This window comes from Chanodichthys erythropterus, chromosome 21, assembly GCF_024489055.1.
Source record: "Chanodichthys erythropterus isolate Z2021 chromosome 21, ASM2448905v1, whole genome shotgun sequence".
Taxonomy (NCBI): Eukaryota; Metazoa; Chordata; class Actinopteri; order Cypriniformes; family Xenocyprididae; genus Chanodichthys; species Chanodichthys erythropterus.
The window spans coordinates 32,969,538-33,257,895 of NC_090241.1; the positions used below are offsets into that span (position 1 = coordinate 32,969,538).

Below are 288,358 nucleotides of genomic sequence, written 5' to 3' on the forward strand. Positions count from 1 at the left end.
GACAGACTGCAGAGAGAGAAATAAAAAGATGTAATATTGAAGAGAGAGATGGGTCAAAGGGTCTGGTTGTTTTGAGGAGATGTAATTTTTAAGCCTGTCATTATTTGCTCACCCTCATGTCATTCCTAACCCATATGACTTTCTTTCTTCTTTGGAATGCAAAATAAAATATTTTGTATAATCTCCAGGTTGATTTTTTTTTTTTTTTTTTCATTCAGTGAAAGCGTATTGTAAGTCTGTCAAGCTCCAAAGAGGGGCAAAAAGCAGCTTTAAAGTACTATAAAAATATTCCATACAAATCATGCATTATATTCCTAAGATCTCTGAAGCCATATGATTTATGTGAAAAATATAGCAATATTAAGGCTGTTTTTAAATACTGAACAATTATAAACTTTATAAGCACTTTTTTTAACAAAATTCGCAGAAGAATTACCTGAAGAATTAAACAGAGATGTAAAATCAAGACTGATATTTTAGTATTTTTATATACTATCAAAGTTTTTATTAAGATGTTTAATTCGATTTTTATTAATTTTGCTATGTGCTTATGAGATTTTATTAGTGTTTTTAAATTATTACCATTTAGGTTTCATATATTTCAGTTTTAGTTTTTATTTATTTCCAGTTAGTAATTTTAGTGCTGAAACTTAAACTTGCCTCACTCTGGGTTAAAAACCACCCAATGACTGAGTTGTTTTGACCCAGTGGTTGGGTTAAATGTTTGACCAAACTGCTAGGTAGATGAATTTTTAATCAATAGTTGAGTTAAATAAAACTACCCAGGAGGTTGGGCAAACATTTAACCCAACCACTGGGCCAAACATCCCAATCGCTGGGTTTGTCCATATTTAACCCAATTTGGGTTATTTTTAACCCAGCATTTTTTTTAAGAGTGAAAGGCAAAATTTCTGAACTATTGTGTTGAAAATGGACAAACCCAGCGGTTGGGTTAAATGTTTGCCCAATGTGCTGGGCAGTTTTATTTAACCCAAATATTGTTTAAAAAATGACTATATGAACCTAAAATACACTCTAAAAAATGTTTGGTTAAAAACAACCCACGTTGGGTTGAAAATGGACAAACCCAGCAATTGGGTTGTTTTAACCCAACTACTGATTAAAAATGACTATATGGCTGGCTTAAAATTAATCCAAAATTAAAAATCAGACACATAATTGCTAGAGGCAACAATAATAATTAAAAGGTGTACATTTATTAATAAGCAATTTAATAAATGTTTGTTTATTATTCATTATCTTATTAATAAATGCTCATTTATTAAACATATTAATAAATGTTCATTTCCAGCATATTTTGGGTTCATTTTAAGCAAGCAATACAGTAATTTTTATACAACAGTTGAGTTAAATAAAACTACCCAACCACTGGGTTAAAACAACCCAATTGCTGGGTTTGTCCATTTTCAACCCAGCTTGGGTTGTTTTTAACCCAGCATTTCTTAGAGTGTAGGTTGGGAATAAAAAATCAGACACACAATTACTATAATAATCAAAAGCAATTTAATAAATGATTATTGTTTCATTATTATTCATTAAACTTAATAAATGTTCATTTATTAAACATGTTTTGGGTTCATTTTAAGGAATCAATACAGTAATTGTTTTTAACAATAGTTGTGTTGAATAAAACTACCCAGCAGGTTAAGCAAACATTTAACCCAACTGCTGGGTTAAAACAACCCAATTGCTAGGTTTGTCCATTTTCAACTCAACTTGGGTTGTTTTTTGAACCAGCATTTTTTAGAGTGTGATCAAGACCCAAAGTGAAGACCTGTGAGCATTAAATTCTAAAATATTAACTTGTTAAGTATTTATCTCAGTCTCTTCTCACTTGTCATTCATTCAGGCTGGTGGTTTGATGCTTGCGGTCTGTCCAACCTTAATGGAATCTACTACACCGTGGGTCACAACATCCGCAAGCTCAATGGCATTAAGTGGCATCACTTCCGAGGACCCAGCTATTCGCTCCAGTCCACTTTAATGATGATCCGACCAGCTGATTTCTGAAGTGAATGAGGCTTGTCATGTTGTCTGAATGACAGAACTTCAAGCTGCTTGCTTTAGGACATAGAAGCAATGAGGTAGAGACAGATAAAGATGTCATTTAATGGATGAACTGTGATGAATGGAGCTGGAGCGGACAAAAAAAAGCAATCAGACTGAAAATTCAGCTTCATTCCAAAAATCTTTTTACACATGCAAACATGCTTCACCTTCACAGCTGAATTCATATGTTGCTCATAACCTAAAACATTCTCAGTGATGGCCATGGCGACCTTCGTTGTACTCTCATGGAGTTTGAACATTGTTTGTGGCATGAAAAAATTCCAAAGGAATACCTTTCGAACTTTATGAGACTAAAGGCTCGTGAGCCTCACTAGATCCGGAACTGTTCTGGATGTTCCAGAGGAATATCAGAGGCTCCTTCATGTCTGAGAGATTTTATACTATTTTGTAAAGGATAATAGCTGTTAACGAGGCAGCTGACAATGTAGATACACTACTGTTCAAAAGTTTGGGGTTGTTTAAAACATTTTTTTTTTGTTTTTTTTAAAGAAAATGCTCACCAGGGCTGCATTTATTTGATAAACAATATAATAATTAGCAATATTTTGAAATATTATTTCAATTTTAAATAGTTGTTTTATTTGAATATAATTTAAAATGTAATTTATTCCTGTGATCAAAGCTGAATTTTCAGCATTATTACTCCAGTCTTCAGTGTCACATGATCCTTCAGAAATCATTCTAATATGCTGATTTGCTGCTCAAGAAACATTTATTATTATTATCAATGTTGAAAACAGTTGTGCTGCTTAATATTTTTGTGGAGGCCATGATACTATTTTTTTTTTTTTTCAGGATTCTTTGATAAATAGAAAGTTCAAAAGAACTGCATTTATTTGAATATGTATATATTATTAACCCCAAACTTTTGAACAGTAGTGTAGCTAACAAGCAAGACAACTAGTCAGATAGATAGAGACATTGCATCATTTTGTGTGTATTTTTAATAACTGGATATTTTATATATTTTGCATCTTTCTTTTTTAAGTGCTCATTAGGCCCAAAACATACTCTACACAGGTATGTGAACACAAACACTTCTAGCTGCACAAGCTTTGGCCGTCGCTGCATTCTGAAATGTGTTAGAAAACAGTTTAATATGCATCACATTCTAGCATTGCTGTAAGGGGCACTTTAAGCGTAAACGGCCTTGCTTACTGTCTTGGCAGAGCAACAGTTTAAAGAAATTCTTGCTTGGCAAGTTATTTGTATTTGGCATGATTTTAGCTACTGAAGGTAATTCTATTGCCCTCTTGAGTACAGAGGTTTGTTACAGCAATGCAAAATCAATGTGTTGCATTTGTGTACTTGCATAAAGGGTGTTTCTGGCCTTATACTTGTTGTACCCGTGTAATTTGTATGTTTTATATGTAAGAGAAAAATACTATATTTTGTTTACTGATGTTCAGTGTGACCTGTTGTTCCCATTTAAAAAATATATATCATATTTTTTAGGAGGATGCACTTTAAGGAGCTCAGTACGAGGATCATGGTTAGACAGCAGATACGCTGATAGGAGTTGACTGTTCCTACAACTGTAAAATATGAACTGCTATTAGTTGCTGCTGTGGTAAATACATTCTGAGCATAACCCTTTCAACGTGCATTATTACTTTCTAACCATGAACCTTTCATCACATATCAATGCTGTTTGATAATAAACCCTTCAGATCAGTTCTGGAGTCAAACTGGATAACAGCTTTTCAACAGGTCCAGGTTTATTTTACTATCCTGAACAAGAAGTTGAAGACGCCAAAGGCTTTCCTGTCTTTTGTGGTTCAGACTTCCTAGTTCGTAGTGTTTTTATTTAACTAAAATTCCATTTTTCTGCCAAGAACAGACAGTCCCCCTTGATCATTCTTTATTCGCTTTGTAAAAATGACAATTTGTCATGTCAGATATACATTTTTTCATACGTTTTGTTTTGAGGTCTACATGAGCAATAAAGTGCTTCTTGTATATCTTTGGTGCATTCTTTGGTCACATGTATCAATACTTTCATACTGTATCAGATGACCTAACATTTCACTGAAGACAAACTGGTAACATGCATGACATTTATAGTATATTTATTGAATTTTATTGATTGATCTTTAGGCCAGGGGTTCCCAACCACATTCCTGGAGGCCCCACAACACTGCATGTTTTCCATGTCTCCTTAATCAAACACACCTGATTCAGATCATCAGCTCATTACTAGAGACTCCAAGGCCTGAAATGGATGTGTCAGACAAAGGAGAGATTCAAAATATGCACTGTTAGAGGGCCTCCAGGAGCATTGGGAACCACTGCTTTAGGCTATGTTCACAATGTACATTTTTGGGACTGACAACCGCAGGTGTGAGTCTCGAAGTGTCCCGTTCACACAGCAACTTACAATAGCGTCTTGAAAACTGTCTGTATGAATGTGCAACTTATTTTCTTATCAGTAACCATAGAGACAGTGACCAAAGTGATATCAAAGTCTTATCACTTTTGACATGACAAGAGTCCAACTGAGCCGCGAGTTTATCCGTTAAATCTCCATTAACCGACATAAGCGTCTATGTAAACAACACGTGCTAGCCGGACGCATTCAAACGCTGCACTGGCATCTCATGTCCTTTGCGCCGTCTCAGCATTTGAGTCGCGCATAGAACACAAAACTCACGGGAGCCGCTCCGGTGGATAACAGTGACTGGGTCCAAAACCTTCAGATGATACACAGCTCATATCTCCATTACTGTAAGTGAAACCACACACGAAACCCCTTTAGCAGAGCAGTTGTCTGACGTGACAGACAACTAGTTGTCCAGCCCGGTTCCGTTCACACAGTGCAGGTTTTTACGAAATGTACGGGTGTGAGTTCGGTTATAGAATACGGTCGTCACTCCCGTAAATAACCGTATTGTGTATGAACGGAACCGTATTAAAGACTCGAATACAGTATTCTGTTGCTGTGTGAACATGGCCTAATAATCATACTGCATAGAGGTGCTGATTGCATTATAATGGCATGACAAGAACATGTCAAAACCTTCACTAATGAGTCCCTTTTACACTTTTAAGAGCCTCAAAAAAAAAAAAAAAAGAGAATTGTATATGGAGCTTGCATACAAGTTTGTTATAATACAAGGCTACTTCAAAATGGCAGCCATGAAGCAAGATGCGTTTTGGAAACAAATTATACAGTTACAGCATCTGTCAGTGGGGCAAACTGAGCCATGCTAAACAGGAGAATGTCTATGTAGCCTATATTTTTACAATTTTAAATTATTTATAGGATTTTAACACTTTCATATAACATGATAGGTAGAGAGAATGGGATACTTACTGTGTTCACACTCACAAACCCTTGCACTAGTGTTGTAGTCAAGACCACCAAGACCAGAGGGCACTCCTTAAATTCATCTAAAAGATCCACAATTACTGCCTGAGAAATGTTTATTTAATCAATAGATATTATTCTAATTGTAACACACTATATAAAGGCAAATAAATTGCATCTGAATTGATACAATTGCAACTGCATAAATAATGTTGAGATTAATGTATTAAAAATAAAATTTTGTTTATTGAACGTTTTTATAAAATCAATATCATGTTTTCAATCATGCTCATATTCGTGAAAACAGCACTCTTGTGATATTGCTTAATTATATTATGTTATTTTAATACAAGTACTTTTTTACAATCATACCTTGAATTTTGTGGGCATTTGTATTGATTTTAGTGACCTTTTTGGCACAATGCCTCATTGAATTCTGACCTGGCGCAACAAAAGCAATCAAATTAGAAGTTATTGATTTTTGAAGCAGGGAGTTTTACATCCAATTACAGTAAGGATGTTCAGAAACAAATCAGACAATACACTGGCAATTTAGTGATGTTCCCGCAGTTGTTGTGGTCTTGATTGGTCTTGAATTAAAATCCTGAATCCTCTTAGTCTAAGTACAAATGCGATCGAGACTCGAAAGACCAAGGCCTTCAAAAAATGGCCTTTACTACCTTGCACTACAACTATGATCTGTTATGTGTGTTTCCATTGTGCTGTTTTGTGGTGATAATGTAATCGAAAAGAAAAAACAATGAATAAAAGCAAATTTAAGATGTTTGGTCACCTGTGCACAAGATATGTAAGATGCTTGAGACAAAGCTTAATAGATGTACATCCCATAAAAAGTACCTGGAAAGCATTCAAAAAGAAGCCTATAGAAATTCTGTTCAATTCAAAAAGAAACACTGCACTATGACCAAAACAAAGATAGGAAATGTTAGACTAGTCAACCTTGCCAACACCATTCAGCAAAAATGGTTCTTATTTTAATGAGCAGTTATTCTCTAGCTCCATCTGCTGACCAGCCCAGTCCCATCAACTCTATGATATCAATTTACCATGACATATGCCACATCGAAAGACTCAGGACCACAGCGTGAACTCTGGTTATTCTAAATGTTAATGAAATATGTATATATATACCAGTTTCAGCAGGTTTGCAGGCCTGGTTGAAGACTGTAGGTTGTGCATATAGGTCAGAGCAGGACTGCATGTCAAATAAATTTGGCTCTTTTATATCATTCACCCTCTCTTGTTCCTCCTCTCTCTCTCCTTCTCATCCTCCCTTCCTCCTCCGACCTCGATTCTGTCTCTTTTTTTGCTCTGCCCCTCCAGCTCTTGTTACTCTGCAGAAGCTAGAGGGAAATCTAGGTTATAATGTCTACACAACTGAAAATTATCTTAGGTTATTGCAGGAAATGCGTCATTTGTGTTTGACTAATTTTTATAATACATATATTTAACAAGATACTAAGATATAGGATACCAAAAGATCATATCATTCTGAAGTGCCATAATGATGTTCTTTAAAAATCTGAAGGTCAGACGTCACCAGTAGGGGGCAGATGGAGACAGTGGTTTACTAGTAAGGTGAAATGACCAAAGATTACCAGGGTCACTGGTGTTGGGCAGTACATTTTAATTTGCCTATCATATGTCTTAACAAATTACATAAAATATGCATAAACATACAAATATTAAAGATGTAAATCGTATCACAATTAAGTGAGCATAGATGAATGAGTTTTAATAACTGTGCTATAATTTTGTCATAGCTGCATTTCTAACACGAAAAGCTGGCTATTTATTGAGAAATATTTCAATATTTCCAATATAACAGAAGTTTCTTCATTTGTTTTTCTCTTTAATCAAACAAATTGTTTTAATTGCTAATCATTCAAATTATATCACTTTCCATCCTGGTTGTCTCTTTTGTAATATGCCTTTAGAGTACAAAAGCTGTTTCCTAATGACATCATCCTCCAGGAAGTGACATCATTTTGGAGAGAAAACAACATTGCAAACAGTATTAGTGGTTTGATTTGATGAGTTCTGTGATGTTTTGTGGTATTTGTCTCACATGGTATCTGATAAAATTTCAGAGATCAGCTTAATAACTTAAAGGTTGACATCCTAATTTAAGTTAACTTCCAATCACTAAACTGTCTTGCTATTGTATAAATAATCAAGTTATGATAGATAAAGCTTGATCAGAGTGTACAATAATTTTGAAAATGTATAAAGTGATTGTGTCTCTTCAGAAAATGCGGCCTAAACAGCTCAATGCATATGGATTATTTTTACGACCTTTTTATGAACTTTTTGAAGTGTCAAAGTGGTAGTTGCGAGGAACAGAAATCTCTCAGATTTTTATTTGTGTTTCAAAGATGAACTAAATTTTTACAGGTTTGAAAAAAATATGAGGGTGAAAAAATGATGATGATGACATAATTTACTTTTTCGGGTGGACTAATACTTTAACCTTAATTTAGTCAGGTTGCAAGTGAACGTAAGCACAATTCACCCTGGGCACCTTGTCACTGATGTCCCATGTGCCATTAACATGGAAAATTGCCTGCAATGTTGGCATGCTAAACACTTTTCCAAAACAGTGGTTGGTAATGCAGCTGTCCCGTCCTATCATTCTTAAAGCAGGGGGTCTGTACATGCACCCGGCTTTAGCTATTCTAGATTGATCGTAAACATTCTAGCTCAGGGGAGGCGGAGGATTCCGAGACTATGGTGCTGTTTGAATCTATTTTTGTGTGGTTTAATGTATCACGGCTGCTTTGATGTTAGTCTGTTTTCATGCATTCTTACTTGCTGATGCATAATTTTAGAACTGGATAATGAAGTATTTTATACCGTCTGCTTATGTAAGTGCATTCATTCTAGTATTTAACATATTATACATACATTTATATATTTTATCCTTCTTGCAGTATCATGTCAGACATATAAGAGTAAAAAAAGGGCAACATTTTTTTCTAAATTACTGGCTAAAAAATACCATCATCTTTTTATTTTACTTTTTTTTTTTTTTTTTTTTTTTTTTTTTTTTATCAAGTACATGATAATTTGTTAATGTCATGGTATTATTTGAAGTACCATGGTTTAAGCATGGTATATATATATATATATATATATGAAATCCATGCACCATGGTTTATATGGAAAAACATGATATATCATCTGCAGTACCATACTATTTTAAGTGAAGTTTCTTATAAATGGATGTTATTGGACCATCAGAGTGTATTTAGAAATGTGATGTCACTCTATCATCAATAACTTATTAGCACTTCACCACTGACAAACTGATTCATTAGGGTTGAATTATACATGAACAATATCAGGCGGATGTCATAATGAAAATGTTGGAAATCTCACTATTTTTTAATATATTTTTGCCAATATCTACATTTCTTTTATTCATATTTCTCCGGAACTGAATAGGAAAGTATGAATTCTTTGCTAATGAATATATGTATGATGTGTTAGGGTGAATAAATGGATGGTAGTATTTTAAATAGTGTGACATCAAAACCACATGACAGTGACAGAATGATGTGTACATTACAGAGATGCATTTGTGTATTATTTGCCTTGGTCAACAGTGGGGCAAAGAAACGTGTGTCCAAGCAGGTTTATTTGTTTTTACATGGATCAGCATAATGGCTGGCTGTTCATTTGAAACACCGTGTACTTGGTAATGTTAATAACCTTGGCACATACTGTTTGATAATGAAAATAGCACAGTAGAGCACACATATAATTAAACTGTATGATGAATTAAACATATGTTATGGACTTTAAAAAAAAAAATTATTTCACACTGTGCTGCTGTATGTTTCTATTAGTGTTTGTACGTCTTATTAGGCAATACTAGACATGACACTGTTTTTAAATTTAGCATTTGTCCCCCTCACCTTTCATTACATGTTTCCAATCCGCTGTCCAAGAGGTTATAAAGTAAATATACGCAGGGGCTATAACCGGCAAATCGATAAATCATTCAAATTATGCGGAGGCCTCTCTAGGGGCAACGTGACTGACTCACACTGTGTCTAACACAAACATAGAGCCTGTGATCTCACATGCAGGTGAATTTCACGTCTGTCAAGAAAATGCATGATCGAAAGAAAGAAATAAGAATGTATATTAAATAAAGAAAATAAAGCCTATTTTAAGGACAAGTATTTTTTTTTTATGCATTTGAAATTCTCATTACCTCCTGCAAAAATATTTCATAGTCATTATTGTAATGCAAAAGAGAGAGACCATATTTTATTCATACAATTCAACATGCCTTTAAATGCGTAATAATTTGTTTTATTTTAGTATATCTGTGTGTGTAAGCTACATAATTGCATAATCTTAACTGTGTGCAATGCACTATAGACATTTTTCCATTTCTGCTTTCATTTCACAACTCAGGATAGTCACTGGTGATGGGTTTGGGACTGCATTTGTTCTTATGGTGCCACCAACCAATCAGCATTGTCCATGAAAATACGACAGCATGCAGATCATAGATGTTGGAGGATGTATGGGGCAGCCGAGGAGCTGTAGTTGACATTAGGAATGCTAACAGATATCTTTCTCCTGGTATTACAGACCCCCTTGGTACAAACTGGAATATGCTTGATTATACGGGTTTAAACTTTGTTTTGCATTTGCATTTTTTCATTAGTAAAAAGCAGGAGAAGAAGAAAAAGGTGCCTAGAAAATATACTTTATGCAAAGTGCGTTGAAAGTGTGATGTAACAAACCTCCATCCTCAAGGGGGCGATAGAGGTACTTTCAGATGTCTGTGCAGTTAAAGGTGCCCTAGAATGTTTTTTCACAAGATGTAATATAAGTCTAAGGTGTCCCCTGAATGTGTCTGTGAAGTTTCAGCTCAAAATATCCCATAGATTTTTTTAAATACATTTTTTTAAACTGCCTATTTTGGCGCCGATTCAGGCTGCGGCCCCTTTAAATCCTCACGCTCCCCCGAGCTCGCGACTACAAAACAGTGCATAAACAAAGTTCACACAGCTAATATAACCCTCAAATGGATCTTTACAAAATGTTTGTCGGATCACGTGAGTATAGTATTTATTTGGATGTTTACATTTGATTCTGAATGAGTTTGATAGTGCTCCATGGCTAAAGCTAACATTACACGCTGTTGGAGAGATTTATAAAAAATGTGTTTGTGCATTATACAGACTGCAAGTGTTTAAAAATGAAAATAGCGATGGCTTCATGAATACAGTAAGAAACGATGGTAACTTTAACCACATTTAACAGTACATTAGCAACATGCTAACCAAACATTTAGAAAGACAATTCACAAATATCACTAAAAATATCATGATATCATGGATCATGTCAGTTATTATTGCTCCATCTGCCATTTTTCGCTATTGTTCTTGCTTGCTTACCTAGTCTGATGATTCAGCTGTGCACAGATCCAGACGTTAATACTGGCTGCCCTTGTCTAATGCCTTGAACATGAGCTGGCATATGCAAATATTGGGGGTGTACATATTAATGATCCCGACTCTTACATAACAGTCGGTGTTATGTTGAGATTCGCCTGTTCTTCTGAGGTCTTTTAAACAAATGAGATTTACATAAGAAGGAGGAAACAATGGAGTTTGAGACTCACTGTATGTCATTTCCATGTACTGAACTCCTGTTATTCAACTATGTCAAGGTAAATTCAATTTTCAATTCTAGGGCACCTTTAAACTGGATGTGTTGTTCCCCAAGCTAGCCGCACAAGTCCTGAAAAGTGAAGCCAAAGCATCTCGATCGCCCCCCAGGTGGTTGGTCCCAGTATAGTTCATAAACCCCGCCCTCTCCATGTAATTTAATGTGACATGAGACAAGCTAAAATCAAATTAAACTTCAAATATTTTTTTTCCAAAGATGGTTCCTGTCATTTTATGTAGTTTTTATCATGCTGATGTAAGTTCAAGTGTTTTTTTGTTTGTTTTTTTAAAAATAAGTTTGGTTTTAGTTAGATGATGTGATAAAAACGGGGGTATGACGTCATGATTGACAGCTGTGATTGATAGCTTCTCTGAGTGAAGTAGTCACTGAGGCACTTTAACTTTAATTTCTAAATTTTCATAACTTTCATAACGATTTTGCGGGTAGTCCTTGATAGTGCACGCTGCGTGGCTCCACTTCATGCTCACTACTGCGCAGACTCTACTACAGTAGTGAAATAGGTTATAATCCTAAAGGAGACTTGATTCCTGGGGGGGGACTCGATTTCTCATGACAGCGGCTTCCCTTTTCTACAATGGAAGAGAGTGGAGGTGCATCATCTATATATTTTTTTCAGTCTATGGTTGTTCCAGATAAGTTCAGGAAAATTAAAATGACAATGTATAAAATGCAGCATGACATTAGATGTAGTCCATCAAAAAGACAAATTATTTGTAGCACTTTCCTGCAGATTGTTTTTGATCAGTACATTGTGACAGGCTGCAGATTTTATGGAAGAGAATTAATTTAGTTTTGCATAGGAAGAAATGGTTGTGAAAAGCGAAATCTGTTTGTAAAAGAAAAATCACATGCGTTATAATCTGTCAAATCTCATCAGACGTGTTCAACAAAGCACAATCAGTGACTTCAGTGTGCATGCGGTCGGGGGTCGCGACATGCTCCCGAAGCAGACCTGATTGCATATATTGATATGAGAAAGAACACGAGAAAGAAAAGCAGTAGACAAAAAAACGGAATCAAGATTCAAAATGAGAAGGGGGAAGATGGGGAGGTGAGAAGGAAAAATGGAGAGGGAGGGTTTATTTTAGAGCATGTTCACGCCTTGAACAGGTGCTGCTGCGTGCTGAGAGTGTCTGAGGACAGTTTGAGTATCTGGTCTGAGTCATGCACAGATATGACTCACAAACCACACCAGTCCTTATCAACATACATAGAAAGAGAGACAGAGAGGAGGGACATCTGGGTGTCTTTTAACACCTTTTGCAGTACCTGGTGACAGTCTTTTATGTAAGCTTTGTATTTCTGGTTGAATTCAGACTCATTGGATGTCTAAATTAGGTGGCCCATGTGGTAAAATGGCATCTACTTCTAGAGCGCTCTGAGAATGCTGAAGCTCTTTTAAGATTATAACTTTAGATCCAAGTGCCAAGCCTTACAAAATGTTCAGTGGTACAGTAATGGTATCAGATGGTAACATTTTGACTTTGACATATTTCATAACGTAGCATTTTAATATTTTTTGCTCCTCTGAGAAATTTGTTTTATTCTGTTGATCTCCCCCTTACTGTTAAAGGTAGGGTAGGCAGGCAATTTCAAAGAGGCTAGCAATAGCAAGCTAGCTTTGAAACAGATCCTCCAAGCTAGCTTTGAAAGATCCCCCCCTCCCTTCAGTGCATTCTCCATAGCCACGCCTCCTCCAAAAGACAGACAGAGTCTGCAAAACGTCACGAGAGATGGCGTTAAATTACCTTGTGTCTCAAAGCACATAACATTATAATAGAGAGCTCTTACTTGTACCACCTGACTGCTGCAGATTCATTTCGGTGTTGATAGTGTTGACATAGAAATGCAAAAATCCAAGCCTGTGAACATGGACAACTCTGCATAGCCTCATGGAAAGCGCTTGATAATGCGTGACGTCTGCGCGAAGCTATGGAAATACATATGTTGACAGGACATCATATCATTCAGACCTAATGCAATGACTGGACAAAATTCTTTTGGTAATGAGACTTCCACAGAAGATATATGTAATTTTTTTTTTTTTTTATATTTAGGCAAATTCTATTATTGATTCCTAATAGGATTTATTTCAAAGAATACCATGGTATTACCATAATGTTCTTTTATACTTTTTTTTTTTTTTTTGCTAGGGTAGGGAATAAAAACCATATTAATTTCATATACCATAGCATTACCATTGTACAAATACAAAACACCATGTCTACCATGGTATAACCATGGTAATTTCTGGACCATCTTGGGGTTATAAAAGTGAGTTTTTAAAGGTGCCGTAGAATGGAAAATTGCATTTAACTTGGCATAATTGAATAAGAAGAGTTCAGTACATGGAAATGACATACAGTGACTCTCAAACTCCATTGTTTCCTCCTTCTTGTGTAAATCTAATTTATTTAAAAGACCTCTGAAGAACAGGCGAATCTCAACATAACACAGACTGTTATGTAACAGTCGGGATCATTAATATGTACGCCCCCAATATTTGCATATGCCAGCTCATGTTCAAAGCATTACACAAGGGCAGGCAGGTAAGCAAGCAAGAACAATAGTGAAAAATGGCAGATGGAGCAATAATAACTGACATGATCCATGATATCATGATATTTTTAGTGATATTTGTAAATTGTCTTTTCGTTAGCATGTTGCTAATGTACTGTTAAATGTGGTTAAACTTACCATTGTTTCTTAATGTATTCATGGATACAAGACTGTCATTATTTTCATTTTTAAACACTTGCAGTCTGTATAATTCATAAACACAACTTCATTCTTTATAAATCTCTCCAGCGCTGAATCGGCGCATATTTAATGATGCCCCAAAATAGGCAGTTAAAAAAAACCAAAATCTATGGTGTATTTTGAGCTGAAACTTCACAGACACATTCAAGGAACACCTGTGACTTATATTACATCTTTTGAAAACGCGTTCTACGGCACCTTTAATATTTTCAGGTCTATCATGTATTGATGTGATTCTTCAAAGAAAAGCATAATATTATCATGTTACATATTTTTAAAAAACTTTATTGATTGATTGATTGTACTATGCCCAAATATACATGATAATTCCATTGTACTAAGTAATACTTTTGTTAGTGAAACTAGAATTAATCTGGCTTGTGAAATATTCAGTTCATCTGTGTCATACAAAAGAGTTGGCATATGAGAGAAAGAGAGAGAAGCAATAAAAGAAAGTAATGCAGCTATATTATGGTGACAGCACAACAAGCTTGACATACCAAAGCTACTAACAAAGCAGGGTAAAAATACTGTGGTGAATATATAGTTCAAGGATACATTTTGTAGGTCATGTTGTCTGTTAATAGAACAAAAACAGAAATACAAAGTGACTTCAACTAGCTTATGTCATTCTAATATAATTGCTAAGTGGTAACGCATTATTAATAGAGTCCATTCATCATGTTTCAACAACAAAAAATATATAGTTCTTCATTCATAACTTTATCCTGAGGAATTGCTTAATGAGACCGGGTCCAAAACGTGGTACTTTTTGCTATCGTTGGCTAACCACAATGTGTGAACATAAACAACATTTAAAACATTAGCATTTGGATTTCCTACACATTCAAAGCATCGTTTAGAATGAAATATTACAAAATCAACCATGTTTTTGCTGGTAAGCATAAGCAGAGACAATTAGCGATACAGCTGTGTGCTAACTCTGTGCTAAAATGCAGGGTTGGATTGTTTACGAGGACCAAACGGAGTGCAAGGACACTAATTGTCTCATCCAAGCTGGTTTCTAATGATACCCAAGCTGTCAAACCACTACTGCTGTGTGCGCTAAAGCTAGTTGCACTGACATGTAGTGCTGTCAATGAAAAGACTGACTACTGTGCAGGGCTAACGTCACAGTGTAGCACAGTGTTGATTAGCCGATTACTCATGGTCTGTTAATGAGACGACTGTGTTAAAGAAGAAATGATTCCATGTGCAGTTCAATCTTTGCGCTAATGCTCCATTGAGATTAGACATCCATTCAAGTTATTATTGGAAAACGGAGTTGAATGTCGGCTTGTTGCATTTATTATAAAGTACATTTATTGTAATGTGTTTTTCGATGCTAATAGCTTTATCATTTGGTGTCAAGTCACTGTGAGTTGTTTACGTCTTGGACAACAGAGTCTTAATAGAGTTCTCTGTTGTTACATTTAAAGGATTAGTTCACTTCAGAATTACACAATTTCCTGATAATTTATTCACCCCCATGTCATCCAAGAAGTTTATTTCTTTCTTTCTTTCTTCAGTCCAAAAGAAATTACATTTTTTGACGAAAACATTCCAGGATTTTTCTCCATATAGTGGACTGCACTGGGGTACAACAAGGTCCAGATTGCAGTTTCAATGCAGTTTCAAAGGGCTCTACAGAATTCCAGCCGAGGAATAATTGTCTTATCTAGCGAAATAATCTGTCATTTTCAAAAAAAAAAACCCCAAAAAATTGAGAAAGTTTTCGCTCTACCTTATGCCTACATCACACTTAATTTCTTTTTGACTGAAGAAAGATAGCATAATCTTGGATGATGGGGGTGAGTAAATTATCAGAAAATTTTAATTCTGAAGTGAACTAATCCTTTAAGTATGTAAATAGGTACAAATGAGATGTGAGAGTTGCGATGCAAGGCAAGATTTTCATTAAATAACAAATACATTTCAGAAATTTCAGGATGATTACGGATCATTTTGACTTGGAAGAACCTGATGAGAAATGTTTGAGTTCACATTGAGATTTACATCTTTCGGTTTTGATGTGACGTTGAAATCTCCTCTGAAAAAGCAGACAGACAAAAGCCTCCATTTGACTAACCCTTCTTCATATAATCTTATTGTTGAGATTAACAGTTGCAATATTAAAGCTATATACCTCCCTTTGTTATTTTCTTCCCAAGGAAAGCCATTTATGTCTCTGAATGAGTTAAATGTGAATTGTCTTAGGGCTGTGAAAGTCTTGCATTTACAGATACATTAGGAGATGCTACATTGGCCAGTCAGTGAAGCTTTTAATAAGCATTAATGTGAGTGTGTTGTTGAGCTGCATTGTGAGCCAGTAAGTGCATCCAGCTGGTGGTGTTATCGGTGATATAAGTGACGGTTTCTTTCCTCGGTACACTCCTCCGTATGTGAGTCACCAAAAGCCAGAGGAAGCAGGAAGAGATGAGAACAACACCCAAAATGACAGTCGTTTTATTTTTGTCCCCAAAGACTGATCTTGTGTGGGAGCTAAAAACAAGCAAAGACATTTATGAGACGGAAATATATTTATTGCACATGGATTTCTGATAATCCTTGAGCAATTAAGGTATAGAATCACTTTGAGTTATCTAGGGCAGCTTTCACATTAGCCTGTTGTATAAGGCAGTGCAAACTGGGTCTCAGCTGGTTCTCAATTGGTTTTGCACCATAACACAGATTACAAATGGCGACCCATCATAGTACCAAAATTAAACAAAAATGTCTTTAAAAATTAGACATTGAAATGTATTAATATAACCATGCATGAGCTAAGCAAAGTTATAATGAAAATAAGAAAAATGTCAATTTTGGTTTGTAAATATTATTTATACATTATTTATGTTTAAATGTTACTGAGAATATTTATTTTACTATCCTAACTATGCACTATTATATGGCCAGTTGCATGTTATTATTTAAAATCTCAGTGACCTTATCAGAACAGATCTGCTGCCCTTTTTTGTTTTTTTTTTTTGGGTTGGAGCACACCAGTTATTCACCACTGCGTCAGACATTATTTCTGCAGTTCAGCAGTAATCTGTTGTTTAATGGTTAACCTTATGAAAATGTCTAGCAGATTAATACTCCTAATCACCATTTTATCAGCGAAGCAGTATAAAAGAAACAGAGTGGATGTGCAAATCCAAGGCTCATCCTAAGTTTTCTCTCTGCACGACTTCTGCTTAAAATAGCTTGGCTTGTGGTTTAAGAACAGGCCTGTGTATCAATCAACAGAAGCGCGCACATGCACAATTCAACACCCGGTCTGCAAAAATAGATCATCACACTGAGTGCTGGCACGTTGTACAAAAATATGCCATGGCAGTGGAGAAGAGCATGCATTTGTAGCCGTTTCATCAGGATCTATAGATGTCTTTGAGCAGTTTTAGTGTTTGATGAGGTCATATGTGCATCTAAAACAAGAGACACAGTCAGGTGGGATGTCATGAGTGATTTTTGCATGGTTGCACAGTTGGACAAATGTGTTTTTGGTTGGTCATAATGTGGCCACCTGTTATTCCACTGGGAAAATTCCATTAGCATTTTTAGGGCCATGGTGACCATGCATGTCACACCGCCCACCTCAGAGGACACTTCCTCTTCCCATTCATATAAAAGACCCTGGAGACCACCAGTAGTGCCCAAACGGATTATAAACCTTGAGATTTGAACCTTGACAGCTTTTCAAACCAGTAAAACAACAACAAGAAGAACCATGAGTACGGCTGCCGTTCAGCAAAACCGGCCTTTCAACAGAGCCGTCAGAAAGATCAAGGTGGCTTCGACGGTGAACAGCCTGGCCAAGAGCTGGCAAAGCTGGGCAAATAAACACACCGACAAGCAAGACACAATCCCAAGCGGCTGGATGCCCGACACCATCATTGAGGACGAGAAAGAAAAGCAGAAGGAGAAGAGTGAGATGAAACTCTTGGTCACCCCTCGTGTGGTATCGGTGAATAGCGAAGACTGTGCGGACGACCAGATCAAGACCATAACCGTGACTAAAGCCATCATACCAAAATGTAACGAATACGAAAAAGACCTAGTGAGCGTCATCAAGGAGAAGATCAACACCAATCAGCTAACATCAGAGGACACCAAAAACTTCCTTGGCAATGAATCTCCCACCAGGAGACGTTACTGTGGTGGGAAAGCTGGAACTTTGGCGAAGGCGCTTGGAAGGAAAGAGGAAAAGACAATGGGATCCCGAAGTAGCAGTTTAGATGCAGAGGACAGTGGTCTTGGGGAGGAAGCGTCTCTGAGCGACAACAGCGATCAGAATGAGAACGAACCGAAGAAACATGTCAGCAGACACAAGGTATGTTTATCTGTATCAATCAAGCTATAATTATGGCATAGGTTTTGGCAGTTAAAAGGCAAAGAACACAGAAACAATCAGGCGAATAATGAGAAACCAAGAAAACTCACTAAACAGAGCAGGGAAACAGGAACTAAATGAAACAGTCCATAAGCGTAACACTACCATATTTTCCAGGAAAAAAATTAGCAGCTGACTATTAGTTACTATTTTAAATAAATGAAAATGAATCATTCACAATAAGATCAACACCATGCATTTAGTGTGGATTTTCATTTTATGACGGCTTTAAGTATAAGTCTGTACTGACCCAAACTGAAAAACAGTAATATGATGCTGCTGTCCACAACACACCAAAACATTAACTTTGGTTATCATTTAAAATTTTTATTTCAGTAAGACTAAAACAATAATCGATTACACTTTATTTTAAGGTGACATAGTTACATTGTACTTAATAAAATAAGTACTGTGTAATATTACTATAGAGTTCTTACTATGTTGTAATTATGCATAATTTACTGTTATTACTATAATAAGTATATGTAGTAACGTGTAACTATGCCAACTTAAAACAAAAATGATTCAGATTAATTTAAATGCAGTTGACACAATTTTGCAGTTTATACATGATGTGAATTACTGCAGAAGTGAACAGACTATTCATTCAAGGCTTTAATCGAAACAATGAAAGTTAACTCAGCATTATTTTAAACTATAGATTTAGCCTGTAAGTAATAGTCACAGTCTATATATACTGTCATTGCAGCACAATGTTCCATCATAAACTCGGACATGTTTTGCTGCAATGGAATATATGTAAATACAAACAGTGATGGATCATTTACATCTGACCTTCAAAAAGTAGCATGCTCACCCTCAACTTGACGAGTGAGATCCATCACAGCTGTGTCACTGTGGTATTTGATTCACCATCTTGCATTTCACAAGATGCATTTGCACCGGTTCAAATGGCACCCTTGTGAAATAAGTGGCCCTTGAAGATATCATGGCAAATATTTAGGAGTAATGCTCAGGCATGTTGGATGTAGAGTTATATGACTGTCTGGTGACAAGCCAGGTGTCTACACCTCAAACAAGATCTGAATAATATTTTAGTGACAACAGATGAAAGAAATAAAAAATTACAGTACGTACTTTCCTAATTGACTCTACTGATCTTATTGTTCACATGAATATAATGGGGGGGGGGGGAAAGGTTTGACTTCAGAAACACACTATTGCTTTAAATTAAATTAATAACTTGAAATAATCTTTATCTGAAAAGGAAAGTTGCTTTTTAATGTCAAAAATACTTTCTTGTCTGAATACTATAAAATCTATGGAGCCCCTAGAGGGACATGGTGGTGGAAAAATATGAGATGAGAGGAAAAAATATATGTCTTTCAAAACTTTTGCGTTCCCTTGAGAAACTTTGTGGCCGATCGCAGAACTTTTTTTTCCCCTGAGAAACTTTGCATTTGCATACAACATTTCTGGGGCAAACGCAAAACATTTGTGAGAGAACGCAAAAGCATTGTCAAATAAATTAATCGCGATTAATTGCATCTAACATAAACTTTTATGTTAGATATGCTTAATCGCGATTGATCAACATATAATTTTCCCTCCTCATATTTTTTGGCACTTTAGGGGCTCCATAAAAACCTGTTTATAAAATCTCATGCAAATTAGTAAAGATTACTAAAGATTTAATTTAATTTAATTTTCAGTGTTGACTTTTATTATCCAAACTCATCCATTTTATTTTGCAGCACCTCTCTTTTTTTGTATATAATTCTTTAAAACATACAATTGACTATGTGGTTCTCAATAACATATCAACCCTGTCTTTTCTGGTCTTTTCAGATTAAAATAGCCACGATGAATGACCTGAAGAGCAGGTGGCAGCAGTTCGCTAAAGAACACATTGAGGGTCAGAAGCTCAACCCTTTCAGTGAAGAGTTTGACTTTGATCATGCAATGGCTATTCGACTCCACAAGGGCGACGCAGGATACGGACGGCCCAAAGAGGGATCCAAAACAGCCCAGCGTGCCGATCGAGCCCAGAAACACATCCGTCGTGAGATGGATGAGATGTGCTTTATCATTCGCGACATGGGCCAACGTGATAAGGATGGACATATCTGGGTTACCTTCGGCCGCCTGTTTGACCGCTACGTTAAAATCTCAGATAAAGTTGTGGGAATCTTGTTGCGCTGTCGCAAACACAAGATGGTGGATTTTGAGGGCGAGATGCTCTGGAAGGGCCAGGATGATGATGTTATAATCACGTTACTGGTTTAATGTTCTGAAAAGTTGCTATGCTAAAATATAGCTAACAATAGCAGTGTCAGGGAGTAACTTATAACTAATAGTAACTTTTTTTTTTAGTAGTGTGACAGTACAATTATTTTCAAAATACTGTAGCTTTTCCACTGAAATAAAGTAATGAAGTAGCATGTCAAAATGGTACATCGCTGTGTTTTACACATTACAAAAGCTGTGCAAATTTAAAGAAAGATTGTTTTGACGCTAATTTTTTTTTTGCTCCAGATAACTACTTTCAAAAAGGTAGCTTGAGTGTAGTTGAACTACTTTAAGAAGCTATCTAGTTTCAAATTAGCCCCTATTACACTATTTATAATTTTATTTAACAGGATGAAATATTAGAACCTTGAGAACGTTCCAGAAATCTGATGAACTCTCTGAGATGAACATGTGCTCTTCTGGTGCATGATGTGTTTTAAAAGTGTCGTCAGGGTTTAGTTTTAGTGGTGAGGAACGTCATATTTGAGATGGTGAAAGGGCGACTCCTCGCTCACAGTTTACACAAGGGAATGGACGGTTCTCATCTCTGCCTCCTCACGCATCAAACATCAGGCATCCACTGAATGCTTAGTACACCAGCCTTGATGTCCAGACATGTTGTGGAAATAATCTCATGTTTCATACTTCATGTTGGCCCTGTGAGATCAGAGTTAGGGTGTCTTTTATGTTTTTGCACAATTAGAAATTCCCATCTGAATATTTTGTTCATTTGTGTCTATTTTCAAACATTTGCTGTTGTTGTATTGTCCACTGTTTGTTAGCTCATTTTAATAACCTCTTTCAAAATGAAAGCATGATGGTCTTCTTACAGAAGGATTTGTTATAAATACTTGAATATGTAGTATAAAAAAAAAATTATTTGATGTGGTATTATTCTTCTGTCAGTTAAGGATGAAATAAAACCACAGATAATACAACACTGAGAGGATGTCTCACATTTTTCCCCATTTATATATATAACCATATATAACCCCTCAGGTCCTACAATATTCGGACCTCAAACCCGGGTCGCCGGCATGGGAGGCTGGTGCACTAACAAGGACGCTAAAGACCGCAGTCTCTAGTGTCAGTCATTAGTGCGCCTCTTGAGATCAGGGGAGTGAGGCTATTCCACACAGTTCTCTCTAGCTGGCCTCCATTACACTCACCCCCGTAAACCTCACTCCCATCCAGGTCACGACACCAATATAACTCCTTAGGTCCTATTCACCCCATGGGAGGTGGGTGCACTAACAAGGACCGCAGTCTCTAGTGTCAGTTGTTTATGCACCTCTTGAGATCAATCAGGGGAGTGAGGTTTACCTGCACAGCTCTTACTAGCCGGCCTCCATTTTTTTATATATATATATATATATATATATATATATATATATATATATATATAAATGGAGGCCGGCTATATAGCGCACCCACTTTCCATGGAGTGAGTGGGACCTAAGAAGTTATATTGGTGTCATGCCTAAGACTTTTACTAAAATATATATATATATATAATTAGTAAAAGTCTTAGGCACTTCAGTATTTTCACCAAAAAAAGGTTTTAAGCCAGTTATTATATCTTTTGCTGTAGTGTGTCAGTAGGAAATATGAGTAATTATATATATTATATATATATAGTATAATTGTAATTATCTAGTGAGATTTTTGTATGCACAAAGAGTCTGACAACAGCCAGTATGATCCACATGGAGATCTGATCTCACCATCAAGTACGGACTGAGATTACAATTAGAATTAATTACAATTAAAAACTGAGACAGACTAAATCCTGAAGAACTGTGGCAACATCTCCAAGATGAAGAATCCGACCTGCAAATCTACAGTATTGTGAGAAGTTTTAGGCACTTGTGTAAAAATGCTGTAAAGTGAGGATGCTTTTAAAAAATGTCATAAATAGATTTTTTTACCAATTAACTTCTATTAACTTATTTAACTTTTTTATTTAAAACAGCTTTTGTCCTAGGTACACTTGAACATAGTTTTTCAGGTAGCTTTGGAGGTAGGGTTCTGCCAGTTATAATTAATGTTTTTTGAAAATCTAAAAATGCAGAAAGATTTCTGTGATGAGTAGGTTTAGGGTTAGGAGATATATACAGTTTTTACAGTATAAAAATCAATTAGTCAGTGGAAAGTCCCCATAAAACATGAAAACCCATGTGTATGTGTGTGTGTGTGTGGGGGGGGGGGGGGGGTGTGTATAAAAGCAACCTGAATCCTTTGTAATTACATCAAACAGGGACAAGATTATTCATCTGTCCCTTTGTTAGTGACAAACAGTGGCTACACACACACACCAACCCACCCACCCCCCCACACACACACACACACATACAGAATAATGAAACTCAGCCGTATCCCCTAAATACCAACATCCAGCTCAATTCCCAAATCAAGAGTGCTTGATCTAATTTTCCTTGATCTAACTCCTAAAAAGCCATTTCGTCTCCTGATAAAGACTTGAGTGAAACAGACTGGGTAACTATAACACTCAGGCAGCCAGAAATATCTGATTCCCTCTGACATGCTCAATAAGCTCATCTTTATATGTTGGTTGTCAAAGGTTATCAGATGGTTTCAGAGGAAGTCCCCTTTCTAAAGCACAACACCTCAGGGAGCTCATGCAGTCATCAGCCGCACAGTTTTTTGTAAATCAGAGTGAGCTATTTTATTCTTATAACCATTTTCAACAGAGTAACAATACACTAAATTGTGCATGTATTAACAGTGACATTGTTACGAATTCAAATTCATTATTTTACATATAATAAATAGTAATAAGGAATTAAACAAGTATCTCCACAAAGAAAAATATCACAGCATCCAATTTAGGAATATGTTGATTATTTTGCCATATCAACTTCAACAAGTATATTTGATATGGTAAATCTTTTAAGAAGTAACAAAAACGTGTGGTGAAAAATGCGATGACAAAAGGCCATGACTATTTACCAGATTAAAATAAAATTAAATACAAAAGGAAAGAGAAAGACAGAAATACACAGAATGACATTCTTGCATGCTCGTTTCTCCGCCATACAATTGAATTGTGTTAAGACCTCTGGTTTACAAGTTAAGGCTTTACAAAAACTATTCCTAATTCAACATGTGGAATGGAAATGATTCATTTTTATACCGTATAAATCACATTCTTTTAAACATCTGGAGTGTATTTGGAGGCTATTATGCAAATATATCCAATCCATTTTACAGTAGCCTATCAGCAAGACCATCATGCTGATATAAACAGGAGAACTGTGTTGCTTAACCAAAGTATTACAGCCTTAAAAACTAAAATATCAGTATTGACACCCTTTGATGATTTACTGTTGTTTTGCCCACTAAATCCAAGGTGTCTATTTACAATAAACAGACCAATAAATTGGAACAGGAATCATATGTAGTTTTTCAGACAGTGATTGACTATGATCAGTGGAATTATGCTATATTAAATTGATGTATATTAATATATATGGTTTATATTAAAGGTACACTATACTTTTTTTTGTTGTTCAAAATAACAAAATTTAAATAATTAACAAGTCAATACATAATAAGTCAATACATCATGAATGCGCCTTCCAAAACATGTTTTTGTCTTACCCTGATTCACTATGGTAAGCCTGTTATAAGTGTTTATATTTTAGAGCTAGCGGGATGGTTTTCGCGGGAAATTGCTTACATACGTTACTCACCGCGCATGTCTGTTTATATCCGTAAATAGAGAAAAGTTTCTCCGGCTACTTTGACGGGTATATGGTGTGGGAGTGGCATAAGTTAGTTGTTACAACTTTTTTTTCTCGCAATTGCAAGAGTTATAAAGTCAGAATTGCAAAATATAAAGTCTCAATTCTGACTTTTTTTCTCGCAATTGCGAGTTTTTAATGACGCAATTCTGACTTTTTCCTTAGAATTGCGAGTTATAAAGTCAGAATTACATGATAAGAACTCGCAATTGTGTCTTGTAAAGTCAGAATTGCAATATAAACTCTCAATTCTGACTATAACCAAAGTCCCTTTAAGACAAGTCATTTCACTCGGCGGCCATCTTTGAAACGCCTCTCGGGCATCCTGGGCATCATGCAGCTGCTATCTCTCTGAATGGGGAAACATCAAATTCTCCAAAACTGTTCGCCAACCTTACGATTAAATTTCATATTTGAAATCACCAATGAAATTTGACAACAACTGTCTCATAAATGTTTTTTCCAAACTCTCGAATCATGACAAAAAACTGTTTTTCAGGCTCGATCAAGCTAATGCGCAAACCAAAATGCGCGTCTCTTGTGCCTCATTTCAGAGGCACGCGTCTGACTGTTTCTATAGAAACCAGTGCTTCTAACTGCCGCTGCAATGACGCGTGACTTTACCAGTCTGCGATTGGTTCTTATTTAGAAGGCGGGACTTATTCCGCCATATTGCGCGTTACAATTTCTCCCATTCAAAACAATACGAGTGACGCGTCTTGTGTTATTCTATAGTCTTTGCTATAACATGCAATTATTAATTTTATCTCGCAATTCTGACTATAACATGCAATTATTAGTTTTATCTCGACTATAACTGTCAATTCTGACTTTATAACTCGCAATTGCGAGGAAAAAAGTCAAAATTGTGAGATAAAAAGTCGCCATTACATTTTTTATTTTTTATTTCATAGCAGAAACAAGCTTCCATACTTAAGCCGAGTAGTGACTGTTTTATGAACAGTAGGATAACCATATTCATCCGCACAGTCACGCAGAGCCGAAGCAAAGTTTTTCCACAAATTGCATGGAGTTTTGTTTTTTAACTGCTAGAGGGCCAAAAGTTACTTAGTGTACCTTTAATATACAGCGCTAATCACTACATTGCTTCTTTAAGCTTTTCCAAAACATTCATTTCTTTTAGCCCATCAACACATCTTTGAAATGCACCTTTTTTTGGCACTAAATTCTTGAGGATCTCAGACATTCAGCGCTTCGTCTAAAACTTAGTATCTGCTATATTGCTACATGGATGCAGAAGTTTCTAATGTAATGCAGAGACAATCTGGCTTTACTCCCTGTAACAAATAAAGTGAGCAAAAATTGATTTAGTTATTGCTTTTTAAGACAATGAACATTTAATTCTTCGAGAAGAATGTGGCAGTGCTTTATATGGCCTTAACAACATGATTATGTTGAGGGTGTTTGAGGTATGTTTTTCAGCGTTAATTGAAATAATCACTCCCGAGACTCTCAGAGAGGAATAAATCTTTTAAAAAAATCCTTTTGTCTAGTGGTAACTCTTGTATTTCCTTCACAAATAGTCATATTGTTATGCTGGACATAAAAATTCTTGTCTATGTAGAATGCTGTTTTCTTCCGTTAAGTTTTCTGTGCTAGCATGTATAAATGTCTTGCTTTTCACCATTTCAGGACATATGAATAGAAATTGTATCAGTATTATTTATTAATAAAGATGGCACAGAGTATTTCTCTGTGCAGTGTAACAGTATTTGTTTGATCATTCGCTGCTACATGTTTGCTCGACTGCCAGCGAAAACGCTCTATAATCCAATTCCATGCAAATTCTCATTAGATCGTGGCAAACTAAGATGCCTTTCATGCGTATGCTACTATCTAATGCTACGACCTTATCATTGCTACTAAAGATTCTGCATCCTGAAGTCACAAATAATATAATGATATAAAGAAGAAAATTAACTTTGGCTTATGCCAAACTAGCGGTTGCTTGTAAGAAAGACATTTAAGATTATAAAGTGCAAAATGAAATGATCTTTTTATAATTACTGATAGACTGTTAAATATCTATCGAGCAGGCTGATTAATTTGAGCAGTATTTGGCCATTTTTGGTCCAATTGGCCAATTTACAGAAGTGGTCATTTCACATAGTGTCACAACTTCACAACTTTGTTGATAGATAGCATACATTTTCTTTTTCATATATTTGTTATTATATATGTATATATCATATATACTTTTTATCACTCACTAGATATCGGTATCAGCCATTAAAAACCTGTTGGCCACTACTGCAGTTATAACTGTAAGTATATATTTTACTGACATTTATTCCATAAGCACTCTATAATCATATGTTACTTATGTGTCTTGCATCCATTTTCTTTTTTCCATATACTGTTAGTGTGGAAAAATGTACAGTGACATCAACATTCCTCATCTGGAATCACTGTTACCTCGGGAAAAGATTGTGGACAATTATCATCTCTCTTTTCAAATTTGTGTCTGGCTAGATTATTGATTCATAAAGCATCTAGTCACTGAATATAGACACTAACCACAAATAAAGCCACTTGCTGGCAACATTGGCACTGTTCAGTAATGAGAAAGACGAAACAGAAGAGACACGAACAGAAAGAGATCATTGACTCTTGTCAAACTACACATATTGAATCTTTTTAAGACATATATCTATTCCTGTATTGTTAATTACGCAAGATAATGAATGCAAACCCGCACTTTTTTACCGATACATTCTTCTTTCTATCGTATGTCATATTGCACAAGCCCATCCGTTTCATCTAATAGGAATCAATCCGTTGCAGCACCCACAAATATTGGCCTGTTTTCTGGAAATCAGTTCTAAATTGAGGACATTTCCTCTGAAAGACATACGGACCATCACAAGCTAATGTGTTGAAAGCTAAAATAAAGCCCAGACGTTTGGTCTGCATTCTTTGCCTGTCCTGAAGTCTTTTTCTCTGAGGCTGAAAAAGAGCATTCCCTCTGTGGTCGATTCTGGAATATTCCAGAAAGGCTATTATGTTCTGAAGAGATTCTAGAACATTCCAGAGGGTTCCAGTGCTGCAGTCATGCACAACCAGGGGCTGTGAGAGCCCTTCCAGAGAAAAATAAATCTAGTTGAGTTGTTAGTCTTAGGAGCGTTCACAGCACGGCCCCACGGTGCTCTCCAGAGAGAGCTGTGAGGAGTGTCGGATCAGCGGCGCCATTGTGGGATCCACCATAGAAGAGGTGGGGAAAAGCTTGTACCAGCCAATCACCATGTTTGTCAAATCCAGCTCCTCCAATAGGATGCGTGCCACGCCCATAAAGCATTTGCGATCCATCCGGCCGTAGTTTCCCCAAACAATGACCTGTTCGTGAGAGATGGAAGTATTATTTATCTTATGGAACAATCAACCGTACTTTTGACTACAATGTTGACAATTTAACATTTATATCATGCGCTTGAGTCTCCATTTTTAATTGATCATAATTCACAATAATTTTTTTGTTAGTTCTTTTAGTCTGGGTGAATCTCATAATTTGAAATGTATATACTCCTCATAATTCACAAGTCTCTATTTTTAATTTATTTTTTGTTAGTTCCATTAATCTGGGTTGTAATATTTAATCCTCAAAATTCATAAATTTATAATTCTCAATTTGGATTTTTTTCACGATTCATAATGATATTTTGTTAGTTCCATTAATATGTGTGAATCTCGCAATTTGAAATGTATATAATCTTTGTAATTCATCATTTAGAAATGTATATAATCCTCATAATTCATAAATTAATAATTCTCCATTTTGAATTTATGATGATTCATAATTATTCTTTGTTAGTTCCATTAATATGTGTGAATCTTACAATTTGAAATGTCTATAATCTTTGTAATTCATAAGTTTAAAATAGAATATAATCCTCTTAATTCATAAATGAATAATTCTCAATTTTGAATTTACCATTATCTTATGTCCAGAAATGCATGTCCAGATCACCTCAAAATCTAAAAATTATATTTTGCATAAAGAAAATAGAGCATATTTTTGGAGCATTAAGATTTTTTTTTTTTCATGAAAATTAAGCAATTTTGTGTAATTACTCTGTTAATTCTCATCACATTCTCATCACAGTATTTTATCCCACATTACTTAAAAAAATTCTGTAATACAATGATTTTTCTAAACCTTTACCATTTAAATTGTACATCATAATTTTTTTTCTGCATCAAAGTAATACATATTCAATGTTTTTGCATTACAGTAATGACAAATTGCTTTATTGTCGTGAAAATAATGTCACATTGCAAAAGTACCTTAAAATAGGCTTCATTTTCTTTAAGAAAAAACACATTTTTTTAGTTCTTTCTTTTGATTTTTGCGGTGTAATATAATGCAGGCAAGTTTTTGATCCGTTTTGTGTGATTCGTCCATCTTATATAGCACAAAACTGAATAATTAAATTCCCAAATATGATAATGAATAATCTTTAAAAGGGAATCAATCTGAAAGTTCCCTTAGATTCATTACATAATAATGGAGGATTTTTGGATGGAGGATGCCGTACGTCAGTGAATAAACAAATGCAAATGATTCTTTTCCCGCCACCCGATGTTCCTGAACATCCTGCGGTCTGTTCTAACCTTTTTAATGTTTGCTGTGACAGGCTTTCATAAATGGTGTCCTTAGAAAAACGTATAATACGGAGAGATATGAAATGTCTCCCCCTATTCCTTCTCCACAGCTAAAAATAAAGCATTCACTGCATAGCTTTTTCTTTGCCAGTTCTCTTCGCAAAGTGATGGAGAGAATGTATAAGAAATGATCATTCACTGACATCACGTCACCTACAGAGAAATTACACCAAATTGGAAAAGACGTGGGTAAAATTTGCTGTAAATTAGAGCCTATAATCGCTGTTTTCTTTGTCATTTAAATAACCAACCAGACCGATGCATTTAAAGTGCTTGACACCCTAATGTTCAATGCATTAAGAAATGCAAGTATTCTAGGCTTAGTTTGCTGGATTTAAGCAACACTACTTCTTTTGCTCATACTTAAGAGTTTGACATTTGAACATCCTCTTACCCTAAATATCAAAGTACTTCTGTAAAAACCCCTATGATGGAGCGTAGTATCATTGCGGTCAGTTTTCCACAAGAAACCCTAATTCATTCTTCAGAAAAGGTCGAAATCTAGTTTACCTGTACAACCTTTCCCTGCGGACTCTCTGAAAAAACAAGGACTTGATTGTAAAGGGGATCTAGCGATTTCCGAACAGACTTTGTCTTCTTTTTGGCAATGCAGATGCCATTTTCCAGAAGGTACACTTTAATGTAGGCCGCTGAAAAGGAGGAAGAAAACAAAAATATAATAGTTCAAACTACATCCTTGAAATCTGCAAGACACTGAAAATCACTTTGAATACCCAGAAGAGCCACCAATTTAGACTCTTTTCAATTTCCCTTCTTTTTTCAAAACACACACACACACACACACACACACACACACTCGCTTCTGGATAATGAATGCTCAAATAAGAAAAGAACAGATTGGATCTAAGAGAAACTTGTGTATTTGAGAACCAATCTATAAACATTTTCAGTCAGTTTTGTCCTCTGGCTAAACTAATCTAATCAGACTCATCCCTCAGTACATCAGGTTCTGTCTGGTGAAGAATCACCTGGAGGGCCCTTAGATCCAGGCTTCATGATGAGTCCTCGAGCCTGAATGATCTCCACCTCCAGCTGCCCGTTCCTCTCCATCAGACCGATCTCAACATCTCCTGCACATTAAAGAGTGTCAAGTGACATATCGGTGAATACAGGTAAAGTGACTTTATCCTTTTTCAATAGCATTGTGTTCATCATAGCTATTTAAATATCTTACTGACAAATTACATTGTCATTTGCAATCTTATTTAAAGTTATTTTATAGATTATAAACTGAAAGTTCCAGTCAAGCATTTTAGTGATAAAGATTCAAAACGCAGCACCCACACAAAGAACACGTTTTGTTTTTTGTTTTTACACTACTCTAACAAAATTAGTAATCTTAATTATTTAATTTAAATCATTTTACATCACATTTGAGAACTAAATAAGCATCAGTTAGTATTCAGTGACCATTTCTTGAAAATGACATCCTGCACAATCGAAATTACATTCTCTTTCAATACCCTAATTTCAGAGTTTGCTTCTTTAATTATATAACTGTTTTTGCCAGAGGTTTAATTAAATTATTTTTCATTATAATTTTTTTTAGAAGCATAGAAAAAAAGCATCCTTTTGACAAGCAGCTCTGACAATTAATAACCACTTTTTGAATATTTTAAAAGGTGTAAATTTTTGCCAAATCTCCATCACATTTGTTGCATACATATTAATTGCATATACTGTATATATAATGCATAATTTTCACTATCATTTTAACACTATAAAACACAAAAATGTAAAAGAAAAGGAGACATTTCAGCTTGTTCACCTGTAGTACAATAAGATGTGAGGACGCATCCATTGTCTTATGTATAAGTGCACTCACCCAATGAAGTTGTGGCTAGTGTCTGTCTCCCTACAAACTGAGCCGGCCCCATCCCATCCAGAAAGTCACTAAACTGAGCATCTGATGCCAAACACATTCCACTGTAGTTCAGACTAAAGGGAAGAAAACAAAGCAGCTTTAAACATTTGCATTCATTTTATTTGAAGTTTCATGTATGCAATTTAAAAGTACAATTTGTGATATTTTTTTCCGCTAGAGGTCGCTAGAAGCCTTTTCAAAACAAAGGCGTAGTTTGATGACGCCAAGTTTTAAAGCGGAAACTTGGGACATGTGGTCTCCTTCTCAACGGACGGTGCAAAAGAATAGGGATTGGAGTCTGGAAGAACTCATGTTCGTGGATGCCATTATTAACGTTATTGTAGTATGAAGCAGAGCAGGACCGAGTGTTGCGGGAGCTGAACGAGGAGCTGGAGCCATTGATCAACACACGCCTCACGAGCAGCGGGACTTTTATTATGACACAGTCGCCGGCGCCGCTTCCGTTTTTCCGGTCATGAGTTTACGGGAGCTGTAAACAGTAATTATGTTCCATAAATAAGTAACACAATCCACCATAAAACGTGCAAGAAGTAAATAAGGAACTGCTTGAAGCAAGCTAGTGGTTTGCTGGACGTTAGACACTTCTTTCGCATTTGTCCACGGCACTATTGTCATGTGGTTTCTACGTCAGTAAAGGCGGTAACAAAGGTAACTGACGTCATTGACAGGCGACTGCACTGCCCCGTGTCACTGTTTAGAATGGGAATTTTCTCATGATTTACAAGTAGTTGAAAACATTAGAGATATTGTTTGTAATCAGCTGGACAAACTATATAACACTAGCCTAGTGGTTTTTGGATATTTTACTGCAAAAATTTTACATATTGTACCTTTAATGAGTGCTGTGTTTTGTCGGGCACATATTTTGCTTGACAGGATATATTATAAAGCCGTATTAAAGGTGGGGTTAGCAATTTTTCAAAAACACTGTAGGAAATTGTTGATATTTGAAATCAAACCCATTGCTCTGCCTCGAAAACTCACCCTCCAATCCTAACCACCCTGCTCTGATCCCCGGCCCGATTGCTGCTTGCATGAGAGGCGCGTGCACAAACAATGACGCTAAACACCGCATTCTCTAGCGGTGGTTTACCTGCACAACTCCCACTAGCTAGCCTCTGTTACACACGCAATTCAAGAGTGGATGTCTGTTTATCACAGCTGACTCACAACAAAATAATGCTTCATGAAAAATAAAGCGAAGATGATGTATGAACATCAAGGAAGCACAAAAAAATGAACGTACAGTACACAAAAGTAGATACAAACGAGTTTGTTGTTGTTCGTCCTCCAGACATGCAATGACACTCAAACCCAGTGTTACTCGCGTGTGAAGCGGAATCAAAGCAGCCTCTGCATCTGTTTTCAGCTCTCTGAAAACAGGTAGTTCTCTCCAGCACTGTAACGTGGGTCCTAAAATGCTTGCCATTCATAAACCTTCATTGCAGTGATATTCTTTTGAGCTCTTTTGTCTTTGTGCATCTCTCTGTTTTTCTTCAAATCTCCCTCTTGCTCGTTCTGTCTCCTCGACCGTCATACGCCTTCTAATGCTGATTGGTTACACGTTTGTTGTTGGTGTCGGCCCGACTAACTTCCAAACAGTGTTTTTGAAAAATGACTTACCCCACCTTTAAAATAATGTTCAGTGCAGACATTTCTGAATGCATTGAGTACATTTATTTCATTGCTTTGAGTATTGCAAGCCTAAATTAGGCATGTAGAATTACTTTCTGTCATTTGTAAAGGTTAATTTCCAATCAATTTTTACATTTTATATTCAACTTGTACTCTCTTTAAAGGGTTAGTTCACCCAAAAATGAAAATTCTGTCATTTATTACTCACCCTCATGCCGTTCCACACCCGTGAGACCTTCGTTCATCTTCAGAACACAAATTAAGATATTTTTGTTGAAATCCGATGGCTCAGTGAGGCCTGCATAGGGAGCAATGACATTTCCTCTCTCAAGATCCATAAAGGTACTAAAAACATATTAAAATCAGTTCATGTGAGTACAGTGGTTCAATGTTAATATTATAAAGTGACAAGAATATTTTTGGAGCACCAAAAAAAAACAAAAATGACTTATTTAGTGATGGCCGATTTCAAAACACTGCTTCAGGAAGCATCGGAGCATAAATGAATCCATGTATCGAATCATGATTCAGATCGCGTGTCAAACTACCAACAGCTGAAATCACGTGACTTTGGCGCTCCGAACAGCAGATTCGATACGCTGATTCACTGTGCTTCGATGCTTCCTGAAGCAGGGTTTTGAAATCGGCCATCACTAAATAAGTCGTTATTTCGTGTTTTTTTGGCGCTCCAAAAATATTCTCGTCGCTTTATAATATTAATATTGAACCACTGTACTCACATGACCTGATTTAAATATGTTTTTAGTACCTTTATGGATCTTGAGAGAGGAAATGTCCATTGCTCCCTATGGAGGCCTCACGGAGCTATCAAATTTCAACTAAAATATCTTAATTTGTGTTCTGAAGATGAACGAAGGTCTCACGGGTGTGGAACGGCATGAGGGTGAGTAATAAATGACAGAATTTTCATTTTTGGGTGAACTAACCCTTTAAGTTAAAAATATCAAAAATCAGTCTTTCTGAATATCTGTGTTGCTTGTGATGGCTTTGAAGATGCATATGTAATTTTCACATTAGATGAACATGTATGACTGAAATTAAGAGTTTTGCTTTATTCTGTGATGTCTGAACCGATAACGACACAGGTTTGTGATGGGACGCGATCGGTGGACGGAAGGCTCTTCTCTTTTATGTAATGAAGATAGACAGCCTTTAAGCCTGACAGTGAAGCTCTGCTTTGATAGTGCAGAGTGCTCCACTGGAGCAAAGCCAACACAGACACATATAATCACACTGCTTTCCTGCTCCTATAGGCACATTTCAGATGTATGCGGCCAAAAATTCATTACTAACAGTATATGTGTTTCTAGGTGATGAGCCCAATGCTCCGTGTCATATTCACCTTTGTGACCCCTTGAAATAGGAGGCCTGGCCTTCATCTAATAGCACGGCAGTGACTGGCCACTTTTTCATCAGCCTTGGTTTCCGGAAATGTTTTTCTGATTACTTTTACCCCCCAAAAAATCTTCAGCAAATGAATCTAAGACTTAAAAAACCCAACAAGCTCCAAAACTAATCACAATGTTATAAACTATACAGATATGTATACATACACACACAAAGTAAAGTATAGACAGTATATATCAAATATAAATTATATAAATTATTCATAATAAAATATATTAATACACAATAGTATACATTTTGAAGTATTCTGTCAAAGAAATGGCCATGTACCTGCTTGTGAAATGATTCTCCTTTAGCAATCTCTCAATTTGTGTTTTACTCTTCAGTTCAAATTAAAGACTTAATTTCAGCAATCTACACAAGTGAAGAAGCCCATATTTGCTTATCGTAGCTTTTTATGATGTTTTTTCAGCAAACAGAAGGCAGCCACTTGTGCTTGGATGAGATTAATTAGGTCCAATTTCTTTGTAACAAGAGATCCATTTTAGATACAGAAACAGATGGTGGTGGAAAAAGTGTTTTTCTTCTGCAAGAAAAAAAGGGCACTTGGGCCAAAGAGGAGAAAGGGGTGCTTATTTGAGCCAATATAACCACCCTGCTCTGTACATCTCTGCTGATATAAGATGTTTTTACATTCTGTGTGAAGAAGTAATACCACATAGAAGTTGAAATTTGGCAAATTTGATGTGGTTATTGTTGCAAAAGAAATGCCACTCATTTTACTTTCAACTGAGCCATTTGTAGGTTGATTCTCCTGAAAACACTGTGGCACTATTAAAACATTTTTCTTTTTATTTAAACTGTCCGATCACAGCAACTACGACTCAACCAATGGTGTGAGTTTGGGGCGGGGCTATCTGTTTTGACCGACCAATGGCAGATGGGGTGAGTGTTCAGGAAACCTTTTTGGAAATAGTCATTATTTTTTTTGTTCTGTAAAAAAAATACACATATTTCAGCGGTATTTATAACAATTAAAAAAAATTCTATGCATTTTAAAAAGCTATCCTTGGTGGTCTAATATCATATTCTCATTCAAGCCTCCTTTCAAACCCGTCCCTCCCTCCCTTCTCCATTCTCATTCTTCTGTGTTTGTTCTCAATGATCCTCCACACTAATGTGGACGGATTCATAATTAATTTTCTTTCTGCGGTTTGACCTCGATTCTCTCCGGCTCCCCTCCACCCATTCCCGGTTCTGTCTCTTTCGCTTGCCATCTCCACACAGGTCTATTTTTAAAATGCTTTTGGGAGGGTCCAGACAATCCTGATGCCTAATACTCAGACTGGGCATCCCAAGAGACGCCATTTTCATCGGCCCTTCGTTCTCTTGCTCATTTTTCACTCCATCCTGTCTCTTTGTCCCACGTCAATATCTAGTTCATCATTTAGTCTCTCGTCTGGTGTTCCTATCCACAGTCTCTCTGTTCTTCAAGGAATAGCCATCATTTACTCCCCCTGATGTCAGAATCTTTATATAACCACACCACCAAAGAAGAATCATAAAAGTATCCCAAGCTAATTATTTTTACAATAATAATCTTTTTTTGTCTAATTTTCCAATTAAAATATGAACAAATAATTTTACTTGAAACACTTTTTTACAAAAAAAAACAAAATACACTTAAACAAGATTTAATATTTTATGCAGTGGTACATTTCATGTAAATTTAGCTTGTTTTAAATGTTGGTTGATGTACACTGCCATTCAAAAATGTTGGGGTCAGTAAGATTTTATTTTATTTATTTTTAAAGAAATTGATAAAATTACATTTATTCCGTAAGGACGTATTAAATTGATCAAAAGTGACAGTGATAATGTTTGAACTCTATTGATCAAAGAACCCTAAATAAAATGTATATTATTCAAATTTTAATAATATTTCCCAATAGTACTGCTTTTACTGTATTTTTTTATATAAATGCATCCTTGAGACTTCTTTTAAAAACATTAAAATATCTTACCAAACCCAAACTTTTGAATGGTAGCGTATTTTCTGGACAATAAAAGCTTGTTCACACCAAGAACGATAACCATAAAGATAACTGTACTTGCATCGACAGACACGAACATATGATATCAGTCTGTTTATTCGAAACTCACCCCCTGCGTTTTCAAAGTGTCTACAACGTGTTTCCTGTCTTATTGCATTTACATTAACCAGCAGATGTCCTCAGCATGCTATGTTTGGAGTGAATAGCTAGTGTAATCGATCTAATCTAACAGTGAATTTAGCGTTTTTTCACTTCAACTTCAAACGAAGCAAGTCAGTGTTGTCGAAAGTAATTTTATCTTCTGTTTGCTAGCCTGCCATAATGATCTCATAGTTAATACTTCTCACCATTTGTTCCAGGGGTATGACTGATTGTTTTCCATATATACATTTTCTTTAAAGTATCCTTGAAAAGGGGGGTTGACTTGTCGAACAGTGGTGGCTTTTTCTGAACCTCGCAGAATCGACAACTTCTTCGTAATGTGGTCTGCCATTTTAAATGGCGAGCCCTTAAATTATAACGTATTCTGATTGGCTGGTAGTGTTTTATCGTTCAACAGCTGGGAAAAAATCGTTCTGAAAGTGATCCCAATGATATAGTTTCTCTATCTTTATAGCTGTGGTGTGGACAGTGCTATTCTTTTACACTGTGTGCAAAATTATTAGGCAAGTTGATTTTCTGATCATATTTTTTTTCCAAGCACATTTTACCAATTCCAATCCACATCAATCTTAATAACTACTATTAATATTGTTTAAATCATTTATAAGTGATATATAATTGTTCATGAAGGCTGGAAATGAAAAATGCCCTATATTCAGGTGTGCAGAATTATTAGGCAGGTTTTCTTTTACAGATAAAATGAGCCAAAAAAGAGATTTAACTCAGACTGAAAAGTCAAAAATTATTAAATACTCATGAGAAGGACGCAATACTAATGTAATACTAGAAAGTAAGTTTTGGAAGATCATTTAGTCCATCTCTGCAAGATGGACATTTCAGGATAAGAGATGGACTAAAAGTGAACTCCCACACCTTACTGCCAGATTCTGGAAGATAAATTCTTCAAACAGTGGTACAAGAGGATGTGGTGCTGGTCCTTCAGGAGTCACTCTCAAGCTGTCTGTCTATAAGGCCTATAAAAACCCAGTCTTCATGTACTTTATAACACTTCAGCTTGTGATTCTTATTAAGAGCGGGTCATTTTTTAGGATTCTTCACCTAACCTAAGTCTCTGAGATCCTGACACCTCACACTTCTGAAGACTCCAGGTAGGTTTCAGTACTGGGAAATGGTGGCGCTGGAGACTAAAGGGTTCCTGATGGTTTCACACTTAATTCTTCACCTTAATTCTTAATTATTTTGCAGTTAACGTGTCTTTTCTTCTCCAGCTGTTTTTGTATGACCCCGCTGACCCAATGAGTTTTTGTATGACCCCGCATTTCACTGTCCAATGGTCATGCTTTAACTTTGCAATTTCTAGTATTACATTAGTATTGCGTCCTTCTCATGAGTATTTAATAATTTTTGACTTTTCAGTCTCTTTTTTGGCTCATTTTATCTGTAAAAGAAAACCTGCCTAATAATTCTGCACACTTAATATAGGGCATTTTTCATTTCCAGCCTTCATGAACAATTATATATCACTTATAAATGATTAAAAACAATATTAATAGTAGTTATTAAGATTGATGTGGATTGGAATTGGTAAAATGTGCTTGGAAAAAAAATATGATCAGAAAATCAACTTGCCTAATAATTCTGCACACAGTGTATATTTAGAAAGATTTTTAGAACTGTATCTTTATTGTTATCTGACTTTATAGATATTGTTCTTGGTATAAATGGGCCTTAAGACAAAGAAGGCCTAATTAAAAACTCATTAAGAAGTATGTATGCAGTGTTGAAGCCACATGAGGACCAAAAGTGTTTAAGTGCATTTTAGCCTCCAGAACAACTAAGGAAAAAAAGAAAAAAAAAAAGAAAAATTTATGATACCCTTGTTGTCATATTTTCTTGCTGATTTATTATGTTATTGAAACAATCTTGACATATGCTTTGATTTGTCATAGTAGACAGGAGCTGTACTTGTACAGGAAATGGCAGAAATATGGCAGCTGAGTAAACTGATTTTGAAAACAACTTGGAAGGCTTGGAATGAAGCACACAAATCTGACTACTTTTTTTGTGATGTTTCTTATTTTTTAAGGAACCGAAAATGTAGCCGCTGTGGTCAGGTCTATGATGGACTACAATTTGTGGAATAGGCTGCATGAAGATTCTTCAAAACATCTCCTTTTGTGTTCCACAGAGGAAAGGCAGTCATACGTGTTTGGGACGAGGGTGAGTAAATGATGACAGAACGTTCATTTTTGGACAAACTATTCCTTCACTCTCTCCTCTCTCTCATGTGACATTTCATCATTCTATCTCGCAAAATGGAGAGTCATTATTAGTCACTGGCCCCTGTGTGCACTGGCGTCAGCAGCAGCCATCAGTAAACACACATACATTACTACAAACGCTTCGGAGAGTGACAAATACACCTATCACCGCTCCACATATTACACGCCGCATTCTTGATGTCACTCGAATAAACATTTGTCTGTGTTATGTGTTAATCATGGCGTCTCAGCGCACTGCTTTCAATTGCTTTATATATCACTGTCTCCATGCTGTTCTTCTGGCACTCATTGCATGCAAACTTTTTAAACAGATGCTCCATTCTTGCATGCAGGAGTATGTACAAGAGTTAGTGTTTTCTGGAAGAAGGTGAAAAGTATGTAGGGAATGTTTATGCTTCTAAAATAGAGCGCAGAAGTATCTGCTTATCTTTAAATGTGGCGGAGATGATCTTCTGTTCAATTATAGTTATATCTCTTAGTTTAGCTGGTTGTTTTTACCTGCCTTTTGAGAATTTATAGAATGTAGAACTTGACGTCACAATCCTTGTTAATTATACAGTGGCCCCAAAAAGAATTTGGACACTTAAAGGTGCAGTATTTCCAAGAAACACTGTTGATATTTGAAATAAACACAAACAAATACACTGCTCCCTTCATTGCTCCGCCTCCAAAATGCACCAACACGCAATGCAAGTGTGGATGTATTTTTATCATAGCTGAAGAGAGACAAAATAATACTTCACAAAAAATAAAGCAAAGATTACGAACGAACGACAAGGAAGAACAGAAAATGAACATACAGCATACAAGAGTATATACAAGCAAGAGTTGTTTGTTAGTCACCAGAAGCACACCAGCTCCAGATAAAGAAAATGACACTCAAAACTGTCCTGTTACTATAGCTAACATTACAAAAACAGCATATCTTGGTTCTGTGAAACAGCAAAACCAATGTTACTCACGTATGGAGCAGAAACAACGCAACCTCTGGGTACGTTTTCAAGCCTTCCCGCTTAGGTCTCTTCAGCACTGAAAGCTTTTCTAATATATTAACGCGGGTCCTAAAGCTCTTGCCTGATCATAACCTATTCCTCTGACCTTTTTTCTTTTGTAATGTTCTCTTTTTACAGTCTTTCTACAAATCTCCCTCTTGCTCACTCTCTCCCCTCCTCCATAATAAGTGGACACGCCCTCTGCTGCTGATTGGCTTCAAATGTGTTGTGGTGCTCAGTCCGATCCACTTTCAACAGCATTTTTCAGAAATCGCTTACTGCACCTTTTAAGGCTTGTGAATGTATGAATTGCATATGACATATCCAATTAAGTGGCATTTAGCACAACCCCATTTTTGCAAGTGGAACATTTCACAAAAAAGGTTTAAATGATGAAACATATATATATATATATACTATTCATAATTAAGCATTTGGGCACTTTTTGGTTGTCAGATGTCAAACCTGTGGTAACTTTGCTAGAACACCTGTGTGAACTTGAAAGGATTCACTTTTGCATTCACACTGACTTCATTGCATTTCAGTTTCTGACAAAATGCAATTTTTATTTAGGACATCTAAAATGATCATATTTTTGGTCCATGCACCATGAGCAGTTCTGGTTTTGGAGATATAATTAGAGCGCTTTCTGCTTTCTAGGGCATTTTGACAGGTCCATTACATAAATGTCACTCATGTGACCTCTTTCAAACTTTCTGCTCCCCAAAAGATGACTTTAATGAGAAAAGTGGGAGTTCATGCAAGAGAATCAGTCTTTAATTTAGGTTCATACTATTTGTGTGAATCAACTGAAATGACAACTATGCTTCTACATCTGTACAACAGCTGCAACCAGATGCTTATTATAGAATATTTATTGGTCTTTGTAAAACTTGCAGTGGGTCAGTAGACTGTAAGCACGTTAAATTTAACTTAATTATGTTTTGCAGGAGACAATTGGTAATAAATAATACTCTGTAATGTTTTAATAATTACTTATTTTTATTTTTTTTATTGATTCTTTTTGTAATGCTTTTGCATTTTTATAAATGGACTCTTCATAATGTTTTCTTACTTTTTATATCATGTTTTATAACGTTTAAAGTGTTTAATGGCAAAAAGCCCAACTTTATCTAGCCTGAAAGGCAAGTTACAGATAATATCTAATGGAAACCGCATAAAATAGACACTAGATACTGAATAAATATTACAGAAACTTCCACAGAAGTTTATCCAAAAATACAATTGAATCAAATCAACCTTGTGCTATGACTTTCCATCACTGTTGTTTGTCAGAGCTCAGACAGACAGCGAGTGTATACGTAAAATGTTTTACTCCGTTATGTATTCATGAGATGCATAAGATGCAATGTAATATGGTAAAATATCCTCAGCGATGGCAGCCAAAACTGTAATCCCCATGCTCCATAAACTGCGCAGTAATCCAGCTGAATTGGGCTGGATTTTAAGAGCGTTCAACTACATTACATAAGGTTTGTGGGGTGTTTTGTCTGTTTGTGAATTTCTAATAGAGCTCTGGGTATTGGATATGGAGTTTGAGGGGAAATTTATGCAGAATCGACCATCGGTTGAGCACAACATATTGCTAATTATGTAACTGAACATACTGTTTCAAAGTGAACTATACAAGCTCATTTCAGAAGTTTTTTTTTTTATTATTATTATTTTGCCTGAATGAATATACTAAGCTCGTAACTCATATTTGTCTGAACTAGCCCAAACCTGCAAATATCTTCTCCATTTATGTATCCAAACTTTCTGGCACATTGGAACTGAAGTTAAACAGCTTTTGTCCTCCACAGAGCTAATATAAGACTACATCGTGCAAAACCCAGAACCTGTGGCTTTGATGTGACACGCCGGACGGTGTCCAGATCTGAAATGAGTTTACAGTACATCAACACAGAATTCTGGATTTCATTCAGAAATGGAGCCGGCAGAGAAAAGGTTTATTACTGAGAAGGGGTTTATGTAACTTATGGGAATACCTCAAACACTTTTTATTTATTGCTCGATATATAAGATATAAGCACAATCTCCTGACAGTAAAGACACTTTTAATACTTTTCTTGTGTTATTGGATCAATGAGCATCCCTATTTCTAGAGGAATGTAATGCAATAACACATGCAGTGTATCCCAAATCAACAAAATGAGAACATGAGACTTGTGATTCCTGTATAACGGTGATTCCAATTCAGGGGCATTTAGGTGTGTTTGGCCTTATCGTTGGGACTGTAAAGGTACATTGATTTATAATACTCACTTTCCCTCTGAGCCATAGCTGTTCATGCTGTCCTCTATGGACTCGTGGCTCGCCTGCCGGACCGTACGACTGGGCATCTCTACGGCCAGACCTGTCTCTGTACTCCTCTGAATGCTCTTTAGCCTGCGGCCCTCTGGGTCTGAAACAAACAAAGAAAGATAAGTTCACCAAACCAGAGTTTAATTCATAAGATGTTTTAGCTTGTTGCCTACTGGCTGAAGTTTCTTTGATTTTTAGTCCCTCCTCCAATGTTTTATTGTGATTTTCATCACACCTCTTTTCATCAAGCTGCATGATTTAAGGTATCATTCATGTATATAGGACAAACAGTTTTAATATGTATTAGAGCTGCGTGATTAAACTGAGAATCACAATTTTTTGTTATAAAATAGAGATCACGAGTCTCCCACGATACTGAGAAGACGACTAAACAAAATAACATATAATTTACTAGAGGTGCTGCCAAAATGTTAATTGCTGCAGTCTATTTAAAAAAAAAAAAAAAAATTATTATTATTTTTTTTTAAATCGGTTTGAATGAATGATTCAATGACTCACTCATAAAGACTTCACTTGTTTCATTACTGGATGAATTGGTGCTTTTAAATGAATCTCTTGAATGAATGATTCAATGACAAATACATTTTTTAAGTCACTTGTCGCCACCTACTGGTGTAACGATGTAACTGATACAGTCTTTATTTTTAAAGGTGATTTACTCTATTCTGATCGCTACCATGGACATCAGTGTTTATATATACGAACTATAAACTTATATCCCAGTACTTCTGTGATAATATGAGATGTTGAAAAGCCTGTTTGTGAAGCTGTTTCATAGATGACAACTGCTCTCTCTGGCTCTCTGGATTTGAATGTTTCCACTGTAATCGTACTTGTCAAAGGTTTAATAGACACAGTCAAATCATCGTCATTTAGGAATAAGATCGTGTGGGTGTTTGAATCGAGATCACACACTTTTAACGATTAATCGTGCAGCTCTAATATGTATGGTTAGGGTTTCTCCCATAGCAAGCACCACAAATGATTGTGAAATATCTCTGATATTCTTGTATTTCTGCCTGAGCAGCAAGGCACTGGAAAAAGCAAGTTATATCAAATCCTCTCATACTGAATGAAATGTTGTGATAACATTGCCGCCAGGTAGAGCACTGGTTGTATTCAAAATAAATCCTTTGGAAAATATAATCTTCTTGTATAATTCAAGTGTGTAGTGGTGCCTTATTGAACTCGGATGGCTTAGAGAACAGATTCAAAGAGCCTGAACTTTTCCTAGTAAAGGTGAAGGGGATCAGCCACAGACTGATCGCTTTACTAGCCCATGAACTCATGAATATATTTCTATTCAGAGAATGAGTTTCAGAGGAATTTCAAAGCTGGATGTCATTTCATAATGGTTTTGTTACTCTTTTTTTGCATGTACTTCATATAAATCAACATAAAACACAACCCATTTTACGTAGACTAACATATTTCTGATTAGTCTGGATGGTGAACCTGATTTCACCAAGTACAAGTAACATGTTTATTGATCCTGGAACAACATTCCAATCAACCAATCAGATTTGAGGAACAAGTTTACAGTTGATGTCAAGTTTAGGTTTAAAAACAGGGTTAGGTGCTTCTCTCATTTAAATCTGATTTTAGGGATAAGTTATGGGTAGGGTTAGGTTTAGGTGTAGGGATAGGGTCAAGACTAAAGTTTTGGACAGGAATGTTGTTCTAGGATCAACAAAATATGTTGATCCAGTAATATGTTTTACTTGGCAAAATCACGACCTGGATGGATATTCAATGAAGTCGAATCCAAATATGTCCATATTTTACATAAATATATACACACACACACACACACACACACACACACACACACACACACACACTAAAATTAAAACATTTAAGGTCGATACAATTAAAAAAAAAAAAAAAGATAAAAAAACAGTAAAAACAGTAATATTGAGAAGCATTACTGCAATTTTAAAGAACTGTTTTCTCTTTGAATATATATTTAAAGTGTAATTTATTCCTGTGATCAAAGCTGAATTTTCAGCATCATTACTCCAGTCTTCAGAGTCACATGATCCTTCAGAAATCATTCTAATATGAGGATTTGATGCTCAAGAAACATTTATTATTATTATCAATGTTGAAAACAGTTGTGCTGCTTCATATTTTTGTGGAAACAAAATGTGAGGCTTTTTTTCAGGATTCTTTGATGGCTAGAAAGTTCAAATTTACAGCATTTATTTGAAATAGAAATCATTTGTAACATTATAAATGTCAAGTTTTTTTCATAATGTAACAGAAATTAAGATATAAATATAATTTAGTCATCAGTGAGATCAAGTTATCCATGGATATGTGCTCTATCTGCACTAACACGTTCTCTCTGTAGTGATGGGAATACTGCCATTTTCACAGCTTTTTCCTGGCCGTGAAGCACATGACCTAGTTAGGCGGTTCCTAAAAATACAGTCCTCTTTGTCTGTTCCTGCGTATCTGGTGCGGTCGGCACATGCTAACTAGCATGTCATCGTAACCTTCTAAAACAGAACATTGTGTATCAGGAAATGCACTAGAAATGCCAGGGTTGCTATGGGAGACAAGAGCAGGGTGCTTCAATTGATCTCTCACTCTCTCTTTCTCTTTTACAGTTTTTGTTTAGTGGAACATGCTTGAAAGAATGATTTAATCTGTTCGCAAAAAAACAGTCAAATTTCAGGAAGTGTGTGGATAAAAAAAAACTTGATTTATAAATGTGCATTGTACATGCACTTCCCAACACAATCCTAGGGTCTTCAGTGTGGCCGCAGGGTGTTGCTAGGGGGTTGCTAAGATGTTCTGATCGGGTGTGGTCACTTGAGAGTTGATTGGTGGTTTCTAGGGCAGTTGCTATGGCATTGTTAAGTGGTTTCTAGGATGATCTGGGTGGTTGCTAGGGATTTGTTTGTTGGTGTCCAGGGAGTTCCAAGTGATTGCTATAGGGAATTATTTGGTGAATTTTCACAGTATGAGCAACAATGAATTGGCTCTAAAAACACAACATTTTTATGTTAATTATATCTTGTGTAAGTGTGATGTTTCTGATCCCTGGACATCTCTCACCAACGCTTTCTGTCAATTATTGTGCAACCACAAGTAGGTCTCACCAACAACAGATATAGTATCTCATTTTATCAGTATGACCAACACCCATTAATCAAAGTGGCATTCATGAATTTACTGCAAACAAGAAAGAAATAAGAGGCTTTTCTAACAAGCCCTTTTAGTTGCTATCTCATCTTGCTTGTGGTTTATGACCCACGCTTGTTAGCTGTCAGAACATTTAGATTTATAATTTGATTAAAAGAACAGAGAGGCTTATAGAAAACCTATTATCAGACTTCAGATTACATCTTCAGTAAAGACCTGTTAAAGCAGAGTAATATGTGAATTTAAATGCAAATAGTTGCATCATTCACTTAATTAAAGGAATAGGTAATTTATGAATTAATTTAATGTCATTTACTCACCCTCATATAATTCTAAACCTTTATTATTATTTTATTTCCTCAGTGAAAACACTAGGAGAAATTATTTTCCATTAAGAGCTTACAAGCTCCAAAAAGGACACAAAAGCACCATAAAAGTATCACTTGTGTGCTTTATGGACTACTTTTATGGTCCTTGAAGCTTGGTGCAGGAAAAGAGCACCAAGAAAGTTTGCTTTTGTTGAAAATAACGACATGATTTAAATTTTTGGGTGAACTGTCTCTTTAAGAGCATGTTGCGTTGATGTGTCACTAACGGACTGTGCTCATCCCATGTTCAGATGAACAGGTATAGGATGCTCTTAACTTAGGTTTCAACATGGCTTGCTTAAGATCATTAGGGCAGTCATTGATTGTCATCTAAATGAGCATGTCAGTTTTCTGGTTTGTCCATGCTATCGATCATGCCATTACCTCTCATTACCCCAGCCTGCCTTAATAACCTATTAACTCTTTGATAAATCAGTAGCACTGGAGGCCTATTGATCTACAGTGATGTTGATAGATGCCTGGTTGGAGGCTATAACCTCTGTGCTTTCTAATAACATGCAAATCTAACACCACTACTGTTTTTGAATTAAAGAGGGATATTCAGACCTTCCTTTCTTCCATCCATCCATCCATCCATCCATCCATCCATCCATCCATCCATCGCACTGTGTATATATATATATATATATATATGTGTGGAGAGAGAGAGAGAGACTTTAATAGAGGGGGTGTATTCTCACAAAACCTGTCAATTTGTCTTGTTTTATTCATATTACTGTAATGCAAATACACTGCATATTATTTCAATTTTTTAGATTTATATATCATTATAATAATTTATTTTATAATAATATATTTTATAATATTTTATGTATTTTTTTTTTATTTTATTCCAGGATGTATTTTTACCCTACAAGGTTCTCATTTTGGGGTTTTATGTTTCCCTGTCAGCTCCTTTATATGTATTGTATTGCCTTATTTTTGTAGAAATAATGTAATTCCAATTAACTGAAAATAATTGGAATTACAAAAATCTCAAAACTAGAATTTCCAGACGGATTATGGGAAATCTACATTATGGAAAATGGAGCAATACATTGAGATCATAATGCAAAAAAAAATTAATAAAAATGCTCCCCTTTCTTCTAAATATTTAATTTTAAGTCATTTTTATTTTATTATATATTTTATTTTTATAACCCGGACATGTTCTTGTCCTGCTCCATGTATGAATGTGTTAAAAATCCTTTTAAAGCCCCAAATACAGAAGCATTAAGCATGTGCTAGTGGATAGATGAGAGCCCATCTGTTTAATCACAGTGGAGGGTCTGATCATACACAGATGCGTCCATCTCAGCCAAAAATTATGCCAAATATTTACTCATATACTGGCATAATTCAGCTCTGACGTTTTCCGTACACGCTAAAAGAGAAGTGAGCTGCAGGAGACAGTGAACGTAAGAGCTTTGATCTGAGCTATAAATGAAGCAAGGGGGAAAATGACCTCAGAAGGTCATTTATCAGAAGCAAATATATTAGAGTTATATTAATATACCTGGGATATTTCTGGGATTTTATGAGTTTGATTTTTCATACTGGAGCTTCAGTATAGCTGTAGATCAGACACAAGAGTCTGTTCACGGCGGACATTAGATTAAAACATTTGTCTTGTGTTTTATAATTTGAGTATTTTATCATTGCTGATGGTTTAAATTCATCTATATTAATATAATTTATATATATTATTTTTTTCATTATTTGATTAGCAATTGACATTTTTCTTAAAATGCCCCAATTATGCAATTTTAAAGGTTTCTAATTTTGTTTTGGAGGTCTCCTACTGTAGACTGACATGCATCAAAGGTCAAAAAACACTTTTCTCTTAATATACATTGCACATCACCTCATTTCTCAAAGGGTCTGAGACCGGTTCGTTTGAAGATTCTAAATCCCTCCTTTCCATGAGCCTCCTCTGCTCTGATTTGTGCTCAGTCTGTTGTGATTGGTCTACTGCTTACAGCGCATGTCGGAAACGGAATGCCTATTACAATATTTGAATTTTTTAAATGAGTTTGTTGGTGTTTTGGAGGTTACCTTTGTAGAGAAGAGTGCCACTTGTGATTTAGAGGTTGAGGACGTGTGTGTACAGAGTAATAATTCTATTGGAGTTTATTTAATTCCGTTAGATTTGTGCTAATGAAGGTATTTGAGTAGAGTGTATGGTTTACATTGTGTAGAAACACTGCCTACAATAGTTCAGCCAGACAATATTTCTTTGAGTGTAGACTGTCTCAGAACCTTCTATCTTTAATTTTTTAAAAGCTGGTGATGTGTGAATATCATTAAGAGATGGGAGTGCATTTACCTTACCATCCATTACATAAATGAAACTCAAAATGAGTAACTCTTTGCCTGAAATCTATTTTCTCCCCCGAGTACTATAAGTATGAAACTTTACTAAGCTCTGCCTTAAATCAGACACATCCGTTTCCATCCGATTGCAAACCGCTTTGTAATAATGTGCACTGAAGAATCATTCATGAGACCAGAAATGTTTATTAAGAAAGTTAACGGGGTCCATTTTGTTCACTTTAAAATCATTTTAGACGATATATTGAAGGTTTTCTTCGATGTAAACTACTGTTAAAACAAAATAAAAGCAGTAATATGGTAAAATATTATTACAATTTAAAATAACTGTTTTCTATTTGAATATACAGTATATTGAGATGAAATTTATTCCCATGATCAAAGCTGAATTTTCAGCATCATGTCTTCAGTGTCACATGATCCTTCAGAAATCATTCTAATATGCTGATTCGCTGCTCAAGAAACATTTGTGGAATCAATGTTGAAAACAGTTCATATTTTTGTGGAAACCGTGATACATTTTTAGGATATTTTGATGAATAGAACAGCATTTATTTGAAATAGAAATATTTTTCAACATTATAAATGTCTTTACTGTCAATGTAGTATTCATTTTTTGCTTTTTCTTTTTTTTTTTTTTTAAAAAAAACCCTTTTGAATACTATTTTAATTGTCTTTTATTATTTTATTTTTTGCCCTTTTGTTACTTTTTAGCATTTTTTGCATCTCTGGACTTTTTTCTGCCACCATTTGTTTTGCGTGGATTAGTATTAATGATTTGGATAGAACAATACCATGACAATAAAGTACTTTGAAATTGATATGAGAGTAGAGATAACGGGAGGTAAACAAGATCGGTGGCTGTGGTTGCATAAACTGCTTAAACTAGTCTCACAAGTTTGTCTTCTAATTATTTTCTTCAAGGCTGTACATAAGATTGTAGATCGAATACAGAAATGTTAGAGAGATTACACCTGACTAACTGCTAGTTAGTCATTCTAGTTCTTAAGACACATTCTTAACATAATGGCTATGTTTATGCAACTGGCCACAGGAAGTTACACACAAGCTGGACTCAAGCTCATATTGCCTGGATGAGCACCAGTACCATTAAGTCACAGCTCTGACTTAATTGCCTTTCAGAACAGCGTGTCCATTCAAAATGTGGGCCAGCGGATGCTGTTTCAGATACTTCAGTCATAATAACGTGTAGGCGGCAATAATTGAGCAAGTGAGTGTTGAAATTGTGTGAAGCCTCAAACAGTCTCGTTCTGTAGAACTACTCAGAGAGACTTAATGCTACAAAACAGACTGTGATTTACTACACAAGTCAACTGCTACTTAAACTGATGTGCTCGCCGAACGCTTCTGCCAAGCGGTGTGTTAAAAACAAATGCATGTTTGGTTAGGATTTTCAATTATGATCTTCATTTGTAACATTTGGGTGCACACCTGTTATTCCATTATTCCATCATTATGTAGATGTAATTGTCATTATAATATTATTATATTGATTCTACTTCTAAATGAATTAATTATGAAACCTCAGAGTTGTTGGATGTGCTCCTTGAGTATGTAATTTAATTATTTGTATTTTGTTTTTTATTGATCTATGATGGTGAATGTCATGAAAACCTGTCAAGAACATACTAGATCATATTTCACCCCAAACTTAAGAAAAAAAGTGATAAAATATAAGTTATGTTTTGTTTATATGAAGTTATATTTTGTATAAAGAAAATCAAGCCTAAAATACTGTTACATTAATGAGATTCTATTTAGACCTACTATTCAGATAATAGTCATAATGTAGACCTAATAGGATTTAATTTTATTTTCTTTGCTTTTCTTTTGTTTTTGAGGTGAAATGTGGCCTGGACCTGTTTTTGTGAGATTCACTTACAACCATAATGATTATTGATGATCAAAATAAAAGTTCATAACATGATTCTCAGTTCCAGGCTGTAGTAAAGGACATGACAGCAGGTAAATCTGAGCATTTGTGAGCAACCATCTGTTCATGTTCCCGCGCGTCACTGTATCGCTGTGCTTTCTGACTGCATATGCCAACACAAAGGGTGCAGAGCAAATGCACCTGCATGCTACGCTGTCAGAGGACACGCTGGGAAAGGAAAAGAGAGATCAATCACTGCTGCATTTACAAGGTTTGTGTGTGCAATGATCTGATCCGCAAAGCACTTTTTTAAAAAAATATTTACATTGCAAAAAACAAATATATATATTTTTTTTTTTTTCCAGTAACATCCTTAAAATCAAATCAATTTACCTGAAAAAAAAAAATTAAAGCTGAAGTGTGTAGTTATTTTTATATTTTTTCTGTTTTCATTTTAATTTTAGTTACATTTTTAGCATTTTTTTTTTTTTTTTTTTGCATTTTTGGAATTTTTAATAGTTTTTGTTTTTAAATATGTCTTTACAATTTTTATTCATTTTTATTTCAGTTTTAGTTATTTTTGCACGTAGTTAATCTAACTAAATTGAATTTCATTCATGACAAAAATGTTTTGAGTGTGTATGTGGTTTCAGTTTGTTTTAGTAAAATAACCCTGTTTCTGCTAAACTGATCATCTCAATGATACTAAAATAACACATAAATTATACACTTTAAATTTAAGCATAAGTCTCACTAAATTATTATTATATTTCTTTCTTTTATAGTTCTTAAAAGCCATTTCTGTGTGCGATCTTAAAATGTTGACCCTTTTTGATTGTAAAAGACTTGACGATTGAAACTTGATCTTTGTAGAAATCAGAAATCAGCATTAAATTCTTGATCTAGCAACGTTTATGCTTGCAATCAATCATTATTTATCTGATAAGATGCTGCAGTACTTACCTTATTACAGTCTTTTAAAAATAGACATTGCTGATTTCATTTTATATATTTATGTTTTTTATGTATATAAAAAGATTTTGACATGTAGGCTCATGTTTCAAAATTAGAACAAAGAATATTTTGTATATATGAGATGCTTCTAACAGGAACAATGAATGATGAGTATACTATGAGTCAGAATATGCATCAGTGTGAAACAAGAAATTTTATCATCTGATTGGACAGACTGTTGTCTTCACATTGGCACCATGTGATAGATTTCTCACCCTGACTGACTTTTTCTCTTTTTCCACTTGGGAAAAAACATGACAGCTTGCTTTCTCACCTGTGCATGATGTCTGGGAATCGAACAGCACTTCAGCAGCCATTAATTTAAGATCACTACACAAACACACACCAGCTCATATGTGAATCCACTGCTGCACACTTATCACAATGACACTTTCTAAATAATTGAACTTGGGCAATAGAAACAGACATGCAATCTCTACCATAGAAATGGTTTCGTGACATTTTCAAAAGAGCGTAACATTTGATAAAGTGATGCCACTTCAGATTGTCTTTAACCAGACCTATATGAATGAGCCCTGATTGAGTCTGAAGATATTTTTTGCAAAAAAATAAAGGGCTGTTAAAAAGTAAGAAATAAAACTACATTTTTACATTTTCTAAAGAAACGTGAGTGGTTTTTTATCATGAAAAACTTACCACCTTGATGCTAAGATGTTTAGGGTGGTTTTTAGTGCTTTGCTAGGTGTTGGTTACTGGCTGAAGTCAAAACAGCTCTTGCACAAGTGATACTCTAGATATGGCTCCTTCAATGCAAGTCTATAGTAAACTTGCCAGAAAATAAGCTGGAACGCTACTAATAGCACACCTCTCCTTAAAGGTAGGATAGGCAGTTTAATGTCTTAAATAAATGTTAAAGACACTACATATTTCACTACATGGCGGCAGCACAAAAATCTGCAACTTACCTTGTGATACTCAAATGTTTGGCACTCAGGAGTTAGGGCCGGTTCACACAGAAAGCAATTTGAAAGCAAAAACACAACATGTGGGCAGAGGAATGGGGAAAAAAATGCAAGGTCTCAAGGCGCATTTTTTAGAAGTTTAACTTTATCTTTAGCACCTATAGTTTTTAAAACTCTGTGTCATGCGCAAGACATGCAAAATATGCTCACTCCATGCAAGATCAGCTTTTGAAGTGCCTATCTTTATTTCTCATAAGACCATATAAAAATTAAATAATCTTTAGAAATTTCATGATAAAGGTGGAAAATTATTGACATTTTTAAGTTATTTTATTTATTTTATTAAGTTCCAGCTCAAAATCCCCCACAGATCATTTATTAAAGCTTGTCAAATTTGCCCCTATTTGGGTGTGAGCAAAAACACACAGTTTTTGTCTGTTCCTTTAAATGCAAATGAGTCGTTCACTTTCCAGAAGAGGGCGGAGCTTTAACAGCTCATGCTTCGGTTGCTAAACAACAACAAAGCTGGAGAATCTCACGCAGCCAAAATGATGATTGTCAGTAACGGTGTTCAGTATTATTTGTCTGACACTGATGGAGAGACTCAGGAAGAAGTTACAACTTTTAGAATGAAACTGGACATTTCTGAATGGATAGTTGATAAATGAATGTAGTTGCTGTGGAGTTGATTCAACTCATCCACTAGCATGTGTCGTCATGTTAATCTTTTGTGCAAATCCAGCGTTGAATTGACCCTCGTTTGTGAAGCAGTCCAGCGTAAAATGACAGCATGTCAACAACACTCTACTACAACAACTCTTCCTCTTCTCTAAAGCAGCCCAACATGGCTTTGTTGCGTGCTCTCAGGGGCAGGGACACGAGCAATAAGTTGATGGCTGCTGTTCACTTAACGGTCACCGGTGTCGCTAATAACAAGGGCTTTTGAATTGTACATATAGCCCCTTTAAAGAATATTTTACAAAAGAACTGTTTTTACTGTATCTTTATGGTAGTGTACATAGATGAAAACATTCAGTGTAAAGACCTTATGTAGCGCACAGCGCTGCACTCGTTGTGTTCTGTCTTGGGGGGCCAGTTGCATAAACATAGCCATTATATTAAGACTGTATCTTAAGAACTAGTATGAACAACTAACAGTTAGTAAGGGGTAATCACTCTTACTTTTCAATATCAAATTAGAGCAATTACAGTTTTTATATAACTGACTTAAGAAAGTTATGAACAGTCTTAAATAAAAATATTTGATGGCTAACATGTAAGTCTAGTGTTAGCGGTATATGCAATCGGCCCTGGGGTTTGTATTTCCTCAGGATGAAGGTAAGATCTTACAGATTTATGAATGAACTTCTCATTTTCAAATCTTCCCGGTCTACTGACATTTGTTATGACATCCACTTCAAACACAGTGCTCATTATAACTTTTGTTAGCTGTACAATAAGTAAATCCACTTCACCACCTAATAACTCTTTGACAGTGATGCCATAGATATAAAGAGCCATTGCAATAAAGGAAGTTCAAACACAAAAATTCTAAAGATGGCTGCGTGCTTGTTTCTCTGACGCATAAGTGTGACTCTGATTTTACAATATAAATATCTTCACCTGCTTTTTAAAACCAAAGGCATGCTGATAATCAATGTCACCATTAAATCCCATAAGCACGGACACACATGCACATTGGAGACGGATGCTACGAGTATCAATCATCCTGACCTCCTTCTATCTTTTCCTCTGTCCTTGATTCACTACGGTCTTACGCAACACAGAATGTGCGCCTGCCGCCATATGACATCTCACTGATGGCGTGTGTGTGTTTGTTTGCGAGTTATTTTGAGCAGCCGCATCAATGCAGGACCTGTCAGTGTAGGAGGGTTAATAAGCCTCGAGACTTCAGAGCGTTCGCTTTTCTTCGGTAGAGATTTGTTCCTGTGCTGATGGAGGGGGGAGTGAGACATGTTGTGCTTTGGGATTCTTAGTACACATTGCATCAAACAGCAAACAGGATATGAAAGATGAAGTCTGAATGCGCCAAGACAAGCGGTGGGAGGCAACGTTGAGTCTGATGCGTGTCGCAAAGGCTTCGGGCCCTTCTTGTCGACATGGCTGTTGAGCGAGTGTGTTATATAGGTGTTAAACCCCCTTGTGTGGCTGTTAGATTAAATCTGAACACAGAATGAAGAAACAAGCATAGGGTGAAAGCAGTCTGAACATAGTAACTTTGACTTTGAGAGGACACTAATCAAGTATATTAAGTGCAAAATAAACCTGATTAAAGCTGCTGTCTGCGATTTTTGGCGCTCTAACGGTTAATAAACAGAACTGCACGCGTCTTGCAGAAGAACATTCTAGCCGGAGCTACTTTTCTCCGTGTATGTCTATGGCGAGTCACGCAGTTACTGTGATACCTAGTCCTACCAGTCCGGTCTGAAATAGTCCGAATATAAACACTTATTATAAGTGTACCTTAATGATTCAAGATAAGACAAAAACACGGTTTGGAAAATGGATTCATGTTGTATATTCTCATTATATAATTTTTGTACATTTTTAACACAAAAAAAGTTGCGGACTGCAGCTTTAAGTCATTTCTCAATTATTTCCATAATCACACAGCACATATATTTACATTTTACCATGAAAAATCACCAAAAATGCGTCTTTTTAGCCTTTTTTTTTTTTGGTGTTGTTGTTGCTTTAAAAATAGATTTGCTTATGCAGGTTATTCTAAATCATTTCTTAAAGATGCATGCAGTTTGATGCCATTTCCTAGATAGATAGGATGCAAAAAGTTTCCAGCAAGTTTTTTTTTTTACCCTCACAGAAAGCGAAAATGCTTCAAACCAATAATGTAAAGTCCATGAAACTGTAGGGTAACCCACATCAAAAAAATATTTTTTTGCAAAATAAACCTACTAGATTAAGTAATTTCTCAATTTAATCTGTGATCACACAGAACTTAAATTTGCATGTTACCTTGAAAAAATCCCCCAAAATGTGTCTTTTTAGCTTTTAATTTGCATTTTCAGGGGGGGGGGAATGCTAAAAATACTCTTTTTTTTTTTTTGGCTTATGTAGGTTTTTCTGGATCATTTCTTCAAGATATGTGCAGTTTAATGCCACTTCCTGACCAGATGGGATGCAACAAAAGCTTTTTTTTAAAACTCACTGAACACGAAAATGCTGCAAAACGACAACATGAAGTTCACGTAACTGTAGGGTAAGCCATATCAAAAATTAAATCTCCAGCCTTAGGGAAGCAGTTAAAATTCAGTACACAATGGGTGGGTGACATCGGACAATCTGTCATGACAACTGTGTGGCACCCAAATAGGAGTGTTTGGCATGGTAACAATGTTATTATGTGTGGTCTTGGTGAAATAGATCTGCTACACTTCTGCTGCTGCTGCAAGTATGGGACTTGCTACTGCCAATACATAAACGACACGCTGCTGTGAGCAAGTAAGACATGCTGCTGCTGTACAATATAGCGTACATGAATTACCCATATCAGATCTATACAGGTGGAGCTGGGGAAGGTGGAGGGTTTCTAAAACCTGATAGAATGATGTGAATGCTAGCAGATTGAGTTAAGTTCATCTAGAGTTTCATGACAGAACTTTGTATTCAATATTTGCTTATGTTGTATCATTTCTTTAAGATACATGCAGTTTAGTGCAATTTCATGACCAGATGGGATGCAACAAAAGTTTTTTTTAAACTCACTGAAAGCGAAAAATGCTGCAAAGCAATAAAGTGAAGTCTATGAAACTGTAGGGACCTATGTGCATTTTTATTGAATGATATATTATAGTACTCTATTTTTTTAACAGAATTAAAATAAGATAGAATACAACATAATTCAATAATGCAAACTCCAAAAAGCCTAGAGGGTTTTATTGTAACAAAAATTAAATAAAATTTAATTAAAAAAAATTGAATAAACAAAAATAATACATTTCATAGTCACATTTTCACTTTTAGTAAGAACCGAAAAATACTACATTGCAAAAAATATCTTTATAAAACTTAGAGGAGTCGTTGTAAATGACTCTACATTCACTGTAAACCACAGCATCACTGGGCTGTTTTAGTCTATCTTGTGTTGTGCCTGGTTAGGACACGTGTTAGTTTGGGTACATAATGGCAGAACAAAGATGAGAACACAGCTGTCTTGTTAAAGAGTGAATTGTAGTCATTAATGGCTCATTATTTAAACAATATATTAGCCTGCAGACTGCAATTGCGGTCGCCTCTCTCATAGCTTCAGTTTTATACATCTGTTTCAGTGAGAGCCTTTTGAGCAAGACATCATGTTTATGTATTGCAATATCAGCCTTGAATTTCTAAAGTATCAGATCAGTCGCAGGTAACTTGAGATGTGAAAACAACACAGCCAAAGAACCTTAACATTCAGCAGTTCTCTGAAATGGACTGACAAAGACATCATTAACTCCCCTCGTTCTTCTGATTAATGGATCCGTCCGAAAAGCATTAATATCATGCGGTAGTTCATTTTTTTCCACTAGATAATTTTGCTTCTATATTTGTGGTCAGAAATGTCCCGGGGTTTGAGCAGTGAGTAATGGATGTTATTACGAAATCACCAGCGACTTCATTTGTTACTGCATTTTCTCCGTCTTTTGTAGAAAATCTTTGTGTCGATCTTCATGTTCATAAACAAAAGATTTAAATGGTTGCAAATAATGTCAAATGTATCACTGTTTTGAGTCTTTGTTATAAATCACCACTGCATTTTCAGTCATCTGACATTCAGCAATAGGTGTTAAACTGAAGCACTTGCAATGTGTCGTTTGTGTTCCAGTAATTAGCATATTCATTAGTGCGATTTGCATTGATTAAGTTGATTTATGCAAGTATGTATCGGCAATAAAAGGAGATGCAGCGAGCTGATTAGTTAAATGGCAGGCCTATACGTCTAAAACCAATAGAATATGCTAATAATTCAAACGCAAGACAGCACAGGTCGTACAAATGGACGTATAATTGATGCATCTCAATTATCATGTGTGCTATATTGTATACAAAGTGAAATTTGAAGCTATAACCGTGAAAGTGCTATAAGTGTGCACTGTTTTTGTGGGGTTTGTGAGTTTGTTTGTTTGAGTGTGATGTGCACATGTTGAATGAAGAAGATCATCAGCTAGGCACAATCTTTTCCTCTCAATACTAGTCTCTCTCCTGCAGAGTAGTCTGTAATCAGGCCAAGGGAAGAGAGAAAGAGTGTGTGTGTGCACGGGTGGGTGTGTGGATGTCTCGGATAGACGGTGGCTGTGTAAAAAGGTTTTTTGGGTGAGTGGACAGCAAAAAAAGGAAATGAGGGTGATCAAGAAAGGAAGGGAGCACACAGGCACAGTGAGAGAGATTTATAGCATGCCTAGACTAAAAGCACTTGGGAAATTATGCAAAATTGCAACCCTAAAACACTCAGCAAGTAGCACACAAGCAGTCGGAATATTTCTAATGAGTGCTAAATTAACGCCATGATGTCTGCTGATGGATTTGAGACAGGCATTAACCTGCAATCAGACGTTGTTTGAAATGAGCCACAGCCGTACCTGGAGAAAATCACAGCTATATTAGCAATGGAGTGTCAACGCATTTGATTAAATGCCTTCATTAATAAAAACCTCTGTTTGATTAGAATGCCGGCTGAAGGAAGCGTTTTGTGTGTGCATATGCATGTATTCATCATAAGGATCTTTTTTTTTTTTTTACCACTTCAGATTACAGATATGGATTTCAAATGCCATTCAAGTAAGCAACTACACCATTTTCTTTATTGCATATGCAAAATGAGCAAGCTGACACGGCCATATACCCAAACCACGCATGTGGCCACATTTTTCAAGTGTTTGGGGGCTTGCAAACACCCCAAGACTGGCAAAGAAAATGAGCATCATTTTGTACAAAATGAAATGTTGCACTAATGACCCAAATGAGTCACAAAACCATCGAATAACCATTATTCTCTAGGATATCTGGCTTGAAGACACCTAACTTGTGATTTAAAAGACACTTCTATTCAAAGCACATTATCTGGAGTAATCTGGGGTGTGTTGCTTAAAGAGATAGTTCACTTAAAAATAAAAATTCTGCCATCATTTACTCACCCTCATGTCATTTCAAACCCATTTGAATGTTTTTCATATAATGAAAGTCATTGGGGTCCAATGTTGTTTTGGACCCCAATGACTTTGATTGAATAGAGAAAAACAGTTGAAACACTTTTTAAAATAGCTTCTTATAATTCATACAGGTTTGAAATTATGACAGAATTTGCATTTTTGAGTGAACTATCAAACACACTCTCATGGCAATTTGTAGCTATTGTCCATTTTTGGCGAATTGTTGGATAATTCATACAATTTCATTCATATGTTTTTGTACGACCTGACCTGCCTACGCCTCACTGATGGTTATTTTTAGTGGTGGACCTTCATGCTTACTTTTTTCTTTATTTAATCAAATTCATATACAAATCTGGATCAGACTGGAACTCTCATAAAAGTCTTGTGGGATTCGAACCCATAACCCCTTTTTGGTTTCCAGCCCAAATCTTGAACCACAAAGCCACATTTTCTTAATCAGTACTGATAACCTCAAAATCTCAACCCTAACCCTAACTTCCAGGTGTCACAGTTTTGAAAAAGCACACCCACATCCTTGGACACACATATACATCCACTCACCGCCATCGTCCTCATCGAAGGAGTTCATGCAGGGGAAGTAGATGGCCAGGGCCTCAAAGGACGCGGACAAGCTGATGCGACTCTGTGACCGCTCCATGTAAAGGCCCGGCGTGGGTGCCGGCGCCGTGTCCACAGGCTTGGGCAGGCGCGCCTGGGCATTCTTCACGCGGAGCACGGCACGCGGCGTCTTGGCTAACTTTCACCGGCCCCTTCGCCAGCCACGAAAAAAGAGAGAAAAACAAACGCCGAAGCACCCTCGTACGTCCCTGTGGACCTGGTTTGGGTTCAAGAATCCTGTGAAGATATAATGTCCAGACTTCTTTTGGTGTCTGCAAAGTCCTTGTTTTGTTTCTGTCCAGGTCTTCAGGACAGAGAATTAGGATGTATGGAGTCTCATCTCAGAGGCTGATGTCTCAGAGCTGTGCTGGATCTGCTTCTGAGAACATGATCTGTTGCTTGTCTCTGTCTAGCTGATCCCTCACTGGGCTGTGCACGGGATGGATGGATGGATGGATGGATAGACGGATAGCATATAATGCCGTGTGTCTGTGCCTGTGTGTGTGTGTGTGTGTGAGAGAGAGAAAGGAGGACAAATGGAGAGAGAGAGAGGGAGAGATGGGAGTGAAGAGACAGACGGAGAGAGCGAGAGAGACAGACGGGGAGAAAAGGTTCTTACTATTCTAGCAGTCTGAGGCTGATTCACTTCATTCAGCGCTGAGCTCTTTGTGGAGACAAAAAGGGGGAGGAGACACCCAAGAGCTGTTGCTGGGATTCAGGATACTGGCCAATCACATGCCAGGTGTCAGGATATGGGCGTGGCCATGCTCTACAAGGCACAATAACTGTGAATATCACAGACATTGACCTAACACGGTGAAGAGGAAATCTTGAAACATTTGGAAGCAGGTAGATTTCAGACATGGTTTGATTGCAGTATGTTTTTGCCTGATTCTTTTGAGAGTAAATCACAGAAAATGCAACAGTTGGCTATATATTAAGATGTTTCAAATCAATAATGTTTTGAATATGAATGAAGTTGTCAAACACCCAAAAAAAAAAAAAAAAAGATTGAGAGGATTTTACAGATAAAATATTAAGCGTTTTTTCACTGAATAATACATGTAAATGTTTTTCATTGACAATAATACTTTAAATAATAAATAATGTTAATAGAAAATTTAGAAGTAGAAACGTGAAAGCTTATTTTTGCACTTAATTCTATCACACACACACAAATGTTATTTGCTAACTAGTTTTAGTTATTGTCAGCTAAATCTATGGATTTTCGTTAATTGAAAAAGCTAAAATAAAAATCTAACATTAGATGGAAAATTTAAAACTAAAAAACATTTAAAAATGTTGCCTAGGCAAGTAACTGAAATAAAATAAGTTGAAGTACTAACATTACTAAAGCTAAAATTTAATTAAAAATAAAATATAAAAACAGAAACTAATAAAAATAAAAAAAAAAAACCACATAAAAATGTAAAATTAAAGGTGCCCTAGAACTTTTTGTAAAAGATGTAATATAAGTCTAAGGTGTCCCCTGAATGTGTCTGTGAAGTTTCAGCTCAAAATACCCATAGATTTTTTTTTTTTATTCATTTTTTTAACTGCCTATTTTAAGGCATATTTAGAAACGAGCCGATTTCAGGTTGCGGCCCCTTTAAATCGCGCGGTCTCCGCCCCCTCCCGAGCTCTCGACTCTATCACAGCATAAACAAAGTTTACACAGCTAATATAACCCTCAAAATGGATCTTTACAAAGTGTTCGTCATGCATACTGAATGCATGCATCGGATTGTGTGAGTATTGTATTTATCTTGGTGTTTACATTTGATATTGAATGAGTTTGAGGCTGTGCTCTGTGGCTAATGGGCTAACGCTACACTGTTGGAGAGATTTGTAAAGAATGAAGTTGTGTTTATGCATTATACAAGTTATACTGCAAGTGTTTAATAATGAAAATAACGACGACTCTTGTCTCTGTGAATACAGTAAGAAACTTTAACCACATTGAACAGTACATTAGCAACATGCTAACGAAACATTTAGAAAGACACTTTACAAATATCACTAAAAATATCATGTTATCATGGATCATGTCAGTTATTATTGCTCTATCTGCCATTTTTCGCTGTTTTCCTTGCTTGCTTACCTAGTCTGATTATTCAGCAGTGCACATCCAGACGTTCTGCCCTTGTGTTATACCTCAATCATGGGCTGGCATATGCAAATATTGTGGGCGTACACCCCGACTGTTACGTCACAGTCGGTGTTATGTTGAGATTCGCCTGTTTTCTGGAGGTCTTTTAAACAAATGAGATTTATAGAGTTTGATTTATTAGAGTTTGAAACTCACTGTATGTCTTTTCCATGTACTGAACTCTTGTTATTCAACTATGCCAATATAAATTCAATTTTTGATTCTAGGGCACCTTTAAACTAAAATTAAAACTGAAAATATAAACATAAAAGCTCAGTCAAACTATTAGCCTAATAAATACTATAATAATATGTACACCACAATATGGACCACAAAACCAGTCATAAAGGTCAATTTTTTGAAATTGAAATGTATACCTCATCTGAAAGCTGAATAAATAAGTTTTTGTTAGGATAGGATAATATTTGGTTGAGATTGAACTATTTGAAAATCTGTAATCTGAGGGTGCAAAGGAATCAAAATATTTAAAAAATGGCCTTTAAAGTTGTCCAAATGAAGTCCTTAGCAATGCATATCCACTCACAAAAATACTTTTTTGATATATTTACAGTAGGAAATTTACAAAATATCTTCATGGAACATGATCTTTACTTAAAATCCTAATCATTTTTGGCATAAAAGAAAAATCAATCGTTTTGACCCATACAATGTATTATTGGCTATTGCTACAAATACACCCGTGCGACTTATGACTTATGGTTTTGTGGTCCAGGGTCACATATAGAAATAATAAAATTACACTGGTTATTTGAGCTGTACATTTTTCGAAACCATCTACTTTAGTAGAGAAAAATAAAGGCTAAGTTCCAGTGAAATACCTTCATTATGCTTTATGTCAAATTTACCAGGTTTACTTGTTTTATATGTAGGCTACCTTTCATTTGTTTTTAAAAACTGAGGAATGGTAGAAACAGCGTCCACGAACAGGCTTATTGCATTTGATTCAAACATTGTATGTTGTGGATTGAAGTAGAAGTAAACAGCAAACAAAATGACAATAAAACAACCACTTTTCTCATTGAATAACCTCTGATGATTGGCAATTTAAACATAGCCATTGACAGCACCCCTGGGCTTCAGCTGTATTGTACCTTTAAGAAGTAGAATAAAAGAATGACACTGCTGGCTGAGAACAGTCATCTTCTGTTAAAGACGCATTTCGTCTTCTGTGTGTCTGGCAAGAGAGGCTAAGAGTGTGTGTGTGTGTGTGTGTGTGTGTGTGTGTGTGTGTGTGTGTGTGTGTGTGTGTGTGTGTGTGTGTGTGTATGAGAGGGCTGAAAATGTCACCTGTGCCACCTCAATGAACAATCACAACTCTACTGCAAATAACAAACGCAGGAGCATCACTCATAGTTATGAATGCCTCATAACCGATGCTGACAATCTCGGTCTCTCTCAAAGTGCATCCTGTCAGCTTTTGAATAGATTTAGTCTTTGTGTATGGTTTAGCCTCAGCAGGGTTGCCAGAGTTCATCAGATCATATGCTAACCCTCATTTATTTACTAGATTTTTACATTTTCAGAAGAAATTGTAGTTCATGTTGCTATGTGGTTGATATTATAAGGTGTTCTGAGTGGTTGTTGCCAAGTTGCTATGTGATTGGATGCAGCACACTGCTATGTTTTGGGAGATTGCTAAGACATTGTTAAGGTGTTTTTGGTAGATGTTTGACTTAAAGGTGCCCTAGAATTAAAAATTGAATTTACCTTGGCATAGTCAAATAACAAGAGTTCAGTACATGGAAATGACATACAGTGAGTCTCAAACACCATTGTTTCCTCCTTCTTGTGTAAATCTCATTTGTTTAAAAGACCTCAGAAGAACAGGCGAATCTCAACATAACACGCCCACAATATTTGCATATGCCAGCCCATGTTCCCAACATTATGAAAGGTATTACACAAGGGCAGCCAGTATTAACGTCTGGATCTGTGCACAGCTGAATCATCAGACTAGGTAAGCAAGCAAGAACAACAGCGAAAAATGGCAGATGGAGCAATAATAACTGACATGATCCATGATATCATGATATTTTTAGTGATATTTGTAAACTAAATGTTTCGTTAGCATGTTGCTAATGTACTGTTAAATGTGGTTAAAGTTACCATAGTTTCTGATTGTATTCACAGAGACAAGAGCCGTCACTATTTTCATTATTAAACACTTGCAGTCTGTATAATTCATAAACACAACTTCATTCTTTATAAATCTCTCCAACAGTGTAGCATTAGCCGTTAGCCACGGATCACAGCCTCAAATTCATTCAGAATCAAATGTAAACATCCAAATAAATACAATATTCACATAATCCGACGCATGCATGCAGTATGCATGACGAACACTTTGTAAAGATCCATTTTGAGGGTTATATTAGCAGTGTAAACTTTGTTTAAGCACTGTTTAAGGCAAGCGCGAGCTCTGTGGGTGGGGAGCGTGAGCATTTAAAGGGGCTGTTAAAAGTTGTTTTTGTTATTTGAAATAAAATAAAATTATTAGATGAAATGAAAATTATATGTTGTTCTGGCAGCTAACTGAAAAAAAAATCAACAATTTCTGGAACTAAATGCTGAAAAAACTTTCTAAAACCTAAAAAAAGTGACAAAAGCACATAAAATTACTAAAACTTTAAAATTAAAATCGCAGACTAATAAAGTAATTTATTGTATGGGATATTATGAGTGTGTGTGTGTACTTGTACAACTATCTCTGAGGACCGGTTTGAGTTGTAGAAAAGAGTAAAGTGAGGACATTTTGTCCATTCCTCACTTTCTGAGACCCCTTTAAAGGCCTGTTTGAGGGTCAAGACTTGGTTTTTTGGATTAAGTTTATAATTAGATTAAATGGTTACTTCACCCAAAAATTCTATCATTAATTACTCACCCTTATGTCTTTCCGAATCTTTTTTTTTCTTTTTCAAATCAATGGTTTGGAGTGTGTATCAAACTGCCAAAGTCATGTGATTTCAGTAAACGAGGCTTCGTTACATTTTAATTTCAGTGGTTCACATGACTTTGGCAGTTTGATACGCGCTCCGAACCACTGATTCGAAACAAAAGATTCATAAAGCTTCGAAGCAGTGTTTTGAAATCAAATCATCGGATTTTATGAAATTATCTTAATTTGTGTTCTGAAGATGAACGAAGGTCTTGCGGGTCTGGAACGACATAAGGGTGAACTCATTTTGGGTGAACTAACCCTTTAAGGGTAGATTTAGGGTAAGAGTTCGGATTAGGCACTTAGTTGTGATGGGTAGGGTTAGATGCTGTCAATGAACGTCCTCACAAAGATAGATGTGTGTGTGTGTGTGTTAGAGTTGTTTGGTCACTGCATCGTAGCCAATGGCAGATGTGCTGGCTCTTGTTCACTGCTTCACTGACCTTTTACCATGTTGTTCCATCTACCAGCAGGACCCAGGGGAAGGGGCCGTCTCACGGTGATGACATCTTAAGTGCGAGACGCCAATGAAACCTGACAGGCGCTGAGAGTAAAAGTGAACACAGGTTTGTGTTCGAATGAGACAACATACGGGAGGAAGAGAGAGAGTCGAATTAGGGCAGGATTGTTCTCTCCGTCCAAGAAACGAACAACATGTACTTGCAACAGTTGACACCCCTTCTGTTCAAAGCCCCTTCTGCAGAAACCCATTATCATACTGTGATGGTAGACATAATTGAAGATCTGTAGTTCAATCAAACCCTTCAAAATTGACCCCTTTTCCTCATTTTTGATTATTGTAACTCAAAGAGCTGCCTACCTGGACAGCATTTTGAGGTGCACTCCAGACATAAAAGCTATTTCAAATAATACACTTACAAAAAACTGTACAGTACATGGTAATCGCAAACTTTATCGATATAGATTTTTAAAATCCCAAGAACAATCTTATTCTAGTGAAAACACGGCAGCATGAAGCTTCGAGTCCTTTGCGAATCTTTTGTTTTGAATCAAGATTCGTAAAGCATATCAAACAGAACATGTCAGCAAACTTTTTGCGTCATGTCAGATCAATAAAAGACAATATTAGAAAAATAATTTAAAGATATGATATTTACTGATATTATAGATTGCACTTATTGTTTTGTAGAACATGAACAATTTTGTGGCATCCTCTTGCATTTACGCTGCATGTCCACAGCATTTCGAGCTCTCCGAAACAATGAATCAATTTGCGAAGGAATCAGTTCAATTGATTCAAGTCTGATTCAATAACAAATTACTCTAATGAGCCGGTTATTTTAAAGGGTTAGTTCACCCAAAAATGAAAATTCTGTCATTTATTACTCACCCTCATGTCGTTCCACAGCCGTAAGACCTTCGTTCATCTTGAGAACTCAAATTAAGATATTTTTGATGAAATCCGATGGCCCAGTAAGGCCTCCATTGCCAGCAAGATAATTAACACTTTTAATGCCCAGAAAGGTTCTAAATCATATTTAAAATAGCTCATGAGACTACAGTGGTTCAACCTTAATATTATAAAGTGACGAGAATACTTTGTGTTCACCAAAAAAAAAAAAAAAAAAAAAAGACTTTTCAACAATATCTAGTGATGGGCGATTTCAAAACACTGCTTCATGAAGCTTCGAAGCTTTACGAATCTTTTGTTTCGAGCAGTGATTCAGATCGCATATCAAACTGCCAAAACTATTGAAATTTCGAAAAATTTATGATGGAACAAAGCCTCGTTTACTGAAATCACGTGACTTACCACTGAATCGAATCTAAAGATTCATAAAGCTTTGAAGCAGTGTTTTGAAATCACTCATCACTAGATATTGTTGAAAAGTCATTATTTTGTTTTTTGTCACACAAAAAGTATTCTCGACACTTCAGAACATTAAGTTTGAACCACTGTAGTCACATGAACTGTTTTAAATATGTCTTTAGTAGCTTTCTGGGCATCTGAAAGTGTAAATTTTCTTGCTGGCTATGCAGGCCTCACTGACCCATCAGATTTCATCAACAATATCTTAATTTGTGTTCCAAAGATGAACGAAGGTCTCACGGGTGTGGAACGGCATGAGGGTGAGTAATTAGTGACATTATTTTCATTTTTGTATGAACAAACCCTTTAACTGGTTATTGAATGACTCACAAGCGAATCGGTGTGACAAATCCTTCACTGAATCCGTGAGCGGTTACTAAATCAACCAAATCAGAATATTATTACTTCTATACTATTGATGAAATATGGGCTAACACATTAGCCTACAGGATGGACAGTTTGAATGTTTATCACATAATTTAAAAATAAATCATATTCGGTCCATTTTAACTTAGCCTAATGATTTGATTTTAATGACTTAACACCCTGATAGCACAAGTACATCTCGGAGACATCTATTTGATGTCAACATATACATCTGCAAGATGTATTTTTTAGAGCGTTTGCTCATCTGCAATACATCTCTAGGAAGTTTTCTGTCAGATGTCATATAGACATTTAAAAGATGTCTTTGAGATGTTTAAAATTTAGATGCTTTTTCTGAGATGTTTATCAAATGTTTTTACACAGCAGATGCTTTTCAGATTAAAAGATCTTTAGCAGACATCTTACCTGTCTGTCCCTGATGGAATTTCAGGGAAACCAGCAATTCAGATACTAAATCTCCAGATCAAAACACGAACAAAAAAGGAGCAGAAACATGCGATAAAACCATTGCTTGTGCATGTTGTAGTCTTTGAAAAAATGTGATTTTCTCAGCTATTTGTTCAAAATGTTGCTGTAAAAAAGCAGAGGCTCTGTTCTTTCTTTTGATGTGTTGCATGTTCAGATATTCATACAACAAAATATTGCTGGGGCCAGTAAATTAAAATGATCAAAAAAGCTGGCTGTGGCTGGCAACTCTTAAAAAAAACCACTGGCGGGTAAAGAGTTAAAAGCAGCTTCCTCTGTTTTATATGTTTCCTTCTGGTCAGTAATTTTGTTTAAGAGCAAACGAATGACATGTGATGTCATGATCACCATAGAGTATATTAAATTGTCCTGTATTCATTTTGTTCAGTTGATGCCTGCCTGTGGAAGCAACAGCTTTTCCTGCTAGGAGAGCACACAATATGGGATTAGAGACATAACAGCAGGTGACAACAGCAGCTTTATTTTTTCAGCTCACTGGCTTCCTGTACAAACACATCCTCCACTATTATCCTGTCTGCAAAAAGAGAAATATATATTTGAAAGAAAACTTTTACCTTATCTCAAATAAAACTTATCGAGCAAATCAGTGAAGGAAATATAATCTGGAAGGAAATGACACAATCAAGATAATCTTCCATTTTCAAAGCCCTAGTTTTGTACTGGCAGCAGTAACTATCATCGGATCATTTCAGGTGGCTGCATTGCATCATGGAGATGTTTCAACACGTGACCGCCTGAGATACAGACACACGTGTTGAAGATGTGTGGCTCCATGTTCATGAGCTGCATCGGGGGTCGCTTGATGAATGGATGAAAGGGCAGCACTTTTATGTTTTAGTGTCCATTTGTAAAAGCTCAGAAAGCATTGTTTGATGCCATTAAAAAGGAACGGTTCACCCAAAAATGATTTACTCACCCTCATGTCTTTCCAATCCCATTTGCTCTTATTTTTTCTGTAGAACTGAAAGGACAGTCTTCACACAATAACTGAACGTAGATAGCGGCTGAGATCGTTTGGTCTTGGAAGAAGACTTTGTTTGCAGTTTAGTGTCTTGGTAAATCTGAGCACATGGTTGAGATCTCTTCAAAACTATACACTCTTAAAAATAAAGGTTCCAAAAGGGGGATTTTGCAGCAATGCCATTGAAGAACCATTTTGGGTTCCCCAGAGAACCTTTCAGCGAACAGTTTTTTTTTTTAGTGTGAAGAACATTTAAAAAATCTAAAGAACCTTTTTCCAAAATCCACCTTATTCCTGACTAGCCTACTGCGTTTTGAATTATGGTTTGCACTACCGGTTTGGGGAACTTCCATTTAAAAAGACTGAAATGAATCGTTTCAAATCATAAGGTTGCCCTACAAATAAAGCTTATCCATCAGTTTGACTGCATGAGCTGTCAATTTTCCTTCATGTTTTATTTTCAGACATCATGAGAATATCTATGGCAAGAGCTCTTTTCAGTCGCTGCTTTCTATTCTCGTGATTATTTTCTTTTGTCTCTTTGCATTCTGCTGTACTAGTATGAAAAAGGAAAACATATACTGCACTTTTGTGGTCTGTTCTCCTGATATAATTTGCGATATATCCCATTAATAATTCACTGGAATGCACGAAGAATCGCTCGTTTTTCTCCTCAAAGCCTGACGTCTCTTTCCAGGTTTGTTTTCACAGGTAAATACAGTTTATTATCTGTAAAAATGCTGGAAATCACTTTGAAATAGTATCACGCAATGCTGAAGTTCATGAACATTTTTTATTAAAGGTGCCCTAGAATCAAAAATTTAATTTACCTTGGCATAGTTGAATAACAAGAGTTTAGTACATGGAAATGACATACAGTGAGTCTCAAACACCATTGTTTCCTAATTTGTTTAAAAGACCTCCGAAAAACAGATGAATCTCAACATAACACCGACTGTTGTAACATTAATATGTACACCCCCAATATTTGCATATGCCAGCCCATGTTCAAGACATTACACAAGGGCAGCCAGTATTAACGTCTGGATCTGTGCACAGCTGAATCATCAGACTAAGTAAGCAAACAAAAACAATAGTGAAAAATGGCAGATGGAGCAATAATAACTGACATGATCCATGATATCATGATATTTTTAGTGATATTTGTAAATTGTCTTTCTAAATGTTTCGTTAGCATGTTGCTAATGTACTGTTGAATGTGGTTAAAGTTACTATCGTTTCTTACTGTATTCACGGAGACAAGAGAGCTATTTTCATTATTAAACACTTGCAGTCTGTATAATTCATAAAAAACACAACTTCATTCTTTATAAATCTCTCCAACAGTGTGTAATGTTAGCTTTAGCCACGGAGCACAGCCTCAAACTCATTCAGAATCAAAAGTAAACATCCAAATAAATACTATACTCACATGATCCGACGCATGCATGCAGCATGCATGACGAACATTTTGTAAAGATCCATTTGAGGGATATATTAGCTGTGTGAACTTTGTTTATGCACTGTTTTATAGTTGCGAGCTCGGGGGCGGGGAGCGCAAGGATTTAAAGGGGCCGCAGCCTGAAACAGTGCATAGTTAATGATGCCCCAAAATAAGCAGTTAAAAAAAATCGACGGGGTATTTTGAGCTGAAACTTCACAGACACATTCAGGGGACACCTTAGACTTATATTACATCTTGTAAAAACTGGTTCTAGGGCACTTTTAAGGCAACATATATTACACAACAGATACACAGATATATATCACTATAGTTATATTTAACCCATCTGTTATTGCTGTGGTAAGAATTACGCTTTTTCATGGCCTGTTGAAAGTACCTTGTTGATGCTTTTACACTTTTAAATGTCCTTTTAATGTTCGACGGTTGAAGGGTGAGCAGAATAATGTCATCTTATTGCATCCAGTTTAAAAAAAACGTATTACAGTTTAATGGAAGTTACACCCATAATTCGCACAAAGCGTCATGGGCCGTTGGAATAAGGTGGATAAGAACCTTTAGTGGAATGGAAAGGTTCCATGGATGTTAAAAGATCCTTCATGGAACCATCAATACCAATAAAGAAACTTTTTTTAAGAGTGTAGTGGAGACACATTTGAAATCTGAGAATCAGGCTATAGGTAAAAACCTCTATTTGATGTCTGTTTAAACTCATTGCTGCTGAGGAGAAACAACTGAGTTATTAAAGAGATATCTTTTTTGTGGTATTTCTTTCCTTTGGAGCGCTGCAGTGTGGATGGCCTATATTTTCTGGTCCAATTGTCTGCATTTTTTATTAACACACTGTCTTACTCTGAAGACAACTTGTAAAAGTGGAGCTCAACTGACATCCAGGTCAAGCTGATGTGGGCCAGGAAACACTTTTAAATTTGCAGACTCATTTTCAGCCACCACCATCTCAGTACAGAGTGGCGGCCGATGGTTTGCCAAAGCCTTTCATACTTTAATTACTTAATAGTGCTTTACTAAAGGTAATTAAAGTAAATATATGGTTATTTGATTAAAAAAAGAGGCTCTTGCTGTTAAAAGTGCCACACACACACAAACCCAAGTGATTATCTGGTTCTTTTTCGGGGCGTGTTGTATTGAAGCTTTGCTTGATCACATAATTTTACCAACCAAGCAAAAACGCTCAGTCTATCACAGTATTGCAAAATCCACTTACTGGATTTACAAAGCGCTGTGTCCACAGGCCAATCCTTCTAACAGCTTTTAATATCAACATAGTGCCACACGTTTATCTCTCGTTTTCCTAATATGCTAACTTCTCCTTTGTTTTGGCATTTAACTTCAGTTGAAATAGCAATTTTGTTGTAATACCACATGGGTCACCAAAAAAAATTCAGATTTACAAATGCACGCAAACCTACTGAGGTAAGATCTGGGATTAATTCCACAGATTTATGTAATTCCCTGGTGAGCCTGCTTTTTGCATCTTAAAGGGATAGTTCACCCCCCCAAAAAAAACAAAACATTTATTCACCCTCATGTCCTGCTTTTTGTAGGATCACTATAAACTATAACTACTAAAACTTATATTGATTTTAGCCAAATAATGCCAAATTTACATTAGTCGTGTCTATCTAAAAAAAGATTGAAGCTGTTGATTTGATAGACATGAGCCCGTAATCACGACCAGGGCTGACTGATGCCCGTAAACATGAAACAGTCTGGCACTCTCCACAGGAAGTGGAAGCAAGAGACCAACCTCGATAGTTCATCTCAGGCTGTGTGGCATTTAGTGCTGTTTAATTCAACGAGTCATGTGTAATTTCGGGTGTTTAATGTATGCACTCAGCAGGAGGTGTAATGTCACAGATCATCTCATCCAAGATGCCAAACTGAACCAATTCGTGGTTAATAAATTTTCCCAAATTGAAAGCTATTCTTAGCGAGTCTGCCTACTGAACATACTACTGCAGTTCCAAGCCCAGCTGATTAATAAAAAATTCAAGCTGTTTTTCGGGTATTCTTAAAATCCAAATCAAACCAAATCTGATGCATTTTGACAGCATCCATTAAAATTACCTCCTCTTTTGTAAATGGACTGCCATTAAAATAAACATCCTCTTTGTGTTGTCAGCGTCCCAGTGTCTCAACAGATAAAACCCTCTTAAGCTGTCAGTTATTTTATTTTTCTTTGTGTCATCTCAAGCTTTTTACTAAAACTGTTGGTATACAGTCAAACCAAAATTAATTCAGACATCTTGAACATTAAATTTATTAATACAGTTTATTCACTATAGTTTAAAAAATGGTAATAAAATATAACAAGATCTCAGTGTTAAACTGTGTCAGAAAAAAATCAATCTTAATTATGTCAGATAACACTTGGTCAGGTCAAAGTGTCCAAATAATTGTTGGCTCCAAATTTTTATTAATTTTACTGGTAGTCCAATGTATGAAGAATTTTTGGGTATAATATGTCACAGTTTACTTTATTTTGCTATCCTCACTTATATAAATATACATAAAACTATAGTGTCCTTCACCTACTAGTAAAAATATATTAAAAATGTCTGAATAATTTTTGGTTTGACTGTATGCTGACTTCTTGATAACTTATGTATTCTAATTTCTAAAAACATTTTTGTTAATAAATCTGAATACATGAAACTCTGTCATGAAACTCTAGATGGTGCAGGCTAATAGATCCTTTAACATTGTTATCTATAGGACACAGCTAATTGGTTCCTGCTGTATCAGTAGCCAATGAGCTTGCGTGCTCAACCTTCAAAATACTTGGGTAGCATTTGCGTTTGCAGTGCAGCGCTCTTTCTGAAACCCTCCACCTTCCCCAGCTCCACATGTATAGATCTGCTATGGGTAATTTATGTACGCTATATTGTACAGCAGCAGCATGTCTTACTTGCTCACAGCAGCGTGTCGTGTATGTATCGGCAGTAGCAAGTCCTGTACTTACTCTGCAGCAGAAGCGTAGCAGATCTATTCCACCGAGACCAAACATATCAACATTGTCATACCCATTACCATGCCAAACACTCCGAAAGTTCTCATGACAGAAATATAAATATTAAAATATCCCTGGAAATGATGATTGAGGGACAGTTTATCAATTTTTAAGTTTTATTTTTTTTATATAAATCATGAAATAAATTCTACAAATAATGTGAATATCATAATAATAAATATTAAAATGTTTATTTCAATCTTAGTTTACTTTTAAATATTTTTTAGAAAAATGTGACTGCATATAAAACATATTTAAAAGTTGAAAATAAATACAAATTTTAAAAAGATTGTTTTTTAGTTCTAAAACCACCTCTATTTCTTAGTCCATCAAATCCTTTGCTTTTCTTCCTGATATTTTTCAGATGTTTATTATATAACAGCTCTTTGTTTAGGCCCTCATCATTTCAGTTACTGAAACACTGTTTAATCCTGTTGGCTTTACCCTGATTTTTTATGATAATTCTCTAATCTTGTTATGTTGATGGCTGTGTGAGTTGAGCAACATGCAGAGATGTAATCTCACCCGTTTACTTCTGGTGTCTGTTATTGTGTTGTTTCCTAGGCTGCTGATAGTCTGGATGCTGGGCATCTCATAAAAGGAGCTGCAGAGTCACACACTGATTTACTCGTTGTAGTATTGCAGCAGCTTCTGCTCTAAAAACGTTCCCAATTTTAGGACACTTCTTTGGTTGCCACACGAGAGAGTCCCCTTCGAGACGGCCTATTTAAACACGTCCTACACTGAACTCAGACTGGGTTATACAACAGTCTGGAGGTTAGTCAATAAGTGTGCTTATATGTGCAACAAAACACTGATAACTATGAAACATCAGCTTATTGTAAAGACAGACAATGCAAACAACACTGAACCTCATTGACTTTCATTGTATGGGCAAAAAGAAGACTTTGTATTAGTACTTTGTTTAGTACAACATTTAATTGTCTCATAATATACATTGAGCATCACCTAATTTCTCAATGATTCTGAAAACGGTTAGTTTGAAGATTCAGTCTCTCTAAACCCATCCTCTTTGAGAGCCTACTCTGCTCTGATTGGTCAAATGGCCCAGTCTGTAAATTGGAATAGAAACGAAACAGCCATTACCATATCTGAATTTCAGCTCCGGAGGCTTCCTCAGCACTTGATACGCAGTGATACGAACTGTAAAGATGGCATCATTTTTTGGATTTGCAGTGCATTAAACAGTGTCTTCTTGACATGTCGACAACACAAACTAAACTCTTCCAGACCTCAGCTCTTGTCTCTAGTAGCTTTTTTGTACAAGTCAATGAAGGGTCTGAAAAGTCACTAAGTTGGCAATGCTGATTATGCGCAGTTGTGCTTCAGTAATATGAGTGAATCTGTGCAGAAATGGACACAGCTTGTTCTGTCATAATGTTGAGCAAAATCAGTCTTTATCAAGCTCTAATGTGAGTTGCTCCAAAATAGGCCCAGACCACCTGTGTGTGTTTACATGTGCAATCAGTACGCCACTCGCTGAGACACACCGCGCCACAGGACAGCAGCAGCTACTCACATCCTGTGGATAACACATTTGTGAAGTGAGCTGAAGAAATAGCTTTACTCTCGTATTCTGTTTGAACTTTGGATCAGTAATTTAGAAGACTCAGAATTTAAGTTGGACCCAAGAAAGTACCAAAAGAAAAAAATTCAAGGTAATATTAGTAAATGACTATTAACAAATTGATAAATTAATATTAATTATTTTATTAATGCTAACTTGAAAGACTCAACAGGCTTTTCTTTATTGTTTAAGAGTTTGGTTCCTAGATGCATGTTGAATTTCAATGATTTGAGGGAGCCGGGGCCACCTGGTAGCGTCAAGCGGGCCACCTGTCTGAACATGGCCCTTAAAATTGTCCTAATTTCCCCTCCTGTTACAGCGCCCCTGGCAGTCTGGGTCGTGGGTCACTACCCAAGAGTTGAGAATGTACCTGAATAGCACATCTGGTTTAATGGCACAGAAGTTAACTCTATTGCTCTCTTCAGGTTTGGTACATATTAGCACAAGATTTTGCAAGTTGAGTGTGTATAACAGGACTGCACATTTGAAATGCATTGGAAAACCATTCAAATCTTCATTTGCAGTATGGCTTAATTCGGAATAGCATGCTATTATACTTCTCTTACTATTTCCTCATATGTCAGAAATAGCAAGAGTAATATGTTCAGAATTAAATAACTTCCTATTGCTTACTATGCATAGCATATGTGTAATAGAAGCAAACTTGTAAGAGATGGGCGAGTAAAACTCACTGCCCTGGCCTCAAAAGGCATGCTAGTGGCTGACGCTAGAGACTAACAAGAGACTATGGTCTTTAGTATCCTTGTTATTGCGCCTGCCTCCCATGCCAGAGGTTCGAATCCTGATGGGAGTGTAGGACCAGTTACATTTGGTGCCGTGACCCGTATGGGAGCGAGATTTAGGGGGGTGAGTGTAATGGAAGCAAGCTAGTAAGAGGTGGGTGAGTAAACTTCAACCCCCTGGTCACAAGAAGCGCATTAGAGACTGTGGTCTTTAGCGTCCTTGTTAGTGCGCCTGCCTCCCAATGCCGAAAACACCAGTTCGAATCCCCATCAGAGTGGGGTTGAGTAGGACCGGTGACATTTGGTGCCATGACCCGGATGGGAGTGACGTTTAGGGAGGTGAGTGTAACAGAGGCAAGCTAGTAAAAGCAGGGTGAGTAAACCTCAATCCCCTGGCCTCAAGAGGCGCGTTAGAGACTGGTCTTTAGCTGGTTCGAATCCCGACATTTGGTGCCGTGACCCGGATGGGAGCAAGATTTAGGGGGGTGAGTGTAATGCAGGCAAGCTAGTAAGAGCTGGGTGAGTAAACTTCAATCCCCTGGTCACAAGAGGCGCATTAGAGACTGTGGTCTTTAGCATCCTTGTTAGTGCGCCTGCCTCCCATGCTGAAAACACCAGTTCGAATCCCCATCAGAGTGAGATTGAGTAGGACCGGTGACATTTAGTGCCATGACCCGGGTGAGAGTGGCGTTTAGGGAAGTGAGGGTAACGGAGGCAAGCTAGTAAAAGCAGGGTGAGTAAACCTCAATCCCCTGGCCTCAAGAGATGTGTTAGAGACTGGTCTTTAGCCAGTTCGAATCCCGTTCAGAGTGGGGTTGAGTAGGACCAGTTACGTTTGGTGCCGTGACCCGGATGGGAGCGAGGTTTAGAGGGGTAGGTGTAATGGAGGTAAGCTAGTAAGAGCTTGGTGAGTAAACCTCAATCCCCTGGCCACAAGTGGCGCATTTGAGACTGGTCTTTAGCGTTCTTTTTAGTGCGCCCGCCTTCCATGCCGTAGACGCCAGTTGGAATGCCGATTGGAGCTGGGTTGAGTAGGACCAGTTACATTTGGTGCCGTGACCCGGATGGGAGCGAGATTTAGGGGGGTGAGTGTAATGGAAGCAAGATAGTAAGAGCTGGGTGAGTAAACTTCACCCCCCTGGTCACAAGAGGCGCATTAGAGACTGTGGTCTTTAGCGTCCTTGTTAGTGCGCCTGCCTCCAATGCCAAAAACACCAGTTCGAATCCCCATCAGAGTGGGGTTGAGTAGGACCGGTGACATTTGGTGCCATAACCCGGATGGGAGTGGCGTTTAGGGAGGTGAGTGTAACAGAGGCAAGCTAGTAAAAGCATGGTGAGTAAACCTCAATCCCCTGGCCTCAAGAGGCGCGTTAGAGACTGGTCTTTAGCCGGTTCGAATCCCGACATTTGGTGCCGTGGCCCGGATGGAAGCAAGATTTAGGGGGGTGAGTGTAATACAGGCAAGCTAGTAAGAGCTGGGTGAGTAAACTTCAATCCCCTGGTCACAAGAGACGCATTAGAGACTGTGGTCTTTAGCATCCTTGTTAGTGCGCCTGCCTCCCATGCTGAAAACACCAGTTCGAATCCCCATCAGAGTGAGATTGAGTAGGACCGGTGACATTTAGTGCCATGACCCAGATGAGAGTGGCGTTTAGGGAAGTGAGGGTAACGGAGGCAAGCTAGTAAAAGCAGGGTGAGTAAACCTCAATCCCATGGCCTCAAGAGATGCGTTAGAGACTGGTCTTTAGCCAGTTCGAATCCCGTTCAGAGTGGGGTTGAGTAGGACCAGTTACGTTTGGTGCCGTGACCCGGATGGGAGCGAGGTTTAGAAGGGTAGGTGTAATGGAGGTAAGCTAGTAAGAGCTTTGTGAGTAAACCTCAATCCCCTGGCCACAAGTGGCGCATTTGAGACTGGTCTTTAGCGTTCTTTTTAGTGCGCCCGCCTTCCATGCCGTAGACGCCAGTTGGAATGCCGATTGGAGCTGGGTTGAGTAGGACCAGTTACATTTGGTGCCGTGACCCGGATGGGAGCGAGATTTAGGGGGGTGAGTGTAATGGAAGCAAGCTAGTAAGAGCTGGGTGAGTAAACTTCAACCCCCTGGTCACAAGAGGCGCATTAGAGACTGTGGTCTTTAGCGTCCTTGTTAGTGCGCCTGCCTCCAATGCCAAAAACACCAGTTCGAATCCCCATCAGAGTGGGGTTGAGTAGGACCGGTGACATTTGGTGCCATAACCCGGATGGGAGTGGCGTTTAGGGAGGTGAGTGTAACAGAGGCAAGCTAGTAAAAGCATGGTGAGTAAACCTCAATCCGCTGGCCTCAAGAGGCGCGTTAGAGACTGGTCTTTAGCCGGTTCGAATCCCGACATTTGGTGCCATGGCCCGGATGGAAGCAAGATTTAGGGGGGTGAGTGTAATGCAGGCAAGCTAGTAAGAGCTGGGTTAGTAAACTTCAATCCCCTGGTCACAAGAGACGCATTAGAGACTGTGGTCTTTAGCATCCTTGTTAGTGCGCCTGCCTCCCATGCTGAAAACACCAGTTCGAATCCCCATCAGAGTGAGGTTGAGTAGGACCGGTTACATTTGGTGCCATGACCCGGATGAGAGTGGCGTTTAGGGAGGTGAGGGTAACGGAGGCAAGCTAGTAAAAGCAGGGTGAGTAAACCTCAATCCCCTGGCCTCAAGAGATGCGTTAGAGACTGGTCTTTAGCCAGTTCAAATCCCGTTCAGAGTGGGGTTGAGTAGGACCAGTTACGTTTGGTGCCGTGACCCGGATGGGAGTGAGGTTTAGAGGGGTAGGTGTAATGGAGGTAAGCTAGTAAGAGCTTGGTGAGTAAACCTCAATCCCCTGGCCACAAGTGGCGCATTTGAGACTGGTCTTTAAGGTTCTTTTTAGTTCGCCCGCCTTTCATGCCGTAGACACCAGTTGGAATGCCGATTGGAGCTGGGTTGAGTAGGACCAGTTACATTTGGTGCCATGACCCGGATGGGAGTGACGTTAAGGGGGGTGAGTGTAATGGAGGCAAGCTAGTAAAAGCTGGGTGAGTAAACCTCAATCCCCTGGCCTCAAGAGTCACGTTAGAGACTGTGGCTTTTAGCGTCCTTATTAGTGCACCCACCTCCCATCCCAGAGACGCTGGTTCAAATCCCGCTTGTAGCTGGTCGAGTAGAACTGGTTACATTTGGTGCCCTGACCCAGATTGGAGTGAGGTTTAGGGGGGTGAGTGTAATGGAGGCAAGCTCGTAAGAGCTGGGCAAGTAAACCTCAATCCCCTCGCCTTAAGAGGCACATTAGACACTGTGGTCTTCTTATCGTCCTTGTCAGTGCGCCCACCTCCCATGCTGGAGACGCTGGTTCGAATCCCGGGGTGGGGGTGGGTCGAGTAGGACCGGTTACATTTGGTGCTGTAAAATTAAAATAAAAACTAAACATATTAAATTAAAAACTAAGTCAAACCATTAATAAATGATATAATAGTATATAAATAATACTAAAATGAGAAGATAACACTGAGAAGGAGTAGACTTTCCAAAAGTATGCTGAACATGTTTCTACCCTCATAGTGTGTTCCAAAGATCAGCGCCCACAAAAATAGAGGGAAAGAACAATTGTGTCTGTCCTAATAATAATGAATTAATAAGGGGTTGAGGATGGATAAATTGCATGAGCATTTTTAACTGTTGCCATTACCTTCAACATTTACAGAGGTCATCAACTTGCAATCAGGTAGCTGGTGTGTGTGCGTGTTTCTTGTCATCAAACAGCACAAAGTAATTAAATAGGTACCCAGGAGACACAATTCTCAAGCAGAACAAAATGAGGATGTCTCTGCTGATGTGTCCTTGTGACATCTTAGGTGGAATGGTAGAAAGAAGCGAGCGAGAGAGGGAGAGGTATGGCTGCATCTGGACGTTGAGCACTTGCTGATGTTGTGGGATTTGGGAGAGGAGCTAACATAAATCATTCCAGTGTAATTTGCGCTTACAGTGGCTGTCTACAATAAAGGTCAAGCACTCTCTCTCTGTCTCGCTCTCCATGTTGGTGATAGTGAAAAGCAAAGTTGGGAGAAGAAACTGTGGTTTCATTAGTTGCTGTCTGAGGTGCAGATGTTCTAGTCTGGTTTCATTTGACAATGGTTTTGTCTTTGAGAGCTGCATTCCTTCTCCACTCTCATCAGCATAATCTTTCCCCCTTCACATCTCTAGAAAGCTCTTCATCTATCTATCTATCTATCTATCTATCTATCTATCTATCTATCTATCTATCTATCTATCTATCTATCTATCTATCTATCTATCTATCTATCTATCTATCGCTTGATATACTAATTTTAACTACTTTTGTTTAGCAAGATTCAAAGAGATATTCTGTAACGAAACTAGCTGACCTCAAAAGAAATTACATTCCAAGTGCACTATGATGCACTATAGCGCCTCTTGAGGTAAAGTTGAGAATGCAGTGTGTATGTTGAGTTATGAGATGGTTACTTTCTTGTTTTGCGTAGCCAGACCTTCAGACTGAAGCCCAGATTATACACTTTATACACGTACACAAGGGTCATCTTACAGTGCATGTGATGCAAATTTTGTCATCAGAAGAGCACCGCTGGATTTTTGTAACCACAATTTGAGGGAAAAAAGTCAGAACTGTGGGATATAAACTCGCAATTTTAAGGAAAAAAGACAGAATAACGAGTATATCTCACAATACTGTTTTTCCTTCTAAGAATTGTGAGATATAAATTTCAAATGAACTTTTTTTATACTTTTATTCCGTGGCTTCCACAGACTGCTACTGCAGAACTGTCATTTTCTGCCACCAGGTAGGCTCCACCCACAAAAAACGTCATTGCTGTTTGTAAACACAAAATAGGTCTATTTGCTTGGACAAATATATCTTGGAAATATATCTTCACCAAACTGCTATGTTTACTGTAATGACTGAATTGGAACAGCTGGTTTGCGTACGCACATATTCTCTCTTAAAATGCATATTACTCACAGACACAGGCACAGCACATCTCCACAGAATCGTGCATCAGACTGACCTAGAAAACAGGAAAGCTATCAGAATCCTTTGCCGTCTCTACAAAGAGCTCACAGGAATGTAGCCGGTACCTGTCCTTGACATAAAAAAGCACATTATGATCATAGAGTTCCATCACTCCACCCTGATATAGTACACTCTCCCTCATATGCTTCTACTGTATTTTTTGCAAGATCAGATATGTTTTGAAACCATTCAGTCTAAAGCCCAAAGTATACTTCACTTTTTACACATACACGTGGGTCAACGTACAGTGCACGTGATGCGAATTTTGTCATCAGAATAGTACAGGTGTACTGTACGCACCGCCGGATTTTTGTAACCGCGTGTAATTAGTTTATCCACAAGGTGGCAACCGTGCCCTGGGAGTGTTAATTCACAAGGTAGTCAAAGATAAACTGCATAAACAGAACATAAACAGAACCGGAACGCATGCAAGCTACAGCGACAATAGAGGCCTAGAGATTAGAGATTGTGCGAACAAGTTAGAAAGTACCCTCATTTGTACAACTCTAGCAAAGATGTTTACATGGGTTGTAATTTGTGGTGAGAGATTGCTCAAAACTGCTCATGCGTCAAACGACTGTATGCGAATGAGTCAAATAAAGTATACTTTGCAAGGCTGCGTGTTCAACTGTGCGCATACAATAGCGTACGTGTATAAAAACGAAGTACACCCAAGGTTTAATCCCAAAGTATACTTCACTTTTTACGCGTACATGAGGGTCAGCGTACAGTGCGTGTTATGCGAATTTCGTCGTCAGAAGAGTATGTGCAAACTGTACGTGGACCGCTGGATTTTTGTAGCTGCGTGTACTTGTATGTGCAGGTCGCATGTGCGACCTACATAGTCGAGAGATTGTGTGAAGTGGTTAGAAAGTACCCTAATTTGTACCACTCTAGCAAAGATTTTACTTGAGTTATAACTTGTTGTGATGGATTGCTCAAAACTGTGCACGTGTTGAATGACTGTGTATGCGTACGAGTCAAATGAAGTATACTTTGCAAGGCTGTGCGTTCAACTGTGAGCGTACAATAGCATACGCGTAAAAAACGAAGTATATCCAGGGCTTAAATTCCAACGTATACTTAACTTTTTACACGTACGCAAGGGTCAGCGTACAGTGCATGTGACTCGAATTTCGTCATCAGAAGAGTACGCGGACCGCTGGATTTTTGTAACCACGCATACTTTGTATGCATATGTCGCATATGTGCATTTTTTTTTTTTTTTTTGCAGTAATTAGTTTATCCACAAGGTGGCAACTGTGCCCTGGGGGCGTCAATTCACAAGGTAGTCAAAGAAAAACTACATAAACAGAACCGACTGGAACGCATGCAAGCTACAGCGACAAGATTGTGAGAAGAAGTGAGAAAATACCCTCATTTGTACAACTCTAGCATGAAAGAATACAAATATGTTCACATGGGTTGTAACTCGTGGCAAGAGATTGCACAAAACTGTGCGTGCGTTGAATGCCTGTGTATGTGTACGAGTCTAATGAAGTATACTTTGCAAGGCTGTGCGTTCTGTGAGGGTACACTAGCATATGCATAAAAAAAAAAGGAATTATACCCAGGGCTTAATAATAAACTGAAGCATGAAGTTGGAGTTTGGTATACACTATTACATTATTCAAAGATAAAATTGTATTCAAAGATATTGAAAATATATGTTTCGGTAATATCAGAAGAAAGAACGAGGGCTATAGAGGAAGATGCTTTGCAGTTCTAGTGTTATTCACAGCAGATGCTATATGTCTCACAAACACCTGCTAAGGCCACCCTCTCTTGTTCCCGTGGTAACCTCATTTGTTGGTGCCTGCTCACCTACTGGGTTGGTTTTGAGCACGTCCAAGGACACCGATGCATGCAGGCTGTCTCTATTTACCAGCGACAACCAGAGAGAGAGAAGCAAATAACGCAGCCAGCTGTTTACCACCGAGGGCCAGTACCTGGTATAGTGTGAATTAATTCTACCAGGACATGCTGAGTCAGAAAGCAATTTACAGATGACGTCCCACCACTATATATCTCTGGGAGGGCTGTGGGGCAGGCGTGTCTTATGGGATAAGCATTGACGATTTAGATCAAAGATGGATATGTATAAATAAATTCTCCATATTGCCTTTAGGGCCTGCTGAATATTTCATTTTCAATCTATTCTATATATCAAAATTGTGGTTTTGATAACAAATGTACTATCCTCCCCTATGTGTTTAATGTAGATTTATAAATTACAATGCTCCATCATTTACTGCTGACATGCAATGGGTAAAACTATAAAATAAAAAATACTAATGCAAGAAAACGTCATAACAAAATTGATTTCAGTTGCTAAAACAATGCAAAAATGCCTGTTTAAATTTTATTTGGAATGACATGCACTGATTAATTCACAATAAGACCAAGAACATGCATTAATAAAGAAAACAGGGTTCATTTTGATTTGATGTTGCGTATTATAATCTCGGACATATGCAAGCACAAAGACTTATTATGTGATGACTTGTGCAGAAACTCTCTGTTCCTCGCTGCAATTGCCAACCACAAGTTCTTGGCACCCGTTTTAAGAGTGCCATCGGTTTCCTCCAGTACACATCAACCTAGATTGCTGAAAATGGAGCAGCCTGCTGCCAGTTAATATAGAAATTGGGGCTTCGAGGACGATGCTGTGTCTTTCATATCTGATATCCTTGGCTAATCATTAAAACCCGGAGGATGAAGGACAGGCTAAGTGTGTCAAGTGTGTCACTGGTTCACATCTTGAGACGGTAATGTTTAACAGAGAGGCAGTAACTATGCTAGACCTGGACTGAACCTGAAATACAGGCCCATTACTTAATTGAAATCAATCAAATGCTTATAGGCTGTAAAGAAGCACTAGAAAAGGATGCAATTAAGGAAAACAATAATGATCAAACTAATGATTTCATTTGTGCTAAGGAGGTTTTTCAGACTAACACCTGTTTTTCACACTCCTTGGCACTTATCGATCAACTTTAACTGTATTTAAGTCAGATCATCCATAGCATTTCATGCTCACCCTTTATCCATGTCAAGTCGTCAAGTCAAGAAGCTTTTATTGTCATTTCAACCATGCAGTACACAGTGAAATGAAACAACGTTCTTCCAGAAACCTGATGCTACATAAAACAACGTAAAACAACAATCACAGAAACAGAAAAAAACACAGGGCCAAGGACTAAGTGTCCTTGCCACATAAAGTGCATGTGTGCAACCTGGTGCAAAACAGTACAAAGACAACACAAGACAGTGCAAGGCAACACAGGACAATACACAAAACACAAAATAGCTCTGCCAGTAAACCTGTTATAACGAGATAAAGTGAACAGTAGCAAAAATGTAAACAAAATATTGTGCAAAAAAGCAAATAGCAACAGTCCAGGAGGATGTGCAAAAACAGCATATAAACAGTTTATGGTAATGAAGTGATGTAGTGTGAGTGGTATTGAATCATGAATGAGTGAAGTGAGTACGAGTGTGTGTTGAGTCCGGGTTGTACAGATCAGTCACACAGTTGTGTGTGTGTGTGTGTTCAGTTCTGTTCAGTTCAGTTCAGTTCTTTGTTGAGAAGCCTGATGGCTTGAGGGAAGAAACTGTAACACAGCCTGGATGTAACGGCCCGAATGCTTCGGAACCGCTTCTCTGATGGCAAGAGAGTGAAAAGTGTGTGTGACGGCGTGTGGGGTCGTCCACAATGCCGTTGGCTTTGCGGATGCAGCGTGTGGTGTAAATGTCATGATAGAGGGGAGAGAGACTCCGATGACTGTAAAATCCTGAGTGCAACAACACTCTAATCTTCAAATAAAAAAATACAAGCATGTGAAAGCATTATGCACATATTTTTTGAAGTGCATTTTACAAGAAAATACCGTCTCAGTCTTTCTACTTCAAAATTTCCCATTTAATTTTTCTTGCCATTCTTTTTAATTACTTACAGAGAGAAAACTGTTTCCAACTAAATCCTACATCTAAATACTTGTCAGTGTACAGTTCAGAAACTAATTTGCTCTTTTTGATTCTTTTGTTGAAGTTCTGTCATGAAGCTAGATGGTGCAGGCTGATTGGTCCTTAAATAATTAGTTCACTTCAGAATCAAAATTTCCTGATAATTTGCTCACCTCCATGTCATCCAAGATGTTGATGTCTTTCTTTCTTCAACCGAAAAGAAATTAAGGCTTTTGAGGAAAACATTCTAGGATTTTTCTCCATATAGTGGACTTCAATTGTTGTTTCAGTGCAGCTTCAAAGGGCTCTACACGATCCCAGCCATGGTCTTATCTAGTGAAACGATAGGTCATTTTCTAAAAAAAATTAAAATTATACACTTGCACTAGCTCTAGGTCATGCGCGACGTAGGCAGAAGTACTGCGGTAGGGCGAAAAACTCCATCTCATTTTCTCCTCCAATTTCAAAATCGTGACGTTGTTTTACCTTTTTTGTAAAGGCCTTTGACTTAGTTTTTGCATGTTCGCTTCGTAAACACTTGCTTCTGCCTTCCCGACGTGATTACGTAATGCGTGGTGCATCACAGAGCTAGTGCAAGACAAGCATTTGTGGTTAAAAAGTATACACATTTTTATTTTTTTAGAAGATGACCGATCAGATTCGCTAGATAAGACGCTTATTCCTCGTCTGGGATCATGTAGAGCCCTTTGAAGCTGCACTGAAACTACAGTTTGGACCTTCAACCAGTTGGTAACTGTTAAAGTCCACTATATGGAGAAAAATCCTGGAATGTTTTCTCAAAAACCTTCAATTCTTTTCAACTGAAGAAAGAAAGACATAAACATCTTGGATGACACGGGGGTGAGTAAATTATCAGGAAAATTGAATTCTGAAGTGAACTAATCCGTTAACTTAATCTGCTCTCAATCACATCATTCTCTACAGGGCACACCTGATTGGTTTCTGCTGTATCCGTAGCCAATTAGCTTGCTGCTCAACCTTCAAATAATGGTCAGCATTTTCTGTAGCAGTTGCAGCACGCTTTTAGAAACCCTCCACCTTCCCCAGCTCCACCTGTATATATCTGCTACAAGTAATTCATGTATGCTATATCGTACAGCAGCAGCATGTCTTACTTGCTCACAGCAGCATGTGTATTGGCAGTAGCAAGTCCCATACTTGGTCTGAAGCAGCAGAAGCGTAGCAGATCTGTTCTGCCAAGACCAAATACATCAACATTGTCATATCATTACCATGCCAAACACTCTGAGACTTGTCATGACAGAAATGTTCAGAAAAAAAGAGAAAAAAAAAATCGGTAACATATGCCAAAAAACTTCATATGCTTTGGCTGAAATGTAAGCCATTAATCACATAGCAATGCTCTAACAACCACTCTGAATGTAGAAAGTAACACCCTGGCAACCAGTCAGAACACCAACGACCTAACAACCACCCAGAACACTCAAGCAACTGCATAGCAATGTGCTGACAACCACAGTGATTGAGTTTTGTATTAGCAGGCACCATTCACTTTTCTTCAAAAAATCTAGCTTCTCATTTATGTTTCATGCTGAGATTATATATGCCATTCTGCTGTGCTTCACTCCTTCCTTTGAATTGTTTGGCTGTCAGTAATTTGTGTTAATTTCTAACCAGGAAATGATTAGGAGCTAAAAATGGCATGTTAGCATAAAGACTATATCATGTGCTAGTATAGTTCTGTCCTTTATCTTCATGCATAGTAAAGAATCTCCACCTCTCTCCATTATGTAGCTGAACAATTCATGTCTGCTATTGTCCAAGACTATTATGTTCGCTCTCCAACATCAGAGGCAAACAGTGGCTTGAATACAAGAGGAAAACAGACTGAAGTGAAAAGTGCTCTGAGGCTTAGACCATAGTATCATCCACAATAGCCTACTTCTTAAATGGAATTGTACTTCTTCTAAGAAAAACGTGAGTGTTATTTGACTGCAAAGGTTGTTAAAGGCTTAGTTCGTCATTAACTGTCACAATGCTAAGGTGTTGTGAATGGTTGCCAGGATGTTGCTAAGTGGTTGTTAAAGGGTTAGTTCGTCATTAACTGTCACAATGCTAAGGATGTTGTGAATGGTTGCCAGGATGTTGCTAAGTGGTTGTTAAAGGGTTAGTTCATCATTAACTGTCACAATGCTAAGGTGTTGTGAATGGTTGCCAGGATGTTGCTAAGTGGTTGTTAAAGGGTTAGTTCGTCATTAACTGTCACAATGCTAAGGTGTTGTGAATGGTTGCCAGGATGTTGCTAAGTGGTTGTTAAAGGGTTAGTTCGTCATTAACTTTCACAATGCTTAGGTGTTGTGAATGGTTGCCAGGATGTTGCTAAGTGGTTGTTAAAGGGTTAGTTCGTCATTAAAGTCCCTGTAAAGTCAATTCTGAGAATTCTTTCTAAACACTTTATAAATGTTACAAATGTATTGCTAAAACACATTACAAAGTGTGTGAATTGAGTAATGCTTAATTGTGAAGTTAGAGCGTTAAACAGTTTTTCACCAAGTCTCTGCTCAGGATTTTTTGGGCAGAGCTAAAACCAGTGCCCAAGGAAGTCGACCGGAAGTTGAAGTCGGCCGGGTGCCGCCATCTTGTAGCAGAACTTCACTTGCGTTAGCATCCCCATTGACTCCCATTCATTTTGGCGTCACTTTGACAGTGAATAACTTTACATCTGAGGCGTTTAAAGACTCCATTTGTCCATTATTTATTTCCAAAGATACACGACAATGTATAAAGGGCTCCATTACCTTCTATGTTACATTATGGCCCCGTAGAAACAGTTTTTGTAAAAATAAGCTAATGATTGCGTCATAACCACTCGACTCTCTGTCGCACAGTAGAGAAATTACCGTACAGACAGGAGGAGAAGCTCGCAGGCAATCGGGGAGATTATCTTAATATGGCGTACTGGCGTTACATTTTAAAATACTATACAAAATAATTAATCAGAATACTTACTCCTGCTCACTCACGCCAAAGAACTCCCCGCTCAAGCTCGCCGTCTCTGCAAGATTAACGATGGCAGTTTGCACGCACAGCTACTAGAAGATTTACATCTGTCAGACAGGTTGCGGACGTCATCAAGCTTAGTTTGAGTCTGCGCGTCAGAAAAGGAAGTGCTAAAAATCGCTAAAAATGGGCTTCACTTGACTCAATTGAGTTCCAATGGGGTCGCTGTGTCCATTTCTTTTACTGTCTATGGCTAAAACGGGGGTCTAATGACGCACATCGTCCCCCGAGCATAGCCCCTCCCCTAACACTATATAACTGTCGATGACACACCGAGCGTGGCGCCGCCTCTACAGCGGTTCACTCGCTGTGTCTCGAGCCTATGGTCTCGAGTGTCATTACAGTCATACAGCCCTTTGTACATTTAGCTAGTAATGCCTTCGTCACGCAAATGCATATAACATGGTTGTTATAATATACAATACAGCTCGGTCTTCTTATTTCCTCCCGTCTCGCGGCACCGTCATTTGTCGACTCGACAACAGTCCGGCAGTAGGCTACGTGCCCACCAATGAGTGTAAGTTACCGAGTTTGCGTATGTTATAATTAGTAGGTAGTCCACAGTAACTCTACTAAAATGTGCAACCCTCAAACGTGATTCTTTTGTTTATATGCATCAGTATGTTTGACTCATTAGACAAGTAAGTTGAGACGGCAGCTCTCGCGAGTGGGTGTGGTTTCAGCGCCGACAGCGGACACGCCCCCAGCGTTTGAGAGCAGAGAGCGCTGCCTATTTTTTCGAGATTTTGATAACTTATTTCATTTACTTGCAGATTTTTTTTAATCATTCAAATTTGGCTGGGTGGTTAATAACACATTTTTCTGTGGTGTGAAAAGCTCAAAACACATACTTTAAAATGACTTTACAGGGACTTTAACTGTCACAATGCTAAGGTGTTGTGAATGGTTGCGAAGATGTTGCTAAGTGGTTGTTAAAGGGTTAGTTCGTCATTAACTGTCACAAATGCTTAGGTGTTGTGAATGGTTGCCAAGATGTTGCTAAGTGGTTGTTAAAGGGTTAGTTCGTTATTAACTGTCACAATGCTAAGGTATTGTGAATGGTTGCCAGGATGTTGCTAAGTGGTGGGTAAAGGGTTAGTTCGTCATTAATTACTCACCTTCATATCGTTCCATACCTGTAAAACTTTTGTTCATCTTCAGAACACAAGCGAAGATCTTTTTGATGAAATCTGAGAGCTTTCTTTCCCTCCAGCTATGCAACTACCACTTTCAAGCTTCAAAAAGTTCATGAAGAGATTGTAAAACTAATCAATATGAATTGAGTGATTTAGTTCAAATTGTCTGGAAAGACACGATCACTTTATATGATGAAGAGATTTAATTTAGGGTTTTATTCACATAAACGTTGATCAGCGAACATAATTAAAAGCTCTACCGAACCTGATTCACACGAGAACAAACCTCTTCCGGAAGCTCAAACGTGCTGCGTAACACACAAGAATGAACTTCATTCTCGCACATAAAGCAAAAATGCTTGAACTTCTGTTTAATACAACTGATGTGTGAGTTGATGAATATTTATGAGAATAAAAGCCTAAATTCAGTCTGTTCATCATATAAAGTGAACAAGTCTCTTCAGAAAATTTGTACTATACCGCTCAATTCATATGGATTAGTTTTATGAACTTTTTAAGCATCAAAGTGGTAGTCACACAGATGTCTATGAAAGCTGTCAAAAAGACATAAAAAAGTGGAAAACGATGCGGGGGAAAAAAAATTACACACAAACTAACCACAAACTGCAACTTTCAGATGCCATCTTTATTTTTTAGCTGCACTGTCACAGAATGCAGTGAAGGCAGTGAAGTATACTTCTATGCTGCCTTCATAAATCCATCAGATGAAGGCATCTCATGAGACAGGAAGTGGATTCGAAGTCAGAAGATCCCATGATATGTCTAACATCCCTCCTTTAAAGGTGCCCTAGAACGTTTTTTAAAAAGATGTAATATAAGTCTAAGGTGTCCCCTGAATGTGTCTGTGAAGTTTCAGCTCAAAATACCCCATAGATTTTTTTTAATTCATTTTTTTAACTGCCTATTTTGGGGCATCATTAGAAATGAACTGATTCAGGGTGTGTGGCCCTTTAAATCTCGTGCTCCACGCCCCAAGAGCTTGCGCTTGCCTTAAACAACATAAACAAAGTTCAAACAGCTAATATAACCCTCAAAATGGATCTTTACAAAGTGTTCTTCATGCAGCATGTCTAATCGGGTAAGTACAGTGTTTATTTTGATGTTTACATTGATTCTGAATGAGTTTGATAGTGCTCTGTGGCTAACAGCTAATGCTACACTGTTGGAGAGATTTATAAAGAATGAAGTTGTTTATGAATTATACAGACTGCAAGTGTTTAATAATGAAAATAGTGACGGCTCTTGTCTCCGAGAATACAGTAAGAAACGATGGTAACTTTAACCACATTTAACAGTACATTAGCAACATGCTAACGAAACATTTAGAAAGACAATTTACAAATATCACTAAAAATATCATGATATCATGGGTCATGTCAGTTATTATCGCTCCATCTGCCATTTTTCACTATTGATCTTGCTTGCTTACCTAGTCTGATGATTCAGCTGTGCACATCCAGACTTTCTGCCCTTGTCTAATGCCTTTCATAATGTTGGGAACATGGGCTGGCATATGCAAATATTGTGGGCGTACACCCCGACTGTTACATAGCAGTCAGTGTTATGTTGAGATTCGCCTGTTCTTCTGAGGTCTTTAAAACAAATGAGATTTATATAAGAAGGAGGAAACAATGGAGTTTGAGACTCACTGTATGTCTTTTCCATGTACTGAACTCTTGTTAATTAACTATGCCGAGGTAAATTCAATTTTTGAATCTAGGGCACCTTTAATGTAAATTTAAGGGATTATTTTCACCTGTTTTTGTTATAGTTGATTGTCAGTGTTGTTATTGTTAACTAAAACAAAATCATTGACATAAAGCTGAAATAAAATAAAAAATATTTATTAGATTTAAACTTACATTTAGGCTTGAACTTAAAAAAACTTTAAAATTAAAATGAAAACTGAAAATATAAATATAAAATCTCATTTAAATATTAATAAATACTATAGTATATAAATAATACTTATGTTTGTGTTCCTAACCCTAAAGTATAGCTTTTGTGCAGAGCTTTCATTAACAACAACAACAACAACACATACAAAGGCGTGCTTTGTCTTTGATTTATGAATAGGTGACCAAGTCAGCATCAACACATGCTTCTATTGCTTAACAAATAAATCTGCTTGAACATGCCTTAAGCAGGTCTGTATAGATTTCCCTGGAGACCTGAAGCTATAGATATTATTCTCAAGTCCCTTCAGGGAACAAAGACTCGTCACTGTACAGCAGCCTGCCTCTTCTGTGCTGGATTATTTTTTTAGGTTTATTTCTGGATATTTCCATTAGGCTTTCAAACTAACTGTTTTTCCCCTCATTTATATAATTTATACATCTACATTTTGTCTGCTAAATAGGTTACTAAGTTTAGAAATAGTCTTGTTGTTGAGGGGTATTTAAAAGATAAGCTTAGATAATTAATGAGCGTTCATAATAATATAGAGATATTTTAAAAATAACCATGTTCAGCTATTCCATGCTGTCTTTTTCACTCATCTAGGTTGCTGTCCCAAAATAACCCAGCCTCATTTTGGGTCTGAGTTATACATGATATAGCATCACTGAAAAGCTTTGAATTGCTCTCTGAAACATAAACATTGCAGTGTCTGTTTAATTGAACAATAAGTAATTTTTTTCCCAAATACTGGGAAAAAATAAATCTGGTTATTCATGCATCAGATTTGGTTTGTTGTACAAGCAGATAACTGAGAATGTTGTGATTTCTCATATGCATGCATGAAATTGCAAAGAGGACATTCGCACATAAGCGTTAAAGAAGGTTTACTTGTGATTTACCTCTCTGTGAAAGGTTAAAGGCCATCCTGATAATTGCAATTCTAAACTAATGAAGTGGATGATTAATTGATTGCCTGATAGATTTTTGCCTGATTTTTGCTGCAGATAATCACAAAATCATTGGTATTGATAAGGTCTTACGTCATGTCGTGCTTAAAACAATCCCAGCTAACAGGGAATCGAACAACTGTTTCAGTAACGTTAATAGAACATTCGTTCAGAGCGGTCTTTAATAATGTTCTCAAAATATAAATATTATTTATACATCGTCATGGAATGTGTTTTTTTTTCTGAAACGTTTTAGTTGTACATTTGTTATTTAAATGTTACTACATGTTGCAGAACGTTCACACATTCAAAAGTAACATTCCCATAATGGTACAATTTGTGATATTTTTTTACGCTAGAGGTCGCTAGAAGCCTATTCAAAGGCCTAGTTTGATGACGTAAAGTTTTAGAGTGGAAACTTGGGACATGTAGTCTCCATCTCAACGGACGGTGCAAAAGAATAGGGATTGGAGTCTGGAAGAACTCATGTTCGTGGATGCGATTATTAACGTTACTGTAGTATGAAGCAGAGCAGGACCGAGTGTTGTGGGAGCTGAACGAGGAGCTGGAGCGATTGATCAACACACGCCTCATGAGCAGCGGGACTTTTATTATGATACAGTCGCCGGCGCCGCTTCCGCTTTTCCGGTCATGAGTTTACGGGAGCTGTCCTTGTCGACAGAACCAGCGGCAGATGGTAAACAGTAATTATGTTCCATAAATAAGTAACACAATCCACCATAAAACGTGCAAGAAGTAAATAAGGAACTGCTTGAAGCAAGCTAGTGGTTTGCTGGATGCTAGACTCTACTTCCGCATTTGTCCACGGCACTGTTGTCATGTGGTTTCTACGTCAGTAAAGGCGGTAACAAAGGTAACTGCGTCATTGACAGGCGACTGCACTGCCCCCGTGTCACTGTTTAGAACAGTGCCCAAGGAAGTCGACCGGAAGTTGAAGTCGGCCGGGTGCCGCCATCTTGTAGCAGAACTTCACTTGCGTTTGCATCCCCATTGACTCCCATTCATTTTGGCGTCACTTTGACAGTGAATAACTTTACATCTGAGGCGTTTAAAGACTCCATTTGTCCATTATTTATTTCCAAAGATACACGACAATGTATAAAGGGCTCCATTACCTTCTATGTTACATTATGGCCCCGTTGAAACAGTTTTTGTAAAAATAAGCTAACGACTGCGTCATAACCACTCCACTCTCTGTTGCACAGAAGAGAAGTTACCGTACAGACAAGAAGAGAAGCTCGCAGGCAATCGGGGAGACGTCAAGAGAGAAGCATACTGGCGTTACATTTTAAAATACTATACAAACTAATTAATAAGAATACTTACTCCTGCTCACTAACGCCAAAGAACTCCCCGCTCAAGCTCGCCGTCTCTGCAAGATTAACGATGACAGTTTTCACGCACAGCTACTAGAAGATTTACATCTGTCAGACAGGTTGCTGACGTCATCAAGCTTAGTTTGAGTCTGCGCGTCAGAAAAGGAAGTGCTAAAAATCGCTAAAAATGGGCTTCACTTGTCTCAATTGAGTTCCAATGGGGTCGCTGTGTCCATTTCTTTTACTGTCTATGGTTTAGAATGGGAATTTTCTCATGATTTACAAGTAGTTGAAAACATTAGAGATATTGTTAGTAATCAGCTGGACAAAATATATAACACTAGCCTAGTGGTTTTTGGATATTTTACTGCAAAAATTTTACAAATTGTACCTTTAACGTTCACATAATAACAAAAAGTGTTTTTAAAACATAAAAAATTGACGTTTTGGACGTTGACTTAATTGGAACATTAGCAAAACGTTCTGAGAATATATATATTTTTTTCTGGAAAACAGCTGAATATATTATTAGACCATTAAAAATTAGATAAAAAATTAGTCAAATACAAGATTGCCACTCAAATTCATATAATCTTTGCTTATTTTGATTACATTGTACATTTTAAAGCTCTTATAGAGGGGGAACACTTGGGAATGCACAAACTGATGGAAAATATATCTTCAATGTAATTTTCACACATCATCAGACTTGATGCATGATAATAACTATGAGCCAGCATGAATGCAAAGTTGCAATGCTGTGCATCTTTAAATTTTTAACAAATGAAAACCTGGTTAAGTAGCTTGACATCATACCATCTATTAAAAAATATACTAACAAATGCCATTTGCCATAGGCAGTTACTGCATTGAAATTCCACCTGGAGCAACTTCATGTTTTTAGGCCAAATTGCTGCTAGAAAGTAGATTGTGATCTTTCAAAGTTACCCGGTTAAACTTACAAACTGTATTATTCTGTCTGTCAATGTTTTTCAGTCATACCAGCCATTGCAGAATGTAACATTTTGTTTAACTAAAGCAGCTATACCAGACTGCCCTGTTTGAGTCAGAGAGATCTACACTACACCCTACTGGTGAATTCTGTGTATCACAAGTGCTGGCAGACTTGATTTGGGTTTCAGTGTTATAAAACCCTGTTTAAAGGGATGGTTCACCCAAGTCATCATTTACTCACAAGTTGTTCCAAACCTGTATGAATTTCTGTCTTTTGCTGAACACAAAAGAATATATTTTAAAGAATATGTTAACCAAACAACCCTGCTGACTTGCATAGTATGGAGAAAAAAGGGGAAAAAAATACTATGGAAGTCAATGGGGTCCATCAACTGTTTGGTTACTGACATTCTTCTAAATATCTTCTTTTGTGTTCAACAGAAGAAAGAAATTCATACAGGTTTGGGAAAACTTGAGGGTGAGGAAATGATGACGGAATTTTCATATCTGGGTGAACTATCCCTTTAACTGGGGTTCTTATTTTTTGGCCTATTTAAAAAAAGAAAAACAAGAAAGAAAATGTCTTGTACTTCAACAAAGATGCAAACGACTAAATCTTGATGAAAAAGGAATTTGTCAATGCATATTGTTGATACTGAAGTGTTTGCATGTGAAAAGTTATGAGGTAAAATAAGAAATTAATAGGCCTTTTTATTTCCAGGTCACTAATCAAGTAATTCTGACACTGATCATGTGACTTTTCCATCAAAATACAAGTGTCTCGTGTCTCTTTTGAATATTATCAAATCATTTTTTGTCTTATTTATCTATTTATTTTGTGATTTTTCACTTCCTTTTATTTTAATGATTTTCATTATATTATTTTTATTAAATGGCTTTTATAAAGTCTTTCTGACATGTGAATCGCTTAGAGTTGCATTTTATCTGTGAAAAAGTGCTAGCTACTAAACAAAAAGTAGGGCCTTCTAATAAATACTAATATTATTATCAACGAAAACAGAAATAAGAATTGGAAATGAGCTTTACAAATGAACATTACAAATACTGCGCCTGTCAAAGGCCTTGTACATGTTTTAGAATGGAGGAATCATAAACATCATCTTCTATTGCTGCCCTTTTGGAAGTGAACCCAAACGTTCTGACGCTTCCATTCGGAATCCAGCAAGCTGTCGAGCGCCTCCTGGCAACGGTTGCTATGGTGACTAACTACGTCACGCACGACTTCGGTTGCCATGGTCCTTGTGACGTGAGGGACCGTGTAAAACGGTGTAGGAAACCCCGGATAGCGGTTACCATGGATACTGGCGGGGGGGAGGGGTGGAGTTTAGAGGAAGCGGAAGTGTCAGCGCAAGCGGAAGTGGTACTGCCCTGAATACCCCGAGCAGCGAAACGGAGGACAGCTTGATACTCCCATCGTTAACAGACACAAATCAGGACTCGAAATATATTTAAATGTGAGTTACATTGCCCATTAAGGCCGCTCGTGTGATATTATGAATATTAGAGATGCATTTTGCTGTATTGTTGCTCATGTAAGCCCCCCTCATCATTGTCAATGGCGGAAGGTGTCTATTGTGGTTTGGGGCTGGGTACAAGGACTTAGGCCGAGGCGGGCGATGAATAACGATTACTGCCGATTTATTCCCGATTGCGTCCGATTTGTAGTAGAGGCGCGCGGTTCCCGCACTTTCATTATGTAAGAGCTTAATCAAAGTACCATCGCGCGGAACATCACTCAATCAGCACGGGAGGAATGGCCAGCGGCTCCCGCGTCTATTCAACGCCTGGCCGTCGTGAAAGCTAACCGGCTAATCAGTCAATAGTAAAATACACTAGAGGAGTAAAGCGCGTGCCGGTGAGTTGCGGCTAGTAACGGTTAAATTAAATTTGGCGAGAATAATCGGCTCGTCCGATTAAATTCCACAAGGGAATGTGAGAGAGAGGGCGTTGCATTGGTGGCTAACGCTGTTAGCTCGAGCGAAGAGCCTTGAATATGCTGCAGTGCAGTATTAGCAAGGTTAGGCGCTTAATACAGCTCAAATTCGTAGTTTTACCATCTCTAAATCATTCTAATTAACTTAATGATTTCACATAGTCGATTGGGATCTTATAAAATCGCGAAACAATCGCCTCAAAGGATGGCGGACTTGTCGTCAGGACGCGTCGTGAGGGCCTATGTAAATAAATTTAGTTCGACAGCAGCTTATGTCATCATCTAACTCATCAAACTACGCATTTTAACTTGCACTCCAGCCCTCTTCGGTTATATTAGGCAGCCGATCGGCAAGCTCACTCAGGTGGGTTGGTCTCCAGGACCTGGACGGGCTGTGTTTACTCGCCTGACACCGTTACCTGCGGTTCGGGTTCAGGACTTCAACGCCCAGGGCGTTGGCACTTACACACGTATTGATAGCTGACAGGGTTGGAATTCCCACTGTGGCCTGCTGGAATCACGATTCCTGATCGTAATCCATGACCTTGCACAAAGGTAGACGGTCAAATGGATAAATGTAATATTAGGCAGCAGTCAGAGACCTGGGGTTGAATGTGATCTAGAATAGAATAGGTGATCCATTCTAGTGTGTTTGATTTAGACTTTGACCAGTTATAATATGCAGAGGTGGATAAGCCGTTGGATGTTTGAGAAATAATGGTTTTTGACCTGCTTTTTTAATTGGGTTATATTTCAGAAATCGCCTTAAAGTGCAGTGTGAGCTAAATATGACCTGAATAATTGTCATTTGGTGCAAAGAACAAATGTAAAATGCTCAATGCAGAGACAAGGTAAAACAAATGTTTTGGTGAACATGCATTTGTTATTGAACACGAAATTTATTCTTTTAGGTTTTACTAATACCATTATCTATGGATAACCCTGGTTTATGATGCATACAATTATTTTTTTTTAAAGATGGTCAAGCATTATATGGCACAATAAAACCCCCAAACTGTATTTAAAGTGTTTATATATTTCTTGAAAATTGTCCTTTTTTCTTTTTCTTTTTTTTTTCTTTTTGTAAGAGATAATGGTGAGCTTTCTTATGGCAGGGTGTTTTTATATTTGACAAATAAAAAATGCACCATACTAAAGTTAATTGTAGTCAGTGAAAATACACTTGATCAGTTATGTTTTATGTTTCAACTTTTATTTTTGTAAGCTCTTTGAATTCAACTCAAGCATTGTTTTGGAGTCTGAAGTGGTTAGTTCACTTCAGAATTAAAATTTCTTAATAATTCACTCATCCTCATGTCATCCAAGATGTTTTTCTGTCTGTCTTCAGTCTAAAAGAAATTGATTTTTGAGGAAAATATTCCAGGAGTTTTCTTCATATAGTGGACTTCAACAGGGTTCAACGGGTTGAAGGTCCAAATTTCAATGGAGCTTCAAAGGGCTCAACATGATCCCTGATGAGGAATAATGGTCTTGTCTAGCGAAACGAAAAAAATAAAATAAAATGGTATCCTTTTAACCACAAATGCTCATCTTGCACTAGCTCTGCGATGTGCCACGCATTACGTAATCAAGTTTGAAAAGTCGGAAGTACCGCACAAGTCTTAAAATGTTAAAACAACGTTGTCAGATGATTTTGAAGTTGGAAAAAATTAGTCTTTCTCCCTACCGCAGTATTTCTGCTTATGTTACGCGTGACCTTTCCAACGTGATTACGTAATGCGTGGCACATCGCAGAGCTAGTGCAAGATGAGCATTTGTGGTTAAAAAGTATATAGACGTTTTTTAGAAAATGACCAACTGTCACGCTAGATAAGACCCTTATTCTTCGGCTGGGATCGTGTAGAGGCATTTGAAGCTCCATTGAAGTTTGGACCTTCAACTCACTAAACCCTGTTGAAGTCCACTATATGGAAAAAAATCCTGGAATGTTTTCCTCAAAAACCTTAACTTCTTTTCGACTAAAGAAAGGAAGGGGGTGAGGAAATTTTGATTCTAAAGTGAACTAATCCTTTAAGCAAGCTCTGTATAACTAGCCTGGTTCAGATAATGAAATTGTATTGTCGTACTGTCCAGAAGTGTTATAACCTCATGGGACTTTTACTGATGGTTTTTACTCTGATGATTCAGTGATGAATGCATTGAGATAAAAAGACAGTCAGTGAATGACGTACCAATGAAACATGCCTTTTCGTTTGTCCTCTTACTTAGTCATTTATAGGTAGCCCTCAGTATGACTTAAATCTTCATAAGACCCAAATTTAATAATAGTATCTGGTGCAGGTCAAAATAGGTACCAACTTGAAGATTGACCTCTTTACAACAAAAGGAGGTCAGCCAACCTCTCTGTGACACCAAACTTGACTTATTTTTATTATATGCATACAGGCACTAGGGGTCGGATAATGCGCTAGACTAATCAAACCTTTAACTCACCAGCGACATGCATTTTGTCATCTAATAGTACCTTTTTCCCTACTTTTATAGTTTGATCATGGACAAGAGCGACCTAGTGCAGAAGGCTAAACTCGCTGAGCAGGCTGAGCGCTATGATGACATGGCTGCTTCCATGAAGTCCGTCACGGAGGGCGGCGTTGAGCTTTCCAACGAAGAGCGCAACCTGCTCTCCGTGGCCTACAAGAACGTGGTTGGCGCCCGCCGCTCGTCCTGGCGTGTGATCTCCAGCATCGAGCAGAAAACGGAGGGAAACGAGAAGAAACAGCAGATGGCGCGCGAATACCGTGAGAAGATCGAGACTGAGCTTCAGGAAATCTGCAACGACGTGCTGGTGAGAGACATGACGTGAATCAAGGAAGAAAACATTTGACAGTTGAATTGACAGCTATAGAAGTTCCACATTGATTTAATTTGTTAGAATTTGTTTCAAAACTGCGTTTTAAAGGATTAGTTCACTTCAGAATTCTAATTTCCTGATAATTTATTCACCCCCATGTCATCCAAGATGTTTGTCTTTCTTCAGTCGAAAAGAAATGAAGGTTTTTGAGGAAAACATTCCAGGATTTTTCTCCATATAGTGGACTTCACTGGGGTTCAAAGGATTGAAGGTCCAAATGTTTCAGTGCAGCTTCAAAGAGCTCTACATGATCCCAGACAAGGAATAAGGGTCTTATCTAGCGAAACGCTCGGTCAAAAACAATTAAAAAAAATGTATATACTTCTTAACCACAAATGCTCATCTTGCACTGCTCTGCGATGAGCCACGCATTACATAATCACGTTGGAAAGGTCACATGTGACATAGCCGGAAGAACCGAGCAAGAATTTGCAAAGACTAAGTCAAACGGCCCTTAAAAAAAAGGGCAAAATGTGGGATGATTTTGAAGAGGGAGGAGAAAATGAGATTTTTCACTCACCACCGCGGTACTTCCACCTACGTCACGCGTGATCCTTCCAACGTAATGCGTGGCACATCGCAGAGCAGTGCAAGACGTGCATTTGTGATTAAAGTGTATACATTTTTATTTTTAGAAAATGACTGATCGCTTTGCTAGATAAGACCCTTATTCCTCGTCTGGGATCGTGTAGAGCCCTTTGAAGCTGCACTGAAACATTTGGATCTTCAACCTATTGGTAACTGTTCACTATATGGAGAAAAATCCTGGAATGTTTTCCTCAAAAACCATAATTTCTTTTCGACTGAACAAAGAAACACACAAACATATTGGATGACATTGTCAGCAAATTTGAATTCTGAAGTGAACTGATCCTCTAAGGCATTATAGCAATGAAATGTCAGATGATTTTAAAGAATGGCCCTTTTTAGCGACAATTTGTGTGCAATGTATATTTATGCTATTTGGAATACTGTCGTGTCTGTCTTATTGTCTTTGTTGTGTCGTGCAAAGCTTCAAATGAATGATGCACTATTTGAAGTGTTCTAAATCAACCACTTAATATGTTTGTTTTCAGTTAAAATGCTGCCTACGCAGGCAGCAAGGCATTTCACTGTTTATGATCAGGGAAAAAGGAATCATTTGCATTTGTAATATGAAACTGATAAGAAAAATGCAATTTGGATGCATCCAAAAATGTACAATTTACCTCTAAGAGTGTTGTTTTTCTCCTTTCTGATAGCTAATGACTTTTTATCTTATTCATGTAATATTAATGTTCATAGCTTTGTCTGCCTTTCCTCTGTTCTCTCAGGGTCTCCTGGAGAAGTACCTCATTCCCAACGCTAGCCAGGCAGAGAGCAAAGTCTTCTACCTGAAAATGAAAGGAGACTACTACAGATACCTGTCCGAGGTGGCATCCGGAGAATCAAAGAAAAGTGAGCTCATTTTATTTATAAAGCAAGAAGGATGTTGTCTAAAATTATGGTTCATCTATCATTAGAGGTGAAGATAATTTAATGTGTAAAGATGGGAAGCCATAATGCTGCAGTATAAGGTCAAGTCCTAAGAATGAGTAATTAGATGCTAGCCAAAGAAACTGCATCAAAGGTAGGGATGGGTGCGGAAACCCGGTTTTAAATTTGCCCCGGGGCTAAATTTTGAAAGACCGATGTATCGATAAGCTCTGACGTTAACGGTTCTGCTGTCGATACTGGAGAAATTATGAAGAAAATACACATACATGTATTACTGCTATATAGACATTATCTTGCAAATTCTATCTCGCCAGAGTAGCCAGCTGTTTCTGTACGCAATAATAATATTGATCTTGGCTATGATGTATTTTTCGCAATTCAAAAGACAGAGGAGATACACCCAGAGGAGCTACAGCGAGTATCATCAGAAAGAAGATATCTGAGGCACACCTTCATTCTATTCACAGCTGTGCGCGTTCGTACTTAACGTCAGAATCGGCACAATCGGTGCAGTCTTTACCGTTGCTAAATTGCCGTAAATATGTTTGATCTTTTTTGTCAACGTTTTAAAACGCTGAAAACGCAATAATCCGCGCAAGAGACGCTGTTCCCCGGGCTGAATTGTGTGTGTGGCGTGCGCTTCAAAACGGGTTGCTAATAGACAAACAAATTACACGTTGGGCTTCAGGTCCAAACGATCAAATACACACACAAATATGTTAAAATTACTGGATTGGAGCATGTTTAGCTACTTAAACGAAGTTAATATCGGAAGTGTACATGAAGAACTGTGAGAAAATCCGATGTGTTAATATCTATTGCCTTAAAGTGACAGCAGTCACCTTCTGACCACTGGATCCAGAACAAAAATGAAACTTGCACGAATCTTTTGCTACGCGTTTGATAATGCACAGGCGAGTACCCAGAAGCTACAATGATATATGACGCCACATTAAAGATTTATGTATTGCTTGAATTCCTAAATGAAATGGACAGAATTTTAAATCTGAGACAACACAAAGCTTTAAGCCTATTGGGATTTTTTTTTTTTTTTTTTTTGGGTGTGAGACGAACTATGCAGCTTCTGTTTATTCGGCAACTGAAAAAGGCATATAGCCTAGGATTTACAAATCGATATTGGTCTTATGAATGTGACACAAACAGCAAGGAGACATTTTAATAAAGTAATGTTTTCTGAATCAGTGTTGGCGGCAAAGATGAAGTTGACATTGACTCTCCTCATCTCATGGACGCACTTAGATAGAGAATGCGCATTTCATTCGGTTTAGGCTACATAATCAGAGTATATAATATAATATAATATAATATAATATAATATACACACAAACAAAAAGTACCGATAAGAATACCGCCAAAGTACCAGATCGATAAGCAGTATCGGTAAGAGTAGTAATACCGTTAACCTTAATGCTACCCATCCCTAATCAAAGGCTGTGATGTTAACGGTCATGAATTTGATTTTGTGTTTACTATCAAATTACAGCCACAGTGGACAACTCTCAGAAGGCTTACCAGGATGCATTTGAGATCAGCAAAAGGGAAATGCAGCCAACACACCCCATCAGGCTGGGACTAGCACTGAACTTCTCCGTGTTTTACTATGAAATCCTCAACACCCCAGAGCAGGCCTGCAGTTTGGCAAAGACGGTTAGACAATTATCTTGTTTGACTTTTTTTGTTTTGAGTACACGCAATGTACTATTTCCTCTTTCATCTCATCTTATTTATGCAACATTCTGTGAAAATCTTCAAAAAGTGTTTCAGAACCTGAAACTAAGTGAGTTTATACTGAATACTAGAGTGCGTTTCCAGTGTCCAGGAAGACAACAGACCTCTCTGACCCTCATGTTTACCTTCACCCTAGGCTTTCGATGAGGCAATTGCTGAACTGGACACCTTGAACGAGGACTCGTACAAAGACAGCACCCTGATCATGCAGTTACTAAGGGACAACCTCACTGTAAGTGCCCACTTTGTTAGTTGCCCAAAATTAACACTTGCTTCAAATTAACAATGCAAAATTAGATGCACCAATATGAAAAATTGATACCGATACTTTTTTTTTATATTTGAACTAAAATGTAAGAAAAATAGTGGTCCACTAATGAAATTTTTGCTTTGCAGCTTTCAAATGTAGTACAGTTGTGTCATTTACATGTTATATTATGAGCATAACAAATTGAGTTGAAGAATTGACATGAATTCCTTGGTGTCGGACCTTTGTATATTTTTAATAAGAATAAAAGAATATCTTATTGGCAACATTTTGCCTTAATATTATGGCATTGATAGGTGGGGTAAAGTTAATTTTAACCTTTGCAGCCTGATCATTGGATCATTTTAACCTCCCCCCCCCCCTTTCTTTCTGCAGCTGTGGACATCAGAAAACCAGGGTGACGAGGGGGATGCCGGCGAGGGCGAAAACTAAAGGCGTTGCACTTCACTGTTAAATCCACCTACACTCTTTATCTTACACATATACAGCCCATAATTCCCTGCTCCATCCAATCCACCTCACCTTTATCCACCTTTCTGTATGACGAGCAGCATGAATTGTATCTGACCTACAAGTTTGTACCCCCGAAGCCATGAGTGGCAGGGTAAAGTTTGGTTTTTCCAAAGCTGACTTGTCTCAAACATGTCTGTTTGTGTATTTTTCCCTTAGACAAGGGAAAATGGTTGAGTAGTGGAAATGATTTCCATCTTTTTTTTCCCTTCCTTAAATCCCTCCTAACATTTTTAAAAGGTTATATGTTCTCTGGTCTAAACAGGTTATAATGCATTATAGTGTTCCCCCCCACCCACCCATTTTTCCCTTCTATGTCTTTTCTCTCCAATAGTGTACTGGCGATTGCTGGTTTTATTCAAAAGGTTATTAAACTGTCCATTAATTTAACAAACACTGTGATGTTTAATTTTTCCTCCTGGGTAACTTGTGCTTAATGGAAATCTGAACGGTTTCAGTACGAGTAGCAGTACAATTCTGTTGCGATCTCATACAGAAGGGATGAAAACAGGCTGTATTGTGACACTGACTAACATGCATTACTATTATTGCTGTCATGTGCGTCATTTTATTTTGCGTACACGGCTAAAGACGACAAAAGGGACCCGAGGTTTGCCATTCCATGTCTGTTCAGTTTTAAGTTAAAGACATTCCATCAGTATGTGACGTTTAACAATTACAGACCTTTTGTGAACAAACTGGAGAGTTTCCTAATGTGCTGTCGATAAGACAGTCAACATAAAGGTGCTGTTTGACATCAGTAAACGATTTTCCTGGTTTGTTCTGTACGTTTTTTTCCCCCCCTCCCTTTTAGATCACACCTCCGTATAATAAAGATGTAAAATTGTAAACATTTTAGAGGTAAATATAAATTTGTCTTAAAACTAAATGTTGTCAACCTGCTTGCAAAAACCACTTTTTTTATTATTATTATTATTATTCAACCCTCTTATGAACGCCCCTACAGGAAGTTAATGCTTGATGTTTCCCTCTTCAAATGATATCAGTGTAGTTCAGGAGGAGTTTTGGGGCCTTAGACTGACTTTGAGCTTTACTACTCTTCTTTCCTGTTAAGAGATGAGTTTCTGTAAGACCCTCAGCAGTTCAACCTGAGAAATACTGGATTTAACTTGAATTTTGTGCAGGAAAGTGCCGCAGACCAGTGGAGGCTTTTAAGTCTTGGCCCAAAGTCAGTGAAACGCAAGACGAGATCAGATTTGGCAAATAGTCGAAGGACCCGAGCATTACTAGGGAGGTAGCCACTCATTCAGTGTCACAATACCTTGTCACATCACCATAACATTCCACGTAGGTGTAGAACTCATCTGTCTTGAGCTGAAGACAATGTTCATGCACTGAAGACAAAATCTCTTTTTCTCTCCCCTTAGCTGAACAAATGGCAGTTATTCTACGCTTGATTACAAAAAATACAGTAGTGAATGTGGAGCCGAGCCTGTCTGTATATCTGGTATCTCCAATTGCTTTGTTTTTACTGACCAGTATTCTGCCTAAAGTTAGCTTCTGTGACGGTTTCATTGCTTAGCGCGCACGTGGTTGTGAAAATTTAGACTAGCTTAAGGGAAAAAATTACAAAATGACAAAAAAAAAATACAACCTGGTTATTGACGTAATACTAGATTTGTGTATGTCTTTTAAAACAGTTCTAGTTTCACCTTACATGTTATAATCAGGAAAGTGTAAAAGACAATTTAAAGTGAAATAAAAGTTTTATCAGTTCCAAATTGCGCTGTATTGTTTTTGCAGTGGTGTACATTCAATTCAAAGAACAATCTGCAAGTTATCAAGGTCTTGTCATTGTTCTCTAAACATTTAAAGGGCATGTGGTTTTCATAAAAATATTTAAATAAGCATTTAATGATGATTTTAAGCAAGTTTTAAGGATTAGTTCACTTCAGAATTCTAATTTCCTAATAATTTACTCACCCTCATGTCATCCAAGATGTTTGTCTGTCTTTCTTCAATCGAAAAGAAATAGGTTTTTGAGGAAAACATTCAAGGATTTTTCTCCATATAGTGGACTTCAACAGTTACCAAGGGGTTGAAGGTCCAAATTGCAATTTCAGTGCAGTTTCAAAGGGCTCTACGTGATCACTTATCAAAAAATTATATATATATATATATATTATACTTTTTAACCACAAATGCTCATCTTGCACTTGCTCTATGATGCGCCGCGCATTACGTAATCACATTAGAAAGGTCACGCGGAAGTACCGCGGTAGGGCGAAAGACTTCAAAATCGTCCAACGTTTTTGTTTTCTGTAAAGGGCGTATGACTTGGTCTTTGCATGTTCGCTTTGTAAACACTTGCTCAGTACTTACGCCTACATCACACCTGACCTTTCCAACGTGATTACGTAATGTGTGGCACATCGCAGAGCAGTGCAGGATGAGCATTTGTGGTTAAAAAGTACATTTTTATTGTATTTTTTAGAAAATGACCGATCTTTTCACTAGATAAGACCCTTATTCCACATCTGGGATCATGTAGAGCCCTTTGAAGCTGCAGTGAAACTACAATTTGGACCTTCAACCCGTTGAACCCCAGTGAAGTCCACTATATGGAGAAAAATCCTGGAATGTTTTCCTCGGAAATCTCAATTTCTTTTCGACTGAAGAAAGAAAGACATATCTAAAATGACATGGGGTAAATTATCAGGAAATTTTAGCTATTTTTACAAGTTAACCTCAATCATCTGTGGCATGCCGTTGATTACCACAGAAAAGTATTGACTTGTTTTTTGAGCTGTAAATGTGCCTTAAAAGAACAAGGCTTTTAATTAGTTTTACTACTAGTATTTATAGCATTTACTGTTTTGTCTTTTTAGGATTGCTAATTCTTACAAAAATAATCGCTGACCATAGCATTACATCCGACAATTTACTGGATAAAATACAATATTACTGAACATTGTCCTTTATTATCAGATTCATTACTTTCTTTAAATAAAGACCCGTTTACATTGTTTTGATGCAAAATGGCATACGAAACATCAATAAATACAGGTGTCAAGTCTTTACAAATGTATATAAACATTAAATGGTTTTGACAGTAATTAACCCACAACAATACAACACAGCTGAGTACTTTCTCTGGAAAAGACTAAAGGTAAGTGTAAAACATGAATACATTTTGTAGAAAATATAGCCCTATGTATTATGTGGAAATTGTTTAAAATGAAAAAATAGCCAGTCAGTTAAATGTGTAATGAAGAAGACATTAAAATCACATGCCAAATCAACATCAGATTCGATTAGTGACTGATTAAATGGACTAATTTAACAACCAGAACAAGTCTGACCAAACAAACACAACATTGGAGTTTCAAAATGAAACCCGATTGCCATTTTAATGACAGTTATACACCCAGTCAAATGTGCCTATATGAACATGAACACTCAACTATTTCCTATTTTTTAAATAACGTTATGATGTGCATATCTGAAGGATGAGCAGAAATTTGTAGCAAACGGTGCAGCATTGAGCGGCAAATCAACTCGAGGCACTTGGGGAAAGTTTCCTCATGTCCACTTTACAATCACTGTTATTTCATCTTCTGTACTTCATGCAGGAGTTTCTGTGCTGCTGCGTTATTTGGCTCGATTTTGAGCACATTGTTGAGGTCTTCAATACAAGACTTCTTGTTCTAGGAGAAAAAAAATATTACAATTTATAAAACAATCCACCAATCAGAGATCATAGCAATCTTTCAAGACGATTTCCTCATATTTGAACTTACTTTAAGTTCCTTGTATGCTTGGGCACGTCGGTAAAATCCCTTAATGTTGGCAGAATCCAATAGAAGAGCCTCATCACAGTCGCTAATAGCTTCTTTATACATCTTTAACGACAGGTAGCAGAGAGCCCTACAAAGCAATATTCATTTAAACATTATCAAACCACAAACTTTTCCAGGCCTAGAAATTCAAATTCAGTTATAAATCGCCATGATATTTCCAGGTTTTCCATCGCCACATGAATCCTGATATTTGGCAGCATAATTACTAGGGTAGTTTTTGTTGCATTTCATACCTGTTTGTGTAGGTTGTGACTTCTGTGGGGTCCTGACTAAGTGACTGTGTGTACTTCTCCACGGCTTTCTTGTGTTCGCCCTTCTTCACAAATGCATTGCCTTCTTCTTTTAGAGTTTTGGCCTTTTTAACAGCTTCTGGTCCTGGTGCTTTGAATAAAACAACTGAAAATCAAGTGCTGAAGCAATGTATGATGGGTTCGCTCAATACAGCATATCAGGATCAGTACGATTAATCGTTAAAAAGGTTGTGATCTCGATTCAACCACCCACGTGATCTTATTCCTAAATGACAGTTGTTAAAGATTTATGTGCATGGATGCACTGGCTTGTCACAAACTAATTCAAAATAAGAGTTCAACAGGGGTTTTATACAACAGTGATTTGGCTTTGTCTGTTGATCCTTTGGTAAGTATGATCACAGCGAACATTCAGATCTGTGTTGCCGCTGCCAATGATTCAGAGAGCGCAGTGGTCATGTTTAAAAGGGTTAGTTCACCCAAAAATGAAAATTATGTCAAATGACTCATCCTCATGTCGTTCCAAACCTGTAAGACCTCCGTTCATCTTCAGAACACAGTTTAAGATATTTTAGATTTAGTCCGAGAGCTTTCTGTCCCTCCATTGAAAATGTATGTACAGTATACTGTACATGTCCAGAAAGGTAATAAAAACATTGTCAGAGTAGTCCATGTGACATCAGTGGGTTAGTTGGAATTTTTTGAAGCATCAAAAATACATTTTGGTCCAAAAATAACAAAAACTATGACTTTATTCAGCATTGTCTTCTCTTCCAGGTCTGTTGTCAATCTGCGTTCACAACTCCGCAGTGACGCTGCTGACTTGTTATCTGGTGCGCCGGAGCTTCGTTTAAAGTCTGAGGGAGACGCACGCTGTAAACAAAACAACCTTTGCAAACAGGATTTCGATACAGAGGAAGACTTGCATTTTTTTGCTCAGCCATATTTATTTGAACCCGAATATACAGATGAAGAACACATTGTTGTCCTAAGACACGAAACTATTGGTTTGTGCGATAAACCGAACAGTATTTATATCATTTTTTAACTCTAATACACCACTATGTCCAACCGCGTGCAGCACTCGTTGGTAATGTCTGATCGCGCTCTGACAATGGCAGTGATGTCTCGCTCTCATTGAAGTATATGCGCGAGACATCACTGCCGCTGTCAGAGCGCGATCAGACCAAACAAATCGAGTGATGAATGCAGTTGGACATAGTGTTTTAGAGGTAAAAAATTATAAATACGGTTCGGTTTCTCACACAAACCGATCATTCCGTGTGTTAGGACATCAACGTGTCGTCACGAGCCGCAGGGTTTGATTTGGATTTGTCTATGCATGTTTTATTTACTCTTATAGTAGAAGTTCCCATCCACTAGTATTATTTGACTGACAGACGGCAACGGTTGGAGTTAAAAATCATCATTTGTGTTCTACTGAAGAAACAAAGTCACCTACATCTTGGATGCGCTGGGGGAAAGCAAATAAACATCAAATTTTCATTTTTGGGTGAACTATCCCATTAAACTGTGTTCTGAAGATGAACGGAGGTCTTACGGGTTTGGAATGACATGAGGGCGAGTCATTAATGACAATTTTCATTTTTGGGTGAACTAACCCTTTAAGTATATAACAGCTTTACAACCACAGTCTCACTATTTCTGTCTTATAATAATTCATATCACAGAAGTGCTGGAATAAAGTTTATTTTGGATGTCTACGGTAGTTTAGTTTGGATGTCTATGGTAGCGATCAAAATAGAGCAACTTTTTGACGCTTCAAATAAAGATTGTATCAATTACATGTTACACCAGTAGGTGGCAACAAGTGATTCATCTAGTAATGGAACAAGTGAAGTCTTTATGAGCGAGTCATTGAATCATTCACTAAAACCAATTTTTAAAAAAAAAATTCAAATCAATTAAATATTTTTTTCTTAAAAGGCACAATATGTAAGATTTTTTAATTAAAATATTCAGAAACCACTAGAACAATGTTGTTTTTTTTTTTTGTTTTTTTTTTGTTTTTTGACTTGTGTACTAACATTATCTCAGATGTTTCCAAGAATGTTTAAATCCAGAGAAATAAGCAATTTTAACCAGGACACGGACCGTGTCCGTGAGTCGTCAATCAATAACATTCCCCCGTTACTGCAGTGTGCAACAAGTGTCTCACAGCAGCTGCCGAGCGAATGCACAGAGTAATGTTATAACAATTTTCAACACACTCAAATCGTATCTAATATAAACAGCGCTGCTTTACCCCACACACACGGAAGAAGCGGAAGCGCTCAACTGCGGCATAATAAAAGCTCAGCTGCTCTCGAACGCGCGTCACGCTCGTCTCATTAGCAATCCCTCAAGCGACCTCGTTCTGCTCTCACAACACTCGGCGCTGCTCTGCTTCATACTAGAGTAATGTTAATAATCTCATCCATGAACGTGATTTCTGCCCGAGTCCCGTCCTGATTCTTTTCCACCGGCTGTGAGGTGAAGAAAACATCGCCCAAGATTCCGCTCAATCTCAGCGTCATCAAGCTACACCTTTGCTTTGAATAGGTGACCTCTAGTAGTTAAAATTTACATAGTGTGCCTTTAATATACTGTATTGTTTAGTTGTCTATACAGAATCGTGATCTCTATTTTAACCAAAAAAAAAAAAAAACTCAATCTTTATTTAGAATCATGCAATTCTACAGCACATGTAAAAAGAAAAAAACCTTTTTTCTTGTTGTCAATCACTCCGTTCTGTTGTGAGTTAGAGGCCGAGATGGTGGCTTGCGCTAGGCTTTCTTTCACAGACATTGGAACGGTGGGAATCGGAGGCAGTTTCTCTCGCCAAGATGGTCCGTCTATATCCGTCAAAGCTTTGGTCATTCTGAAGGAAAGCAACAATGTGTTATACAAAACATTTTTGTATTCTTACGCACATAAATTAACTTAATAATTGCTTAATTCTGGATACTGTTAATGCAGAATGACCTGTTGACGCCATCGTGAGCAGCAGGTATATTGCAGTCTATCTGCAAAACAGTTTTGTAGTCCACATAAGCCTGTCTGTATCTCTCCAAGGCTTCGTAAGCTGATGCCCGGCGAAGCAGAGCTTTAAATCCAAAAGGAACCAATTCAAGAGACCTGAAAGATAAATACAAGAACTTTTAACACTGAACATCATGACTTTAACCATTTTTGCACCTGTTTGTTGCACTTACTCTGTGCAGTCTTTAATGCATTCATTGCAGTTTCCGTCTTTCAGGTAACTGGCGGCCCTGTTGGAGTACAAAATAGCCAGATCTTCCTTTTTCTTCTGACCTGTGAATGGAACAGTTACTTTATTACCTTAGTACCACATGCTCCTTTACATCTATTACAGTCTGAGCGGTCATTTAAAAAAATAGTTGCTTTGCAACTTTCATAGCTTCCTGCTTGCTATTGTAACCATTTTGTTACTAATTTAAAAACATAAAATATAGAATCTCCATTGGGTTCCTAGAAGATCATTAGCATATGATAGTACCATGACATTACTATCAGATTCCATCACTGTTTCAAGGTTCTGTCAGATAGCAGAGGGAGTCCTAATTTATTTAGATTTTAGAATCCAAATATGATCATCCTCATGCATCCTAAAATTTAAAAAGCAGCAATATTTTTTCAGATTCTTACAAATAAGGAATTATTTACATACACACAATGTTTCATTAGAAGAGGTCCCGCCCTCAATCATTGACTGTCTGACAGTTTAGGGGAAACAAAAATCTTTAATTTATGGAAGGTTAGTAGCAGCTACTTCCCCCTCTGTGAACTTGATCAGAGAGGAATGGGAGCGAGAGGTGAGTGCGTGTTAGAAATCAGGAATGTTCTTGCTATGTTTTTCATTTTCAAATCAAACTTGGGTCCTCAGACGACAAAGTTTAAATCCCTCCTGGCTAGTGTGCATCCCATAATGTTTAGGAATTAGGTCAGTCGGTGTAGAGTAGGTGGTCCTTTGTGGTTGTTTGAACACATTCAACCACATGAGCATTTACACTACGAAAGCAATCTGGTTAAATGAGTTTTCAACTACCTCTGGAAGTGGTCGAAAGTGGACAAGTTCAAAACGTTTTAGACCCAGTTTACATCTGCATTTAGCGTCATCCACTTGTGATCCGATTGACCAAAATGCATCTTTAAGGATTAGTTCACCCAAAAATGAAATTTCTGTCATTAATTACTCACCCTCATGTCATTCCACGCCCGTAAAAATTCATCTTCGGAATTTTTGATCAAATCCGATGGCTCAATGAGGCCTGCATTGACTGTTAATTTTTACTTTCAGTGCCCAGAAATCTACTAATGACATATTTAAAACAGTTCATGTGACTAAAGTGGTTCAACCTTGATGTTATGAAGTGACAAGAATACTTTCTGTGCGCCAAAACAACAAAATAGCGACTTTATTCCACAATATCTAGTGATGGGTGATTTCAAAACACTGCTTCATGAAGCTTTATAAATCTTTTATTTCAAATCAGTGGTTCAGAGCACGTATCAAACTGCTAAAATCACACGAACCATTGCAATTTCGAAACACTTATGACGTGACGAAGCCTCGTTTACTGAAATCACATGACTTTCATGCTCCGAAACAAAAGATCCATAATTTTATCAAAAATATCTTAATTTGTGTTCTGAAGATGAACAAAGGTCTTACGGGTGTGGAACGACATGAGGGTGAGTAATTAATGACAGAATTTTCATTTTTTGGTGAACTAACCCTTTATACAAGGTGGAAACAGGGCCTTTGTCTCATTCAGTTTAAGGTAAAACATAGAATACACTTCTCGAAAAAGAAATTGCATATAATTTTTGCCAATGTCTCATCTCTTTGTGATAAATTCAAATCATGCTGATGCTGATTTAGCTCATAGATTTTAATTTTCTGCCCTAAAATACAGGGATTCTGGTTTGAGGTTTTTAGGGTGCTTTCCGGTGTCCTTAATGTGAAACTGGAACCAGACCCAGAGCTCAATATACTAGGAGATTATGATTCTACATATCCTTTGAACAAAGCTTAACATAAATTCCTCACATATAGCCTGATAACAGCTGTTATTTCTGTTCTGGAAAAAGACTGACTCTCCTACTGTTAAACTATTGCTTGAGAAACTGATGTCTGCCCTACATCTGAATTGAACTAGATACCTTTTGAACAACAGCATTGGACAATTCAACAAGAAATGGGATCATTTCATCTGTTAAATTCGTATGAAATTCTATCCCTTAATGCACTACATCATAACATAAAATGTTGTATTAATGTGATCATATCATATACTAACAGGCTGGGGAATGGGTGCTGGTTAAACTGGTGTTTCTTTCTCTTCATTTTATGCATATCCTCCTGGGACCCAGGAATAGACTTTTGTCCTCTCTAGTGGACATTATATTTTAGTGATTTTCTCTGACATCATACATGTCACAGTCTTAAGTCTGGATGTCCTGTAAAGGGCACATTCAGGGCTTTGCAAAGAAACCAGATTTTTAGAGGTTTCCCTATGACAACAACTCCTTGGTCTTTAAATATGACTGAAAATCAAAATTAGCACTCTAATGGAAATATGATCATATTTTGTGGATGAATTTTCAAATTGTTAGTTATAAATCAACATCTCAGGAAAATGTTATGGGGTTTAGAATCAAAATATGACATTCTGTTACGAAACAGGGCATTGATTTCATACATGTCCACTGTAGAGGACACCAGGACTTAAATCTTGTTTATCAGGCATTTTAGGAAACACAAAAAGTGAATAGGGTAAGAAATCAATATTCCTATTAATTATTAGATATTATTATGAAAATGTTGCCAATTATTACTCCCATTATTACACTTTTTTCATTTCATGTTGCTCTAAGAACACATTAATATGCAAATTAGATACAGTGTATAAATGCATTGTATTGAATGGGAAAACCCATGTATGACTAATTTACCCACATATTGTAAAATTGTATATCGATTCATTCTGTTTAATCTTTCATAACATAGTTGAGAATCATCTTTATACAAAGTTTGGTTAAAAACAATCCTGAAGCCTAAAAACTGATTGGTGATTAAAAATGAACATTGTTTTTGCCTATACACGTAATTTCATGTCATTTTATTTTTTAAACAGTTTAGTCCTGGTGTCCACTACAGAGGACATAGCATAACATATGAATAAAATATAATTTTTCAAATATGTTTTTTTTTTTTCTCCTCCATTTGTTTCTTATGCTCTAAACTACGGAAGAGGATTAGTGCCAAGCAATAATAAAAAAATAAAACCATCTCGAGATTAAAGTTGTTCAATTTTGAGAAAAAAGTTGAGATAAAATGTTGAGAATAAAGTCATTAAATTATGAGAACAAATTCGTAATTTAACGAATTCATAATTTAATGACTTTTTTCTCGAAATTTAACAACTTTAATCTCGAGATGTTTTTTTTATTTTATTATTGCTTGGCCCTAATCATCTTCCGTACTAAACAACGTAATGATTTGAAAAAATACTAAATTATTTAATTTTTATAATTTTATTTAATTTAATCCAATGTTTCAATAAAATCTATTTGACAAAAAAAAAAAATATTTGTATGTATAAAGATCCAGTTTATACTCTGGAAATTAATATTATAAATCTGTGTAAGATTGATTTTTTATTACATAATATTGAGGTGTTTTCTACTCACTATGGTAATATACTGTTATATGTATTATTTATTTATTTTAATAAATTTATTTTAATCTTATTTTTATTTATTTAGTCAATTTTACACTTTTCCTCAGTCCAGGACCCCATTTTGAAAACCCCAGTACTGAAATTCATTGACTATAGTATTTTCATGCTACTGCAAGGTACAGGAATACAATGGAACATTTTGTGCGAGAGCAAGCACAAGAATACAATGGTGCTAACGTGGTACATGTACAAAAACAAGTTATATAAGTGGTAATACTGTAACGCTGGTGGTCACCTCGGTGATATTTGTCATATGATTACATTTGACTTATCTTACCAGACTTCTCCAGCTGCAGGATGGATTGGCTGTAGTGGGTCACAGCTTCTCCATACTGACCCGCTCTGAAACACTCGTTACCGGCTTGTTTGAGCTCCGTCCACGACTGCGAGCGCCGCTTCTGAGGCATGATGGCACTGCAACGATCAGTCAGTGTGATTATAACTTAATTTAGCAATGATACATCATGAACAAGATCAATATTACACCGACAGTAAATGTGTTATACGTATAAACTTACCAGAGTTATGACCGTCTAATGTTGGAAAACCCGTAAAGTATTAAACGCTGAAGGAAGGGCTCTGGTGATCGCTCAACTCCGCCTGGTTATTGTATTTAACAACCAACTTTATAACCTCGTGAGGCAACTAGTCAGTCCTCGTTCTAGAACTCGCTAGAACATCCGCTTCTTCTCCTGCTACACACGCGAGAGCCGGGATAAACACCACGTTTACCGGCCGAGCCTCTCAAGAAACGGGCGGTGTTGAATTTCAGTTTCAGTTTTCAGTGCTGAAGCGGCTGTCGAGCTCCGGTGTGCTGCTATTTGAAGATCAGGATGGGTGATTGTAACCCAATCCAGTGTTGCCAGATCCGAGGACAAAATCACGCATCCTGGTCTGATAAAAGCATTCGAAAAGTTGATTTAAATTATACGGACTTGGCAACACTGACCCAGTCCCCAGCCGTTGGTTGCCAGATGTTCCCGAAACCCTAAACATTCATTATTTTAAAACGCATTGTTTCCTTTAAAGATTTCCTTTTTCTTTTTAATAATACGAACTGCAAATGAGTAAAATGTTTAGTACAAGATTATAAAAAGACAGTATTATGTCATTCACGAAACCCAATTATCATTTAAAATGCATTTATTGTCTCTAACATAGTGTTAAAGGGTTAGTTCACCCAAAAATGAAAATTATAAATTCATCACCATCATGTCGTTTCACACCTGTAAGACCTTTGTTCATCTTCAGAACACAAATTAAGATATTTTTGATGAAATTCGATGGTTCAGTGAGGCCTCCGTTGACAGCAATAACACTCCCTTTTTCAATGCCCAGAAAGCTACTAAAAATATATTTAAAACAGTTCATGTTACAGTGGTTCAAACTTAATATTATAAAGTGACAAAAATACTTTTTGTGTGCCAAAAATAACAAAATAGCGGCTTTATTCAACAATATATAGTGATGGGCGATTTCAAAACACTGCTTCATGAAGCTTCGAAGCTTTACGAATCATTTGTTTTGAATCAATGATTCGGAGCGTGAATCAAACTGCCAAAGTCACGCAAACCATTGAAATTTCTAAACACTTATGACGTAACAAAGCTTCGTTTACTGAAATCACGTGACTTTCACGCTCTGAACCACTGATTTGAAACAAAAGATCTGTAATTTTATCAAAAATATCTTAATATGATGTAACGAAGCCTCGTTTACTGAAATCATGGGACTTTGGCGCTCTGAACCACTAATTTGAAACAAAAGATTCATAAAGCTTTGAAGCTTCATGAAGCAGTGTTTTGAAATCGCCCATCACTAGATATAGTGGAATAAAGTCGCTATTTTGTTATTCTCGTCGCTTTATAATATTAAGGTTGAAACACTCACATGAACTGTTTTAAATATGCTTTTAGTAGCTTTCTGGGCACTGAAAAAGGGAGTGTTATTGCTGCCGATGGAGGCCTCACTGAGCCATCGGATTTTATCAAAATATATCTTAATTTGTGTTCCGAAGTTTAACGAAGGTCTTACGGGTGTGGAACGACATGAGGGTGAGTAATAAATTACATTATTTTCATTTTTGGGTGAACTAACCCTTTAAATGCATTGTTTTGTCTTTATTATTCTTAGCCAATGTAAATTCTGTTTTTCGTTTTTATTAAAAATAGTAGGCTATTATGATCTTAATACGTGGTAGCTATAGATACCTATACAAGCAGTCAGAAAATGTGAAATGTTTACTAGAAAACAAATTTAATACTTTGTTTTATAACGCATAACACTTGCATCCTATAACAAAAATAATTATAATATTTTTCAAGACATAATAAAAATGTTCCTTTGAAAGCAGCAGTTTTATTTTAAATTCATTTAAATACTAATTTAGTTTTTTAAAAATATTTTAAATCTGTTTTATTTTATATTTACCGTTTTCATTTTCATTTTAGTTGAAGTTTTTAGTAATTTTGTTGTGTGTTTTGTCATTTTTAATAGTTTTATATAGTTTTTATTAATTTTCTTTGATATTTTTAGTTATTTTATTACATCGTTTGGCAAGTAGCTAAAATAAAATTGACATATTATGTTTTTTATATTTTATTTTATTTCAATTGTTTATTTTATTTAATTTAACAAAAATGTATTTAAAAAAATATTTTGAATCTGTTTTATTTTTATTACCGTTTTCATTTTAGTTAAAGTTTTTAGTAATTTTGTTGTGTGTTGTCATTTTTAATAGTTTTATATAGTTTTTATTAATTTTATTTTATAGTTTTAGTTATTTTATTACATTGTTTGGCAAGTAGCCTAGCTGAAATAAAATTTACATATTATACGTTTTTTATATTGTATTTTATTTCAATTTCTTATTTTATTTCATTAAAAAAAAAAGTATTATTATTTTTTTCTTTATGATTTTAGTTAACTATAATAACCCTGGACGGCATAGACATATGGTTGTCACTATAATGCTCTGAATCGGCCTCAATGTATTTGTCCTTCGCCAGTTTCCGTAGTTGGGCCCCACATAAACGCCTTCCTGTCTGAGTTACCGGACGTACGTGCTGAAGGTCGCGGATTAAACGGTAAATATCGAGTTTGCTATACGTTTATAACAAAATTTCTATGGTGAATCAAGTATAAAATATAATATCACCGTTTTCTGTTTTTAATAACTATTTTTTTCTTCATTTCATTTAGCTAAACAAATCTCGTTTTAGAAATATCGTCATTGCTAGCTAGTGTTAGCTAGACAGGTAGTCCTGAATCTCAGAAGGCACTATGACATGAATCATAAGTGCCATATTAACAATAAAACAATGATTAATTACTTGGCTTGCGCTTTATTAGGTCTAGAGAAATAATATGCAAATTGCGTTTTAGCCAAACCGCTAAATCCTTGACCTGAACTGTTCATTTGTATATAAAACATGCATATTCGTATATTACATGTTGTTATCTTCTCAGTCTCTACCCATAAGAAAAAGCTTAATGTTAACACTGCTCATTCTGTGTTTGTCTTGAAAGTCAGCAAGACATCCATTTGAGATGGTCAGAATAGCACGTAGCAGTACTAAAGGGTGATCTAATGTTATTGGAAGTGCAAGGTTGTCACTTGACTATCGGTCTATAATTTTTTTTTCTTCTTTTTCAATTAAAATCCATTATTGTCTTCTCTTTCCAGAAGTCAGCAATGTCACTTCCAAAGCCAGCGATGAGGGGCCTCCTTGCCAAGCGTCTGAGGTTTCATTTGCCCATCGCTTTTGCTCTTTCCCTCGTTGCAGCAGCCGCTTTCAAGGTCAGTTGTATTGTGTTTGTCAGATTAAGTTGTTTTGTATGATTATATGCACTATGTTGGACCTTTTGTGGTCTTCAATTCTGTTCAAAATTGTCATTGGTACTTCATCTTTTGTGTAGGTAGAAATGATTCCTTGAATGTCTTTAACATTTTTTTAAAGTCACCTTTTGTCATGATGTAACTTCATTAAGATTAGTTTTCGATGGTTTTTATTCTCCTTAATTTCTGATCTTGGACATTTGGCTTCATCCCTGTCTTTCATTCTTTTCATCGTTGTTAAATTATTTTGGAAGCTTGTTTTACAAGTTGCCATGGACATTTTTCTGAGAAAAGTTTTGTCTTTCTGCAGTTCGCAGTAACAGAGCCCAGGAAACAGGCATATGCTGACTTCTACAAACAGTATGATGCCATGAAGGAGTTTAACGCCATGAAAGAAGCTGGTGTTTTTCAAAGTGTCAGGCCTTCTGGAGAATAAAGCAATGTAACGTGAGTGGCCTTTCAAGTGCGTTTAAATCTTATTTGTAATACTTTGCAAGCGTCATTTTGCTCTCTGTAAGCACTGCCATTTCAGTAAACATGATAATCTTGAACAGCCCTGAGTTTTGTCCTTGACTGTAATTTTTAAAGAATGCCATTCAATTTTATTCTCTGGTATGGAAGTAAAATAATGACGAACATCTTTGAAACAAAAAAGCATGTTGAATTGCGTTAATTGAGAAACCTTTTATATTTTGTATTTAAGCTGTGAATATTTCAAATGAGAAATTTCATACATGATTTCATTATTTAAAAAATGCAATAATCCATCCATATTCACCTTCCAGATTTCATTTCCAAAATATCCAGTCTGTTTGAAAATGCCACCTATGATATTCGACAAGCAATTTTTAGCCCTTTTCCCAGAGTACATGTAAGCAGCTTTTTCTACAGCAAATGAGAGATGACCTTATCTCCCCTTAGGCTGATGTGGTGAATGTGGATTATTGCATTTTTAGTAATGAAATTGTCTATGAAATGTTTTCATGTGAAATATTCACAGCTTAAATAGACAACCGTGTTGAATTTCAGCCCCCCAAAAATGTAAGCCCTAAAAACAGTGCATTTTAATTCAAATCAACATGCTTTTTTTGTTTCATACACATTAGTCATTATTTTACTTCCATACACTGGTTAATTTTGAGATTTTGGGCTATTTTGCTTCCATAACATTGTCTTTTTTTCTAGACTAATGGATGGAAAGCATCCAAATACATGTCTATCATCTATTTGTGTGTTTAGGTTCCAATTGCAATACAAATATTTAAAAGCAGTTTTCTCAATGTTTTTTTTTTTCTCCTGCAGCCTGAAATCATGTCAGCAGCTTTACACACACCAAACTCCCCATCTATATTCTGAAGGTTTTTACAGAGGAGTTTGTTCATATATCATTCATCTGATATACATATAACATTTCCAAAAGCACTTGTTTTGTGACATAAATGTTTTATTTATGGAGTGATTAAAAAGAGATCCAAAGTCTTCTCTGTAAAAACCTTTTTAATATGTCAATAAAATGAAACAAAAAATCAGATTTTGGGTTCTGGAAATTAATGCAAATTTAAATAATGCATTTCAGAAAACTTGTAATACAACACAGTAATGTACTATGATTAATCAACTGGTGAAAGTATGTTGATATCTAATTATTATTATTTTACCCTTTTCACCTGTGGTGTCTTGCCTTAAATGTAAAAACACGTTCACTTACACGTTTCTTCTTTCTTCACAGATAATGTGCCCCCTGCATTCCTGCTCTACAACTGAATCTTTATAAGATTATTGGATATGAACATTGATGTCTGATGTTCTCATTAAGATGCAAATAAACTGTTGACAACCATCATGCTGTAGTGACTTATTGGGACTTGAAATAAATGTTGAATTGTATCTTGCCAACATGTCTCTCCTATGTTGTATTTTAAAACGTAATTTTGAGTTAGAGAATCTTAACATCATTGACGAGGTCAGATATTTACCTATTCTTTATGTAATCCAAACTCTGAATTTAGCCCCTATTCAGCAGTAATGTTGTCATAATTATGTCTAGAATAGATGTTTTTGTGCAAGCAATGGATTTTACAGCATACTGAATGTGTTTGGGTGGTGGTTGTTTCTAACAAGTTGTTTTTTGCAATTAAATATTTTCGTAAAATTTACTTTTAAGAACAGAGTTTACCGTTGAGTTTAAATGCCACTTTAAAACAAAATTTTGATCTTTAGGATAAATATGAATCCACGTTTGCATTTGCTGCTTTGTCAGATTTTGCTCTTCTGTTTTCTAAGAAATTTTGCACCTTGTTGCATTTTAAGTGTACTTGTCTATGTATTTTAAATGTTTAAAGGAATTATGGTGCATTCAAAAAGTACCTTTTTTATATACTTTTACCTTTGTAACCCCATGATGTATAATGGTAATAATATTAATACCATCATCACTGTGGTTTTAGGCCTTTTAATCTGAAGTTCATTTTCCCAGCTTTCTATCGCACAGGAAGTGCTTCTAAAGAAAACCGGATGTAGTTGTTCACAGACCAACTTGTGTTCTAATGTAAGCTTTCTCATAGCCAGTTCATACTTCATGCGTGTAATTAGTAATGCACAGATACAGTTTGTTTAATCTCGCTGATACGACTGGTTGTGTACATTGGGTGAGTTGTTTACTAGTAGTATTGGTTGTAGTTTAATTTTCGTTGCGTTCTGTGCATGCGCGTTATCCGGGCCTTTGTGCCAGAGATCATGTTTTGCTTTATGTGCTGTGGATTAAATAATACATATTGCATGTTTAGTCTAAATAATATACAAAAGAAACAGTCAACTATATTTGGTTACTTATGTAACACTCTGTTGGCAACATATACATCGAGTAGAGTATTTGGCGCCCCTCAAGATTTGACATGACAGCACTTTACTAGTAAACAAATTGTTATAATTGTTGTATATTACTATATACTCTTCTAATAGATTATATAAGAGACTGAAGATTAGGAAAAATATTTAATTGTTTATTTTTATTATTTAAAAACTAACAATATCGAGATATATATACATAATATATTATATATATATATATATATATATATATATATATATATATATATATAATATGTGTGTGTGTGTGAGATATGGTGCTATTATGTATTCATGTTACGTAAATGATATTTAAGAGTATTTCAGAGAATACTAATAAGTGACTGAGCAAAACATGGTGTTACCCAATAAAACCAAGGTGGTAATATGGTACTTTTTTTTGTTAAACTGCATAATATGTTGGATAAATATTTGCATTTCCAGGAGGAATTATTAAGGTTTGCAAGGAATCCATTAATATATAGCATACTATAATTATAATATACACTGCCTGGCCCAAAAAAAGTTGCTGTTTGGATTTTAATAGGCAAATACTTAAGAGTCTATGGATAGATCATTATTACGGTGATTATTATTTTTGTAGCATGTTATATGTTTGGCAACAGTTCTTTTGGAGTGTGTAGCTTTTCATTTGTTAAACAACCATGTAGGAAGACACATCGTGGCCATATTCCAGGATGACAATGTCAAGATTCACCAGGGTTAAAATTGTGAAAGAGTTGTTCAGAGAGCATGAAGAATCATTTTCACACATGAATTGGCACTGACCTTAACCTCAGTGTAAGTTTTTGGGATGTACTGGATAAGACTTTACAGAGTGCTTACCTCTTGCATTTTCAATACAAGATCTTGACCAAAAAATGATACACCTCTCGATGGAAATAAATGTTGTGATGTTATTTCCATCAAGGTGCATCAATTTTAGGTCAAGATCTTGCTTTGACAATGCAAGAGGTGAGAACTCTGTAAAGTCTCCTCCAGCACATCCCAAAGACTTTCAATGAAATTAAGGTCTGGACTCAGAGGTGCCAATTCATGTGTGAAAATGATTCTTCATGCTCTCTGAACCATTCTTTCACAATTTTAAAGCAGAACTCAGTAAGATTTGCGAAGCTCCCCCTACAGGTTCCTTCAGTGAATCACACTGTCGTAATTACTCCAAGCGCAGCTCTGGACTACAACGACTACAACGCTCACCAGCGCAGTAGTTTTGCAAATACAGTACAAGAAAGAGGAGGTGGGTAATTTACAAATACAGTACACTCGATGGAGGTGGGTAATTTTCGAAATTGTCTTATAAAGTCATAATATATACACTGTTTTTGAATTACCGTAAAGCATTTTGTCACTCTCGCATGAATGGGAACATGAGGCGAGATTGTGTCGGGTCGGTGCAGCTCAACTTGCAAGTGCTGTTTTCTGGCGTAGACGTGCCAGAGGGTGTTAGTGCACAACTCAAACACACTACTACAAGTCAATAAACCATCGTAAGGACTTGGAAAACTATTTATGAAAAGTTACTTAGTTCTGCTTTAACCCTGGTGAATCTTGACATTGTCATCCTGGAATATGGCCATGATGTGTCTTCCTACATGGCTGTTTAAGATGTGAAAAGCTACACACTCCATCTTTAAGGGTTACAAGAGCCGTTGCCAAACATAACAAGCTAGAAACATAATAATCACTGTAATAATGATGCATTCATAGATTAAGTATTTGCCTATTAAAATCCAAACAGCGACTTTTTTTTTGGCTGGGAATTGTATAAAATAATAGCATTAGAGTATCATCTTTGGTGGTGTATGGCTTTAATTTTAAAATGTTTCAAAAGCCAAATATGTATGGCATGCCTAAGGCTGGAATGGTCTCTACACAAAAACGTTGCATCCTTATTTAATGCAATTTGGGCTGGACACCATAATGATGCATCTGAAATTTTTTATGATGGTCAACCGATATATTTTTTTTTCTGTAATGACCAATGCATGCAGATACCTATATTTAGAGTAGGGGGTCAAGATGAAAAGCTAAACATTTATTCAGTCATAAAAATATTAACTAAAATAAAAATATTTTCAAATAGAACACTGAAAAAGACCAAATATTTTATTTCTTTACCTGCATCTCATGTGACCACAAACCGACATCAGAGAACCCCTGATCTAGAGAAAAGGCTGGCCAAATGCAAACAATTATTCTTACTCAAAATTGTTTATTCATTGTTTTAAATTAAATTACACTAACATTTAATTATGAAATTATATGATGTTAATTCTGGAATAAAAAATGATTGTATTTGTGTGATATTTACAGGTGCCCAGGTGGAGCTGTGATCTGCATTTGTCTACAGTCTGAGCTCTTGTCCTTCTTGCATTATACCTCTGAACACTTGTATGACCTCCATCTCTCTGGCACCCACATGAGCGCAGCGTTCTATTCCCGCTGGGCCGAGCGCCATGCCTGACCGGGATAGCACCTACCTGGCAGGTGGCGGTGGGGGTGGCAGTGGGACCGGGGTGGGCACTGGGGTCGGGGACGAGGGAGGGGCCGGGGCGGGTTTGGGCGGAGGGGTAGGAGAGGGTAGAGCGACGGTAGTGGGTAGCTCAGTGGGCTGTGTGGGGGGTAACGGAGGTCCTGGGACCATGGGAGGCGGCGGGGCGTTAGGAAACGGCAACAGCTGCGGCGGAGCCGGTGGCGGTTTGGGACTGGATGGCGTTTGCCGGGACTTTTTGCGTAACGTGTGCAAGCGCGGCAAGCGCTGTCGCTTCCGCCATCCGGACTTCAATGAAGTTCCCGACTTGGGTGTGCAGAAAAATGAGTTTATCTTCTGCCATGACCATCAGAACAAAGAGTGCGTGCGCACCAACTGCCGATTTGTGCATGGCTCGAAGGAAGATGAGGACTATTATAAGAAAACCGGAGAGCTTCCGCTTCGGCTCAGGGGGAAGGTGGCTGCCGGATTGGGATTGTCTCCGACCGACCTCCCGTTGAGCCGCGGAGAGGTGCCCATTTGCAGGGACTACCTGAAAGGAGAGTGCCAGCGGGGCAACAAGTGCAAGTTCCGACATGTCAGGAAGGACTACGACTACGAGGCCTCGCCCAGGGTCGGGGTCGGATGCATGATGGGAGTCACCGGTGGCGTGAGCGGGATGGTGAACGCCGGTGGCGGCGGTGCGGTTGGCGTTGGTGGTGCTTGCGGTGGGATGTCTGGCCTCGTTGGCGGTGGTGTAGGTAACTACATGGGAATGGGATGTCCCAACATGGGCGGATGCAGAGACCAGGGCCTGTCGGTTGGAGGTGGAGGCGGTGGCTCGATGAGCGGCTGTATGTCAATGGGGACGGCGGGTCATCGGCGCTACGACAGGGGCCCCTGCTCCGTCTACGACCCCCTGTTTGAAAATGGCATGTTTGAACCCGGGCCGGTGGAGGCCCCCATTGACCACACAACCCTCCAGCTGAAGAGACGCCGTTTGGAGGGGCTGCGGTTGACCGATGGGACCAGCAGTGGACATTATGACCTGGGGGTTCAGACCACCCTGCCAACCCGACCGCTAGAGTATCGCTTACTAGAAGAGGAGAACGCCCTACTGAGGAAAAGAGTGGAGGAGCTTAAGAAACAGGTAGGGAATGTACTCATACATTCACCCAAAAATGTAAATTATTTTGAAAAAATTAAATACATTTTGAAGCCAAAAAAAAAAAAGCATCCATCCATCATAAAGGTAATCCATACAGCTCCAGGGGGTTAATAAAGGTATTCTGAAGCGATGGGTTTTTGTAAGAAATAAAAAGAATACTCATTTTGAGATTTGCTAAAGATTACATTTAAGAGGTTTTTTTAAAGATTAACTTTAAGTTAGTGTTAGATGTTGATGAATGTAAAATCTAAATGTAAAAATCGGTCATGTGTTGTTAAATATGAATAATGCTAATATTGGCCGATACCAGTATACTCTGAAATCTCTAATATCAGCTGATAACTGATACAGAAAAGTATAATACTCGCTTGACAGTCCCATGTTTGACTTTCTAAATTACTTTTAATTTCTGCAATGGATGATCTTTTATGTTCTATGGATGACAGAAATAATACAGATTTTGAATGATTTATGCATGTGTAAATGATTAATTTTCTGGTGAACTATTTGAAAAAGTTCTTCAGAAGAGCTATGCAATTGAGACCAGTCCTTTGCTTTATATATCTTACAACCAAAGCATGCACAACATCTCCAAATTGTACTTTTTATGTTAGGATAAGTAATAGGATCACTTATTTTATATAAATGTAGAACAACTGTAACCACATCTTAAATGTCTCCAGAATTAAGTTTCTAATTCAATTCTCAATTGCTTTCCTTTTTCATCAAGGTGTCCAATCTGCTAGCCACCAACGAGGTGCTTCTGGAGCAGAACGCTCAGTTTCGGAGCCAGGCTAAAGTGATGACTCTGTCCTCCACCCCCGCTCCGTCTGAGCAGAGTCTGGCACCCCCTGTTGGTTCTGTGAGCTCCTACAACCATGGCATTGCCCAGACACACACCACACTGAGCAGTGCTGGTCTGCAGCCCCGTCCCGTCACTCAACAAGATCTGGTGGCCCCGGCAGGTGCGCCGACCGCCCCTCCGTCTAATGCCGCGCCCCCTACCGCACCCCCTCCACATCTGAACCCCGACCCCATCTCTGCCGCCCTCGCTCAGACTATCGCCCAGGGAATGGCCCCTCCTGTTTCCATGGCCCCTGTTGCCGTTTCGGTGGCGCCAGTGGCCGTGTCCATGGCACAACCATTGCCGGGCATCACGATGAGCCACGCGACCACACCGATGGTGACGTACCCCATCGCCAGTCAGAGCATGAGGATCACCACGATGCCTCACTAGCAATATATACATGAAACAAATGGCAGACTGAAAATCTAATCAACTCCGCTGACACCATTTTGTTTAGCTCACCAGTAAACCGTGGGAAGTTTCTCAGGTGAAAGGGACTGTTTTGACTGAATGAACGTACAGATTTCTGTATAGTCAACTTATGAACTTATGGAACATATTTCAGTTTTTCTTGTCATGCTTTAGCGGATGATTGCCTTTAATAGAACTGGAAAGACTCCTTTGAGATCGCCACTGACCTCGCAGGACATTTATGAACTCGTTTTGAAAGATGTAACTATTCAACTAATCACTACAGAAGGATTGTGAATTTACTTGTTAGCTGTCAGTTTTAGTTTGACTCCTTTTTTTAATAGTTTGTTTAGTGAATTGCTTTTGTGTGAACTGATTATTTGGATTCTGCACAAAAAATAATGAATCAGCCACATTAAGCTCCGTTATTAATTCTTGTCATGTCTTAGGCAAAAAAAAAAAAAAAGTTTTATTTCTTTGTTTTGGAAACTAAATAACTGCATTTTTCTGTCAGAATATTGGTCTTGTTTCTTTCATCTTGGGTGAGTATCTTTCTGAAATGTTGATGAAAAATTATATTTCTAATCAAACCAGACTTCTGTTATTAGTTTGATCACTTTCTCATTCTGTTGAGAATAACATCCTGGTTGTCTGCACTCTCATGGCCTGTCCACTTATTATAAGATCATGGGTGTAATGGGATCTGTGCTGTGTGTACATATTATCGTAGAAACCATTTTCCCCTTCTTATTTAAAAAAAAAAAAAATCTTTCCCTCTGGCTGACTTAAAACATAGTTGACCATTTTATTTCAAAGCATTTTATGTTTGGGAAAACCCCCAGAGACAGTCACATTGAAATATTGCTCATAATCAGTTCTCTTATTTTGACTCTCATCCTTCAGTGTTTAAAAAAGGTTTTAAGCTAACAAATGAGGTTTGAGATCTCTCAGATTTATTAATAGGGTTAACATGCAAAATCAACCATTGTTCATAGTATTGTTCGTTGCATCAGAAGTATGTTTAATTTGGCCAGTTCTCAAATTAATATCATCTGAAATCTAATGTCAATTACATGCTCGTGAATACAGACCTCGAGCAGCAGACGGTCACCTGCTATGGCAAATACTTCTTTGCATTCCTTTATTGTCTTTTAATCATTACAAATCAGTTTTGATTGGTAAAATATCTCAGTTAGTAATAAAAACAATTTAAGATATCTGTAATGTAGAACATTTTACTAGTTAAAACTGTAGATATCAGTGTTGCATCATGACTATGGCAAGTAAATATGGCAATTCTGGATATGCTGCCATACTGTTTCTTGCCAAAAAATTGGAATTTATATCAGAATTGGAAGCTGAATGTAATTGGAGGAATGAAGAATCAAATAAGATCCAATTAGATAGATTGAAATTCCTGTTTTTATAACAGATTTTTAGTTTATTTATTAAAATCTTTATTTATTATTACATGCGTGAACCCTTTTGAATTTTCCAAGGATCAGCATTCTCCTCTAAAAGTGATTGGGCAGACAAAACTGTAAGTTGTAGATACTTGAAACTTTGAGGGCTGGTAGTACTCACACCATCTACAATGTCAGCAAAGCTCGGCCTGATGGGGGCGCTACAGCAGTCCAAAGTATTAAATCGCATATAACTCCTAAACCGTCAGGCGTAGGCTAGAAGTGTTTTATGTTGTTGGAATACTTGGTTCAAGACGGACAAGATGCATTGAGAAATTTCTTGGGTATTTTAGGTTTTTTGAAAAAACTACATTTGCGAACTAGTCCTAGGTTTTTGGCCCGATCGGAACCAGTGCAGCTGATTGTCAACGATTCGCTGTCCCTAAGTGCGTGGAGCCACTTTTACTAAAATGGCTATAACTCGCATGAAAAAGGTTTAGCGACTGGCCACTTGGTGGCGCTATATCAGGAAAAAAACATGAAATCGACTATAACTACTTCACCATTAGTCCGATCGACTTGAAAATTGGCATGCAGTGTCTTCGTCCGAGGTGCCATGACTGTCTATGAGGACATTGACATATCTCAAAAAACATGTCTGCCATCAGCCACTGAAGTTTGGCCTGTCTGACTCTTGGCCTTAGAGGCCTGTGAGAAATTAGAAAGAAATCGGCCATTGGGGGGGTGCCTGTAAAGAATATGGACATAGTGTTCGTCACATCACCCGTAGGTTTCTGAAGAGCATTTTTGAAACCTAAAGCTGGCCACTGCCATCTTTGCAGCACCTCACCACGCGTCACTCCCCGATAACAGAAAATGGTTGAAAGAGCCGGGATGTGGGTGGAGCTGAGGTGACGTGATGGTAGCAGACAAATGGCTAGTGGTGACAGCAGCGGCAGTCCACCTGTCACTCAAGTGACCACAGCATTAATTATGCAGAACTTTATAAAATATATAAAGAGTTATAAAATAATTCACCCCCCTCACAGTAATCATGAAAAAGTTAAAAACTGCTGTAAAGTTGGACATTTTAACATGGGGCTCAATGAGATTCTGCTCTCTTTTGGAGCCTGTCCCTAGCGGCCAGTTGATGAATTGCAGTTTAAGTCACTTCTGTATTGGCATCAAGAGAAACGGGGGAAGGTTGCCGCTCGGTAAAGGATCATATATAGGATCATGTCCCCAACATTCATACCACATGGTAGAACTCCTCATTCTGAGCATCTTTGCATCTAGGACTGCCTCAATCCATCCGGTCGTTCGTTAAAAATTGGAGATTATTTCAAAATCCAACTTTGGCGAGCAAGTCTAAGTTTTTGGCTCAACCTCAATAACTGTTTAAAAACTATATTTTTCCTATGGTAAATTGCTTGTATTTGTTGTAAATAGTCTTTCCATGTACAATCGAGATAGTTACAGGCTTGCTAATTAAAACACCTTTTTACACATTTGCTTAAAGAGCTTGAACCCCGATAACTGTTGCTCGCAGCTATATTTTTTTGCTTGATTCTATCAGGATTGTTTACAGGAGTAAATATTATGGATAATTTCTCCTGAAATTATGACAAGGCAAAATTGCATTGTAGAAACTTTAAAGTAAATATCACTAGTCAAATATGCATTCCAGATATTTTCGTTTTGGATAGTCACAATTAAGGGACTAGTCAAACTTGTGTTTGATTGCTTTTGGATATTTGTTCAATTATTCCTTTAGGATTTTCAAAATTATTTTTGGACAAACAATTGCATCATGGCTATAAATAACCCTGAATTATATCTAGTAAAAATCTTGTATGCAAATTATTACTAATGGAAAATAATATCTTACATTAGTTTCGACATAACTGACCATTATCATTCATCTAGTATTAGTAGGAACTAGTCAGAATTGTGTTTTAAATAAAATTTTGCCTAGTCAGAATTGGCTCAAGACATGAAAAGCTAGAAGCTTTAAAAGAACAAACTGACTACTGCAGCTTCCAGCAAAGTTTTCGCCCCTTTTTATTGAACTGCGTCGTTTTCTGTGGGCGTGGATCTGCCTAAGTAACGGTGCAGGCCACACTTCAGAGATTTCAGACAGACATATTGCAAAAAGGAAAAAGACGGTCATGCCAAAAGGGTAGAAGCGGTGAGGTGGGCGATTTCGTTTTTCTCGGGCTAAGTGACTTATTGATCCGCAGTGATCAGGCGCATCCGATTCCTCTGCAGCCTTCCACTGTATAGTCCATGCGCCGAGGCAACGTGTGACTCTGAATCAACAGCATATGTTGAATTTGAGTTACAAATCGCTCCGTGCAGTCGTTTTGTAATCGCTGGAAACATTTACCTACAAACCAACAGAACACAATGTCGCATATTGATTCAGGGCCGAAAAATGACTCGGGCTCGGACTCGGAAAAGAAGACTGAACCAGCCCAGGACAGTTCATCCGAAGAAATGGACGTCCCTAAAACTAAATTATTTGATGCCAAGGCAATCTTATGGACTTTTGGAAAATGTCTCACTGCCTTGTTGCCTGTTTACCTGGCTGGTTACTACCGCGTGAGCACTAGTTTATTGGTGTTTGGGATGATGGTTTACGCAGGATGGAAACATACTCGTGAGGCGAAGGAGGCGAGGCTGAGGTCCGCTATACAGTTACTCAACGACGAGCAAGAATACACATCCTCCAAATCATTTAGAAATAAAAGAGACCTGCCTTCATGGGTAAGAATGCACAAAAGTGCGTCTTTATTGTTGAATAAAAATACTCAAATGTTATTAATGCATGACGTCCGAATAAGTCTTCTATTCATACCATAGAGAAATATTCAGTTAATGTAAAACACATTTGCATCGCTACAAACAACTAAAAAGAGTGGCTATGTCCGAATCGCTGCTCATTTAAATGAATCAGAGTCGCACGGCTTATGAAATCAGTTCGCTGCAAAGGAGAAGCATAGAAGTAAAACGGAGGAGGGAAACATGTAAGAACCATAAACAACTACAATATGTGACGCAACCTAATCGACTGCATAGGAAAAACAGTAGTATTGTTTTACAGAACAACTTCTTTTACCGAGAAAAAAACAAAAATGCCTCGCGATTACTTCTCTTCGTAGTGAATCATTTTTGAAGCAGTTCACTGAAACAAAGCGTTCGAACGAATCGATTCGCTAAAATGAATCCCTAATGCTGCTAAAGAGTGGTCTGCAGATTAAGAGTTCATTTTTCGATCTGTTGGTGGCGCTGTACCGGTGGTGTACTGCATACTTGGTGAAATTCCCATCGTCCAAATCATTCTGAATGCACTGTTGCTTTGTCATCTCCTCCGCAAGTGCATAGTATGCTTCCATAAAAGAGTTTATACTATATTTGGTCATGTCTCATGGCCATCATGTGGTAAAATAAGTTGAATGTTATTAATGGGGGGAAAGACATTAAAATAAAATGCATTTAAATAAATTAAAATGTATTTATTCATCCTATTTTAATGGACTTATTTTTTCATAGAGAAATCAAATTCTACACTGCATATAGTATGTGTTGTTATTTAAGATAGAAATATTGAAAAAGGTGAAACTTTTATGATAGGCTGAGGTGGTTGTATGTACTGGTTTTTCATCTTTATACCCACATCCTCTGTTGAAGTTTGTTGTACAGCCACTTTAAAGCTCATAGGCATAGAAAGTCTTTGCACTTAGAAGTCTGTTATTGTTTTTTCTTTATAATTTCAGGTCAACTTCCCAGACGTTGAGAAGGTTGAATGGCTAAACAAGGTAATTCAGCAAACATTTTTGGTTTACATATGTTTATTGAGATTAAGCCTGTAATCTCACGTATTCCTGATCCATGCCTCTCCACCACACCCTTCCGAATCAGTGACTCCTCCCTCATGTCACGACAGCTGCTTGTGACCACCCACACGCCTGCTGAACAAAAGCTCTGTATGCTATTATTACACATCCATTCTCAATCAAACACTAATTCAACCAACATATGGGCATTGCCTTTGAATGATTAGATCAGTTGCAATGCATGCTGTTCTCTGGAAATTTAATTTTTAATGTCTTTTTGCACCTCTAGCGTCTAATGCAAATATATATATATATATATATATATATATTGGGATGAAATGAACATTCTTGAGATTCACTCACTGAGAAAGAGAAAAATAAGGAGCAGATAGAGATATATCCCTTCCTGACATCTTTTATCCTTTTCGTTTCAGTAGAAGTTTGATTAAAATAGTGCTGCAGTGTATCATTAGAGCACAAATATTTAGGCCTGACGTTCTTTATCGTTGATTCACGAGTCAGACATTTTACGCTGGCAGTTATCCCAGCTCAGACTCTACCCTCGCCGTACCATGTGGTCTGTGCATGAGTCACAATGTTATTTCTAAAATCTGTGGTTTGCACATGTAATGAAACGATCTGAAAAATGCCCTGGCGTCTTGTGCTTTAGCTTCTTTTATCAGCTCTTAACATCCGCAAACAACAACAGGTCACTATAGCAACTATGTAAACACAAGTGGCACGGTGTAAACAGCTGCAAGGAGAGCAGAGAACAGACATGGGCGTTAAACAGAAGCAGCTCGAGTCCCCCAAATATTACATGCAATATTTTATGCATTATTTTTACACACCCATATATCCTTTACAAAATACTGTGGTGTTAACATTATTATGTTTTTTGTACATATAACTATGGTATTTTTAAAGACCGTAGAGCATATGTACATATCAAAGTACTGGACTAGTAGGAATTTTATTGATTTAACTCTGTAGGAAAGTCTGGTCAAGGAATGCTGGTCATAGAGCTTGAAAGTCTCAAAATTAAATTTAATTAAATTTGTTAATCTAAGGAGGGTTTAAAATTAAGCTTTATAGCTTATAGCTATTAATATTATAATAAACATATTAGTATATATCAGTCAGAATGAAACAAGTTGCAATGATCTTTTCTTTCCTATTGTGACATATATCAAGAGAGACAGCTTCTCGAACAAGAGCAAATGTAGGGCGGGGCTTGATTTGGTCCATGTGGAATTGATTGGATGGTTGTGGTTTGCTATTTGGTGGATCTCATGCATGTGAGTGACAGGTTGCCCCGCCCTCGCATCTGTAAACACATCATCAGAGAAGATATGTCGCTGCAAGAGGGAGGAGAAGTTATTTGGCACATGAATGAAAAAAGATAATGATGTGCACGGATAAATCATTTATAATAAACACTACAATATTCCATAAATAAGAATTGTCAAACTCTGTTCATGGTGACTTTACGATAAAATAAAAAAAATTGGCTGATAAAATATGACATGCTCTTTCTTTTCCTGACTATTCTTCAAGGTTATCCAGCAGGCCTGGCCATTTATTGGTCAGTATTTGGAGAAGCTGCTTACGGACACCATTGCTCCATCCATCCGCGGCTCCAGCACTCATCTACAGACGCTCAGCTTCACCAAGATAGACTTTGGTGGCAAGGTCATACATGGAAACATACACACACCGCTACACAATGAATAATATTCCAGTAACGTTTCTGCATATCTCATTCCACTGCAGTAGGAGATTAAAAGAGGCCTTACTGCCTCTGAAACATGTCCGAACAAGCGTTTTGTCAGAATAAACACATCTGATGTCTCAAGGCAAACATTCTTGTTAAGGCAAGAGTGAAATTTGATGTTAATGTGATTTAAAAAACATTATAAGGCTGTGAAAATCTTGCTAATTAACATAGTTATAGACTTCTGATGTTTAAAAGTAGTAATTGAATTATTACTGCAGGGGTGTTTATGAATGTATGAAAAGCTAATAATTAATTAATTAAATCATAAATATATAACATTTAAATAAATCAAAACAATCAAATTAAAGCACAAAAAAGATTAAATATCTCATTTGTTTACCTGCATGTCATGTGATTATTAGTTGACATCAAAGAACCGTGAACAAGCAAATGCGATGTTAAATTATTTAAATATTATCCTAAAATCTATCTAAGATCTGATACAAACAACTATATTACATTAATATGCATAAAGAAACAACTGATTTTTACCTGAGCAAAGACACAACACATTTTTATCTTTTACAACAAAACTTTTCTTTATTTTACAGCCGATGAAGGTGGTTGGAGTGAAGGCTCATACAGAAAATGATAAAGGTCAAATTCTGCTTGACGTTTACATCAGGTGACGCATACATCTTTTCACTGGTTTGAGATTGAAATACATTTGAGATTCTCTGCAAATATGAGGCTCCATAATGAGTGAAATGTCTGTTGTCTCTCAGGGAGTGATTTAAAAGTCTTGTGCAATCGATTCTGTGTCTGTATTTCACAAGCTGACAAAACAAGACTGTCAAACTGCAGCCAACTCAATTCATTTACACATCCATGGCATTTTGGGGGGCTGAAAATGCAAACTTTTGAAAACGGGTTTCAAAGTGCAAGTTTTTGAAATGTTCTGCTCATGCGCATTATGTGTTCCGTATATAGGTGCATAGTTGTTGTTTTTTTACAATGTGACATCGCCAACTACTGGCCTGGCAGCATAATAAAGCATTTTTAGTCGTTTACACGGTTCCATATGAACGGGGATCATTTTGACAACGTTGACGTCTGTACGTGAAAAACGCAAAGAGAAATTTTTTGCGTTTTAGTACATGGTTGTTGTGTAAACGTACCCTCATATTTGTTAATCGTGAGTTTATTCAGAGAAAAAAATGACTGCATATCCTATGTAAAGAATTAAAAACAACCTAATGTTCCCTCTCCTCCATCTTTTTCCAGTTATGTGGGGGATGTTGAGATAAACGTGGAGGTGAAGAGGTATTTCTGCAAGGCTGGTGTGAAGGGAATACAGGTGAGATTATTTTTGTGACTGTACATTTGAAACACAGTCCTACTGTAGAAATGAAAACTTGAGAGTTTATTCCATTTGCATTCTTTCAGCTTCATGGAATGATGCGTGTGATTTTGGAGCCACTGATCGGTGACGTCCCAATCGTGGGTGCTGTGACCATGTTCTTCATTCAAAGACCCGTGAGTGTCTCTAAACATGTACTTCACTACACTCTTAAAACAAAAAAGGTTTTAAAAGAGGTTTTTACAGCAATGCCACAGAAGAACCAGTTTGGTTCCCCAAAGAACCTTTCAGTAAACGGTTCTGAAAACACTTGATATTCAACAATGTTTTTGATCTGCCTGTATTGACACCATTGTGACACCACTAAGCTGGACGATGACATCACTGTTCTGCTGAATAGATAAATGAACTAAATTAATAACTAATGATTTTTACAACGGAATGAATCAGTACCAAACTTACTTAAGCTGGACAATGACGCCATTTTGTTCTAGAGCTGCTAATAAAGCTGCTTTGACACAATCTGCATTGTAAAAAGAGCTAAATAAATAAAGGTGACATGACTGAAGTGTGAAGAACATTTCAGTAATCTAAAGAACCTTTTTCCACTATAAAGAACCTTTTGTGGACCAGAAAACTTCCATGTATGTTAAATGTTCTTCATGGAACCATATATGCCAATAAAGTAACTTTATTTTTAAGAGTTTATGAAAAATAAGGGTTCTTCTGTGGTTCTATTATAAAACCACAACAACAATGAACATTTTTGATTGTATATGGTTCTTGAGTTGACTAGATGATTCTTTGAAGCTTAAAAGTGCCTTAGAATCAGTTTTTACAAGATGTAATATAAGTCTAAGGTGTCCCCTGAATGTGTCTGTGAAGTTTCAGCTCAAAATACCCCATAGATTTTTTTTATGAATTTTTTTAACTGCCTATTTTGGGGCATCATTAAATATGCACCGATTCAGGCTGCGGCCCCTTTAAATCTCTCGTTCCCTGCCCCCCGAGCTCTCGACTATAAAACAGTGCATTTACAAAGCTAATATAACCCTCAAATGGATCTTTACAAGATGTTCGTCATGCATGCTGCATGCATGCGTCGGATCATGTGAGTATAGTATTTATTTGGATGTTTACATTTGATTCTGAATGAGTTTGAGGCTGTGATCCGTGGCTAACGGCTCATGCTACACTGTTGGACAGATTTATAAGGAATGAAGTTGTGTTTATGCATTATACAGACTGCAAGTGTTTAAAAATGAAAATAGCGACGGCTCTTGTCTCCGTGAATACAGTAATAAACGATGGGAACTTTAACCACATTTAACAGTACATTAGCAACATGCTAACAAAACATTTAGAAAGACAATTTACAAATATCACAAAAAATATCATGTTATTATGGATCATGTCAGTTATTATTGCTCCATCTGCCATTTTTAGCTATTGTTCTTGCTTGCTTACCTAGTCTGATGATTCAGCTGTGCACAGATCCAGATGTTAATACTGGCTGCCCTTGTCTAATGACTTGAACATGAGCTGGCATATGCAAATATTGGGGCGTACATATTAATGATCCTGACTGTTACATAACAGTCAGTGTTTTGCTGAGATTCGCCTGTTCTTCAGAGGTCTTTTAAACAAATGAGATTTACAAAAGAAGGAGGAAACAATGAATAATTCAACTATTCCAAGGTAAATTCAATTTTTGATTCTAGGGCACCTTTAAAACATTCTTTACGTTACACCATCCCCCGGGTTCACAGACAAGGCTTAAGCTAGTCCAAAACTAAAATGCATGTTTGAGCTGTTTTAACTGAAAGTAATTTGCACCGACATATCTTAAAATATGCCAGTGCCATTGTTTCGTCTCAAGATACACACCGGTAATGTTTTTTCTAAGGCACGTTTATAAAAGCCACTTAAATGTCCTAACTGAACTAATCCTGGCTTAATCTAAGCCCTGTCTGTGAAACCAGACCTTCAGGTTCTTCAGCTCAAATACATTATTAGTTCTTGGTAACATCCATTAACTGAGGAAGTTGAAACCCTCCTGTGATCTTTAAAGCTCCATTGAACTTTAAAGTGTCCTGTATTAGTGCTTAAATTAGAATGTTAGTATTGATAGAATCATGCAATCTTCTCCTTTTCCCTCTTTGCTGTTAGAAACTGACCATTAACTGGACCGGTTTGACCAACCTGCTGGACATTCCAGGGCTCAAGTGAGTTTCAGGCATTACACATACACAATAACATTTTATCCCGTTCAGTACACTCGCTATCCTGATCGACATCCGTTTTTGAAATCCATTTCACAATTTCTGTCCCTGTTTGTTTTTCTCAGTGTGATGTCAGACTCTATGATCATGGACGCGATTGCCTCATTCCTGGTGTTGCCCAATCGTCTCACTGTTCCTCTTGTGGCAGACCTGCCTGTGGCACAGTTGAGGAGTCCCCTGCCCAGGGTAACACACATACAGACCTTATATACATTAGAATCAATATACAATGATGAAAACACTCAAATACATGATACTTTGGTTTTTGCAATTGAAATTTACTCTACAGTTCAAAAGTTTGGGCTCAGTTACATTTTGTTTTCAATTGAACAAAACACAGATTAACAACCTGACATAGCAGCTTATACAAAGTACGAGACCAAAGACATACACACAGATACAAGACAAAAATATATAATTATAAAGATATGTAAATATATATAGATATAGTAGTGTATACAGGCACAGTGATAAGTTTAAGCAATATGTTAATGTTGTGTAATATAATAGTAATTATTATTATTAATTACATTTTTCTGGTGATGTTGTGGAGAGTAAAAATTTATAGATATAAATGCACTTTTAAAAAAAACTACATTTTTTATTGTGAAATATTATTACAATTTAAAATAACTGTTTTCTATTTAAATATATTTTAATTATATTTTATTTTAATTCTTTAAATGTAATTTATTCCTGTGATGCAAAGCTGAATTTTCAGCATCATTACTCCCATCTTCAGTGTCACATGATCCTTCAGAAATCATTCTAATATGCTAATTTGATGAATAGAAAGAACAGCATTTATTTGAAATAGAAACTTTTTTAACATTATAAATGTATCTACTGCCCATTTTTATCAATTTCATGTGTCTTTGGTGAATAAGAGTATTAATGTCTTTCAAAAAGAAATGAAATCTAAATCTCACAGATTTCAATCTTTTGAAAGATAGTATATAAATACCACTATGTGTCTTCTGTGCTGCTTTTTCAGTGGTTATTTTCATAAAACATAATGGTACCATGTAATTAGTTATTTTCATTTGAGGGTAATGCAGTAATGATCTTTCTTTATTTCTTGAAGGGAGTTGTGCGTATTCACCTGCTGGAGGCTGACGGTCTGGCTTCAACGGATAACTATGTGAAGGGTGTTATAGCGGGCATGTCTGACCCGTACGCCCTGCTCAGAGTCGGGCCGCAAACCTTCAAATCCCGGCATCTGGACAACACACTCAATCCCAAATGGGGTGAAATGTATGAGGTGGGTATTAAAATGACCAGACTGTCCTCCAAAAAAACGAACCTATAGGTGGTTGTTCAAGCACCTTATTACGACCTATATTTACATTTTAAAGTCATGCACCCTCTAGCTGGCATAAATATAATGACAGTGTCGTCATGAAATGCCGTATGACTGTCGTTACCAATCAAAATGCGTGTTAATTTAAATACAATGTGTGGAGTTTTTACACTCTTTGTCCTATTTCCATTAAGCAAAACTCAAAAAACTACACCCACCCCACCCCTAAACCTAAAGTGCTTATACACTTTCTGAGCACGTGTTCCCTGGAATCGAACCCACAATGGCATGATCACATGATTGAATATTGTTATATATTGCAATGCTCTGTCAATTGAGCTACGCAAAACCCAAAATATGAGACAGATAAGGGAACAATGCATTAAAATGAAAGTGTCCTGTTGTCAATAGGGGTGCAACTTTAGCAAACGCTCCTATGGGTCGTATTTCAGGGAAGTGACAAATGACCTATATAGGCGTATTGTTTGGAGAACATGTTGAAAATGACACCACATTATAATGTCAACAAAAGAAGTAACTCTTTCAAGTTTTAAGAGGTGTACTGTATAAGCCGTTTGATATTGAATGTATCTGTGTGTGTGTGTGTGTGTGTGTGTGTTTTTGTCCTTCAGTTCAAATGTCGAAACCATTTACACCACATTTTGTCATTGAGTACCCATGCTGTTAATGTTGGTGTGTCTTTGGTGTTTCATGCATGCGTGTGTGTCTGTCTGTCAGGTCATCGTTCATGAGGTGCCTGGTCAGGAGCTAGAGGTGGAAGTGTTTGATAAAGATCCTGATCATGATGATTTCCTGGGCAGGTACCATATCACTGCTTTTCATCTCCTATTATTATTATTATCTGTCATTTATTCCTCCACAGCAGTCATATCTTTAATTTTTAAAGACTCCTGCGGTGAAAATCAAGTTTTTAATGTTGTTCATACGTCTATGTGGTGTTTTTAATATGCTTTAAGACAAACCATGTGCAAATTCAACACCATTGCTGAGTATTTTCTCCTTAAAACTACAGTGGAAAAAAGACTCACGGTTTGAAATCGCTGACGTCACAAACTACCTTGTAACCAATCACGTCAAAGTGCAGGTGGGCTTTAGCATATCATTAGCAGCGAACTAGCAGGGGAGTCTCGACAGAAGTCAGTATATTTTTCTGTTGATATAAAAAATTGTGTAGATTTAGCTATATAGCGGGTGTATGATGTATATTACAATGTTATGATGAACTATATGTCTTTCTCCACTGACGTTCTGAGTTGTTCAAAATGTTTGTAAGGATAATGATTGTTAGAAGGCAGCTCTCTGACTCTGAGATGGCAAAACTTGGTTTGTGTAACATTAACAACACATTTCTAGCTGTTTGATAACATAGTCAAGCAAAAGGCTAATCGTATTAATTACCGTTATGTGTCCGATGTTGTAAAGAGCGATAGCTACCATTGTGCAGCGTTTACCTCAGTATGTTGACCGAGTGGATCTCTGAGCTGCCTTGAGCGAGTGGAGGCGGGGCTAATTTGCATATTCATTGACCCACGTATGCTAAATTAGGCTAGGGTGTAGAATTACATTCAAGCTATTTTAAGGCATGGAGAATTTTTTTTTCCACAGGGAAAAAAATACATTAAAATGTGTCATTTTGGTGATCAAAGATGAGTTTTAAGGGATGATATTATTGACTACAGGGGGAATTTAATATTTTGTGTTCAATTATAATGTTAGTGAAAGTTTCTTGCACTAAAAACAATTTACATTAAGGAAGTTTTGATTTCTGACAGTGTTTCCAACTTTCTGTAGCACATTGAACTCTTTAAAACTTTTTTCATAAGCTACCATTAGAATAAACTCATGACTTGTGTTTTTTACTGTTTGCTGATCTCTGTTCTCATCCTCGTGTTGATTCTCTTTATTTCACTTGTGTTCAGGACAAAATTAGACTTGGGGATTGTGAAGAAATCTAAAATAGTTGATGAGGTGAGAACCTTTATTAGTTAATATTCCAGCACACTGTTTTCTTATGTGTGTGTGTGTGTGTGTGTGCGTGTGTGTGTGCCTGGTGTGCGTGTGTGTGTGTGTGTGTGTGTGTGTGTGTGTGTGTGTGTCCGCGTGTGTGTGGTTTTGATTTGGTTTGCAAGTGTTTGCATGACTTTCACCACACGACATGGAATCTATATTGATGAAAGAAACACTTTGATATAAACCACTAAAACCATAGCTTATGTTTTGTATATTGCAATTATTATTATTTCTAAATATATCACATGGCTGAATGCTTGATTTTGATTGGTCCATCATGGCATTCTGCAGTAAAATATCTTAATGATGCAAAACTTTATTTTTCGGATTTCTTCTTAGTTCCATTTCCCTCGTAGTGTTATCAGTAACTGAAAATTTTCAGTTTTTGATATAAAGCTGAAATAAAATAGAAATATTAGTTGAAAAACATAAGAAATATTAGACATTTTGCCCTAGTAACTAACTGAAATAAATACAAACTCTAGATGGCGCAGGCTGAGATGTCCTTAACTCAATCTGCTCGTAATCACATCATTCTCTACAGGACACAGCTGATTGGTTTCTTTTGCATCAGCAGCCGATGAGCTCGCTGCTCAACTGTCAAACATTTGGTCAGCATTTGCTGTAGCAGTTTGCAGTGCGCTTTCAAAAACCCTCCACCTTCCCCAGCTCCACCTGTATAGATCTGCTTTGAGCTGCAAAATGCAAAATAAACCCCTGACACTGTGATCCACGCCCCTGTCTTGCATCACTCGCTTATTTAATGAACATTGGTGTCTTTTATCATTATGTCAGTCCCTTAGGTTTGTTGTAGCGTTTCACATTGATCATAATTTACTGTTTTATTGTCACCTTCTTAGTGGTTCACTTTGAAGGACACCCCTACAGGACGGGTTCATCTCAGACTGGAGTGGCTGACGCTAGAAGCCGACACAGAAAGACTGGAAGAGGTCTTGCAACACTGTACATACACAGAACACAGGGGGTTTTCTTGGAAAGAATGGGTGTGCTATGTTCTCCACACATGCAAACAGTGTGTTTGTCTACTCCACCTTTTAACCAATCCCAGGAATCTTTAAACGAGATAGAAAGCTTACTTTGCACACTTGACAAACAAAGCAACTGTAAACAGGAGTTCTTACATTTGGTTTGCTCCACCCTACTTTGCCCTCATTTTTTTCTCTCTCTCTTTCTCTCAGGTTCTGAAGAGAAATGAAAGTGTGGTGAGTAAAACAGCAAAGCCACCCTCAGCAGCCATCATGGCAGTGTATTTGGACAAGGCTGAGGCACTTCCTGTGAGTAATACTCTCACATCCTCTTCCTGCTGCACTTTTTGTTCTAAAACACACACACACACACACACACACACACGTGCGTTGGTGTATGTGGTTTACGGGGACTCTCCATAGGTGGAATGGTTTTTATACTGTACAAATACTGTACGTTTAGTATGTTTTTTAAACCATTTTCACTTCCTGTGTCCTTGTAAACAATGTTTACATTGTAATACCCATGTCATTATACACATGTGTGTCTTCATAAACCACATTTTCCAGAACACACACACACACACACACACACACACACAGTAGTTCTGCTTACCAGGGCTGCATTTATTCAACCAAACACACAGTAAAATAGAAATATTTTGGAATATTATTGCAATTTAAATAATTTATAACTGTTTTCTATTTGAATATATTTTAAATTGTAATTTATTTCTGTGATCAAAGCTGAATTTTCAGCATCATTACTCCAGTCTTCAGTGTCACATGATCCTTCAGAAATCATTCTAATATGCTGATTTGCTGCTCAAGACACATTTCTAAAGATTATCAATGATGAACACACTATTTATTTTGTGGAAACAGTGATATATTTTTCTATACTGAATAGAAAGTACAAAAGAACGGCATTTATTTGAAACAGAAACCCTTGGTAAAAATGTAAATGTTTTCACTGTCACTTTTGAACGATTTAATGCATCCTTGCAAGGACAAGCCAACAATCTCTATAATGAAAATGAAAAAAAACTCTTACTAAATAATGTCTCAGTTACAATCTAAAAATGCAAAAAGGTTTCTGTGAGGGTTACATTTAGGGTTAGGGGATATAAAACATTAGCTCCGTATAAAAACAGTAGAAGTCAATGGAAAGTCCCACCATGATAGAAAAAACAAACGTGTGTGTAAATGCTTCTGGTTACCCACAACCTGCCATTTCCCTTTTGTGTTTGGCAGCAGACTGGCTGCCGCCCACTTTGAAGCAGAGTAAACGAAGGACTACAGCCATGTCTAGAGAAACTATTAAATGTAACATTAGATATATCTTATCCAGCTCATGGTCTTGAGAGAGCACTCTGTGAAAGCACTCGCACCGTTTCCCGCATCCAGAATATTTCACTAGAAGTGCAGTGCCAAAAGAGTTCACTCAGAGGCACACAATGATACTTAAAACTCTTGAAACAAGTACACACTTGCATCAAGTGAATATCCCAGAGCGCTCAAGCTTACCGTGCTACGGTCTGGAGGAATGTCCTAGCTTCATTGTGAGTTAGGCTCTACTGCTGACTACAGATAATTATTTAGACTCCTTCCTCAGTTCTCAAGCAAAAAATGTGTTTATGGCAACGCTGTTAGTGTAAGTAGTGCTTTGCTCTGTGATAAAATTAAAAGGCTACATCTGAAATAATGTACTGCACCTGTCTTCTTGGCTGTCAATAAAGTGCATTCTATCAAGTATGCATACATGTAGTACGAATCTTGACATACTACATGATGGCATTGTCATGTGAACTTTCTATTCATTAAAGAATCCTGAAATATCAAAGTTATGAAAAAATATCAAACTATGAAAGCTAGCTTTCGCCATGGAATAAAAAATGCAACTTATGAGTTATTAAGTCAGAATTGTGTCATATAAATTCACAATTCTGAGGAAAAAATGTCAGAGTTGTCCGATTAAAAGTGGCAGTTACCTTTTGTGTTTTTTATTCTGTGGCATAAATGTGCTTTCATATTAAGCAGTACAACTGTTCGTCATGTGACACTGAAGACCGGAGTAATGATGCTGAAAATTCATCTTTGATCACAGGAATAAATTACATTTTAAAATATTTCAATAGAAGACTGTTTTTAAATTGTAATAATATTTCACAGTATTACTGTTTTTACTGTATTTTTGATCAGATAAATGCAGCCTTGGTGCATAAGACATTTCTTTTAAAAATCCTTTAAACAGTAGTGTGTCTCAGAATCTCTTACTAACCTAATTTATTTGAAATAGTTCTGTTTATTATGAGTTTAAACTGGTAAGCTAATCATACGAAAGACAAAATGATAAATGAACTGTCATGAATTTCTATCTAATGTTTGTTTTTAAGTGTGTTTGTATCCATTTCTTCTATTTTTAGATGAAAAAAGGCAATAAGGATCCCAATCCGATTGCTCAAATCTCAGTGCAGGATGTTACTCGTGACAGTCGGGTAAGACGCACACTTACCATCTGTGCCAACCAAACTTTCCCATGTGACCCAGTCTTCTCACTCACTTATTTCCCCTCCTCTTAGATTTGCTGGAACACGGTGAACCCCCAGTGGGAGGACGCGTTCACTTTCTTCATCAGAGATCCAAGCAAACAGGACATTAGTGTACAGGTATGCTACCATAATCTGCCCTATTTACACCTGCTTTGAACATATACAAGCTCTAAAAACAGGTGTAAACGGGGATCAGATGTAAATACTTCCAGGATCATTTTTTTTCCCCAAATGTGAATTTTGCTGGTTGACATTCATGCTACTTAAGCATTTTTTAAGCAGTATTTTTCCATTGACTCTCTTTTTCAGGTGAAGGATAATGACCGTGTTCAGGTTTTGGGAAGTCTGTCCATTCCTGTTTCCCAACTTCTCTCTTGTCCAGATCTGACTTTGGATCAGTGGTTTAATCTTGAGAATTCCGGCTCAGACAGCCGCATCCACATCAACACAGTTCTCAGGGTAAATTCATCTGACACACAATACACAAGCTGTGGTACACATATGCATAAACTCTACCATTCACAAAACATTTTATAATGTTAAAAAAGTCTATTATGAAAGTTATAAAGTCTATGTTCACCAAAGCTGCATTTATTTGATCAAAAATACAGTAAAAACAATAATAATGTGAAATATGATTACAATTTAAAATTTTATGTTTTAAAATGTAACTTATTCCACTGATGGCAAAGCTGAATTTTCAGCATCATTACTCCAGTCTTCAGTGTCACATGATTTTTCAGAAATCATTCTAATATGTTTAAGAAACTTAAGAATTAAGAATCTTATTATTATCAATGTTGAAAACAGTTCATATTTTTGTGGAAATTGTGATACATTGTTTTTCAACTGGATTTATTTGATATAGATATCTTTTGTAATATTATAAATATCACTTTTGATCAATTTAATGCATCCTTGCTGAATAAAAGTATAATTCTCTCGAAAAAAAAATATCTTACTGGCCCTGAAAATTTTGAACTGAACAAGATAACATGACAGCGTTTATTGTGTTTTGTCTGCACGTGATCGAAGGCACAAGTAATTTATGATGTATGAAAAAAAGCCCCTTCCATTTTTATTACAGATATTTTGTGCTTATTTGCCAGGAAGTGACTATTTTGTTCTTTTGAACATGCGGGATGGAAATGGCACAAATGTTTTTTGTGATATTCCAATTTTGCGCACAAGTTAAACTTTGGTTGCAAACATAGCTTATGTTGATGTCATTTCCTCCAGGTTCTCTGGATGGATGAAGCCGCTGTTACTTCCTCCCTCCTCTCCAGTGATCCTCTTTCGAAGAGCTCTGCCTCACGTCCACAGAAGACGACGCCCCATTCCAGCTTCGCTACTGAGGTGTGCAGATCTCATCAATTAATGTTGCTATACTATTACTATTTAATGTTATTTGCCACACAAGCACGATTCATGCCACATAAGTACATTCTTTGATGGTCCGATTGATTACCCACCCCAGAAATCAATGTAAACAATCTGCTCTTTGTTCCTGCAGGGGGTGCTGCGGATCCACCTCGTGGAGGCTCAAAATCTTGTTGCGAAGGACAACATGATGGGTGGGATGGTGAAGGGGAAGAGCGACCCGTATGTCAAGATACAAATTGGAGGTGAAACCTTTAAAAGTCAAGTGATCAAGGAGAACCTCAACCCCACCTGGAATGAGATGTATGAGGTGGGAATACTTGCAAATGCATTTGTTAATCAACAATGACAATATGTCCAGAATGACATTCTGCCATTCTACTATACTTTACTATACTATACTATAATATAATATAATATACTAAACTATACTGTACTGCACTATACCACACTATACTATAATATACTATACTATACTATACTGATTTGCTGCTGAAAAAACATTTCTTCTTATTATTAATATTGTAAACAGTTGTTCTGCAAGTTTTTGTGGAAACCGTAATACATTTTTTTTAGGATTCTTTGATGAATAGAGATAAATAAATTCTATTTTTTATTTTTATTTTTAAATAATTCTTTTTTCCAATTTAATGCATCCTTTCTGAATAAAATATTACTTTTCTTCTTTTTTTAAAACAAACAAACAAAAAAATTATTCCAAACATTTGTACGATAGTAATATAAGCCACAATTTAAACATTTCCTTCTTGAATAATTTTTTATTGGACTACTAAAAACATTTTTATATAAAAAAATAGTGATTAAAATAAAAATAATCATACTTATTCCCAAAATGATTGCTGGATACCACATAATAAATTAAATATGCATGATATTTATCATATTTACGTTTAATTGGATTAACCATAATGTGGTCATATAACAATGTTTGACATGTTTATTGTTGCATACTGTTTCATATGCTATTTTTTAAATAGTTGGCAGTACACAATATGTACTGCAAATTATAAAGTATGCTAGTCTTCAAAACATTTATCAGCCGACTTTTTCTTTCTTTAAGCTGCAAAAGATTGTTTGGCAGTGTTTTAACTTGGCATTCCTTTTATTATTTTTAAGGTGGTTTTGACACAGCTTCCTGGTCAGGATTTGACATTGGAAATTTTTGATAAGGACATGGACATGAAAGATGACTTTATGGGCAGGTAAGAAGGCTGCTGTCAATATAATTCAGAAGAACTCTTAAGCATTGTTTAGTTTTAGCATTATTTATGCATATATTGTTTTACTTTTAGGCTGAAGATGAATCTGAGTGACATAATCAGCTCTCAATACATTAATGAGGTTGAGTATATGTGCATCAGTAGTAATACATATAAAAATAAGTTTTATATATATATATATATAAGTACTCATATCCTCTTGTGACTGTGTTTGCGTGACAGTGGTTTTCTCTGAGCGATGTTAAGCGTGGCCGTGTTCATCTCGCTCTGGAATGGCTTCCCACTGTAACACAACCAGAGAAACTACAGCAGGTGGGCAGAACCGTCTCTCATCCTCCACCAATCTCTGTCAGTGTTGAAAATACATTGATGTAACTAACTGGTTGATTTATTTGTCAGGTGTTGATGTACCAGTCAAAGAGCTCATACATGAATAAGACAGTGCCGACTGCCGCTCTTCTGTTTGTGTATGTGGAGCGTGCACATGAGCTTCCTGTGAGTATGACACAAATGACATCTCTGAAATATCTAATTTGTTCTCTCAGACAGTAATGAGAGTAATGGAAAGACTGAAATCCTGAGAAAAAGACCCCAGCGATCTTGCATGTTTCCCCTCTAGAGTTTCAGAAGAGATCTCAGCAATGTCTCAAACTCTGCTCAGATTTGCCAGGAAACAAAGTGTGTAATCAGAAGTCAACATCAACTCAAACATTTTTCAAATGATCTTATAGCTGCTATTTTTTGTTTATTCAGCATTTAATTGATCAAAAGTGAATTTAAATTGATTTAAATTCAAATGCTGTTCTTTTGAACTTTCTATACATCAAAGAATCCTTAAAAAAGTATAATGATTTCTATAAAATATGAAGCAGCACAACTGTTTTCAACAGTGATAATAATAAGAAATGTTTCTTGAGCAGCAAATCAGCATATTAGAATGATTTCTGAAGGATCATGTGACACTGAAGACTGGAGTGATGATGCTGAAAATTCATTTCTGAGGAATTATAGGAGGAAAATCAACACAAGACAAAGTTGAAACTTCAATGAAACATGTCTGAAACATTTACCCACAGTGCTTTACAAATGGATCTCTTAAATCTTATTCTTTCTCTGTGTGTTTAGTTGAAGAAGAGTGGAAAGGAACCTAAAGTTGGAGCAGAGCTGATTTTGAGAGGAACTTCTCATAGAACCACAGTGAGAAACTGCTTTACACAGATTCTGTTGAATTGTTTGATCAGTGACATGTGGCTAAAATCCATTTCCTTTACTTGACTCTGTGTGATGTAGGTCTGTGAGCGCACCAGCTCTCCCCAATGGGATGAGGCATTTCACTTCCTGGTTCGAGACCCTTTGAATGAAAACCTTGTTGTGAAGGTTAGAACTCACAAACAGCACATTTTTATGCCGTGTTTGACTTACAGCATACCTGACCATAACCTTTTAACCTCACTTTTTCTCACTAGTTGTCCCATAATTGGGATTTCTCTCTGGGATCTGTGGTGATTCCCATCAAAGAGCTTCTCTCTGAACCAGATCTGCTGCTGGACCAGTGGCTTAATCTGGATGGAGCGTCGCCTCAGAGTCAGATTCTGCTCAGAGCTCAACTGAAGGTAAAACACACACGCATTCATATTTCCTCTTCATTTGCTGGACGTTTTTTTCTGAAAGAACTCTCTAATGCTCATCAAGGCTGCATTTAACTGATCAAAATACAGCAAAACAGTAATATTGTGAAATATTATTACAATTTAAAATAACTTTATAATTTCTCTTTGGATATATTTTTAAAGGTGCCATCGAACGTTTTTTTACAAGATGTAATATAAGTCTAAGGTATCCCCTGAATGTGTCTGTGAAGTTTCAGCTCAAAATACCCCATAGATTTTTTATAATTAATTTTTTTAACTGCCTATTTTGGGGCATTATTAAATATGCACCGATTCAGGGGCTGCTGGCCCTTTAAATCTCTCGTTCCCTGCCCATCGAGCTCACGACTCTATAATACAGTGCATTTACAAAGTTCACACAGCTAATATAACCCTCAAATGGATCTTTACAAAATGTTCGTCATGCATACTGCATGCATGCGTCAGATCATGTGAGTATAGTATTTATTTGGGTGTTTATATTTGATTCTGAATGAGTTTGATAGTGCTCCGTGGCTAAAGCTAACATTAGACACTGTTGGAGAGATTTATAAAGAATGAAGTTGTGTTTATGAATTATACAGACTGCAAGTGTTTAAAAATGAAAATAGCGACGGCTCTTGTCTCCGTGAATACAGTAAGAAACGATGGTAACTTTAACCACATTTAACAACATTTAGCAACATGCTAATGAAACATTTAGAAAGACAATTTACAAATATCACTAAAAATATCATGATATCATGGATCATGACAGTTATTATTGCTCCATCTGCCATTTTTTGCTATTGTCCTTGCTTGCTTACCTAGTCAGATGATTCAGCTGTGCACAGATCCAGACGTGTAATCCCTTTCATAATGTTGGGAACATGAGCTGGCATATGCAAATATTGGGGCGTACACCCCGACTGCTACGTAACAGTCGGTGTTATGTTGAGATTCGCCTGTTCTTCGGAGGTCTTTTAAACAAATGAGTTTTATATAAGAAGGAGGAAACAATGGAGTTTGAGACTCACTGTATGTCATTTCTATGTACTGAACTCTTGTTATTCAACTATGCCAAGGTAAATTCAATTTTTAATTCTAGGGCACCTTTAAGACCCCCTGCGGTGAAAATCAAGTTTTTACTGTTGTTTATATGTCTATGTGGTGTTTTTAATAAGCTTTAAGACAAATCATGTGCAAATTCATAAGTCGACACCACTGCTGAGTATTTTCTCTTTAAAACTGCAGTTTACCAAAGACAGTATTAAAAACATGGTTTCAAACCGGTGAACCTGATTTCACCAAGTACAACATCAACATCTTTATTGATCCTGGAACATTCCAATCAACCAATTAGATTGGAGAGGACAAGTTTACAGTTTATGTCAAGTTTAGTCTTACAACCAGGGTTAGGTGGTTCTACATCAGTGTTCTTCACCTTTCATTTCCCTCTGATTTTAGGGATAACTTATGGGTAGGGTTAATTTTAGGGGTAGGAATAGGGTTAGGACTGTGTTTTCATATAGGAATGTTAATCCAGGAGCAACAAAAAATGTCTTACTTGGCAAAATCGCGGCGACCATTTGAAACCGTCCCCTAATTCCTCCCATCACAAACATGTAACCAATCCCGTCAACATGTTGGGCTGGACTTTTTCTATCATTATTTCTAAGGATGCTCTTTTTAGAAGGCTGCTGGCCTGATATAATGTTACCTTATGTTGTAGATTCTTTGCCCTAAAGAGACGGAGAGCTCTGAAGACCAGTATGAGGAGCCACAACATCCTGTAGTGTCCAGCATTAGAAGAAAACAGGAGGAGGAATTGGTGCAAAAGTGAGAGGAGAAGAATTTCACATGCCATACAGAGCCCTCAAACATATGCCCAAGAATCTACATGATATTTAATAAACAGTGCCTTAAACTACTGAAGTTCTTTTATTTAATTTAAATTATGTTATTTCTCCTAAAAATTTTAAATTAAAGAACTCTATAAATCCATGGCCGGTTAATGTAATAATTATGTTATGTAGAAAACTGTATTCAAGTGTGTGTATTTATTTATTGATTATACTCCACTGTTAAGTGTGTGTGTTTATTGATACTTTGTTTAAAAGGAACGATGTTTCATATTCATATTGTTACATATTATGTATCTTCTTTGACAACATCGGAGAGAAAAGACAATAAACGTACTTTGACGTTGACGTGCGTGTCTGTGTTTGTTTGGGGGGTTTTAGGTCTAGTATTGAAGAGGTCCCACCGTCTCCTGTCAGCAGGACTTCCTCTGTGTCAGTCCCAGAAGAGGAGGAGATCCCAGAGGTCACGGAAGTGTCCAGTTCAGATAACCTTCGACCCCTACACACCAGCCCTGACCCCAGCTTTGGTACAGAGGTGGGAAATATTAGGCTGTTGATATGTCTTATAAATGCAAACACACCAACATGGTGAGATCATTTTATGTTTATATTTAATTTTAGGGTGTGCTCCGCCTTCACCTGCTGGAGGCTCAAGATCTGGTTGCTAAGGACAACATGATGGGTGGGATGGTGCAGGGGAAGAGCGACCCGTATGTCAAAATCCATATCGGAGACTCAACCTTTAAGAGTCAAGTGATCAAGGAGAACCTCAACCCCACCTGGAATGAGATGTATGAGGTGGGTTTAGGTCCTCAAATGTTGTTTTAATTGATGTTAAAATGGTTTTGAATATAATATCGTGTGATCAATGCTTTTCCCAGCTGGTTCTGACCTCCAGCTCGACCTCTGATGTCCTTGTGGAGGTTTTCGACAAAGACATGGACAAAGATGACTTTTTGGGGAGGTATGTGGCAGTGTTATTATTAAATAAAACTGAAACTATTAAAAATCCTTTGCGTTAGCTAAAATAAAAATCAAATAAATAAATTAATGTAATATCATATAAAATATAAATATTTAATCTAAAACGTGAACTTAAAAATGAAAACTAAATGAAACAAAAAGTGCTAAAATTACTAAAAATGAAATAAAAAATAAAGCTTAGTAGAATTTTTTTTTAAGTAATAAAAGTGCAAAAGCACATGACAAAATTACTAAACCTAAAATTAAAACTAAAATGAAAGCTGGAAATATATAAACATAAAAGCTAATTCAAGCTATTTATGAACATTCACCTTCATTTGTATAGCGCTTTATACAACACAGATTGTTTCAAAGTAACTTAACAGTGATAAATATTATAATAGTATGTAAATAATAGTGAAATAACACTGGTGTGTGGATCAAAGTCAAACACACATTGGCATGTTGACATGATCCATGTCATTTTACTGATCCTGTATGTGTCCTCAGGCTGAAGATCAGCTTGCAGGAGATCATTCAGTCCCAGCTGACTGACAAAGTGAGTGTATCATCATTAATATCTTTCCTCATTCTCTTTTAGTGATTTGATTTTGAACAGTTTAGACATATTGTCTTAAATTGGCATTTATGGAGGATTGTTAGTAAGTTTACTGGTAGAGTGAGAAAGTGTTGCAATATATTAGCTTTTTAATAGTACTAATGCTTTTTGATTTTTTAATATATATAATCTATTTGTGTAATGATAAATCATTTCTTATTTTTGCTAATTGCATTGTGTTTTCTTTCTCTGTGTCAGTGGTTTTCTCTGAGTGACGTCAAACATGGCCGTGTTCATATGATTCTGGAGTGGCTGCCCACAGTAACACAACCTGACCGACTGCAAAAGGTCATTATTAAATCTTATATTATATTATATTATATTATATTATATTATATTATATTATATTATATTATATTATATTATATTATATTATATTATATTATATTATATTATATTATATTATATTATATTATATTATATTATATTATTATTTTATATATATATTATTTTATGTAGTTAGATCCATATGAAATCCATCTCTTCTAGACCTTTTTGTAAGCTTTATTGCTTTATTTAATTGATTTACATTAAGTAATTCCTGAAAGTTTAAGTGAGGCTCTAACCTTTCAGTAAAATTGATAATTAAAACATTTAACTAATTTTGTAAGATCAGAGTAAAATGTTTATTTTAAAATGAAATTAATTTTTTTAATATATATTTGTTTATTATGTAGTTTTATGATGAAGTATAATTAATGTGAAAATATTTTTCTATAATTTAATTTGCTGTTTTTTGAGTTTGCTTTTTCATTTTACTTCTCAAGTGATGTATACAGTGTCAAGATCATCTTACCTTTCCGTAAATATGATGAATAATTAATTTAATGACTCATTTTGGAAATTATATTTGATAATTACATATATTTAATGGTATTGATTTTAAAATTAAAAATATAGTTTTAATGTATTTATCTAATATTTAATGTATTTAATGTGAATATATTTTTAAATAAATTAATTTGGCAGTAGAATGTCTGTCTCAATCTCAACCTTTTGAATGATTTTCTTGTTTTCTTCATGTCCAGGCTCTGCAGTTACAGTCAGAACATTCATACCTGAACAAATCCGTGCCGTCAGCAGCTCTATTCTACGTCCTCTTGGAGAGAGCTCATGACCTGCCTGTACGTCTTACACACATGCACTTACAAGCATTTACACAAATACAGTTAAGCTGCGTTGGATCAAATACTGTGATCAAAGCATTTTCATTTGTGTTCATGTGTTCAGCTGAAGAAGAGTGGAAAGGAACCTAAAGCTGCTGCAGAGCTGGTTTTCGGTGACATTTCTCATAAAACCAAGGTGGGAATTTGTGTCTTTTGTAAAGATTAAGTTGTGTGTCCATTTCTGACCCTTAATACAAGCAACTTCTGCTGGACTCTTTAAAGGTGTGTGACCGCTCCACGTCTCCACAGTGGAGTGAAGCTTTTCACTTCCTGGTTCACAAACCAAAAGAGGAGATTCTTATTATAAAGGTAAAGTAGATCAGGTTCCTAATTTTGTTTTGGAGTACAATAGGTTTACATGCATCCAAGGTCAAAAAACACTTTAATTTTCTCATGATATACATTGCAGCATCACCTTTTCTCAGTGTCTGAAACAGTTCAATAAAGGATTTGGTCTCACTAATCAACTCCTTTCCTAGAGCCTCCTCTGCTCTGATTGGTCAGATGGCCCAGTCTGTTGTGATTGGTCTACTGCTTATAGCATGAGTCACAAACGAAATGCTCATCATATCTGAACTTGATACGCAGTGATAAACAGTAATGATGGCATCGGTTTTACCGTATCAATTCCAGCGCAAATCCTTCTTATCTTTCGTAGCGCTGAAAACAGCGTCTTCTCGACATATCGACAACACAAACCAAACTCTTCCAGTCTCTGCTACAACTACAGTGTTTGAGGGTCAAAGTAGACATTGGCAGCCAATGAAGACAATAGGCTGGCATTATGCAAATCTGTTACAAACCTATGTAGGTTCATGCAGGAAGTGAGACTGGAATTACTGACGACTCGTTTCAGGCAGTTCAGAATCACATATACTGATATAATAATATACACACACACACATATATTATGTAATCACAAACTTTTATGTTAGCTGCAATTAATCACGATTAATTTGATAGCACTATTATTTATATTAAGTATAATATATTATATAATTATTAGTATTATTTATAATGATTACAGTATGTATTATTATTAAAAGTATTATACATTATAGACTTTAAATTTAAATGAATAAATTAAACATTGATAATGGATTTTATTATCTTTGTTCATATTTTTCTCTTATTTCACCGCCGTAGCTTTCAAGTGCCTTTGAGCAGCCCTTAGGCTCTGTGGTTCTACCAATCAGAGAGCTGCTTTCAAAACCAGATCTACTGATGGACCAATGGTTGAGTTTGGATGGAGCAGGTCCTGAGAGTCAAATTCTGTTGAGGGCACAACTTAAGGTGAAACAATTATTCTTTTTACTTTCTAGAAACTAAATTCAATAAAAGATAAATTTATTGTACATGGATCTCATAATTAACATATTTATAAATAGCTAAATTGCTCAACTTTATGATCAGATTTTGGACTCAAGGATGGATATAAGTGCCCTTCAATGTAAAAAGCCTGTTGTTGAAGAAGACCATTCAGTGGGTAAACAGCATGAAGAAAAAGCACCAGTCACTGCTGAACATTCACACGCTGCAGTCAGTAAGGAGTCTGAGAAGAAGATGCCGCCAACAAAAGGGTTTGATGTTTTTTGGGATGTTAATGATTTCATAGGTCACACCATATTGTTTTGAGAGCTAAACCAGATTGTGCTCATGACCAACAGGATCAGTGAACTAGCAGCCTGTACTGTACCAGTACCTGTATCAATGCCTGAAGAACAGCAAAAACAAACAGCCGCCCATGTCATGGATGACCAGCGCATGCCATCAGCTCCGAAAACACAGCTTGACACTGAGGTTAGTTTGCGTGTGTAAATAACTTGCTTAAAGATTTAATTTTAATAAATTAAAAATGGATTTATATTTAATATTATATATAAATATATAATATTATGTAAACAAAATAAAATTTTATGTTGTTTTTTTTCTTTTTGTTGACATTCAAATATTTTTTTTCAGTTCAACAAACCTAAAAAAAATTAAAATTAATTAAAAAAAAAAAAAAAAAAAAAAATATATATATATATATATTTTATTTTTTATTTTTTTTATTTTTTTTATTAATAAAAAAAAAATGAGGTTTTGGAAAAAAAGCTAACTTTTAAATGATTTGCTCATTTGTTACTTTCGTTCACAGGATCTCAGCAAACTTCCTGATTCCACTACTAATGTGGGTGGATATATGGAACCAGTCAAAACATTTGGATCAGCCCATGAAGAGCAACAACATGTGGATAAACCAGCAGAACAGTGAGTTTTTGCATGGTTTTGATAATCCTGATTTAGCTTGAATTAACAGTTATATGTTATTAATCATAATAATAATGGATTATGACCATATAAAGATTGATTTATATATGTCTGTGTGTGTTTGTTCATGTTAAACAGGTCTCACAAGAAGGTTTCTCCCAGTGTTCCTGCAGAAGAGACAAAAGTATCTAGTTCAACAGATGTACGACCCCAAAAGACTAGCCATTACCCCGGCTTTGGCACCAAGGTGAGTCTGATATTTTCTTGACCTTTTAGGTTCCTGCATCAACATGCCCTCTGATTTTAGTACTAGGTTTAAGGATGCTGGAACATGTCTCACATGGCAGGATCACATTTAGCATTCTTCTAATGTTGTTGTTATTGTTTAATATCTGTCCCATAGGGGGTGCTGCGTATCCATCTTTTGGAGGCTCAAGATCTGGTTGCAAAGGACAACATGATGGGTGGGATGGTGAAGGGGAAGAGTGACCCATATGTAAAGATCCATATCGGAGACACAACCTTTAAGAGTCATGTGATCAAGGAGAACCTCAACCCCACCTGGAATGAGATGTATGAGGTGGGGATAAGAGAAAATGTAGTTTGGAAAAAAAAAAATTTCAATATATCACAGAAAGGTTTTGGTTATTTCTGTTTTAAATTATTGAAAACATTGAAAGGGCTTAATTTATTTTTATTTATTTACTAGATGATTCTGAGTCCGGATCAAAATCTAGAGGTGAAGTTTGAGGTCTATGACAAGGATGTTGACTCTGATGATTTCCTTGGAAGGTACTTTACTAATCTTTTTTTGGATAACTAGGCACATTTTCCTTCCATTTCTCATTACTGTTTATGTATATATATGTTTCACATACTATAATCAACATAACATTTAACTCTTGTCTTCATGTGTGCTCAGGTTCAAGCTCAAACTTGGAGCCATCATCAGGACCCAGTACAATGATGAAGTGAGTATCAATCAACACATTTGGCTCTGATTTGTAAGATCACAACACAATAAGAGCGTTAATCTTTCCCTGCTGCCTTTTCTTTTCCAGTGGTTTACTTTGAATGATATAAAACACGGTCGAGTCCATTTGGTTCTGGAATGGCTGCCCACAGCAACACAGCGGGATAGATTGGAACAAGTCAGTTTTAAATGAAGACACATGGAGTCTGTTGATTCTTTGTTTATACAAAAAAAAGACTTAATACTAAAAGAGTGTTTTTTTTATTCAGGTAATGCAGATGCAAAGCACTCGATCCTACCACAACAAATCTGTGCCGTCAGCAGCGTTGCTGTTTATTCATTTAGACAGGGCACATGACCTGCCTGTGAGTCATTCACATAAATAAATCACATATATATTTATTTTATGTTTACATATTTTATTAACTTTGAGCATTTCTGTCAGTATATTTATTCTAGCCTATTAGGCATTTAAATGACTAGAAATTGTCTTTATTATTGCAATCTTTATAAAACTATTTTTAATGGAATGGAATTATGACATTTTTTTACTGGAACAGTAACTGTTCTGTTAATAATAATCAGAACCTGTTCATTAATCTTTGTAATTAATAATGGTTATATTTGTGTCTAGTTGAAGAAAAGCGGAAAGGAGCCCAAAGCTGCCGCTGAACTTGTACTTGGAGGAACATCTTATAAAACCAAGGCAGGAGATTTTTTACCATTAATAACAATCATGCAGAGTACTGTAAAAGTTCTATGGCATATATTTGAATCTATTTGTAATATTCAAATATATTTTAATATATTTAAATTCCTATTTCTGTTCTATAAAGGTGTGTGATCGTTCAACCTCTCCTCACTGGAATGAAGCTTTTGACTTTCTGGTTCATGATCCCAAAAAGGACATACTTATCATTAAGGTAAGGGTATTATAGTCAGAAATGCAACTAACCCTTTCCCTGCCAGCATTTTTTTTTTTTTAAGGTACCAGCTATTGCTAGCATTTTTGAACATTTTCACAAAATTTTTAATGGCCCCCCAGACTATTTTGTGATATGAATATCTGAACATGCGATATGAAAACAGAAAGATAAGAGCCTCTGCTTTTAAACAAATAAAAGCTTCATGCCTTCTTTTACAACACTTAAATGTGGATAAGTTTTATAAAAAATAAAATAAAAAAAACAACATTTTGAACAAAATGCTTAGAAAATCATGTTTTTTGTTAAAGACTACAACTGGATCAGATTCAGAATAATGATCAAAACATAGACCCTAGAGTAGGTCACGTCCATCAACACCCCTAAAACCTCACAGTCATAAACCTCTTTCTGGGTCCACATGTCATTTGGTAACGTTAGGCAGTTTTGATATATATGCTGCTTTATTTTTGATGATCGCTTTTGTGCATAATCAATGCTTTTTATCATTTGTTTCTGCTTCTTTTTCGCCTGTGTTTTGATCTGGAGATTCTGTATCCTTTTTAGAAGATGTGTAATAGCGCCCCCTATCGTATAACAGTGAAAACAAGTATTGCCGAAAATGTCAGTCGATGGCGGGGAAGCGTTGTTATGAATGTCGGAAAATTCCGTCAATGGCTGGGAAAGAGTTAAAAACTATTTTGTGAAGATTACATCCAATAAAATGATGCACTAAACAACATTCAGCAACTGCAAAATAAGATCATATGTATTTAAAATTGTCATTATTGTATGCACAGTGCATTTAGTGTCTGTCTTGTTAAAGTTGGCATGAAATGTAAGTTGTGATTGTCTTTTCCTCCCTATTGTGATGCATGTAGTTGATCATGCACAGCTTTATTGATGCTGCAATGAAACAAGTAAAAAGTCTTTTCAAATGAGAAAAAAATGTAAGGCGGGACTTGATTTTGTCCATGAGGAATTGATTGGATGGTTGTGGTTTACTATTGGTGGATCTCATGTGAGTGACAGGTCTCGCCCTCATGCCAGTGAACATGTCATCATAGAAGAGAAGAGGTGTTGTTGCAAGAGGGAGGGGAAGTTATTTCGATTTAAAAAAAAGATGTCCACGGATAAATCATTTATTTTAAATACTGCAATATTACTGACATAAAAATACTGACATATAAAAATGTCAACAGCTATAAACTATACAATAACTAACTTGCTCAGCAAGACAGTAGTTGACATGAAAAAGAAATCTGATTTTAGAAGACATTTTTTTGTTAATTCCGCTCTAGCGCCCCTTGTGGCAGCAATGAGATAGCAACAAGCATTTGTGTTACATTACGAAGTGAATAGTGATTTTAATTACAAAAGGTGTTTGCTTTTTGTTTCAGCCCTGCTTCAGACTCACTTTTGATTTATTGTCATTCTGTGCAGTTCTCAAGTGCCTGGGATCAACCTATTGGCTCACTGGTTCTACCAATCAGAGAGCTGCTTTCAAAACCAGATCTACTGATGGACCAATGGCTCGATCTGGATGGAGCTTTACCACAGAGCCAGATTCTACTCAGGGCACAACTGAAGGTTAGACAACATTATCTTCAGTGGATCTGAGCACAAGATGTTTTATTTTAACTTCTTAGAGTGTCAAGAAATAATAGTCTCAATGCTCTAACTATAACCCACATGTTCTGTTCTATCCAGATCTTGGATTCAAAAATGGCAGCCTTAGTAGCCATGGGTTCAGGTCCTGTTTTGAGTAATAAGCTGACGGCCACCACTGGACAGATCAAACTCTCGCTTTCCTTCCAGAAACAGCTCACAGTGATCATCCATGCATGCAGGTCTGGTCACTTGTGGGTTGTATTCGTGCTTATATTGTATAGTGTATAATCCTTTTTCAAGTTTATAAGTTGTCTGTGTAAGTGTAAAGTTTGCAGTGAAGTGAGGACGCTTTGTGTTTGTGTGTTTTCAGGGGTCTGGTTACATCATCTAAGGACAGTGTAGACACCTACGTCTCCCTCATTCTGCTGCCGGATAAAAGCAAGGCCACGAAAAGAAAGACGAGTGTGAAGAAGAAAAACTTGAACCCAGAGTTCAATGAAAGGTTTGGAGACGTGTGTGTGTGTGTGTTGTCCATAAGTGAGAAAGAATGGCATTTAAGTGAATTCTAATCAGTTCTGCACACTGTGTGTGTATCATGGTAATAGCTTAGTTTTGCTTTGGAGTACCATTTAAATACTGTGGTGTATGAATAAGATAACTCTTTAGTTCCATACATTACAATACTGTAAGCATGGTGTGTATAATTCATTTTTAAACATTGTGTTGTGTAAGTCTTTTGATTTAATGTTCTCAAATGTGTTTGCATTTTCTATCTTAGATGGGAAGTGGTTTAAAGTGGGTTTTCTAAGTCCTTGACCTAGTGTGTGTCATAATCTGTAATGTCTGAATGTCCGTAGGTTTGAGTTTGATATGAGTGCAGAGGACGCTCAGAGACGAGAGCTCAGCGTTTGTGTGAAAAACGCATCCTCGTCCTTCATGAATCGAGACAAAGATGTGATTGGCCAGGTCAGTCCGCATTGGTTCACTTCAGCTGTACAGGAATATACTGCAAACAGATCATTTATTGTCTTATTTTACTGTCTAAATCATTTAATGGTCCATTTAATATATCTAAACATTCTAACAACAAAATAAAAGTGCACAAAATTGGGTAAGATAAGACTTTCAGAATATAAATATATACATTTTTTTTCTAGTACTTTTTTTTTTTAAAGTAAATCTAAAAAAAAATAAACTTTGTAAGATTTTTATTTTAGATATTTTCACTGGAAACAAGACAAAAAAAAAATGTTTTTCAATGTGTCCTATGGCTGCAGAATTTAATTTCATATAATTTATTTCATTTATATAAATGTATTTAAAAATAATATTTAATGTAATTATAATATTTATTTTTATCAAATAATTATTTGTTTAATGTATTGTTGATTTATGCTTGTTTTTCAACATGTCCAATGACTTTGTACCACTAACAAATAATTTTATTTCATAGAATTTATATACATTTATTATAAAAATATATAAAATGAAAAATAATATACATTTGATTTATTTTATGTATTATTATTATTATTATTAATATTATGAAATAAATCATGAAAAGCATATATATATATATATATATATATATATATATATATATATATATATATATATATATATATATATGCTTTTCATGATTTATTTCATAATATTAAGAATATTTATTTAATGTATTAGTACTATTTAATTTGTTCAAATAAATATTGTAGTGTTTAATGTGTTGTTGATTTATTGTTGTAGGTGCAGATAGACCTGGGACACATCGACTTACTCTCTGGAGTCACAGAATGGTGAGTTTTGGGACAGTTAATACACAAACATACTGATATTTTCAATAAGCAACAATTCCTCATGGAATTATATTGTGTACATGTATGATATCTTTGATTAATTTCTTTAATAATGTTTACTTTTGGATTAATTGTTCCTTTGTCTTCTTCTGTCAGGTTTGATCTGAAAGAAGAGCAGAACTAACTGAACACAGTGCTCTTGACCTGAGCATTTCACAGCAACCTTAAACCTCTTCCTAAAGTTCATCAGGTCAACACCACTGCTGTGTATCGCTGCCAATGCTTCCCTGTCTTTTTTTTTTTAAACTTCAACTACACATTTCCTCCATCTATTTAACAGATGATTTCTGAGTGACTAGTTCATATGAAGAATATGAATGATCCTTGTGGTTTGAACATATCAGTGTTGCATTGACAAATCAAGGTTAGAGTATTATCAGTGATATCTGTACAAGTCAGTATCAGATAATTGAATGTTGACTGTACGTATATACAGAGATGAATGTTGAGCAGGTGTCAGAAAAGGGTCTCGGCTTCCTGTGCAGGTTGCAGGACGTTGCATTTGTGTTTAATTTTAGAAGGAAAAGGATGTTTTAAAATGGGTTTCATTTGTAATATTTTTGTTTTTCTTTCATTGAAAGTGAATACGATAGTGGGTATTGTCTAAATGTACACATTAATGATAGAATATAATTGACAGAACTTTGTGCATCAAAACTATAAAGTGGTTTTATTGATAGCCTGTAAGAAAGTCTACACATCACCACCTTAAACTATTTAAGATTACTTTTATGGTTTTCCCATTGCAGATCTTCACCATCGTAGTGTTGCACATAGCTGCTGTTTACACATCAATGTGGCTTGAGAGGCTTCTGTAGTCCATTGTGATGCCCAATATCCATAAACATTTTTTTTTTTTTTTTTTGCCAAAATATGTTATTGAAGGTTTCTTGTTACATTTTGTTAGATTTTATGCTTATTTTCTGGTCATTTTTAATGATTCTTATTTTCATTTTATGTATGTTGCCAAAAACAGCCGGTCTATACATGGGGTTCCCACGGTTATTAAATTTTTTTTTAAAAAAAACCTGGAAGCATCAGGGAATTTAAATTTATTTCCAGGCCTGCAAAAGTCATGGAACATAAAATGTTAACATCATGAACATATACCAAGTGTAAATAGACCAAAAGCAAATGTCTTATGGGCTTTTCATTATTTGTTTCACATTTAAAAAGTTTCATCTACAAACACTACCTTTCAAAAGTTTGGAGACAGCAAGTTTTTTTTTTTTTTTAAGAAATACTTTTATTCAGCATTTTAAAATATATTCAAATCATGATCAAATGAATGCGTTTCGGTGAGAGTAAGAACCTTCTTTCAGAAACATCTTAACAGCTCCACACTTTTAAACAGTATTGAATATTTGTTTTGAGTTCATTATTGGCTGCATTCCATTTGTTTTGTTTTACTGTGTTCATGTTACTTTTATTACAATTTTGTATTCTGCATTAAACATGCTTTAATGTGTTAAGATTTATATATACAAATCAGTAAATACCAAAGAATCAAACCGTGGTAAAGACAACCATGTTCAGCTGAACTGCACTATCCATACTGCCACATTTCTGTATAATCTCACATTCACAGCTCTCAATAAAAGAGTTATAGCATCAGTATGTTGTCAAAAGCTTTTTATTGTTCATCAAACTGTGTAAGCATTACTACATAAGAATCACTAATAAGACCTACTGTGGAAGTTACATGACTTTTACTTCATAAACCAATCTGTGTTGATCATGCACAGCTTTATTGATGCTGCAATGAAACAAATTCTACATTTGTCACCATTTAAAGAATATGATCATATTTTATTTGAAGTGGTCTGTGAAGTGATTGATTTAGAGAAAAGCAGCTGACCAACAATGTTTTTTTTATCTTGGTATTTTATAAAAAGAGTGTGACAGGCAGTTCATACATGAATATTACAATAATAACACGTTTCCTCATGGCATGAAGGCAAGAATGCGTTTCTCACTGAAGGGAGACATAATCAGCCTTCAAACCATTTCATATTGACATCCAGGTCCATTCAGGCATCTTCCTGCAAATATCCAAAGACTTCCAAATCTTTTCAGTTTTATGTGAGACTGGAAAAGAAGAAATAAGGTTTAGTCTGCCTTGAAACAAGATTGAACTTTGAGATATTAATCTTTAGCTTAAGATCAGCTCATTTTATAAATATTTTCCCTTAAATATTTATAAAATTGGTTGGGGCACTTTCCAAAGGGGAAATTTCAACTGCGTTGCATAGTCAAGATATCTCCGAAAGGGGGATTGGGGCTGTGTGGCGCAGTTTGAGGTATCTTGTCAAAAAGGGAGATTGAAACTTTGTGTATCAGTTCGAAGTGCCTTAACAGGTAGCGCTTAGATAGCGGTCCTGACATGTGAGGAAGATCCGTTTAGATCCACTCTGACGGACAACAAAAACTCCCTGAAACTTCCTAGCTCTTCCATCCAGAAAGCGGAATTCTCTGTTTTTACTGTTATTTTTATTTCTTATGCATTCCATTTTTATTATTTTGTGTTTGGTTCTTCATGTAAAGCACTGTGAATTACCATTGTGTATGAAATGTGCATTCACAAATAAAATTGCCTTGCTTTGCCTTAGATACTAAGGCCCGGTTTCACAGACAGGGTTTAGACTAAGCCAGGATTAGGTCTTAGTTCAGTTAGGATATTTCTTTGTAACATTCTCGCGTGACCATAAAATAACCAAAATAAAATGTCATCCTAAACTCATATCGGGAACATTATTAAATGACCAACAGAGGACCGTCTGGGAACATTTTGTTAATGTCCCAAATATCCTCTTTGTAACGTTCTTATGTGACCATAAAATAACCAAAATGGAACATGCCCCTAAAGTCATATAAGAAACTGTAGCACTTTCATTACCAAAAAAGGAAGTTTTAGGAACGTCCCGAATGTTCTATAGAGAACTTTTAGGGAACATTGCGCAAGGTTCTGAGAATGTTGCCTTGTACGTGGGTATAGTGTCTTGCACCCATATAAAAAATATCAAAAATGTCTGAATAATTTTGGTTTGACTGTATATTGTATTGTATGATGTATATTATTAATCCATTACACAAGAAATTTTAGTTTATCATTTATTATTAAGCATTTAGTTAAATGAATATTAATACAGATCATATGTAATATAAATAAGCTGTAGAATCAATAGAAAACTCTTTAAAAATGACTACATGTGACCTTACATGTTTAAGTCTCTTTTATTATATATTATCAACTGAACTAACTTCACAAGTTTCACTTCACTGATAAAGCAAGATAATAAAAATAAATAAATAAATAAATAAATACATAAATTAATGGTTTTTTGCTTCTTGAAAGAAATGCTTCTTGATCTAAGAATTTTTAGATATTTGAAATGGAAACAAGACAAAAATTCTAAGGATAGCACTTTTTGCAGTGTAATTTGTCGTTAATGTCATAATACTTAAAATAACAGCTGAGTTGTTAATTTAGAGAATTTTGCAGTGTTTTGACTACAAAAACTTAAACAACCTGAAAAAAATCAGTTATTTTCTGTAAAATTAGGACAGTGTACAGTGTCAGGTAATATTTTCATTGGCAAAATTGCACAAAAGCAGACAATATTGTATCTAAAATATAACACAATATTAAAGGGATAGTTCACCCAAAAATGAAAATTTGATGTTTATCTGCTTACCCCCAGTGCATCCAAGATGTAGGTGACTTTGTTTCTTCAGTCGATCACAAATGATGATTTTTAACTGCAACCGTTGATGTCTGTCAGTCAAATAATAGCAGTAGATGGGAACTTCAACTATAACAGTAAATAAAACTTGCTTAGACAAATCAAAATTAAAACCTGCGGCTCGTGACGACACATTAATGTCCTAAGACACGAAACGATCGGTTTGTGCGAGAAACCGAACATTATTTATATAATTTTTACCTCTAATACACCACTATGTCCAACTCCGTTCAGCTTCCTGCTAGTGAGTTTAAAAAACGCGTTGTGTTGACGGAAGTGATGTTTCGCCCATATACTTCAATGAGCGCGAGACATCACTTCCGTTGTCAGAGCGCGATCAGACCTCACTAACCGGAAGCTGAACGAAGTTGGACATAGTGGTGTATTAGAGGTAAAAAATGATATAAATAATGTTCGGTTTCTCGCACAAACCGATCGTTTCGTGTCTTAGGACATCAATGTGTTGTCACGAGCCGCAGGTTTTAATTTTGATTTGTCTAAGCAAGTTTTATTTACTGTTATAGTAGAAGTTCCCATCTACTGCTATTATTTGACTGACAGAGGGCAGCGGTTGGAGTTAAAAATCATCATTTGTGATCGACTGAAGAAACAAAGTCACCTACATTTTGGATGCCCTGGGGGTAAGCAGATAAACATCAAATTTTCATTTTTGGGTGAACTATCCCTTTAACTTGTATAAAATTAATATCACATTTACACTCATGCTATTCAGGACAAAAACATCACTTGTGCGATATTGCGTTCGTTAATTGTGTGATGTTGCTTAAAGGGGGTGTATCACACACAGTTTCTGCCAATCTCGTGTGTTAATCTTGAGTACCTATAGAGTAGTAGTGAATCCTTCATATCTCCAAAAATGTCTTTAGTTTTAATCATATTTATAAAAGATACATACGCTGTGTCAAGTATTTCCGAAAACAGCCGAGCGCCTGGAGGCGTGTCCTGTGAGCAGAGACTGAGTCATGAGTACGCGCAGCTTTTGTGTAGAGACCGTCTACAAGCTATCATTGGTCAGCTAAACAACTGTATACACCATCGCATTATCCCTTTTGAATCACTATAATGAATATAGCGTATGAATGATGAATAATGAATTTATGAATTCACTACGTTCATGCTGTTTACATTATAATAGGCGCCTATTGCCAACAAAACAGACATTTGAAGCAGTTTATCACCACCTGCGGTTCCGACTCATGACTGGCATCATTACTGCTGTGACCGCTCCATCTCTCAGTTTCAAACGATCTGTAAATCCAGTGTAGAACTGGGCCTTGTTTATGAAACCATAAGCGCCGATCCTGAGAGCTTGAGCAGCCACGGAAAAACACGAGATATTCTCCATTCATTTTAACCAATAAAAAAAGTGATTGCAACTCCCCTTTAACTATATCATGATACAAATATGAGACAAAAGCTCAAGCAGGGGCATTTTGCCCTGATTTTTTTAATTTTAGGGTCATTCTAACTGCGTTCTATAGGCTCCATCACCTGTGTAAAATGTAAGATGTAATGTAATTTAAGAACTATGTAGGTCTGTGGCAGGTGCGTTAAATGTTTCAATAATTTTATTTTTTTGCCATAGCTAATTAAATTATAGTTTTAAATTGACAGCCCTAGTATTTGCCTTCGTCAAAATGTGTTGTTTCAAATGTGTATAAGGTCTGTGTGTGTGTTTTACCCTAGTCTGTGGGGTTACGCAACAGGTCTGCTGCTTGAGGAAAAGTTTGATATTTGGGCCATACCAACGATTCAATATTGTTCATGGCCTCAGTGTCCAAATATCTGAGAAAAAGAGACAGGGACAGAAAGCGTGATACAGATTAAAAAAATAGAAACATACCAAAAACGGATGTCAATCAGTACAGAGATTTTACTGAACTGGATAAAATGTTATTGTGTATGCGTAATCACTGAAACTGACTGGATCCCCATGTTCAGAACCCAGGCCAAATGGATCCAGGTAATGGTCAGTTTCTAACAACAAAGAGGAAAAAGGAGAAGATTGCATGATTCTATCAAAACTAACCTTCTAGTTCAAGCAATGAAAGAATAACAACAGTAAGGATCAGTACACACTTGCAAAAAGATACATACTAATCATTTTAAAGTTCAATAGAACTTCTTTTATAGTGGAAAAAGGTTCTTTAGTTTATTGAAACATTCTTCACACTAAGACAAAAATAGTTCTCTTACAAAAAAGAAAAGTTTACTGAAAGGTTCTTTGGGGAACCAAAATGGGTCTTCTGTGGCATTGCTGTAAAAACCTCTTTTAAAACCTTTATTTTTTAATAGTGTAGTGAAGTACGTGTTTAGAGACACTCACGGGTCTTTCAACGAAGAACATGGTCACAGCACCCACGATTGGGGCGTCATCAATCAGTGGCCCCAAAATCACACCTATGATTCCATGAAGCTGAAAGAATGCAAATGGAATAAACTTTCAAGGTTTCATTTCTACAGTAGGACTGTGTATCAAATGTACAGCCGCAACACATTATCTCACCTGTATTCTCTTCACAACATCAAAAAAATATGCCACTTTTATCTCCACATCCCCATCGTAACTGGAAAAAAGATGTTGGAGAAGAAATATTACGTTGTTTTTACAAATAAATGCAACGAATCTGCTGAATTTGTTCCAAACAACTAAATATTTTACTAAAACTTGATGTAGCTAAACAAAACAAAAATTCCTTAAATAGGATATACATTCACTTTATTCTCAGAATAAATTCAGGATTAACAAATCTGAGGGTACATGTACATAACAACATAACATTTTTCAATCGTGCTTTTCGAATACAGACGACAGCGTTGTCAAAACTATCCCCTTTCACAGATCCATGAAAACGACTAAGCCAGCTAAGCTGTATTCTGCTGCCAGGCCAGTAGTTGGCAATGTCATTTTGTAAAGAAACTACGCACCTATAGACTGAACACGTAAAATGCATGCACATATTTGTGTTTCTGTAGTTAACACAGAGATGATAATGGTATCGTTTTCAAAAACTTGCATATTGAAACCCATTTTAAGTTTGTTTTCAGGCCCCCACAATGCCATGGTTGTGTAAATGAACAGCCAAAACGCATATGTCGTGTAAACGGCCCCTGTGTTGGCTGCAGTTTAACAGTCTTGTTTTGTCAGCTTGTGAAATACAGACACAGAATCGATTGCACAAGACTTTTAAATCACTCCCAGAGAGAAAATTCACTCATTATAGGGCCTCATATTTGCAGAGAATCTTAAATGTATCTATAATCTTAAATTAGTGAAAAGATGTATGCATCACCTGATGTCAACGTAAAACAGAATTTGACCTTTTTCATTTCCTTTATGAGTCTTCACTCCATGCACCTTCACCGGCTGTAAAATAAAGAAACATTCTGTTTTAGAAGATAAAAATGTGCAGGCAAGACTGTAATATATGGTAAATCAGTTTTTTCTTTATGCATCTTATTTCATTGCACCACAATAGTAATTTTTGTCAATACCCCCAAAGACTTTAGGTAATATTAAAATAATTTAACAACACATTTGCATGTCGGCTAATGGTCACATGACATGCAGGTAAATAAATAAAATATTTAATCAGTTTAGTGCTTTAAATTATTTATATATTTTAATTGACATTTTTATGATTTCATTAATTATTAGCTTTTCATCAGCTCATAAATCCCCTGCTGTAATAATTCAATAACTATTTTTAAACAGAAGTCTATAACTATGTTAAAGAAGCAGATTTTCACAGCCTTTTGTTTTTTAAATTAAATATAAAGTCAATAAAGTCAAAACTGCATTAAACGGAATGTTTGCCATGAGAGATCAGATGTTTCAAGTGTTCATTCTAACAGAATGCTTGTTCAGATATGTTTCAGTGGCAGAGGAACCTCTTTTAATCTCTTACTGTAGTGGTGAAGGGGATGGATTCTGGAATCCATTGCCGCTTCAGTATATATCTTTTGAGTGACACATGACATGTTATTGAGACATTAGAATTTTTTAGTTGCGGTATTCCCACCACTGTTGTTAGCTTTTGTTTCAATAAATTGTTTGAGATTAAGAAATTACCATTGCATGCTTCTACTTAAATGCCATACTTTCATGATATAATATTACTGTAGCAAGAACTTTTTACATTTTCCGTAAATTTCACCTGAAAGTCGAATATACCTAACTTAAGAGTAGTGTATCTGGTCTTTGGTTCTTTAACTGTAAATTCCTCTACAGTGGAATAAGTTGTGCAGAAATGTTATTGGAATATTATTCATTGTGTAAAGGAGCAGTGTGTGTGTGTGTGTGTGTGTTTCCATGTATGACCTTGCCACCAAAGTCTATCTTGGTTATGTGGATGCCACGAGCAATGGTTTTATTAAGGAGCTGCTTCTTCAAATACTGAGAAATAGTTGGCCAGGCCTGCTGGATAGCCTTGAAAAATAGACAAGAAGAGAAAGAGCACATCACATTTTATCATGCAAATTTTTTTTTTTTTTTTTTTTTTTTTTCAGTTTACATTAAGTCACCATTAATAAAAATTGACAATTCTTATTTTTTATGGAGCATTGTAGCAGTGGCGGCTTGTGGGTTTTAAAATAGAGGAGGCACAGTAAATTCTAACATTAGTGGAATGGGGATCCCCTGCCGATTATTATTATTATTAGCCTATTATTAACTTAACTGCTTTAAATTGGCTTTTTGCTCATTTAGACAGAAAATCTCAAGAAAATGACATATACAGCAAGATAATACAAATATAATTTCTCTCACCTAGCCCATCACTTGAAGCAAACATCCATCCCTCCTTATATAGAGTACCTCAGGGATGACGTGTTTTTGTAGGCAAAACCCGTAACCGAGTTAGCATTTTAGGACTTAAAAGTCTAAGGGTTTTTGCTAAATCACCTGAAATAAAGTCTGTGGTTAACAAAGCCTCTAAATATTTTCACATGATTACCTTGAACCCGACTGTGAGTCTGTGTTTATAGTCAGCATTTAAAATCATATAGTGTTGAGTTTAGTCTTAGAATGTTTCAGCTAGATTTATCATTTATGCCGCGCAACGATTTTCACTTGCACGTATCAGAGGATTATTGTGAACTACAAAGGCAGCTGACGTTGATGGAGGTATTTTGCAGCTTTACTTGCAAATTACAATTCCTGTTGATCAATAAGATGAAAACCAGACCCGTTATAAACCAAAAACACTCGAATGAATTACACAAATTGATAAGTGTCGCTGTCGGTTTCAGTATCATTTTATGGTGTTATAGCGGTGAAATTACAAACAAAAATTACACATTCTGAGACATGAAACAAAACGAATAACTGAGAATTTTATTAACATTAAATCATCCTTTCTCCCATTTTCTTCTCAAAATTTTGGGTACACTGTGCCTCCCCATTGTAGCAGTTATTATAAGTGATTTATCCATGCATATATTTACATGCACATATTTCATTCATATAGCCTCATAATCTTCAATCAAAATAAATCCCCCTCCCTCTCGCAGCGACATCTCTTTTCTGATGACATGTTTACTGAAGCGAGGGCGGGGCAACCTGTCACTCACATGAGATCCACCAATACCAAACCACTACAATTCCCCATGGACAAAATCAAGTCCCAACCTACATTTTTTTTGACAAGCCGTTTCTCTTGGATATACATCACAATAGGGAAGGAAAGATTATAACTTCTGTTTCATGCCGACTTTATATCTGCAAACCTTTTCTGACATAGGTTTATTTTATCAGGATTATACTATGTTTATTTTATTATTGATAGCTATGAAATAATTAAATCACTTTTTAAATTGCATGTGATTAAATAATAATAATAAAAAAAATTCTGCAATGAAAAAGAAACTTAATGTAATTTGAATCAGGAATACATGACATTATAGGCTTGATCTCAATAAACATATGTTTACCGAAAATGCTTGCTAAATTACCTCATTTAGCCATTCAGCCTTCTCCATATCTTGTAAGTTGACCTGAAATTATAAAGAAAAAACAATAACAGACTTCTAAGTGCAAAGAATTTCTATGGCTATGAGCTTTAAAGTGATTTTAAAGGGGAACTCAGTAAGATTTGCGAAGCTCCCCCTACAGGTTCCTTCAGTGAATCACAGTGTCGTAAATACTCCAAGCGCAGGTCTGGACTACAACGACTACAAAACTCACCAGCGCAGTAGTTTTGCAAATACAGTATAAGAAATCTCGATGGAGGTGGGTAATTTTCGAAATTGCCTTATAAAGTCATAATATATACATACTGTGTGATGTCGCTATGTGTATATTGAATTACCGTAAAGCATTTTGTCACTCTCGCGTGAACGTGAACATGAGGCGAGATTGTGTCGGGTCGGCGCAGCTCAACTTGCAAGTGCTGTTTTCTGCTGTAGACGTGCCAGAGGCGGTTAGTGCACGCCTCAAACACACTACTACAAGTCAATTAACCATCATAAGGACTTAGAAAACTATTTATGAAGGTAAAAAAGTAACTTAGTTCTGCTTTAAGAAGATATACCATAAGCAACCTCCTAAGGGATAGTTCAGGGAACATGCCTAGAAATGGTATATCTTCAGTTAAGGTCTACCTTAAGGTCTACAATGTTATCAGGAAATTCAGTCCAGGATTTAAGTTTAAGAAAAATCTAATTCAAATCTATATAAAATGGCACTTGATATTCAATTCTGTTAAATGACACTGGTCAATAATTCAAATTTACACAATTCAAATTCAGATCATATTGTCATATTTCTAGCTCCATACGCTTGCAGCAACATTTCTTCTCTTCTCTGATGTTTACTGATGCGAGGGCGGGGCAACCTGTCACTCACATGAAAACCACCAATAGCAAACCACCACCATCCAATCCATTCCCCATAAACAAAATCAAGTCCCATCATTTGTTTTGACATTTAGAAGCTGCTTTTCCTGGCTATACATCACAATAGGGAAGGGAAGATTATAACTTGTTTATTTTTTCAAGATTATACTATGTTTATTTTAATATTAATAGCTATGAAATAATTAAATCACACAACTCACGTTTTAAATTACATGTGATTAAAAAAAACCCTCCTGAATTAGATGAACTAATTTTTCTGTAATGAAAAAGAACAGAAATGTAATTTAATTTCACATTCATTCGGATGGGTGTGGAGGACAGGCATGGATCAGGAATACATGACATTACAGGTTTGATCTCTATAAACAAATGTAAAACGAAAATGCTTGCTGAATTACCTTGGGTATTACCGTCTTTAGCCATTCAAACTTCACCAAAGCTTGTGACTTGACCTGAAATTATAAAGAAATTATAAAGAAAAAACAATAACAGACTTCTAGGTGCAAAGACTCTCTAAGCTTAGAGCTTTAAAGTGGCTGTACAACAAACTTCAACAGAGGATGTGGTTATAAAGATGAAAAAGCAGTACATACAACCACCTCAGTCAATCACAAATGTTTTTTTTTCCTCTGTTTTCATAATTTATTTCTTAAATAACATTATATATGTGCAGTGTAGAATTTCATTTCTCCTGGATAAAATATCTCCATTAAAATAGGCTTAATAAATACAATTTAATTTATTTACATACATTTTATTTTAATGCATTTTCCCCCATTAATAACAAGCAGCTTTACACATTTATTAATAGTAAATTAATAATTAATCAATTTAAGATCATTACGTGTGCAGTGAACAATATATTTCAGATCTAGTGGAATAATAGCAGGCCTACTAATAGTATCACTCCACTAGGTCTGAATTAAAATATTGTACGTTTTAATGGATCACATCACAAACATAACGATCTTATAATACATGATGCATTGTTGTGTCCGTTATCGCATAATTCCCACTTTTGGACACTTTTCTTTAATGAACATTAGACAGCACTGCAAAATCAAGCTGTTATATTCATTCATTTATTTATTGTCCAACTTTCCCAATTTTTCTGATGCATGTCCTTAAAGGGTTAGTTCACCCAAAAATGAAAATTATGTCATTAATTACTCACCCTCATGTCGTTCCAAACCTGTAAGACCTCCGTTCATCTTCAGAACACAGTTTAAGATCTTTTAGATTTAGTCCGAGAGCTTTCTGTCCCTCCACTGAAAATGTATGTACGGTATACTGTCCATGTCCAGAAAGGTAATAAAAACATCATCAAAGTAGTCCATGTGACATCAGTGGGTTAGTTAGAAGTTTTTGAAGCATCAAAAATACATTTTGGTCCAAAAATAACAAAAACTACGACTTTATTCAGCATTGTCCTCTCTTCCGGGTCTGTTGTATATCCGCTTTCACTCCACATTGACGCTGCTTCTTCTTCTTTCCTGTTTTACGGCGGTTGGCATCCAGCTTATTGGTGCATTACCGCCCCCTTCTGCTCCGAAAAATGACGCTGATGACGTGTTATGTAGTGCGCCCGAGCTTCGTTTACAGTCTGAGGGAGACGCACGCTGTATTCAAGTTATTCTACATTGTATTTTGGTATCGCTATATTTTTTAAAATGGTTCGTAGGTGTGCATGTCGCGGATGTCCTAATCGCGTCACTGTCTGGAGCAGAAGGGGGCGGTAATGCATCAATAACCTGGATGCCAACCGCCGTAAAACAGGAAAGAAGAAGAAGCAGCGTCACCAGAGATTGTATATAATAGGGAGATAAGAGGGTCTGTATCTCTTACCATTAGAGAAAGCGTAACGGCTAACTTAATCACGTGCGGCACCTCTCAGCCTATCGTGTAATGGCAGTGACATCATTCGCAACATTCCCTAGTCTGCCTTCTCTTAAAAAAATAAATTTTTATCAAGCTAAAATCTACATATAGTTCCCAACGAAAGTATTGTTTAGTTTAAAACATTCTGAAGATTGGCAAACAGGCTGTGGATTAATTAAATGTTTAGCTATTTCCCCACAAAAGCTGTTTAATCAGCATAGTGAAGCCTCTTGTCCATTGACTTCCATTAAAAAAAACAGCTTCTTGTCTTGTTCCCTGTGTACCCCGGGGGGCAGAGCGTTAGCTTTAGCCATTACGCTTTTTTAGCTGCAGGCTGCAGGCTGCAGGCTTGCCTTCCAGTGGCTTTGGCGTCACTGTGGAGTGAAAGCGGATATACACAACAGACCCGGAATAGAAGACGATGCTGAATAAAGTCATAGTTTTTGTTATTTTTGGACCAAAATGTATTTTAGATGCTTCAAAAACTTCTAACTAACCCACTGATGTCACATGGACTACTTTTATGATGTTTTTATTACCTTTCTGAACATGGACAATATATACATTTTCAATGGAGGGACAGAAAGCTCTCGGACTAAATCTAAAATATCTTAAACTGTGTTCCCAAGATGAACGGAGGTCTTACGGGTTTGGAACGACATGAGGGTGAGTCATTAATGACATAATTTTCATTTTTGGATGAACTAACCCTTTAAATTAATTTCATATGTTGGTATTAATTCAGTGTTTATAAGCCTACTAGATCTTTTAAAGAATTTTAGCCCAGACTGACTGGGTTATCGAAGGGCAAAAAGGTTTTGTGAAAAAGTGGAAAGTTTATACAAAGTCTGTAAAATAAACTTTTTAAATGATTTGATGATCACTAGTGATAGTATTTTATTCTGTGTTTTCATCATTCAGGTTGGATTTTAACTTTATTTTTTATTTTTTTAACAAAAGCAGCTGATATTGCTATAGAAACTAGTGGACTGCCGAGTCGCTTTCACCCCAAAATGGCGGAAACGCAGAGCCGCTGCTGGGCGCCGGTGTTTCAATGAAACGTTCTATCGAGTGTCGCTCCCGGTATAGTCTCAAACCCGCTGCACACCGTTTCCAGGAAACATGTCATTCAACCCACAAAACGTCACGCACCTGTTTGAGCTTGAACGTGGCCGTGAACTTTGAATTGGAACAGTGCTTGGTCAGCTAGGCTAGTAATTACGGTTCACAAGTCCACCAGAACACAAGTAGGCTACAGACAAGAGCGCATACTGAGAAACGGAGACTCTTCAGCAAAACGCGGAAGTAGTTGTAGTGGTTAGCATCCCTAATGAGCTGAAATTGAAATAAATAAGTTAAAGCAGTGAAATGATTGACTTAGTTGTTGACTAAAACTAAAATATGTTCTGCTGATCTGCAAAATTCCCTTAAGGTTAAAACATTCCCTTAAAACATCTATTTTCATCTGTTTTGACGCTGGACCAGTCTATGATATAATGGGTGGTATAACCATTTAAACTTTTCTTATTAGAACAAAACATCAGTTTGAGTGGGATGTAAATTTCCCTATAAGCTTTCTTTTTTTTTAAATGGACTAGAGTCAGTCTTTTTCCTTTCTTTTGCTCTCCCTTCCTCTTCTGCTTCTTCTCTCCTATCTGCAAATGTCTTAATCATTGTTCTTTCTTTCTGTATATTCTGATCTAGATACAATACTCAGATTTCAGTGTTATTATCATAGATGTTCGATTTCTGATTGTTATTTTACCTTTTGGTTTTATTAAATATTTTCATTATCGATTAAAGGTTGCGTGTGAGGCTAAATTTAATTGAAATAAATAAATAATTTTTCTTCAACGTCATCAACTGCCTGGATCTCATTTTTATTGATTATTGATTACTTCTCTCTTAGTAGGCTGTGAATGGATAAATAACAGAAGAGTATTTTATTCAACAATAAAGACGCACTTTGTGCATTCTTACCGTATGCGCGTTTCTTCTTCTAATTATTTTGTCTTCTTTCTCATCTTTAATAGTGGACCTCGGCCTCGGCCTCGTCTTCGCATCGCGAGGTCGTTTACATCCTAAGTAAACTATAAATCCCAAGAAAACCAAAATCCCAACTGTCAACAATGAGACAGAAATGCCAAAATTCCAGAAGACCATTTTTTCTTCGGATGAACTGTTCTGGGTTGGTTCAGTCACCTGCTGATCAGTAAGCCTGAGAAAACGAAAGCTCCCAACCTTTAACCTTTACCCTTTCTGGCGCTCTTTTTCCTTCTTGCATTAGATAGGTAGACCAGGTGGTTATTTAGGTACAGTTGGTACACTTTTTGCTTTTTCCGTTACCACACCAAAACTAGGGACTAAAAATAAGTGATTTTTCATATAACATTTCCTTTAATTGTCTACTAAAATATAAATAATTATTAGCATACATAAGTAGGTCATGTTTGCCAAAATTAGATAAACACAAGATTTTTTGAATGAGAAGCTATTCAGTGTCGAGGGGACGTGGTGAAGTGAAAAAAATACCTTATGACTGGAGAAGCGCATGTAGCCTACTTCAAATTTCCCACGATCGAAGAGGGCACTAATACGCATGTGCGACGTAAATATCACAGATCAGACTTGTTGCGTTCGCAAGTTATTTAATGAGTTTCAACTGTACCAACTGTACCTAGATATGTCTGTTTGAAATCCCTGAAGTGTGACTGCGGTCAAGCAAGTCACCACCGCGAAAAGCACGTGAAGTGTGGCCTGCACCGTTATTTAGGCAGATCCACGCCCACAGAAAACGACGCAATTCAACAAAACGATTCGAAAACTTTGCTGGAGTCTGCAGCAGCAGTGGCGGAACCAGGAATTTTTTTCATAGGGGTATCCAGGCAGGGGCCAGCAATCAGTCTGGGGTGGCACAGAAATCTTCATTATTTCAACATAAAAATGAGTCTGACTATAAAAAATAAATTGACTATTAAAAAGAAAAGCTGAATATTAGTTAATAAAAATATAAATAATTGTGCCTTAGTTATTATTTTGGAATAAATGTAAAAATGAATAAAAACACCAACTTGTTGAAATTTATACTTGGTGTTAAAATAACGAAATAGAATTGTATTTGGTCTCTCTTTTTATGTAATGTTAACTTAAAAATGTGTAACAGGAAAATACATGAGGACTTTGCCTCCTCAATTGAAAACACAACCGCACAGATATATAGCCTAATATAAATATTTACTACATGTAGGATTTACATATATAGAATTTGGATTTAACATTTACATAAAACATTTATATTTAACATTTACATAAAATATTTAGAATAGGTTTATTTTTACATAAAACACTTAGATTTAACTTTGATATTTTATTTAGGCTATTTATATATTTTAAGTAATTTAATTGAATTAAAGCTTATTTAGGTAAATATTGCAAAATGTATGTTTTTGTAGCTAAATCCAACAGAATTCGACCAGTTTTTCTTACACGGTTAATTACAAACGCACCCCATACATGGCGCCTCTTTTGAACTGCGTTGTCATTGGTTCCACATCACCAGCAGGAATCATAGTTGGTCTATCTATAAACCCCTATTAAAAAGCAATTCGTGTTGCAAATCTGTTGTTATTATGCTATTAATAAATAAGCAAAATATGTAACTTAATCTAAATCTAATGTATTTTATTAAAGAAATGGGGTCGGATCAAAGTACCAGTTCAGCTGCTGACCAGCGACAGAGGAATACAGGCAATCTGCCATCCCAAGGTGAAGCATCTTCATCCAGTGTCCCAACTGATGCTGGTCCTGAGCCCCGGGATCCAGACCCTGACCTGCCCCAATGCCGAATGGGCACCAGAAAGGTAGACAACATGAGCTTCATGTCCCCAGAATGTGTCTGTGAAGTTTCAGCTCAAAATACTCCAAAGATGTTTTATTATTATACAATGTTTTAACTGCCTATTTTGGGGCATAATTAAAAATGCCCAGATTCAGTGCATGTCCCCTGTAAATGCTCGCGCTCTCCGCCCCCAGGCTTGCAACTCTGTAATACATTGCATAAAGTTCACACAGTTAATATAACCCCCTTAAAATGGATCTTTACAAAGTGTTTGTGATGCAACATATATCATGTAAGTATGGTATTTATTTTTGCAGATGTTTACATTTGATTCTGAATGAGTTTGATAGTATGCTGCGGCTAACGGGGCTAAAGCTAACATTACACACTGTTGGAGAGATTTGTAAAGAATAAAGTAGTGTTTATGAATTATACAGACTAAAAGTGTTTGAGAATGAAAATAACAACATGGCTTGGTGTTATGTTGAGATTCGCCTGTTCTTTGGAGGTCTTTTGCACAAATCAAATTTACATAAGGAGGAAACAATGGTGTTTGAGGCTCACTGTATGTCATTTCTATGTACAGAACTCTAATTATTCAACTATGCCAAGGTAAATTCTATTTTAAATTTTAGGGCACCTTTAAAAACAGCGGTTGCTAGCAAATTGCTTTAAGTTGCAAAAGTTGCAAAATTGCATAAATTTGATTTTGAAAAAGAAAAAAAAAACTATTTGGAATATTTAGAATAACTCTTCATTGCAAACAGTATTATATATATATATATATATATACACACACACACACACATTTTTTTTATTTTTCTAAAACGAGAGGCATTTGGAGAGGCAAGGAGAGACATTACAAGGCAATGTAATGTGACAGCATTTATTGTCATATTTTCCTAATGTCTTGTACAGTTAAACAGTGTCACCTGGATGGGAATATGCATGAAAATATGCAGATGATGTAATGCATAGTAAAACTAGGCGTTGTAAGCTCCATATATGGTGATTTCGGGGAGGAGACAGGGTGGAGGTTCATGTACGCACAATCTTCTGCCGACTGGTTTTTATAAAGATAATTTTGCACAGGTTCTGGCGTATGCATGGTTTTATAAATCTGAAAACTTTTGTGCGTATGGACAATCTGGCTTTTATGCATACATACGCACACTTTTAGGATGAAATCTACGGAACGTTTTATACACGAGGCCCCTGATGATAAGCAGATTCACTGAAGGAAAGAGAAACACAAGAACTGCAACTGACTTCAGCCACCGCCTCAGATAAAATCAACTGAAAAGACATTACATCTCTCATCTCTAACAAGACTGACTTCATTTGTCATTTGTCTACTGTTCTTTTTGAGATTTAACATGTTTAGTTGTTGAGCAGTATTTCTCTTAGTTGGGCAGTTTGTTTTTTTGTGTCAGTTTGTGTTTTTGTAACAGTGAAGGAAAAATGCCTTTTATTTATAAATTGATTTTTTTAATGTAAAAATCAACATTTAACATTTAAAGAACGTGATCATATTTTATTTGAAGTGGTCTGTGAAGTGATTGATTTAGATAAAAGCAGCTGATCAACAAGGTTTTTTTTTTATCTTGGTATTTTACAAAAAGAGTGTGACAGGCAGTTCATACATGAATATTACAATAACAACACGTTTCCTCATGGCATGACGGCAAGAATACGTTTCTCACTGAAGGGAGACATAATCAGCCTTCAAACCATTTCATATTGACCTCCAGGTCCATTCAGGCATCTTCCTGCAAATATCCAAAGACTTCCAAACCATTTCAGTTTTATGTGAGACTGAAAAAAAGAAGAAATAACAAGGTTTAGTCTGCCTTGACACAAGATCAAACTTTGAGATATTAGTCTTTAGCTTAAAATCACCTTAGTTTTTAAATATTTTTTACTTAAATATACAATATGTACTGCCCTCTGGACTGAGATGTCTCATGTGAAGTTGTCATCACATACCTGTCGATGAGCGAGTCTCTCATAGTAGTTGCAATGGCGCTGGGCTGCGTTTCGCTCAGTCTGAAGACGCTCTCGATGACGGACAGCTCAGTGCTCGTGGTGTCCAATCCACAGAAAGCACACCAGTCGTTCACCACCATACCAGCAGCGATCACCTCACTACCACGATTGATCGTTCCAGCCTTCAGACAGGAAACAACACGTTTATCAAGTAGCCAGCATCAGTGTAAAGGAACTAAGTTTCTTGCAAACATACATGTGGGTTTCCACCAAAACACAACAGCCACTTCAGTCTAGGGTTTGAAGATATAGTGAATAACTGTGTCCCTATTATTCTACAAAAATTAAGTAATTTCACATACATTTATAGACAAACACTGACATACAAACACTAAGTATAAGAAATAATACTGATGCTCGTCTTAGCAAACACCATTAATTACACTACTGTTCAAAAGTTTGGGGTCGGTAAGATTTTTTAAAATGTTTTTGAAAGAAGTCTCTCTTGCTCACCAAGGATACATTTATTTGATCAAAAATACAATAAAAACAGTAATATTGTGAAACATTACAATTTTAACTTTTCTATTTTAATACATTTTAAAACGCAATTTGAATTTTCAGAATCACTACTCCAGTCTTCAGTGTCACATGATCCTTTAGAAATCATTCTAATAGGTTGATACGCTGCTCAAGACACATTACTTATTATTATTAAAGGGGACCTTTTATGCCCCTTTTTACGAGTAAAATAAGTCTCTGATGACCCAAGAGTGTGTATAAGAAGTTTTAGCTCAAAATACCCCACAGATCATTTCAAGAAGCGGGCGGAGCTTCAAGAGCTCATGCCATGGCATATGGGCATCAACAAAACAGGACAATCTCACACACCGAAAATGTCAGAAACTGTCATTAGTGGTGTTCAGCCTTATATATTTCTCGTTTGTAAAGCAGTCTGGTGCAAAATGATTGGTATAAGTGTAAGTGCAAATGTATAAGACTTTACTGATTTTCTTTCCTCCGAAAATGAAATTTAACCACGATCTCCTCAGTGACTCAGATGGCAGGAGTCTATGGAGACTCTTATGTGCATTTGTACATCCTAAAATACAACACTTCTTTGGCAACGCCTCTTTGGCACAGACATTGTACACCTCCAGCTGCTACAGTGAGGATACAGAAATGACAGACTCTGTGCATCTCACTCAGGGCTGTGTCTATGCCAATAGGGCAGATCATCTCTGGCTATGGGCGGGGCTTCTCCCTACAATGACGTCAGTGTAGGGGGGAATCTGAGTCAGCTCATGTGAAGAGACGGCTTTTGAATTATGGGAACTATAAAATGAGTGAGTGGACTTTTACCAGTATATGCTGGTTGTTCTCTCACACAGCGGACACACATCAGTGAATTTTGCATAATAGTTCCCCTTTAATGTTGAAAACAATTGTGCTGCTTCATATTTTTGTGAAAACCGTGGTTCTGTGTGAATGGAAAGTTCAAAACAACAGCCTTTGTTTGAAATATAAATATTTTCTAACTTTTGATCAATTTAATGCATCTTTGCTAAATATTCTTATCAACCCCATATTTTTGTATATATATTTTGAGTATAATGTATAACAGTTGTGCAGTAGAATTTCATCAAGACAATATGATTTTTGCTCTTCAACTGATTCTCAGATATGACAGAACAGTCACTCACCACTAAAGGCACTTGCAGGAGTGATGAGAGTTCATCTTGATCTTCTATGGAGGTTTTGGGGTGGACGAGGCCCCCCTGGTTACTGAAGGTGCAGTAACTACCCACAAGCACCTGCTCTGCAATCGTCTGCCGGAACACTTCCACCTTTAGAGTGTCTGCAAGAATCTCTTCTGTTTCCTGAGGACAATAATGCCCTAAACTTAATACAAAAAACATGCAAACCAAAACCGTCTGATTGTTTCACGGAGCACATTTTAAAGGCTTTTTAGAGAAATATAAAGTGTTGAGAAATCATTTAGACCCATTAAGACCATTTACAGTTTGGAGAAAGTGCTGATTTCAGACAGTCTTCCATTAGGGATGTTCTTACTCTGTCAAGGTCAGGATGAACAAGAGCAACATAGTCGTTACAAGCGACGACGTTCCCCAGCGCAGAAAGACGCTCTTCTACTCTCTGAATCCGCACGGATTCTGGCAGGCTGTTCCTGATGTGCTGTAACTCTTGATCTGTTGTGTTGTTAGGCACCAAAAGACCATGACGATTTCCTGGATCCCCAGACAGACACACGCAACATCTATTATACATCAAGTATGAGGACAAAAAAAGGTAGCAAGACCTAATCTGACCAAGCTTGATATTCACAAAGGTTACATTATTTACTGAAACGTTCTTGTACTTTAATCAACATAAAGTAAATAGTGTTAATGTGTCCTGCACAAATGTATACAAACATAAAATAAACTGGATTAGATAAATGTTCTTACCCACACACATTCTGCCAATGATTCGACATCCTGCTATAGAAGCATGAACAACAGGTATTGTTTCTGACAGTTCACCTTCAAAGACACTGTGGGGGGAAAAAAAAGCATTTCGAAAAAAAAAAAAAAATTAAGAGACCCTCGCAAAATTAGCAGTTTCTCTGAATTTACCATTTATATGTATGTGTTTTAGTCAAATGAACATCTTTGTTTTATTCTACAAACTACTAACAACATTTCTTCCAAATGTCAAGTAAAAACGTCATTTAGAGCATTTATTTGCAGAAAATTACTACTGGTCAAAACAATAAAAAAGATTCCATGTTTTCAGACCTCGAATAATGTAAAGAAAACAAGTTTATATTTATTTTTAAACAACAAGACACTAATGTTTTAACTTAGAAAGAGTTCAGAAATCAATATTTGCTGGAATAACCCTTATTTCCAATCACAGCTTTCATGTGTCTTGACATGCTCCCTATCAGTCTTTCACATTGCTGTTGGGTGACTTTATGCCACTTCGAGATTGGGCTGGTCTTGATCTAGTGGTCCTCCAACACCTTGATTGGTCTGGCTGTGTGGCATGGAGCATTGTCTTGTGGGAATCATATTGTACTGCTGAGTCAAGCGTCTTTCACAAAGACAGATCTGCCTGATTCTGATCTGATGAGTCCAGTTTTCAGCTTTGCCCAGCACCTGTTCCTCTAATGGTTAGGCAGAGGCCTGGAGAGGCCTACAACCCACAGTCTCTCACACCCACCCCAGTTGTCATTTTCTGCAAATAAATGCTCTAAATTTATATTTAAAATTTGTAAGAAATGTTGTTTATAGAATAGAACAAAAATGTGCATTTTACTAAAACACATACATATAAATAGTAAATCCAGAAAAACAGCTAATTTTTCAGTAGTCTCTTATTTTTTTCCCCCAGAGTTGTATATAGTGAGGGCAGATGTTTGGGCATGTGGAGATAATCAGTACTTACCTGTAAAAGTTTTCTGAACCGCCAATCGCTACCAAGCAATATGTGTTTGTGAGCTTGGCAAAGCATCCAATCTCATTATTCTTTTCAAATGACGCACGGACTGCCATTCTTCTGCTATAGAACTGATCAAAGCTGTCAGAAACTGATGAGAAACAACATTTATATTGAGATAATAATAATTATTCTTATTATCACATCGTAAATATTACTGAAAACTCCAAAAACATGATTATAAACCAAACATCTGTAACATATACAGTAATATATAAATTAGTTGACACACACATCTAAGATTGTATTGGAAGTTGACATTGGGAAGTTCTACACATGCCAGATGTTTATTTGGATTTCTTTCTTTCATTGTATTTCTCTACAACGAGTTTTTGATCTATAATAGAAAAAAACATATTTTATATATCAACAGAAAATTATTATAATGAATAATCATAATTCTAAACAGCACAAGGCTATTTTAGGCTCAACAGAGGGATAAAGCTTTTTTTTTTGTATAGATTTTTTTTTAAATCGCACTTTTTTAATCATATAGGTCTCTGAGGTACCAATATTAAATAAGGTAATTCTCAGCAAAACCTGCAGGTTAAACACTTTGTACGTAACTTTAATTAAAACAGCGCTAGTCGAGGTAGTTAGCAGTAGGCTAAAATTAGTTATTTAAACTTCTCCAGGCATTAAACGCAACCAATTCTGTGACCTCAAATGTCAACGCAGGTTAACAATACATATTACATATTAAATGTAATGATTCTACAGTAAAATTCATGACAATTGCAACAGTAATCTTATATTTACCGATTATCACTCTGGAGAAACGTGGAAAGCTCTAAACCACGTGTTCACTTCACTTCCCTGACGCTCTGACGTGCTGACGTGACGTCAACGCGTTACGGTACGTGATAGCCCACGTTGTCATGAGAAACACTGTTGCCTTTGTTTTTATTCTCAAGTTAGATATTTATTCCTTGAACAACAAAGGATTTATATTTGTAATATAAAAAGGCTTTTTGTATTGAATTAGACAGCATTTATATCCCTATGTACATACTATTAAGACGATTTGATTTGATAGGTTGTGAGGTCTTATTTTTAATAATAATAATAAAATAATAATAATATTGCAATACACAAACGAAAAGAAGATAATAAAATTAATAAAGCCATAAGAATCACATATAATACCTTGTAAAATGAATGAATTTGAATTGCTTTTTAAATTGTTAGTGTTGGCATATGTGTATTTTTTTGCTTTTATAATAATTATATAATAGCATTATACAATATATGATCAAAATAAATTGAAAATAAATAATTTAAAATAAGGAATTAATTACATTAACAAAAAATAAATAAATAAATTGAAAATAAATAATTTAAAATAAGGAATTAATTACATTAACAAAAAAAAAAAAAGAAAAGAAAGAAAAATAAGGAATTTACAAATACTACAAATACTTGATGGCTTTAACAAGTCACTTTTGCTATACTTCATTTCATTTTATAGCATAATGAATTAAATAAAATATATTCTGTTGTCTTTTTAAATTAGCACATTTACATTTCTATAACCTGTTGTTTTCCAAATGGTTTAGACTGGCGAGCCGTGTTGTTTTTGTCATCCACCACAAACCTGCATAGCAACAGGACACACCTCTCCTGGCACAGCGGATTTGTAAGCCAATCACTATTGAGTTTCCGTGTGACGTCGTTTTTGTTGACACTTCCATTAGCTGGCCACCTGCGAAACGTCACTGCAGCAGCGCGCGCCCGTGACCCTCGACGTCCACCCCGCGTTTTCTGCCTGGAAACATCACGAGCTAATCGGAGCTGTGAAAACGCCAGATTCCAGTGGTTTCAGACGGCGTGGGGTAAAGTTTTGCCGTGCCTCGGCTCGTTAACACACTATCGATCTGTTTTTGTCTCAGTCACGGTGACAAACACTCCCCAGGTGCTTGCAGCGTATGCAGTTTTTGCAGTGTCTTCAATACATTGCTGTCCTGTTAGAGATGATGCCTCTCTTTTGAGGTTCTTGCCTCAAACTGAATCCTCTGCAAAGAGTTTTGTGAGGCAACTACTGACAATTATCATACAAATCTTGCTTATGAATTCAGGAACGATAACTGAAAAATAAACAATGATAATACCATGTTTTCATTTAGATCAATAATGGTGTTATATTAAGTACATGAATATGGTAATATTACAGTATGATGGTATAAATCACTACTTTTTTGTATTGGATTGATAATAATAATATATGTGAATGCAAAATATGTAACTTAATCTAAATCTAATATATTTTATTAAAGAAATGGGGTCGGATCAAAGTACCAGTTCAGCTGCTGACCAGCGACAGAGGAATACAGGCAATCTGCCATTCCAAGGTGAAGCATCTTCATCCAGTGTCCCAACTGATGCTGGTCCTGAGCCCCGGGATCCAGACCCTGACACTGACCTGCCCCAATGCCGAATGGGCACCAGAAAGGTAGACGACATGAGCTTCATGATTTCCTGCACCAACTGGTACTAAAGACCAGAGAACGACTATATTGCCAAATTCAGTGTGGGAAAACAGAAGACATGGAGTTGCAATGCTGTTTAAATGGGTTTGATGCCATGCAATGTGCTTGAAGACATCAAAGATAAAGTTTTGGCTCATGTTTGTATTGACAAACACAAATTGACCTTCTCTACAGCTGTACCGATTGCTTTGTGTTAAAAAGCGTGTATTATGTAGTTGATATCAACTTGCACTAATGAAATCTGCATTGTACAAATATAATGAATTTCATTGTAAAGCATCCATCCAGAAAGCACCAAACGCTTGACATTTATGTAATTTTATTTTATTGACATTTCTTTGAACATGGTGATATTAGATACACAGTGTAAAACTGTAGACCGAAAACCGTAAATAAAAATGACTCATTGTTCAAAGAATTAAAAACAGGATTTAAGAAATAAAACTTAAATCATATCTAATATTAGTAAAGCAACCAGTTTAAGATCACTCTCATTCTTAATAATCAACATTATGCATGACAATGTGAAATCATAGGCTACCATTAGAGTGAAAGAAAAATACAAAAGGTCTGAAAAGTTTCAGTAAATCTTTGTATTTACATGTATTTTTGTATTACCATTTAAAACCTGGACGAAGCTGAGCAGACAGCGACATTTGACCTGTAAATCAGAAAATATCAAAATTCCAAGGACAGAATCTTGAGTTTATTTAAACCAGAGAGTGAGGCGTTCACTCTTAAACTCTTGTCAAAGGGAAAAAAGAACCAGTTATATACACTAATACAGTAAATTCCCCCATGGTCAGTCAAGAAAAAGAATAATAAAAAACAACCGAAACAAAAACGTTAAAGCTATCTCAGATAAAACCTCCATTAAAATTAACCCTCTGTAATTAAAAAGCGTAAATACAGTTGGTTCCTTGACTACCTCTGATATGTTTGTCCTATTGTTAGTCTCATAAAAGGACCATAAAAAACAAAAGGCAACAGCAGCTCGGGTTTAAAGTGACTGTTGTCCAAAGCCACGATCATACCCATTAAAAAGAGGCAAATTACCAGAGAATTCCTATTTGCGTATCTCCCTGTACAGTTCTGTATTTTTTATTTATTTATTTATTTATTTTCTGTGCGACTAATGTGGTTATAGGCATGGCTTCACCTTGATTTCAAATTAAACTGTGTAGAATACCCTTATGTCTCCTCTAATGATAAATAAATAGCTTTTCATATGATAAGCCTCTATCTTTACAAACCTTTCACGTGACCGTACAACAAACATTTCTAAAGATATCCACCTTTTGATAAATACACTTTAGTTCTTTTAAACATTTCACTTCCGACTGCTATATGTTCAATGTGTTAATATATACACATAATACTGGCTTGCGCAGTGCTCTGTTAGCTTCAGAATTCCTCAAGAAATGGAATGGTTCCTAACTTAAATGTCTTGTTGGTTTTTTTTTCCACAATCCTTGGATTATCCTTAAGTGATAATAGTGCAGATTAGAAGATGAACATGTCTGCAGACCTTATTCTGAGACACTTGGTCACATCATGCGTTTTTATTAATGCATGAAAAGTGTTAAATGCCCTCCAAAAGGCATTTGAGACCAAAATTCTGGAGATGTTTTGAATGGCATAGAAGATGCAACGCAAGTGAAAATGCATCTGGTTTTCAGGTTACACCTGTAAATTTTAGTCATCCCAAATGGAATTGTGGCAGACCTTTGGGAATGCACACAAATTCAGATGTTATTTGCCAAATCGGGTGAATAGATTGTACAGAAACTCATGAGAGTAAACAATATTGAGTTTGCATATAGTTCAGAAATAGATTCATAGAAAGACATTTCGGTGGATTGCAGTACGAATGATCAAGATGCATGATGTGACCATGTGTAAATACCTCTAGAGCTTACCCATTATTCTGTAAATAAATTGGAATTTGACATTTTGATCCTAATCTACTCAGAGTACTTAAGCATGCTTGCCACAAGAGGTTTCTTCTGTCACAAGACATCCTAATATTGATAAAGAACATACTTTAAAACTCTGAGCATTTGAACTGCTATATAAGATGTCAGTCATACATAAACACATAAAACCTCTTAAGTATGGAACACACTACTGTGCCACATTGTCAAATTCAGTCCATGGCTTATTAGAGTAAGTGGTTTTGCTGCCTTTTTTACCAACACCAGTTCATCGGACAGATTTAAAATTGAGGAAGACAATTGGTGATGCACAGTGTGTTCCATTAAAAATACCACCCAGTACTTCCTGTACCCGATACATTAAATCACTTCATGGCCACATTGCTTGTTGTTGCGAACAGGTGCCCTAGATTCAGAGCTGACTAATAAAAATGCTCGTCTGAGAGACAATAATGTTGTGTCTTTCCCAAGTGGGCACAAACATGTAAAATCTGCTCTAGTTTCATGCCACTTCTCTACCCACGATCAAGCTGCTCGCACAACAGATCCAAAAAATGATATACATGAAGGAGGGCAACAAAAATGTGCATTGTTTTCACTTAGTAAAGGCATTGAATAAGATATCAAGCGATGCGTTCATGTATCCACTGTTGAAATAGTGAGGTGGAAATCAATGTAAATGAGCAGTGTTCAGTGTGCCATAGCAGACTTAAAGACAAGGCACAATGTCTTAAAGGGGTACAGTCACGTAGCCCCTCCACAGTACTACTGCATTGAGCTAATTCGACCAAAACACTACGCTAAATATACATTTTTTCCACCATGTTCTAAAACATTCCATAGTCAATCATTATACCAAGCATTTCTTCTTACAAAAAAGTACCACGCTATCATGTATCAAGGTACAATGATGATACAACAGACTAAAATCACACAGCAAATGACCATCTTGAATAATTACGTTCTCAAAAATTTTCTTTATGCACATATTTAAATTGCACTGACAGTTTGCTCTGTTTTGTCTTTCAAATCAGTGGTTACATGATGGTTCCCTTTTAAAGAAGGCCCAAAAGCTTTAAAGACCACACAAAAGAGGGTGAAATTTTACTTCGGAAGACAACAAATTTTCTCATACCCACAAAACCTTCAACAGACACAGGACTATTCAGAAAACATTCATGTTAGTTGAAATGTATTACAAAATAGATGATCTCCAAGTGGTCGATCGTTTGGGTAGATGTGTATATATGGCAACTACAAAAGTGACGTAATGTCACAAACATCATGCCAATGAAGCCAGCTCAGTGTAAAAATATGGTAAAGCTTGAATAGCTGCTCAAACCATTGGTGGAGACACATTAGAAACCTAAAAGTAGATGCCAGGTAGTTTCTGTTGCAGATTCATGCTCCATTGAACTGTGAATACAATATGTACACGATTCTCTGTGGAATAAGCAAAAAGTGGCTTTTTTGTAGCTAGAAATGCTCTTCCCACAGAGAAAAATAAAATGGATTTCATTACATGCAACCTAAATGTGTTAAGGCAAAAATATCAGCAAAACCCCAATATCAAATGATAAACCATGTGCTAAGTGAAGCCTTATAGGGAGTCTCATCAAATCTACCATCTTAACATTGTTATTAAGATGCTACAAACCTTGAATATATATATATACGCCCGAAGCTATGTCAGGTTAATCCAAAAAGTTTCATTTGAAATTCTGAAAACATCAATTACATCTCAGCTCTTTCCAATGTGCAATGTGTCATATCCAATCCCACAGCAGATGAGCACGAAATGATGTGTTAATATGGTACAGCCAGACACACTTCACTGTTAAATAGCACAGTCGAACCAATAAAAGTACCCGACAGACATTTTTGAGCTAAGTGTTAGACAATCCACACCGAACACATGAAATTGAAGTCACTTCAATGCAAGACATACAGCATATTACGTTCATTCGAAGAGGATGGATGAACCGTTCAGAGATCATCTCCTGTAGGCAATGGGAACAAAGCTATTTCATTTCAGATCTGTTCTTTGTTCATGTTCCTGCCTGGCACCAGTGTTTCAAATATTACACTTGGTGAAATGGTAACACGATACAAGATGGTGGGAAACATGACAAATAAAAGCGAAATATAATATAGAGATTGCAAGAAATTAGGCCTTAATCCAAAACAACCAAACTGTGCCTATTATGACACAAAATTACTCTCTTATAAAGACATAATGCAAGTGCTGTCTGATCCAAAAGAAAACCTCTTTTGTTGCCGACTGATAAATACAGCCAAAGAAGAAAAGGAATAGAAAAGTACAGTAGCAAGTGGGAGGAGGTGTTAAGACTGCCCTAGTTATTCTAAACCGTTCTTCCTACTCTGTGGAAATGGGTAGGCAGCTGAGGAAAGGAAAAAAAAACGCAAACAAACATTCAGATTGATGTTATGAAGCTAATTCATTTGAAAATGCCACCTAACCTCCCTTAAAAAACATGTTGCAGTCTTCGAGGAGTGCTAGGGGTGAACCTTTTACCCCATAAATGAAAAAGACTGCAAGAATTCCTTGGTATTCTTTTCTATGGCCTTTCTACCTACATGGTTTTCAAGTCGTTTTTTGTTATTTTGCTCATTTAATTTCTTTGATAATACTTGAAATTCATGTACAAGTTTATGTTGAGAACGAGACAAGGATTTGCTGGCGTTTCGCAAATCTGCGGTTCTTCTAACTCTCCTGGAGAAGAGAAAGTGATGGTCTCGGTCAAAGCTGGAGTGTTGGTTTCTCAACCGTCAAGACTTCACCTGGTTAGCGTAAGGCCAGGGCATAACTTCACATGTTCAATCCCCAGAAGTTTTGTCCGTTGGGCTCATGCTAAAAAATTGCAATATTTGTTGTAAAGTTCTGTCTCAAATGGGAAGGAAGAAGAAACTCCCTTGCCTTGTCTTTTGTTCCCATTCTGGGACAAGGTGGTTCAGAAAACAGGCACTGGTCAAACCTCAGCATAGTAGCCCTCACTTATGTTCTCAAACATTTGGGGTCCATCGCACCCCTCGGTCCGTCATACCCACTCCTGCACGGGGTGTTTGTAGTAGGTCACGTGCTGTTGGACGTTTTTGTTCTTGAACTGGAAGATAGTATATACAAGGACCAGAATGCACAGTGAGAGGATGCATGGGATGACCACAGCGATTGCGTTTACAGTGCTGGGTACATCGTTAATGGCGACCATGATGTCGACATCATCGTGTGGAAGGCGACGGTCCTTGTTCTTTTCTACTTCCGACTGATCGCAGCCCATCCAGTCTTTGAGGATGGATTTGGGGTAGCCTGGCTCCACCGTTAACTTCTGGTTATCGAACTTCCAGTAATCCTTTCCCTTGTAAAAGTAGGTATAAACTAGAAAGAAATCAGAGAGAAACAAAATAAGATATTAGTACATATCCATAACCAGAACTCATCTACTATTGGTCAACAAACACAAATTCACGCCATTGGTTGAGTGAATGCTACTGATGGAGATGCTAAAACAACGTTGGAAATGTTTTGAAACGCCACAGAGAGCGTCTGCTTATTTATAATTAATTTTATTCATTTAGTAAATTATTTAAGTAATAATTGACATAGTTTTACGAATTTACTGAATGGAAATTCACTGATTAGAATGAGGTATTGTGCAAAAAGAATTTGAATCATGAATTGTCAAGCTAAAATTGTAAACGGTTGTAAACATGAACAGATCAATGGTAGAAACCCATTCAATACAAGCAAATATTTACATGCAGGCAGAGATGGATGCCCTTTTCAGAAAGCCCAATTCATATTCATGATCATATAAATAGCTGTCCTTGTGAACACTCAATGACACAGTATTTCAAAAAGTTGTTCCAGTGTTACACAATGCCTCAGGGAGCTGTCATTCTGATTGCCAATGCCACATAAACAAATGCATCTGAGACACTCACAAAAGTGTGCAGACCCAAAACTAAATGTAAATACAGTGAAGAGGCTTTAGACAGCAACCCCTGAGTGTGTGATTGATGAAGTGCTCATCCTTCCTCTCTTACTTTCCCTCTTCTTACTCGCTATCTTGCAGAGCAAAACATGCCAAATCCCTCTTGCAAAATCTGAGTGACAGAGAAATCATGAGCTACAGGCAGACCAAATAGTCCATATAACCCTCTTGGCTTCTCCATCTTGAGTCCTGGCCCTAGGCTCCATGTTGACGCATGGTTATGACATGTATCACAGCAAAGATGATCATTCCTTCACCGAATAATACTCCAGAGAGAATAAGGAGAAATTTGCAATTCTATGCAGCCACAGCAGAAATACTTGACTCTAGCGAATGACACTTGAGTATTTACTATTTGACCAGACTGACATCAAGCCAACGAAGCAAAAGTGAGAATATCACTTGGGCAACTGTATCTTGGTCATCATCCAAAGTCGACCATTTTAGTTTCTATAGTACTTACTTAAAGGGTTAGTTCACCCAAAAATGAAAATTCTGCCATTTATTACTTACCCTCATGCCGTTCCACACCCGTAAGAACTTCGTTCATCTTTGGAACACAAATTAAGATATTTTAGTTGAAATCCGATGGCTCCGTGAGGCCTGCATAGGGAGCAATGTCATTTCCTCTCTACTAAAAACACATCTAAATCAGTTCAGGTTAGTCATTTCCTCTCTCAAGATCCATAAAGGTATAAAAAACATATTTAAATCGGTTCATGTGAGTGCAGTGGCTCAATATTAATATTATAAAGCGACGAGAATATTTTTGGAGCGCCAAAAAATAACAACTTATTTAGTGATGGCCGATTTCAAAACACTGCTTCAGGAAGCATCGGAGCACAAATGAATCAGTGTGTCGAATCATGATTCAGATCGCGTGTCAAACTGCCAACGGCTGAAATCACGTGACTTTGGTGCTCCGAACAGCAGATTCGATACGCTGATTCATAACGCTCTGAATCTTCCTGAAGCAGTGTTTTGAAATCAGCCATCACTTTATAAGTCGTTATTTTATTTTTTTGGCGCTCCAAAAATATTCTTGTTGCTTTATAATATTAATATTGAACCAGTGAACTCACCTGAACTGATTTAGATGTGTTTTTAGTAGAGAGGAAATGTCATTGCTCCCTATGAAGGCCTCATGGAGCCATCAGATTTCAACTAAAATATCTTAATTTGTGTTCTGAAGATTAACGAAGATCTTACATGTGTGGAACGACATAAGGGTAAGTAATAAATGACAGAATTTTAATTTTTGGGTGAACTTACCCTTTAATCCTCTTCGTCCTGTGAATACTATTAAGGTTTTATAAATATTTGATAAAAATGTTTATTAAAGTAAAATGGAATTTTACATATTCATATTAGTGCATATAAATAAAGATGTTTAAATACAATTCTCCCTTTTGTCTATTAAGTGTGGACAACATGCTCAACATTTCTAAGCATTTTCAAGCTTCTTAGCAACCATGTTTGGTTGGGGGAAAAAAATCATTTTAATAGTTTTATGCAATTTCAGAGCAAATACATTAATATTGGCATACAAAGGCTATATATACTATTTCTTAGCTATATGACTAGTACCACTTTAAAAGAAGAAGAAACCACATTCCCTCTTCACATAGTAACTTCCAATGATTTCCAATCATTTGCATGTTATTTTCCCTGCATTAAAGACATCTGATACCATTAAATTAGCTCTCTACCATAACAGCTGGCATTTTACTATATTTCTAATTATGCATCGATTGTGACTGAATTTTAATACCCAAAAGTTGTGTCTGCCTTTTCTCCCGGCCAATCCAATCCAGATCCGGTGCCAATCCAGACCTGCTATCCGATCGCCACTGAGGATGAGTCAGAGCCAAAACACTCACTGTCAACACCACAATATTGCAGTGACTGCGCCAAACAAACACTAATCAATTACTCTACAAGGATGAGCGTGACACAAGACCTCAGCGCATATATTACTAGTGCCAACTCAATAAAATACATAAGCATGCTGCGTAAGATGAACACTGTGTCAAAAGAGCAGCAACAGAGGATGATAAAAACAAACCAACACTCAATAAATAGTTAAATGCACTATTCTTCCTCCAAGTAATATCATTCATGTTTGCGGTTTCCAAGCAACAATGCATTAATATTGAATTTGCGGTTTTAGGTGTGCATTTATTGGCTTTTTAAATCTGCTTTCAGTGCCATGACAGCTTCACTGATTACAAAGCATTGCACAACTGATTAGACCAGTACTACACACTCAAGGCCGAAGCTCAACTTCAACTTCAGCAGTCAGATAAAATGCCCACCGACCACATGGCTGATTGCCACATTAAATATTGAGTGGATATTGGAACCTCAATGACTCACATCCTTCTCGACTGACAAAAGCTCCTTGGGGTGCATCAGGGATGCCCTTCCAGACGCTGATGGGTTTGGGGTAGCCTGGGTCAGCTGTGCGCTTCTCCTCGTTGTAACGCCAGTACTGGTCACCCTTGAAGAAGTATGTTTTGCCCACGGGTTCCCAGCGTAAGGCTGTGTCGATGCCATCGCGGGGCAGACAGTTGCCCAACTCTACCAGGCTGTGAGGGTAACCGGGCTCTGCTGTAACCTCCTTGAAGACCCAGTATTTATCCCCTAGAGTCAAAACAAGAAGCAATGGTAGATGAGCTTGAAAATAAATTGGTTATATTGAATTATGTTATTACATAACAAAAAATATGCTTATCTACACCACATGTTTGGATATATGTCCAGTTATACCAATCTTCACCAACACTGGATCATCATTTGATTACATTGGTAACACTTTACAAAAAGGTTTCATTTGTTAACATTAGTTAACATGAATGAATTTCTACAGAATGTGTTAATCTTAGTTAAAGGGTTACTTCAGGATTTAGCATTAAGCTTTGTATTAGTAAAATACCACTAGTATTTTCGAATTAGCGTGCTTTCCCCCTTCATATCAGCCCGAGATGAGAGATTTATGCATTTTTATACTGTAAAAAAGCCTCAGATGACGCAAAAATCGTCATTTTTTGGCCAGAGGCTTAAAACTACAGCCAGTAATAGCAAGTAGTTCCGCATTTTTTCACCACGCCCATACATATGCGCGTTTGAGGTTACTCACGGACATAGATCAGGCCAGGCTGTTCGTCCTCTGGGAAAGTGAATATAGATGGTATCGCGGTGTCCTTCAGAATGGTTCTCTTCATTGCAAAGATATTTGGTTCGTAGTTCTCATGCTTGAAATGGAGACTACATATTCTGCGTTTTTTTAGGTTTTCTATAATGGTGTCATCTCCAAACTTCGGGTGTTTGATGGCCCGCAGCCACTGTTTACATCGCTCCAAATCTTTAACTTAATCGGAAAATGATGGAAACTTACTTGTCCTTTCCTGGTTTTGGGTGTACATCCAGGTACAAAGCAATTTAGCACCATTTCGCTGTAAATGTATGAACTAACTCACGATTTATTTGTTTGAATTTTCCTGAATGCCGCCTGTAACCGATAGGCGTGGTTTGGGCGTGGCCTCGCAAGGGCAGCAAAACAAGTGCATTCTGGGAGTTGTTGTCTTTCATCCACATTAGTCAAAAATACATTTTCTGCCTTTTCTCAGTCTAGAAAGCTCCAAATTCAAAAATAATTTCACATTTCTACTACATAAATGACCAATTTTAAATACACATTCATCTTTCCAGGGGTGAAGTACCCCTTTAATGTTACTAATACATTTTTAAAATCAAAAGTTGTATTTGTTAACATTAGTTAATCCACTATGAACAAAAACAAGCAATGATCCGTTGTATTTTTATGTTGTAAATGTTCAAATGAAAAAAATATTGCTCACTGTTAGTTTGTCAAGCTCATGTTCACTTTCTGTGTGTTTTAGGGGCAGTTTACATCACACCATTTATATTAAAAACTGAAAAAGTTGTATGCATTTTGGCCGTTCATTTACACAACAACAGCGTTTTTGGGACCTGAAAGTGCTAGTGCTTGAAAACGGGTGTCAAAGGGCAAGTTTTTGAAAAACGATACCATTATCATCTCCATATAAACTACAAAAACGTGAAAATGTTACGCGCGTGCATATTGTGTGTCAAGTCTATAGGCACATAGTGTTTATTTGATACATCGCCAACTACTGGCCTGAGAGAATACAACATTTTTAGTGGATCAATGTGAAAGGGGATCGTTGTTGTCTGTAAACAAAAAAAAAGTAAAAACTTCTTCCATTTTTAGTACATGATTGTTGTGTAAATGTACCCTTAATTTGTACGTACTTGGTTGTTTGGTTATATTCCCTAAGTGTTCAAAGAATCGCTAATTAAAGGATTAGTTCACATTAAAATGAAAATTCCGCAGGACTGCCTCCATATTCAACTTCCAAAAAAGTTTTTTTTCGTAATACAGAAGGTGTAGGATGTAGCGTAAGCATTTCTCACAATTCTGAGGGATTATGTTCAACAGAAAGAAGAAAGTCATATAAAGCTTGGGCTAATTTTCATTTTAAAGTGACCTAATCCTAAGTCTTTTTGTTTTGCTATTTTATGTCTTTTCAGTGTTTAAATGTTTTTATTCAGATGTTTTTTGTTGTTGTTGTTGCATGCAACATTACTTGTGGTTGTGCACTGAATTTTGCAAATCACCCGCAGCCTATAATGAGCCTAACCTACACAAAAAGGAGATGTGCAGCATTTGCACTGAAAAAATGACAATGGCTTATTTTAAATATGGCATTATTTCAGCACAGTAAACTACATTGTGTGTAAAGATGCTGAAATGCCAGCATGACTTTATTTAATCACCCCTTTATCTATTAATACCGATGTGCATTCTCTGAGATAACCATAGGGCATCCTGCGAGCTTGTTTTCTCATGAAACATCACAGAACAGGAGACTCGGGCTATAAATATCTTACCCAACCTCTCTTTGCGCAGCAAGACTGCGCCGGGCTAATTTAATGAGAAAGAGAGGGGGTGAGGACAGCGAGATAGAGAGAGATCGTTTGAGAGAACAGACTGAATAATAAAGTACTGAATGGATTCACTAAGGCTGTCAGGCCCAGTGGAGGATAAACAATAAGGATAAATGCAGACCTTTCCTGAGATTAACCCACAATCTATCAGCATTTATCTCCCCTTTAACTCAGTGTACCTATGCTTGTATTAAAAAGGTACATAAAACGAATTAGTCTGAGAAAAATATGTTGATTTGAGCTGAAACTGATACAAAGGCAACAGATGTTTAATGGATATGGCTTCACTTTATTATCTAGGCCATATTCAGGTACTTAAATAGAGCTTTTTATTAAGACTATTAAGATTTACAGTTATTACAAAAGATGTTATGAAACAATCAGAGCTTTTAAAACTAGCCTGAGGCTGCACATATCATATCAAGTGATAATCACTTATTAGTTTTCTTAATGATTGTTTGAATATTCTTCGAATTGAAGTCATGACAACTAATATAATAAATCTTACCTTTGAAGAACACAAATTTGCCATCTGATCTCTCATAAGCAGCATCGATGCGAGGAGGTAGACCCTTCCAGAACTGGTCTATCAACATGGGATAGCCTTCCTGAACTTTGTTGTTGCGCAAACGCCAGAACCAGCGATCCTGTGATGAGTAAAAGATTATTTGGATCAGTTATAGAATTTAGATCTTCAGTTGAGTCTTTTTTTCCAAGTAGGGATGAACAAAATTAAATATATGCCCAATACGTGTATAAGCCAATATTTCTTTTACATTATGCCCAATCAAATAAATGGCCTTCATTAAAATACTATACTATTTTGTCTAAATATTGCCTGAAATCAATGAAAATTTACTGAAAGCAATCAATAAACAAATCCCTAATATCTCTAAAAAAAATCCAGTTATAATACAGATGTATTGTATCCCAACTTTCAACAAAACATATTGCATGTTAACAAATGCATCTTACTTATACTGAAGCATTTGTTAATACCTGCCTGGTATAAAAAAAATACAATTCTTGATATCACATACAACCAAATTTGACTAAAGTGATCTGTATTATGGTTTATTATGGAAAGAGAACTGATGCAATTCACCTTAAAAACAAACATCTCCCTCCGAAAGAAGGCCACAGTGTTGAAGTTGCCATCGCAGATGTTGGGTCTTCCATTGCCAGGAGAGAACGGCCGATCTCCAGAGGGTGGGCGAGCGGGGCGAGACTGCCGGTCGTGTTTTCTCTCAGAGGTGGAGTGTGTGCGTCGTGCAGGTAGAGTAGGAAGAGGTCGAGTGGGCTCCAGCATGGCTGTGGGTATTCCTGCAGAAGTACAAAGTTTAGTCAGCCTTCCATGGCATGTAAAGTTTAATCTGTATCCTTGCTTTCTCCCTTCAAATTGATAACAGAGCTAATAGAGATCACAATTGTACCGTAGATTTTCTGGATCCCCTGAAGGTCATCTAGAGGCAGTTTGAAGTTGTGCGTGTCCATGTACTGATAGAAGGGGGCCATGATGGCACTGGGGTCATTGGAATGTTCCAGACCTAATGCATGTCCCAACTCATGCACGGCCACCAGGAAAAGGTCATTGCCTGAAAGGTTAAGGTTAAAGGTCAAATGCATCTTTGAATCATTACTTATTAGAATTCGATGTTAGATGAAAATATAACAGTATGGCATGTACTGCATGAACAAGAATATGGAAGCAGGAGAATTACCAATGCAAAGCCTAATCTCTGCATATTTAATGTGCATTTTGTTAAAAACAGTCCAAATAAGAGCTCCCATAGAAGTTCATTAAACGCTGAATCAGCAGAGAATAAATGTGTTCATTTTATCATTAAAGGAATAGTTCACCCATAGTTCAGCACACTTGGGATACCTGCTTTTTTTGTCCCTTCTGGAGCTTAACAGCATCCATCCCCATTCATTTTCACTGTATGGTACAGTATAATGCACCTGGGAAATTGCATATGCATATTAAGTCAATAATTAATGTCATTTTCTGTAAAAGTGTGAAAACCAACTTTCAAAACCAGGTGCAATCCATTTTATTAGTAGTTTAGAGAGGAATTGATGGGTGAATGCTAATTAAATGCATATTGCAAAAACAATACATATTTCTGGCCAAATTATATTCAAATATATGCTGTAAACCAGGCCCATAGTGGCCATAGGAAGAATCGGGAGGATTCCCGGTGGGTCGGCAGTACTGCTTCGAAATAAAGCAGTTTCAAACGGGATGCGGAAAGCGCAAGTCTCTAGTTAATTTTCATGAGAGACACATGGCAAGCGGTGATCGTACACTTGAAATCCCATCGCTTGAGTGTGCACAGCTATTTGTAGCAGTTATAAATATTATAATATGATGTAGGCTATATATTAAGGACACAGTAAGGCGAGCCACACAACCACAACATGTGAGAATATTTCCTGATAATTTACTCACCCCCATGTCATCCAAGATTTTTATGACTTTCTTTCTTCAGTCGAAAAGAAATTATGGTTTTTGAGGAAAACATTCCAGGATTTTTCTCCATATAGTGGACTTCAACAGTTACCAACGGGTTGAAGGTCCAAATTGCAGTTTCAATGCAGCTTCAAAGGGCTCCACATGATACCATGGTCTTATCTAGCAAAACGATCGTTTCACTAGATAAGACCCTTATTCCTTGGCTGGGATCATGTAGAGCCCTTTGAAGCTGCATTGAAACTGCAATTTGGACCTTCAACCTGTTGGTAGACGTTGAAGTCCACTATATGGAGAAAAATACTGAAACGTTTTCCTCAAAAACCTTAATTTCTTTTCAACTGAAGAAAGAAAGACATAAACATCTTGGATGGCATGGGGGTGAGTAAATTTGAATTCTGAAGTGATCTAATACTTTAAAATCCCACTCCAGCCCTGCTGTAAACAATGTGGCTTAATGAAATATAATTTTTAAAACTGAAAATATATTTTGTTTACACTTTCAAATGCCAAAATGTATGACCAAATACTTAGGGCTAGATTTGCTAAACAGAGCAAATTAGAGACTGCAAACCCCATGAAAGCACCGATGGGAGTGGAAATGTTTGTGGCTGATCTACTGCACATATTAAAGAACACAGTCGCAACCAGTTAATTTCCATAACAACCAAAGCAATCCATCAAGAGCAGGGCAAATTTGAGTAGAGTTGCAAACAAGCGGATGATAATCATGTGTCAATAGTAAATAGTAAAACATGTCGCATGATTGATTTAAATACTCTCCTCCCATCAATTTTGCATCTGACAGGGAAACTCCTGAAAAGGCATATGCAATAAGGTCAGCCACAAAAATAAGCCTTTTCATTGTTAATTTCTCATTGCATGTCTTCAGTAAATCCTGACAATAATTTTCTTGTATGCCAAAAGAGGGTTTGAGCTGGCGCATGCTGTTAGTAAAGTACTTCAAGAGGCAAATAAATTTAAATATTCATTTAAATATATATAATATACTGAGACTAAAACTTAGTCTTATATGTAAATTTATTTAAAAAATATATATTAGGAATATAGTTTGGCCACTTTGTTTGTATTTATGCAAACATATAAAAAAAAATATATGAAAAAATATATTTTTTGTCGTATGAGTTTACATCAATTTAGCCTGTATGCATTTCGCTGTAATATCTTTAAACATATGTAGTCATGTGAAAAATGCTGTTTGTACCCAGAATCCTAAAAGCCATCACCAGAACATGACTCAGTTGAGACTGACATGTTCCGATCTTTGGAAACACAGAAGGGATGTGACACCATATCACTCAAATCACAGAAATAGCCTGATCTGTTGGTTGGCATCTATTGGTGCTACAAGTATCAGATGGCTCACAAATCGTCTTGTACATTTTTTTTTTTACAGACTGCTTCCCTTTTCTTAGAGGTTCTCTTGGCCAAAGCCGTTCTCCTTTATCAACCCTCAAGCTCTGTCCAATTTAACTGTCTATTTTATTCCCCGTCTCTTTGAAAATAAATAGATTTTGTGTTCTGTAAAGGAGTGAGTTTTATTGTGAATACAAAATTTACATCAGCTGCTGAAGATAAATACATCTACTATTTGTTGTAAACTGGTTACTTTTGATCTGTATCCACTAGGGTTGATATGGTGTACAGAGAAAGAGCTGTAAAGAAGTGAATGTGTGCTTGTGTGTACTGTGTACGTGAACAAGGTACAGATTGTGTGGTCTATAAAGCGTGTACTTGAACTGCTGACATTGCAGCACCCAGGCAAAGATAACGCAGCAAATATGCAGCATGCAGGCATGGAAGAAAGAACTTAATGCTCTGTGTTTTCTTTATGTATCCCCTGTGGTCTCAACTGATGCTCCTCAGCTCTCTGCTCCAGTTTGCCACTCCAGAAGCTCCTAACAGATTCACCTCAATACATCTGACTGATCTATTTATCTACAGCTGCAGAAAATTCTAGAAAATCCATCCATCCTATCCCGTTTAATTTAACGTTCCCCTAATAAAATACATAAATTCACATACACATGAATTCATCATTAAATAAAAATAAAATATAAAAAATATTAAATATAAATAATAAAAAAATATATAACACTCATATTATTATATGAGTAATATTAGATGTACATATTAGAGATTATAGCTGCATTTCCACCACAGGAACTTTCCCTAGGAAATCTGGACTTTGGGTTCTACGTCAGAACGTCAAATCTCATTATTGGTCAACGCTGTACACATGAGCAGCACGATGCATGCATGTGACGCAGGAGCCGGCCAATAATGAGTTGCTGTTCTGACGTAGAACCCGGAAGTGCTGCACTGTGTTTACTACAGCAACAGTGTAGTAGAATGACAGGGAAGAGGAGAAATTGTTGAATAAAGTTATTTTTGTTTTGTTTTTGCGCACGAAACGTCACTTCATAACATTAAGCTTGAACCACTGTAGTCACGTTGACTGTTTTTGCTACATTTCGGGACCTTGAATGTGGTATTTGCGTTGCTTTCTCTTGGGGATCAGAAACCTCTCGGATGTCATCAAAAATATCTTCATTTGTGTTCCGAAGATGAACAAAAGACTTAAGAGTGTGGAACAACATGAGGGTGAGTAATTAATGATAGAAACTAAAGGGTGAACTAACCCTTTAAACTTGATTTTACTCACATCTGACCTCAAAGAACTGAACAGATGAACCAGAGAAGATTTCCACATAAAAGAAGGTAGAGCCTCAGAGCCACACCTACTAATTATGAAATCACCATGGACCAATGGGAGTTCAAAGGTGTTTACCAGCCATGGGTGCGTTTCCCAAAGGTATCGTTAGTCAACTATGGTCGTAAGTCCCATTGAACTCTAACGACAGAACTTGCGACCATAGTTGGCTTTGGGAAACACACCCCAAAGGAAAGTTCTCCAGAAAGTTCACTTTGGCAAGCTGTTTCGAGCTCCCAAAACAGCCTCCACATGAACTTTGTTTTGGCCTGATTTTGTTCAAAGTGACGTCACACCAGTTCAGATTTTGCTTAAAGTATATAGGGGCCTTAATAGCAATAATCATATACAATTGAAAACTAAATGCTATGAAACAACAAATGACAGTTTAGCATCATAGTGCCACACTTACCGTCGTGATTTGCGTTTCCTAACGTCCAGGGCTCATCGGAGTCAAAGTGTGTGTCTCCGCCAATTCCGGGACCGGGGAAATATGCATGAGCTAAAAAACCTCCTTCTCCATCAAAAGGAGAACTGTCGCCATGGAAACCAGAGGCAAAGAAGATCATGATGTCTGCCTCTTTACCCTCGTTCTTGATCTCAGAATAGGCCACTTCCTGAAAGGTCAGCGGGGTCACTGTCTGCCACACATCGAAGGCCTGGCGAATGGCTCTCTGGGTATCTTTCTCGCCCACCTTGGGGGTGAAATTATGTATGCTGGAAACAGGAAGAAGAGGAAGGAAACAGAAAAAAAGATCATGCATACTTAATATTAAATTGCATGACTTAATATGAACTAATTCATTAAAATTAAATATTTCATGGAACAAGGTGCTTTTTAAACTAGCTTAACTGGTAAAATATAGTGCAAAATGTGCAGTAAGAATGTGCATCTGACACATGCATAAAATGTAAAGTTATAATGAACATTAAAACAAATATGAAATATGGCAACTAAGTGAAATTAATAAGTTTAAAATGAAGTTCTAAAATTAAATAAATAAAAATAAATCAAAGTTAACTAGAAATAATTAAAAAATTAGTACAACTGACAAAAGTACACAACAAAATTACTAAAACCTAATCTAAAATGAAAACTCGAAATATAACAATAAAAGCTAATTCAAAATATTAATACTTTAAATAATAGATAATATAAATAATACTAAAATAACACTGCCTGCATATTTATTTTTCTTCCCTGTGACATTTAACATCCCTATGACACTTTGCCATCAGTGTACCAGTGTTTTTTTATTATTAGAAATGCTGTTTCTATATGAATTAGTTCTGCAATAAACTGAAGCAAATGCCATTCGAGTGCACAGCGCTGTGCTGTTACATAAGAATTAATCTGCATAAAAATTTCCTTGAATATAGGGCAAAAGTTAAACCAGGCCAGACACCTAAGGCAAAAGCAGATGTTTGTCTCTGGCACAAAACTGCAGGCACACACAAGTGAGAATATCACATCTGATTAACCAGTGACTACAAACTAAGCTCAAGCCTGCATTAGATGACTAAATGAAATTAATAGAGCTTAAAAACAGACGAAAGCAAACAAATGTTTGCAAATTATCTAAATGGTCTCATGTTTATGCCAATAGGAATGCACCGCAAGTACAAAATGTCCCAGAATCCCTTTTGTTCAGCTCATATACACTGAGTCAGCATCATGTAACCATCAGAAACAGCTTCAAGTCAAAATCTGCAAATATATTGGCTTTCTGTCTACTCAAATGGTTCATCTGGATTGAAGGTAACAGATTAATCCTTTTTTTGTGTATAAAAATGAACTACTATATATATATACACACACACATATTATTCAATATAATTTAATTCTATTACATTATTTATATTATATATTATATATAACTGACTTAAAAAATAAATGAATTAATAGGTTGAGTGGGTTTTGGGGGATAATAGCAAAAAAAAAACAAAAAAACACTCAAAGTACCAGCTTTTCATCAACTATTCCTCTTCCATCCTGACCTGCAACATCCCTTATTTCTTTGTTTCTCTCTCGCTCTCCCATCAGGCAAAAACGCAAAAGCTTCTTGTAGCATTTTTAAGGTTGGAGGGAAGCATTTTCACTGTTAGTCTGGAACATTGTGTAAGCGACATGTGTTCCAAAACATACTCACATGTATGAATGCAATATGCACTAAAATAATAGAAGATGAGGGTACAAATATACTCCATAAGCTGGCTTCAGCAAGATGCCTAATAGGCCGCCATTAAAGACAATCAAATCATGTGAGGTGCAGTTATTTATGGACATATGGAGTTTTTGGAATGCTTCCATCCATCCATTCATTCATCCATCCATCCATCCATAAGCTTTGCATTTAAACGGTCTCTGCATATACGGCACACTTTACCTGTATGTGATCTTTTTGTCCCTCCATTTCTGACCTGTGAGGGCATAGCGTTTATTTCTCCTCCGTCGGCTGATGTGAGGGTGATCTGGAACCCCACACCGTGGTTTTCTCATCCACCTTAAAACATGTGGATAGTGATCACACCAAAGGACACCAAACAGCTGTCACAGAATACTATAACAGTAAGTTTATGTTTATCTTTATACTACTGTACATCAGATAATGCGGGGCTAAAATCAACATTAAACACCAAGAAGACCAATGCATTAAGTAAACAAATAGGGCAAATTTTTGTTTCAATATTTTTATAAACTATATTGCAATTAAAAAATTTTATATTAGGCCTAATTTTTTTTTTTAGAAACATTGTCACCATGAAGTCAAAATTCTTATTTTTTATGGAATATTGCAGTATTTGTTATTTGTTGAATGATTTATCCGTGTACATCATTTTTAAATTCATGTGCCTCATAATCTTTAATCGAAATAACTTCTCCTCCCTCTTGCAGCAACATCTCATCTCTGATGACGTGTTTACTGGCATGAGGGCGGGGCAACCTGTCACTCACATGAGATCCACCAATAGCTCTAGTCCTGCTCTACATTTTTTTCTTGTTCAAGAAGCCATTTCACTCAGATATACGTCAAAATAGGGAAGAAGAAATGACTATAGCAACTTCTGTTTCATGCTGATTTTAAGCACTAAGAAATTACATGTTTATGTTTCACTTGCTTTTATTCATCTTCCTAAATAACAATTAGTCTCTCTGTTGCCCCCATCATTTTTGGAGCACTCATTACATTTATGTATAACTGGTGCGCAGTATAACAAGTTGATGTTCTCAAAAAATATCATAGTCTGAGGTAAGTCTCCTTTAGTTTTTGTGCACATTAACTTGATCTAAGCATAACACATGGCTGGTCGGCTCCCATGAGGGGGTGACTCACCTCAATTGTTTTTGACTTAAAATTTCCTCTCATGTGAGTGGATATCATTTAAACATATTTATCAAAAAAAGCTTTTTAAGTAAAACTAGAGTTAGTGCACAAAGTTAAAGTTATAAATAAGCATACAGTTTGCTCAAAAACACAGTAATAAAGCTTGTGCACTTCAGCTGATTTCTTATGTTATTGATTTTTTGAAAGGTAAGTTGTGCAGTAAAAGGTTGTTACTAACTCGATGGTGGTTTGATCCAGCACACCCGTCACTGGAATACCGTAAAACCGCTGCATGGCAGCGACCGCTGACTGCATGGCTTTCTCCGATCGCAGGTCTGAAGTCCGGATGTCATGAGGGAGCAGGTAGCCATAGTTCTTCAGCCACGTCTGCAAAGATAGAGACATTACATTAAGAACTAAAGGCAGGGTTATTATAGTTAACTAAATATAAAAATAAAACCATACATAAAATAAAACATTTTCATTACTTGAAATAAAATAAACATTAACTGAAAAAAATATATGTTAAAAAAATTACAAATAATAAAATATTAATAATATAGTATCTATATCTCTCTCTTAAGGTGCATTAAATACTGATGCCAATATAATGATTGTAATGTAAACTAAAAATACACCTAGAACATTACAAAAAAAAAATAAAAATGGTGATGTAAGTTTTCTAAAACCATTTTGATAGCCATTAATCAGTATCAGAACTGGAAAACATGACCAATAATTTGACCGTGGTGGAAAAAAGTTGCAGCTTTTTGGATCTTTGAATGGAAACTTTAAAAAATACAGACTAAAATAAGACCTTAAAATTACATCTTAAATTATCCTTACATTAAAAATGCGAACAAGATTTAAGTTAATAGAGATGTGAAATTTTACAATAATCATTTGTGCAAGATTTTTGATACTAGTGCACAAAAATTAAGCCAATCAAGCATTTCAGCTTTAAATATGTAAGAAAACACAAACTGTATCAATAAACAGACACTGCTGAGGTCAGCCACCTCATATGAACTCCATTTGTTCTCAAAGTTTAGTTCATTTCACATGCTCCTTGATTTAAAAGCATAAAAATAAAACTGAACTTATATAGAGCATCCTCTCATTCCCTCATCTCATCCTCCTCTCTCGGCTTTCATCTCTCCCTGCGGACAGGCAGAGTGGAGAACTAGTAAGCACAGCCCTCATTTTAAAGCACTGCACACATGGAGAGGGGCTCTTTAATTGAGCTCATGGCTTAGAGTCCATTTTCAGCATGAATATTTTAATGCTGGAGTTTCTGGTCCTTTGCTTCTCAGCATGAAGCAGGACCCATCACAAACAGTGAGTCAGTGCTTAAAACGGAAATCAATCCTTGGGCCGGTACACACTGCACTGTTTCTATATTAGAAAGAGCCATGTAGAGTTCATTAGAATTAAAAAGAGTGTTCTCTTGATACTACATGTATGTCTGCAAATAGAATCAATCACATCTACTAATGCATAACCTAGGATTTTTGGCTAATATGTCATTTTAATATATATTTACACTATAAAACAGGCAAAGACTTAAATTGAAGGGAGGGATTTAAAGGTCGACTCTTATGGCTTGAGCAAGTAAGAATAATTATGGAAGCTTGTTTCCGCCACTGAATAAAAAAGGAGTAATTGTGACTTTTTTCCTGCAATTCAGACTTTTATCTCAGAATTCCGTGATATAAACTTAAAATTGCGAGTTAAAAAGTCAGTATTGTGTGATATAAACTCGCAATTGCATGCTATAAAATCAGAATTGCGAGATATATACACAATTGCGAGTTATAAAGTCAGAAATGTGATGTAAATTTAGAACTGCGAGATATAAACAATTGTGAGTTATAGTCAGAATTGCCTGATATAAGTCAGAATTGCATGATATAAACACAATTGCGAGTTATAAAGTCAGAATTGTGATATAAACTCAGAATTGTGAGTTATAAAGTCAGAATTGCGTGATATATTCGCAATAACTCACAATTCTGACTTTATTTCTCGCAATTGTGAGTTTATATGTTGCAATTCTGACATTATAACTCGCAACTGAGTTTATATCTCGCAATTCTGAGAAAAGAAGTCAGAATTGTAAGATAAAAAGTCGTAATTACCTTTTTTTTTATTTAGTGGTGGGAACAAGCTTCCATAAAAAATAGTATCTCAGTGATACTAAAATAATATTTACTACAGGGCATTAAATACTTGTGCCAAGATTGTAATATATATATTAGAAATATATTAAAAAAAACTGCAAAAGGCAATGTAAATTTTCCCCCCCAAAAAATAAAATCCCTAGGAAAAACTTTAGCATTGGGACATTGATGGAACTGCACCAATTATGTATATTATAAATCTAGTTCTGTATTATATATATATATATATATATATATATATATATATATATATATATAAATTTGAATCAGCACTAGCTTATCATACTCTTTACTGTTTAAATGCATTGATAAAGCATCTCTTCATATCAGTATGCATGAAAATAAAATAATGCACAATCATGTAATGATAACATTATTTTGCATATTTCAAATGCTGAAATGCAAACTTCACAGTGTATCAGCGAGTACATGGCTGGCTCAGCCTCCATGGTAACAGAGGCTCTGCACGGCCCCCTGGGAAATCGTACCCATTAAATAATTCACCAATGCTCTTACTGGTGCCGTCATTATAGCATGGCATTCAGTGAAGTCTGAAACCAGCACTAGACCCAACAATACATGTCTCATCCACTTTGATAAATCAATGAAGGCTGTGAGATCTGGAAAACACAAAAGACTGTGACAGTTCTGCTCCGTGAATAATAAGCCATATTTAAGCTGCGGGACTATTTCCGTTCCAGCACTTTGTGGGATTCGGTGGAATTCAAAGTTCAAAGTCAGAAATCCACATTTCTCTGGAAATATAAATGATAAATTGTTCTTGTGAACTGCACTGACGTCAAGGAAGTTAAGGGATAGTGAACGTGGCATTCCAAACCTGTTTTTTTTTCTCTGTGGAACACAAAAGGAGAAACTCCAAAATTACTCAAAGAGCAGCATAAAAGTGGTCCACATGACTTTTAATGTGCCATTTTGGAGTAGCCAAAACATTCTCCATCATTTCTACTTTTACGCTCCACAGAAGGAAGTCATAAAGGTTTGAATGATAATGAGGGTGAACAAATTCAAATCTTCAGAGTGAACCCTCTGTAATTAACAAGTAAGAGCGGCTACCAACACCACTTGTTAAATTAAGCACCGGTAACTATAATTCTAAAACTAGATGTTATTTATTGTCCTGATCTCAGATTTCTCAAATTGTCAGTAATACAGTAGTGGCCAAAAGTGATGTCCAGATTGGGAAAATTTCCTTCTTCACCCTTTATTCAAATATTATTAAAAATGTGTTAAAGATGCAATGAAACATGCCAAATTGTGCAGACAATTTTTTGGCGAGGATGTCATACAAAAACATTATAAGCACATGCAAAAACCAGCAAGAGCCAACAAAATATTAATAAGTGATTATGTTGTAGTCAATGAATGCTTTTTCCTGTGAGGTTTTTGTTTGTTATGCTATTTTTTTGTATAGTAAAATAAAACTTATAGCTGTAGTTTGCCATTTTTTCTCTTTTTTTGCCAAATAATTTTGTCAGGTGTTGTATGTAATTTTTTGACTGTACTAAATCATAAAAATACCATAATATGTATGCAGATATTTAGGAAACATTCTAAGTTCACATACAGTACTGTGTTTTTGTCATTTTACTTTGAAATGTACATTCTGTGTCACAATGTCTGTTTTGTTTTGGTCTGTGTGATCCCGCCCACTGCCAATTTACCCAATAGTATTTCAATACTCCGGGTTGCCAGTTGGCGGAAAACATGGTGAAATGCAGCCATGGAAGGCAGTAAATGAACTGGGTCAGAGATTGCAGATTTGACCCGACCAAAAAAGCCTCGGCATCCATCTAAAAATCTCTATGAGCGGGAGCATATTAAGACACAGATAAATTAATTAATCAACTGTGTTTAAGTCTCTTCGCCTTCCATTGTCAATTGCACTCGCTCCTGTTGCGTGTCCTCAATCTGGCAATCTGGTTGAGTCTGAGGAGTAGGGGGCGGGGGAAACAACTCACCAATATTTTGAATTTGGGCTGCATTACCCATTTCAACCACTAGCTGTCAATATTACATACTGCACCTTTAACTACATATGTTCATCCCTCATTTTAAAATACTTAAAAATATAAAATATTTTCCTCATATTTTGATGGTTTAAACTTGTAGGGTCATTAAAAACAAATATCCTCTCCGAACACTTTTCACTTTTGGCCACTACTGTAGTCACAGGCTATATGTTTTTTGATATTCTATTCTTTCTATTTTATAGCCTATAGTATTTATATGTGCACAGTAAGCAAATATGCATGCAATACTCAGATTACTAATTGCCGATAAGTTCGGTGAACTGTCTCCTCCTGCATCCCACAATGCGATGCACTCGCTTCAGTTCCATTTCTAGTGTGATGAATGTTCATCTCTTTTTTACTCTTTGATTGGACTGTTAATCAAGAGTTTTAACTGGATATTTTCTGATACTTTCCAAATTGATAACTGGGTGCCACTGGCTAAATTAAACATGCATTGCTGAAGTCATGTGATAACAATGTAGCATACTACTGTTTAATATCATTGCAAATTGCATTCTTTTTCAGATACTATTTTAAAATATAGTATACAGATTATACAGTACAATATACATGATATACAGTATTAGTACTCAGTAAGCTTGTACTCCATTCCAAACACAGCACTGGATGTCTTTTTTTGAGTTTGAACAGCTGCCCCTGAAACTCGAAATCCTTTCGTCATCTCTGCCAGGTGGCACGGAGTGATGATATTCTACCTCGATGAGCAGCGTGCAGTATGTGCTCTCCAAACAAAGGATGAATTTCTAGTAGTAACACACCTTAAAAACATATTCATCTGACTTTCTTTGGGATTTGGTGGAAAATAATGCCTAGAGGAATGTTCTGGGTTCAAAACAAGTTAAGCTCTATGTACAGCATCTGTGACATGCAGTCGATTACAACAGAAAATAACGCCAACACACCCTCAGTTTGTAAAAACAAGTAAAGTGCATGTACTGTAATGCACTTACAATGGAAGTCAAAGGGACAAGACATTCTACTAACTATAAGTAACTTTACAACTACATGTCAACTAACTCTCATTAGAGTATTAGTATGTTAGGTTAGGCTTAGTAGAATAAGCTGACATGTAATTGCAAAGTTACTTACAGTCAGTACAATGTCTGTTGGAGAGCAACAAAATAAAGTGTAGAAGATATTAAGAAGACAGTCTACTAATACTCTAATGAGAGCTAGTTGACATGTAGTTGCAAAGTTAATTAGTAGAGCATCTAAAGTGGACCATCAAAATAATTATCTGCTTTTGCTCTGTTCATATGGCACACACAATGAAATACTGATAAACAATATAAGGTTAAGATTAAGAAGTCTGCATCTGACTCAGATTACATTGGATTGTTCTGCTGAAACAGCACAATGTTTGCCTGCGAAACTGTGCAGAGCTCAAATAACGCCTGGTTACCTCATCATGATATTTGCTGTAATGTAATCTCTGAAAAGTTTCATGTGTTTTACCTCAAATAAACAATCTGACTCTCAAAGAATCAACCATCAATCATCTCCTAGAATTTAAAAGGGTTTAAATTTTTTTTTAGTAAAGGTCTTTGTGTCAAAATAATTTTTTTCATAACCTTTTTCTAGGTTGTCTCTTAGGCTATACAGACTATTTCTGATATTATGTCTAACACACACACAAAAGTTAATTTCACTCATTGACTACTTTGTTTTTGGACAACTTGTAAACTAATCTACCATTGCTACCCATCCCTAATCACAAAACAATCAATGCTGAAATGTGCCGCATAAACTGCTAAGATCAGACTTAAATTATTAGGTACACTAGAGTATATTACAGAGCAGATACAGTATCTAGCATGCACTTACTGGAGTATTACTTTTACATTATTACCGACTGTAAAATGTGTGATCACAGCCCATGTAATTGGCATCTTTGAAACATAAGATGTTCAGGTCATATGGACTCTCCTTTCTCATAAATGTGTGCTAATGAGTAGGGAGTTGCAAAGGAGTTGAGAGGAAGGTGTGTGCGTTTAGTGTGAGGAATTGTGGGCATTGATTTGGTGGCATTGCTTCGTGACTTTTCATATCTTGTGTTTCAGAGAGAAACCGCATGTCACATCATCACTAGAATCAATACAGGTTCTGTTCCTCGCAGCGGTACCTCAATACCACCTGACCGATAGAATAGAAGAGCAGTGAGAAGATACATTGAGCCATGGTGCTCACCAGGGCAGCATAAGTTTGTGTCTGGCTCATGTTATTAAGTTTTATATAATTTCCTGTTTCCTTATCTTTTCCCTGTCATTTGTTCAATAATGTTGGGGCAGTTGTGGCCTTATGGTTAGAAAGTCAGACTTGTAACCCGAAGGTCGCGTGTTCGAGTTTCAGTGAATGAACAGCACTCTCTTCCATAATATAGCATAATATAACATGCATTCATGTTTTTTTTTATAGCCTTCAATATGAACATTGTTTCAAGGACAATATTGGGCAGGATGTGAAATAACAGTTTTTTTAATTAAATACAGATTTTTTTTTTTTTAGATCCCAGCCCTATGGCATGCTTTAAATACTGAATTTTCCCTGTTTTAGATAAGCAGTAATGATACGTTATTTTATCACTTGTTAAATGGTTATTCAACAATTAGCCTATTCATTCCTGCATTTCTAAATAGTTTTTTTTTTTTTTTTGCGCCCCCCCCAAACATTTTTTGCACCAGCCGCCACTGTGTAACAGGATAATGTATCCGTGTGCCAGATCTTAAAGTGACAGCAGCCTAATATACCTGCTGCCAAATTATGAGATAATATTAAAAATATCTATATGTCAGTTTTTCCCATGGTATCGATGTCAAAACTGTGGCCAGTGAAAATGCTGAGTGGCTAGTTACTTTGGAAAACCACTAACCACAGTGGCTGGTGAGCAAAAAAAGTTAATGTCAAGCCTTGTATATATGTATTTTTAAATTGCGATAACATTTTTTTATCAGAAAAATTGCAATTAGATTTTTCCCCAAAACTTGCAGCCCTACTTATACATTAAGCTTATGATGACATGCAAAAATTAATGTCTGGCTTGCGTAAAACATAATAATAGTGCTATAGCCATGGCCTAGCAGTTAGCTAACACATTATAACAACCAAGCAGTAGGGATGCACCGATCCGATACTCAGATCAGGAATCGTCTCCGATACTGCCATTTCTGCCGGATCGGGACCGATCCAAATCTGATATTGTGCGCGTACTATTTTGTGTTATTGTTAAACTCCACAAAAGACACAAAAACATTAAAAAGCACCATAAAGTTTCCGAGCACTATATTCCAAGTGTTCTGAAGCCATTCCATAGTTTAATTTGAGGTACAGATAAATATTTAAGTTGTTAAATTATAGTTCATGTAAATGCCTCCCTCCGCTGCTCCGCCTGTCAGTCATTCTCCATTCAGCATTCAGACTGCGTGTCGCGTTCGGTTATGTCAACACAATGAAACTCTCTCCAAGATGAATAAATGTTCCTATTATTATACTTCAACTGTAGACAACTATACCAGTAATACAATATGCATCAATCTATCTTTGTGCTTTGAACTTTTTAATGCGGAGCGCTGCCGCTGCGACTCCATTATGCTTCGAGCGCATCATTCTACACACGGGATGTGCATAAGCGCTTTGTGCCGCTCTGTATGGGAGCCGTTCATATTATAACATTTTTGCGCAATGAAAGATTGTTAATAGCATTTTTTGTTCTGTCCTATCTATCATGTTTCTGCCTCAAAAAAAAAAAAAATGTCTTTTAATTTTACAGTATAGCCTATATTTATATATAAATATATTTAGTTTGTGTCTGTTTGTTTAGTTTTACAAACTTAGGAAAGTAATGTTTAAGTCAAACCTGATACCTTGATCTCAGTTTCTTCCACACAGTGAGGCATACAGTTTATTAGGTAATTTAGCACTTTTTTTATTATTACTTGAATATCAAATCGGTATCGGCTGATACTGAATCCCGGGTATCGGAAACGGTATCAGAAGCGAAAAAGGCGGATCGGTGCATCCCTACCAAGCAGGTGACGAGTTCAAGTCTGACTCGCATCATTTCCCGATCCTCTTTTCCCATCACTTCCTGTACTTTCGCAATTGTTCTATGTATACAAGTGGCACAAGGGCCCAACAAATAATGATAACAACAGTACTAGAGAGGGAAACGGACAGAGATGGAGACAACGAAGAACAAAAAGACAAAGGCTGTGGCAGCGAGACAAACAGAGCAAGACGGAGGAGAGAGACGAAGGATATCGGCGGGGAGGGGGAGAGGTAGAGTGATGGAGAGAGGAAGATGAGAGCGTACAGTAGATGGAGACGTGGGGGAAGGGAGCTCAGACAAAGACCGAGAGGAGAGCTGCTGTTTGTGTCCGTATCAAGCACCCCAAGACCAACCAAATGTAAAATGTAAAAAATAAATTAAATGTTGCTATGTTGTTCTGAGCATTTTATAGCACATTGCTATGAAGATGTTATTGTTTCTGGGTGATTTCAAGGCTATAGTTATGAAATTAAAATTTAGGGGGAGTGTTGGTTGAAACTCTTAACACTAAGTATGAGCACTACTAATCATATCACATAACAGCACAGGCCCCAAAAATTGCTATAAATAGCATAACAAATGCAATGCACCATTCAGTTTCAATTCAAGTGGTGATACTAGCACAGTATTTGTGAGAACTAATTAGGTTTTTCTTTGGCCTTGTGATTTTTTTCCCTCTTGCTTTTAATTTCTCCCTCAGCATGTGGTCTCCTGAAGAGACATATTCAGGACGAATTAGACTTTTATGTGAGGAAACTGTGCCATCCTTATTTAGTTCCCTGCATTAGTTGCACAGTCAAAGCGAGGACTGCTTTCTCTCACCACATACTAGCATAACTAACAAACACTACAAAAGTAAACAGAATAATTAATAAAGACAACAGCATTTTAATCCTACAGTGAACAGAAAAATACCATAATGCCGTCAAAAGAGAACAAAGCAAACATAAAAAACACAACAATAGATTCCTTTCACAGCCTTCACCGCATGAGATTCGCTAGGGACTGAAGCAGTGTGTTTCAGTGTATACTTCACACACAAAGAGGTTCTGACATGCTTTAACATCCTTTAAAGGGTACGGCAAAATACATATCTCACAGTCAGAGACAAAAATTAGGGCAAGTAAATATTACATTTCTATCCATCCACACACACCCAAATCTTCTGTTATTTTTTAACCTTTAAAACAAGTACTGTAGCAGTATTGTACAATATCGGTAACAGATGGTAGTACTATGGTACTCTGAGATATATATATATATATATACTGTACTACTATGGTACTGTATGACTACCATGTTCATGTAGGGCCTACAAAACCATGTTATTTACATGCTACTCCAAAGTACTTCAGAAAATACCATGGCATTACCATTATACATGTCCACAAAACAAGGTACAATTGGTTAAATGTACCACATTTGAAAGTGCAATGTAAGTTTCTTTAAGATGTCTAATACTGTAAATAATATTCTGAGATTAGATATTTAAGGAGATATTTGTGGTATTTAATGCCATTGTGTGAGGTGGTGGTGGTTGCTGTCATTGTTTTCTTCACTGTTCTGAGCAGATTATAGACTTGTATAATAATGTATAATAATGATATAATGTGTGTATATATATATATATATATATATATATATATATATATATATATATATATATATATATATATATATATACACATTATTTCACCTAATGTTAACAGGCCTTACACACAGAGATGTACGTAATAAAAAAATACAAAAATTATATATTAATATATATTTATCTTTAATAAAAAGGAAATGTTCAAATGTTATGATTTTCCAAATTTTTTTTTCTAATAGCTTTTTTATTGTTTTATTTCTATATTGTTTATATATATATATATATATATATATATATATATATATGACATCTGACACAATCTGAAACAGAGATATTAATTCAATGACATCTTCAATAAATCTCCTAAGCTCTGCAAGACTCTAAAGCCATAAAATTTTCTTCTTAAACATATTTGTAAATGAACAAAATGCCAATAAATGTACCCAGCATGCTTCACAATCTAGTTAAACCAGTGCCACACCAAAACAGTCTCAAATCTCTATTTGAAAAAATGAAGCTTTTCTAAAAACTGAATGAATTTCCTCACGATTCTCCCGAGTCCCTGTTGTACAGTAAATGTGTGCAGTTCCTTACAGAAAGCAACCACTGAGCATTTACAGTCAAATCCAACAAACTGGTGGGGCTTAACTGCTCCTGTGGCTAAAATTAAACTGTCAGATGGAGACAGCAATCTAACCTCGCCGGGTTTCAGCTTCTCAGACTCTGTCACATGAAGGTGAAGAGCTTTCGTATCTGCACAGGGCCAGACACAGAACAGAGAAATCAATTGATAGTTCAGGAACCGAATGAAATCAGACTGAAAATCATGCATGAGTCTCTATAGAGCCCAACCACCAAATGACCAAAAAGCTGCCTTGTATTAATCTGCATTAAGCACTAAAAAAGCAGCTTGCTGTAAGAAACAAAGCAAATGGAACAATGGATGAGTCCCTGAACCTCAGAAATGCTTAGGCTTTGGTTTTTGTGCCTTTTTTGATTAGATTAGATGCTGGGATTCCTCTAATATGTAAACAGTGGTTCGATATCACCTTGAATACAGCATCTACAAACTAGATTTTGTGTGAGTGGTTCTTACCTCAGGAACTTACTGCTATGCAAATGATGGGTTGTTCCTGGCAATAAAACAAGTCTGATCACTGAGTAAAAAGTAACTGCACAGTTTACCATATTACTGTCAGTAAAAGCAATAGTAATAGTGATGCGTTCTTTGCCTTTGATGAAAATGATCTGATGAAGACCACCTTCTCTTTGCCCTGTGAACTCTGTCCTTTGCAGATAACAGCTGTCATCCATTAAAACAGATGTCAGACGGAGATGACACACTAAGGACATCGCTGTCAGCCCAAGTCACTCGCACCTTGTCAAATGACATTAAGAAAAGATAACCGACATCCTTTTAGCTAAACAAAGGACTTTTTATCTAAATTACTTTTAAGAGTCGAGGCCGTTGTCAGCGCGAAATGGCATTTGCAACCAATTTTACTTCCATAATGTGAAACAGGATAATTAACATGAAAAAGCAAGGCGTTAATCAGGAAATGTTGACTTTATGTTGATGTTTGAAATCATATTATAGACTGTATCAGTCAGTATAATGATAGTCTATTCATTTCTGCCAAAGACAATATTTGTGACATAAGAAAATTATTTAAATTAGATTTTTTTTTTTATTGGAATAAAGCTTAAATAAAATAAAATATACATATCAGATTGAAACTCATATTTTTAAAAAATTCATTTTATTTCACCAAATTTACAAGGCGACCATTTCTAACTTTTTGTGGAAGCGGAAGTACTAAAATAACTAAAACTAAAATGTATTAAAGCTAAATGGAAATATATATATTTAAAAAAAAACAATAACAAAAATAGCAACAAAATTACTAAAACATAAGCTAAATTAAATTGAAAACTGAAAAAACAAAAAATAAATGCTATTTAAAATATTAATAAATACTATTATATACATATATATATATATATATATATATATATATATGTATATATATACTAAAATAACACTGCATGGAAAATAAAAGTGCATAATACTGCATTTAATACTTCAATATTAAAAAATATATCGCCAGGGACACTACAGTACTCAAAACATAAATACCAAGTCAGCTCTAAGGCAACAATCCAAAACTAGTATCAACAGCATCCTACTCACTGCATGACTTGCTTGGTAGTGAGTCAAAAAGCAACAAGACTGATATAAGAGTATGAGACTATCCTGGCAGAGGACAGAGTTTCATCCTCACCTACTGCTTTCACCATTATCATTTTCCACATTAGTAGCTCCACTCGGTTCTTTGTCATTAACCTGCTTCAGTGAAGGAACAGATGCTTCTTTCTGGTTGGCCAGAACTGAGACACACTTAACTGGTACTCCAAAAAGCATCTTTACTGCTGGCAATTGTTCAGTACAACTCAACCTAACTGCAAAAAATACATCCAAATCCACATACAAACCACTGCTTCATTGATGATTGAAGTTATTTAGTCTAGTGAAGCAGAATGTAGCCTGCTGAGATAGGAAGATATAATCTATATAATATGGTCTAATCTGATATCACAGTCTTAAAATATTATTATCTGAAAACAGAATGAGCAGTTAACTGGATTACCATGATCAGATTATTTAGTTTTGATGGGACTAACATTGAAACCTATTTTGTCCACACCATTTTTTATATCTAACAGAAACCTTTTTTAAGGGTACGCTTACACGACAACAATATACTAAAAACAGAAAGGTTTTTTCTTTGCGTTTTTTAAAAAAATGTTTTGCGTACAGACAACAGCATTGCCAAAACGATCCCGTTCACAAGGATCAGCGAAAACGACTAAAAGCTCTGTATTATTCATGCCAGGCCAGTAGATGGCGATGTCACTTTGAAAAAACACTATGCTATAGACTGAACACGTAATACGCATGCGCATGACGTCACCATTTTCACAAATTTGCGTTTTTATAGTTTACACAGAAAAGAAAACAGTATTATTTTCAAAAGCTTGCACTTTGAAACCCATTTTCAAAAGTTCGTGTTTTCAGGCCCCAAAACGCATAAAAAGTATTCAATTTTTAGTTGAAAACTGTGTCGTGTTAATGCCCCCTAGGGGGCCGTTCACACAGAACACGTTTTTTCATTCCAGTGTGCTACTTTCCATTGTTTTTCTATGTAAACATGCACTAGACAGCCGTGTATGACCATTGAGCTCACGTCCTGTGTCTTTTGCAGCGTCTTGCGCATGAAACGGCGCTCTAAAAACGTGGCGCTCAAGTTAAAATCAGTTCAGCTTTTAAAAACGCATCTTGAGATCTTGCGTTTTTTCCTCATTCCACTGCCCGCGTCTCGTTTTTAGTTATGCCGCTTGTGTCCGTTGTAGACAAGGTGTTAGGGCCCGTTCACACAGAACGCGTTTAACGCGTTTTACATTTATTCAACAACGATGTACTAAAAACGGAAACGTTTTTCCTTTGCATTTTTTAAAAGTTTCACGTACAGACGACAATGCTGTCAAAATGATCTCCATTCACATGGACCCGCGAAATCATTTAAAAACGCTGTATTCTGCTGCCAGGCCAGTAGTTGGCGATGTCAATGTAAAGAAACACTACACATTAGGGCTGGGCGATATATCGCATGAGATTGTCACGCGCATTTCATCAGTAAAGCCGGTTCCCTGATTACCGCTAAATCGCCATCACCTGCTTTCAAATGGAGCGGCATTTAATAGACAGAGCCGTAGTTCACTGATAAGACACGCAATATCGCATTCATATCGCAGATGAATCGCCTTCGATAATGAATGCGATATTGCGTGGCTTTTCAGTGAACTACGGCTCTGTCTATTAAATGCCGCTCCATTTGAAAGCAGGTGATGGCGATTTAGCGGTAATCAGGGAACCGGCTTTACTGATGAAATGCGCGTGACAATCTCATGCGATGTATCGTGCAGCCCTACTACACATAATACATATGCGCAAATTTTCACAAATTTGGGTTTTTTACACAGAGACCACAATGGTATTTTTTTCAAAAACTTTAAAACCCGTTTTCAAAAGTTGGTGTTTTCAGGCCCCCAAAAACGCATAGGTTTTCCATTTTAGTTGAAAATGGTGTAGCGTAAATGCCCCCTAAAGGCCTGTTCACACCAAGAAGGATAACTATAAAGATAACTATATTTGCGATAATAGTCTGTTTATTCTAAGCTCACTCGCTGCGGTTTCAAAGTCTGTACATGTTTTTGCTGTTCTTGTTGCATTTACATGGCTTTAACCAGCAGATGTCCTCAGCATGCTATGTCCTCAGCATGCTAGCCTGGCATAATGATCTCATTTTTTGACTTGTCAAACAGTGGAGGCTTTTTCTGGACCTCGGCGATTAACTTCTCCGCAATGTCATCTGCTATTTTAAATGTGCGAGCCCTTAAATTAGAATAAAAGTAAAATATAGTTGTGGTGTGGACAGTGCTGTTCTTTTACATTTAGAACTATTTTTTTTAACTATATCCTTATCGTTATCTTTATAGTTATTGTTCTTGGTGTGAACAGCCCTTTAAACTGTAAATATCAGTTTATGCAAGTTAAGGACTACCACAAATCTTATGAATTGCAATTTAAAAATAAGGTCATGAAGCCAAATAATGTGTATGCTGAAAATTGTGTACACCCAAATGATTTGATCACACTGTTTTGCAAGTAATTAATCAATAAATCAATATAAATTGTTTATATATACCCATAAGAATCAGTATACATTAGGTGCATGTAGCTATTATGTGCAATCATGCAAAAGCCACCTGCTGCAAGTCACTCTCATGAATGAAACAAAGAAATGGAGGGTTAAAACGCTGCTGGCATGGGAACAGAACATGGGCAGAAACAACAAACTCTTAAAATATAAATGAATCTATAATATTGTTATTTTTGGAATTGAACCAAATTGTCTTTTTAGTACAATCATTTAGGACATGATTATTCTGGCAAAGCAAAAAGGAGATTCATGCATGTTGATAACCACAAAGACTTTCGGTCTTGCTTACACAATACAATAATAACAAGCTGTATATCACAACATTTGTGCACCTTGTATAACCTATTTATCTCATTTGTCCACTGGATTTGCGTAATAGCCTTTTATATTTGCAGTGAAAATCTACCTTTCAGCAAGCAATTTATGCCATAAAGAAATGCTTTATCTTCAAATATTGTGACATAACAGAGTAAATGGTGAGATCTCTATTCACCATGTAACATATTGCCACAACAAAGCTGAATCCAGGAGAACTGCTCTTATGAGCTCTGGCTCTCTACTCAAAAGCATCCCTGCCTTTCCCATCAATTATAGAGGAACCTATATTTGGAACACACACAAAAACAGCAGCTGCACATCAAAACAAAAGCATTACGGGGCTATAAATGCAACCTCTATCGTTCAAAACAGTTCTTGGGTCCTTAAGGAAAATGATTATGCTTGCTAATCTCCGTCTTAACTGAAGCTCTTTGTCCTATCTTTGCTCAATAAGATGCACGTATCTTGAACAGGACCAGTTGTGTCACTCAGTATCTTATATCTAACATTGCACTGAGCATAAAAGCTTGAACGTGTTGCTCCCAACAAAGATATATAGGGTATAATAAGGGAATGCATGTGGAGTGAGTGGCGCAATGAAATTATCCAATTACTGGCAACCTGATAATGGCTTCAGTGTGCTGTATTTCCAGGAAGAGCAAACATAAAACACTTAATGTCTGTCTGGGGCCGAATATAAGGCAAAAAGGAGCAGAGAGAAATAATGAGAATTCATTCACATGTGGATTGTTTGGTTGCATTTCTACAGATGTGCACTACTTGTATCACAAATACATTTCAAAAATTATAAATAATAAGTACTATTTTCAGTGCATTCAGATATCAATGGTTTGGGTACATTTTATTGTTGCTAATGTGCTTCACCTGTAGTGTCACAAAAAAATGTAAAATATATACTGTACATATAAAAAAGTGTTGCTGTTTTCAGAGATGGCGCATTTATTCACATGTGGATGGGTCGCATTGTTATTGTTGTATTTTGCACTACCCATAATGCCATAAAAAAGAAATCATAATGAACAATAAAAACATTTTAATATCTTATAAATTGTATAATTCTGTTTTCGAAGCTAAATTCATTCAGATATTGATGGTTTGGGTGCATTGTTATTGTTTTACCTGGCTGTAGTATCATACTTATTTATGATTTTCTGTTATGCAACTTTCAAATATCAAGTATTTAAAGGTGATTATTAGCTATTAATTGTTTAAAAATAAATGCTTATAAAAAAAGAATTGCACCGCTTGTTCATTTGACTTTATTTATTTACGCATCCCTATATCATTATTTATTTACTATGTTTGACCCACTTGAGCTAATAAAACCATTTGACTATATAACTCATTCTAATGGTCATCTGCTACCCAAACGCTGTGCGTTATAACGCGTCCGTGATGCTCAATGGAACAGGTCGCTTTCACGCGCAGGCAGTGGAGGTGAGGATGGTGGACATGTCATCTCTTTCCACGTACCTCAACAATGAAGGTCCTCTCTTCTCCACAAACAGACACGACCCAGAAGAGAATGTGGAAATAGCATGTTTTCCAACAGAACCCCGGGAGTCCCGTCTTTCTCCCCCTGGCTCCCACCCCCGCCATGACTGTCCCCAAATTCCCCCCACCGTCCGCCGTTGATTTCCAGGCTTGTTTCTTGTTTATGGTCTTTATTATTTCAGAAAAAGAACGAGCGTCCTATATTCCCGATGGTGCTTTGAGCGTTTCTTCTCAGTCGAGCGTTAAATTCGCAAAGCCATTTTGTGTTGCGTCTTCTCAAGGTGGTGCGTTAAAATGATGCTGCGCCGCTGATGCGCTCGAGCGAATGCAGCACCATCAGCGCGCGCAACCCCACGCGGAAGTTCGAGTCATTGAGCGAATCGGCTCCTTTTGAACCGTTCGTTTCAACTAATCGTTTATTAAACAATTCTGCAAATACGTTTAAGCTACCCGTCACCTCCAATAAAAGGGGATTGGGAATTAAAAAGAAAAAAGCAGGAAAAAAGAAAACAAAAATGTAACGATTTGAGTTATGATTAGTCTTGACGACTGGGAATAGGCCTATTTAGAGGGGGAAGAACGTTTATTTTTGCATTTACGCACTCAAGAAATAATTTCAGATTCCTCAAAAGATAAATCTAAATTTAAAAATGTATGTTTTGTTTAATCGGTACCTATAGAAATGTGGTGACGCAGCCAAGGCTTTATAATTTAGGGTGAATTCAGGTTGATTAGGACACTTTTTCCAAGTCTCGTCAGTGGCAAAAAGTGTCCGAATCACCCCGAATTCATTTATTTGCGTATTGTCATATTAACCTGTCAGTAATTGCACTTATTTACATGACAATAACAGTGCTTGGTTCATTCAGAATCAGACACAAACGAACTGAAACAGTACTGAGTTCAGTTTAAATCAATTAACCACTCTAAATGATTGATTCATTGTGAAGAATCGGTTCATAAGAGTCATTCGCTCGGGAATCGGACCACATCGCGCTGCCTGTTATTGATTCAATGTGGGGTTTGGGTGGGCGTAGAAATGTATATTTTTCCAGAAAGAGACATTACAATTTGTTTGGGTTTCTTATGTTACCCATCTCAGTTTTGCACCTAAAGTGTCCAAGCCAATAAGGATCTTCTATATGCATCACAAACAAACATCAACAACAAACAACTCATAAACAGTAACTGAAATAAGATCAACCAATGATGACTTTAGTTTAAACTGACTCCACGAATCACTTTCAAATGAATCATTTAAAGTAACAGATTCAAACAACCACATGATACTACCAAAACGTATGCTATATATAAAAACCTATTCATAAAGCACCATGTTAACATCCAAGGAGATTTCACTGGGCTGTAGAGCTACTTCAAATGTCATAGCCTTTGTGTTCTTCTTTAAAACTGAAAAAGAGCTAATTGAATCCAAATCAAATGAAAAGCATGTACTATACTCTCATAATGCCCATTTTCATGCCCATTTCATCTAAGATGAAAATAATTTTATTGTAATTTGCTTGTTAACGCCACTGGACTACAGTGTTATTCAGGGTGTTTAACATGTAAGGTGGTTCAGAAACCTTGAGGACCTGATGGCCATCTCAAAGGCCAGTAGGTGTTCAGGGATCATAGGAGGTTTTGTGTCTGAGGGAAGGGATGGGAAGTCAGAGAGACAGGTTGTGTTCTGGGTGCGCTGCCGTATATCTGGGTCACAGCGTGCAGAGCTTACGCCAGCCCTGGAGATGCTCCTCTCTGCGGTGTGACAATGACGGGATGGAAGCCAGAGCTCCAAGATGAGCAGCAGGGGAGGCCTGATTTCTAACAGTCTCTCCATCTGGAGCTGTGTTAAAGCAGTGAGACACACACGTTGGGTTTCCATGTTTTATGGGGACTTTCCATTGACATAATGATTTCTAAACTGTACAAACTGTATATTCCCTAACCCTTAACCTACCATCACAGAAAACGTTTTGCAATTGTACATTTTTAACTTTATTCCATATGATTTATAAGCTGTTTTTATCATGGGGACCAAAAAACTGTCCCGACAAGGTCAAAAAATACTGGTATTACTGTACTTGTGGGGACATTTGGTCCCAGTAACATAGGGAATATGAGGCACTCTCTCTTGCTCTCTCTCTCTCTCACACACACACACACACACACACACACACACACACACACACACACACACACACACACCTCACACCTCAGTTGGACATAGTGGTGTATTAGAGGTAAAAAATGATATAAATACTGTTCGGTTTCTCGCACAAACCGATCGTTTCGTGTCTTAGGACATTAATGTGCCGTCACGAGCCGCAGGGTTTAATTTGGATTTGTCTATGGAAGTTTTTTGGACTTTTATTGTTCAAGTTCCCAATCACTGCTATTATTTGACTGACAGACGGCAGCGGTTGCAGTTAAAAATCATAATTTGCGTTCGAATGAAGAAACAAAGTCATCTACATCTTGGATGCCCTGGGGCAAGCAGATAAACATCAAATTTTCATTTTTGGGTGAACTATCCCTTTAATGAGAATCATCACTGAATAAAAAGACAGTTACAACAACAATCTCTGGATGCATTACATAAGAATTTGGGGTAAACATGCTTCATTATTGAAAAAAAAAATCTTAAAAAATGTTTTCCCTTTTTGATTTTGGGGTGCAATATATATATATATATATATATAATATATATATATATATATATATAATAATTCTAGTTCATATGGACTAAAGCTGGAATTAACACAACATACAACAACTGCATTCAGCAATAATAATAAAAAAAAAAACAGCAATAAATATGTAGGCTTTTATAGTCTATTAAAACACTTCATTTCACTAGTGAAGCTGCAATGAAGTAATTGCGGAGTTCCCATAAAACACTGTACCACACTGAACACCGAGTCTCAGACAAACACATTTCACCCACTCACCTTCCACCAGCCTCCATTTGCAGAGAGAGAGAGAGAGAGAGAGAGACATCCTCATCCATCTGTCTCTCACTCCCCCATCTCACTTTTGTAGAATCTAAATTAGCATGTCATATAGGTCATGTGCTACTTTTATGGTCCGAGGTATGAACAATTTTCCTGCGTTGTACATTAAAAGGATGATTTGCACTGACCACTTAAGACATTTTAAAGTGAATAAGTACTGGTATAGAGTTTAGCAAAATAATCATGTGATCTTTAAAGATTCAATTATATTAATAGAGACTGAAGATTGTTCAAGTACTTGTTCATAATATAATATAATATAATATAATATAATATAATATAATATAATATAATATAAAATAATATAATATAATATAATATAATATAATATAATATAATATAATATAATATAATATAATATAATATAATATAATATAATATAGAGTAATGTTTGGGTTATAGGGTACAATTTGTTAAGCCAAAGTATTTACTAAAAACAGAATTATTTTAACATAAAGTCAAGACTGTTATTCCAAAATAAGAAAATAAATGTCAATATTTGTTGATGTGATGAGTCTATTCCACATTAATGTTATTCATATTCAACTTGGTGTTATTTTAGTATAACTTATTTATTATTATAGTATTTATTAATACTTTGAATTCACTTTTATTTTTATATTTTCAGTTTTCATTTTAAATATTGTTTAAGTTTTAGCAATTTTATGTGATTCTGTAATTTTTATTTTTTAAATATATATATATATTTTAATTTTACTTTTATTTAAATTTTAGTTAATTCAACTTCTTTATTTCAACTACCAAAAACAATGTTTAATAGTTTTAGTCCTTTTAGTCCTGAACAACTTAAATGATGGTGCATTTTTTTGTGGAGACAAATTGTTTGTATAATGCAAAGCGTTATTAGCATGCCTTTCTTGATGCTGAAGCATTCAGAAATAAACCAAAGGTTGGGGCTGGAATCACTGCTGACATTTAAGAAAGGTCACCATTATGCTGAAAGGGCAGTTAAACATATAATGTAGATTCAGAACCAGTCATGAAAGCATAAAACAGAAAGATTCAACGAGAGTAATGTGTTTTATTGTTAAACGTCATCTTCTTATATAATCATCTGAAGGAATAAGCCATAGTACCAGCAAACGGTGTGTAAGAGACATGACTCAACATGCTAAATGGGATCAATCAGCTGATTCAGAACCCCTGCGTCCGGATGCACTTCAAACCCTTAACATTGTTTGTGCGATGACGTACCTGGCCTTGGTTGAGCAGTTAAACGCATTTGGTTTGTCTATTGGTGAGTCATCTTTGGTCTGGGAGACATTAAACTGATTTCATGTTCCAAAACATTTGGAGAGAAAACTAATCAAGCCTATCTTTTCTTCCTGTTTTCCTTTTAGGCCCTTGAAGGTCATCAGGAGCTACAAAGCTGTCAATCATCAGCAGGTCCGTCAGTCTTATGGTGGCTGTTGTCAGCCGATAAATCAAAGGTTTCTTGCGACCCACCATTAGATGAAGAAAGTCTAGAATACACATTGGAAATGTAGAACGCTGTAGTTTGAGAACTGGGCCACTAACTGGACTCAAGACTGCTGGTGTGCACATATGCTACAATCCCATAATCCTGCTTTACAACTGTGCCTTTCTGCAGGAAACTAAGCCATCAACAGCTTCAGATGAGCCCTGGGAAAACTATCCTTATCCGCTGGTAATTTCAGGGAAATATGCAGGCGAATGAGTCTTAAATTTCACATCCTCTTTGCTCTTTATGAACATTCTTGAAATGATGGTCCAGCTTGTTCACATTAGTTAATGCATTAACAAAAAATGAATCATTTTTAAAAGCATTTATTAAGTTTATGGTAACTTATGGACTCAATCGTTAATAGTCGAACGTTTAAAAGTTTGGGATCGGTAAGATTTTTAAATGCTTTTGAAAGTCTCTTCTGCTCACCTAGGCTACATTTATTTGATAAAAATACAGTAAAAACAGTAATATTATGAAATATTATTACAATTTAAAACAGCTGTTTTCTATTTGAATTCCTGTGATCAAAGCTGTATTTTCAGCGTCATTACTCCAGTCTTCAGTGTCACATGATCCTTCAGAAATCATTCTAATATGATGATTTGCTGCTCAAGAAACATTTATTATTATTATTATTATTATCAATGTTGGAAACAGTTGTGCTGCTTCATAACTTTGTGGAAACCATGATTTTTTTCTTTTTCTTTTTTTTTCAGGATTCTTGAGTGAATAAAATGTTTAGTATTCATTTGATATCGAAATTTTCGGCAAGTCACTTTAGATCAGGTTAACTAATGTTTGCTGAATAAAATAGTATTAATTTATTTTGGGAAAAAAAAATCTTTTGACTTTTGAACGGCAGTGTATGTAGAAATTAAAGGTACAATTTGTGATATTTTTTTCCGCTAGAGGTCGCTAGAAGCATATTCAAAACAAAGGCGTAGTTTGATGACGCCAAGTTTTAGAGCGGAAACTTGGGACATGTGGTCTCCATCTCAAAGGACGGTGCAAAAGAATAGGGATTGGAGTCTGGAAGAACTCATGTTCGTGGATGCGATTATTAACGTTACTGTAGTATGAAGCAGAGCAGGACCGAGTGTTGCGGGAGCTGAACGAGGAGCTGGAGCGATTGATCAACACACGCCTCACGAGCAGCGGGACTTTTATTATGACACAGTCGCTGGCGCCGCTTCCGCTTTTCCGGTCATGAGTTTACGGGAGCTGTCCTTGTCGACAGAACCAGCGGCAGATGGTAAACAGTAATTATGTTCCATAAATAATTAACACAATCCACCATAAAACGTGCAAGAAGTAAATAAGGAACTGCTTGAAGCAAGCTAGTGGTTTGCTGGACGCTAGACACTACTTCCGCATTTGTCCACGGCACTATTGTCATGTGGTTTCTACGTCAGTAAAGGCGGTAACAAAGGTAACTGACGTCATTGACAGGCGACTGCACTGCCCCGTGTCACTGTTTAGAATGGGAATTTTCTCATGATTTACAAGTAGTTGAAAACATTAGAGACATTGTTTGTAATCAGCTGGACAAAATATATAACACTAGCCTAGTGGTTTTTGGATATTTTACTGCAAAAATGTTACATATTGTACCTTTAACATTTACCTAGTTAAATGATGTAACAGTTTTGTTGCTTTCTAGAACTTTGAAATGATTTTCTATGACACGCAAATTAAAGGGATAGTTCACCCAAAAGAACACAAAAGAAGATATTTTGAAGAATGTCATTTGATGGACCCCATTGACTTCCATAGTATGGAAGTCAATGGGGTCCACCAACTGTTTGGTTACCCATATTTTTCAAAATATCATCGTTTGTGTTCAACAGAACAAAGAAATTCATATAGGTTTGGAACAACTTGAGGGTGAGTAAATGATGACAGAATTTTCATTTTTGGGTGAACTATCCCTTTAAGCTGCTGATTAAATTTTTATTGAATATATTCAGTGTTTCACAATCTTGATCATTTTACGGATGCAATTATACATATGTTTGACCAGCAGAGGTCCCTGTAACCCGGTAAACTGCTGTCCTGATTGAAGGAGACATGCTTGATAGCAAATAGGCGTGACAACATTCAAATAAAGCTATTATAGAGACCAATAGGCTACTTAGCAATGTATTCAAAATTAATTAAAAAAACAACTTAAACTTAAAGACCTTTTGCATCAAACAGAGATAAGCCTCTAACTATTATTTTTTGTATGATAATGTAACCGGTACGGTCATAGTAAATACCTTCTTTTTTTTTTTTTTTTTAGAGATTGTTTACAAAAAGCTATTCAACCCTAAGCCCTGACAGGCTGTTTTGAACTCACTTTCCATAAGGCAACAGTGCCACCTCTGTCTTAAGCGATTATAAATGTCAAAGCATATCCTATACACAACAGACTCTCACAAGTGGAAACAATTTAGATTTTTATGGCATTGCATGAACCGAGTTAATCTATAACATATTTCTCAGTCAGGATGTCATGGATTCAGCTCAAATGCTGACTATGACATATAGGTTTAAAACTTAAACATGCCACAGCAAAGTCAGTTTCAGCCCCACCTCAACAGAGTTCGCAGCTTTCAGCACAGGTTAAACAGTGCCCGTGGCACATTATCTAAAGTAAACCTCTAACTGCCATATATCTCTCTGGATGAATCACACAAAAACACATCCGGCCTCATATTTCACCCTAAACTAAACTAAAAAAAAACAAAAAAAAAAACACACACATTGGGCATAAAGAAAAAATCTACATTTGAAACCATTACGATTTTTTAATATATTGATTTTGGGTTCAAAATATATCCAGGATCTTCACAGATTTTATGAGATTCACTCCTCTACTTGAAGATCAAACAAAATATTCAGTCACAAATAAAAGTAGTTACACTTTTTTTAGGCTAAGGACAATCAAGTCACCACCCAATGTGATTCAAATATCACTCTGTACTATTCAAATGAAATAAAAGCGTTGGAACATGACAGAACATTTATTCTCAGAACAAATGAATCATCTTGGCAGTTTTGAGGCATAAATGAATGAACACTCTCATGCGCTGTGAGACCAGTTCTCGCACTACAGTTTGCTGACAAGTGAGCATTAGCACCAAAAGCTGATTAGCTTTCTCTCTGAGACAGCGGCCCACTGTTCAAACACACAGATATTTGGCACGCTTTCAGCCAACAGGCTCAGCCACATACTTCAGCTAAAAACACCTCAAAATGTCATCAACTCGCTCCATATCGCATCACATTTTTTTGTATAAGGCCGCTAAAAAATCTTTATCCCAGTTGCACTTCAGAGCACTCAGACACCTTTTTGAGTGCACAGACTGTAACCAGACATGTTAGGGAAGTGAATGTGGCTGACCGGGAAAAAATTGGCAAGCTTTGACTCACCCGGTCTCCTGTGGCTTTGATGTTTGTTAAAGAGGAGCCTTGGGGAAAAATAGCCTTTGTCATTGACACTAGTCAATACTGGGAGGGAGCATCAAGAAAAAAACATGTTTATATGCACTACAAGGCAAAAGTTTTAAAGCATCTGCTTAATAGTTATTATAAATATTATATTTATAATATTTAATGAGATAAAAAGGGTTTTAAATTTCATTTTAAATGTATTATTTATTTTAAATTAAATTTAATGTTAAATGTGTACAAAATTTTGAATGAGATTTAAAAAAAAAAAAATACTAACAAGAATATTCAATTAAAAATGTTGTTCCCTTGCTTGTTCACAACTTGTTCACTTTGAAAAATGTGAGATGCAAGCACTGGAACAAAGATTTTATATACTATAGAAAGACAGTGCACTTGTAGGCCTATTATTATGAATGGGAGAAAGTGATGCACAATATGCCAGAATAATTAAGTTCTACCTTCTAAATAAGAGCCAATAGCTGATTGGTAAAGTCATTGCATTACTGCAGCTGCTGTTAGAAGCTCCGGTTCCTATAGAAACAGTCAGACAGGCGCTTCCACTTAGGACTGCGCATGCACATTAGCTTGATTCAGCCTCAAAAATAACATTGTTTGTCACGATTCAAGCGTTTAGAAACAAAATTCATGAGACAGTTGTTGTCGGATTTCATTGGCGATTTCAAATGTGAAATTTAATCAAAAGATTAGTGAACAGCTTTGGAGAATTTTAGGCTATGTTTCCCTAATCAGAGACATCAGAGCTGCACTTGCATGCCTGAGAGGTGATTCAAAGATGGCCGCTGAGTGAAATGACTTATCTTAAAAGGATTTTGACTGGAATGAGGAAAAAAACGCAAGATCTCAAGATGCGTTTTTAAAAGTTTAACTGATTTTAACGGTTTTAGAATGCTGTGTCATGCCGGAGACGCTGCAAAAGATGCAAGACACGAGCACAACGGTCATACACATCCGTCTAGCATGTTTACAATGGAAAAGTAGTGCACTAGAATAGAAAAACGTGTTCTGTGTGAACGGCTCCTAATAAGAGTGCAGAAAGCTCTGGATTCGGCTATAAGGACAAAGCAGATATTGGTATCTAAAAACTAAAAAAAAAATCCTCTATTGTCAATCAAAAGCTGTTGAAGTAAAATGCAGAATAAAATAAGCAGTAACCTTATAATGTGATGTAAAAGCAATGAGTGCTTTCATTTTTACCTTTAATCTACTGGCAGTAACAGTCAGCATATTGAAAATACCAATGTCAATCTTTTACTGAAAATGTCAATCACCTTCTTGTTTGAAACCTTTGTGGTTAAAGGTAGTAAGGAAATCATTCCACTCTAAAATAGAATAAATGTATTTGTTGTGACCCGCTGAGAAACAATGAGTTCCGAGTAAGACAGGGAAGAGATCTGGCAAAGAAAGCAAATAACAAAACACCTCAACACACAACCAACGTGGCTTGGTATGATGCACTGCTGGCTTTACACAACAAAACCGTAAAGCAGTCAGCAGATTGAAACCAGTCCATCCACACTTATAAAAAGATTCTTTTGCAGTATTCATACAGCCTTCTTAAAATTGAAAGGTCAAACAGCCTGGAACACAGTCTTCATATAATGGGAAAGAAAATAAAAAGGCAAATGAACAAAAATTACCCTATTATAAACATTCCTGGTGTCATTGTACAATGATTAATCAGGGCAGATTGTCCCAAAATCTTTTGTGTGATGAGACCTGTCACAATCATGAATTTTGCACTGAAGATTAATTATCATATAAATAATTGAGATTAACAATTTTCATTAAATCTTTTACATGAAATAACATAATAACAATTACTATAAAATAGGCCCATACAATTTACTTTAATACTGTGAAAATATAATATAATATAATATAATATAATATAATATAATATAATATAATATAATATAATATAATATAATATAATATAATATATAAACCCACAAACCTTCATTTCGTATAAATATCTTTGAGCAATTTATAAGTGTTTCTATTTTTTATATTCTTTATTCTTTCACCGGACAATATTGCGCGTTTGATGTACAATGTATCTCAAATAACTGCAATTAGATGGAATAGCAACAATCTGATGATTAATAATCATGACAGGCCTGGGTTATTAAGTTATTAAGTTTAGTTATTTTAGATTGTCTGAAAACTTTCCAATAGTTAAGAGTACTTTTTAAAGGTTAATATGCAGAGATTACTAAGCAAATTGGCTCCACCAATGGCGTGAGTTTGGGGCGGGGCTATCTGTTTGTCTGACCAATGCAGAGAGAGAGTTTGGAGACACTAAGAGAAATTACACACTTCAGGTTCTAATCTTGGTTAACACTAATGTAATGCAAGTTATGGCAGTAATAAAAAGCGTTACTGTTGGGATGCATCGAGTTGCATTCAAGGATGAACTTAAACTTTAGCCTCTACATTCTGATGACCATTTCAGTTTCCAGCAGGCGGAGGCTCAAACAAACATGGGCTGATTCCTGGGACAAAATATTCTTCCTCCTGCACATAATTTCAGGTCTGAAATGTCCAGTCTTCATGCATTCCATTACTGCAATGGATAAAAATCAGCCTCTTCCAACATTTTTTCCCCCTTTAGATTTGTTATAAGTCAACACCAATTGCTTGTATGCAACCTATTTTACTTTCATAACAATAGACGTATTTCAGAGAAAAACAGGATTTATAACAGGCAAAAATAATGTAAGGCGAGACTTCATGAATTTATCCATGAAAATACAATTAAATTCATCCATTAAATGCTTTTAAAGACATCCATTATTCATTTTATTCATTGGATCCAATAGTGGGAAACAAAAATCACTTCAGAAGAAGAGCAATTATTTATTTTGATCAAAGATTTTAGTTGGATATATTTATATATAGTTCTTTGGAATAACATGCACCAATGAATCGCTCACAATGACAGCAGGAACATGAATTAGAAAGTAAATAGGGTCAAATTTGATGTCAGATTGACTCAATCTTTTGATCAATAGAGAACGGCTGAGCAGTTCCTGGGAAATGACAAGTCCACTCAAATAATAGGCTGTGAAAAGCTTTTCATAATAGGAACATTTTCACAAGGAAATGTCCAAAATTCAGAATATATAACAACATGAAGAGCTTTTAGAGATCATATTTATGTGGTTTAAATTTGATTTTACCACATCATTCATAAAGAACATAAAGCACAGGAGTCCTTTCGGGTGAGTTAGCGGTTCGAGGTTTGCTGTAACACTACATGAACACTCTCATCTTCGTCTCTTTGACTTTGAGAATGGTTAATGATGTGGGCCGTAGCTGAAACAAGACCATGAGGGTAAAGTTACTCTCTCCGGCACACTAACAGACAACAAAGCAGGTCAGCAGTTTGAAGCATGCAAATCCAGTCTATCCCGCACACTTCAGTTGGAAACGAGACATAATTAGACATCTCAGACTGACTACACTCCTAAAACCGATGTAACATGAAGAACCTTTAACATCTATGGAACTTGTACATTCCACAAAATGTTGGAAAAATGTTTCATATAAGAACTGTTTAATGAAAGGTTCTTTGGGGAAACGAAAATGGTTCTTCTAGTACACAAGTCATAAACAGTATGGCCTCAGTAAGTATTAAGACATTTAAACCTACATAATGCAATTATGTTCAGACACTTTAAGTGTCCGGGTACTTTCTGTGACTACCATTTAAAAGAAAATTTGGAGCCTACAAGCTAAATGAGCCGACAAACAATCATAAACTAGTTCATAGTTTTGCCAAACAAGCACTTAGTTATAGAGGCACTTTAAAAACACACACAAACTAACACCTATATCCATCCTTCCTGAGAAACTAGACATCTTTTAGACAATTTCTGTAGCAATGAAACCCTATAATTATCTATAACTGCCATTCTTCTATGGACATGACATGTAACTTGGTCTAATGGTTTACATTAACAGAGGAAGATGATCTACAGCAGGTGAGAGGTGAGCTGTATTCATATAACATGATGGCAGGTGAAGATTACATTTACGGTGGTCATGACGAGAACGTGGATTGTAAACGTGAATTGTTTCTACACAGGATCATACAGAAAACTGTATTCGGTACGCGTTTCACAAAGAATGTGGACATTCTCGTCAAGCGAGGACTTTCACATACGCAGCGCTGACAGTTGACGGTTGCCTGCCAAACCACAAGATACTGAAAATAGTAACTACTTATACACATTTAAATAGAGTATTTAAAATTAAACTAAATAAAAATTATAGTAAAGAAACCCTTTTGATAAAGCAGTTACTTTTCAAGTCAATAAAAAAGCAGCTTTTCAGATAAATAGCAGATTGTACCAAAAACCATTAAGGATGACAAAATGTGATAAATCATGAAAATACTTTTTTTTTTTTTTTTTTTTTACAGTGTATGCATTTCAAAACAGTTTACATTTTTGCCTCTTTAAAATACATACTGGAATGCTAGTTGTTACTACGCTTACAAAATCTGCTTTGAAAAAAAGAGAAACATAAACTTTATTGATTTATGGTAGTCTTTGGTAACACTGTTGGAAAAGTTATGCAAGTCACATGTTACATGTAAAGATCTGCAATTGTAAAAGTATGTTACACATCTAAAACTCCCAAACACGGATATGTTAAAAGATCACATTTTATAATATTTGATTTTCATATGTACATAAAAATGCAAACAACACATAAAAAAGCAAGTCACTGGAAGGCACTACTAAGACAAAAAGGTGAGCAAAAAATAATGAAAAACTATTGTAGGCACTGACTACATTACTAGGAATGCACTAGTAAGTTCAAGGCTTTACATTTCAAGTTACTGCTCGGCAGGTATTGGCTTGTGTGGCAAAAGTTAGCACTTTACCAGTAATATGTAATCATGTTTAAACACATTATAATGGAAAATGCTTAGGATCTGCTCCTATCAATGGATATGAAAGGTAAAACCTGACCTTGGATCAGCACTACTTTACAAGCTTTTGTACCTTTACTCTAGATCTCGGGTTTCTCAGCCACGTCTTCTCTATATGAAGGTATCTGGTGACCGGAGCTGATTCTGAATCAGTTCTACAAGGAAACTTTAACATCATCTTTTCAAGCTCACCTATTCACAGTATCTCCTACTTGTTGGATAAAAAGCTTGAAGATTGAGAATGTATCTATAGATTTGTCAAAGATGCATATTAAGTGACAACGACCAAACGCTATCGAGCATTCAATGTAAGCTGTCGCAAACACTTCTACACAGCTCCATTAACAATAGTAAATATCAAAAGGTGGAAAAGCTTACCTGTTTTAATAAAATAATAATGTAAATCATGTTTTCCTTGCAATTAGCTTCTATTGCATCAGAGACCACTGAGATGCAGTGAGTCTATACTATAGGCTTCATTGAAGTAATACAGTACTTTATAGTTAAGCAGCTAATTGCAGCGTTACCCAAAGTGCATTTTAGAGTCTCTAAATGCATGTCTTAAGTGACAAGAATCACATTTTAGTACAAACACATGAGAACGTTTGGAAGACTACACGTGTAACCTCCTGAATGATGCTATCCAAGGGTAATACTTAGTGTCAGACAGAGTGGCTACATTTAAATCAACACCATCTGCTGTGCCAGTGGCAGACAGAAAACATCAAGAGTACAAAAATGCCCTATGAAGCAATGGTTCATATATACACTAGGTTTTATATACAGCACAAATGCTAAAAGTACTATGCACTGGTACAAAGTACTAACGCTGCCTTCAAATCATGTAAGAATGATCATATTTACAACATGAGCACCACAACTGTCGTAATCATCAGTCGGGAAACTTCTTTAAGTCCAGACTGTCTGAATTAGAGGCATGTGGATTAAAGAATCACAGCGGAAAAAAAACTTGAAACTTGGTTCTTGGAATTTTATACAGTATATATCTATATATTTATACAGTATATTTATGTGTGTGTGTATGGGTGTGTATATAAATCATTCTAATATGTTGATTTATTATCAATATTGGAAACAGTTGTGCTGCTTAATATTTTATATAACCTGTGATACTTTTTTTTTTTTTTCAAAATTCTTTGACGAATAAAAAGTAAAAAAAAAAAAAAACAGCATTCATAGAAATCTTTTGTAACAATTTACACAGCCTTTCAAAAGTTTGGGGTCAGTAATTTTTTTTTCTTTCTTTTTTGAAAGACTTTTACTGTTAGAAAAGATTTATATTCACAAGTTCACAAAAATATTAAGCTGTTTCTATCACTTATAATAACTATCAAGTCATCATATTAGAATGATTTCTGAAGGATCATGTGAAATATGTAAATTGTAATAATATTTCACAATATTACTGTTTTTTTGTTTGAGCATAAGAAACTTAAATATATATGTGTGTGTATATTTTTTATATATATATATATATATATATATATATATATATATATATATATATATATATATATATATATATATATATATATATATATATATATATATATATATTATAAGGGTGTGAAATATTAAATGAATAACATACATAAGTTAATATACATTATACATGTAAACATGCAATTAATTTTCCCTTCATGTTGTTATGCACTACCACTACAGCTTCTTGTCTTCAAGAAAGATATGCAATTTTCCATTGCATACAGTTTATTCTGACCAAAATCACTTCATGTTGCGATTACGGATTCCAGAAACGTCCCAGAAGAACTTGAAAGCAGCATTAGTACCAAGTACTTAATATTCATTAAAAATGTAAATTCACTCAAAACACACATCTCACCTTTCACTCCTGGTTGATTTTTTTTAGTCTTGAAAAAATATCAACAATCTCACTCCTAGAAAAGTACGTTCCTTTGCACAATAACAGCTATGTACAAGAGTCGACCAGAGAGAATGCTCAATCAGGCCCAGCATTACTGAGGCATGTTGTTCTTTAGCTCAAATCGACTATATACCTGCTTGGATTTGTTCAACTTGTTGTAATGGTTGACAAGGTCCAATTTGCTGTGACCTAACGTCATGCGTTTCTCGTCCCGCCGATGTATCCCTTTCTCCGGGCCCATCCTGTCCATTGGCAAGGGGCCTGGTGGAGGAGGAAGTTGCTTACTCTCCGGCTCGTTCTGAGAAAGATCTGGCCCACCGAATGGAGAGGAATGAGAAGGCTTCTTCTGGAGGAGGTGAGGGTCCTTGTCCTTTGTGGAGAACAACTCCGTGAACTTACTGAGGAAAGGGGCAGGGAGTCGATGTTTTGGGGAGATCCTGTTGTCGGTTGGAGATTGTTGAGTTGGTGATGGAGGTTTTGGAGAACTGTAGAGACCTAAAGACTGGATTTTGGATGTCTGTCCAGCAATGTTTGTGCGTAGATACTCTGCTGCTCCGACTTTGGACCATTCCACCCCGGCGGACTGAACTGTCTGATTTTGGTGGGTGTCGTTAAGAGAACCTCTTCTCATGTGGGTTCCTTGAGGCATTTGAAGTGCTGAACTCGTGACTTCTTTCCAGTCAGGAGTCTTATGCAAGATGTCCGGGTTCTTCTTGTCATGCGTGACTTTGTAAACAGGTTTCATGCCTGGAGGTGCAGCTTTGATGCTGGAAACGCTACCACTGGATTGGCTACTGGAGTTCTCAGAATACACTTTCTCCTTGCTGCCGTAGTTCGCAAGGAAGTCCATCCCAAAGTTTGGTGCAGGCATGTTGTAAGAGTAACCGGGCAGATCGTCTTCATCTGGATTGTGGAAACGGTCTATTATTTGGGAATCTGCATACATACAGCGGAATTCACGATCAAAGCAGTCTGTAATGTGGCCGGAGAACTGCATCAGCATGTTGCTATGGACCTGAGCGGAAAGCCATGTAAAACTAGAGGAAAAAAAGAGCATAAGAGCACAATTTAAAGAAAATTAGACTTTAAAAATGTCCTGTCGACACAAAGGGATTCATTGATGAAACATGAACAGAACGAATTTCCGTAAAATTGTTCAGAAAATCATTTTTACATAAATTGTTGCACTGAATTGAATGCTTTTACAACTCGCACAAACATTCGTTCTGCTTGGGTTTCATAAATGAGGTTTAAAGATTCTATCCAGCCTGGGTGAAAAGGTTAAAACTCAATCCTTAATTATAGCTTTATGGATGGTTCAGGTGACTTACGATAACAAGTGTTTAACTGCGTTCAAGCTAACCATCTGTTTATGGCATTACTCAAATGTCTTGCATGATACTAAAATAAAGGAGCATGTGATAAGCATTGCGTTAGATCATCACAGTCTTTTCCGGTTTGTAGGTTAAAAGAGCACAAAAGACAGAAAACTGTATCCCAGCATGCATCATTCTCTGTTAATTATTTCTCCGTTACAAAAGTTCTAAAATGTCTAAATTATTAGTTTTACAGAACTATGTTTGCAAGTAATTTCCCTTTGAACTGTGTGCATTTCAAGTCAAATAAAACTCCCTGTTGGCTATTATATGGGTAAAGCCTTTAACACGAGTGTGGCCTCACCCACTATCCACACTATAAAGTTTTACACAGGCCACACTATCCCTGAAATAACAAGACAACTCCTACACAGACTCATTCCTACTAATAATTCCTAATCATCATAATCAGGGCCTAAAATTTAACACTCATCAAGGGCCAAATGTGAGTTGGTGAGTATATGAAATGGTGTCAATTGCCAGTTGGCCACTAACATTTTTATGAATTTTAACATGAATGACGCTCCGGACAGGTGACCCCATGAAAGTTTAAGCCTTGACCATTGAAATATTCAAGCAGAAGAAGATGTGAATGTGAGCTCATTTCTTTACTTGCACACTGTGTGGAAAGTTTTGTGTGCGAACATCCGAAGTGAGCTGCCTCTCAGACAGCGTGCGAATACTAAACTGAGCTCTCTTTCACATCTTGTTGCACGACAATGCTGTCTTGTTGCACGACAATGCTGTTTAAGTTTTTGAAAACGATATTGTTGCTATCTCCGTGTAAAAAACGCGAATCCGTGAGAATATCAAAGTGCAGTAAACTGTAAAAATGTAAAAAAACCTAAGATCCGTGGTGTGTATTCGCTCTTAAAGTGACAGCAGCCTAATATTCCAACTGCTGTCTGTGTTTTTAATGTAAATTAAACATCAAAGGACAGAGAAAAAAACAGTCACTGCCCTTGACTGAATAACATTTGTAACTTTAATACGGATTAATTAATAAGGATGTTTAATTTATAAAGTGAAGACTATGCAGTGTTATTTTTCATTTGCTATTAAATTTGTATTAAATTTCACCTTAAAACTACTGTCAAAAAAATCTGAAAATCTCTTTTTATTTAATTTTGTATCTTTATTATACTGTATTTATTTTTGCTTTTGCTTGTAATTTGATTATTTGTTTTAATTTTATTATGGACTGTTTACTTGTCTTTAATGGTTAATATATATTAGATAGGCTAATAGTTTTAGCTGTGGTATCAAAATTGGAATAGGGAATTGTGAATTTTCACTGGTTTCCATGGCCTGTAAAAAATATTTATGGCCAATATTCTTAATTCACCGGTCATTGGCAAGTGTGGCAAAAAGTTAGTTTTAGTCCCTGATCATAACTGAGGAGCAGATCAGCCATTTAGACACAATCCATGCAAGACTGTGATTGCTTGTTGGGTCTCAGCTTCCAAATAATTGTTAAAAAAACAATGTATTGCCTTTGTAATTCATCAGTTTCACAAAAAAAAAAATCCACAAATTAGCCACTGAGGTTTGGAAGCTGATGGCTACAACAGGGCTAATGCCAATGCTAACACGTGCCTGAGAAATGCAGACTCATCATGTTTTCATTGCTAAGCTGCTCAAGTCTACACATGTCTGCTGGAGCGCATGAGGTGCATGTCCTGTCATCTCCCTGCCAAAACGCTGCCATGCACTAAAATGCTTTGCATAATACAGAGTGATATGACTGAAATGAGATAAGCCTGGACTGATGGGTATTTCAACGTGAATAATTCAATGCAACTGAATTCCTCCTGTGAAATATTTCAAGTTGCTTCTAGCATAGTTGGCTTTCAAAACTCTTGCTGTGACACGTTGTACCTGCTAACCTGTATGTTAGTGTAGTATGTCAAACACTGACGACGCAGATCTTTTGCTGTTAATTATTGTATCTTGTATCAAATTACTGCTACAGCCCTTTATAGAATAACATATTTTTACCACTGTGGTAAAACTCGGTATTAGTCACCAGTGTCATCAAAATAACATTTAAACAAAATGATTCTTAAAAATTACTAAGACGTACAGTAGTAAATATCACTATAGCAATTATGATATCTGGTGAAAATTATGATAATATAATGCATTTATTTAAAACTAAATTACACAATGCTTGAATAAACACATATGACATGATTAACATACCTGTAGGATCCAGCTATGACTTCCTCACAGTCAATGATCATGAATTTCTCTTGAACCTGACCTGAGAATTTCTTCCCACTTTTGGTGCAATACGTGTCTCCACATACACTTCTTATCCGCATATTCTAAAAAAAAATAAAAGCAGCATTACATAAATGTTAAATAATCAGTTATTAAAAACATGAGTATATTTTGAATAAAATTTTAATTTGAGTTCTGGTTCACCTACACTACCATTCAAAATTTTAGGATCAGCCAGATTTTTTTAGGTTTTTAAAACAAGTCTCTCAAGCTACATTTATTTGATCAAAAATACAGTACAAACAGTAATATTGTGAAATATTATTACATTTTAAAATAACCATTTTCTATTTGAATATATTTTAAAATGTAATTTATTCCTGTGATCAAAGCTGAATTTTCAGCATCATTACTCCAGTCTTCAGTGTCACATGATCCTTCAGAAATCATTCTAATATGATGATTTGCTGCTTAATATATATTTCTTCTTATTATTAAAGTTGAAAATAGTTGTGTACATTTTTTTCATTGATTCTTTGATGCATAGAAAGTTCAAAAGAACAACATTTATCTGAAATAGAAAGCTTTTATAACATTATACACTACCGTTCAAAAGTTTGGGGTCAGTAAGAAAAAAAAATCTGAAAGGAATTTATACTTTTATTCAGCAAGGATGCATTAAATTGACATTTATTATGTTACAAAACGCTGTTTTGTTTTGACAAAAATGCTTTTGAAACAATATAAAATGTGTGCTATTTTGCTTTTTATCAGAATGACCTAATGGACTTATTTTAGGCAACTTACATAAGACGTATGTTATCCTGTTGACTGACAGATGTATTCAGAAACAAAACTGAAAACACCCATCTCATTGAAAACTTTCTTATGACATATTATGTGCAGGGATAAGAAGTCGTTAGCTGGACCACACAAAATGCAGTTTCTATGAGCGTGTCAGTGTTTGACTTACACTCAAGTGTGAATTCTGGATATCTAGTTCTGAGCACATGCTCAAGAAATGGGAGAGATTCTTCTCGTCCAGTAGAATATATACAGGAACCCGGCGTTTGTTGGAGGCCTCCATTAAATCACAGAACAAATCCACGTCTGTAAAAATATCCATGACTATTGCGATAACCTGTGTTGAACAGAAAAGTCATTAGGGCACAATCTTTAAATGTATATCAGTGATTACTTTAAACTTGAGGTGTTTTCAGTGATAAAATAATAGATGATAAGGATAATGATCAAGCAATTTAGCAGTCAAGTTGCTCATTATGTTTAATGTAACAATGATTATGCAATTACAAATTCTCCAGTAGTTATCTCGCCTAAAATCACATATTAATGTCACTTATAAATGTCTGAATGTTACCGCATTAAAAAACATCAAACTAAGCAACATTTTGAGAGGCACTTTTGTAGGTGTTCTGTTATAAAATAATCTTTTTGTGAAATATTTCGTTTGGAATGTCTGCTTGTGCTCTCTTGCACTACAAACATCAAAGCAAATAGCATTTATTTAAATTGAGATTTATGTGTGGCAAAAAGGTTCAGTCTAATTATTCCTTACGCACATTTTGTGGTACGTAAAATGTGATCAAATGTAACTAACCAAATGAAAGCGCAACAAGTATAAAGTATCTTGTTTACGTGTGACGTCACACGTCACATACAAAGAAATGCAAGTTTCGTGGAAAACTCCTTTATTATTGTTGATATTATGTGTTATTTTTCTGTCTGTTCCCGTTCTTAGCAATAATAATAAAAAAAAAAATCAAAAAAAAAAATCATGGAAACATTTCAACCAAAAGTAAGGAAACAGCATTGGCCAAATGTTTTGTATATTTTCCTCTGGTATAAGTGGGTTTCTGTTGTTCTTACCTTCTTGGCTTTACTAATAAGTGATCGAATGAGATCTTTGACATTTTGCGACTTGTCCCTCTGAAAGTATATCTGCGCTTCTGTGGGTCCACATCGGTTGGAAGCCTCTGGCCAGCCCAGTTCCAACATTGGAGGCTCCTCGTCGGACATCATGGGGAAATAAGTCCCTGAAGTGAGCTCTGACATCGTGTCTTCCTCCATGTCCACTCCATTAATCCCGCTGTCCGCGCCACTACTTTTGGCCACATATTCGGTGATATAGCGTATTTCCAGCGAAGACAAAAAGTTTACTTCTCTTTCGTCATGCAAGACTTTTTTATACTCCTTCTCGCCCTGTTCCAAGAGCGCGTCGGTGGCGAGCCGCGCGGTTTCATTGTGGCTGAGCTCTAGTGTTGATCCGGTTCTCCAGGGGTTCTTCACCTCCTCCAGCCTGGACGCGAGCTTCCCTTTACGCGCAGGGTTCGGGGTCGGACGCAAAGCCTCTGAACTGATCATTTCTACGACTGGTGTTAATCTGGGTTTCAAAAAAAAGTTTAAGCAAGCTTTCGGTTTTTAAAGCTGATGTATTCCAAAGCTGACCTTGTTTTGTGTCATGGTAGTTGGAGTGCGTTATTCCCAGAGGCCTCTCCGCGTATTGTTGTGAGCTGCTGGGAAACTCAACGCTGCGCTCCACCTGCGCGCTCACCTGCGGCTGCCCCGTTCAGCCAGCTGCTCCGCCTCCTCTGACGTCATATGGAAAGAAAACTATGGCAGGCCGTTTTAACCAAGTGGCAACCTCGTGAAGCCAATACGGAAGTAACTTAAACTGCGATTCATCGACTGGCCGCTAGGGACAGGCTGCAAAAGGGAGCAGAATCTCATTGACCATAATGTTAAAACAGCCACGTTTACAGCAGAAAAAAACATGTTTACACTCTGGTTCAAATTGTGGTTTGGTCTATACTGCTAATTTTGCCCTTCATGACAACTCTGCTAGGGGGGCGTGGTTTCAGCATGGGCTCCAACTACGTCCCGCCTCTTTGCCCATTTTCAGTTATCCGGGAGTGACGTGCGGTGACGCGCAGCTAAGATGGCCGCGGCCTCATTTTCGCTTCAAAACTGCGGTTCAGAACTCTATGGGTGACGTCACGGACACTACGTCCATATTTTTTTTACAAACCAACGCTAAACTTAAGTAATTATTCATGTTTTTTTATTTTATTTTTTTTTTTATTTTATATAATTATTATAAAAGATATAAAAGGAAATAAATGATCAATCAAAAATAAAATATATTCAATTCACATTTATTTGTATAGCGCTTTTCACAATACATATCATTTCAATGCAGCTTTACAGAAAATGCATGTCAACATTAAAATTTAGAGTAATCTAATATCAGATGTGACTGTCCAAATGATGTGATTTCAGAAATGTACATATACAAATCACACAGTTAGCTAACAATGCAATAATTTAAGCAATGTATTAATTTAAAGCAGAAACAATGAGCTAATTGAAGCTCATTATATTTTTGCTCATATATATTTTAAGCTAATAATATGAATAAATATTAAAATATCTCAGAAGCCTGTCTCAGTATAAGGATTAAACATGATAAAACAGATATTAGTGGTGTTGTCAAAAGTACAGACAGCAATACTGAAATTTTAAAAATATGACGCTTTGAGCACTGTTAAGAGGATTCGTAAACACCTCTGATTGGCCTTTGTGTTCATACGCTCAACAGATATGTCTGTGATTGGCTACAATGATCAACACTTCAAAAACATGTTGTAAATAGACATCAATGATACTCTTCACCGAGCGCTTACGCGGATACACATGGGAGCGTTTGATCATTGTAGCCAATCACAGACATATCTGATGGGTACATGAACACAAAGGCCAATCAGAGGTGTTTACGAATCCGCTCAACAGCGCTCAAAGCGATATAAATTTCAGTACTGACTTGGTATTGCAGTTGGTGCTTTTGTCAACACTAGATACTAGTTATTTGTAAAGAAAACAATGTTAAAATGGCTTGCCACAAGAAAACAAGCCTAGGAGGCATTTCATTAAACAACTGTCTACAGATAAACAATCTATTGTACTCAACTTGGCACTAATCACACTGTGGGCAGATTAAAATGACTGTAGATTTCATTACTGTAGCTTAGATAGTATATATTCACAGACTGTACAGTTTGAGTTAGACAGAATATCAGTTAAAAGCATGTGACACTAATTGTCTTGGCAAAAAGTCTCAATATACAGGATACAATTAGGATTTTATTTTCTCCCAAAACACGAAATTGGGACAAACACCACCAGCACTTTTCATTAGCAACAAGGACCGAAACTGAAACCTCAGATCTATTTTAGAGAATGTCAGAAACTTGGCAAATGCCAAGAAGAAGTGACTAGAAAAACACAAATTAATATTTGATTTAGATGTGAATTTCATTACTTCAGTACATAAATTAATACTCTCAACTGCTTGATAAGTAAATGACTTTTGACTGTGGTTAGAGTTCTTTAATCTGTACAACAGTAACTGGCGTTTAGAACAAAAACAACATCATGTGATCTCCTGATATGGCGGTTCTGCTTTTGTGAGGCATGTCTGCATTATTTGAATGGTAAATACAGAAGATGTCACTTGTACGATTCATTTACATGAGTGACGTGCAGAGATGATCATAGAGCTCAAATCGACAGAGAGCAGATATACTTGAAGGACAGGTCTTTACAGGCTCCTAACTAGCTGTCTTAAGCAAATGTGCAACCATTCTCAGAGCAAACACTGGACAAACTTTCTATGTGTTGTATTATAATCCTCAACTGCCTTCTAAATGACATCAGTTGTTGTGTTTTTTTTGTCTCCATTGTCCAACAGCAAGATATTTTTGGGTCTTCCTGTCTTTCTAACGTAGCAGCCACCCTGAGGCTCGGCCGGCCGTATGAATCATAACTTTTCCATGACATATAAAGGGGAAACAGACACAAGCCAACATCCAAACAGCTTTTCCTTTGTTCAGAGTACTGAATATATTTAACCTCTCAGATGAAGCTGTTAAAAGTCATAGAAAACATTCACACAAGCTGCCTTTCCACAGCTTTGTACATCTCAGATGCTTGTAGACATTGAAAAGTACAGAGATGCTGTGCATATGACACATATTAATCAAACAGATTAATCTGCAGTTTTATGAGGAAATCACTTTTGACTGTTACTGTCATATCATTCAGATGTCTCATTGTGGACAGACCGCATACATGGCACAATCTTATGCTTGTCATGAGTCACATGGATCTCTGAATAATGGTTTCACTGTAATGTGTGACAGTACACTGGACTATCAGTCCATGCTTTGGTGATGAAGGGCAAAATTTGAATTTTTGCTCATGAATAAAACAATAGAAGTGTTCAGGCAGGAAAATATTGCCCTTTTGTGAGTTAAACATGGAGACATACAACTGGATCCAAAAGTGAGTGAAAGGAATGTTTTATTTATTATTTATTTATTTAATTTTTTTTTAAAGAAATTAAAGGGGTGGTTGATTATTTCACTTTTTTTTATTTATTTATTTATTTTTTACTTTAGTTAGTGTGTAATGTTGCTGTTTGAGCATAAACAACATCTGCAAAGTTACAACGCTCAAAGTTCAATGCAAAGGGAGATATTTTCTTTTACAGAATTCTCTGTTTAAGGACTACAACAAATGGCTGGTATGGACTACAATGACCTTCTTCCTGGGATAGTGACACCACTAACCGTAAAATGTACATAAACCCCACCCCTGAGAACATGCAACAAAGGCCATGTTGGGCTGCTTTAGAGAAGAAGAAGAGTTGTTGTAGTAGAGTCTTGTTGTCATGCTGTCATTTTATGCCGGACTGCTTCATTTTTTTGAGCTGAAACTTCACAGACACATTCTGGGGACACCAGAGACTTATATTACATCTTGTAAGAGGCATTATAGGTCCCCTTTAATACTTTTATTTAGCAAGGATGCTTTAAATTGTTTAAAAGTGTCAGTAAAGCCATTTACAATGTTACAAAACATTTCTATTTAATAAATGCTGATCTTTTGAACTTTTCATCAAATAATTCTGAAAAAAATGTATCACGGTTTCCATAAAAATATGAAGCAACTGTTTTCAACATTTATTATAATGAGAAATGTTTCTTAAAGGTACAATTTGTGATATTTTTTTCCGCTAGAGGTCGCTAGAAGCCTTTTCAAAACAAAGGCGTAGTTTGATGACGCCAAGTTTTAGAGCGGAAACTTGGGACATGTGGTCTCCATATCAACGGATGGTGCAAAAGAATAGGGATTGGAGTCTGGAAGACCTCATGTTCGTGGATGCGATTATTACCGTTACTGTAGTATGAAGCAGAGCAGGAGCGAGTGTTGCGGGAGCTGAACGAGGAGCTGGAGCGATTGATCAACACACGCCTCACGAGCAGCGGGACTTTTATTATGACACAGTCGCCGGCACCGCTTCCGCTTTTCCGGTCATGAGTTTACGGGAGCTGTCCTTGTCGACAGAACCAGCGGCAGATGGTAAACAGTAATTATGTTCCATAAATAAGTAACACAATCCACCATAAAACGTGCAAGAAGTAAATAAGGAACTGCTTGAAGCAAGCTAGTGGTTTGCTGGACGCTAGACTCTACTTCCGCATTTGTCCACGGCACTATTGTCATGTGGTTTCTACGTCAGTAAAGGCGGTAACAAAGGTAACTGACGTCATTGACAGGCGACTGCACTGCCCCGTGTCACTGTTTAGAATGGGAATTTTCTCATGATTTACAAGTAGTTGAAAACATTAGAGATATTGTTTGTAATCAGCTGGACAAAATATATAACACTAGGCTAGTGGTTTTTGGATATTTTACTGCAAAAAATTTACATATTGTACCTTTAAGCAGTCTAACAGACGTAGGCTGGTGTGAACTGGAGGGGCTGCAGCAGCAAATCAGCATATTAGAATAATTTAAATTATAATATAAACAGTTTTACTGTATTTTTTATCAAATAAATGCAGCCTTCTTTCAACACATCTAAAAATTTGACTGACCTCAAACTGTATATCACATACTGCATATTCTTGGTTTTAAAATGTCCAAAATCTCAAAAATTTTAAATCTTCGATGGTCCCACTGGACATAATACCCCACAAAATCATAATACATAAACCGTCTTTTTGTTTTTCCATCACATATTTGTAAATAGTTGAAATCCACTGCTTGCAATTGCAAAAGACCTTCTTGATTTTGCCTGCGGGTCCATGAAACCAGATCCTGCTTGGTTTGTGCTCTTTCAGTGGAAATCCCAACATTACAACAAGGTATGTTACTCAGAAATTCAACAGAATACCAACACATGACAGCAAATCACATTATATAAGTGTATTATTATCGGCATGACTACTTGAGTCAATTTATTTACAGCTGTTTTTGGATTGACCAAGGTTAACAATCACAATCTTTTATCACTCACACTATCATACGCAATATATGAATGCATTATATGTTAATATGAGCAGCAATAACTGCATCATCTCTGGAGAACCGACAAAGCCGGTTTGTCCAGAGGCTCATGCGTATTTCACATGATAAAAGCTCCCACTGTGTCAACAGGAAAATTGATACTGTACATCTCCAGAGAGTTTTCATTACACTTCACAGAAATCTGTAGGGAACTGCCTGCTTAAACGTACTATTTTAATTTGATTAAGCATTTGTGTCATTGCTCTTACTTTGGGTTAGGTTTTTTAAACACTCTTAAAAATAAAGATTTTTTATTGGCATCTTTGGTTCCATGAAGAACCTTTAACATTCATGGAACCTTTCCACTGAACAATAGATTCTTTATATTATGTTCTTTACACTTGGTTCTTTGAAGAACTGTTCACTGAAAGGTTCTTTGGGGAAACCAAAATGGTTCTTATATGGCATTTCTGTGGAAAAAGCTCTTCTGGAACCTTTATTTTTAAGAGTGTTGCAACCACATAGCAACACCCTGACAACAACCCAGAACACTGTTACATTGTGCTGGTGAGTTTCTCACAGATAAACACCACTTTTTTTTAAAAAAACTAGTTCAAATCTTGTTTTCTATGACAATTTCTGTCTGCATATTTGTAAGGAAAGTGGTGAAGACATTAGAAAAAACCTGTTATTAAAAAAGGAACTTATAACAATTCTCATCTTGGTTCACCTTCTATACTGTATATATTTACATTATATTTTAATAAATATAATATTGGTTATATAACATGTACATTCAACCTGCTATGGATATTCTTTGTGTTTTTACAGGAATTTGATTTAATCTATCATGAAGGGTGATTACACTTGTCATTTTGATGTTGAAATCATAGCGGCGAAGCTCTAATGCTATAAGGCAGAAAACAGCCTTCAGCAAGAGCGAGTACTTGTTTCAGCAGGATCATGGGTGCATAATACAGGTCTGAGGAGATGCACCTGCCCATTATGTTTCCTCTGACAACCAAGTTCAAAATTATTTACATGAACACTACTGTTCAAAAGTTTGGATTTGGTATGATTTTTTTTTTTTTTTTTTTTTAAAGAAGACTCTTATGCTTTACATTTATTTGATTAAAAATACAGAAAAAAAATATAATATTGTAAAATATTATTACAATTTAAAATAACTGTTTTCCATTTAAATGCATTTTCAAACATAATTTATTCCTTGAATTTTCAGCATCATTACTCCAGTCTTCAGTATCACGATACTTCAGAAATCATTCTAATATGCTGATTTGCTGCTCAAAAAACATTTCTTTTTATTATCACTGTTGCATATGATGGTATAAAGTGGCCACGAATGAACAAATCATTCCCATGACTTGTTCCATTGTTTTAGTTAAATCAAAACGAGGGGACGAAATAGTACAACATGGCCACAATTTACTAAATCGACAGAAAGAATTAATCTAATATGCGCATGAATTACTTGAAACGAAGGAAGGAACTGGTAAATCATGGCAACGATTAACTAAAACGAAAAAACAAATTCTTAATTTGTGGCAATGACACATATATATATATATATATTTCTGTCCACATGTCACATTGAGGGCTCCGTATGAATCTTTGCTGAATAAAAGTTTTTTTTATATATATATGTTACAATTTAGTCTTAAATCTTAATATTTAGTCAATACTTTAGGCTGAACTTAAATTCATAAATCACAATCAATGTCCTGATAATTTATAAGGTTCCACTTTATTTTGTTAGTTTAGACATTAGAATGTCCACTTTAGACACTCTACTAACTATAAGTAACTTTGCAACTACATGTCATCTAACTCTCATTAGAGTATTAGTGGACTGTTATAGGTTAGGGTTTGGGCTAATAGAATACGTTGACATGTACTTGCAAAGTACTAGAACGTCTGTTGGGGAGCATCAAAATTAAGTGTTAGCAGATATTAAGCACAGTCTACTGATACTCTAATGAGTTATTTTACATGTAGTTGCAAAGTTACATATAGTTAGTAGAATGTCTAAAGTGCACTATTGAAATGCTTTTCACTTCTGAGTGAAACATGCTGCTAAATTGTACAACTCAACTTATGTTTCCTATTAGTAATCCGATCATGTGGATCACTTACCATAAAGCACCACAAGCCAAGCAGTTTTCTGCCCTGTGAGACATTTGTTTCAGAGAAGTAACTGTTCATTACTTTAAGGGCTGTGAGTGATCCACCATAAAGCAGATTCAAAGGTCCTTCACGAGTGCGGCAGAGGAAAGGTCATCACAGGAAGAGCGTCAGTGAAGCGCGTCGCTCCTGTAACTGTTGACCGGGAGCGCTTAATCTCTGCAGATAACCTTCAAAGACACCCGAGTCTTGCTCAACCGCCCAACTAGCCTTCATTATCAGGTGAACAAACAAAAACACAAATACAGGCAGACTTTTGAAAGAAGGACACAGCTTTTGAGGATACTACAGTAGCTTTATCTTTTCATCTACCCTTTAAAATCATTTCACCACAAACACATACAGTGAGCCCAATATTTAGAAAGTACGGCACACTTAAAAAGTCTAAATGTGTGATACAAAATATCACATTTCTTTCAAATGGCATTTGAAAGAAAGAACACATTCAGCCAAAATGAAATGCTTTATGGGTTATATTTATGACAAGATAATGCATTATAAAGTACATTATGAATACATACCTTTATGATGCAGGTATGCATTACAAACACAATAAAAGGACAATAAAGAAGCGTTTTGCAACCCTACACTGCTACTTGTTGGAAAAAGGCCTTGTTACAGGAAAAGCTACAGTATGCTATTATGAAAACAGCTGATGTTATCTAACACGATGACGATCAGGCATTTTTAAATGATGCTCAAGTATCCAAATTGAGGCCACACAATCTGACATTAGCAGCATCATTACAAACATTCTGATTTCTGATTCTCATCACTGTTATACAATAAAAAAAATCACACTTCAATTTCTGAGTGAATTTTTTTTCAGTGTAGGAGAGGGAGGCGTTATTCATACCTAACAACAGTGCATTTTGCTTCAATTCAAATCAGCAGCAGCCAATCAGATTGCACCTCAAATGTAGGCCATAGATTCTGGCAGCATTTTAGATGGGTGTAACCGGCCGTTTTTGCTTGGTAAGCTTCAGAGCTCAATACTTCTCTTCCCACAGTGCATGGCATTTGGAGAATACACCTACAGGAAATCATTCATGTAAAAACAGGAGCTCTTGCATGCAGCATCTTGCTGATCTACTTCTGTGCACTTTCTCACCCCTAAGCCTTCTGCCCTTCTGATTCTTCGGCTCTGTAAAATACAGGAGAAAAGCTGGTAACATGCCTAATGGCTGCTGAGTGGATTAACAGGAAATGTTAATGAGCACATTGTTCATGTTGACACGAAAGCTACACTGAAAGCAAAGTGTGACATTCTGTTCTGGATCATCAACAAACAAGCACAATAGTTTAATTCTACTTTATTGTTTAACATAAGCACTGAACTACTAATATATATATCTATACACTACCGTTCAAAAGTTTGGGGTCAATAAGATTTTTTAATGTTTTAAAAGAAGTATCTTCTGCTCACCAATTTATTGCATTTATTTGATTTAAAATACAAACAAAAACAGTAATAATGTGAAATATTACTACAATTTAATAGAATTGTTTTCTATTTGAACATATCTTAAAATATTATTTATTTCTATGATGCAAAGCTGAATTTTCAGCATCATTACTCCAGTCTTCAGTGTCACATGATCCTTCAGAAATCATTCTAATATGATGATTTGATGCTCAAGAAACATTTATTATTATTATCAATGTTGAAAACAGATGAATCACGATGAATAGAAAGTTCAAAAGAACAGCATTTATTTAAAATAGAATATTTTCTAACATTATAATTGTCTTTACTGTAACTTTTGATCAGTTTAACTCATCCTTGATGAATAAAAGTATTGATTAATTTTATTTCTATCCCCCAAAAATAAAATTAAAATTCTTACTGACCCCAAACTTTTGAACGGTAGTGTTTAATGTTACAAAAGATTTAGATTTCAGACAAATGCTGTTCTTTTGAACTTTCTATTCATCATAGCATTATGAAATAAAAATGTAAATAACTGTTTTCAACATTGATAATAATCATAAATGTTTCTTGAGCATCAAATCAGCAAATTAGATTGATTTCTGAAGGATCATGTGACACTGAAGACTGATGCTGAAAATTCAGCTTTGATCACAGGAATAAATTACACTTTACTGTATATTGACATAGAAAACAGCTGTTTTAAACTGGAATAATATTTCACAATATTACTGTTTTTGTTTGTATTTTTAATCAAATAAATGCAGGCATGGTGAGCAGAAGATACTTCTTTTAAAACATTAAAAAAATCTTACTGACCCCAAACTTTTGAACGGTAGTGTATATCATGATATATAGTGAAATATTACAATTTAAAGGATTAGTTCACTTCAGAATTAAAATGTCCTAATAATTTACCCATCCCCATGTCATCCAAGATGTTTATGTCTTTCTTTTTGAGGAAAACTTTCCAGGATTTTTCTCCATATAGTGGATTTCAACAGTTACCAACGGGTTGAAGGTCCAAATGTCAGTTTCAGTGCAGCTTCAAAGAGCTCTACATGATCCCAGACGAGGAATAAGAGTCTTATCTAGAGAAACGATCTCTCATTTTCAAAAAAAAAATACAACTGTATATGCTTTATAAACATAATATATCACCTTGCATGTGCTTCCGCTTTCCGCATTCTTCAAAACACTGTATGTCCCACGCCTTTCCTATTCAACTTACGGAACAAACACTGCGCCAGTTTCATTTTTTTCCGTAAGTTGAATAGGAAAGGCGTGGGACATATAGCGTTTTGAAGAATGTGGAAAGCGGAAGCACATGCAAGGCGATATATTGTGTTTATAAAGCATATACAGTTGTATTTTTTCGAAAATGACTGATCGTTTCTCTAGATAAGACTCTTATTCCTCATCTGGTATCGTTTAAAGCTGCACTGAAACTGTAATTTTGACCTTTAACCGAATGGACGCCACTGAAGTCCACTATAAGGAGAAAAATCCTGGAATGTTTTCATCAAAAACCTTCATTTCTTTTTGACTGAAGAAAGAAAGACATGAACATCTTGGATGACATGGAGGTGAGTAAATTATCAGGAAATTTTTATTTGAAAGTGAACTAATCCTTTAAAATACAATGGAGTCTTACAGAAAAGACCTGAAGGTGGGTAAGCACCTTAACAAACAATACTAATGACACTAAGGAAACCCCACACTATTTTAAGGCCTATCAGGCAACAAGTAGGGCAAATGTGTCGTGTGTTTAGAAAAGAAATACCTACAGGAGTGTCAAATAATTCTAAACCACTTCCTTACGCGAAACAAAAGGCTGTACGTGAAGTTCATTAGGGAATTCTGCTGAAATTCAGGGATGTTACTAAACAACAATTCAGTACAAAGCAACTGGATGTCAAGTGATTAAGAAAAGGCTTGCCAGGGAATGACAGCACCGAGAACAATCTTGTTAAACTGCATGTACTTCTCCTGTCTTAGGTCTGTCATAAGCTCTATAAATCACACAACAGCGTGTGTTTATCCAGGTCAGTTATGAGAAAACAAAGAAGCCATGAGGAAATCAGTATGGCTACAGACCTCGAGTAACTAATTATTTAGATTTAATTGTTAGCAAACACTAAAGCTGGTCTCAGTTTAGCATACAAAAGACTCTGAGCAACCCTCGGGCAACGGAAGAGTGACGGCGGCATCATGTGAGCAGGACGACGAGGTCAGAGAGGTTGAAAAACATCCTTATGTGTGTTTATCACCCTCCACTGACTCATCTGTTTTACCACTGTCCCAGTGACAGCACAGAAACTTCAACATGATCTATCACTGAAACACTGAGTCTAGAAGATTCAGACAAACTGGGCACTTGAAACGTAGAAAATTCTATAGGTTTCATCTATAGAACGATAGATAGAACAACAAGACAGAATGAAAGACAGTCAGACAGATAAATACAAAATATTACAAACACAAGTATGGATGTGTCAAGCACTTGATGACACATTCATCTGTAAACACTCCTGACCAACTGAAGATCTGCAAACACTGATCAGGACAGCAGCAGTGTGAGTTCAAGAGCTGACAGATTTCTGCAGAAATGACTGTGACATTCTGGCTAACATATGGGAAGATGAGGATTTTCCACATTGGCATGAAGGATTATATAATCCCTCCAAACTTCACTGAACTGGTAAAAACTGTTTTCAGTGTGTTGTACACAGAGCACTACAGCACAGCAGACTTTTAGCGCCCTCTGTGGTCACAAAAGAAAACTGCATCTCCAGTGAATGACTAGCACTGTTTAAGGGGAGACACTACAGGCAAAACTGTTTTTTCAGTCAATTTTGAGATTTTGTACTTTTTGGCTTTTCATAAAGTGTTTTTTCAGACTGGTGGAAAGAAAATATCCAAAATACATTTTTTTAAGTATATATTTTACTTCATCTATTTGTGTCTATAGATTTCAATTACAGTAAATATCTTTAAAGGCCGTTTTCTCAAAATGAGTTTTTTCTCCTGCTCTGAGTCAAAAATCTCCACTTCAGCAGAACTTTATTCCTATCTATATTCTGAAGCTTTGGATTTGTTGATATATGATTTGACGGATTTTATACATTTTTTCCCTAAAAAATTGTCAAAATTATTTTTTTTTCTGGCTGTTGATAGTATTTTCTGATTTATGGAGTGATAAAAAAAGAGATATCCAAAATTCCCTCTGTAAAAAACTTTGAATTTAATATGTCCAAAATATTAAACGATAATTTTGAACCTGACTTAATCCAATATTCAGATTTTTGTTCTAGAAATATATGCAAATTAGCGCATATTTAATTAGATAACACCTAATTTGCATATTTAAACATAACATTTTAGAAAACTTGTAATATAAATTTTTTTTGCAATTTTTAATGTAATCAATCAGCTGGGGAAGTATGGTGATATCTATTAATTATTTTTTTTACCCTATTCACCTGGGGTGTCTCGCCTTAAAGGAACAAACATGAATGTTGTTTGATCTGTGAAGTGGGAATATTGTTATCGGCATTGCTGATGTGAATGGCTTCACAGGTATAATTGTGCATATAGATCTGAAGTTACTGTTTGGATTTACATGACAAGAGCTTCATTCTTCAAATGAGTTACTGTAAATGCAGCGACAAGCTGTGTATTATAGCTTTCAGTACTGTCACCTTGTCTTTCAAAGAATTTTCTGTGGTAATCAACAGCATTCTATTGTAACGAACCCAGAACATTCCTTTAAGCAGGTGATGTTTTTGCTCTGTCGTTTCCTCCACAGTTAATCAAGTTGATGCAAAACCGGTAAAAACTGAAGCGTCAGATTAATATTATAACGTAAAAACATAACCACAATGATGGGAACCAGATTTTTTGGATGAACACCCTGTAGTTGCCGCAAAGCAGATGGGAAGCCAACAGGTCGTAACAGAACACCTGCTGTTGCTACAGCAACCACTGGCCATCTGCGGCCCTACAGCTGACCCACAACTATCAGCTAGTACACTTCCGTTCCTAACTCACAGAGAAAGAGTGGCTGCTGTACACTGCAGAAATAGTATGCATACTGTGTGCACACTGTGTGAAATACAATGCGATGTGCAACACTCGACCTTCCATTTACAGCGAGATGTATGTCATAAACGTTTTCTTGCTCAAAAAAGCAAGAAATAGTTGTAATAAAACAGAAATAAGACACAAACAGTGAAATTCCTGTGAGGTCAGAAGAGGTCATTACTCGAGAAGCGCTTTTATTGGTGGACGACCCTGACAAATAAAAAAATACACTCACATTCACACACTCAAAACATTTTCCTCCAACACATTGAGAGTACAATAAAAAAAAAAAAAAACTATTCGCACTGTAAACGCTGTGGAGAGATACAGTGAAAGAGCCAGGAAATATTCCTATAAATATTGCAACATTGCAGCCGTATGGAAAGACATATATAAATACAAGAATACTCTATAGATTTAGAAAAGGAGAGTGCAAAACCGTTCTGATGAGTCCTTAGTACTCTCAATACACGTGAGAACAAATGCGTGTGTGTGTGTGTGCGTGTGCGCATTTGTTTGTTGTGTTCCCAACACTGTGTTGACGTGGGAAGCTGACTAACCAGTGGGGAAGGTGAAAGGAAAAGTCAGGGAAGAACAGGAAGAGAAAGACTCTGACATAAAGAGGGTGTGACTAATCAGGTGAGCGCTGCTTCCTGATTGGCAGATGGTGTCCTGATTGGCAGCTCTTAGAGACCAGCATCATTGTAGGTGGGGGTGGGAACCTTCAGGATGCTCTGGGCATTCTCCTCCACCAGGGGGCGCCATTTGACTTCTCCTGTTAAAAGCAGGTCCTCCCCATCCAGAGCATCAATGAACTGCATCTGTGGTGGAGAAAACAACATCTGTGTTATCTGCAGGTGAGACTTGGGCTAGTTTACAATGGAATTATATTTTCACCAAAAAGTTGAAGGCAAAGGGCTATTTTTTCAGAAAAGTCTGGTTGGGGCAAGTAGTCACATATGTTTCACAAAACAATGTTTTGTATTTTATATTTTACATATTTGCTGTTTCATAATTGTTTTATGGTTTAAGGTGTGCTGAGAAGCCATTAAACAACTTCAACATACTTTCAAAACACAAATATGCTTTGGAAGATTTTTTTTAATTTTTTTATTTAGTGGTTAAAAAACTATTCTTATCAAATCTGTGGCAATAAATAGCGGTTTTCTATTGTAAAAACATGCCACAAAACCTGTGGAGTGTGAGCCTCATCAATTTTCATTGCAACAATGAAAATAGCTTTTTTTTTGCTTGCCAAGACCTTTGGATATGAAGCAAAATGTAGACACTGAATAAAATAAAAAATAGAATAATAAATAAAAATAGAATAGAATAAAATAATAAAATAAAAAAAGATAAATAAATAAATAAAAATAAAATAGAATAGAATAAATCTACAGTAAATAAATCTACTAAGTGCTTCTAGCCCCAGTCAACCCTACAACAAGGAATTCACGAAAGACAAGTGTGATCCAAACTGGGGCAGAACCTCACAGCAAGCCTGATCAAATCCAGGCTCAATTTACATCATTTCTATAACAGCGCTGTAAAAAGACAGACCTCTATGAATTCACCTCCTATAGTGTTTAAAGCAGGAAAACTAATTAAAATTTGACTACAGTGAAGACAGCTGTTCTAATGAATGCAGGACCAGAGCAGCGTCCTGGGAACTAATTACAAACTGATGAAAACTCAACAACAGACAGGTACAGCTATAAAACAGGACTGGATGAGACATGCTCAAATCCACTGCAAAATCCACACGTAGACACTATTGTTCAAAAGTTTGAAGTTGGTAAGATTTTTTTTTTTTTTAATACTTTTATTCAGCAAGGATGCAAAGACATTTATAATGTTACAAAAGGTTTTGATTTCAAATAAACTTTTGAAAATTCCATTCATCAAAGAATCCTGAAAAAATATGCATCACTGTTTCCTCATAAATAAGATGCATCACATTTATTTTCAACATTGATAATAATCAGAAATGTTTCTTGAGCATCAAATCATCATATTAGAATGATTTCTGAAGGATCATGTGACACTGAAGACTGGAGTAATGATGCTGATAATTCAGCTTTGATCACAGGAATAAATTACATTAAAATATATTCAAATAGAAGTTATTTTAAATTGCAATATTGTTTCACAATATTACAGTTTTTATTGTATTTTTGGTGATCAGAAGAGACTTCTTTCAAAAATCTTACAGACACCACACTTTTGAACGATATTGACTGATACCATTTGATTTTCAACCCTCACACAGACGGCTTCAGAACAGCTGGAATATATGTTATGGGGCTTTTAAGTCCATTTTGGAGGTCGAAAAGACTCTGGTCACTGTGTGTGTGTGATGAGACGGGTAGCTCACTAGACAAGACACGAGACAAGATTTTTACACAAATTTTTTTTTTTTTTTTTTTTTTTTTTTAAAAGTGCCCTAGAACCAGTTTTTACAAGATGTAATATAAGTCTAAGGTGTCCCCTGAATGTGTCTGTGAAGTTTCAGCTCAAAATACCACATAGATTTTTTTTAATTAATTTTTTTAACTGCCTATTTTGGGGCATCATTAAATATGCACCGATTCAACGCGCTGCCCCTTTAAATCACGTTCCTGCCCCCCCGAGCTCTCAACGATAATACAGTGCATAAAGTTCACACAGCTAATATAACCCTCAAACGGATCTTTACAAGATGTTCGTCATGCATACTGCATACATGCGTCAGATCATGTGAGTATAGTATTTATTTGGATGTTTACATTTGATTCTGAATGATTTTGATAGTGCTCCGTGGCTAAAGCTAACATTACACACTGTTGGAGAGATTTATAAAGAATGAAGTTGTGTTTATGAATTATACAGACTGCAAGTGTTTAAAAATGAAAATAACGACGGCTCTTGTCTCCGTGAATACAGTAAGAAACGATGGTAACTTTAACCACATTTAACAGTACATTAGCAACATGCTAACGAAACATTTAGAAAGACAATTTACAAATATCACTAAAAATATCATGATATCATGGATCATGTCAGTTGTTATTGCTCCATCTGCCATTTTTCACTATTGTTCTTGCTTGCTTACCTAGTCTGATGATTCAGCTGTGCACATCCAGATGTCCTGCCCTTGTGTAATGCCTTGAACATGGGCTGGCATATGCAAATATTGGGGGCGTACATATTAATGATCCCGACTGTTACGTAACAGTCGGTGTTATGTTGAGATTCGCCTGTTCTTCGGAGGTCTTTTACACAAATGAGATTTATATAAGAAGGAGGAAACAATGGAGTTTGAGACTCACTGTATGTCATTTCCATGTACTGAACTCTTGTTATTCAACTATGCCAGGGTAAATTCAATTTTCCATTCTATGGCACCTTTAAAGAAATCCTCAATGATGATACACATGACAAGAAAAATATAGTCAGCAGGTGCATTGCATGTCATTTCAGTTCTACTTTCTGAGTATGAATTATCATATGCAGTAAAAGACAACAATACTCAAGCACTTAGAAAGGATTTGCCACAAACTCAACTGGCTTCTATCTTGTATGATTTCGCATGTTGCTTCAGACCTTACTGTACATGATTTATGAGCTTCTACAACTTTTGACCTCCTAACTGAACTCCTTTCCACAAATTGATCATAGAAACGTTTTCGTACTCTGTGAATAGGGAGCGTCGGTGCTGAGCGCACATTCTACAGGATAAGACATTTGCCCGACACTTTTAGGCTCTGTTGTGCAACAAATTCTCCGCCATGGTCTCGTCAGTCATCCCGTCACTTGCTCTCGTACCGTGATCAGTGAACTCCATTATGGCAATATCGTGAGATAGATAGGTTTTCACCTCAACAAGAAATATCGTCATTGTATGGCATTATAAATATATATAAACAATTTTTCAAAACATCTCCTTTTGTGTTTCACCAAATAAAGGAAGCGATGAGGGTTTGGAATGACATGAGGTTGAGTAAATAATGTCAGATTCTTGGGGGGTGAAATATGTCGTCCATTTCATTTCCAAACTTAGACGTATCCACATCTCAGCTTGGAAAAAAGTTGCCACACTTTAAATGAGCCAGTGGACCATTCTTAATGCTGCAGGAGTTTAAAAACTCAAACACACACACACACACACACACACACACACAATGATGTCAGAGCTAGCGGGTGTTTGTCGAGAGCAATTAGAGTTGAATAACGATGCAGTCAAGCACCAGCGCACATATGCGAGCGCACACACATCCAGCCGCGTGTGACTTCATCAGGAGAGGCCGCTGTAGCCATGACGACGGTGTCCCTCTCTGCGCTGTGTCATCAGTCGCTGCCATGCTTCATGTGCTGCACCTGTGACTGTTTTCTTTTCGTTTCACCTTCTCGCTCGCTCCTTCTGCTTCTCCCTCCATCCAGAGCTAAGCAGGCCCCTGACACTCGGATGACGCTTATTTGTTGTTTTTCTTTCTTTTTCGCAGAATGCCTGCAGGCACCAGCTCGGTGGCGTATAACGCACACCTCTCGCAAACACTCTCGTCTGTAATAAATTCCTGCCCGCACCTGTAATGAGCTCATGGCCTCGGCAGTGATGGAGAACACTCATTGTGTGTTTTGTTGAATGATGGAGACCGGACGATGGGGTCTTCAGTCGGACTTCCAGATAATCATGAATTGATGGATAAACGTGCCGGGGAAAAGTGCAAGGGTGGAGACCTGAGGAATTTATTAGGGACGCACCAATATTGCCTGTTTTTTTTTTTCAGTTATCAGTTACTGGAAGTAGATCATATGTGAAAGACAATATACAATCATTACAGACATAAAGTAAATCCCAAAGGCTGATCAGACATGAAAACCTTGTCCACAGTAAACATGGACAACTGTTTGATGACACACACATGCAAAAAAAGAAAAATAATGGAGAAAAAAAGAAAAACTATAACTCCTCCCCAACTTCCCGCTGCCCTGTATCCTGCTCTCTCATTGGCTGTAGGTCTTCGCCACTGTAATTTTCAGTCAGAACACATTTCACACAGCAGGATTTTGAATCGCAGACAGGTCCAGATATTTAGCATGCCAAATATCTCACGGACATCGGCGACGCATCGTTGATTGCTAAATTTGTACTCAGCATAACAAAGCAAGTGGTTGTATTATGAATGGGTCATTGAATCATTGACTCTCATGATTCATTTGAACTCGCAGATTCGTTCATGAAACACTGTTGTGTTGCAGTTCTGCTGTGGCTTTCATAAATTAAATAAAGCCATTAACAGTTCATTTTGGACCTTGCAACCAGCCAAAGTACAACAGCTTCATACCTTGAGTGTATGTGTATATACTGTGTGTATATATATATATATATATATTATATATATATATATATATATATATATATATATATATATATATATATATGAATGAACATTAGCCTTGATTACTAAATGTTAGAATGTAGTTGTTCATTTTTAGTTCATAATAGCTAATTTTGAACCTTGTAAAGTGTTACCTATTAAACATATAAATCTGAAAAGCAAAACAGTTTTTTCCTAATATGACCAAAACAGTTCAATCTGCTCTATTTCAGTTCAAGAACTGTTGCTAGTGTAACGCAAACTACTGACACACACTGGCGTGACAACACTGGCAGGTCAACAGTTCCTGTTTGTGTTTAGATCCGCGTTGTCATGCCACTCTCGCCAGAGGGTAAGGTGTGCACTGGAGGAATCAATCAAAGATTCATGGCAATGAACATGCTTGTCTATGAACGTGTCGTGGTAAAAACTGTATAAACTTTGCAAATTCTTGAATTACAAAGGATTTGGCACTAATAATTGTTTAAGATGTGTGTTTCTCAATATGAGTGTCAGAGGTAGTGCTGCACGACTTGATTAAAAAAAAATCATATGGTGATTATTTTGACAAATACTGTGCAATTATATATTACAATTATATTTTATATTATATTATGTATGTAATGAATATATGTGTGTGTGTGTGTGTGTGTGTGTGTGTGTGTGTGTGTGTGTGTGTATATATTATATACACACACACACACTACCGTTCAAAAGTTTGGGGTCAGTAAGATATTTTTAATGTTTTAAAAGAGGTATCTTCTGCTCACCATGCCTGAATTTATTTGATTAAAAATACAAAAAAAACAGTAATATTGTGAAATATTATTCCAATTTAAAACAGCTGTTTTCTATGTCAATATACAGTAAAGTGTAATTTATTCCTGTGATCAAAGCTGAATTTTCAGCATCATTACTCCAGTCTTCAGTGTCACATGAGCCTTCAGAAATCATTCTAATATGATGATTTGATGCTCAAGAAACATTCATTAATATTGTCAATGTTGAAAACGGTTGTGTACAAATTGTTTTCAAAATTCTTCGATGAATAGAAAGTTCAAAAGAACACCATTTATTTAAAATAGAATATTTTGTAACATTATAATTGTCTTTACTGTAACTTTTGATCAGTTTAACTCATCCTTGATGAATAAAAGTATTGATTAATTTTATTTCTATCCCCCAAAAATATAATTAAAATTCTTACTGACCCCAAACTTTTGAACGGTAGTGTTTAATGTTACAAAAGATTTAGATTTCAGACAAATGCTGTTCTTTTGAACTTTCTATTCATCATAGCATTATGAAATAAAAATGTAAATAATTATTTTCAACATTGATAATAATCATAAATGTTTCTTGAGCATCAAATCATCATATTACAATGATTTCTGAAGGCTCATGTGACACTGAAGACTGGAGTAATGATGCTGAAAATTCAGCTTTGATCACAGGAATAAATTACACTTTACTGTATATTGACATAGAAAACAGCTGTTTTAAATTGGAATAATATTTCACAACATTACTGTTTTTTGTTTGTATTTTTAATCAAATAAATGCAGGCTTTATATATATATATATATATATATATTCCTTACATAAACTACCATTCAAAACAAAAACAAAGATTGTTTCACATTTTTTTCAGGCTTATTTCTCATTATTTGATCAAAAAATAGAGTAAAATATTGTGAAATGTTATTACATATTAAAAATAACAGTCTATTTTAAAACCTAATTTATTCCTGTGATGAAAGCTGAATTTTCAGCATCATTACTCCAGTCTTCAGTGTCACATGATCCTTCAGAAATCATTCTAATATGCTAATTTAAAACATTTCTTATTAACATCCATGCTGAAACAGTTGTGCTGTCTAATATTTTTGTGGAAACTGTTTTGTCATTTTTTTCAGCATTATTTTATCATTAGAAAGTTTTTTGTAACATTATAAAATGTCTTAACTGTCACTTTTGATCAATTTAATATATTTGCTGAATAAAAATAATTTATTTTAAAAAACGTACCCAAAACTTTTTAATAGTTTTGAATAGTTGAAACATGTTGGTCGACTTTTGTAGTATGGGATCTCAGCACTTTCCATTCAAAAAGTTATTTTCTGGAATGCAGTCAACTTAAATGATATTATGGTATTATAATACTACATTCATTATTATTCCAAAACTCCAGGTGTTGTTTCATTAAATTATATTTTATATTTTATTTCAGATTGGGAAGAGAGGAGCTGCAATAATGTAAAATATGTGAAAAATAATGTGTTTTTTTGTACAATCAAGCACGAAAACCTATTCTAGTACAACCCTAAAACAAAATCAAGACTTTGAAAAAGGGCATAATAGGAACCCTTTAATCGTATTTTCATGCCGCGGCTGTGGGGGCGGGAACACGTGTGACGTAGCCATGTGTTTCATTTTAGCGGTCAGTGCTGAGGAGGACTCTATCCTACAAGCCTCCGAAGGACTGGACACAGCCTCACTAGGACACAGCCTTTAGTTTGAGAAGCACCCCTTTGTGAATCTGAATCAGGAAATCTGTATCGATTCAATACAATTAATTGTGCAGCAAAAATGTAAAATGTTGTGAACGGTAGACCAAAATGGAGTGCAGTAACTGACACATTTCATGATTAGTTCATCACAGCAGTCAAGATTGTACTCTTGATTATGTTTTCGATTCATTGTGTTTTCGATTCATTGCTCTAGCATTCATGTTGTTGATCCTGAAGAGGGGCTCATGAAGGGGTGAAAAGGAAGGGAAAGCTCTCCACCAGCACACTGTAAATGCTGACCTCCAACTCAATGAATGTCACATTATGGGGTGGAGATGGGGGCGTTTGCTTGTTAAACACGGTGCCAGTTGATTTGAGTGACGGAGTGGGTGACGTGTAGCACTCGAATGTGTTTATGTGTGTGAGGAAGCCGGTGCTGTATATACACATGTCTCTGTTTGCACAGGAGTAGAGAACTGGCCTCTGACCATCCACACACACACACTGACCTGTTTGCGAACATATTCAACCATCATCTCGAGCTGTCTGGGGTCTTCACACTGTCTGTTAAACATGTTCCTCCAGAGAGCCGCCGCAAGAACGCAATCGTCTGACAGAATTCCCTAAAACATACAGTAGAGACATATGAGAAGCGTTTACACGAGCACCCAATAAACATTACTGTTAACTCTTGACAGTTCTTGATTGGCAAGTAAATAGTCTGTAATAACAATAATGGGTGGTTCTAGGGCAGAATAAGTTACAATATGCAAAACTGATGAGTACTGATGATAATGTTCAACAGCTTACCTCGTCATAACCAAAAAGTGCAGCGTAGAATGTCTCCGTCATCACCTTCATGCTCTCTTTTCTCTGAATGGCATCAATCTGTGATAAAAGTAAAGTAAGACAGTAAGAAAATCACAATATTCAGATTAATTCACCATAACTAATGACAGAGTGACATACTGGTAAAATAAAATAAAATAAAATATAAAATAAAATAAAATAAAATAATAAAAAATAAAATAATGCCAGGATGATTAATCATAATTCACAATATGCCCATTTTGATCTTATGGGTACTGGTCAATAATCCTGTCAAGGAAAAAAGTTAAATAATAGTCAAAAGTAATAAAAATAAATAAATAAACAATTTTGGACCCTGAAACCAGTGATTTAAAACTATAAATCACATCATATCTTGAGCAAAAAATAAAATAAAATAAATAAATAAATAAATAAAAATGAATTTCTTTACTGTGACTTTTGTTTAATTTGTCAAGCATAATTTAGATGCTTAAAAGTAAAGGTAACTTGAGCGTGCTTAAAAGGTAACTAGAGACTATTTTATTTTTGGTCATAAGAACTAAAATAAAATAAAATATTTTGCCATTAAATTAGCCATTAACATCATTTTGGATCCAACAACCAGCCACAAAAAAATACAATCATATCAAAAAAAAAAAATAAATAAATAAAAAAAAAAAAAAAAAAAAAAAAAAAATGAGTGGAGATTCTTTCTTTTCTAATTTGTGAAGCATCATTTAGTCGCTAACAGGTGATGAAGCAATCTGAGTCTCTGCCTAATACTGAGATCACAGTTATGCGTTCAGTCAGGGCTGGAATTGTCCTTGGCAGTAAATACCCAACATGTGGAGTATAATGCAACAACCTTACGCCCGAAAACAAAAGCAGGACTGGATCTGAAGCGAGGGGCCTGCCCAGGTGCTTCGCTCCAAATGAATCTAAACACACATACACACAACAGCCACAGACACCAACCCTTGGGAGGTTTTGGGTGGGGAGATTTTCAAAACAAGTGTGTTTATTCTTAAGTCTTGTATGTCGGGTTTTCTGCATGCTTGGAGTGTGTCAGGTCACTGTGCGTGTGTGTGTGTGTTCGTTTACGCACGGGGCAGCAAAGCACCTGTGCATAATTACGCAGACCTGCAAATAATCAATCTCATCTGGCTGTGCTTTAACTCTTCTACCCTCCCCGTCTTCTCTGCACGCTCGCTCTCCTTTGTGTTCATGCCTACAGCCCGAAACATTCTACGCAAGTATGTGAACGTTGATTCAAAGCAATTCTCTGCAAAACAATTAATTCAAAAGACTCTTTTTGAACGAATGGTTCAGATATTCACTGAAATAGTCAAAAGGAGACACCAGTCGGCCAACTACTGAGCAATAAGGTAACTTATAGAGTCACTAAATTAATTAATGAACAAGAGAACTCACATTTTTTTATAAAGTGCTTTATAGACCAATTTGAAGCAGACATCACAGTTACTGTACATTACTTGCATTTTACATAAACATAGCCTATAAACGTTTTTATTTCACAATTCTGACTTTTTTTTCCCTTTCAAATCTCCAAGTTCGGACTTTATAACTCACAATTGTGAGTCTATATCAAAAAATGTCAGAATTGTGGGATACAAACTCGCAATTTTGAGGTAAAAAAAAAAGAGAATAACAAGTATATCTCACAATTCTGTTTTTCCTTCTAAGAATTGTGAGATATAAACTCGGATTTGCGAGAAAAAAAAGTCAGAATTGTGAGATATAAACTTGAAATTAACTTTTTTATTCTTTTAATCTGTGGCTTCCACAGACTGCTACTGCAGAACTGTCATTTTCTGCCACCAGGTAGGTTCTGCCAACAAAAATGTCATCGCTGTTTGCAAACACAAAATCGATCTTTTCAATACAGGTTGTTTCAAAGCAACTTCACAGTAATTACAGGAAAATTATAGTGTTGAGGTCGCAAAATTAATCAATTATGAAACTTCAATTTCAGATGTTAGGGGGCTCTTTAGAAGACAATTGTGTCATTCAGCTCAGTTCATTGTTTATTCACTTCAGATCAACAACAGTGTCAGTGTTTCAAAGCTAATTATGAAACAAATTCAATTCAGCTATAAATCAGCTACAGAAGTCAAAACAATATTTCTGAATATTAATTCTTTTAAGCCCCAACTGAGCAAGCCACAGGAAATCGGAATGAGTCTTTGCTGAAAAGAATCAAAAGACTCAAATCACCTGAATGAATGAATCAAAACTCCAGACTAGATTCCTTAGGAATCAGAGAATCGATCTTTATATGTTAACCACTGTCATAACGGATCAACGATTGATGTTTGTAACCACAATAAGACATAAGTAAACACAATGGGGACTGCATGCTCGCAACACACTACTTTGCATACTTGAGTGTTTCTTTTCTCTTCTCATGTGCTTCCAGTCTTACATTTTTCCCTCCCAATGTTCTCCTCCCGTTCATCCATCTTCATCCCTCAACCCTCCTTTCCCATGTTGTGACGCAGGTTGGTAAAACCAGGCTGGGATATTTAATCCCTCACACTAATCAGGCAGAGGGTCCAAAAACTGCTTGAGAGGCAGAATCCCACTCCTATACCACCAAATTAGTGTCATATCTCACTTCACTGTTATTACTGCGGCTTAGAAAAACTCCCAGAATCACACACACGCCCCGGCACACTCGTGAATGTGTGTACCAGAGGTAAAGTTCAAGGGGGGTTGGTCTAACATGGCACAAATGACAAGTATTTTAGCACAATTAGGCGAAGTAACCTAACCGTAGTGAGGATTGAGTGAGTGGGGGTCCATTTCCAGCGATGTAACTGTATCCCGATCCAACAGGATGGACCTGTTACGGACCTGCCAGACGCACTGATTACACTCAGTTTACACACGATTTTTCACAGCTTAAAAAATAACTTGTTCGGGCACAAAGGGAAATACCTCCTCGCTTCTGACCTGTGAAAACAGACTTCCACATCAGGTCAGAGTGTATGCACATGTGCCCGTCTTCACAGAGCCGGTGCTCACAGCAAATACAAGCTGTTAGGGTTATTCCATTATCACTTCATTATGTAGTAACTTAAAAGGAATATTTAACCTAAAATGACAATTCTGTCCTCATTTACTCACTGTCATTCCAAACCTGTTTGACTTTCTGTATTTTGTGGAAAATAAAAGACTTTGAAGAACGCTTGGGTCCAAAAAAACATTGGACCCCAATGGCTTTCATTGCACGGACAAAACAATGAAAAACATTTTTTTTTTTCATACAGATTGTAAACAACATTAGTTGAAAACTTTCTTTCCAGTCCAATAAATGAAGGGTGTTTTGCCAAGTTAGTCACTGCGAGGTACTAAGTATCAAGTTAGTATCAATTTATCTATCTATAAATGTTAATATTTATTTTGTTTAGGCATAGTATCTGTAAATAAGGTACAGTTGTAATATGACAAAGTGATTTGTCTGTCCATACTGAACATGAAATTGCTGCAAAACATGACACTAAGAGTCAATCAGAACATATTTGATGTTTAAAATAAAGCTATATGGAACAGGATACTGGACCAATGAGATTTCAAGTGAGCATGTCATTGCTGAAAAAGAAACCATCAACAAAATGATGCTTGGTTAGCAGGTCAAAAGCTTAGTTCACCTAAAAATGAAAATTCTGTCATAATTTACTCACTCTCATGTCGTTCCAAACCTTTTAAAGTGCCATCGAATGTTTTTTTTAAAAGATGTAATATAAGTCTAAGGTGTCCCCTGAATGTGTCTGTGAGGTTTCAGTTCAAAATACCCCATAGATTTTTTTTTATTCATTTTTTTATCTGCCTATTTTGGGGCATAATTAGATTAGATTCAGGTTGCGGTCCCTTTAAATCGCGCGCTCTCTGCCCCCGGAGCTCGCGCTTGCCTTAAACAGTGCATAAACAAAGTTTACACAGCTAATATAACCCTCAAATGGATCTTTACAAAGTGTTCGTCATGCATGCGTCGGATTATGCGAGTATTGTATACTGTTATATTGTTTACATTTGATTCTGAATGAGTTTTAGGCTGTGCTACTGCTCCGTGGCTAATGGCTAATGCTACACTGTTGGAGAGATTTATAAAAAATGAAGTTGTGTTTATGAATTATACAGACTGCAAGTGTTTAATAATGAAAATAGCGATGGCTCTTGTCTCCGTGAATACAGTAAGAAACGATGCTAACTTTAACCACATTTAATAGTACATTAGCAACATGCTAACGAAACATTTAGAAAGACAGTTTACAAATATCACTAAAAATATCATGATATCATGGATCATGTCAGTTATTATTGCTCCATCTGCCATTTTTCACTATTGTCCTTGCTTGCTTACCTAGTCTGATGATCCAGCTGTGCACAGATCCAGACGTTAATACTGGCTGCCCTTGTCTAATGCCTTGAACATGAGCTGGCATATGCAAATATTGGGGTCTCATACACATGAATGATCCCGAACAGTCAGTGTTATGTTGAGATTTGCCTGTTCTTCTGAGGTCTTTTAAACAAATGAGATTTACAGAAGGAGGAAACAATGGAGTTTGAGACTCACTGTATGTCATTTCCATGTACTGAACTCTTGTTATTTAACTATGCCAAGATAAATTCAATTTTTAACTCTAGGGCACCATTAAGACTTTTGTTCATCTCTGGAACATTAATGAAGATATTTTAATGAAATCTGAGGGATTTCCATTCCTCCATTGACAGTCTACGCAACTGACACTTTGATGCTTCAAAAAGTTCATAAAGAGATCGTAAAACTAATCCATATGAATTGAGCAGTTTAGTCTAAATTTTCTGAAGGGACTCGATCACTTTATATGATGAACAGATTGAATTCAGGCTTTTATTCACATATAAACATTGATCAGCAAACACAAATAGAGGCTCAACTGTATTGCTTGATGCGAGAACAAACCTCATTGGTTCTTGCAGAGGCTCAAACATGCTGCATAACACACAAGAATGAACCTCATTGGTTCTCGCACATCAAGCAAACACATTAATTTGTATTCCCAAAGATGAACAAAAGTCTTGCGGGTTTGGAATGACATGAGGGTGAGTAAATGATGCAAATTCTCATTTTTGGTTTCATTTTTTCACTTTAAGCTACAGTTAAAAATGTATGAATGTCACTGGGGTCACTGTATAACTAAAAATACAAGCAAAAAAAATAAACAAGCACTGGTATATGTTGCCTTGCTAATGCATGTGTAATGTTAACCAATTTACTCTGCAGAAGAACAAGAACACAAGTGAAAGAGAGACTGTGATGGAAAATGAGGTCACTTTTGTACGGTGCCACTTGATGGCCGCTGCCAGGCCTGAGGGGTCAAATGTCTTCAGTCCCGAACGTACCTTTAGCCAAAATGCACACCACACCATTCAAAATCACGTCGCACCAACTTACATGCTCCAAAAAACTATAGCCAACTTCATACTGTCCCTGTATGAGTTCTTGTTTTTAATATTTATGACAGGATATAGTTAAGTAACACCACACAAGAAAGAATGCTGTTTTACCAAATATCAGCATGTTTGCAAATGTGATACTGATTTTATACAACAGTTCAATAAAGAAGTAGTTAATGTTACGAGATGTATATTATTAGAATATTGTTGCTTTTGCTCCATTTTGCCAACAAAAATTGTTCCAAACAAATCCACAATAGAATGTGCGGATAGTGGTAGACAGAGTGTGTTTAGAAATAGACTATTAAAGGTGCCATCGAACTGAAAATTGAATATACCTCAGCATAGTTAAATAACAGTTCAGTACATGGAAATGACATACAGTGAATCTCAAAATCTCATTTGTTTAAAAGACCTCCGAAGAACAGGCGAATCTCAACATAACATCTGCTACGTAACAGTCGGGATCATTAATATGTACAACCCCAATATTTGCATATGCCAGCCCATGTTCCCAACATTATGAAAGGCATTAGACAAGGGCAGAAAGTCTGGATGTGCACAGCTGAATCATCAGACTAGGTAAGCAAGCAAGAACAATAGCGAAAAATGGCAGATGGAGCAATAATAACTGACATGATCCATGATATTTTTAGTGATATTTGTAAATTTTCTTTCTAAATGTTTTGTTAGCATGTTGCTAATGTACTATTAAATGTGGTTAAAGTTACCATCGTTTATTACTGTATTCACAGAGACAAGAGCCATCACTATTTTCATTATTAAACACTTGCAGTCTGTGTAATTCATAAACACAACTTCATTCTTTATAAATCTCTCCAACAGTGTAGCTTTAGCCATTAGCCACGGAGCACTATCAAACTCATTCAGAATCAAATGTTAACATCCAAATAAATACCATACTTACGCGATTAGACATATTGCATGACAAACACTTTGTAAAGATCCATTTTGAGGGTTATATTAGCTGTGTGAACTTTGTTTATGCAATGATAGATTCGAGAGCTCTGGGGGGGGGCAGAGAGCGCGAGCATTTAAAGGGGGCGCAGCCCTGAATCGGCACATTTCTAATTATGCCCCAAAAGAGGCAGTTAAAAAATTATTTAAAAAAAAATCTATGGGGTATTTTGAGCTGAAACTTCACAGACACATTCAGGGGACACCTTAGACTTATATTACATCTTGTAAAAAAACGTTCAATGGCACCTTTAAGAGTAAAATAAGAGATAACTGTTAAATATAACAGAGATAATAAAGTTATTGCAGTCGCATTGCATGAGCGGGGCTCTGCCGGTTTCTTTGCAACGGGCCTCCGAATTGCAAGGGCCGTCTCCTTCATACACATGTTGGAAGCGAGCTGCTGGGCGAAGTGACAAGTCAAAAGTCAAACGCCTTTTCCATTTCACACACATTTAATTTCATATAATATGTGAATGAGTTCTGATCAGCAGAGTTTAACATAATTGATGACTGAACATGTTTATTTAAGAGCTTGCTTATGAGCCAATTGCAACTCTAGGAATATAGGCATAAATGGGCCATTTGGAGGAAAGGATGCCATGTGTGTCAGAAAATGTCAAAAACAAAATCATTAAATAAAAAGAAAAAAAAATCCTACACACTGCTTTAGCTTATAAGGAATTCAATATTTAAATACTGAAAATACTTAATCAAATATTAAAAACAGCAAGTGTCTTGGCCATGCAACCTTATGGGAGATCAAATACTTTGTTTTCATTTTAAGAGGTTTTATTTTTAGCCATTAAAGTTACCCAGCAAAGAAATGTGTGGTTATCTTTTTTCCCTTTTACCTATTACCTATTCCTTCCTTTTACCTATTTAGAAATCTAAAGGAAGCTGATGAATGCAATTAATACATTTTCCACATGCTCCTTTTCATTTTACTCATAAATCATGTCATGTCATTTACTAGAACAACACATTTACAGGCTCTACATGGGTACACCAACTTTTAACAAATAAAAGAAAAAAAAAAAATAACCCTGCCATTTTGGTTCATGACATAAAATGAGTTTGACATTCCTAGCTAGGGGGCAATTTTAGGAGCCCAAATTTCATCTGGCCCTTCATTTTAGGCTTATTATTAATATATTCGCTGCAATTCCAATGTTAAATTGATAATAAGCTTGTAAAATCTTACTGGCTGAACAGAGCACCTGAAAAATGAGAGGATTATATTAAGAGCCCTCGTGAGAAAATAGAGATTTTTGATTTATGGGCTCTGGGAGAGGGGGAAAAGTGACATTATGGAAAAAGTCATTGCACAGCATGGCATAAGAGAGGTGCTGAGTTCATTAAACACACACACACACTCACAAAAGTAGACATTTAAAGTGTTTTTAAGTGCACTTACTCTGATGCTCACCATCTTTCTCACACACAAGTCTCATAAAGACTTCTTACGCAGTACCATGGGAAGAGAGGCCAATCACATTAAAAAGTCTTTTCACACTAATATACTTAACCCAGGGATAATGTCAATTTTCAAACCCAAATGTATGGTTCACTCAAAAATGATAATTCTGATCTATGATCATTTACTCACGCTCATTTCTAGTTTATGGTTCTTTCATGATACTTTCACAGTGGTTTTGCATCTTACTTGATACATAAAAAGTCCTCAGTCCAATTCTTTTGTACGGAAAAGCCACCCAGCGCATTAATAAAAATCTCTCCTTTTGTGCTCCACAGAAGAATTTAAGTCATGCAGTTTTGGAATGACATAAATGATGAGATTTTTCATATTTGGGTGAACTATTGCTTTAAGACTGTGACTCCAAAATCCTCAACAGCACACGTTTTGGATGCCTCCCTAATCTGACACATCCATTTCAGGTCTTGGAGGCGCTACTAAGAAGCTGATGAGTTGAATCAGGTGTGTTTGATTAGGGAGATGTACAAAATGTACAGTGTACTTCTGGCGCACCAGGACCAGAGTTGGGACACACTGCTTCAAGACAAACAAGCTTTACATGCCGACATTTTCACAGATGGACAAGCAGTTATAAATAAAGCTGCATGTACATTGTGTTCATCATGTTCTGTATTGCATTAGCTCTATATTAGTTGTTAATCAACTTGTTAATTAGTTGGCTGGATATTTAGTCGACTAATCAGAATTTCCATTTGTCCAATATGATTTCAGAATTTTCATTTTTCCAAAAGTTGGACTAATTTTTACTTCAGACAGTAAAACACAATGCTAATTGGCAGGAAAATATAATAATAATAATAATAATAATAATAATGTTGGTCAAAGATGTACAAATTAGCATGTATGGCCATAGAAACTGCTTAGAAATGGATGAATTTAAATGCCAATTAAAACACACACAAACACATATATACACTATATATAACTTATAAGCTCATGAAGCACTCAAAAAAATTTTTTTTAAGTCTATATAAACTAGTCGACCTCACAAATCAGTCAGTAACCTGACTACCCAGGGTTGGCTACCCTTACTAACCCCGAGTTGACATCAAATAAAAAGCTCAACAAACCAACCATGCAATGTACCAGAACAAAACTAAACAAAGTACAACAACTAGTTTGCTAAGACAGAACTTTGTTACTGTAGACAATTTAAATTAAATTAACTATTTAAATTTGGATCTTTCACTGAAAACAAAGCTGTCTCTATCCTCAAGTCTAAGCCATAAAACCTAAGAGCTGTTCCCTCGGATAAATAAACTACTCGACGACTCAAAACTGCTAATACTCTAACTGACAGTCAAACAAATTCTGTCGACGGCTGGCTCGCATCCAGCCCTCGCATGCGCTGGCATATCCATAAGGCTGTGATGACTGATTAGCCGCAGCTGGTTTGATCTAGTTCATGTTAACTAGTTTACAGGGTTATGCAATACATGATCCATAGGCCGGACCACTGCTATATGTTAAGTGCTGTATATGCTATATCTATATAGAGCAGATCTGGACCAAAATGCACATATCTGGGAATACTATTTCAGTCCTACCATTAAGATTACGACGGAAGGTAGAAGAGATGGTGTGTGTGTGTGTTGGGGGGTGGGGGGTGTCAACAAAGAGAAGTGCGGGGAAAGAGAGAGAGATTTCTGTTTTCACAGCTGGGCTGAAGTCTTGTTCCCACCCTTTCTGACAGCAGTTCCCCTAAGGCGCCTTGCGTTGGCTTCCTCTCAAACACACACACATTTATGCACACACTCGGCGCAGCAGAAGCATGTCATCTTTACTGACCTCGCAGAGATTTAAACACCTTTTGCTACTCCGCTGGACAGCGCTCAGCTCAAAATGCCTCCACAGTCTGTAGAGCATAGTAATTACATCCTAAAGTCTGAGGGTGTGTGTGTGTGTGTGTGTGAGTCAGGCAGTATATCACTGTATATCATTATAATTTCAACATTTCTCAACATATCAAAACAACAGACCTGATCATCAGCCATGTCACATGCTAAAATATTTGGGGGAGAAATATATGTTGTTTAAAAAGCAGAACTTAGTACTTGATTCATGAGACCTAGAGCTGATAGGCTCCAATTTCAAACAGTATTTGGCAAGTGAAATAGTCTGAATGCCATTGCATTAGATATATCAAACTAAATGGCATCTGGAAACAAATGATGTAGGATCTTTTCTCGTTACTAACATCCATCAGTTAGTCTTTTGTTTTTCTTAATCAACTGGTGTTTTGGTGAATTTTAGTGGATGTATTGTCAAGTTCACGCAGGTGAACGACAGGTGTAGTTCATCACATTAACTTTGAACATGCTCCACAAACGTTTAGCAACCACCAAAGTGTGTCACAATCATTTTAGGCTTCATTTTTAGGCAAGGCAAGGAAAGGCAATTTTATTCGTATAGCAAATTTCACACACAATGGTAATTCAAATTGCTTTACATAAAGAAGAACCAAATACATAAGAATAAAAATGGAATGCATACGAAATAAAAATAACAGTAAAAACAGAGAATACCACTATCTGGATGGAAGATTTAGGAAGTTTCAGGGAGTTTTTTGATGTCCGTCAGAGCGGATCTAAATGGATCTATCCATCAGAGTGGATCTAAATGGATCTTCCTCACGCTGGAGGGATAACTGTAAAAATATTTTATTTGTCAGGTAGCTGTGCGTTTAAACAGTACCCTTACAGACAAATCTTCCTGGACTAACCCTATCCAGAGCTCCATCCAGGGATAACTCTACTTAACTTTGTTGTCCGTCAGAGCGGATCTAACCAAATCACTACAGTTTTATTATGTATAATGTCTTTTTGTGACATATTTTGCTTGAAAACTGTATATGCACATCTGTATCTTGTATCTAATGCATTTCATATTCACATACACTGCCATTCAAAAGTTTGGGGTCTGTAAATTTTATGTTTTTGAAAGAAGCCTCGCCAAGGCTGCATTTATTGGATCAAAAATTCAGTAAAAACAGTAATACTGTGAAATATTATTACAATTTAAAATAACTCTTTTCTATTGTAATATGAATAATGTAATTTATTCCTGAGATGGCAAAGCTGAATTTTCAGCATCATTACTCCAGTCTTCAGAGTCAAATGATCCTTCAGAAATCATTCTAATATGCTGATCTTACTAATCCTAAAACTTTTGAATGGTAGTGTATCTATATAAACGAATAATTAAATGTCCACTTCAAAATACACTCAAAAATATTTTAAAATAAATTAAAATGTTTAAAGGGTTAGTTCACCCAAAAATTAAAATTCTGTCATTAATTACTCACCCTCATGTCGTTCCACACCCATAAGACCTTCGTTCATCTTCAGAACACAAATTAAGATATTTTTGATAAAATCCGATGGCTCAGTGAGGCCTCCATTGCCAGCAAGATAATTAACACTTTCAATGCCCAGAAAGTTACAAAACACATATTTAAAACAGTTCGTGTGACTACAGTGGTTCAACCTTAATGTTATGAAGCGACAAGAATACTTTGTGTGCAAAAAAAACAAAAACAAAATAACGACTTTATTCCACAATATCTAGTGATGGGCGATTTCAAAACACTGCTTCATGAAGCTTTGAAGCTTTACAAATGTTTTGTTTTGAATCAGTGGTTCAGAGCGTGTATCAAACTGCCAAAGTCATGCCCCCCTAGCAGTGAACCATTGAAATTTTTAAACACTTATGACGTAACAAAGCCTCGTTTACTGAAATCACATGACTTTGACAGTTTGATACTCTCCAAACCACTGATTCAAAACAAAAGATTCGTAAAGCTTCATGAAGCAGTGTTTTGAAATCACTAATCACTAGATATTGATGAATAAAGCCGTTATTTTGTTTTCTGGTGCACAAAAAGTATTCTCGTTGCATTAGGACATTAAGGTTGAACCACTGTAGTCACATGAACTGTTTTAAATATGTCTTTAGTAGCTTTCTGTGCATCTGAAAGTGTAAACTATCTTGCTGCCAATGGAGGCCTCACTGAGCCATCAGATTTTATCAAAAATATCTTAATTTGTGTTCCGAAGATGAACAAAGGTCTTACGGGTGTGGAACGACATGAGGGCGAGTAATTAATGACAGAAATTTTATTTTTGGGTGAACTAACCCTTTAAGATCTATTGACATGATTTTGTAACTGACACTTTCATTGGTCATCTTTAACCTTAAAATGGTAAAATATCGGCTATTAAATAATCAAGCTGACAGATGTCGGTCTATCACTATTGTGGATGGCCAACACAAAAAGCTAATACTAAAAGGCAAGGTGTTTCAAAGGAGGCAATTGAATGAAATGCATATATACTTACTCCCATAATCTTGCTCCTCTGCTCCACATCCTCCCACATGGAGTGGACGATGTAACGGCACATGTACTTCCCAGCTCTGCCTTCCTGCCGCATCCGGACCAGACACATCCTGTCAGAGAAGAGCAGAGCAGAACGCTGACTCAAGACAGCCTGACAAGCTGAATGCCTGGGTTACGCCATGCTCTGTCAGGATCTGCGTAACCAGGAAACTTCAGAGATCAGCCAGACAACATACTCACATAAAGGAAACGTCTGGGTTAAATAGACAGCATCTGTGGCCTGATGTTGATTACCACAGAAACTCTTTTTTTTTTACAAACTGAGGGAAGAATCGAAATTATTTTCTGTGGCACTTGATTTAGCATTGGTTTTCCCCCATTTTTACATTTGAGAGTCATTGCTTTATGAATACTGTAGGTGATAAGAAGGTGTGAGTGCATGCGTATGCATGAATGAACAACTGGCACCGTTCGGTGCTTTCTCAGTCCATGTTTCTCCGCACAAACATCAATGCGGATGCATGGCTGCACGCACATAAACTAAGTGCCATTAACTGGAAGTGTACAGAGTGATGGCTCCAAACTACCACCATTAATCATAAGTCTCGTTCTGATGACATCACACATTACATTTTTTTTTTTTTTCATAAGATCAGCCAAACCGGTACATTAGCATAGGTGCCTTTGATGAGGATGATAATGGGTTAAAAAGATGGGTCAAACTTTAGTTTAGTTTCCAATTCTCTCTATTAACCAATGATTAACTATGAATTTTACCTCAATAAACTCCTAATTACTGCTTATTAATAGTTAGTAAGGTAGTTGTTAAGTTTAGGTATTGGGTAGGATTAAGGGATGTAGAATATGGTCATGCAGAATAAGACATTAATCTGTGCTTTATAAGTACTAATAAATAGCCAATATCCTAGTAATATGCATGATAATAAACTACATAATAGTGAGAAAGTGTTACCAAAAGATTAATTAAATACTTCAAAAGACATTAGTAATAACACCCACACTGAATATCTGGGATTCAAACTCTAACTGAAAACCCGGAAATAAAGTTTTAGGATTTTGGAACATTTTTAAACAACTGTAGAATGACAGAAATGTGTGATATAAAGTCAGATATAAAATAGCAATTCTGACTTTTTTTGCAATTGCGAATCTATATCACACAATTCTGACTTTATAACTCGCAACTGTGAGAAAAAAAGAATTGTGAGATATGAACTTGCTATTGTGAGAAAAAAAAAAGTCAGAATTGTAAGATAAAAAGTCCCAATTACCTTTTTTATTTTTTATTTCATGGCAGAATCAAGCTTCGATACTACTCAAATAAGCCAAGGCAAAAGATAAAGTTAACAAAAAACAAACTGGATTTGGCTAAATTAAGACATTCTGGCAAACTTAAAAATTAGGAAAAATTGCAGATATAAAGTAAATTGCCCAAATTAAGAAATTCTGGCAGACCTAAAAAGTAGGAAAAACTGCAGAGAAAAAAGGATAAAAAGGTATAATAATAGTTTCACAAACACATAAAATAAATTGGAATCTGGTGAAAAAAAATAAGACTTGATTTGCTTGCTTTGTGTTACTAAATTTCAAGTTAGTATGCAAGTATGTTTGTACTCTTCAGAATGAATAGGTCTAGTGAAACACCACTTGCAATTCACCTACTAGATGAATATTAATCAGCTCAATGACATGAATAACCAATCAAGGATTTGGAATTTGCATGACGCAATGTCGCAGTTCTAACCAAAACTGTGTCCAAAAACTCACCAAACGTGGAGCTGTGCCACCAAGAACCAGGAGTTGAGCGTGTCGGGGAGAGAGCATTCTGGGAGAAAGAGAGGGAGTAGAAGACATCATAAGGGGGAACAAGAAAACACAACATGTAGCCAAACCAATGCAAACTTGGGCTCCGATTCCAAAACCGCTATTGGGTTTACACCTGTTTTTTCCTCAGCTAAAGAAAACAACATAACACAGCTGTAAAGTGCCACATAAATCTTTCAGGTGCTGCTGAAAAGGTCCCTTTACGCTCATTTCAACATTTCGGATAAAGTGAGGGGTGTTTAGGAGCTCTTCAAAAAATTTAAATGAGCATGACATAAGACTCATAAGGCCATAATACGGTCTGAGTGCAAAAAAACTAAAAGATTCAGACACAAAAATACTTACTTTCAAAAAATTCATCATAGTTGATTCTTTCTACACAGCATGTGTACATCCGCAAGGCAGCTATCTTAATTTTCTGCAAAAGAAGAGAGACATTTGTGACAAACATGATCAAAAAGGCACTCAACCCAGTGTGATCAAAAGCAGAAACTGATGAAATTGGCCAAGACATCACATTTTCAGTCCGGTCTACCATGCGCCCCAAAATGAAGCAGACATGCTGAAGTTTTAGACAGCCGTGATGCTGATGACTCTAACATGGAAGGTCATCTCGGATTTCACAAAGTGTGGCCCCTGCTTTTGAAAACAAAACAGGTAGCGGTACGAGATGAAGTCATCATTCCAGCAGCAAAACTCCATAGTGTCCACTTCACTGTTGAGTCGTTTGAGGGGTTACGGGAAATGCAACCAAAGACAGTGACAGTAAACTACTAAATTCAACTGAATGTGTGAAAAATCTGGTTGATGATTTCTTTGTTATTCTCAAGAAAACATGTTCATATTTAACCCCAAAATGAAAATTTTATACATCATAAAAATATGCCTATTTTTTGCATATTTTAATTTAAAAATTAACCCTATTTTTAAAAACTATTAAATGCTTTTGCATTGTGACATTCTTTTCAGGATGATTAAGCACAATTTCCAGTATTTGTCTAATACAAATCATTATTCTAAATGGTGAATCTTGTTATATTACTCTCATTACTGGAATAAAACAATGCATTTTGTTTTTATCAGCATACACATACACTCTAAAAAATTATGTGTTGGAGTAATTACAACCTTGAGTTAATTTACGTTGAACCAACAAACTACGCTGAGTTAGAGGAACTTAATTTGTAGCATAAACACACATTTTTAAGTTGATTACTCAAAAAAAATAATAATTTCAAATTTTAATTTCAACATTTATTCTCCTTATCCAGTCCTATGCAAATCATGTTGTGAACTAGAAATCCACTGCCTAATTTCTGAAGTTATCAAGACAATTCCATTAAGTTACTACAACCCTTTTTTTTTTCTTTTTTTTTTTTAAAAAGCTAATTAACATCGACATTTGAGTTTAAATTACAGACGAGATTAAGTTGATGTAATGATCAACATGAATATGTCAACAGAACACTACAAAATAATGTTTGCAACTTAAGTGGTTTAGTTAAAACAATAAATTATAATTTTTAACTTGCAACCATGCATTTATTTAAATTGTTGTAACAGTTCCCCTGAAATACTTTTTAAAGTGTACTTTACAATTTAAGTGACATATCATTAATTTTTTCCAGATTCCAGTAATACAATCAAGATTATTTTGCTGTAATAAGAAAATAATGGGGCAAAATGCAAAAAATGTTGATAACAATTATCTTTAAGCAAAATATAAATGTATTTATTTCTCTTGATTTTGCCGTGAAATATAACCTGGACACATGTTCTAGGGATGCACCATTAGTATTCTTTTTGCCCGATAACAATTTTAACAAACAATATTGGCTGATTCCGATATTGACATTTGTCAGTTTCTCACTTATATGAACTTTTGTTGTTAATATAGATTTCTGTTTTGATCATGTTTTAAATTAGCTAAATTCAGAAACACATACATTAAGGTATATTAGCTAGTGTATTGCTGCATTAAATGATCAAATCATTTTCATGGAACATGGTTTGGATCTATTTAACATTCAACAGGCCAGCATTATAAGACCATCACAAAGTAAGATAAAAAAATAAAAAATACAAATAAGACAACATAATAACCTTCAGAAGTTATTTTTGCCATCAAATATTTCTTATTAACAAGATTAACTCATATTTGACTGTGTCTCTTTAATAAATAGAAACACATTATACAACTCAGTGACTTCTCACAGTTTGTTATATCAGCCTTTTTCATGCTGATGGTTTTAAACTGATCAAAAACTGGCCGATAAAACTGGCCGCCCGATACATCGGTGCATCTGTAGTAAGTTCTGTGAAATTTACACATCAAATTTTATGGAAAACTTTGAAAAAATGATGAAATATCAAAAGGGGAATGTTTAAAAGGAGACTGTTTGGTAACACTAGATGAGGAGATTTATTTACCCATTTGTTGTATTTGAGGGGTCCAGTGAAGCCCATGGCCTCAATCAGTTTGGTGAAGGCCCCCACCTCTTCATCTGTAGTCTGTGGGGTCTCTTTAACAGTACGCAGCTTGAAACAGAACACGGAAACACATCTGACATTAGAGCTATATAAAACATTGACATAAACACACGGGCATCTGGCAAAGTGACCGCATAAAGACAATACAAAACAATACTTTCTCAGTTACAAGACCAACTGAAGTTGCATTTTGAAGGATCTCTAGGGTTTTTGTGTTTTAATATTGACAAATAGCCATTATTGTGCCAAATCCTTCAACAGTTCCTGTTTAAGATCAGACTTTCACAATTTCCCTGTAAATCTCAACTCAACCCAGGGAATCTTTATGGAGGCACTGCAGTGAAAATATTCGGCTAATTCCCTCAAGCCACCACTCTGGACGCAATAAAACCTTCCCCAATGTATTTCTCACAGGAATTTTATGTTTTACTGCTATGATTGGGAATACTAGTAAACTAGTAGAAGTTTAGTAGACTATAATCAGCACCTGCCCTTTGGGCTCATATAGGGAGGAAATGATTATTGCCAACATATAGCAGTCAAATGTTTGTAGAAAAATATCAACTCTGTCTATACATCTTTTCATTTTTTTTTAAAAAACAAAACAAAACAAACATAATTCCCATATTACTTCCATTTGTGTGATTCCGCAGTTTTGATGACTTAACTATCATTATAAAATATGGAAAATAGTACTAATAAAGAAATAGTATGCCCTAGTTTCTCAGACAGGGCTTAGATTAAGCCAGAATTATGCCTTAGTTCAATTAGGAATTAAATTAGTAGCTTTTATAAATGTGCCTTAGAACATTAGTGCATGCATCTTGAGGCAAAACAATGGCACTGACATATTTTAAGAAATGCCAGTGCAGGTTGCTTTAAGTTAAAACAACTCAAACATGCATTTTATTCTGGGACTATTCTTAAATTACTGTAATTATGTAGGCTACTTTGTTTTATTAACCCACCTAGGTATGATTTGAGATTCTATTGCTTAAAAAAAAAAGTTTTCAGAGATCAGAATTGATCCCATTAGCTGATTCGAAACTGGATTACTTAGCCTGAGAAAGAACTGTAAACTGAGATTGTAAAAGGCGACACAGACCTCACTTGTGCTGTGAAGAGCTCGACATTGCGAGTGATTGGGGAAGAAAGCATCCGCTGTTATCCGGCAAGCCACCAAAGCCCTGGACTGACACACATCTTGCTCAATAACCTAGGAAGCAAGAATATCTTAACAAGAGCTTTCCATTTTCAATCTAGCTTGAAAGAAAGAGGTTTTGACGACTGCTTATCCCTAAATTGTCTTAATATGACTAATAAACCAACTGATCAAGAGGAGTACATGTTTGCAAATGGAAAACTGCATAGTTAGTTTATGAATCAGGTTTAAAAAGAATAATGGCAATGCACTGATGATAATAATAATTACAAGACGTTCTTAAATATATATTATTTTACACATATATTACTTATATTTACAATATTTATACATAATGCCTCGTCTGGTGTAGTAGAAATAGGTTATGTCAGACCCACAGTTGTCCATCATGTTGCAAAATGTAAATAATAACTCCAAACAACATTATAATGTCAGTCTTAGTATGTAGATGAATACAAAGTTTTAAAGGACACCAATATAAACCACTTAAGTGATGTTATTGTCTTTTTATATATATATTTGTTTCTATAAATTACCTTTCCGAGGACAGATCTCGATGCTGAAGCGTTTAGTAACTGTCTGACGGCGGACTGCAGCGGTCGCCGATACATGATTCTGCTAAAGTCACAATAATAGAGTATTACTGTAACTATAAAGCAGGAATCAGAGATTGATATTCTAACACGTTTTGTAACTGTTTGTTTTTGTCCCTCCCCTTTTACTGCAATGTCAAAGATTCTGTCCCGCCCTTAAAGCGGTCCGTGTGGAAATCAGAGCTGTGGAATTCAGCGCAGTGGATTATAGTTCCGCTGATGGAGGATCCATGTGAGGGTTTGTAAAATTAGTTGCCACTTGGCAGTAACGCCCGGAGGTGTAAAGAGTACCTGAAAGCCATACTTGAGTAAAAGTACTGAAACTTTGCATCGAAAATGACTTCACTACAAGCAGAGGTGTAAAGAGTACCTGAAAACCATAATTGAGTAAAAGTACTGATACCTTACATCGAAAATGACTCCACTACAAGTTACAAGTAACCAATTCCAATATGACTTGAGTAAAAGTCTTAAAGTATCTGATTTTAACAGTACTTGAGTATTTTACTCATGCTGAATGTAAGCTCAGAGATGCACTAGTCCTGAGAGACTGCCGGTGAAAATAAGAAACAATTGATTTGTAAGATGAGAAATCAAGTGTAGTTCCTAAAATCAAACTAAAACTGAACACTTCAATATTGCAATAAATCAAGGTTTTAAACATTTATAAACTCTCAAGTCTCAGTTAAGCTCAAGTGGCCATAAGTAAACCAATATCCTTCAAAACGATCTTGTCAATATAGTAGATAAATAAAACAATGTTAAGTAAAATTAAATGGTCAAAGTCTACTGTATGTGCTGGTTTGATCCTCATCACCAGCTGCAGTCATTTCCTCATCTAATAAATCAAACACCTGCGATCAGCAACTTCCTGCTAATGCACTCAGATTCATATAAAGTATGCTTGTTGACAAGTTTGGGGTGAGTAAAGGCAAAATGCACAAGATATAGTGCCTTCAATGCCCTTAGATGGCAATATCGCTTCTTTAGGAGAAACAAACTGCTGCAGAAAAAGTTAGGTGCCATGAAAAATGTAATTTGTAATTGCATTCCTTAACTCAAATGTAGTGGAGTAAAAAGTACATTTACTTGTTCAAAAATGTAGTCAAGTAGAGAGTAAAAGTTGCCAATATCTTTGATACTCAGTACAACTACAAAGTAGCCAAAAAGATACTTAAGTACAGTAACTAATTACATTTACTCAAATACTTTACAACTCTGACTACAAGTTACAAGTAACCAATTCCAATACGACTTGAGTAAAAGTCTTAAAGTATCTGATTTTAACAGTACTAGATGCACTATTCTTCAACACCTGAGAGACATGCCGGTGAAAATAAGAAACAATTGATTTGCAAGATGAGAAATCAAGTTTATTTTCTAAAATCAAAATAAAACTGAATACCTCAATGTTGCAATAAAGCAAGGTCGACACAACAACCTTTTAAACGTCTACAAACTCTCAAGTCTCAGTTGAGCTCAAGTGCACAGAAAGGCCAAAAGTAAATATATAGCGGATAAATTAAACAATGATAAGTAAAATTAAATAACCAAAGTATTTATGTGCTGGTTTGATCCTCATCACCAACTGCAGTTATTTCCTTATCTAATAAATAAAACACCTGCGATAAACTACCTGCTAATGCTCTCACATTTACGTAAAGAATCCTTGTTGACAAGTTTTGGGTGAGTAAAGGCCAAACGCACAAGATATAGTACATTCAATGTCCTTAGATGGCGATATCACTTCAGAAACAAACTGCTGCAGAAAAAGTTAGGTGCCATGAAAAATGCAATTTGTAATTGCATTACTCATCACAAATATAGTGGAGTAAAAAGTACATTTACTTGCTCAAAAATTTAGTCAAGTAGAGAGTAAAAGTTGCTAATATCTTTGATAATTAGTACAACTACAAAGTAGCTAAAAATACAGTAACTAATTACATGTACTCAAATACTTTACACCTCTGGTAACAAATTAACACAATTAATTTATGTACTCTTGCCTTTAAGAATCCAATAAATCAATTTAGTTTTCGGTTTCCACCACTTTTGTTGCTGGACTGTCCTACCTTCAAAAAAAAAAAAAAAAAAAAAAAAAAAAAAATTCACAGCAGGTAACAAATATTTTAATAAAAGACCAGCTAACTACACTTACAAAAAAGTACAGTGATAGTATCAGATGGTCACACCATTGTACAGAATTTCATGGTATTTACATGGTTCTCCAAGAAAAATATTAAAATATTACCATGCATGTACAAAATACATTACAATGGTAATTTTTGGTACTTTTGTGTTTATTGTATAAAAACTATATATATATATATATATACTGCATATACTTTCTAGCATGTTATGTTTGCCAACATTTATTCTAACCTTAATTGATGGATTCTTAAAAAAAACATGTAGGAAGACACATCATGGCCATATTCCAGGATGACAATGTCAAGATTCATCAGGCTCAAAGTGTGGAAGAATGATTGGGAGGGGGCATGAAGAATCATTTTCACACATGAATTGGCACCTCTGAGTCTCTGTGTAATATTTAGGAGGATCTATTGACAGAAATAATATGTGTTTATGTGTGTGTTATATATATATATATATATATATATATATATATATATATATATATATATATATATATATATATATATATATATATATATATATATATATATATATATATATATATATATATATATATATACACACACACACTCTACCATTCAAAAGTTTGGAAACATTACTATTTTTAATATTTTCGAAAGAAGTCTCTTCTACTCAAGGCTCAACTCAATCAAGGCTGCATTTATTTGATCAAAAACACAGAAAAAAAAAACCAGTAATGTATTTATTACTGCAATTTAAAATAATGGTTTTCTATTATAATATACTTTAAAATATAATTTATGTCTGTGATCAAAGCTGAATTTTCAGCATCATTACTCCAGTCTTCAGTGTCACATGATCCTTCAGAAATCATTCTAATATGATGATTTATTACAAATGTTTTTTATAACGTGCTACTTCTTTCAGGATTCTTTGATGAATAAAAAGTTAAAAAAGAGCAGCATTTATTTAAATTAAATTTATTTTTATTTTTATTTAATTTTGTAACAATATACACTACTGTTCAAAAGTTTGGGGTCAGTATTTTTTTCTCTTTTTTTTGAAGAAATGAATACTTTGTTTCAGCAAGGATGTATTAAATTGATAAAAAGTGATAGTAAATATTTTTATATTTTTATAATAACTGAGTATCAAATCATCATATTAGAATGATTTCTGAAGGATTATGTGACACAAAAGACTGGAGTAATGGCTGATGAAAATTCAGTTTTGCATTACAGAAAAAATATATATTTTAAAGTATATTAAAATAGAAAACCATTATTTTCACAATATTACTTTTTTTCTGTATTTTTGATCAGAAAAATGCAGGCTTGATGAGCATAAGAGACTTCTTTCAAAAACATTAAAAATAGTAATGTTTCCAAACTTTTGAATTGTAGTGTATTACAAACTTTTATGTTAGATGCACAGTTATATAATATATATATATATATATATATATATATATATATATATATATATATATATATATATATATATATTATATAAACAATGACATATATATTATTATATATTATTATTGACAGGCAAAAATGATTTTTATAGTGATGATAGCAACAGTTAGTAAAAGCAGATCATACATACCATGGTTCATTTTGTGATAAAAAAAAAAAAAGAGCTGTGAGCGCTCTTATTGTGCATCTTATTCTTGAACTGCACTGCAGAGTGATGTTTAGTGTTTTGGCAGCGACAGGTGAACAGCTTGATGATGTCAGACAGAGGCACGCTCCTGGCAGGCCGCTAAACAGAGAAATCACATCAGTCGAGATGACGAATGACTGGCTGTAGTCTGTACCAAAGATTAATGTTGAATAAGTACCTAGCTTCACAGCTCCCGAGCCACAAAATAAGCAAGACTACGCATTGCTGCCTCCACAAATTGTTCAAAGTCATCCGGGCATCGAAGCAACTTCCTGCCTGGCTCCATCCAAAAATCACAAAAATATGTAATGCCCCTTCTGCATGAACGATTTAGAAAAATAATACACAGAGCCCCCCCCCCCTTCCACCCACCAACCCCCCCCCACCCCCCTCAGTATGGCACACACGTAAAAGTACCAAAAACACTCCGGCGCTTTGAACTAGGGATGTTTTCACAGCAGGGCGTAGATGAGGTAATGTTTGAGTTGTCTTTGCGTAGCTTTCCGAATGACTGTTTATGCTAGGTGAGAGGTTCTTCCTCATAGCTGTGGAGTTTTAACTTAAATGTCACAAGTCCCTCTGTTTCTACACTCCAAACTCAGGAAGGAGAATGTCACCGTTATTACCAGTGAAATATTTGTCTAGCTTTCAATGCTGCACCTTTATGCCTTCAGGAAATAGTGGAGGAGGTGAGGGGGACTAGTATTATAGCTGGCCTCTTGAGGTACTGCCTAAATGTTGTTCATCCCGATGTCACCCATCCCTGAAAAAACAAGCAAGCAGTTGGGTGAATTCACAGGGACAGTGATATGTGTATGTACAACATATTTGCTTCTTTGTCTGTTATACACAGACCAAATGTAATTTTTTACGACCTATTACCAACAGAAAGAATCAGTGCTTCACTCAAGGTCATGTCAGCCAACGTTATATATAGGTAATTGTGAGGATTTTATATCTCAAAATGTGAATTTGTATCTCACAGTTATGACAATCACATATTTGTGACTTAAAGGGTTAGTTCACCCAAAAATGAAATTTCTGTCATTAATTACTCGCCTTCATGTCGTTCCACATCCGTAAGACCTTCGTTCATCTTCGGAACACAAACTAAGATATTTTTGATGAAATCTGAGAGGTTTCTGAGCCCCCGTAGAAAGCAGTCGACATTCTGACATGGTACAGTGTAGAAAGGGGAGAGATGAATTTGTTGAATAAAGTCATTATTTTTGTTTTATTAAGGTTGAACCACTGTAGTCACGCTGACTATTTTAACCATGTCTTTACTACTTTTCTGGACCTTGAATGTGGTAATTAAGTTGCTTTCAATGGAGGATAAAGAAATGGATTTTATCAATAATATCTTAATTTGTGTTCTGAAGATGAACAAAGGTCTTATGGATGTGGAATGACATGAGAGTGAGTAATTAATGACAGAAATGTCATTTTTGGGTGAACTAACCCTTTAATTTCTTATATTTGGAACTTTATTTCTCATAATGTGACTTTTTTGTCTAAATTTTACTTCGTATCTCACAACTGCAACTTAATCTTACATTTACAATTTCTCATAATTGCGTCTTTCTCACATTTTCGACATCATTTCTTACATTTGAAACTTTATTCCTCGTAATTGCGACTTGTATCTCACAACTGCAACTTAATCTTACATTTGTGTCTTGACATCTCACAATTGTTACTATTTCTCACATTTTATTTCTCATAATTGTGACTGTATTTGTTTGATTTATGTCTATTTCTCACATTTGCAACTAAAAATCTCGCAATATGACTTTGTATCTCACAACTGCAACTTAATCTTACATTTGATTTTATTTCTCATAATTACGTCTTTCTCACATTTGCGACTTCATTCGAAACTTTATTCCTCGTAATTGTGACTTTATGTCTCACAACTGCAACTTAATCTTACGTCATTATTTCTCACAATTGTTACTATTTCTCACATTTGTTACTTTATTTCTTACATTTGCATCTTTGTTTCTCATAATTGCAACTAATTTAATTTCTTGCACCTGTTACTTGATATCTCATAGATGTGACGACTTCAAACCTCACAGTCTGACTATTTTTTTTAAAAAGGGACTTTGTATCTCAAAATTGCAAGTTAACTTTACATTTGCAACTTTATTTCTCATATTTGTGTCTATTTACCATAATTGTGACTATTTCTGAGATTTTCTACCTTATTTTTCTTATTTTAAATTTGATCTCAGTTACCTATTTTATCATTTACTCAAAACAGGCTTCCATGATGCATTTCAAAACCCAATTTATACACTTCTCACAAATGAAAAGCATCTAAAGGTAACACTCATTTTATTGTAAATTGTAAATCTGATCATTTATTTGTGTAGCACAAGGTTTGAGGGATGAGTTGCACACAAAGTTTAACAATTTTATCCATGAATCGCTCACCTGGATGCACATTTCCCTCAGAGATACACTGTTATACCGTAACCTCTCTTAACCCATTGATTCCTTGAAAGGGTTCATTTCAAACCCGGCTTGACTCAATGAGAACATTTTCTCTTTCAGAAAACAAAATGGGCCTTTTTCCTCAAGTGAAGTGAGGGCTGCCTTTTCCAGCATGTTTGGATTAATAAGGAGTGATTGATGAAGACAGGAGAGGAAACATTCGATTCCTGCTCTGCTCCCGTTCCTGTGAGAAAAACCTTGGGAAAGAGAGCTATAAATAAGGAGTGTCGGTCCATGTGCAACGACCATCCCGCTCAGGCACGTTGTGAGTGTGCGGTGTGTGTGAGCGAGAGTCAAAGTGTGTCGTGTGTGTGTGTGTGTGTGTGCGTTGTCAGTATGTCAATTTGGCATGAAAGACAGACTGGCGACAAGTTTTGGAAACAAGGCAAGGAAAATATTGACCAATCATGCACAGCAAACGTCAATACAAAAGCTTCAAGTGTGCACTTCTCTGCAGAATAAGTCCATTACTCAAACATTCACAATAATGCAATGAATTCAGTGAGGTGAAACATGTTAATAGCCTAATATATTCTATAGCTATTATGTTTTTACCTATACAAGTATATATTTCTTTCTCCAGTCTTTAACTCCTGAAGCACCCAGAAACGCATCATTTGGGTTATAAGGTTTGCAGACCACACAGGAACTAAGAAATATGTAAATATACTGTATGGTGTCCACAGTCGGTTACAAGCCATAAAAGCATGAAAAGGCTGTTGCTACAGCTTGGTCCGCTTTAAGGGAACATCACGTTTTCACAAATGTTGACTTGTCCTAAGTGTACTTCCATTTTTTGTAAATTGACTGAAGTGCTTGTCTAAAATTGTGGCTTTTATCTAGACACCCTGAAGCCAAAATCAACTACAAAGATACCAAACCAATCATGTTTTGTCATCTGAGATAACGAAAATTGAAGATAAAACCATGACCTTCTCTATAAAGCCTAGTTGCACGTATCATAAAAAGACAGAACTCAGCACATGCAAAGTTGAAGGGTCAGCACATATCATTATATTTCACTCATGTGACACAGACGGAGGTGAAACAACAAACCCGGGCCTAATTAGCTGCCCTGCGTGTAAAGTTTAGCCTTAGAAAAATAAACCCCCACCATAAAGTGGGTCTAGAGTTGGGGGGTACAGCGTAGCGAGGAGGGTGGAGGTGTGCCCACAAGCAAAGATTTCCTGAGTTCAAAGGTTGGCGATTTCATTCTAGAAGTGCTTTCAAATGGACTCTTTTTGTCACCGCTGATGTAAACAATCAAACAAGTGTTAGCGCTGAACATCTTGTTCTTGACAGCTGTGTTAACAAATTAGCATAACAAACTACAGCTGGATAAACTTGTTCTGAAGCTGTTTTAAATGTAATGTTGTATATGTGATATTCTCGAATTATAAAATTGATTGCATATGTCGGTGCAGCTTAATGATGTTGATACGGACATTGCATTCAAATATACAATTCATGCATTCCCTGGGAATCGAACCCATGACCTTGACGTTGGTTAGCACCATGCTTTACGGTCTACAAAATGAACCTTATTTAGCCTACATTATTCATTTTAATGCACATTCCTGGTTTCTAATTCAGCAAAATTCATTGGTGCACATAATTCTTTTTTTTTCTTTTTTTTTTTATGAAATATAATTCCAATAGTTGCAAATGACTTTCCTTTTCAGATGATGTTATGAATGCTTTCTCAGACCCTCATCTAAGCACCTGGATTATTTTTGGTATAAGTAAGAACACATTTTCACAATCCAGTCCGATCCACCAAAATTATTCCTGTTGAATGTTTTGAAAGGAGTCTCTTATTTACACCAAAAACTGCATTTATTTGATCAAAAAAATACAGTACAAACATTAATGTTGTGAAGTAAACCACAATATTACTACTGCTGTGATCAAGAAACATTTCTTATTATCAACGCTGAAAACAGTAAACGGGTAGTTAATTATGATTTCACTTTTTTAACTTTAGTTAGTGTGTAATGTTGCTGTTAGAGCATAAACAACATCTGCAAAGTTACGACGCTCAAAGTTCAATGCAAAGATATTTTTACAGAAATCACTTTTTAAGGACTACAACAAAAGGCTGGTAGGGACTACAACGAGCTTCTTCCCGGGTTGATGACATCTCTAACCCTAAAATTTACATAAACCCCGCCCCCGAGAACACACAACCAAGGGGGTGAGGCCATGTTGGGCTGCTTTAGAGAAGAGGAAGAGTTGTTGTAGTAGAGTGTTGTCATGCCGTCATTTTACGCCGGACTGCTTGACAAACAAGAGTCAATTCAACGCTGGATTTGCACAAAAGATGAACATGACGGCACATGCTAGTGATGAGTTGAATCAACTCCACAGCAACTACATCAATTTATCCACTAACCATTCAGAAACGTCCAGTTTCATTCTAAAAGTTGTAACTTCTTCCTGAGTCTCTCCATCAGTGTCGACTCCGGTTTGAACAATGTAAGGCTGAACACCGTTACTGACAATCCTCATTTTGGCTGCGTGAGATTCTCCAGCTTTGTTGTTGTTGAACAACCAAAACGTGAGCTGTTAAAGCTCCGCCCTCTTCTGGAAAGGGGGCTGGGAGCAGCAGCTCATTTGCATTTAAAGTGACACACAAAAACGGCATGTTTTTGCTCACTCCCAAATAGGGGCAAATTTGACAAGCTATAATAAATGATCTGTGGGGTATTTTCAGCTGAAACTTCACAGACACATTCTACGTACACCAGAGACTTGTAAAAGGGACATTATAGATCCCCTTTAATATTTTTTGGAAACTGTGATATTTTTAACGATACCTTAGCGATAACAGCATTTATTTGAAATAGAAATCTTTTGTAACATTTTAAGTGTCTTTACTGTCACTTTTGATCAATTTAATACGACAATGCTTTTGAACAGTAGTGTATAGGTGATATTACAGACATAAATTGGGTTTCATATTAGTTTTGCCTAATCTTTGGGTATCTTTACACATTGTGGTCAATTGAATGGTGGTTGCATTACTAACATACAGTTTCCCTTTTTTTCTTTCCCAGAGCCAAGATCTATTTCACTTTATGGATTGCTAACCCATAAACATTTACAGTACAATAATTCATTTGACATTTATCTAAAGTAGCATTCAACATTTTACCAGCAAGTGATTTGTATTGCTATTGGTATCTCTACCAGTTGAGCAAGAGGAAAATTAACTATGAGCAATAGCATAGCTTTGTTCTTAGTCATGTAGGGTTGAGGCGAGCAACATCACGGCTATCTCGAATGTTTGACTCTAAAAAGGAAACTTTGAGAAACGCCAAGAATCTACATTCCCTCTCAAACCGTTGGTGCGAGGTGAAGAAAGGTTAGCACGGACCCTAATTCTTCTTTAATTGGTTGACTTCAAATTAAATTTGCATTAGTTTATAGCTCTCAAAACAATCGCCCCAGGGCATCATAAACAGCAAAACACTGGCAAACAATTCCAACGCTCTCTCGCAAGTCAAATCTCGGAACTCGGCATGCTGTGTAAGGTTGGCCAAAGTTATGGTGAGGATGTTTGGCAGGGGCAGTATTGACACTAGAGCTACTCACAACATGCCTTGTTGAATCTTGGAGTGCTATGGGTTTCAGTTGACTGCAAAGGTCATTTAGGTCCACCCAGTTTCCCAAGTGAGTATATAAGGGTACCGCTCAGCTATGTGGCACTCAGGCTGTATTATTATTTTTAGAGTTGGTATAAATGCGACGTTTCACCTCTTATCCACCCACACTAAATCAAGACTATGGCTGAATTTACAGTTCAAGTGGCCCAAATGTGATTTTTACCCTCTTATGTGACACAGATCGGCTTGTTGGATCTGATATTTTCAATTCTGTTCTTTGCCACAAGTGGAAATTAATTGGATACGATGTTTTGCAATGCTTCTTCACTGTAAACAGTCAGGGTACTACACTCATAATTGTGGGGTCAATAT

At 36.2% G+C, this 288,358-nt stretch overlaps 13 protein-coding genes across 23 annotated transcripts in view; 6 read left to right on the plus strand and 7 right to left on the minus strand.

The window, feature by feature from the left end:
- Positions 1–2,651, plus strand: part of angpt4 (angiopoietin 4) — a 47,531-nt gene extending 44,880 nt beyond the window's left edge. The window contains exon 9 of the mRNA XM_067373546.1: positions 1,871–2,651. Coding sequence (XP_067229647.1) covers positions 1,871–2,031 — 161 coding nt within the window. The 3' untranslated portion in view covers positions 2,032–2,651. The remainder of the gene's footprint in view (positions 1–1,870) is intronic.
- Positions 2,652–17,539: 14,888 nt separating this feature from the next.
- abraa (actin binding Rho activating protein a) lies at positions 17,540–20,699 on the plus strand. Its single transcript, XM_067374686.1, has 2 exons — positions 17,540–18,224; positions 20,094–20,699. The coding sequence occupies exons 1-2, from the start codon at positions 17,622–17,624 to the stop codon at positions 20,529–20,531; spliced, it is 1,041 nt and encodes a 346-aa protein (XP_067230787.1). The 5' UTR covers positions 17,540–17,621; the 3' UTR covers positions 20,532–20,699.
- A 6,734-nt stretch (positions 20,700–27,433) lies between these two features.
- On the minus strand, positions 27,434–58,216 carry rims4 (regulating synaptic membrane exocytosis 4). 4 transcript variants are annotated; one of them, XM_067374277.1, is made up of 7 exons: positions 58,096–58,192; positions 54,295–54,297; positions 41,625–41,763; positions 30,825–30,937; positions 29,968–30,069; positions 29,489–29,628; positions 27,434–27,652 (listed from the first exon to the last, which is right to left on the minus strand). In XM_067374277.1, the coding sequence occupies exons 1-7, from the start codon at positions 58,190–58,192 to the stop codon at positions 27,434–27,436; spliced, it is 813 nt and encodes a 270-aa protein (XP_067230378.1). The 4 variants fall into 4 exon arrangements, with proteins under 4 accessions (XP_067230378.1, XP_067230380.1, XP_067230376.1 ...); XM_067374279.1 differs by lacking the exon at positions 54,295–54,297 and adding an exon at position 57,711 and having other exon boundaries at positions 41,625–41,755; positions 58,092–58,192; XM_067374275.1 differs by lacking the exon at positions 54,295–54,297 and having other exon boundaries at positions 58,096–58,216.
- Positions 58,217–93,437: 35,221 nt separating this feature from the next.
- Positions 93,438–102,670, plus strand: ywhaba (tyrosine 3-monooxygenase/tryptophan 5-monooxygenase activation protein, beta polypeptide a). Its single transcript, XM_067373217.1, has 6 exons — positions 93,438–93,574; positions 96,559–96,859; positions 98,239–98,362; positions 99,906–100,069; positions 100,287–100,382; positions 100,794–102,670. The coding sequence occupies exons 2-6, from the start codon at positions 96,566–96,568 to the stop codon at positions 100,848–100,850; spliced, it is 735 nt and encodes a 244-aa protein (XP_067229318.1). The 5' UTR covers positions 93,438–93,574; positions 96,559–96,565; the 3' UTR covers positions 100,851–102,670.
- Positions 102,671–103,838: 1,168 nt separating this feature from the next.
- Positions 103,839–112,650, minus strand: tomm34 (translocase of outer mitochondrial membrane 34). Its single transcript, XM_067374040.1, has 8 exons — positions 112,286–112,650; positions 112,045–112,181; positions 108,216–108,315; positions 107,986–108,138; positions 107,724–107,881; positions 104,983–105,130; positions 104,690–104,816; positions 103,839–104,596 (listed from the first exon to the last, which is right to left on the minus strand). Exons 2-8 carry the CDS (start codon positions 112,172–112,174, stop codon positions 104,495–104,497), a joined length of 918 nt encoding a protein of 305 aa, XP_067230141.1. The 5' UTR covers positions 112,175–112,181; positions 112,286–112,650; the 3' UTR covers positions 103,839–104,494.
- A 2,119-nt stretch (positions 112,651–114,769) lies between these two features.
- On the plus strand, positions 114,770–117,499 carry cox6c (cytochrome c oxidase subunit 6C). 3 transcript variants are annotated; one of them, XM_067374043.1, is made up of 4 exons: positions 114,770–114,853; positions 115,453–115,566; positions 115,916–116,068; positions 117,335–117,499. In XM_067374043.1, the coding sequence occupies exons 2-3, from the start codon at positions 115,462–115,464 to the stop codon at positions 116,039–116,041; spliced, it is 231 nt and encodes a 76-aa protein (XP_067230144.1). In that variant the 5' UTR covers positions 114,770–114,853; positions 115,453–115,461; the 3' UTR covers positions 116,042–116,068; positions 117,335–117,499. The 3 variants fall into 3 exon arrangements, with proteins under 3 accessions (XP_067230144.1, XP_067230143.1, XP_067230145.1); XM_067374042.1 differs by having other exon boundaries at positions 115,916–116,052; positions 117,335–117,493; XM_067374044.1 differs by lacking the exon at positions 117,335–117,499 and adding an exon at positions 116,908–116,926 and having other exon boundaries at positions 115,916–116,052.
- A 603-nt stretch (positions 117,500–118,102) lies between these two features.
- zc3h10 (zinc finger CCCH-type containing 10) lies at positions 118,103–124,858 on the plus strand. 2 transcript variants are annotated; one of them, XM_067373629.1, is made up of 3 exons: positions 118,103–118,153; positions 120,787–122,093; positions 122,842–124,858. In XM_067373629.1, the coding sequence occupies exons 2-3, from the start codon at positions 120,930–120,932 to the stop codon at positions 123,346–123,348; spliced, it is 1,671 nt and encodes a 556-aa protein (XP_067229730.1). In that variant the 5' UTR covers positions 118,103–118,153; positions 120,787–120,929; the 3' UTR covers positions 123,349–124,858. The 2 variants fall into 2 exon arrangements, with proteins under 2 accessions (XP_067229730.1, XP_067229729.1); XM_067373628.1 differs by having other exon boundaries at positions 118,112–118,253.
- A 1,998-nt stretch (positions 124,859–126,856) lies between these two features.
- On the plus strand, positions 126,857–158,916 carry esyt1b (extended synaptotagmin-like protein 1b). Its single transcript, XM_067372927.1, has 52 exons — positions 126,857–127,538; positions 128,549–128,590; positions 130,166–130,300; positions 130,937–131,010; positions 131,610–131,682; positions 131,772–131,861; positions 133,855–133,910; positions 134,033–134,153; positions 135,052–135,228; positions 136,006–136,088; positions 137,208–137,256; positions 138,159–138,248; positions 138,498–138,593; positions 140,711–140,782; positions 140,867–140,953; positions 141,146–141,295; positions 142,076–142,192; positions 142,350–142,526; positions 143,354–143,439; positions 143,530–143,578; positions 143,680–143,769; positions 143,857–143,952; positions 144,583–144,654; positions 144,748–144,834; positions 144,924–145,070; positions 146,818–146,924; positions 147,329–147,482; positions 147,569–147,745; positions 147,829–147,911; positions 148,421–148,469; positions 148,728–148,817; positions 149,558–149,653; positions 149,760–149,831; positions 149,918–150,004; positions 150,842–150,988; positions 151,109–151,275; positions 151,363–151,495; positions 151,836–151,948; positions 152,087–152,195; positions 152,352–152,528; positions 152,658–152,740; positions 152,871–152,919; positions 153,010–153,099; positions 153,191–153,286; positions 153,556–153,627; positions 153,758–153,844; positions 155,288–155,434; positions 155,555–155,694; positions 155,826–155,957; positions 156,313–156,421; positions 157,199–157,248; positions 157,405–158,916. The coding sequence occupies exons 1-52, from the start codon at positions 127,179–127,181 to the stop codon at positions 157,430–157,432; spliced, it is 5,520 nt and encodes a 1,839-aa protein (XP_067229028.1). The 5' UTR covers positions 126,857–127,178; the 3' UTR covers positions 157,433–158,916.
- Positions 158,917–159,014: 98 nt separating this feature from the next.
- LOC137011222 (extended synaptotagmin-1-like) lies at positions 159,015–172,006 on the minus strand. Of its 4 annotated transcripts, none has more exons than XM_067373909.1 (10): positions 171,786–172,006; positions 168,326–168,379; positions 167,025–167,066; positions 165,394–165,501; positions 164,366–164,439; positions 163,579–163,639; positions 163,399–163,488; positions 162,997–163,049; positions 162,818–162,857; positions 159,015–159,396 (listed from the first exon to the last, which is right to left on the minus strand). In XM_067373909.1, exons 1-10 carry the CDS (start codon positions 171,966–171,968, stop codon positions 159,307–159,309), a joined length of 795 nt encoding a protein of 264 aa, XP_067230010.1. In that variant the 5' UTR covers positions 171,969–172,006; the 3' UTR covers positions 159,015–159,306. The 4 variants fall into 4 exon arrangements, with proteins under 4 accessions (XP_067230010.1, XP_067230011.1, XP_067230013.1 ...); XM_067373910.1 differs by having other exon boundaries at positions 162,754–162,857; XM_067373912.1 differs by lacking the exon at positions 165,394–165,501.
- A 2,519-nt stretch (positions 172,007–174,525) lies between these two features.
- eif6 (eukaryotic translation initiation factor 6) lies at positions 174,526–179,988 on the minus strand. 2 transcript variants are annotated; one of them, XM_067373428.1, is made up of 7 exons: positions 179,890–179,988; positions 179,080–179,211; positions 178,098–178,183; positions 177,703–177,878; positions 177,333–177,509; positions 175,630–175,811; positions 174,526–175,458 (listed from the first exon to the last, which is right to left on the minus strand). In XM_067373428.1, the coding sequence occupies exons 2-7, from the start codon at positions 179,184–179,186 to the stop codon at positions 175,449–175,451; spliced, it is 738 nt and encodes a 245-aa protein (XP_067229529.1). In that variant the 5' UTR covers positions 179,187–179,211; positions 179,890–179,988; the 3' UTR covers positions 174,526–175,448. The 2 variants fall into 2 exon arrangements, with proteins under 2 accessions (XP_067229529.1, XP_067229528.1); XM_067373427.1 differs by having other exon boundaries at positions 179,080–179,221; positions 179,890–179,968.
- A 6,559-nt stretch (positions 179,989–186,547) lies between these two features.
- mmp24 (matrix metallopeptidase 24) lies at positions 186,548–217,692 on the minus strand. Its single transcript, XM_067373263.1, has 9 exons — positions 217,552–217,692; positions 201,327–201,475; positions 200,150–200,266; positions 198,175–198,479; positions 193,989–194,150; positions 193,661–193,878; positions 193,064–193,202; positions 189,940–190,206; positions 186,548–186,947 (listed from the first exon to the last, which is right to left on the minus strand). Exons 1-9 carry the CDS (start codon positions 217,675–217,677, stop codon positions 186,610–186,612), a joined length of 1,821 nt encoding a protein of 606 aa, XP_067229364.1. The 5' UTR covers positions 217,678–217,692; the 3' UTR covers positions 186,548–186,609.
- A 14,371-nt stretch (positions 217,693–232,063) lies between these two features.
- On the minus strand, positions 232,064–238,540 carry fam83c (family with sequence similarity 83 member C). Its single transcript, XM_067373929.1, has 4 exons — positions 237,863–238,540; positions 236,949–237,116; positions 235,955–236,079; positions 232,064–233,413 (listed from the first exon to the last, which is right to left on the minus strand). The coding sequence occupies exons 1-4, from the start codon at positions 238,355–238,357 to the stop codon at positions 232,468–232,470; spliced, it is 1,734 nt and encodes a 577-aa protein (XP_067230030.1). The 5' UTR covers positions 238,358–238,540; the 3' UTR covers positions 232,064–232,467.
- Positions 238,541–248,568: 10,028 nt separating this feature from the next.
- Positions 248,569–278,255, minus strand: uqcc1 (ubiquinol-cytochrome c reductase complex assembly factor 1). Its single transcript, XM_067373375.1, has 9 exons — positions 278,043–278,255; positions 277,450–277,560; positions 276,285–276,392; positions 274,200–274,272; positions 273,798–273,855; positions 272,011–272,119; positions 259,735–259,812; positions 259,434–259,547; positions 248,569–251,878 (listed from the first exon to the last, which is right to left on the minus strand). Exons 1-9 carry the CDS (start codon positions 278,115–278,117, stop codon positions 251,744–251,746), a joined length of 861 nt encoding a protein of 286 aa, XP_067229476.1. The 5' UTR covers positions 278,118–278,255; the 3' UTR covers positions 248,569–251,743.
- Between the last annotated feature and the right edge of the window lie 10,103 nt (positions 278,256–288,358).

Coding starts and splice junctions, on each gene's coding strand:
- abraa (XM_067374686.1), top strand. CDS start 17,622: ATGAGTACGGCTGCCGTTCAGCAAAACCGGCCTTTCAACAGAGCCGTC. Junction 18,225..20,093: donor AACATGTCAGCAGACACAAG/GTATGTTTATCT, acceptor TGGTCTTTTCAG/ATTAAAATAGCCACGATGAA.
- rims4 (XM_067374277.1), bottom strand. CDS start 58,192: ATGGAGCGGTCACAGAGTCGCATCAGCTTGTCCGCGTCCTTTGAGGCC. Junction 30,938..41,624: donor AGCTATGGCTCAGAGGGAAA/GTGAGTATTATA, acceptor TCTTCCCTTTAG/TCTGAACTACAGTGGAATGT. Junction 30,070..30,824: donor ACTAGCCACAACTTCATTGG/GTGAGTGCACTT, acceptor TTTAATGTGCAG/GAGATGTTGAGATCGGTCTG.
- ywhaba (XM_067373217.1), top strand. CDS start 96,566: ATGGACAAGAGCGACCTAGTGCAGAAGGCTAAACTCGCTGAGCAGGCT. Junction 98,363..99,905: donor ATCCGGAGAATCAAAGAAAA/GTGAGCTCATTT, acceptor ATCAAATTACAG/CCACAGTGGACAACTCTCAG. Junction 100,070..100,286: donor CCTGCAGTTTGGCAAAGACG/GTTAGACAATTA, acceptor CCTTCACCCTAG/GCTTTCGATGAGGCAATTGC.
- tomm34 (XM_067374040.1), bottom strand. CDS start 112,174: ATGCCTCAGAAGCGGCGCTCGCAGTCGTGGACGGAGCTCAAACAAGCC. Junction 108,316..112,044: donor CCTGCAGCTGGAGAAGTCTG/GTAAGATAAGTC, acceptor TTCCATTCACAG/GTCAGAAGAAAAAGGAAGAT. Junction 105,131..107,723: donor GATTGACAACAAGAAAAAAG/GTTTTTTTCTTT, acceptor TTTTATTCAAAG/CACCAGGACCAGAAGCTGTT.
- cox6c (XM_067374043.1), top strand. CDS start 115,462: ATGTCACTTCCAAAGCCAGCGATGAGGGGCCTCCTTGCCAAGCGTCTG. Junction 115,567..115,915: donor TTGCAGCAGCCGCTTTCAAG/GTCAGTTGTATT, acceptor GTCTTTCTGCAG/TTCGCAGTAACAGAGCCCAG.
- zc3h10 (XM_067373629.1), top strand. CDS start 120,930: ATGCCTGACCGGGATAGCACCTACCTGGCAGGTGGCGGTGGGGGTGGC. Junction 122,094..122,841: donor TGGAGGAGCTTAAGAAACAG/GTAGGGAATGTA, acceptor TTTTTCATCAAG/GTGTCCAATCTGCTAGCCAC.
- esyt1b (XM_067372927.1), top strand. CDS start 127,179: ATGTCGCATATTGATTCAGGGCCGAAAAATGACTCGGGCTCGGACTCG. Junction 140,954..141,145: donor AACAGGACATTAGTGTACAG/GTATGCTACCAT, acceptor TCTCTTTTTCAG/GTGAAGGATAATGACCGTGT. Junction 155,695..155,825: donor GTGATCATCCATGCATGCAG/GTCTGGTCACTT, acceptor GTGTGTTTTCAG/GGGTCTGGTTACATCATCTA.
- LOC137011222 (XM_067373909.1), bottom strand. CDS start 171,968: ATGGTCTTCTGGAATTTTGGCATTTCTGTCTCATTGTTGACAGTTGGG. Junction 167,067..168,325: donor TAAAGACGGTAATACCCAAG/GTAATTCAGCAA, acceptor TTATAATTTCAG/GTCAACTTACAAGATATGGA. Junction 159,397..162,817: donor TGAACAATATTGAATCGTTG/GTATGGCCCAAA, acceptor CTTCTTTTCCAG/TCTCACATAAAACTGAAAAG.
- eif6 (XM_067373428.1), bottom strand. CDS start 179,186: ATGGCAGTCCGTGCGTCATTTGAAAAGAATAATGAGATTGGATGCTTT. Junction 178,184..179,079: donor GGTTCAGAAAACTTTTACAG/GTAAGTACTGAT, acceptor TTCCCCCCACAG/TGTCTTTGAAGGTGAACTGT. Junction 177,879..178,097: donor CATTGGCAGAATGTGTGTGG/GTAAGAACATTT, acceptor CTGGGGATCCAG/GAAATCGTCATGGTCTTTTG.
- mmp24 (XM_067373263.1), bottom strand. CDS start 217,677: ATGGCGGGGGTGGGAGCCAGGGGGAGAAAGACGGGACTCCCGGGGTTC. Junction 201,476..217,551: donor AGAGGACCTTCATTGTTGAG/GTACGTGGAAAG, acceptor CTATCTTTGCAG/ACGTGGCTGAAGAACTATGG. Junction 190,207..193,063: donor CAAATTTGTGTTCTTCAAAG/GTAAGATTTATT, acceptor TTTTGACTCTAG/GGGATAAATACTGGGTCTTC.
- fam83c (XM_067373929.1), bottom strand. CDS start 238,357: ATGATCAGTTCAGAGGCTTTGCGTCCGACCCCGAACCCTGCGCGTAAA. Junction 237,117..237,862: donor TTATTAGTAAAGCCAAGAAG/GTAAGAACAACA, acceptor TGTTCAACACAG/GTTATCGCAATAGTCATGGA. Junction 236,080..236,948: donor TCCAGAATTCACACTTGAGT/GTAAGTCAAACA, acceptor ATTTTTTTTTAG/AATATGCGGATAAGAAGTGT.
- uqcc1 (XM_067373375.1), bottom strand. CDS start 278,117: ATGTATCGGCGACCGCTGCAGTCCGCCGTCAGACAGTTACTAAACGCT. Junction 276,393..277,449: donor CTCTTCACAGCACAAGTGAG/GTCTGTGTCGCC, acceptor TTCTGTTTCAAG/CTGCGTACTGTTAAAGAGAC. Junction 272,120..273,797: donor GTGGCACAGCTCCACGTTTG/GTGAGTTTTTGG, acceptor CTTCTCTGACAG/GATGTGTCTGGTCCGGATGC.